Source organism: Dendrobates tinctorius, unplaced genomic scaffold (genome assembly GCF_039654945.1).
Source record: "Dendrobates tinctorius isolate UK_male_01 unplaced genomic scaffold, ASM3965494v1 ptg000046l, whole genome shotgun sequence".
Taxonomy (NCBI): Eukaryota; Metazoa; Chordata; class Amphibia; order Anura; family Dendrobatidae; genus Dendrobates; species Dendrobates tinctorius.
Window position 1 is genome coordinate 78,842,182 of NW_027361714.1, and position 225,850 is coordinate 79,068,031.

General features: G+C 42.7%; 1 protein-coding gene across 1 annotated transcript; it reads right to left on the reverse strand.

Moving 5' to 3' along the window:
* Positions 1-3,047: 3,047 nt before the first annotated feature.
* On the reverse strand, positions 3,048-220,266 carry LOC141089664 (uncharacterized). Its single transcript, XM_073576146.1, has 38 exons — positions 220,262-220,266; positions 219,405-219,537; positions 217,618-217,824; positions 213,788-213,980; positions 199,753-199,883; positions 193,407-193,607; positions 171,914-172,035; positions 170,728-170,956; positions 170,429-170,628; positions 169,224-169,379; positions 166,551-166,644; positions 160,872-161,006; positions 155,073-155,221; positions 151,843-151,954; positions 148,810-148,859; positions 147,466-147,636; positions 146,978-147,095; positions 141,740-141,902; positions 132,049-132,187; positions 131,422-131,575; positions 119,015-119,110; positions 105,632-105,775; positions 102,972-103,195; positions 101,516-101,654; positions 101,300-101,420; positions 97,948-98,057; positions 95,629-95,778; positions 85,846-85,899; positions 68,212-68,379; positions 55,936-56,088; positions 39,358-39,608; positions 36,896-37,064; positions 33,012-33,164; positions 31,196-31,405; positions 27,232-27,352; positions 25,735-25,791; positions 7,110-7,237; positions 3,048-3,824 (listed from the first exon to the last, which is right to left on the reverse strand). Exons 1-38 carry the CDS (start codon positions 220,264-220,266, stop codon positions 3,732-3,734), a joined length of 5,403 nt encoding a protein of 1,800 aa, XP_073432247.1. The 3' UTR covers positions 3,048-3,731.
* Positions 220,267-225,850: the final 5,584 nt, after the last annotated feature.

Below are 225,850 nucleotides of genomic sequence, written 5' to 3' on the forward strand. Positions count from 1 at the left end.
CCCCCCACCACATCACCACATTCAATAAGATTGGCGTTCTCCTACCTGATCCTGTATTCACACATGGCCAATTATACACTGCATTCTCTAGAGTAACAAGTTGTAAAGGTCTTTTAGTTCAAATTGTACCTGGTAGAAGTTAAGGAAAGATCTTTGAAAATAACTATACATTTGTGTTTACAGAGAAATTTTAACTTAATTTATGTTTCGTTATGAAATTTGTTTAGATGCTGAACTGAATAAAAAACGCATTTCTTACTGAATCCATTTTGTTTTTGCTTTTACACTGAATAAAATGTATTATTCAGATTTTTAACGATTATTATTGTTATTAACTTCATTTTAATTTAATTTACCACCTGCGTAAGCGCTATTGAATGTTGTCATTATTTACTTTAGTTTAATCATCAGCAGCGTTAATTAGATAGCAATGAGCGTGCCGAGCGTTAGCTGGCTGGAAACAGCTAGTATTCATATAAGGGTCAAAGTACAGCCCCTATTTAGCTATATGGACGGCATAATAGAAATCATATGGTTCTTTCAAGAAGGGGAGGAAAAAACAAACTGAAAATCGCCTGGTCAGAAGAAAGGGGTAATGACCGAGTCTGATACACAAAACGAATGTATAGGACATGCTCTGAATCTCAAGGATCAGATGATTTGAGCCATTGTTAAAACCGATGTGGGCATGGATCAGCAGTTTACAAATCTGACAGCGCACAGATGTGTACAACAGATGTCTGAATATAGCCTTATTCTGCGGCACCACAAAAACGTAGCACAGGGAATCGTGTAACCACAGTTCAGGAAGCCAGAACTGTAAAAAGGCCATTTTTCTTTCCTCGCTCACCGTATACATTGCTCTCAATGAAAGTTATGTATACAATAGCCGCAGTGCCACTGCCTTTATGGCAGGACAAATGTTAGAACTGCGCGCTCTAACCGCTGTACAGCCCTGATTCTGACAATTATCCCATCATCATGCCGGCTATAACAGTCCAACTTACTGGAGAAATATGCAGTGTAAAAAAAAAATAAACCTTGGTTCCAAAGATATTTTCTGATGTTCGGGGAAACATGTTACAGTAAAAAGAATATAAAACTAAATAGAATAATTAAAAAAATAAATAATAATAATTGCTCAATTATACCATTGCATCCAAAGCTCTAGCCCAATGCAATTCTACTTACTATGTAACGTTACACTATATAAATATATAATGTAATATCTTTCAAGTCCACTGTGGTCTTAAAGTACTACTCCTGTGTTTTTTTTTATTTCAGTGCTGGAGTGGTGCTACTAATGTAAGTTAGGCTCTGGAGATTAAATCAGCTCTGGCTACAAATCATAAATGTAGAAAAAATGGCCGTAGACCTCAAAGAGTTTTTCCAAATTAATAATGGAACGGCATCTATTCCAAAGGTCTGGGAGTTTATGAAGGCCTACCTGAGAGGGATATTTATAGAGAAAACTAAAAGAGCAGATCAGGCAGTATTTCAAGAACTCAGGCAAGCTGAAGTTAACATGATAGATGATCCTACACCTGATGATCAAACTAGGCTTAAAACAGCCCGGTCCCTGGCTATACGGACGTTATTGCAAAAAGCGGAGCCGAAAAGAGCCTTTCAGGGAATCGCCTTTTTTGAAGAAAGTGAAAGAGTAGGGTGCTTACTATCTCTTGTTACAGCAGCGCAAAGGGATTCATCCCATATTTATAAGCTTCTTTCTCAAAATGGGGATTTGGGCGGAATCTACAGGAGAGATTCTGGAGGTTCTGCTTTCATTTTATGACACAATACTCTTCAAAGGCTAGGCCTCCAGAAGGAGAAATTTCGAATTTCTTAGAAATGGCCAGGTTGCCCACATTGTCTGAAGGTGAGAGGAGGGCTCTGGATGGTTCCCTGTCACTGAAGGAACTAGAAAATGCTCTATCTTCTATGCCGGGTGGTAAAGCTCCAGGAGTAGATGTCCACCCTGCAGAGGTGTATATACATTTTTAAAAAGTATTACTCCCAAATTTGCTACAGCTATACAACCATTCTCTTGCTGCGAGTTCATTACCACCATTCATGAGAGAGGCAATTACTATTAATGTACTGAAATAGATACAGTAGCGCTTCAGTGCAAGAGAGTTTTAGCAGCAAAAGCTAGACATTTGTCACCCCAAATGTCAAAATGATAAATCAATTACAACATAAAAAATTATTACTATTATCCCTAAAAAAGGCAAAGATCCTCGGCTTCCAGAGTCATATAGACCTATTTCTCTATTGACGGTAGATATCAAAATATTAGCTAAAATATTGGCTAATAGGTTGTCTAAAGTGATACATCCAGATCAAACTGGCTTTATGGCCAACAAATCTACAGTAATTAATTTGCGCCGCCTCTTTTTGATTATGCAGTTCCCAGCGGATAACATTTGGCATAGAGTGGGGCTGTCGTTGGATGCAGCAAAGGCTTTGTATAGCATAGGGTGGAGCTTTCTCTGGGAGGTGTTGAAGAAAATGGGGTTCAGACCCACATTTATATCATGGGTGCAGATGCTATACTCCCCCCCCCCCTACAGCTAAAATCAAAGCAAACGGTGAACTGTCTCAAAGCTTCAGATTATGTAGAGGCACAAAACAGGGGTCTCCTCTGTCCCCATTAATGGCTGCCATTTCAATAGAACCCTTAGCGGCGGTAGTGAGGAATTCTTCCGAAGTTAGAAGATTTCAATATGGGCATATAGAAGAGAAGATCACATTGCTTGCGGATGACCTTCTGCTATTTCTGGGAGACTATGGTAGATCTGTAGATCCCTGAATAGTGTAATGGATATACTTAAACAGTTTGGGCGGTTGTCAGGTCTGACTATTAAATGGGTAGACCATTCAGACAGTCAGCATACCCAAATAGAGGTGGTTTCCCAGTTCAAATACTTGAGGTTGGTCATATCGTCCCTTCCTAGAGATTCTGAAAAACAGAATCTACTGCCTCTTCTAGACAAAATGAAGTGCAAAATAATGGCATTGTTTAAACTCCAACATTTTTAGAAGGCATGTCAACACACAAAAATTATTTTTATTAATTCATGTTTTTCATTCTTTGTCTTTAGTAACTACACATTATCTGCATTGCTGTATTTTATGATTTAAAAACTACTAACACTGTGACACATACAGTTGTGTGAAAGTTTTTTTTTCCCTTTCCTGATTTCCTATTCATTTGCAGGTTTGTCACACTAAAATGTTTCAGATCACCAAACAAATGCAGTTTTTAAATGAAAGTCTTTATTAATAAAGGAAATGGAAATCCAAACCTACAGGGCCCTGTGTGAAAAAAAAAAAATCACAGGAATGCCTGGTTGATGCGGGTAGCCTGGCTACTAGCTTAGGCTAGTTTCACACTAGCGTTTATGAGCGCAGCGACGGCCTGCGCACGGCCGTCACTAAGCCCCGCCCCCTGCCGCGCCTCCGCCGGTAGCTCCACCTACCGGCCATGACGCTGCATGCGCCCTGCGTCCCCTATCTTTATCACTGGGGGCGCAACCTGCTGCAGTTTGGTTGCGCCGGTGCACCGTCAAAAAGGCGCATGCGCCGCCAAACGCATACTGCGCACGGCCTGCGCCCCCAGTGATAAAGATAGGGGACACAGGGTGCATGCAGCGTCATGCGCCGGTAGGCGGAGCTACCGGCAGAGGTGCGCTCATAAACGCTAGTGTGAAACTAGCCTTAGATTAGGGAGATCACTTAGTACTGAGCCTGAGTTCTTGGAGCTGGGTGAGAATGGCTTGTGATGTGCTGTCTGTCCGCTCAGGGGCTCTGCATCTGCTGGGTACCTGTAAAATTAAAAGGACATCAGTTCACTGCACCATAAAGGAAACTAAAGACATGTTATAGGCTGATACTGCGTGCACAATTATTAGCAGATTTGTGTTTTTGATGATTAATTTTATTATTGAATAACTACAGAGCTGTCAGTCAAATCAAAATAAAGCTTAAACCTGAATCTTAAGAATGTAAAAGTAAGGTTTTTTTCTCTCTTAGGAGAATATTTATGTGTGAATAATTATTCGTCAACTTTAGAGTTTAAAATATGGAAAACATAACTGTTCACAGGTAAATTGTTTATTTTCATCTGTAAAGGCTCGCTCATAAGCGCGTATAAATCAGACGAGTGCAAGCTGAAAAAAAAGGGATAACACTCGGACCAATGTTATTCAATGATGTTGTGAAGATCTGCATTTTTTTCTCAGCCATCTTCAGTATGTGAAGGCCACATACTGTATATACATTGAGTATTTGGTGAGTTTTTTACCCCAGTATTTGTAAGCCAAAACCAGGAGTGGGTGAAAAATGCAGAAGGCTTACAAATACTGGGGTAAAAAACTCACCAAATACTCAATGTGTGCACATGGCCTAGAGAAAAAAAAAAAAAAAAAAAAAAAAAAAAAATCGCAGCATGCTGTGATTTGACTTTGAAATTGGATGCCATACACACTTTGTACAGGCGACTTGTGCTTCACTCCCGCCCACCTGGCCGGAGGGGGCTGTGGTGTGTGCGGACCATGGGTTGGGGCAGTTGGGCATGGTTGGACATATATAAAATATGATCAGCACAAACATTTCCCTCCCAATATCCAGTTGAGGAGACGGTTATTATTCCAAGATCTATTGTAACTTAAAGAGATTGTCCCACAAGTAAAGTACATTTTATGTTCTTGAGCTTTATGCTGTAGACGGTTCATGGGAGATGTTCAGATCTTCGGGTTGGTTCATGGTCTTAACCTTGTGTATTCATATATTTTCTTTTTATTCCTGAGCAAGGTCCATATTTGTCTAAAGCCCCCATCACACACAGCGAGATCGCTAGCGAGATCTCTGCTGAGTCACAAGTTTTGTGACTCCACAGCGATCTCACCTGCGATCTCGCTATGTGTGACACGTATCAGCGACCGCCCCCACCGGGTATCGCTGATCGTGCTCTACTGTCCTGGACATTTTTTGATCATTGGTCTCCCGTTGGCCAGCACGCATCACTGCGTGTGGCAGCAGGAGACCATCAATCAGCGAGCTCCCAGCGCTGTAAGCAGACACTGGGAGCTGGTATCCAAGGTAAACTGCGGTTAACTAATCGCGAGCGTCGCTTAGGCTAGTTTCACACTTGGGCGCTTAGCGTTCTTGGGCGCAGCGCAGGGCCGTCGCTAAGGCTAGTTTCAGACTAGCATTTTTGCCAGCAGCGCACGGTGCCGCTAAGCCCCGCCCCCTCCGGTCATCTCCGCCTAGTATCGTACATTGCTGCATGCGATCTGCACACCCTATCTTTAGCATAGGGTGCGAAGACTGTGCGCTAGTAGGATTTTGCGTGCGCTGCGCCCTTTTGACAGTGCGCCGAGTGCATCAAAATGCACCGTCAAAAGGGCGCAGCGCACGCAAAATCCTACTAGTGCACGGTCTGCGCACCCTATGCTAAAGATATGGTGTGCAGATCACATGCAGTGATGTGCGATTCTAGGCGGAGATGACCGGAGGGGGCACGGCAGGGGGTGGGGCTTAGCGGCGCCATGCGCTGCTGGCAAAAACGCTAGTCTGAAACTAGCCTAAGCCCCACCCCCGGCCGCGCCCCCTCCGGTCAGTTCCTCCTCTAATCGCATGAGGCTGCATGCGATCAGCATATCCTATATTTAGCGTTGGATACGCTGATCGTGCTCTGACTGCGCTGGTCTGACTTTGCTGGCGCTGCGTCCAGTGCACAAAAACGCGCTGTGTTGCATTTTTGTGCTCTGGGCGCAGTGCCAAAAGGGCGCAGCGCCAGCAAAATCAGACCAGCACACGGTCAGCGTATCCAACGCTAAATATAGGATACGCTGATCGCATGCAGCCTCCTGCGATCAGAGGAGGAACTGAGCGGAGGGGGTGCGGCCAGGGGCGGGGCTTAGCAGCGGCTCTGCGCTGAGCCCAAGAACGCTAGTGTGAAACTAGCCTTAGTTACCCGGTGTGTACCTTGGATACCAGCGTGTTCGCGCTGGGAGCTGGTATCCAAGGTACACAGCGGGTAACTAAGCGACGCGCACGCTTGTTACCCGCGTCGTCGCTGGTCCTGATCGCTGCTGAGATCCTGACCAGGTCATATCGTTGTCGGGATCGCTGGTGCGTCGCTGTGTGTGACGGGGGCTTTAAGATTCTGACATAGGAAGCTGGCTAATTAACCCGATGTTATTGTACTTTTATCTAGTGAATGTAAGTGGGGCAGAAAAACTTTAGATTCCGCTTTCTTTTGTATTGTTTTATAAATATATTTAAAAGTCTTAGAACAAATGTAAATGTACAAAATAAGAACGTTTTACATAAAAAACACTAAGCAAACTAGCACAATTACAACTTGTATAAATTGAACTGTATAAAAAAAGAAAACAATTTAAAAAAATTTGGATGCCATACAGACCATCAGCATAGCATCCGAATTTTACGAATACATTGCAATTTTGTAAGATGGGAAACTGTAAATGGTCCTGTAAATGATTAACAGCTGCTGTTGTACAAACCGGATTGTATATGGATGACAAGTGAGAAAAATCATCCCACCTTACTGGATGAGAAAGGGACCAATTTTGTTATACGCCTGTGTGACCACAGACTTAGGCCACATTCACACGTTCAGTATTTGGTCAGTATTTTACATCAGTGTCTGTAAGCCAAAACCAGGAGAGGAACAGTCAGAGGAAAATTATAATAGAAACCCGTCACCACTTCTGCATTTATCACCCACTCTTGGTTTTGGCTTACAGACACAGGTGCAAAATACTGACCAAATACTGAACGTGTGAACATGGCCTTAAAATGAGAATAGTAACCAAGCACTTTTTCTTGCACCTCTGGTTGAAGAAAGTGTCATCTAAAACTGGCAGGCAGTGAGTGGAGCAGTTTCTCCACTGTAGGGGCAATGCCAGTGAATACTGGGGCAGTTACAATTCGGCAACAACTTTCCCCATACTTTATAATGACATCACATAACAAAAACCAACAACCATATCTGTGCATCAAGCCTCTAGACCAGAGGCTAATGTGATGTTTTTTGGCAGTCTAATTAATTTAAAATGAAGACGTCAAATACTAATCCTCACCGTTTTAGGCCTTTGGAGTCTCTTCCCTCCATGGATGAAGGATTTTGCTTCTGCGGCTGCAAAATACTGCAGAGGATCCCATATTTCTTGGTTGCAAGGCAATGTTTCAGATGACATAAATGTAGGCGCTACATAAAAAGAAAAATGTTAACAAAAAACGGCCTCTGTACAGTCATAGCTTCAGTACAGGACATTTAACCCCTTCACGCTGCAGCCCATTTTCGTTTTTGCATATGTTTTTTGCTCCCCTTCTTCCCAGAGACATACTTTTTTTATTTTTCCGTCAATATGGCCGTGTGAGGGCTTGTTTTTTGCGGGATGAATTGTACTTTTGAATGACACCATTAGTTTTACCATATCATGTACTGGAAAACGGGAAAACATTCCAAGTGTGGTGAAATTGCAAAAAAAATGCAATTCCACAACTGTTTTTTTTTAACCATGTTCACCAAATGCTAAAACTGACCTGTCATTAAGATTCTCCAGGTCATTACAAGTTTGTAGATACCAACATGTCTAGGTTGTTTTTTTTATTTAAGTGGTGAAAAAAATTCCAACATTTATTATTGAAAAAAAAAACTTGCGTCATTTTCTGATACCCGTAGCGCCTCTACTTTTCGTGATCTGGGGTTGGGTGAGGGCTTATTTTTTTGCGTGCCAAACTGACATTTTTAATGATACAATTTTGGTGCAAATATGATCTTTCGATCACCCGTTATTGCACTTTAATGCAATGTTGCGGCAACCAAAAAACTTAATTCTGGTGTTTTGACTTTTGTTCCGCTACGCCGTTTAGCAGTCAGATTAATTCTTTTTATATCTTGATAGATCGGGCGATTCTGAATGCAGTTTTACCAAATATGTGTATGTTTGATTTTTTTTACTGTTTTATTTTGAATGGGGTGAATTGGGGGGTGGTTTGAACTTTTGTTTTTTTATTTTTTTAAAATTTTTTTTAACTTTGCACTTGCTTCAATAGTCTCCATGAGACACTAAATGCTGCGATAATCTGAGGCTTAATGCTCACTTGCTGAGTGCCGACCACTGGGCGGCGCTCATAGCAATCCGGCAATGACAGACACAGGGGTCTGCTGCAGACCCCGGGTTGTCATGCCAACACATCGACGACCCAAAGTCATGTGACACAGATGCCGATGGGCGGGATTAATGACATGCTTCCAGCGCGAACACATTAAATTACAGAGATTGACAGCAGCATTTAGTAGGTTAACAGCCACGGGTGGATCGCGATTCCATCCGCAGCTGTTAGGGGCATATGTCAGCTGTTCAAAACAGCTGACATATCGGGTAAGATATGGGCTCATCGCCAGAGCCCACATCAAAGGGAGAAACACGACATGCACAGTACATGTACGGAACATGTCATGAGGGGTTAATATGCAAAGGATGGGTATTCTTACAGGGTAGGTCTGGTGTACATTATTATAGGTACAGGTATTCTTACAGGATAGGTCTGGTGTATATTATAATTACAGGTATTCTTACAGAGTAGGTCTGGTGTACATTGTTATAGGTACAGGTATTCTTACAGGATAGGTCTGGGGTATATTATTATAAGTACAGGTATTCTTACAGGGTAGGTCTGGTGTACATTATTATAGGTACAGGTATTCTTACAGGATAGGTCTGGGGTATATTATAAGTACAGGTATTTTTACAGGGTAGGTCTGGTGTATATTATTATAGGTACAGGTATTCTTACAGGGTAGGTCTGGTGTATATTATTATAAGTACAGGTATTCTTACAGGATAGGTCTGGTGTACATTATTATAGGTACAGGTATTCTTACAGGGTAGGTCTGGTGTATATTATTATAAGTACAGGTATTCTTACAGGATAGGTCTGGTGTACATTATTATAGGTACAGGTATTCTTACAGGGTAGCTCTGGTGTATATTATAGGTACAGGTATTCTTACAGGATAGGTCTGGTGTACATTATTATAGGTACAGGTATTCTTACAGGGTAGGTCTGGTGTATATTATTATAAGTACAGGTATTCTTACAGGGTAGGTCTGGGGTATATTATAAGTACAGGTATTTTTACAGGGTAGGTCTGGTGTATATTATTATAGGTACAGGTATTCTTACAGGGTAGCTCTGGTGTACATTATTATAGGTACAGGTATTTTTACAGGGTAGGTCTGGTGTACATTATTATAGGTACAGGTATTCTTACAGGGTAGGTCTGGTGTATATTATTATAGGTACAGGTATTCTTACAGGGTAGCTCTGGTGTACATTATTATAGGTACAGGTATTCTTACAGGGTAGGTCTGGTGTATATTATTATAGGTACAGGTATTCTTACAGGATAGGTCTGGTGTATATTATTATAGGTACAGGTATTCTTACAGGGTAGGTCTGGTGTATATTATTATAGGTACAGGTATTCTTACAGGGTAGGTCTGGTGTATATTATTATAAGTACAGGTATTCTTACAGGATAGGTCTGGTGTACATTATTATAGGTACAGGTATTCTTACAGGGTAGCTCTGGTGTATATTATAGGTACAGGTATTCTTACAGGATAGGTCTGGTGTACATTATTATAGGTACAGGTATTCTTACAGGGTAGGTCTGGTGTATATTATTATAAGTACAGGTATTCTTACAGGGTAGGTCTGGGGTATATTATAAGTACAGGTATTTTTACAGGGTAGGTCTGGTGTATATTATTATAGGTACAGGTATTCTTACAGGGTAGCTCTGGTGTACATTATTATAGGTACAGGTATTTTTACAGGGTAGGTCTGGTGTACATTATTATAGGTACAGGTATTCTTACAGGGTAGGTCTGGTGTATATTATTATAGGTACAGGTATTCTTACAGGGTAGCTCTGGTGTACATTATTATAGGTACAGGTATTCTTACAGGGTAGGTCTGGTGTATATTATTATAGGTACAGGTATTCTTACAGGATAGGTCTGGTGTATATTATTATAGGTACAGGTATTCTTACAGGGTAGGTCTGGTGTATATTATTATAGGTACAGGTATTCTTACAGGGTAGGTCTGGTGTATATTATTATAAGTACAGGTATTCTTACAGGATAGGTCTGGTGTACATTATTATAGGTACAGGTATTCTTACAGGGTAGGTCTGGTGTATATTATTATAAGTACAGGTATTCTTACAGGATAGGTCTGGTGTACATTATTATAGGTACAGGTATTCTTACAGGGTAGCTCTGGTGTATATTATAGGTACAGGTATTCTTACAGGATAGGTCTGGTGTACATTATTATAGGTACAGGTATTCTTACAGGGTAGGTCTGGTGTATATTATTATAAGTACAGGTATTCTTACAGGGTAGGTCTGGGGTATATTATAAGTACAGGTATTTTTACAGGGTAGGTCTGGTGTATATTATTATAGGTACAGGTATTCTTACAGGGTAGCTCTGGTGTACATTATTATAGGTACAGGTATTTTTACAGGGTAGGTCTGGTGTACATTATTATAGGTACAGGTATTCTTACAGGGTAGGTCTGGTGTATATTATTATAAGTACAGGTATTCTTACAGGGTAGGTCTGGTGTACATTATTATAGGTACAGGTATTCTTACAGGGTAGCTCTGGTGTACATTATTATAGGTACAGGTATTCTTACAGGATAGGTCTGGTGTACATTATTATAGGTACAGGTATTCTTACAGGGTAGGTCTGGTGTACATTATTATAGGTACAGGTATTCTTACAGGGTAGGTCTAGTGTATATTATGATATGTACAGGTATTCTTACAGGATAGGTCTGGTGTACGTTATTATAGGTACAGGTATTCTTACAGGATAGGTCTGGTGTATATTATAATTACAGGTATTCTTACAGAGTAGGTCTGGTGTACATTGTTATAGGTACAGGTATTCTTACAGGATAGGTCTGGGGTATATTATTATAAGTACAGGTATTCTTACAGGGTAGGTCTGGTGTACATTATTATAGGTACAGGTATTCTTACAGGATAGGTCTGGGGTATATTATAAGTACAGGTATTCTTACAGGGTAGGTCTGGTGTACATTATTATAGGTACAGGTATTCTTACAGGATAGGTCTGGGGTATATTATTATAAGTACAGGTATTCTTACAGGGTAGGTCTGGTGTATATTATTATAGGTACAGGTATTCTTACAGGGTAGGTCTGGTGTATATTATTATAAGTACAGGTATTCTTACAGGATAGGTCTGGTGTACATTATTATAGGTACAGGTATTCTTACAGGGTAGCTCTGGTGTACATTATTATAGGTACAGGTATTCTTACAGGGTAGGTCTGGTGTATATTATTATAGGTACAGGTATTCTTACAGGGTAGCTCTGGTGTACATTATTATAGGTACAGGTATTCTTACAGGGTAGGTCTGGTGTATATTATTATAGGTACAGGTATTCTTACAGGATAGGTCTGGTGTATATTATTATAGGTACAGGTATTCTTACAGGGTAGGTCTGGTGTATATTATTATAGGTACAGGTATTCTTACAGGGTAGGTCTGGTGTATATTATTATAAGTACAGGTATTCTTACAGGATAGGTCTGGTGTACATTATTATAGGTACAGGTATTCTTACAGGGTAGGTCTGGTGTATATTATTATAGGTACAGGTATTCTTACAGGGTAGGTCTGGTGTATATTATTATAAGTACAGGTATTCTTACAGGATAGGTCTGGTGTACATTATTATAGGTACAGGTATTCTTACAGGGTAGCTCTGGTGTATATTATTATAAGTACAGGTATTCTTACAGGATAGGTCTGGTGTACATTATTATAGGTACAGGTATTCTTACAGGGTAGCTCTGGTGTACATTATTATAGGTACAGGTATTCTTACAGGGTAGGTCTGGTGTATATTATTATAGGTACAGGTATTCTTACAGGATAGGTCTGGTGTACATTATTATAGGTACAGGTATTCTTACAGGGTAGGTCTGGTGTATATTATTATAGGTACTGGTATTCTTACAGGGTAGGTCTGGTGTACACTATTATAGATACTGGTATTCTTACAGGGTAGGTCTGGTGTATATTTTTTATAGGTACAGGTATCCTTACAGGGTAGGTCTGGTGTATATTATATGTACAGTACATGTATTCTTACAGGGCAGGTCTGGTGTATATTATTATATAAATCCACAAAGAAGTAAGTAGATAGCACTCACCGATCTTCAGAAAAATTCCGTACTTTATAGGCAAATGTTAAAACATTATGGCCGGGAGAGGGAGCACAAGAGAGAGCAGAAACTGACGACGGCCGTCGTACTACTTGTCATGCCCCTGCTTATCTCCCGAGAAAAGAGAAAAGAAGCTATGTGGGTGCTGCAGCAGCAAGTCAGACCCAGCTAACTGACTAATGGTGTCACTGCCTCTATCTGGCAATATACTGTCCCCTGATGAATCCCCTAAACAGGGGAAGAAACGCGTTGGGAAGCTACATGGGAGGCTACATATTATATGGGCATTTGTAAGGGCGAGAGATAAGCAGGGGCACGACAAGGAATATATTATAGGGACTATCTTATTACTGTAATTCCTTCCTCCTGTCCCCCCTGCGCTGGATTATGCAGCATTATAATGGACAAATTATGGAGGGAGTGAATGAGAATATATGCTGGTGAGATGGAACCATCTTTTACTTGAGTACTGTTAAACATGAGCACCTATTGATTGTAATTTTTTTTTGTGATTTTATGTGTGTTTGTTCTAGGTATATATTGACCTTTTAAGGGTAATCAGTAAAGGTTAAGTTTTAAGAATATTTTTACTAGCCATGCTTTGACTTGTTTCATCCAGGATATCTCTGTAATCCTGTCCCAGCAGCTGAAAAACACCCCCATAGCATGTTGCTGCCACCACCATGTTTCACTGTTGGGATTGTATTAGGCAGGTGATGAGCAGTGCCTGGTTTTCACCATACATACCACTTAGAATTATGAAAAAAAAAAGTTCTCTCTTCGTCTCATGAGACCAGAGAATTTTATTTCTCATACTCTGGGAGTCCTTCATGTGTTTTTAGCAAACTCTATGAGGGCTTTCATATATCTTGCACTGAGGAGAGGCTTCCGTCAGGCCACTCTGCCATAAAGGCCCAACTGGTGGAGGGCTGCAGTGATAGTTGACTTTGTGCAACTTCCTCCCCCCTCCCTACTGCTTCTGTGGAGCTCAGCCACAGTGATCTTGGGGTTCTTCTTTATTTCTCTCATCAAGGCTCTTCTCCCACGATTGCTCAGTTTGGCTGGATGGCCAAGTCTAGGAAGACTTCTGGTGGTCCTAAAGTTCTTCCATTTAAGGATTATGAAGGCCACTGTGCTTTTAGGAACCTTGAGTACTGCAGAAATTCTTTTGTAACCTTGGCCAGATCTGTGCCTTGCCACAATTCTGTCTCTGAGCTCCTTGGCCAGTTCCTTTGACCTCATGATTCTCATTTGGTCTGAGATGCACTGTGAGCTGTGAGGTCTTATATAGACAGGTGTGTGCCTTTACAAATCAAGTTTAATTAAACACAGCTGGACTCCAATGAAGGAGTAGAACCTTCAAGGAGGATCACAAGGAAATGGACAGCATGTGACTTAAATGAGTGTCTGAGCAACGGGTCTGAATACTTATGACCATGTGATATTTCAGTTTTTCTTTTTTAATACATTTGCCAAAATTTCTACATTTCTGTTTTTTTCAGTCAAGATGGGGTGCCGAGTGTACATTAATGTAAAAAAACTGAACTATTTTGAATTTACCAAATGGCTGTAATGAAACAGAGTGAAAAATTTAAAGGGGTCTGAATACTTTCCATACCCACTGTATGTGGGGAGAACTTTGAGCAAATAAAAAGCAGTACTTTAGTATGTACTTGTCAGAACTTGGAAGGAACAGCTTGTTGTAGATTCTGTCTGTTTTCCAATCAGAGTGCCTCACTCCGCTAAGCTCTGAACCATTTCCTTGACATAAGTTTAATAATTTTCTTATCATCTTTATATATTTAATCTAGAAAGGTTGGCAGTGTTTATAAAAAAAATATACAAACTGTAATAGCTCTGTTCCTCTTGCTCTGTAAACCGCACTCTTGAAGCCTTGTCCAGTCGGCCTATACTGTATAAACGATTGAAGGTGGCAGCTCCAGTAGTAGTTTTTTTGTTGTAGTTATTTTGCTTATTGAAAATCTAGCAGTGACCGCAATAACCAGCCTAGTAGTGGAAGCAGCCGTGGTCTCATCCATCACTTGTCAGTCAATTGTGTAATTGTCCTGACGATTGAAGGCAGCAGAGCTACGTTCCATTGACATACTGGTGGCAGTGATGAGATCTGCGTGATCTCTCCAATGTCTTCTCTGACAAAGTAGTAACAGTGGTGGGTTCTGCATGACCCCCTCCTGGCTGTTATCTTTGTAAATTGGTGGCAAGCAGTGGAATATTAGTGGCTAAATTAAGCAATCATTCCTGGGACTAAAACCTTTCAGGTCGTGTGAGAATTCTGGGCAGAGTTTTGAGGATCAGACTAAGGGTTTTATATTTGGGACAATACTGTGCATGTAGCAATTACACCCCTCTCCCCTTTTTTGTTTATCTATCCTATTTTTTATTTGGCACAATTGGCTACAGTTAGAAAGGGCTGGTACAACTGGCAAAAACAGGCTCCAAATGATCACTGAGTTGTTGCAACAGGACGCAGAGCAAGTCAGTCTCCTAAGCCCTAATGAAGGGCAGGCTAGCCATGGTCTGGACAGCACTGCTACAGAGGTCCCATCTATGGATGCAAGTCACATCAGCAACCAGGATAGCAGGGACCCCCACCTTCAGATGGCCCTGCAGCAACATAACGCAGACGATCGTGAAGGATGATTGAAGCCGATCCAGAAATTCCAAGAGTGAGCCAAGTGTCAGGTTTAGTGAGAGGCTGAGAGAGCTGAGCGACAGGCTGAGTGAGAGGCTGCCGAGGGACAGGCCCAAGCTGGGCGAGACCACCAGCTGGCATTATCCTGAATCCAGAAGGAGCCATCCACCCCACTGAACAGCCAGTCCGGTAATGTCCACACCTTTAAACCCCATCCCGAGCATTTTCCTGTCATAGACAGTGACGCGGATCTGGACACATTTTTGAAGGAGTTTGAAAAGGCCTGAAGACAATACTAGTTGCCTGATGACCAGTGGGCGCAATATTTAATCCCAGGGCTACGAAGCAAAGCTCTGGAGGTGTTCGCCTCTCTCCCTCAAGATCATGATGTAGACTATGAGTCCATCAAAAAGGCCCTGATCTGGAAGTATTCAGCTGACAGTGTGCTGAAAAAAGTTCTGGACCCTCCAACGTGGACCTTATGGCTACTAGGGTTATGTGGCGGACGGGCTCAGAAACATCTTTGAACAATGGGTCCAGGAACTATCGGTTACCACCTTCAAGAAACTGAAGGACCTGATGATGAAAGACCAATTTCTTCGACTTTGACCTGTGGAGTTGCTGCAGTTCGTGATGGAAAAGGAGCCAAAGGAGGCCGCCAAGGCCACACAGATTGCAGATACCTATGAGTCCAATTACGCACCTGAGGTGTGGAAGCCAGCCGTCGCCAGCTGGAAATGAGGTAAGCCAACACATACCGTAATTCCCCTGCTAGCCAGTCGTCGGTGGGTCCCGCACCATCTTTCTGCATCCGGCCTGCATCTGACTCCCACCGGTGCTATACCTGCAACTGAACTGGTCACATCAGCCTCACTTGCCTGGAGAAGCAGAAGAGGAACCCCACATCCAAGGCCCAGAGGCCTGCTGCAGCTTTTTTTTGTGGGTGGGGAAGCTGAATGGGCTTGTGAAAACTTACAACCAGTTACTGTGGGTGACACCATCACTGTGGGGCTCAAGGATACCAGTGCAGAATAATATCTCATCTGGTGAGGTTGCTCAGAATCCCCTAAAAGGAGCAAGCATCAGAGCTCAGGGCAATGGCAAAAGGCATGGGGATCATAAGCAGGTCGTTCCCGTGCAGCTGACCAGTGTCACAACGAACTATGACATGGCCGGTGGTAGCTGCTCCATGATAAGTACCACTCCTGATGTAAAGAGGGAGTGGGAGAAAATGTTATACCCAGTCTGTCGGGATGGTGGGAAAGTGTGTCCCACTGCCAGTCCCACTGCCAGTCAGGGTGAAAGAAAAGTGTTATCCACAGCCTTTCAGGATACTGGGAAGGTGTGTCCCATGGTATGTCAGGATGGTGGCAAAGTATGTCTCCAGTCTGTCAGTCTCGTGGGAAAGTACTGTTTCCAGTCTGTCAGGGTGGCGGGAATCATAGAATCGTAGAGTTGGAAGGGACCTCCTGGGCCATCTGGTCCAACCCCCTGCTCAAAGCAGGATTCGCTAAATCATCCCAGTCAGATGTCTGTCCAGCCTCTGTTTGAAGACTTCCATTGAAGGAGAACTCACCACTTCTTGTGGCAGCCTGTTCCACTCGTTGATCACTCTAACTGTCAAAAAAGTTTTTTCTAATGTCTAATCTGTGTCTCCTCCCATTCAGTTTCATCCCATTGCTTCTAGTCTTTCCTTGTGCAAATGAGAATAAAGTTGATCCTTCTACAATGTGACAGCCCTTTAGATATTTGTAGACAGCTATTAAGTCTCCTCTCAGTCTTCTCTTTTGCAAACTAAACATTCCCAAATCCTGCAACCTTTCCTCATAAGACAGGGTTTGCAGACCGGTCACCATTTTGGTCGCTCTTTTCTGAACTTGCTCCAGTTTGTTGATGTCTTTTTTAAAATGTGGTGCCCAAAACTGGACACAATATTCCAGATGAGGTCTGACCAAAGAGGAGTAGAGGGAAATAATGACTTCACGTGATCTAGACTGTATGCTTCTGTTAATACATCCTAGAATTGCATTTGCCTTTTTTGCTGCTGCATCACACTGTTGACTCATATTCAGTCTGTGATCTATTAGTATACCCAAGTCTTTTTCACATGTGCTGTCACTTAGCCCTATTCCTCCCATTCTATATATGCTTTTTTCATTTTTATTGCCCAGATGTAGTACTTTGCATTTCTCCCTGTTAAAAACCATTCTGTTAGTTGCTGCCCACTTCTCCAGTTTATTTAAATCTTTTTGAATCCTCTCTCTCTCTCTTCTCTAGTATTAGCTATCCCTCCTAGCTTTGTGTCATCAGCAAATTTAATCAGTTTACCCTCAATTCCTTCATCTAAATCGTTGATAAAGATGTTGAACAATACAGGGCCCAGGCCCTGGAATGTAATATCTCCAGTCTGTCAGGGTGGTGGGAAAGCGGTACTGATAGCCAGTTGGGATGGTGGGAAAGCAGTGTCGCCAGTCTGTCAGGATAATGGGAAAGTGTTGCAATCCGCCAGGGAGACAGCCTACATAGCTGCTGTCACCCGCCGTCAGAATTCCCAGAACCCAGATAACGTGCTGCCTTCTGGACCCTCATCATCCAGCGGGATAACACAACCAGTTATTGACCCAGAGCAGGTCTCAGAGGGCTCCTGTGAGGTTGGGGCCTTATCGTCAATTTTGGCTACCTGTAGCTGGTAGTGGCAGACTGCAGTACCCACAGATGACAGGGTACTGCAGTCTCGAGGCTGTATATCACTGTAATGTCATGTAATTATATAGCTGCTATGTGTCTGGCTATGTCCTCAAAAGAAAGCAGCTCCATGACATGTAATGACTGGGCTCTGAACACCAATAATGTTTATAGCCTTGTAGTGCACATATATCAACTAGAAATGCTCTCATATCTCAGATCCGGAGCTGAAGAGAAGCTGCTGATCATGTGAGATACATGATAGTAACCACTGACAATACCAGTCACCACAGAATATGATGAGAAGATGTCTGACTGTAGGAAAATGATAGAAAATGTTACAATTTTTTTGTTGCATATAAGTTCACGGAGGAAGAACTTATTAACACGGCATCCACAATAGGGGGCAGATGTGTAGTACCCTGCCACGGCCACTATTCCGTCGACTGAACTGTGCAGCTCCATAACGGAGCAGTTCGGGCCAACACCGGGAACCGCTGATCGGCAGGGGTGCCGGGTGCATTGAGGAACTCTCCTAATAGGTCATCAAAGTTAAATTTCCAGGTAACCTCTTTAAATATCCATCCGGGCTGGGTTGCTAACCGTCCAGAAATTCCAGGACTTTGTGAAAATAGGGCACTTTTTCTTGTCTGTAGACAAAATTTCAGACGTCCATGATATTTTTTTGAGGCTGAAGAAAACGACACAGATAATTTTCAGTGTAGTTATCATAATTTTACAATTTACAGTGAATGCCGCTGTTGTATTCATATCACAATTATGGGCTATAGACATGCATCATAACGATTTGCATGGTTTTCCAATGTGTCCGTAAAAAATACTGTCTGTCCATCATGTTTTGATGAGCTGTCGAGAAAAAGTAAAAAGTCAAGTTGGCAACGCTGTGTTCGGGAGTGACGAGGTAAGTCCTCTGCGACTTCTCCCAGCCCAGCTCCATGTGTTTGCTCCTGTATGTGTATAAACTAAACCATACTTGGCTGTAATTGTGCAGCCAGTGACTAATTCATAGCTTCCACGATTTGGACAGCATGAATCAAGTGACTAGTTCTCTTTAGAAGAGAAGGTACATTGTATAAAACAGTCACTTCCGAGTGGAGACTTCTGTGGGGCACAACGCTACACCCTGTATGCCAACCAGCAGAACTGACCAGCCTACTTCTATCCCAAGATTACATGTAATTAGATATTGAAGGCAACACCCAGTTATGTAGTATATCTCCACTTCCTGCTTTGTATACTTCTGGCTCCAAATTTAACCCATTAAAGACTAAACCTATTTTGAGGATCAATTGTTTTGTTTTCTATTGCTCGTTTGTTTCTTTTTTTTATTCTTTGTCAAGAGCCATAATTTTATATTTTTCTATCAACATAGCCAAATGGTGGCTTGTTTTTTTCCATATTCTTTTCATGTACTTTGTGTAGTCTTCAGTGGCGCCATTTAGGGGGTTCGTGTAATTTGTTCCTTTCCCTTTATTCCTTATAAGTGGAGAATTGAAAAAAAAAACTAAAAACGTAATTTCACTGTTCATTTTTGTCATTTTTTGACACTGTTTTCCCATTACTATAAGGGTACAGTCAGACGGCCGTATAAATCGGACCACAAAGCACGAACTTGCTGGCGGCTCTCCCAACTCAAGCTTGTTAGGTTCATATATTTCTATGCAGAGGTCACGTTTGGGTTGGGAGACCAGTCCGAACACTGCGGTCCGATCTGTACTGCCGTCTGACTGTGGCCTAATATATTAGATGGGTTATCCCACAGATTGAAAATAAAAATCTGTAGAGAAATACACATCACACTTTAACCATATCAACGTAGAAAATAATACTTTACAGTGTTATTGTCGCCTCTTTACTTATTCACTAACACTTCAATTTCTGCTGCAGATTTTCACTTTTTCATTATAAAGGAGTGAAATCCATGCAAATTTCCAACTGATTTTTCCATCTTGTGTGGATGTAACGGTAGTATTCCAAAGCATCAGTGGAACTATATACTGACGGGAACTAGCACCATTCCTCCTACATGGTCTAGTATTCATTAATGGAGTTTGCTTACTATTATACTTCCACATAGATCCATCTAAGGGGAACATGCATGTGAGAGGTCGCACGCATTCAGCAAGGCATCACATTAGCTAAGCATCAAACAAAAGCAGTTATTCTATGGCAGAATCTAGCACGCATCTCTGTTCTCTTCATACGGGTAATCATTTCATTCAACTCCTACACTGATCCATTTTGCATGTGTTCACTCTATTCCATGTCAGCAAGCATTTTGTACTGATAATCATTTCATTCAACTCCTGCACTGATCCATCTTGCATGTGTTCACTCTATTCCATGTCAGCAAGCATTTTGTACTGGTAATCATTTCATTCAACTCCTTTGCTATAATTCATTTGTCACATTGTTCTCAGTACTTACTGTTGTATATCCATTGGGGGGAATCATTGGAGATGTTATCATGGGAGAGGTGCTATAGCATAGAGATGGAATCAGGACTAGCGTCTTTGATCATCTATTCCAAACCAGGATGTGTTGAGCAGCTGTTGCCAATTTATAACTAACCAGCTCCCACAATCACTTTCTCCTGGCCCTGTGGCGTGGTGTATAAATTTAGATTCATTGTAAGGGGTACACACATGTGAGGGGTCGCACACATTCAGCAAAGCATCGCATTAGCTAAGCATCAAACAAAACCAGTTATTCTATGGCAGTCAATCACGGCAGGAGTCAGGTAACCCACACTTTGCACTCCCTTTCATCCATGTGCTTTATTTTGATCCTCCTGTGTTCCCTTGCCATCCACATTCACCGCCCCATCCCCCCTCCATCACAACTCATACACATCAGCCCCTCTATACTTCCCTCTCCTATGTACAGCTCCCATGCACTCCTCACCTTCCTGAAAAAGCTAAGCCCATCTTGCCCATACACATCGCAGAAAAAAATTCTTACAATTCCAATAACTACTTGCTCTTTATCTTCCTACTCCTACTGACTTCGGGGGACATCTTCCCCAACCCCGGTCCACCATCCCCCAACCCCTACTCCACCTCATATAGAAACCATAATAATCTTATTAATATTACATGCAATACCTCATCTCCCTCTTTCAATTGTGCCCTCTGGAATCCAAGGTCTGTATTTAACATGCTTCCTTTCCTGCACAATTGCTTTCTGAACAACTCTCTGAATCTGTTGGCCCTCACTGAAACCTGGATCAAGGACTCTGACACTATCTCCCCTGCTGCCATTTCCCATGGTGGCTTACAATTATCCCATTCCCTGAAACCCACAAACAGACTTGGTGGTGGAGTTGGCATACTCCTGTCCCCACAATGTACTTTCAAGGTCATCCCCCCAGTTCCATCACTCTCATTCCCTTCTTTTGAGGTCCACACCATCAGGCTCTTCAGTCCCCTCTCCCTCAGAGTAGCGGTCATATAACGGCCCCCAGGCTCACCCACCCACTTCCTTGACCACTTCTCAGCCTGGCTGCCGCATTTGACTTCTCCAGCGATGTTCTAGGAGTGCTGAACGCTTAAGGAGGAAACCCGCACACCAGAAGACTTCATCCACTTCAAATTTATGTTAGGAACCTATAACTCTGCCCTTCACCTCGCCAAACAGACCTACTTCACCACCCTGATCTCCTCGCTATCCAACAACCCCAAGAAACTTTTTGACACCTTTCACTCCCTCCTCAGGCCAAAAGCACAGGCCCCTATCACAGACATTTGTGCTGATGACTTGGCCTCCCACTTTATAGAGAAAATAGATAACATCCGTCAGGAAATTCGCCCCCAACCACTAAGTGCTGTGACTCTCATCCCTCCCTGCATTACCCCTGGCTCACTCTCCACATTTGATCCCATCACAGAAGAAGTCTCCAGACTCCTCTCTTCTTCTCATCCGACTACATGCACTACCAACCCCATTCCCTCACATCTCCTCCAGCCTCTTTCTCCAGTCGTCACAACTCACCTAACTACAATATTTAATCTCTCCCTCTCCTTGGGCATTTTCCCATCCTCCTTCAAACACTCTATCGTTACTCCATTTTTAAAGAAACCCACTCTCGACCCATCCTGCAAAAACAACTACAGACCAGTGTTATGATTGAGTCACCGTAGGAGGCAGACACAAAAATAGAAGCTACGTCCAGAAAACCAGAGAAGTTGGCAACTATCAGATTGCAGACCCCTGAACCTATCAACACAACTAGCAGTAGCCGTGGGGGGTTCCTACGATGCCCTAGACCCCTCGATCACAGCCGGAGAGATAAATAGCCTAAAGACAGAAAAGGAAATCTAAACTGCCCCAGAGCAGACCCCAAAGTAAAAGGCAGCCCCCAACATATAATGACGGTGAAGCAAGATGAAAAAACACTCACACAGATAGAAAGATAAGCTGAGCAAATGATGGGGACCAAACTAACTACACAGAACAGGAAAGGGAGGTTGCTGTCTGCAATCTGCCAAAACCCTATCAAAGACATAAGCCAACAAGCTGATATGAAAAAAGGCCCTGAAGCAGCTAGGCTTCAAAAACTAAATCAGCACTCAGGTATTTTCAGAAGACAGAGCTAAAGGAATTCAGCACACCCCAGCAGGGAATGGCAGAAATCCAGAAAAACAAGGCAAAACAAAGTCAAAGCACGAATGCAAAAAGCCGAGCAGAAAACTTAGCTTTAGAAGAGCAGGAATTCAGACTGGTCTCCAAGGATCCCACAGAGAAATCACCCGCAGGGCAGAAGGGCGTCGGCAGCCTTATATCCAGTCAGTAACTCCACTCAGCCAGTCATCATCATCATGCCCAGGTGTTTGATAATCAGGCTCACTACCTTTCTTTACCAGAAGAGGGAGTTCCTCGGGCCTCAGTAGTGAAGGGGAAAATGAACTCACAACAGACCAGTCTCCAATCTCCCCTTCATCTCTAAACTCTTGGAGCCCTAGTCTACTCCTGCCTTACCCGTTACCTCTTCACTCACTCCCTCGTAGACCCTTCACAGTCCGGCTTCTGCCCCCTACATTTGACTGAAAGTGCACTCATCAAAGTTACTAATGATCTTCTGACAGCAAAATGTAACGGTGAACATACTCTGCTCATTCCTCTCGACCTTTCTGCAGCTTTCGACACTGTTGACCATCGTCTCCTACTCTCTAGGCTCCAGTCACTAGGCATTAAGGACACTACTCTCTCCTGGTTCTCTTCCTATCTTTTTGACCGCTCCTTCAGTGTTTTGTTCGCTGGCTCCACTTAATCTCCTCTTCCTTTCACTGTTGGGGTACTTCAGGGCTCAGTCCTTCTCCCCCTTCTCTTCTCTCTCTACACGGCCCCAATTGGACAGACCATCAGCAGATTTGGCTTTCAATACCATCTTTATGCTGATGACACACAACCTTACACGTCATCCCCTGACCTTACCCCCGCTGTACTACAGAATGACAGGGACTGTCTGTCTGCAGTCTCCAACATCATGTCCGCCCTCTATCTGAAACTCAACCTCCCCAAAACTAAACTTCTTCAGCTCCCGCCATCTACTAACCTCCCTAAACTTGACATTTCCCTCTCCCTGGGTGGCACCATAATAACACCCCGGCAGCAGGCGGTTGTCTGGGTATTATGTTTGACACCAATCTCTTCTTCACATCCCATATACAATCTCTTGCCCGCTCTTGCTGCTTACACCTAAAGAACATCTCTAGAATCCACCCTTTTCTCACCATGGAAACAAAAACCTTTACTGTCGCCTTGATCCACTCCCGCCTGGACTACTGCAACGCTCTATCAATTGGTTTCCCCGTTACTTGATTTTCCCCTCTCCAGTCCATACTTAATGCAGTAGCCAGGGTCATCCATCTGGCTAATTGGTACTCGGACGTGTCTGCTCTTCGCCAATCGATACATTGGCTGCCCATTCATTATAGGATCCAAATCAAAGTATTTGTTCTCACCCACAAAGCTCTCCACAGCGGCACCCCCCCATACATCTCCTCCCTCATTTCTATTGGACTAACTGACCACTGCACTCTGCAAACGACTTTCGACTAACCTCCGCACTAATCCGTACCTCCCACTCCCGACTCCAAGACTTCTGCCAAGCTGCGCCAATCCTCTGGAATGCTCTACTCCAAGAAATTAGGACTATCCACAATTTGCATAGTTTTAGGCGCTCCCTCAAAACACATTTGTTCAGAGTGGCCTATCACATTCACTAATCAAAGTCATTTTATGTGAAAGTGTGCGTGTGCAGCCCATTCACTATCTCCATCCATCCTTCACTCCCTCAAGATGGCTGGACCATGATTGTAAATACACACCTGTACTTTGTATCTCCCCCACCACATTGTGGATTGTAAGCTCTCACGAGCAGGGTTGTCTAATTTTGCTTTAATTATTGTATTGTTAACGTTGTTATTTATGACTTGTGTTTTGAAACTGTTAAACTGTAAAGCAATGAGGAATATGTTGGCGCTATATAAAGATTATCATTATGTTTATTATCCCTTGTAGACTGTAAGCTCTCCCAGGCAGGGTCCTCTCTCCTCCTGTACCAGTCAGTGACTTGTTTTGTTCAAGATTATTTTTTATTATATATACCCCTTTTCACACTTGTAAGTGCCATGGAATAAATGGCGCTATAATATCTAATAATAATAATAATAATAAAAAAAGCTTCCATATGGTGTCAGTTACACAGATACATTTAGTGCAGCTTAATAAAGCCCATAATTAGATCGTTGAGTAGCCTTGCACCTTCTACACAAAGATCTGACACTCCATGCCCCCATATTGTTAGGCCAAATTGCATCATGTTGAGCAGATACATAGATATATCCATAGATATACATCCATAGATTATCTATGGATATATCTATAGATATATCTATGCTTTCTGTCTATCAATCCCATATATATCTATCTATCTATAGATCTGTCTGTCTGTGGGTGTTTTTAAAAACGGATCCATCAAAAAAAAAATGGAAGAAACGGATGAAAAAACGGATGCGACGCATCAGTTTTTCACAATCTGCGACTGATCCGTCGATCCGACGGATTGTGACTGACGCCAAAAAAACTTCAGTCTTTTAGAATCAGTCAAAATCCGTCAAAGTGTTGAAAAAACAGATCCTGTGCAGATTGTAAAAAATTGATGCTCCGGATCTGTTTTTTTGATGGATCCGTCGAAGCAGGAGTTGTAGGAAATTTAAAGGTACAGAATTCTGGAGAGAGAGAAGAGAGAGGAGAGAGAAGAGAGACGAGAGAGAATTTTTATGTGCCAGAAAGGCTGTGGGGGTTAAATTAAAGGAATAGAAATTGTTCCAGGCATGCTCAGTTTGAAAAAACGGAATCCAGCAACGGATTCCGTATTTTGACTGACAGCAACGGATCTTGCGACCAAAGGCTTCCATTATAGCCAACGACGGACGGAGCTGAATCTGTCGCTGTCCGACTTTTTGACACACACAAAAAACGTTACTTTGTCCGTTGTCTCCGGCAGACGGACAAATAATTTATGACGGATCCGTCAAATGACGGATGAAATGGACGGCCATCCGTCACAATCCATCTCTAATACAAGTCTATGAGAAAAAAACGGATCCAGCGGGCAAATTTGCTGGATCTGTCTTTTTCACAGAACGACGGATTATGACTGAAACAAAAAGACTGAAGTGTGAAAGAGGCTTATCCCCACAGTTGATAATTTGCTCAACTTTCAGAGTTCTCTAACATTTTAATAATTTATCGATTCAATCAAATTGCACAGAACATATTTCATAGCACTGTACAAAGACTGATCATACACACCAGTCCCTGTACACCCCGTGTACTGTATGATGAGAGCACGCAAGAGTGCAAGTGAGTGAATACAAAAGAAAGCATGCGAGAGAGAGATGTTTTGACAGATGTTCTTACATTTCATTGAGTAAAATAATATCATGCTGCAGCTACAAACCTGCAAGCCCTGTAATCACGGCTCATCGGAAAAAAGTTTGGAGTTAAAATTCTTCTATTTTTGGATTTTACTTTTAGAGGAAAACTTTCATACCTGCTGAATGACTCCTAGAAGTGCGAGACATGAGGGAGCCTGATGTCTTTCTGATTCCTAAAAAAAAAAAAAATAATTCCTATCAGTTCTTGATTTATCTTGTTGCCTCTGGTTCCACATAAGTCCCCAGTTTTCAGGGACAGAGGCAGTTTTCACAGCAGAGATTATGTTCTACTCTGGCTTGTCTCAGTGGGTGCTGTAATCTTTGGTTTAGTAGCATCACTGACTTCTTTTATATCTATTTCAATTTTTATACTAGGTACAACAGACAAATTTTAAGATCAATTGGGGTAATTTAGATTTATTTTTTTGCCTCTACTATAACTTAGAGGTGGGCATACCACTGGAACAACCTGTAAAGCAGTCAATTACAAGTGGTAGTTTGCCCTGCAAAGCAAGTGGAATTGTGCATTATGATGAGTTATTGGACTGCAAATGGCCCATATATTGTTCTTGCACAGGAGACCTGTTCTGTCAGTGTCCGCCACTGCTGTAAACAATGGCGATGTTTAGGCATCACTATATTCTGGTGTATTGCTATAAAGCAATATCTGTAAATGCACATACAGTTTATAAAGGACCCCAAGAATATGTTCTGCACATTTAAAGCACAGCAAAAGGATAGTGTGAGTACAGTATGGGAGCCTTGGGCCATGTCTACACCAAACATGCCAGAATCGCATTTAGGTTGATAAATATGCTTAAACATCTGTTTAAAAAGAGTCATCCCACAAACAAAGTATATTTCAATCAATAGATCATGGAATAATAATAAGTTCCACAATTGAAAGGGTTAAAAAATGTTCCTGTGCTGAGATAATCTTATAAATGTGCCCCTGTGTACTGTGTAATGGCTGTGTCTGACCGTACAGGAACATGGTCTGATCATACTACAGCTCCTGGGCAGGGGAGGTGACAAAAGAGTATACAGACATGACAATATATGATCATAGCTGCTGCTTTGTATGAGGTAAAACCTTTCCCTGGCTATTTAAAAATAATGTTCTACCTCACAGAATTTTTTTTTTTTACCTCATAAAAAGAATCAGCTGTGATCCCCTGCTGTCCTGTCTGTACACTCTTTTGCTTCCTCCCCTGCCCAGGAGCTGTAGTATGATCAGACCATATCCCTGTACGGTCAGACACAGCCATTACACAGTACAGAACCGGGGACACATTTATAAGATTATCTCAGCACAGGAACATTTTACTTCAACATATCCAAATGTGGAAATTACTATTATTCCAAGATCTATTGATTAAAATCAACTTTGTTTGCGGGAAAACCCCTTTAAGATTAGAGATACATGGTCACTTTTGTTTGCATGTCACGGATTTGTGTGTTGTAATGGAACCACATATGCTTTCATTATTTTGTGATATAGCCAAAACAATGCAGCAATTTTTGGCATTGTGATGTGTCCATAGACTAAATAATGCATTATAGTCCTTAGTGTGACCTTTTTTACATGAATGCATTTTGTATTGTCTTTTTACCTCCAGATGAGGTTCGCAGAGAGATGGCGGTTTCCATGTCATACACTTGGCTCTGTAGTTCATCTACACGTTGAAAAGCATCCAGCTTTAAGCTGCGCTCCTGTATTAGCTGAGATTTTATCTACACAAAGTAATGAATATGCATTAGGAATTTCTGTATACATGAAGTCTAAGGGGTAACATTTCTCTTTGTGGAGAGTGACATATCAACTATGGCATGCCAAGGCTAGGAGGCTTATTCGTAGTACAATGCTCCACTGTGAAATTTTATACGCTAATTGCCTCTTTAGATAGGAACTCTATAGCGCCATCTGTTGGAAGCAGCAATCCTACAAGTCACTATTGACCCTTTAACGAGCCTTGAAATGTAACTTAGGACAAAAGAGGCAATTTGTATATATATGTGAAAACACACAGTGTGCAAAGCTATGGAATACCATATATTAGTAATATATAAATATCAAAAATTAGACTTCAAGCTGTGACTGTGATAAAATCAGCGAATTCCATGTGTTACTCATGTATTTCCCTTACCAGACATGCTTTGTTCAGTTACATAGAATCACAGCAGCTCACAATGACATCACCATATAATGATCCCACAAGAATATAAGCGCGAAAGGTTTCCAGTATCTATTAGACAAGCAGAGCTTCAAGGACAGATTTCAGAAAGAAAGTGGAAAGAAACTTGAACCTGTAGATAAGGTATAATAACTGTATATATTGGAGGAGCTGTGTGTGTTTAAGCTCATAGTGTGCATTAGTACTAGCACCACTGGGACATATAATCTTACATCTCAATAAAGGAAGACCTTCGCAGACTATGCACAGCCAGCATTCTCTAGCTATCCAGAAAGTAGTCTGGATGCTTCTGCTGGAAAGAAGATTTACTTGCCATGTTAGTTTCTAGTCAGTGTCCATAAAGAAAGGAGTGTGAGTCTCTGCTTGTAGGTCACTCATTATTATTAAGGGGAAGTAGTCAGGACTAATCTTAGTTTGGAAGGTGCCCTGTGCAATAATTTATATTGGTGCCCAATCCTTTTTGCGTATCAATGGTGTAAATATAAACCAGCAATGAATAAACTGAAATCACATAAATATACTACTCAAAAAAATAAAGGGAACACTTAAACAACAAAATGTAACTCCAAGTCAGTCACACTACTGTGAAATCAACACTGATTGTGATTCAATTTCTCCTGCTGTTGTGCCAATGGAATAAACAACAGATAGGAAGGTCACTAACACCCATGTGTCTTACTCGCCCCCAGAGGCTGTGGGGTAATCGGTGCCGGGCCCGTTGATTACAATGGGAGAGGTCACAGTGGCAGTGACCCGGTCCGTGGCCTCAGGCGGTCAATGTAAAAGGGGTAGAGTGATGGGGATAAAGTTGTTGAGATGATTCGTGACGCCACCTGTGGTTTCTGGTCAGTTCGACCAGCACTGCAAGGTTGCTTCTCTGGGACAGATGGTGTGGTGCAGCAATGATGTTGAAGCTCCCCACAGGTGGAGCTGTAGTGCCAGGGCAGAGTAAATGAGGTTGGTAAATGGAGAGATTGTGTAAAGAAGTAGATGTAGCAGAGCCAGGTGTAAGGCGCAAGAATAAGTGGAGGACACAAGGGCATGTAGTTCCAAGGCTTTACTCACAGTCTGGTACACAAAGATGCCCGCTTCGGTGCCGTGTCCTCCAGGTCAGGGGCTCAGCCAACTCCCAGGCAAGGTAAAGTACACCTTTCCAGCACTCCTCCAACATGTGCCTTCTCTGAACGTCTCCACACTAGCGCTTAATCTGAAGTACTTGTAGTTGCGTATTAAACTCAAGTTCCTCCTTCTTGATGTTACTTAGAACTCTACTTGTACGGCAGACAGCTGTAGCCTGCTTCGGGGACTTCTGGCTATCATGTCCCGGCTCCCGCACGTTGCTGTTGTGCCCCCAAGTCTTAGATGGGAATAAAGTGGTGACGACTTCTATTCCTCCAGTTTCTGCTGCAGGAACATCAGTATCCATACAACCTCGGGGACCTGACCCCGGCCATGCGCTTCAAACTTGAAGAAGGGCTCTGCTCTGACCCTAGTCCTTAGTTCTCTTCTTCTCCTTATTTTCCGTACTAAACTATCGTCCTTCTGAAGAATCAGGCTTTCTATGGCTCTTTCCTGTGCCAGCAGCTCCAGGTCACAGGAGTCTACTGCAGCACTTCCTTCACTCCATCCCTCTCAGGGGATCTTCTCTCACAGACTGACCTTTTCCTAATATTCTCCAGCTCTCTTGTGCAGTCTAAGCTCCACCCACCTCCCAGCACTCTTCGTGTTCCAAGCAGGGAGCCACAATGGTTGCTCTGCTACACTACTGGTGTGCGTGTGGGATGTAAGTGTTGAAGTGTGGTCAGGTGTCTCCACCTTACCTGGATAGTGGGGTACAACACCTCAGGAGGAGGTGCAGTACCCCTGTGGTGACTGAACCCTCAGGGGCGCCACATGTCTGCTCAGTAAGAGTGTCTAGTGTTCCTTTTATTTTTTGAGCAGTGTATATACCAGCAGTGAATAAAATGGACACACATAAATATACACGAGCAGTGAATCAATGGAGACACAAATATAAACCAGTATTCATTTTAAACTGAACAAACATAAAAAGACACCAACAGTGAAAAAAACTTAAATATACACAAGAAGTGAATAAAATGGGCACACATAAATATACACCAGCAGTTAATAAACATAGAGACACATAAATATATATATTGGCAGTGAATTAAATGGGCACACAAACATACACCAGCAGCTAATAAACCAGACATATATATATACGCTGCTCAAAAAAAATAAAGGGAACACTAGACACTCTTACTGAGCAGACACATGGATGTTAGTGACCGTCCTATCCTTTCTACCTGTTTATTTCATTGGCATAACAGCAGGAGAAATTGAATCACAATCAGTGTTGATTTCACAGAAGTGTGACTGACTTGGAGTTACATTTTGTTGTTTAAGTGTTCCCTTTATTTTTTTGAGCAGTATATATGTGTCCAATTATGTGTCCAATTGAGCCAACTGGGACATCATGTCTTGTTCCACCCACCAACGCCAGATTGCAGCATAGACTGTCCAGGAGTTGACTGATGCTTTAAACAAGGTCTGGGAGGAGATCCCTCAGGATCCGCTGCCTCATCAGGAGCATGCCCAGGTGTTGTAGGGAGATCATACAGATACGTGGAGGCCACACACTACTGAACATCAATTCCTTGTCTTGACGCATTTCCATTGACATTGGAACAGCCTGTAGTTTGATTTTCCACTTTGATTTTGAGTATCATTCCAAATCCAGACCTCCATGGGATATTTATTTTGATTTACATTGATAATTATGTTTTATTGTTCTCAACACATTTCACTGTGTAATGAATAAAGATTTGCAGCTGGAATGTTTCATTCTTTGATATCTAGGATGTGGTATTTTAGTGTTCCCTTTATTTTTTTGAGCAGCGTATATACCAACAGTGAAAAAACTGGACAAACATAAATGTATACTAACAGTGAATAAAATGGACACATCAATGTATATCAAAAGTGAATAACCTGAATAACTAAATATATAAAAACAAGAGGGCTAATTAGAACTCTCAGATAAACTGCAGACTGAGATGCAGTCCTTGTGTGATCCATGGCTGGGCACCATACTGTATTGCTGTACCTCCCTGATGGAAGCCATGACCAAAGGGTTCAGGGTAGGGGGATCAACGGCAGTGGTGCTCTCTGCCACAAAAGCAAAGCCTAGTTTTGATGTCTCTGTCATTGTGGTGAAATTATAGGTAATAGTATGGAGGCATTGTCTAGGTACTATGTTCCGTGGTGAACATATTCAAGGGTGCGGGTTTTTGAGTGATACATTTGCCATGTACTTTCTACAAGAAGTCAGACACAGCGTGACAATCATCAAGAATTATTTGACACCAATTCTTGTTACCTGCTTTACTTCTTTTCTTATCTTACTTTCCTGCAACAGACCCATTTTGGATGCTCTTTCGGTTTCTTCAGTCAAGGAGCGTAGCCTGTGCTCCTTGTCGTTAATATCCCCAAGCAGTTTGTCCATGCTGGCAGATTTAATACTATCTAGCTGCTGTCTCTTTTTTGCCTCCTGAGACTGTCTGTGCTCAGACTCATTTAGCAGCTGCTCCTGTAAGGCAAAAATATATCTGTCACTTGACAATGAATTGAGTTTAGCACACAGTTACGTTACTCTATGCTCCATGAGTATACTTGCCATCTCCTTATATTGCCTGTTCTGGAGGAGAGTGATTGTGATGGGAACTGGGTCACTGGACACTGCCTTCTCATTGGCAGTCCAGGTTGCTCCCAGGAAAAATTCACAAGTCCCGGACTTACAGAGGAATTGGAAATTCTTGAGTTTGCAGCCAAAACTTATAACAGAAACAATCTTATAACATTGTTTATTTCCTAAACTTGTCTAAATATATATTTAGTGTAGGTGCAATAATATATTCACTTATCGCTATCTTCCCCAGTTTCCAGCGGTGCTCCGGTCCTCTTCTGACTCACGTGACTGAAATCCTGACACGCCGGAATACTTTGGGGTTTAGTTGTGAGTTGGAGGTCGCTATTACAATGTATGTCTATAGAGCCTCAATCTGACGCTTATAATGTAAAAAGAAACTAGAGCACATATAATCCCTAGTGTGAACCTGTCCTGCCAGTCTGAAAACAAGCATTGTGAAGACCAAAGTGGTGCTGGAAAGCATAAAAGGCAGCAAGTGAGTATATTAATGCATTTATACTGCATTACATATACATTTAGACAGATTTATGGAATAAAAATTGGAATACACTCAGATGATGTCTGAGAGCCAGGGGCGAACATATCATTGGTGCAACCTGTGCACCCGCACAGTGGCCCAAGAAGTAATTGGGCCCATTTACACCTCCATAGAAGGTGGAATTGTGCATTATGATGATCTATTGGACTGCATACGGCCCATATAGTGTTCTTGCACAGGGGCCCTTTTGAGCCTATGTCCACCAGTGCCGAGAGCAGTTGGATGATTTCCACAAACCTATAGACTTGAATGGATGTGTGCCCTGCGACTGCAAACCACAGCATGCTGCATTTTCCTTCTCATGACAAATTGTTATAAGAAAAAAAAACGCTGATCAGCACTACCCCATAGTATAACATTGGTCCAAGTAGAAAAGCATCGAACAGCATTCGTCCAATGTATACAGTCATTTGAGAGAGCCCTAAGGCTGTGTGCACACACAGCGTTTTTTAGCGGTTTTTTAGCAGATTTGCCAATAAAAAACGCTAAAAATAAGCTTCCCACTCATTTCTATGCATTTTGCACTTTTTGTGCATATTGATGTGTTTTTTACTGCGAAAAAACCGCTTTGCGGTAAAAAACGCAGCATGCTCATTAATTTCGTGGATTTTTCCGCATTTCTGGCCATTTCTATAGGTCTGGAACCGCGCAGAAAAAAAACGCATTAAAAAAATGCGTTTTTTTTGCGCAAAAACCAAGCGGAAAACGAGCAGAAAAAAACACGCGGTTTCCGGGAAGGGAGTCCGGTTTTTAGGCAGAAATTTTCTGCTACGTGTGCACATAGCCTAAATGTGCAGCAGGTTATAGCCATGGGGATACTTTGATGTAATTTAGTTGAATATCCACTAGCCATTGTTCTCACTGTCTATCACTGGAGCGGAGCATTATACATCGCAATATGTTTCATGTAAATGAATTACCGCACAGTGTGCAATATGAGAACATTACCTGTCTGCTCAGCTGTTGTTCAACTTTGCTGGCTTCAGCCTGTGTTCTCGTCAAAGCTGTCCTTGCAGCCACGAGCTGCTGACGTAACAAGGCCACCTCAGTTTCCACAAGCAGCTTCAGCTTTAAGCCTTCTTTTTTGTTCTGAATGGCTTCCTGGTTATTAAATATGAGAAACAAGAATACTAAACTGGGAAATCCCACTTTAAGGCCCCCTTCCCACGTCCATTTTTTTATGTCAGTATGAGGTCCGTTTTTTTAAGGACAGCAAATACGGACACATGCAATCACCATTGTATTCAATAGTAGTGTGCACACGTCAGGTTTTTTTAAACGGACCATGTGTGTGTGAAAAACCCGTAGACATATCCTTTTTGTACCAGGACCACGGAAGAAACGCATGCAGCACAAGTGCACACTAATCACACACAGATTACATCCGTGTGTCATCAGTGTGACACGTACCGGTGCCTGGGAAAAGCCGTACAGTTCGCATTGTTCCCAGGTGCCGGGTGCTGAAAGCAGCTCTCATCATTGTCGCTTGGTCTCTCTGAGATTAGCGTGACCAGCCGAGTTTGATGGGAGTTGTATTCGTTACCGTGTTTGTACATAGTGTATAAATAAAAAAAACGGTGTGGGGGTCCCCCCATAATTTTCATAACTAGTTGAGGGAAAGCTCATAGCTAGGGGCTGATGTTAATAATCTGGGAAAGGTTCCAATAGCCCTAAAGGTTCCTAGGCTATTAATAACAGCTCACAGCTGATTGCTTATCCTTTACTGGTTAGTTAACAGGGGACCCTAGAAAAAAAAAAAAAAAAAAAATGTAGGGGCCCCCTATAATTACTAACCAGCAAAGGCTAAACAGACAGCTGTAGGCTGTTAATAAAATAGGAAAGGGGCATGGACATTGGCTCCCCTCCAAGACTAAGAACATCAGCCCTCAGTAAAGGCTAAGCAAACAGCTGTGAGCTGACATGAATAGCCTGGGAACCTTTAAGGCTCTTGGCCCCTACACAAAATATTAACATCAACCCCCAGCTGTTGGCTTTTCCTTGGTTGGTTATGAAAATTAAGAGGGATCCCATGTCATTTTTTAATTTAACTATTTAGTTTAGTTAAAAAAAACTACAAGTACAGAAAAATAAGCACACAAAGCACGGATTAGAGATCACACAAACGTAATTCTATTATCTACCTTGTTCCTCATTGCTATCTATCTCTATTTTGAACATATTTAATACATACAATTCTTTAATTTCTATGCTGCATTTCATTCCATACGTGTCACACTGACAGCACATGGATGTCACATACATACACACGGATGGTGCATGGACACACACCACAGATATCACCAGTACTGTTGTTTCAGTACAGAAATCACCAGGACTTGTGAAAGAAGCCTAAAGGAGATTTGATATTGATGGCATATTCATAGGACTAAAATCATCGGGATCCCCACTGATCGTGACAACACAGTGAATGAGGCAGAGGTGCTGCTGTATCTGCACACCATTTCAAGAGGCCACAACATACAGTTGTGCACAAGTTTACATACCCCAGCAGAATTTTTGCTTTCTTGGCCTTTTTTCAGAGAATATCAATGATAACATCAAAACTTTTTATCCACTCATGGTTAGTGGTTGGATGAAGCCATTTATTGTCAAACTACGGTGTTTTCTCTTTTTAAATCATAATGAAAAACACAAAACATCTAAATGATATTGATCAAAAGCTCACATACCCCATTTCTTAACACTGTGTATTGCCCCCTCTAACATCAATGACAGCTTGAAGTCTTTTGTGGTAGTTGTCGATGAGGTGCTTTATTTTCTCATATGGTAAAGCTGTCCACTTTTCTTGGCAAAAAGCCTCCAGTTTCTGTAAATTCCTGGGCTGTCAAGCATGAACTGCACACTTGAGATCTTCCCAGATTGGCTCAATTATATTGAGGTCAGGAGACTGAGATGGCCACTCTAGAACCTCGACTTTGTTCTGCTGTAGCCAATGACAGGTCAACTTGGCCTTGTGCTTTCGATCATTGACATGTTGGAACGTCCAAGTACGTCCCATGCGCACCATCCGGGCTGATGATTGCAAATTTGCCTCCAGTATTTGCTGATAATGTGCTGCATTCATCTTTCCTTCAACTTTGACCAAGATTCCTGTGCCTTTGTAGCTCACACATCTCCAAAACATCAGCGATCCACCTCCGTGCTTTACAGTAGGTATGGTGTTCCTTTCATCATAGGCCTTGTTGACCTCAGTCAAAATGTAACGCTTATGGTTAAGGCCAAAAAGTTCAATTTTGGTCTCATCACTCCAAATTACTTTGTTCCAGAAGTTTTGAGGATTCTCTGTGCCATTTTGCATATTGTAGATAAGATAATTTGCGGCATTTGCGTAGTAATGGCTTTCTTTTGGCGACTCGACCATGCAGCCCATTTTTCTTACAGTGTCTCCTTATTGTGCATCTTGAAACAGCCACACCACTAGTTTTCAGAAAGTCCAGTATTCCAGCTGATGTTATTTGTGGGTTTCGAACAATTTTCCTGGCAGTTGTGGACAAGATTTTTGTTGGTCTACCTGACCGTGATTTCGTTTTTACAGAGCCCCTGATTTTCCAATTGCTAATCACAGTTTGAATGCTACTGACCGGCGTTATTAATTCCTTGGATATCTTTTTGGATCCCTTTCCTGCTTTATACAATTCACCTACCTTTTCCCGTAGATCCGTTGACAATTCTTTTGGTTTCCCCATGACTCACAATCCAGAAACGTCAGTGGCTGGATGAAAGATGCAAGAGTCTGTCTGGATCCCAGAAACTCACTCAGCTTTTATGCACACACACTGATTACAGGCAAACAGGTCACAGGTGAGGATGTTACCTTTAGTAGCCATTCAAACCCATTTTGTCAACTTCTGTGCATGTAATCAGGCCAAAATCATCAGGGTATGTGAACTTTTGATCAGGGTCATTTGGATGTTTTGGGTTGTCATTATGAAGAGAAAACCCAGTAGTTTGACAATAAATGACCTCACCCAACCATTAACCATGAGTAGAGAAAAAGTTTTGGTGTTATCATTCATATTCTCTGGAAAAACGCCAAGAAAGCAAAAATTCTGCCAGGGTATGGGTATGTAATCTTTTGAGCACAACTAAAAAAGTCATACTAAAAGTCATGTAGAAGATGCTTTAAACCTATGAGCTGTCATCTGTCAATAATTTCATGGTATAAAATAGAAATATTGAATGCAGTTATATAAGTATATTGTGTAATAGATTAAAGGAGAGAGAATACATTAGGTTGTGGCCTATTGCAAATATGTTCTGTAATTTGTTTCAAACCTTTAGGAGATAACAGCCTCTTTTTTTGCCTTCTGATACTTGCTACAGACACTAGAAATATTTTGGGGAATTATTGGAGAAACAGTGTATAATCGAACTGTTTATATATTACAGATTTACTTGTAATGTGTTGTTGTTGGGAAATGTTTGGTCAGGGGCACGTATATCGGTCTGTGCTCTGTCCGTGTGTGCCTTAGACTGCACAGGGACCCATCATACCCAGTGTGCCAGTGCATGTGGCCAATTTTCCACATGGACCCATAGCTCACATGGAAAACATGGCGGCATGCAGTTTTCTAGTCTGTTTTGTGGACCAGAATACTGACTGCAATTTAGTGGCACCCATCTGCAATGTTGATAACATGGAACTGCAACAGGGTTAGTCACATCTGCAAGTTGCAAGTTCAATATAGCCGGTCTAATGTCATACAATACAAATACTAGAAATGGAAGAATCTCTCTTCCTGTGGTTTTAGCTTGCACATGTAAAAAAAAAAAAAAAAAAAAAAAAAATCACTCCATAGCATAAAATATACCTTTTCTGTGTTTCTCAGCTTCTCACGCAGTTGACCTTCCTTGGCTGTGATTTTCCACTTATTTAACGCTTTCAGTTTGCATACTAGTGATTGGAGCTGACTGTTCTCTTCTCTTAGATTCTGCATCTTCTCTTGCTGGGAAAAATGATCATGTGTATTAACATAAAAACTGAAGTTGATTCACGATTTTCCATATGTATTCAAAATAAGTCTGGATTTTCAGTGATGGCAGTTGACCATTCTCTGTAATCCTGGAGTGTTTTTGTTTCGGTCCCATATTTCTTCATGTTCTTCACCTCATTGTGTATTTTTTATGGCAACAGTTTGGTTGTGAGTCTAAATTTTTTATTTCCCAGACTTCAATGAGAAATCTAACATTAGAGAAGTCTCGATTGCAATGCTCTTTGTCATAAATACTGTGTGAATTCAATTTCTTTTTTTGGCAATCAACTGACAATTTTATATTGCTTTATTAAAGAAAATCTGTCGTCAGGTTTTTGCCAACTAATCTAAGAGCAGCATGATGTAGGGCCAGAAACCCTGATTTGAGTTATGTATCTCTTACTGGGCAGTGCTCTATAGTTTTGATAAAATCACTGTGTTATCCTCCACTGTTTAGTCCTCCATATTCATGAGCTCTGTATAGCCACACCCCCACCACTGATTAGCAGCTTTCTGCATATGCACAGTGTACACAGAGAGCTGCCAATCAGCGGTGTGGGCGGGGTAATACAGAGCTCAGCATTTAGAGAATTGGCAGAACTGCAGAAGATAAAACCATGATTTTACCAAAACTGCTGCATGCAGCCTAGTAAATGATACAATGCTGGAATCAGAGACTCTGCCTTGTCATCACGCTGCTCTTAGATGGGATAGTAAAATCTGGTGACAGATTACCTTTAATCCCTTTTACATTCTATATAGTATTTATGTAGAAAAATACCCCAATATTTATTAAATGTGTCAATCTACCATTATTTAATTCTTGTGAAAGATTGTTCCATACTCTTAAACATAGCAGCTGCCCGTGATGATTCCTCTCCTGATTTTGTTATGTTTTTGGCCGTGTGTAAAGCCTTTGACTTTGTCAAATGGAAATATTTGCATTCACTACTATCGCATCTCAAGTTTGGTCCCAATTTTTGTACTTGGGTTAAACTATTGTACAATTCTCCTAGAGTAAAAATTCAAACTAATTTGGATGAATTGCAACCTCTTCCTAACTAAGAGGGACTAGACAGGGGCGCCGCTGGTATCTCTGCTGTTTGCGGTGACCATTGAGCCTTTGGTCCGTACTATTCGGCAAGTTCTGGACACCAAGGTTTTAATCTTAGGGTCCAACTACTTAACAGAAAAAGTCTACTAATAAAAAGGCAATACCTTAGTATATCTGGCAAACGTCGGTCCTCCCTTGACCTCCCTCCTAAGGTTGGTGGATGAATTTGGGTCATTTTCTAGTTTAAGGGTTAATTGGCAGAAATCACTTATTTTCCATCTATCACTTTCATGTAGTCTGAGCCAAACTCAAGATGTTTGTGTACCAGTTGCTGATAATTTTACGTATTTGTAGGTTATTCTTTGTCAAAAGGTAGAACAATTTATTGCAACAAACATTGATTATGTAATAGCAGAGACAGGTAAATATCTCAAGGTCAAACAACATTTCCCTCTAACCCTTATTGGGAGCATAAATCTCTTTAAAATTATATATTTGACCAAATTCTTATATTTATTTCATTTCTCCCCAGTTATTCTAGTCTTTTTCTCCACTTCTGGGACTATTATTTACTTTAGTGACTCGTGTCACATTGCGTACAATAAACACAATTTAAAAAAGCAGCGTGCCTCACAGGAGAACACCACAAGCTCTTCAAATATATAATAAACAGTTGATAGGTGGAATGCTGCTACACGAGATATAGAAGCACTCAATATCGGCAAAAAAAAGGGGGAATGGCGTAAATAAATTAAACAAACAATAGTACACTATGTAGACCAGTATCCGAAGGTAGTAAGTATTTTGCAATATAATTTGCGATTAGTCCCATTATTCAGTATAATACAAATATGTAAGACTCCCAATAACATAAAATGCAATATATTATTGCCGGTGTATGGAAAGGGATGTACAGCAAGTGTCTCTATAGCCAAAAGGCAGGTGCCCAACAGTGAGGGCAAAAAACTTATATCATCCTTCAAGCTAAAATAATTGTTGAAGTTTACCTCATACTTGGCAGAGTGGCATCCAAACACCCCGACGCGAGTTTCACCGCTATTTTCTTCTGGGGGTGTCCCTCCATATTTTTTTTGTGTAGCACACACTGATGGTTTTATTAATACCAATTTGGGGTAAAAACAAGATTTTGATTGGTATGATTGTTATGGGTTTTTTTTTTAGGAAGGAGTGGTGACCAAAAACGGAACATAAGAAGCTTTTTTTTTTTTCTCGTTATGGTGTTTACCGTATGGGTTTATTTATTTTAAATACCGCTTTCAGACTGACAGTAGCACGTAAATGGTTAACAGCAGCAATCAGCGTTACGCTCTGGATGCTGCCGATAGATACAGATGTCAGCTGTGTAACATAGCCGGCACCAGCACCATGATCACCCAAATAATCACGCATGTACATGATTTTGGAATAAAGGGTTAAAGATCCAACAGTTACAGAATCTGATGACTTACAAGGTAAGACTGTCTGTTCTTTATTCTCCTGTAAACATTTAGCATCATGTGGCCTGACCAGTTTAGCCAGTATCACAGTGAAACATCTCTTTGTGGGCTCTGCTTATGACATCGGCTTTTCGGGATCATTCAACTGATATTTTGCAGTATACTTATCAGTGAAGGGAGTCATGTGTACAGATCCAATCATACTTTATCACAGTTTATGTTCTGAGAATACAGTTATTTATCATGTTTTTAAAAGAGGGGGATTTTATTGTATAAAGAAAACAAGTATATTTTGTACAAAACTAGTAGGGCATATATAGAAATGCCATCTACTTTTTATAAAGCGTAAACTTAATCTAGTTTTTTGGCAAAAATGTTTGCATGCACGATTCATGATCTTGGAGCAAATTAAAAAATGGTCTTTTTTTTTGCTTTGATCTGTTTTTGCAACTCTTTAGCGCAAAAAGCCACACATTTCACAAAATGGTACAAAAATGAAATAAATGTACTGGTGTACTTAAAAGTACACCAGGCCGTGGAGTAGAGTTGCACCAAATTTAGAAACTTTTTAAAAAGTTGCAATTGATGAATCAGGCAAAAACATCTGGAATCACTAAACTCCAGCCACAAAGTGTAAAACAAAACAGAAAACACAGGCAAGCACATATAAAATACACTTTAACCCCTTAATGACCACCAATACGCCTTTTAATGACAGTCGTTAAGGGTACTTATTCCTCAGTGCTTCTTTTTAACGGAGCTGAGAAATAAGTTTATAGCGCCCCCAGCGTCGGAAATTCTCCGGGGTCTCGGCTGAGACCACGGAGAACATGATTTGGGTCGGTTTTTATCAACCCCAGTGTTGCAATCACCATTATTCACGGAATAATGGCGACCGCTAAAAAAAAGGAAAAAGTCTGATTTCCCATTTAATTTCTCTCTCCTCTGATATGATCTAGCACATCAGAGGAGTAATGGGGTCCCCAGAGCCCTGGACTCTCCTGCATCCCCGGTCCTGTCCCACGGCCGTCGGTGTCTTCTTCCGGGAAGAAAATGGTGGGCGCATGCGCAGTGCACCTGCCCAGATCTGCCGGCCGGCACCCGGCAACGATAGGAACTATCACAGTGATCAAAAAAAAAAAAATAGTACATCAAACCCCCCTTTATCACCTCCTTAGTTAGGTAAAAATAAAAAAAATATATTTTTTCCATTTTATCATTAGGGATAGCGTTAGGGCTAGGGTTAGGGATATGGTTGAGGTTATAGCTAGGGTTAGGGTTGGGGCTTGGGTTAGAGTTGGGGTTAGAGCTGGGATTAGGGTTGGGCTAGGGTTAGGGTTATGGTTGTGGCTATGGTTGGAATTACGGTTAGGGTTTGGATTAGGGTTGGGGGTGTGTTAGGGTTGTGGTTAGGGGCGCCCACCATTGATTCCAGCCAATTTTGCATTCAAAAAGTCAAACGGTGCTCCCTCCCTTCTGAGCCCTGCCATAAGCCCAAACAGTGGCTTTCCCCGACATACGGGGTATCGGCATACTCAGGAGAAATTGCACAACAAATTTTGTCATCCATTTTCTCCTGATACCCTTGTGAAAATAAAAACATTTGGTTCCAAAAAAATTTTTTGTGAAAAAAGTAAAATGTTAATTTTTCCCTTCTACATTGCTTTAATTCTCATGAAGCACCTGAAGGGTTAATAAACTTGTTGAATATGGTTTTGTGCACCTTGAGAAATACTTTTTTTTTTTTTTTGAATGGTGTCACGTTTGGATATTTTCTGTTATACTGACCTCCCCCAAACTCACTTCAAATGTGAGGTGGTCCCTAAAAAAAAAAAAAATTATTTTGCAAATTTTGTTGGCAAAATGAGAAATCTCTGGTTAACCTTTAACCCTTATAACGTCCTAACAAAAAAAAATTGATTCCAAAATTGTGCTGATGTAAAGTAGACATGTGGGAAATGTTATTTATTAACTATTTTGTGTGATATGACTCTGATTTAACCCCTTACTGCTATGTGACATACTATCCCGTCCATGTGCCCTGGGACTTAATTCCCAGGGACGGGATAGTACGTCACAGCGATCAGCAGTGCCCACGTGGTGAGCGTCGCTGATCGCAGCCGGCACCCGGCACAATGTGTCAGGGGCGGTCACGGACCGCCCCTGACACGTTACCCCCTTGCACACCGCGATCAAACACGATTGCGGTGTACCGGGGGTTAAAGGGAAGCATCGGCAGGGAGGAGGCTCCCTCCGTGCTTCCCTGAGCCCCCCACAGCAGCGCAATGTGCAGCGCTGCTGCGGGGGGCTCCATCCCTGCAGGTCCCCGAATCCAAGATGGCGACGGGGACCTTCGGGGGCCTGCAGGGAGCTGTCTTCCTCATGCCTGCAAAGCGCAAGCAAGGAGGAAGCCTGTGTAGTGCCTGTGACAGATTTCTGATCTGTCACAGTGATCTGTGATGTGACAGATCAGCCATCTGTCACAGGACAGTGATGTCCCACCTGGAGCAATGTAATAAAGTTAAAAAAAAAAAAAGTGTAAATATAATAAAAAAAAAAAAAATAAAATCGCTAAATAAATAAAAAAATATTCCCTAATAAATTCATTTTTTGGAAATAAAAAAACCCAAAAACCAATAAAAGTACACATATTTGGTATTGCCACGTCCGTAATGACCCGCCCTATAAAACTGTCCCATTAGTTAACCCCTTTAGCAAACCCCTTAAAAAATAAAAAACGAAGCAAAAAAAATAATGATTTATTACCATACCGCCGAACAAAAAGTGCAATAAAGCGCGATCAAAAAGACGCATGTAAATATCCATGGTACCGCTAAAAACGTCATCTTGTCCCGCAAAAAACGAGCCACCACACAGCATCATCAGCAAAAAAATAAAGTTATAGGTCGCAGAATAAAGCGATGCAAAAATAATTATTTTTTATATAAAATGGATTTCATTGCATAAAAGCGCCAAAACATAAAAAAAAAAAGACATAAATGAGGTATCCCTGTAACCGTACTGACCCGAAGAATAAAACCGCTTTATCAATTTTACCGCAGGCAGAACGGTGTAAACGCATCCCCGAAAAGAAATTCTTGAAATGCTGGTTTTTGTTCATTCTGCGTCCCAAAAATAGGAATAAAAAGCGATCAAAAAATGTCACATGCCCGAAAATGGCACCAATAAAAACGTCAACTCATCCCGCAAAAAATAAGACCTCACATGGCTCGGTGGGTCAAAATATGGAAAAATTATAGCTCTCAAAATGCGGTGATGCAAAAACTATTTTTACAATAAATAGCGTCTTTTAGCGTATGACAGCTGCCAAAAAGAAAAACTGCCATAAATAGTAAATCAAACCCCCCCCCCATTATCACCCCCTGAGTTAGGGAAAAATAATAAAATTAAAAGAAAATGTATTTATTTCCATTTTCCCATTAGGGCTAGGGTTAGGGCTGAGATTAGGGTTAGGGGTGTGTTGGGGTTGGAGTTATAATTGGGGGGTTTCCACTGTTTGGGCACATCAGGTGCTTTCCAAATTCAACATGGCGTCTGATCTCAATTCCAGCCAATTCTGCGTTGAAAGAGTCAAATGGTGCTCCTTCCCTTCCAAGCTCTGCCATGCGCCCAAACAGTGTTTTACCCCCACATATAGGGTATCAGCCTACTCAGGACAAATTGCAAAACAAATTTTGGGGTCCAATTTCTCCTGTTACCCTTAGGAAAATAAAAAATTGGGGGCAAAAATATAATTTTTGTGGAAAATTTTTTTTTTTTATTTACACGCGGGCGTTATAAACTTCTGTGAAGCACTTGGGGGTTCAAAGTGCTCACCACACATCTAGATAAATTCCGTGGGGGGGTCTAGTTTCCAAAATGAGGTCACTTGTGGGGGGTTTCCACTGTTTAGGTACATCAGGGGCTCTCCAAAAGCAACATGACACCCGCAGACCATTCCATCAAAGTCTGCATTCCAAAACGTCACCACTTCCCTTCCGAGCCCTGACGTGTGCCCATACAGTAGTTTTCTCCCACATATGGGGTATCAGGGTACTCAGGACAAATTGGACAACAAATTTTGGGGTCCAATTTTTCCTGGTACCATTGGGAAAATAAAAAAAATTGGTGACTAAAAGATCATGTTTGTGGAAAAAATAAGATTTTTGTATTTTCACGCACGGGCGTTATAAACTCCTGTGCAGCACGGGGGGGGGGTTCAAAGTGCTCACCACACATCTAGATAAGTTCCTTAGGGGGGGTCTAGTTTCCAAAATGGTGTCATTTGTTGGGGGTTTTCACTGTTTTGGTACGTCAGGGGCTTTCCAAACGCGACATGGTGTCCGATCTCAATACCAGCCAAAAACGTCAAATGGCGCTGCTTCCCTTCCGAGCTCTGCCATGCACCCAAATAGTGGTTTACCCCCTCATGTGGGTGGGGTATCAGCATACTCAGGACAAATTGCACAATAACTTTAAGGCTGTGTGCGCACGCTGCGGATTAGGTGCGGATTCATCCGCGCGGATTTTATAAAATCCGCAGGTGAAACCGCAGGTCAAAAGACCTGCGGTTTTACCTGCGGATTGCTCTGCGGTTTTGCATCTCCTCAATGAAGGAGATGGCAAACCGCAGGGGAATCCGCAGAAAGAATTGACATGTCAATTCTTTCTGCGGATTAAAAACCGCAGATAATCCGCGCGGAAAATTCCGCACCATCTGCACTGCGGTTTTTGATTCCCATAGGGAATCATTGTACTGTACACCGCAGCAGAAACTGCTGCGGGTCCGCAGCGGCCAAAACCGCTGCGGAACCGCAGCGTGTGCACACAGCCTTAGGGTCTTGTTACCCTTGGAAAAATAAGAATTGAGGGTGAAAAGATCATTTTTGTGGAAAAAATATGATTTTTTAATTGTATGGCTGTACGTTATAAACTTCTGTGAAGCCCTTGGGGGTTCAAAGCTCTCACCACATATCTAGATAAGTTCCTTGGGGGGGTCTAGTTTCCAAAATGGGGTCATTTGTGGGGGGTTTCCACTGTTTAGGTACATCAGGGGCTCTCCAAACGTGACATGGCGTCCGATCTGAATTCCAGCCAATTTTGCATTGAAAAAGTCAAACAACCCTCCTTCCCTTCTGAGCTATGCCATGCGCCGAAACAGTGGTTCCCCCCCACATATCAGGTATCGGCGTACTCAGGACAAACTGCACAATAACTTTTGCAGTCCAATTTCTTCTGTTACCTTTGGTAAAATAAAAAAAATTGAACCTGAATTATTTTTTTTGTGAAAAAAAGTTAAATGTTCATTTTTTTTTTTTAAATATTCAAAAAATTCCTGTGATGCACCTGAAAGGTTAATAAACTTCTTGAATGTGGTTTTGAGCACCTTAAGGGGTGCAGTTTTTAAAATGGTGTCACTTTTGGGTATTTTCTATCATATAGACCCCTCAAAGTGGCTTCAAATGTGATGTGGTCCGTAAAAATAAAATGGTGTTGCAAAAATGAGAAATCGCTGGTCAACCTTTAACCCTTATAACTTCCTAACAAAAAAAATTTTGGTTCCAAAATCGTGCTGATGTAAAGTAAACATGTGGGAAATGTTACTTATTAAGCTTTTTGTGTGCTGTATCTCTGTGATTTAAGGGCATAAAAATTCAAAGTTGGAAAATTGCGAAAATGTTAAAATTTTCGCCAAATTTCTGTTTTTTCACAAATAAACGCAAGTTATATGAATGAAATTTTACCACTAACATGAAGTACAATATGTCACGAGAAAACAATGTCAGAATCACCAGGATCCATGTAAGCGTTTCAGAGTTATTACCTCATAAAGGGACAGTGGTCAGAATTGTAAAAATTGGCCCGGGCATGAACGTGCAAACCACCTTTGGGGGTTAAGGGTACAAGAATTAAAAGTTTGAAAATTGCAAAATTTTCGCCAAATTTCTGTTTTTTTCATAGATAAACACAAGTCATATCGAAGAAATTTTACCACTAACATGAAGTACAAAAACACTCTCAGAATCAGTGGGATCCATTGAAGCGTTCCAGAGCTATAACCTCAGAAAGTGACAGTGGTCAGAATTGTAAAAATTGGCTTGGTCATTAAGTACCAAATTGGCTCTGTCATTAAGGGGTTAAGAAAAAAAAAAAAGTGAAAATAGGATAATAAATTTGGTGCAAATAAATAAAAAGCGCTAACACACAAAACTGGACATAAAACAGAAGCGCAAAGACAATGATGAATCGTGGCCATAGTAAATATCATGCACGTTGTGAAATACAGTTACGGAGACAGTGACACCACCTCTGATTGGGTCCAGGGCAGCACGTGTCATAACACCACATGAACTCTCCGGGATCCCGAGTGCCAACACCACTGGAATGATGCCAGCACAGGAAGTGAGTATAGGTTTTTTATTTTATCGAGGCGAAACAATTAGCACAAGAAAGGGTTGTTCTAGTAGTGGACAATCTCTTTAAATATTCACTAGTATTTTAGTGGATATAAATAAAAATTATGCAAAGAAAAATATCTTCATTCTTGTAGGCATTGTAACACGTATAAAATAGAGAATATCTGGCATCAAAAATTAAAGTAGCAGCCAAAGTTTGCTCATCATGTCCCTTGTATTAACAGATATTACACTAATCTGTTTAGTTTTGGAAAAAGAACGTAAGGGCGCACTGCAAATACTCAATGAAATAATTAATGTCGGGGGTGCAAATGGTCACATGAAGAGTTAATGCAACAAAAAAGGAAAGAAGACCACATAAAAATGCACACCACCGATATATATAATAACAGGAAAAGCTTTATTGACAACAATATAAATTTAAAAACCATGTAAAAACAAAAAGGGAATAAAATCTCCCTGTTAGTCCTGATCAATACAATAGTGAATTGAGTCTCATGCATATATCATCAGCATAAATAAAGGAACAAAAAAAAGGAAAAACATCCACAATAAGGTGTATCCATATGATAGATGTAAATATATAATTACAGCAAAGAGCACCTAATGGCACACAGTCCTGATCAAATCGCCCTAATGCTGGAGACTCACACAATAAAATAGCCTTCACGTGTAAAAATACCATGGATCACGTGTCAATCACAGCTGAAGTGCCACATAGTCTAATAGAATATATAACATCCACAATACTTGAGATGAAGGTCCAGAAAAAAATATATGTAGACCAGCGCACATGTGCACAAAATGGTTCAATCCCATAAAGATGAATAAATAAATAACCGCACTGGATGCTGAGCTGCACACATAAAACCACTTAAATGAGTGGTAATAAAGTATCAAACAGGCAGATATTATTCAAGAAGACATGATCATACCATACTTCCCCTGATGAACCCGTCTTGATACGGCGATACGCGTTGGGTTTCCTCCCTTCTGCCATCCTGTCTGTACTGTTGCCTTGGTATGGATCTTTCATGCATTTCATTATACCGGTTTCACATGTGAGCTGTTGCTTCTAACCGTGAGAGGGCTGCCATTCACTGGGCATACTTGGCTGTTTTTCAATAGCGTTTTTTGCCTGATATCTTATTGCCACTTATTTATGTGGCGTCTTTCATGCAGATCCACATTAGTGTGTTTTTCACTTGGTATGATCATGTCTTCTTGAATAATATCTGCCTGTTTGATACTTTATTACCACTCATTTAAGTGGTTTTATGTGTGCAGCTCAGCATCCAGTGCGGTTATTTATTCATCATTATGGGATTGCACATGTTGTGCGCTGGTCTACATATATTTTTTCTGGACCTTCATCTCAAGTATTGTGGATGCTATATATTCTATTAGGCTAAGTGCACACGTACCGGAACTCTCGCGGAAATTACCGCGAGAATTCCGGAATTCCAGTCCGCGGGAAAATCGCATTTTAAATTCCCGCGATTTTCCCGCGGAAAAACTAGCATTTTGCAAGCGTAATTAGCTTGCAAAATGCTAGCGTTCTCCAAGCGATCTGTAGCATCGCTTGGAAAACTGATTGACAGGTTGGTCACACTTGTCAAACATAGTGTTTGACGAGTGTGACCAACTTTTTACTACTGAGGCTGCCTATGCGGCATCAGTAGTAAAAGATAGAATGTAAAAAAAAAATAAAAAACGGTGTTATTCTCACCCTCCGATGTCCCGCGCATCCGTTCCCAGTAATCCTTTGCGAAAATGCCCGCGATGACGTCAGTTCTCGCGGGATCGCGACGTCTCGCGGTAATTCGCGATGACCGCGAGACTTCGCGATCCCGCGAGAAGGGACGTCATCGCGAGCATTTTCGCAAAGGACTACTGGGAACGAGAGCGTGAAGAGAAGCGGGAAGGCTGCGCGGGACGTCGGAGGGTGAGAATAACAATATTTTTTATTTTAAATTCTATTTTTTACAGGGATATGGTACCCAAAGCCCGGAGGACAGTCTTCTCTCCTCCGGACCATGGGTACCATCCGCAATTGTTCTGCTTACTTTCCGCATGGTGTGCACAGTCACATGCGGGAAATAAGCGGAACAATGCATTCCTATGGGTGCGGGATCGCCGCGATTCCGCAAATTAATGAGCATGCTGCGTTTTTTACCGCGAAGCGATTCCGCCGCGGTAAAAACCGCAGCATTAGCACAGCATTGCGGAATCCCATAGGAATGCATGGGATGCTTATTTTTCGTGTTTTCGCGGCAAAATCGCGCGGTTAAAACCGCCGCGGAAATGCGAAAAAAACGCCACGTGTGAACTCAGCCTTAGACTATGTGGCACTTCAGCTGTGATTGACATGTGATCCATGGTATTTTTCCACGTGAAGGCTATTTTATTGTTTGAGTCTCCAGCATTAGGGCGATTTGATCAGGATTGTGCGCCATTAGGTGCTCTTTGCTGTAATTATATATTTACATTTATCATACGGATACACCTTATTGTGGATGTTTTTCCTTTTTTTGTTCCTTTATTTATGATGATGATATATGCATAAGACTCAACTCATTATTGTATTGATCAGGACTAACAGGGGGATTGTAATCCCTTTTTGTTTTTACATGTTTTTAAATTTATATTGTTGTCAATAAAGCTTTTCCTGTTGTTATTATTATATATATCAGTGGTGTGCATTTTTATGTTTTCTTCTTTCCTTTTTTGTTGCATAATCTGTTTAGTTTTGGCTCCATTTTTTTACAAAATTCTGTCACAATATATCAATAATGTAACAACCGTCTCAACATCAGTTGCTGAAATGCTAAGGTTCAGTTCACAACTACACTTATCATTTTCATTATTTTTTACATGGGCACAATACTGTAAATGATGGTACTGCAAATGATGAACAGCAAGGGCACCTCACAAACCTCACTATTACTGACAGACCCCATTGACACTACTGTGGTCTGTGTTCGGGGTTGGACTGGCCCACCAGGACACCGGTGAAATGCCTGGTGAGCCCCATAGAGAAGGAGGAAGAAAGGAAAAACATTTTTTTTAGGGAGGCAGAGGCGCACGCACGCAGTCCCGACCCACTGCAATGACGAGGGCAGGTAGCACCACCCAGCGAACCCAGGTAAACGCTGGGCAAACAGGGGGTGGGACACGCGCTATGGGGTCCATGAGTTGGGGGAACCCGGTGCCAGCGCTGGCACGGCACCCCTCTAATACTCACCTCTCCTCGCTCCCGGCGGCTGTACTGTCTTCAGCGCCCACTGACTCTTCGATGTCTCAGGGTAGAGGGAGCTGTGATGTCATCACTGCGCGCTCGGACTCTCTGTCCTGAGCATTGCAGAGCCGGGAGAGACACTGAGTGTACCGGACCTGATATATTTTTTTTTCTTTTTTTTTTATGTATGCAGCATTGCATGGGGTGCATAAAACTGTATTGAGGAGCATTACATGGAGCCCATAATATTGTATGGAGGAGCATTACATGTAGCCCATAATACTGTATGAAGAAGCATTACATGGGGCCCATAATATTGTATGGAGGAGCATGTAGCACATAATACTGTATGGAGGAGCATTACATGGGGCCTATAATACTGTATGGAGGAGCATGGGGCCCATGATGGTCTGTATGGAGGAGCATTATATGGGGCCCATGATGTACTGTGTGGAACTGCATTGCATGGAGGCCCATGATGTACTGTATGGATGGGCATAATATGGGGCCTGTGATGTACTGTGTAGAGGAGCATTACATGGGGCCCATGATGTACTGTGTGGAGGAGCATTACATGGGGCCCATGATGTACTGTGTGGAGGAGCATTACATGGGGCCCATGATGTACTGTGTGGAGGAGCATTACATAGGGCCCATGATGTACTGTGTGGAGGAGCATTACATGGGGCCCATGATGTACTGAATGAAGGAGCATTATATGCGGCCCTTGATATACTGTATGGAAGAGCATTATATGCAGCCCGTGATATCCTGTATGAATGAGCATTATAGTGGGCTCATAATTCTGTATGGCGGACTATGAGGTGCCCACAATACTGTATGGTGGACTATGAGGTGCCCATAATACTGTATAGAGGACTATGTGGTTGCCCATAATACTGTATGGCGGACGATGAGGTGCCCATAATACTGTATAGAGGACTATGTGGTTGCCCGTGATACGGTATGGAGGACTATGAGGTGTTCATAATACTGTATAGAGGACTATGTGGTTGCCCATAATACTGTATGAAGGACTATGAGGTACTCAATACTGAATGGAGGACTATGAGGTGCCCATAATACTATATGGCAGACTATGTGGTTGCCCATAATACTGTATGACAGACTATGTGGTGCCCATAATACTGTATGGAGCTCTATGTGGTGCCCATATATTGTTCTATACCTGTATTTTTTTTATCTGTGCATCAGAAATCGTGCCATGTGCTAAAGCAGCCCACTGATACTCTTTCGACCGAGGTCCACGAAAAACTGGAGCCGACCCTGGTGACGACGCACATCAAGATGAATGCCGGCTGCAGCTATGACAGGGCACTCTTCTCTATGACACGCCATGCGTTGACGTCACATAGCAGTTACGTTAAATGACTCCTGCAGCCTTTTATAGGCCGGCGGCCTTTCAATGTTACTGCTATGTGATGTCAGCACGCGTGCTATCACAGAGCAGAGCGCCCTGTCCCAGCTGCAGTCAACAGCCATTTTAACGACCACGCCAAATATGAAGCCACAAGGCTATGCTGGGGAGCACAAGAAAGTGAGGAGAATCCCCCCTGTGACTGGGCAAGGTAGTGGCCATTGGGGCAGACATAGGGGCCCAGGGAGGGAACATTATTAAAGTGGATATAAGGGCCTAGGATGGGGACATTGAATAAAGGGGCCCAGGATGGGGACCTTATTAAAGTAGACATTGGGGTCAGGATGTAGACATTAAATAAAGGGGTCCAGTATCTGACACCTTATTAAATAAAGGGAAGACATAATTACTGTATGGAGGTAAGGATAAAAAACATACATTATTGGGTTCTGCGGTGTTGCTATCAGTGTGTCAAGAGTGGGAGAAGAGGGTTGCATTGACAATCCAACACAATGGGCAGCACTTTGAACACATTTTATAAGTGGTCATAAACTTATAAATAACTCAAGAAAGAATAAAGTTACGTTAAAACCAAGTACACTATTGTTTTTCTTGTGAAATTGTCAATAAGTTTCATATGTCATATGGAGGAGCATTACTTGGGGCCCATGATGTACTGTATGGAGGAGCATTAGATAGGGCCCGTGATGTACTGTGTGGAGGAGCATTACATAGGGCCCATGATGTACTGTGCGGAGGAGCATTACATGGGGCCCATGATGTACTGTATGGAGGAGCATTAGATAGGGCCCGTGATGTACTGTGTGGAGGAGCATTACATAGGGCCCATGATGTACTGTGTGGAGGAGCATTACATGGGGCCAATGATGTACTGTATGGAGGAGCATTACATAAGGCTCATGATGTACTGTGCGGAGGAGCATTACATAGGGCCCATGATGTACTGTATGGAGGAGCATTACATGGGGCCCATGATGTACTGTATGGAGGAGCATTATATTCGGTCCGTGATATACTGTATGAAGGAGCATTATATGCTGTCTGTTATGTACTGCATGGAGGAGAATTATGTGGTCTGTGATATACTGTATGGAGGAGAATTACATGGAGCCCATGATGTACTGAATGAAGGAGCATTATATGCGGCCCTTGATATACTGTATGGAGGAGCATTATATGCGGCCCGTGATATCCTGTATGAATGAGCATTATAGTGGGCTCATAATTCTGTATGGAGGACTATGTGGTTGCCCATAATACTGTATGGCGGACTATGAGGTGCCCATAATCCTCTATGGTGGACTGTGGTTGCCTATAATACTGTAGAGAGGACTATGAGGTGCCCACAATGCTGTATAGAGGACTATGTGGTTGCCCATAATACTGTATGGAGGACTGTATGGTGCCCATAATACTATATAGAGGACTATGTGGTTGCCCATAATACTGTATGACGGACTATGTGGTGCCCATAATACTGTAGGGAGCACTATATGGTGCCCATATATTGTACTATACCTGTATTTTTTATCTGTGCATCAGAAATCGTGGCATGTGCTAAAGGGGCCCACTGATACTCTTTTGCCCGAGGTCCACGAAAAACTGGAGCCAACCCTGGCGACGACGCACATCAAGATGAATGCCGGCTGTAGCTATGACAGGGCACTCTGCTCTGTGACACGCCATGTGTTGACATCACATAGCAGTTACATTAAATGACTCCTGCAGCCTTTAATAAGCCGGCGGTCTTTCAATGTTACTGTGTTACTGCTATGTGATGTCAGCATGCGGCCTGTCACAGCTGCAGTCAGCAGCCATTTTAACGACCACGCCAAATATGAAGCCACAAGAGGACGCTGGGGAGCACAAGAAGGTGAGGAGAATCCCCCTGCGACTGGGCAAGGTGGTGGACATTGGGGCAGACATAGGGGCCCAGGGAGGGAACTTAAAGTGGATATAAGGGCCTAGGATGGGGACATTGAATAAAGGGGCCCAGGATGGGGAACTTATTAAAGTTGACATTGGGGTCAGGATGGAGACATTAAATAAAGGGGAGCAGTATCTGACACCTTATTAAATAAAGGGAAGACATAATTACTGTATGGAGTTAAGGATGAAAAACATACATTATTGGTTTCTACGGTGTTGATATCCGTGTGTCAAGAGTGGGAGAAGAGGCTTGCATTGACAATCCAACACAATGGGCAGCACTTTGAACACACTTCATAAGTGGTCATAAACTTATAAATAACTCAAGAAAGAATAAAGTTACGTTAAAACCAAGCACACCATTGTTTTTCTTGTGGAATTCTCAATAAGTTTGATGTCACATGACTCTCTTCCCTTTGGAAAAAATAAAGTTGGATCCAAAATGGCCAACTTCAAAATGGCCACCATGGTCACCACACATCTTGAAAAGTTTCCCCCTCCCATATACTAATGTGCCACAAAAAGGAAGTTGATATCACCAACCATTCCCATTTTATTTAGGTGTATCCATAAAAATGGCCCACCCTGTATATACAGAGCTCCTGTGTATAATGTCACCAGTGATCACTGCATTACTTGTACATAGACACTATATACAGAGCTCCTATGTATAATGTCACCGGTGATCACTGTATTACCTGTACACAGACACTATATACAGAGCTCCTGTGTACAATGTCACCGGTGATCACTGTATTACTTGTACATAGATACTATATACAGAGCTCCTGAGTATAATGTCACCGGTGATCACTGTATTACCTGTACACAGACACTATATACAGAGCTCTTTAACTTTAGGCCTTTTAGAAATCATTCCATCTTCAACTTGCTCAACTGCTCACAATAAATGTAATTTTGACCAGGGGTGCACAAACATTTACATGCTTCTATAGCTCACCATGTAATAATGCTAAAAGTAACAATAAAATACAATTTGTAACCTTTGATAAAGCTGAGTCCATGTTGCCGCCACAATGCTTTTTTTTTTTTTTTTTGCTGCAATTGCGGTAAAACCTAAGCTCTCTTGCTGCAATTCTTGAAAATCTTGGCAAAACAGCAGACAGTTGGGTACAGAAATATTTGGACCGGGACTGAATCTTTGTGATTTGGGCTCTGCATGCCACTATTTTGTATTTAAAATGAAGAACAACTGTGATACAATTGAAGTGTAGACTTTCAGGTTTAATTAAAGAGGTTGAACAAAAATATTTCCACGAAACGTTTAGGAATTGCAACCCTTTTTCTACAAAGCCTTCTTATTTCAGGGGTCACAAGTAATTGGATAAATCATTACCTCATTACCATGAATAAAGTGTTCATGTTTAATAATTTATAGAGAATTGTTTGCAGGTAATGACTGCCTGAATTCTGGGAGCCATGGATGTCACCAAACACTGGGTTTCCTCCTTTGTGATGCTTTGCCAGCCCTTTATTGCACCTGATGTAAAGAGGTGGAGGTGCTGCCCACATACCCCCTTGAAGACATGTACTGTTACAATGTATTTGGATGTGTAATGTGCTTAGTGATGTGCGCTATTAGTAGTAACTTTGCGTTCTGCTCAGCCACAAGTAGATGATAAGAACAGGAAGAGTTAATGATTGGTACTAGCCCATTAGCATTACGTTTTGGGTCATTGTTTATATGTACTGTGAAGCGCCGTCCAATTAACCTTGCTACATTTGGTTACATCTGAAGGAAAAAAAATGAAAACTGAGCCGGGAGTATGACTTGAAAACATGAATGATGTAAAGGTGCTCTAAAATTTCCTGGTAGACGGATTCGCTAAATTTGGACTTGATAAAACACAGTGGACCTACACCAGCAGATGACTTGGCTCCCCAAACCATCACTGATTGTGGAAACTTCTCACTAGACCTCCAGCAGCTAGACCTCCATTCTTCCTCCAGACTCTGGGACCTTGATTTCCATATGAAATGCAAAATTTAGTTTAATCTGAAAACAACATCTTGGACCACTGAGCAACAGTCCAGTTCTTTTTCTCCTTGGCCCAGGTAAGATGCTTCTGACATTGTCTATTGTGGCCCATATCCTGGATACGTCTGCGTGTGGCTGATCTTGAAGCAATGACTCCAGCAGCAGTCCACTCGTTGTGAATCTCCCCCAAAGAGATTGAGATAATTGTCCAATTACTTTTGGTCCCTTTAGGCCGGGATCACACATGCAAAAAACTCGGAAGAGTCTCGCACGTTAATACCCGGCTCTGCCGCTGGCACTCGGATCGGAACGTGCGGCCGCATATCAATACATGCAGCCGCACGCTCCGCTCCTGAGTGCCCGCAGCAGTGCTGGGTATTAACATGCGAGACTCGTCCGAGTTTCTCGCATGTGTGATCCCGGCCTTAAAAAGAGTACAGCAACATATTAAAGAGCTTTAATTCCTAAACCCTTACTCCAATTACGATGTGAATGTCCTCAAATTAAATCTGAGAGTCTGCAATTTAACCCCTTTAAGACCTTGCATTTTTTCGTTTTTGCATTTCTGTTTTTCGCTTCTCTCCTTCCCATAGCCATAACTTTTTTATTTTTCTGTTAATATGGCCATGCTAAGACTTGTTTTTTGCGGGACGAGTTGTACTTTTGAACGACACCATTGGTTTTACCATATTGTGTACTTAAAAATGGGAAAAAAAATTCCAAGTGCTTTGGAATTGCAAAAAAAGTGCAATTCCACAATGGTTTTTTTTTCCCATGTTCACCAGATGCTAAAACTTACCTGCCATTATGATTCTCCAGGTCATTACAAGTTCATAGACACCAAACATGTCTAGGTTCCTTTTTAAGTGGAGAATTTTTTTTTTTTTAAGTTTGTTTGAAAAAAAAAATTGTACCATTTTCCGACACCCGTAGCGTCTCCATTTTTCGTGATCTTGGGTTGGGTGAGGGCTTATTTTTGCGTGCCGAGCCAATGTTTTTATTGATACCATTTTGGTGCAGATCCAATCTTTTGATCGCTCGTTACTGCATTTTAATGCAATGTTGCGGCGACCAAAAAAACATAATTCTAGCATTTTAACATTTTTCTGGCTACGCCGTTTAGCGATCAGGTTAATCCTTTTTCTATTGATTGGGCGATTCTGAACGCGGCGATACCAAATATGTGTATGTTTGATTTTTTTTTTCATTGCTTTATTTTGAATGGGACAAAAGGGGGGTGATTTAAACTTTCATTTTTTAAATTTTTTTTATATTTTTTTAAAAACTTTTTTTCACTTTTGGCAATAATATATCAAACTGAAATACTTTTAATAATCTATTTGAAGCATGCTACATCTTGTTAGCTTTGTGTTTCCTGTAACTCACCATAGACAATGTGTCTTTCAGAGTGCTGCCATTTTGTCCAGGGAAATATTTTTTTTTCAGAAAAATCATGTCGTCTACACCTTCTTTCCGAACATCACTGATGATTTCCGTCACTTGTTTGTTCATGCTAATGTGATAACCATCTATTCTAGACTGAAACAACAAGGAAATGTGCTGTCATAAATATGTATAAAGAGAATAAGGCCATCTGCATGTATTTAGAATCCACAGCGCTTTACAATATAAAACTCATTCAAACGATCTGGGAAAAATCTGCACATAAAGATCGGGCAGATTTTCATTGCTGATTTCACCCTACTCACTTCTTTGTAATAGAGTAGGGTGAATTCCGCAGCCAAATCCACAACAAAATCCGCAAGTATCACATACAAATTTTACAAATTTGCTATTGCTTTGTGACATGTGAACAAGGCCTAAAAGGCGAAAAGAAGGAATCATAGAAGAGTAAAATGTATACATATGTACAGATTTCTAGATATGATTACAACTGAGATATTTGAGATAAAACCCTGGGGGTAAGTTCTCCTCAATTTTACAAGGAATAATAACGTTTATGATATATAAGATAGATTGTAGGATCAGTGTTCATTAAAGATAACTTTCCATCAAAACAGATCATGTGCAAAGAACACTCTACTCCTTTCTGTACTTTTTTTCCTAAGTTAAAGTACAATGTGCAAAAGGACAGATATCATAACGTGAGGCATAGCGGCATAGATCCAAACAGTTTTTATTGTTAGCCTTTGTTAGACAGTAGGACGCTCTGTTTCCTGTAGTCAGATATTCTTACAATTGTTTTATAATTATTTATTTTATGGTTTTGACAAACTAGGGATGAGCGAGTACTGAAATACTCGGACTCGCTGGACTCATTACAAGTAGCTCATAATACTTGGGTATTCGTAATGAGTAGCAAGTCCAATATAAGTCTATGGGAAATGCGAGTAATGGGCAGAAAATGTGTGTGCGAGGCTTTGCCGGGGCTGTGCAGGCCTCTGCGGGCCTCTGCCGGGGCTGTGTGGGCCTCTGCCGGGGCTATGCTGGTGCTGTGTGGGGCCTGTGCTGGGCTGTGTGGGGCCTGGGGGCTTGGGATCCCCCTATATTTTATAGCCAGAAAGGCTACGCAGACAGCTTCGGGCTAATATTCATAGCCTAGGAAGGGGCCATAGATATTGACCCCTTCTGGCTACAAATAACAGCTCTCAGCCTCCCCAGAAATGGCGCATCACTAAAATGCGCCAATTCCGGCACTTAACCCCTCTCTTCCCACTGCCGTGTAGCGGTGGCATATGGGGTAATAAGGGGTTAACGTCACCTTGCTATTGGAAGGTGACATTAAGCCCCGTTAATAATGGAGAGGCGTCAATAAGACACCTATCCATTATTAATCCTATAGTAGGAAAGGGTTAAAAAAGACAGCCAGAAAAAAGAATTTTAATTAAATAAAACACAACACGGTTTTTCGAAATTTTTATTGTATGCAAAGATCCTATCAAAGCCATCGATCACCTGCAAAACATTAAAAAACAAACAAACCAACCTATACTTACCTTTCCGACACAGTCCCTCTTTAAAAACGAGTGTCCCTCGACGATCTCCCCTGTAGAGCAGTCACATCAGCAGATGAGACTGTTGTACAAGGCATCCAATGACACACTGACCGGAGATACACTGCGGGAGGGTTATCATTGGAGTTCACTTTACGGTAGCACTGCTGCATAAGAAAATTCCCACGCTGTAGTGCTGCTGTATGTCACAGGTGAACTTCTGTGACCTCCTGACGGAGTGATACAGCGCGGAGGGTTATCTCCGTCACTGTATCGCTGTAGCCCCTGGAGACGTGTCGCATCAGCTGATGTGGCAGCTCTCCATGGGAGATCAACGTGGGACCCTCGTTATTAATGGATTACGGCAAAAAGGTGAGTATAGGTTGGTTTATTATTTTAATACTAGCTGAAGAGCCCGGCGCTGCCCGGGCATAGTAACTAGCTGTGGTTAGTTATAGCAAATTATAATTATCCTCCATCCCATAGTCCCGTGCCCATATACCCATCATATATATCCACGATCCCATAGGCCCGTGCCCATATACCCATCATACATATCCTCCATCCCATAGTCGAGTGCCCATATACCCATCACACATCCCCCATCCCATAGTCCCATGCCCATATACCCATCACACATCCTCCATCCCATAGTCCCATGCCCATATACCCATCATACATATTCGCCATCCCATAGTCGAGTGCCCATATACCCATCACACATCCTCCATCCCATAGTCCCATGCCCATATACCCATCACACATCCTCCATCCCATAGTCCCATGCCCATATACCCATCACACATCCTCCATCCCATAGTCCCATGCCCATATACCCATCACACATCCTCCATCCCATAGTCCGGTGCCCATATGCCCATCATACATATCCACTATCCCATAGGCCCGTGCTCATATACCCATCATACTTATCCTCCATCCCATAGTCGAGTGCCCATATACCCATCACACATCCTCCATCCCATAGTCCCATGCCCATATACCCATCACACATCCTCCATCCCATAGTCCCGTGCCCATATACCCATCATATATATCCACGATCCCATAGGCCCGTGCCCATATACCCATCATGCATATCCTCCATCCCAGTCGAGTGCCCATATACCCATTACACATCTTCCATCCCATAGTCCCATGCCCATATACCCATCACAGATCCTCCGTCCCATGCCCATATACCCATCATACATATCCGCCATCCCATAGTCCCGTGCCCATATACCCATCATACATATCCTCCATCCCATAGTCGAGTGCCCATATACCCATTACACATCTTCCATCCCATAGTCCCATGCCCATATACCCATCATACATATCCGCCATCCCATAGTCCCGTGCCCATATACCCATCATAGATATCCTCCATCCCAGTCGAGTGCCCATATACCCATCACACATCCTCCATCCCATAGTCCCATGCCCATATACCCATCACAGATCCTCCATCCCATAGTCCCATGCCCATATACCCATCACACATCCTCCATCCCATAGTCCCGTGCCCATATACCCATCATATATATCCACGATCCCATAGGTCCGTGCCCATATACCCATCATGCATATCCTCCATCCCAGTCGAGTGCCCATATACCCATTACACATCTTCCATCCCATAGTCCCATGCCCATATACCCATCACAGATCCTCCATCCCATAGTCCCGTGCCCATATACCCATCATACATATCCGCCATCCCATAGTCGAGTGCCCATATACCCATCACACATCCTCCATCCTATAGTCCCATGCCCATATACCCATCACACATCCTCCATCCCATAGTCCCGTGCCCATATGCCCATCATACATATCCACGATCCCATAGGCCTGTGCCCATATACCCATCATACATATCCTCCATCCCATAGTCGAGTGCCCATATACCCATCACACATCCTCCATCCCATAGTCCCATGCCCATATACCCATCACAGATCCTCCATCCCATAGTCCCATGCCCATATACCCATCATACATATTCGCCATCCCATAGTCGATTGCCCATATACCCATCACACATCCTTGATCTCATAGTCCCATGCCCATATACCCATCATACATATCCTCCATCCCATAGTCCCATGCCCACATACCCATCATACATATCTGCCATCCCATAGTCCCGTGCCCATATACCCGTCATACATATCCTCCATCCCATAGTCCAGTGCCCATATACCCATCACACATCCTCCATCCCATAGTCAACCATTATGACATTATAGTGAGCGGCGGGGCTTGCAACCTATGATGACATCAGCGTCACCATGGCAACCATTATGACATCATAATGAGGGGCGGGGCTTGATACACACACACATTTTTTCCCCATTATGTAGATAGGGGCAAAATTGTTTGGTGAATTGAAACGCGTGGGGTTAAAATTTCGCCTCATAACATAGCCTAGGACACTCTCGGGGTCCAGACATGTGACTGTGCCAAATTTTGTGGCTGTAGCTGCGACAGTCCGGATGCCAATCCCGGACATACACACACATACATACATACATATATACATACATACATACATACATACATACATACACACACTTGAGCTTTATATATTAGATTATTTGCAGGAGACAAAGGCTTTAGGGAATTAGGTGTGTATGTACTCTATGTTATGTGTTATATGTTATGTGTATGTACTATATGTTATATGTTGCATGTTCTGTATGTCTTTTTTTTTACATTCACCACATTAGCTGGATGATGGGAATACTACTTTTCCATCATCCGCTAATGCTGTCACTGTAGCGGGCATAGCCGGATGGGACAAGTAGTCCCATCGGACGATGCCGACACATCCGGCACAGGCCCGGTACAGGCCCTGCACAGCCCAGCAAGGCCCCGCACAGCCCAGCAAGGCCCCGCACAGCCACAGTAGAGGCCGGCAGAGCCCAGCACAGCCCCGCACAGCCCCGGTAGAGGCCAGCACAGCCCCGCACAGGCCCGACAGAGCCCCGCACAAACACGACACACACACAGAGCCCTGCAGACAGACTCCCGCACACATTCTCCGCACACACATAGTCATAGCGAGTATACATAACGAGTATATTCGCTCATCACTATGACAAACCCTTCTCAGGATGAATCTACCAAAGCTTTCACACTGTTCTCTAGACTTTCAGTTGACAAAGTTGATATTATTGTAGGTCACTAATGCTGAATAGGTGACTAACATACTTCGACACTCAGGCAGTCCAAGCAGGAGGTGTTTTTCCTAGTTTAGTTCTGAGACACAGAAATGGCTGCCATTTAGACCTAAGCTGATATACTGACCTAATACCCGATACACATTGGATGTCAGTCAATCGAACGATGCGTTGACTGATTGTTGGGCAGTCAGCCATCTCAGATGACTCTCCCATACACAGGACCACTTATTGGTGTAGTGTTCTTGTGTTCGCTATGAGAAAGCCTCTGGCCAACATGTCTAATAAACAACACAGGTTTGGCTGAATGAGTGCTCCTGTGTGCTAGAGAGTCAATTGAGATGGCTTATTTCCCGATAAACAATATGATTGTTACGGCTTGGCGAGACAAACCTCCAAGAGTGGACACTCTGGATCGTGGCACCGAGGACCCCTGGGTGAGCGGACCAGGTGGAGCCGACCCCTATACAGGGATCGTTAGGCTCAGGCCCCAGGGCTCGAGTAACACGATAGCCGGTACCAAGAGGGGCGGCTCTTTAGAGAAGCTGGAGCCCCTCCACGGACAGGGAGTGAGCATGAGGTGATGGAGTGGAGTGCGGGTGGCGGCCCAGACGTGGAACTGGAGGACATGGCGGAGTGGTACGATAGGCAGAACTGGAGCACAGGCGGCACAAACAGGACACAGGACAAACGGGTAAGGCTAGGACACAGGACAGGCAGGCAGAAGGCAGGACACTGGAGAGATGGGCACGACTGGAACACAGAACAGGCAGGCAGGAACTCAGAAGCAGGCACAGCTGGAACACAGGACAGGTGAGCAGGCAAGGACTCAGAAGCGGGCTGAAATACAGGACAGGCGGAGAGAGCTGGGGAGACAAAAAGCAGGGAGACAAGGTAGCTGCTGAGAGCAGCAAGGCCAAACGTTAGGGAACTTAAGATCAGACACCTCCATTAGGGTAGGGCGGCCTGATATACCTGACTCAGCAGCTCCCATTGGTCCGGCGGTGCTTCCGGGTCAGGGCACCGCTTGAGCTCAGGGAGAGGAGGAGACACGCGGCCGTGGCCTACAGCGCATGCTCAGTGGCGCTGCCGACCGTGGAGCTGTCAGACGGCGCGAGCCCCGACGTGGAGACGGAAGCGCCGCTGGAGCGAGGAGGTGAGTAGGAGTGGAGGCGGCCGTGACGGCGGTAATAGTACCCCCTCCCTTAAGCCGCCCCTCCCGGCGACTGGCAAGAAACTTCTTGAGAATGCGGGGTGCGTTGATATTCTCCCAGGGTTCCCAGGACCTCTCCTCAGGGCCAAACCCTTTCCAATCAATAAGAAAAAAGGTCCTCCCTCTAACCCTTTTCATAGCTAATATATCCCTCACCTCAAAGATGTTGTCGGTGCCGACCGGTTGAGAAGCAGCGTCAGGTGCGGAGTGAAAACTGTTTAGTACCACTGGTTATAGGAGAGAGACATGGAAGGTGTTCGGAATTCAGAGCGAAGCAGGCAACCTCAATTTGTAGGCGACATTGTTGACACGTCCAAGAACTTCAAAAGGACCAATGTACCGTGGACCTAACTTGAAAGAAGGCAACTTCAGCCGTATATATTTGGATGATAGCCAGACCTTCTCACCCGTGCGATACGGAGGTGAATCCAGTCTTCTCTTGTCCGCATGATTCTTCATCCGATCACCGGCTCTCTTGAGTGCTGCGTTGGTTTCGGCCCAAATTTTGGAAAATTCTGTGAACAAAGAATTGGCTGCAGGTACCTCTGAGGCCGGGGTCACCGGAAGGGGACCACCAGGATGTCGGCCAAATACGACAAAGAACGGAGACTTGATTGAAGACTCACTGGTATGGTTATTGAAAGCGAACTCAGCCCAGGGAAGAAGGTCAACCCAGTCGTCCTGGTGGGCATTGGAAAAGTGACGCAGGTAACCTATCAAGGCTAGGTTAGTTCGCTCAAACTGCCCGTTAGACTGTGGATGGTAAGCGGAGGAGAAATCTAGTGATACATCCAAGTGTTTCCACAGGGCTCGCCAAAAACGAGAGGTGAATTGAACCCCTCGGTCAGACACTATACGTCGCGGCAGTCCATGGAGTCTGAAGATCTGATGGACGAAGACCGTGGCCAGTTCAGGAGCCGAAGGCAGTCCCGGCAGAGGGACAAAATGCACCATTTTGGAGAAGCGGTCCACAACTACCAGGATTACCGTGCAACCGGAAGAGCAGGGCAGGTCCGTGATAAAATCCATGGCAATATGTTCCCAAGGAATCGTAGGAATCGGCAACGGAAGTAGCAAGCCAGACGGAGGCTGACGAGGAACTTTGTTCTTGGCACAGGACGGACAGAAGGCAACAAAGTTAATCACCTCTCGACCAAGAGTAGGCCACCAGTAGTGGCGGGAGATCAGGGCCAACGTCTTCTTAGTCCCGGCATGACCAGCAAGTCTAGAAGAATGGCCTCAGCGTAAGACCCTTCTCCTAGCATCCTCTGACACGAGAGTCTTGCCTGGGGGCGGAGAAAGAAGATCCACGGGAGCCAACATGATGAGTTTAGTGGGTTCGATAATGTGCGAAGGTTCCTCCGGTGCCTCGGCTGGTTGATAGATCCAGGATAAGGCATCGGCTTTGGTGTTTTTGTTGCCGGGTCGATAGTGGAGCTCGAAATCGAAGCGGGCAAAAAACAAGGAACACCTGGCCCCTTGAGGATTGAGTCTCTGGGCGGACTGGAGGTAGGCCAAGTTCTTGTGGTCAGAGAAAATCACGAAGGGATGAACAGCCCCTTCTAGCAGATGACGCCACTCCTCCAAGGCCAGGCCAATTATATGGCTAATAGATCCCGGTATCCAATCGTGTAATTGCATTCCGCTGGGGAAAAGGCTTTGGAGAAGAACCCACAGGGAAGTAAAAAAACGACCTGTGGCGGACTTCTGGGATAGTACCGCCTCAGCTCCTATGGAGGAGGCATCCACTTAGAGCACGAAGGGTCGGCTGGCTTCAGGACGGTGTAATACCGGGGCTGAGGAAAACGCAAGTTGCAAAGTTTGAAAGGCCTCTTCGGCCTCTGTAGTCCAAGAATTAGCGCTCGTCCCTTTATGCGTAAGGGCGGAAATAGGCTTGGTTACCGAGGAGAAGTGAGGGATAAACTGCCTGTAGTAATTGGCAAATCCTAGGAACCGTTGTATGGCCCTTATTCCCACGGGTCGAGGCCATTCGAAAATAGCGGAAAGCTTCTCGGGGTCCATTTTCAATCCAGTGTCAGAGATAACATAGCCCAGAAATGGTAGCAAATTCTGCTCAATGAGACACTTTTCGATCTTGGCATACAGGCGATTCTCCCGAAGACGCTGCAGTACCAGGCGAACACTTCTCCTATGGGACGAGAGATCAATGGAAAATATTAGGATGTCATCCAAGTATACCACGACACAAGAATACAAGAGGTCTCGGAAAATCTCATTGACGAATTCCTGAAATACCGCAGGAGCATTGCATTGGCATGACTAGATACTCGTAATGTCCGTCTCGAGTGTTAAAGGCAGTCTTCCACTCGTCGCCAGCATGGATACGGATCAGATTGTAAGCTCCCGTGAGGTCTAATTTGGAGAAGATCCGGGCCCCTCTGAGGCGGTCAAAGAGTTCTGGAATGAGTGGAAGAGGGTATCTATTCTTGACCGTGTTGTTATTTAGGCCCCTGTAATCAATGCATGGTCGTAGGGACCCTTCCTTCTTCTTAACGAAGAAAAAAGACGGCGCCTGCAGGAGAAGTAGACTTTCAAATAAATCCCTTGGCCAGATTCTCCTGGACGTAGTCGGACATGGCTAGAGTCTCAGCAGGGGACAACGGGTAGATTCTACCCTGAGAGGAGTAGTCCCGGGAATTAGTTCAACTGGACAGTCAAAAGGCCGGTGTGGAGGAAGGCTCTCTGCCTCCTTTTTGTCAAAAACATCCGCGTAGGACCAGTAGGCGGAGGGAAGCCCCGAGAGGTCGGGAGAAGGTCGTGAGACGGTAGATGGACGAATGGAATTCAGGCACTGGGTATGACACAAATGCCCCCAACGGAGAACCTTGCCCGACGACCAGTCGAGGACTGGTTGGTGTGTCCGTAACCAAGGGAGTCCTAGTAGCAAGGCATGGGACAAGTTAGGCAATACATAAAAGGACATCTTTTCACGATGTAAGGCTCCAACTTGCAACTCCAGCTCCTCAGTGACCATAGCGACGATCTCCTGTAAGGGTCTGCCATCCACAGAGGAAATTAGCCGGGGGGGTCTTTAAGGTTATCACAGGAATCTGATACTTGTCTACCTCCTCCCTCCGGATGAAGTTGCCCGCCGACCCCGAATCCATGTAGGCCACCTTGGACCCACGCCTCTGACCCGAAACCAGAAGAACGGACAAAGTAAGGGGTTGAGAGGAATTACTAGCACCTAGGGAGGCCTCTCTTACGTGGCCTAGGTGGAAGAGTTTCCTGGTCTCTCTGGGCAGGAACAAAGAAAATGAGATGACCCTCCACAGTACAAGCATAGGCCCTGCGCCTTTCTGTCGTGTCAGCGTAGCTCTGCCAGCTTGAGGCGGTCGACTTGCATTGGTTCAACAGAGGGGTTAGAGGATGTCCCGGTCGAGTGCGGGCTAGAGGTCCGGTTGGCAAAAGGGACCGGTCTAATGGGTCTCCTCTCTCTGGCTGACTCTCGAGAGCGCTCATGGAAACGGAGGTCGATGCGGGTGTCCAGGGAGATAAGATCTTCCAGAGTGGACGGGGTATCGCGGCCGGCAAACTCGTCCTTAATCCTGCCTGACAAACCCTGCCAGAAGGCCCCTAGCAGTGCCGCGTTATTCCAGCCCAACTCAGAGGAAAGAGTACGGAATCGAATTGCGTACTGACGGACCGTTAGAGTGCCCTGACGAAGATTAAAGAGGGACTCAGTAAGGGAGGCTATGCGACCTGGCTCGTCAAAGACCCTACAGAAAGTGTCCAGAAAAACCGGCAAGCTAGAAACTATGGGATCATCCCGTTCCCAGAGAGGATTCGCCCAGGACAGGACCTCCCCCTCCAGATGGGACATAATAAAGGCCACTTTGGCCCGGTCAGAGGGGTATAGCTGGGGCAGCAGCTCGAAGTGGAGACTGCACTGGTTTAGGAACCCCCTGCAAAGCTTGGGGTTGCCACTGTACGGAGGTGGCTTAGCGAGGCGAGGAGAAGGAAGGGAAGGCGAGACTTGAGATGAGGTCTGTGCAGAGGCGGCAGACTGTAGGGCGAGCAATCGATCATCGACTGAGGCCATATAGGATAAAATGTGGGCCTGGGTGTCGCGCTGCTGACCAAGCTCGTGCTGGAGGCTGGCTAGCTGAGTGGCATTCCCCGGGTCAGCGGCCTGCAGGGCCGACAAGCGAGAGTCCATGGATTTCATAACGGACATTATACGTCCCTGGTTCTCCCGTAAAAAGAGCAACTCTTTCTGGGATGCTGCGGAGGCACCGGCGGGATCCATGGCCTGATCTTACTGTTACGGCTTGGCGAGACAAACCTCCAAGAGTGGACACTCTGGATCGTGGCACCGAGGACCCCCGGGCGAGCGGACCAGGTGGAGCCAACCCCTATACAGGGATCGTTAGGCGCAGGCCCCAGGGCTCAAGTAACACGATAGCCGGTACCAAGAGGGGTGTCTCTTTAGAGGAGCTGGAGCCCCTCCACGGACAGGGAGAGCGCACGGGGTGATGGAGTGGAGTGCGGGTGGCAGCCCAGTCATGGAACTGGAGGACAAGGCGGAGTGGTACGATAGGCAGAACTGGAGCACAGGAGGCACAAACAGGGCACAGGACAAACGGGTAAGGCTAGGACACAGGACAGGCAGGCAGAAGGCAGGACACTGGAGAGACGGGCACGGCTGGAACACAGAACAGGCAGGCAGGAACTCAGAAGTGGGCACGGCTGGAACACGGGACAGGCGAGCAGGCAAGGACTCAGAAGCGGGCACGGCTGAAATACAGGACAGGCGGGCAGAGCTGGGGAGACAAAAAGCAGGGAGACAAGGTAGCTGCTGAGAGCAGTAAGGCCAAACGTTAGGGAACCTAAGATCAGGTGCCTCCATTAGGGAAGGGCGGCCTGATATACCTGACTCAGCAGCTCCCATTGGTCCGGTGGTGCTTCCGGGTAAGGGCACCGCCGGAGCTCAGGGAGAGGAGGAGACACGTGTCCATGGCCTACGGCGCATGCGCAGTGGCGCCGCCAACCGTGGAGCTGTCAGACGGCGCGAGCCCCGACATGGAGACGGAAGCGCCGCTGGAGCGAGGAGGTGAGTAGGAGTGGAGGCGGCCGTGACGGCGGTAACAATGATTGGCAAGCCGAAATCGGACATACCCGATCAACTTCTCCCCGACAATCAGGCTCCCTATACACATTAGACTGTTGGGTGAACACAAAATGGATCTGCAACTAAAGGGGTAGTTATACCAAAATTTATGAGCCAACAATTAATTTCCCTTAGGTTGGCTGGACTCATCACTTCAATCAAGGAAAGGAAAAATCCACACTAATTTTGTCCATTTTTTTTACAATAAAAGTACATACGATTAGTGCTTATAAAATTTGACGTATAGGGATAAGTAAGGGGTTTGTCAACTAATAGTAAGTGATGAAGTGATGAGAGTCCAACCAACCTAAGGGAAATTAATTATCGGCTCATAAATTTTAGTATAACTACCCCTATACTTGCAGATCCATTTTGCGTTCACCCATTGAATTTTAAAATTGTGTAATTAAGTGTTTAATAAAGATTTATGTACTTTTAAATTCACTTGGCATCTGCTTCCGTGTGTATAGATTCAATAGAGGAAGTGCCATTAATAGATAGGCCAATTTTGTTTTTTTGTGTACATTAGACTGTTGACTGACCTCATCAATGTCAGCTTTTTTGTCTGACATTAATCCAATGTGGATGGTGACCTTAAGTTCTAGCATTACCTTCTAGAAAAGGCCAGTGGCCCAAAGACAGGGGCATACCTAAATGGAGGAAAGGCAGGGCATTTGCCCTTGGTGCAGCAGGGAGGAGGTTACGTCGGGTTGCCTGATTTGGCGGTGCAAGGTGTCTCTCCAGAGTCTACATTTTGCTGCGACCTTGGAGTGGAATTAGGCTATTGTCTAAGCCGGCTGTCAAGCTGACGTAACACGCTGGCACACAGCTTTCAATCGCACTTGCTTCTTTCAGGTGCAAGTAGAATTGAAGCCCTTACCACTGGCACTTCTGGATCAAGGCGATGTCAGGTCATCTGATCACGCAACTAACGTAACTCTGCTGCGCTGTATAGGCGAGGTGAACCTCAGTATGATAAATGCTCTAATGAAGCTGCAGAAACCAAAAACTTATTGTAATATAATTTATTTAGATCCGCCTTTAGCACAAGGCTGCTCATGAGCTGCACTCAGATTTAATTACATATACATAATGAAGCATAGATATGGACAAACTCATGGTTAATTCCAAATACAGTACATAATAAAGAACAGATATGGACAATGCTGTGCTCACCTTCAGGGAAACACATGCAGCAAACAAAGTCCTGATTAAGGCTTCATATTCATCCTGCACTTGCTTTTTTATGGTTTCCTTGGAGGACATCATTTCTTCTTCAATATCTTGTAGCCTGGCTCTGAGGGCAGTTATTTCTATAATGAGTTCATGGCTCAGATCAGTATTCTAGAAAGAAAACAGAAATGTTTCAATCTGGTGTCATCCAGCAAAAATAAAACACATGTAACTCTCATCCAAGATTAATAAGGATAGTTGGATGCTTTCTTAAATAAAAGCAGTGACAAGTTCCATAAAATTCTTTAACATTTTTATTCGTTTTGAACATAGAGAAGAAAACCATATAGTCACAATGCAAGAACTGTATAGCAAAATGAAGCAGATGGTTTATATAACAAGTACAATGAGAATGACAACAAATTATACTCTACTTTTAATGTACAAAAGATAGAATACAAGAGTAAAGAAAAAAGCATAGGAAAAAGGGATAAAAGGAAGAGGGTCAGTTCAAGAATAAGAAAACGGAGGAGGTTTGTGGTATAACCTTATAAAACCACAACCTTGGTTGCTAATTGTTGATGAACATATGCGATCCATGGTGATCAGATTTTGGTGAACATGCCATGAGTATTTATAAACACTGGTTAGCGTTTCATTGATTAAAATCAGTCCAGTGTGGAAGAAAAGGTCTCTTACATGGATTAGCAATTGTTTCCTTAGCCGCAAAAACACATAACAAAAAAACGTTTAAATAGAGAGGTTTTAACTGGTTGCTTTTAAAGGTAAAAAGGCTTCCTCTGAATTTTTAGGGAGGTCAATATAGGAAAGAAATAAGTAGACCATACACACTAGACCAAAAATGTGTCAGTCTAGGCAATGACCATCAAATATGTAATACGACTCATTGTAAACCACACCCTCAGAAACAATGGGGGGAAGAACTTGGAATGGTCTTTGCAATTTAGGTTGGTACCAGGTATCACCTAACTAAGCACTTTATACACTGATTTTATAAATACCAGGAGAAAACACAGAGCATGCAATAAAAATTGTAACAAATTTTATTCAAGTAAAGTACTACAAAAGACATGTATATAATAGTATGCATTTATGGACCAAAAACAGACAGTATCCACCCACAGTGCCCCACACCTCCATGTTGATGGAAAATAATCCCGGACTATGTCCCCGGGGAATACTTCAACCCCACAAGCAATGTTAATACATAGTACCCAGGCACAATGGCCTAAATGTAATTAAAATAAAGTGAACATCACTCAAGGGCATAAGTGTGAGAAAATAAACCGCAGTGTAAAATTGCGGTCTAAACATGGGGAAATGAAGTCCCAGGGGCACTTACCGGGAGTGGAGGCAAAGGGGAACCAGGCTATACCAACCCCCTGATTTTATAGTTGCAGTGTTGATAGTACAGTAGAACATGAAATATGGGACCAGGCCTAATCTCATTCTGTGGCCTTTTTAGTTATCTCCATGTCTGACTCCCATTTAGTTGGGTAGTTATGAGAGGTATGAGAGGTGTTATTAATGGGCGATGAATAGAAGAAACTCATCAAGCCCTATGAGGAGGAGTTTAAACATATTGACTAAAAATTTGACAAAAGTTGACAAGTTTGGGTCATAATGGGTGAAGAGACTCCAGATCCAGCTTCAGCTATAGGTACCCGGATCTGGACTTGCACAGGGCCTCGTGTGCTAGGACCACAGAGTCAGCTGACACCCAGTGAAGCAAGCTGGCAGTAAAGAGGGTTGTCACTCAAGGTCAATACTGAGAAGTCACATTAGAGACAAAATCAAAAGTAAGCGGGTGGTCAGAATAAAGGCCAAGGTCAGAGAATGGGATAAATCTGTATAACACAACAGGAGCACAAAACAGACCTTAAGACCATATAAGCAGAACTATTGACTGGCAGTGGAAGTCAGAGTGTCGGGTTTAAACAGCTGATAGTTCCACCCAGGGCTCTCAGGAAGGAGTTAACAAACCCAGACCCCACAGCTCCCTGATTAAGCGTCATGAAAAGTCCCAGTAAAAAAATAGGACATGCAGCCTCACACTCCGTCCAGAGTGCCGGCGGCAGTGCCGGGTATTAAGATGCGAGACTCGTGCGAGTTTCTCGCAAGTCTGACCCCGGCCTTATGGTACTGTCACACTTAGCGATGTACCAGCGATCCCGACCAGCGATATGACGCGGTCAGGATCGCTGGTACATCGCTAAGTGGTCACTAGTGAGCTGCCACACAGGCAGATCTCACCAGCGACATCGCTGGGGACGGGGGTCGCTACTTACCTGTCACACCAGGCGATCCTGCGTCCTCCCGCCCGGCTCCACGCGTCGCTCGTCTTCACAGCAGGAAGCGCCGCAGGAAGCTGACGATGAGAAACAGTCCTGAACGTTCTCGCGCGATCAGCGATAACCAGCGGGGGAGCGGGTCGGAGGTAAGTATCAGACACAGCGATGTCGCTAGCAATATCGCTATAACTTCACAAGTTATAGCGATATTGCTAGCGATATCTCTTAGTGTGACAGGCCCTTTACTCTCAGGCTTTGCCAGCAAAAAAGCACCGCTGCTTAGTGGCTAAAGCAGAAATGCATACATGCAACCTGTAAAGCTATAAAAGAGCTTCTAAAAACCTTTGACTTTAGAGTAAGATGGTTAATAAAGTACAATAATTGACTACTATAATTTGTTTTCCACCCCAACAGTCATTATTTCAAAACTAAGCTCCTCTAAATTATATCGGTTGCGAAGGAATGTATATTTCCTCTCTATTCTTCTCAGACATGATGTAGGCTCTGAAGAACGTTTGATCTGAGATGGAGAGCTACCTACAACCTTCCACAAGTAGGATTCTTGGTACAGACGGAAAAGGTTCCAGAGTTGGAATAGGAAAGAATAGGGCAGGTTGCCCAATCTTTATTCCATGTAAGGTACAGTATTAGGACAAGGTTAAAGCAAACCTGTCACCAGGTTTGGCAGATATTTGCTATACTCACCCGGGGGGCAGTCTGGTCCGTCGGGCGTCGCAGGACCGGGTCCGGCGCTTCCCATATTCTTATGATCGCCGCCCTTCTGCTTGTTTCATGGCTCCCCGACATTGCGCTCCTGCGCAGGTGTACTTATCTGCCCTGTTGAGGGTAGAGAAAAGTACTGCAGTGTGAGGGCACCGGGAAAGGTCAGAGAGGCCCAGCGCTTGCGCACTGCAGTACTTTGCTCTTGCCTCAACAGGGCAGATAAGTACACATGGCACAGGAGCGCGGTGCCGAGAAGACTATGGATAACGCAGTGTCGCCTCGTCCACACAAAGCAGGCAGGAGAGCGGCGATCGTAAGAAGATGGGAGGCGCCGGACCTGGACCTGCGACACCCATTGGACCAGACCGCCCTCCCGGGTGAGTATAATAAAACTTATTTTTCTTATCTTTCAAATCGGATCGGGAGCTTATCTACAGCATTGTAGAATACAGCAGATAAGCCCTGAAAGGCAGTGGACGCATCTTATAGTGGCCAAAACAGGTGACAGGTTTGCTTTAATGGGAGACAGAGCTAGGTTTTCACGTAGATTTTACCATGAAATTTCATATGCATCAAAGTTATTAGTGGCAAATTTAATGTTCCTTATTGTGATTTGGCATATTGCCAGACCCCAGAGCATAATAAACATAGGTTATAAAAAAAAATTAATACCCAACTACTCATATGTCCAACCTCTCATCTATCCTACTGCCCCCACAGTACGCCGTATGGTCCTCCAACATTTGTTGCACAACAGCAAATGCGTCACATCATGCATATTTCACATGGAAAATCGATTTGCATCTAAGTTATTTGGAGAAAATTGAATGTTCCTTATGATCTTGGATCTCTCCAGACCCCAGAGCACAATAAACATGGTATATGCAAAAAATACAAAATTTGTGCTCATCATTTCCTGTAGCCCAGCATCTGGTCCTCCGTGCTTCGTCTTCACCTGTTGCGTGCATCCTCTTAAACCTGATTCACTGTATGCCAGGTCTTCAGGCGCAAGCCGTCTTGTGTTATTACTGTACGCCATGTTGTCATGTTGCCCAAGGTCTAATCAGCACACAGTTATGTCATAGGCCTCCTCAACGTCAAAGACCTGGCATTAAGCAAAGGAGGCCGAAGAGATGTGTATGACAAGGGAAGATAAAAGGAATAAGTGCGGAGGACCAGATTGCAGGCTGTAGGACAGGGGACAGGTAAGGTGGGTATTATTTTTTTAACCTTTTGCCAACCCTATATGGTTCACCAAAATAATGGCCACAGCCAGTCACCATATTGCTCAATTTGCACGAATTGCTAAATAATCCATATTCCGGACATTGTTAATTTTTGTATAATTTGATGAGAATTCAATTGCACTCAAACAAATCAAATACATTTGGTCATCCCTACTGTTAAGGCCCTGTCACACACAGCTATCTCGCTAGCGAGATCGCTGATTTTGTGATGCCACAGCGATCTCGGCAGCGAGATCGCTGTGTGTAACGGGGATCAGCGACCGGCCCCCCTGCCAGGTATCGCTGATAGTGCTCAATCGGCCTGGGCCGTTTTTTGATCACTGGTCTCCCGCTGGCCAGCACGCATCCCTGCGTGTGGCATCGAGAGACAAGCGATCAGCGACGCTGGACCCTGGTTTCTAATGTAAACAGCGGGTATCCAGGAGCCGCGCGGCTCTTAGATACCCGATGTTTACCTTGGAAACCAGTGTGTACGCCAGTTTCCAAGGTAAACAGCGGGTATCCAAGAGCCGCGGCTCCTGGATACCCGATGTTTACATTGGAAATCAGCTTGCACATCGCTGGAGGGGCTGTCTATGTGACCAGCCTAATGATGTACCAGCGATCCCATCCATGTCGGATCGTTGGTGGGATCGCTGGGACATCGTTATGTGTAACAGGGCCTTTACTTGAACCCTATCTAATGTGTATGGGGACTTGATATTATTATGACTACCATTTGTTTCGTTAGTTCTCGGCATATCAGGTTATCTGCTTTTACCTGAAATGTAAAATAATGTTTATTTTCTGAATTCTACAGCTAAACACAGGCAATCCCTGATTTGGACTTTGTACATTGTGTCATTGTTATCTATGGCTAGCCCATTTCACCTTCTCCACCTGATGCAAATCTCACACACGGAACTGGTTTAATATATCATCCAACATTTATTAACAGTTGACTTGTTTTTTCTTTCCTTGGATAAGCACAGAGGGAAAATTTCATCTTGATGACGTCTTTCATCCTAACTACATAGCAAATTTCTCAACTTTAGCTTTTATACTTTATAAGAAAAATCTCCATGATACTACAACATCCCCTGTGATAACATTCAGGCTTTTAAATATGAGAGCTGTTTTAAGAAATAATAGGAAGATTGTAAAAAATAAATATATATTTATAATATTTCCCATGATGCATCATTTTAGTCTGTACTTTGTAGACCTTTGCAACCGTGGATGGAGCTCAATTACAAATTCTCTCCTGCTCTTGTACTTTGCTCTGTTTCTGTACCCATTACAACATGCTAACCAGGTTTGTAGATTAATAAGCACATATAGTATTATAGGGCTATAAACACTCAGCATATAACCACTTTCACCTATTAGATAATGCTTATTGCACAAGTCATAAAAATAAATGTACAAAACATAACTCTAGTCTTCATATATCTACATAATAACTTGATTGCCTATGTTGTAACGCCATCATATTCCACAGCACTTTTCAGAGATTACAAGCACTATCCCATTGGGACTCACAATCTAAATTCACTATCAGCATGTGTTTAGACTGTTGGAGAGGACAAGGAGGAAACCTATGCAAACATACAAACACCTCGCAGATGTTGTCCTTAATGGGATTTGAAATGGGATTTGAACTTAGGACTCCATGCTACCTATAAGCAGGGAGGGGCATATATTCCACTTAGCACCACAGGTCCGGTGCCTAGGGAGGCAGGTTGCAGGGTGTGCACTAGTGATTACTAAAAATAGAAATTCTTGAAATGTCCCCTTCCTCCACCGGATAAGTGTCTTTGTGAACGAGGGGGTGTGGAGACAGGGTCGAAACGTCTTCACATTCATTTTTATTTGCACAAATCTGAGATCATTTCCCCGCGAGACACAAGTATCATGATGAAGTATTCCCATCATGCTGTAAACTTCACTAAAAGGTGTCGCAGAGGACAAGAGGATGAGGGAGCGACAGCTGGGAGTTGGTAAGTCTCAGAGTCAAAGACAGGGCTTATTATAGACATGAGAGGTCCTTAGAATGAAGAGGGAACGGCATGCGTTTCCTGTTTTGAGCAGTAAAAACGGTCTTAGAATGGAGAAGGGGCAGTTTAGGGAGCGCTGAGATTGCAGATGGGGCAGAATATTTGGGCTCAGAATGGAAAGGGGGCAGTATAGAGGGTGTCCTGTTTGGAGATAGGGTAGTGTATGGGAGCTCAGAATGGAGAATGGGCAGTTTACGGGAGCTCAGAATGGAGAATGGGCACTATCTGGGACTCTGCATGTGGGGAGTATTAGGGGCTCTGTATGCAAATGGGATATTATAGGGGGTTTCTAAGCGCCGCGCAGTGCTTAGAAACCCGATGTTTACCTTGGTTACCAGCTCCCTGCACCAGCGAGCTGGTTTCTAACGTACACATTGGGTTTCTAAGCGCCGCGCGGCGCTTAGAAACCCGATGTTTACCTTGGTTACCAGGCTCCAGCTCGCTGGTCTCCTGCCTGCCACATGCAGCGATGTGTGCTGGCCAGCTGTTACCAACGATCAAAAAAATGTCCAGGCCATTTGAGCACAATCAGCGATACCCGGCAGGGGGGCCGGTCGCTGATAAGTGTCACACACAGCGATCTCGCTGGTGAGATCGCTGTTGCGTCACAAAACTTGTGACTCAGCAGCGATCTCGCTAGCGAGATCACTGTGTGTGACAGGAGCTTTAGACTGTTAGCCGAATCGGTAAATTTTGGTGGGTTCGGACAATTTTAATCTATTGTACATGGGTGCCTTAACTACAGTACTTTCTAAGGGTATGTGCACTTTAAGGGTATATGTATATGACTTCTTTTAAATGCCTGTAAACCCTTAAAGTTATTTACACAGATGATGCTTCAGGACACGCTGGTATCTTTTGTCCTAAAGTGCCTTTTTTTGCTTCTTTTCAGTTGTTTTTTTCAGCGATTTCTGGACCTCAGTTTTTTATTTAAACGGTATAATATACACTGTATAAGGGCTTGTTTTTTGGGGGACAAGGTGACGTTTTTATTGCTACCAATTTTTTTTAATGTTTTTTTATGACTTTTTATTTAATGTTTTGTGTGTCAGTATGATGAAAAAGCTATATTTTTGTCAGTTTTTTTATTATTTTTATTTTTATTACTGATGGTAGTTCTAGAGATGTAGTCATGTACATGTAGTATTAGGCTATGTGCACACGCTGCGGATTCACCTGCGGGTTTTTCCGCGCGGATCCGCAGGTAAAGTGACCTGCGGTTTTCCTGCGGATTAGCCTGCGGTTTTGCCCTGCGGTTTCACACCTCTACTATGTTAAAGGTGTGAAACCGCTGCGGAATCTGCACAAATAATTGACATGCTGCGGTTTGTAAACCGCAGCAAAACCACACGGAAAAAACGCAGCGTGAGCACAACGGATTTGAAATGCCATAGGCTAAGTACTGTACCACTATTGCGTTTCCGCAAGGCCAAAAACGCTGCGGAAACACAGCAAAATCCGCAACGTGTGCACATAGCCTTAGACTTTATAGTATAGCTAATTATAGGGTCAGTGTGTGTTGGACTAAAAATACAGCAGTCTGAATGAGGCCATATATGTAAGTCAAACAAGTATTTGATGAAAGCCCCCATACACTTTAGACAGCTGTCCGATTATCCTGCAGGCTGCTCTCGCCTGACTCTCCCATATACAGGTGCGTTCTCATTGCTGAGAACGCCTGTATTCTATATGAGACAGCCTCTGCTTTTTTTTTTTACGGTATTTACCAAATGGGTTAAATATGACATTTTTATAGATATACCTGGGTCACCCCATGGCCATTATTCTGCATGAGGTCACCATGGATACTATGGGCACAACGCGACCTACTTTTGGAAGCAGATTGATGCTGCTGTCGCTATTGACAGTGTCATCAGAGGTGTTAAATACCTGCAATCAGTGCTAGCACTAATAGGAGGTGTTACTGCAGGGTTTGATGTATTGTCACGCTGTACTTTTATGGCGGTTTGCGGGAATGCACTTCCCGCAGAGCCATACATGTATGGTGCATGTCATGAAGGGGTTAAAGTATATTATAATAAGATTAGAATTTAGTTTCTGCTCACCCCATTAAACGACAAGCACTGAGCGATCTGTCCCTTATTACATAGCATTCCCTTTTGTTATATATAGCGCTGTCCTTTATTACATAGCATCCCCTGTTGTTATATATAGCCCTGTGTTAAGCATCAAGTTTCCCCCACTGCACAGGGGGAATCTCAAGCCATGTCCTCTGAGATCTCCCATTCCTCTGCAGCCACAGAGATTCCTGCTCAGCAGAGGCGTCGGTTCCAGCGTCTTGGCCAGGTTAGTGCTAGGCATCTGGTTGCTTCTTCAAGCTCTGCTATAACACCATGCTTGAGTCAGCAGCAAGCAGACGCTCCTTGGACTAAGTCCTGTCTTTTGCCTACTGAGCATGCCCGTGGGATGACCTATCATTGGAGGTCGGAAGTCACATGTGCAGGTTCCGTTCCTGCTCTGATTGGTCCACTGGGAAGGTCCCGGAGGGATGCCGCTATAAGAGTTGCATGCTTTCTGGCTGATGTTTTTGTCACAACCCCCATCTGTGGACGTCGGGCACTCAGACCATCCTCATGGAGTCGGTTTCTAACTGTTTGTGCAGACACATTCACATTTGTGGCCTGCTGAAGGTCAATTTGCAGGGCTCTGGCAGTGCTCCTCCTGTTCCTCCTTGTACTAAGGCTGAGGTAGCAGTCCTGCTGCTGGGTTGTTGCCCTACTACGGCCCCCTCCACATCTCCTGGTGTACTGGCCTGTCTCCTGGTAGCGCCTCCAGCCTTTGGACACTACGCTGACAGACACAGCAATCCTTCTTGCCACAGCTCGCATTGATGTGCCATCCTGGATGAGCTGCACTACCTGAGTCACTTGTGTGGGTTGTAGAGTCCGCCTCATGCTACCACGAGTGTGAAAGCACAACCAACATTCAAAAGTGACCAAAACATCAGCCAGAAAGCATTGGTACTGAGATGTGGTCTGTGGTTCCTACCTGCAGAACCACTCCTTTATTGAGGTTGTCTTGATAATTGCCAATAATTTCCATCTGTTGTCTATTCCATTTGCACAACAGCATGTGAAATTGATTGTCAATCAGTGTTGCTTCCTAAGTGGACAATTTGGTTTCACAGAAGTTTCATTTACTTGGAGTTATATTCTGTTGTTTAAGTGTTCTCTTTATTTTTTGATCAGTGTATATAACCCTGTCCCTTATTACATAGCATTCACTTTTGTTATGTATAACACTGTCCTTTATTAAACAGCATTCCCTGCTGATATAAATAGTCCTGTCCCTTATTACATAGCATTCCCTTTTGTTATGTATAACACTGTCCTTTATTAAATAACATTCGTTTTTGTTATATATAACAGTTTTTTATTAAATATCATTCCCCTTTGTTATATATAGCACTTTCCTTTATTACATAGTATTCCGTTTTGTTATATATAGTGCTGTTCCTTATTATACAGCATTCCCTTTTGTTATATATATAACGTTGTCCCTTTTTACATAGCATTTGCCCTTTTGTTACATATAGCACTGTTCCTAATTAAATAGCATTCCCTTTTGTTAGATAACACTGTCCTTTATTACATAGCATCCCCTGTTATACATAGTGCTGTCCCTTCTTATATATCATTCCCTTTTGTTCTGTATAGTGCCGTCCCGTATTATATAGCGTCCTCTTGTTATAGCGCTGGGGTCCTGGGTTCAAATCCCACCAAGGACAACATCTGCAAGGAGTTTGTATGTTCTCTCCGTGTTTGCGTGGGTTTCCTCCCATATTCCAAAGACACACTGATAGGGAATCTAGATTGTGATCCCCAATGGGGACAGTGCCAATAATGTCCGTAAAGCGCTGTGGAATTAATAGCGCTATATAAATGAGTAAAATAAATAAATAGCACCATTTCTTATTGCACAGAATTCTTTTATGTCTAGTGTTATGCTATGTATAGCGCTGCACATAAGGGAACAAAAAATATGCAGTTTGTATGTGCAGATGTACACCAGAGCACCTGTGTGTTAATCACGTGACCGGTCACATGAAATCTCAACGTGATCATAGGACACGTCTCGTGATACATCGGTGGCTGGGGACCCCACCCCCACTAAATTGCCTGGAGCCCTGGCTACTCTTAATCTACCCCTGGGGGGCCACTACCTCCTACAAATCAGGAAACAGCTTCTTGTCATAGGCAGAATTATTGTATGACAAAGGGCCCATACAATGTACTTGCGCAGGGGCCCTTTTCTGTCTGTGTCCTCCACTGATAAACCTTGTGGGTTAAGCAAATAACCTGAAGTCTTCTCCCAAAAAATCAATTCTAAAGGTAGTAAAGCAGCTCTGGTGCGATTACTGAGGTGACCTTCTCCTTCCTGAAGTTCTCTTATTAAGATGTGTTACTTTATAATGCCAGTCTTTTATGTATACCCTTTGTAAGCATGCTATATGAAATATTAAAGGTCAGGCTTCCAGAAGAAGCTGAATCATACATCATGTATTGGCTACAAACCAGGAAACACATTGGCGGTGGTGTAGATCGGGATTTGCTAGAGAAAGAATGTGAACTCTAAATACATGAAACACCAGTTTAAAATAGTTGTGTCAGGTGATGTTACCCCAGCAGTGAGACAATACCTCATACTTCTGGAACACGCACAGATGGATATCAGCGCATGTTATTTAAAGGAAAACAATATGGTGCGCTGAAATACAGCAATGAAGTGAGAAATCATTAACTCTAACAGCTTGTTACTCAGTGGCAGGATTACCAGATGGCAGAATCTAAACGAAGGATCCCAACAGAAATTAGTATAGCTTCACAACTTAAGAAACTAGAAATCTTACATTAAGTTAAAAAGAAGTCCCAATATTGTTCTTAAAGGATGTGAACATATTTGGGGCATTATTTTTATTTGAATGCATGTATTTTTGGCAAAAAATTTTTTTTGCAATAGGGTCTCAATAAAAGTATTGGACCCCATAACGATATGCCAAGAAAGGTCTCCATATTCTTTAAATGTTATCTCTCTTTAATTCCCTAAAATATTGCAAAAAAACCCAAACATATACAGTATATGTATCATAACAACAAACATCTGTATTGTACTTTTCCCACAATGAACTCAAAGCGCATTTCGATATTAAATGAGTTAATTTGGTATATGATCCTATGTAGTGGGCGAGTGTGTTTATAATGGATGGATGATGGATGGCTGGATTGATGGCAGGGGCGGACATACCACCGGTGCAACTGCACAGGGGCCCGAAGGTGGATGGGGGCCCCTGCAGGCAGGGGCGTCCCATAGTGGCACAGTATGCAGCCGCTATGGGGCCACTCAGACAAGATTATGGGCGGGAGTCAGAGGGGCAAGGTGTCATGCAGCATCGAGCCCTCTCACTACCTCCAGTAATCATGCCACTATCATTCCAGAGCTAGGGAGAGAGCGGCGCGCAGAGTGAAGGAGTTGAAAAAGGGGGCGTGTGTACGGAAGGAGACCAGGCTGTGGGTGCCTACGGTACACCGGGTCCGAAACTGCCGAGGCCGCGTTCAGTGTTGCAGGAAGAAAGGAAATGGGAGCCGGACAGGACCCATTACCTAGAGAGAAGGGGTGTGGTAATCGTGGGGAAGAGAGAGAATTGAGCGTGGGAAAAGACAGAGTTCCCGCCGGAGGGAAGAGAGAGCAAGGACCGGCTGAGCACTGCGGAACGAGTTGAAATGCAGAGCAGAGATCCGGGACAGGTTCACTGAGGACTCCCAGGTACCAGTGGGTGCACAGAGAGGCGGGCGCCCTGTGAAGCAGTGCGGTGCGGGTATTCAGGTACCCGCAGGTGTACCAAGGGACGATCGCCAAGTAAAGCATCGTGGTGCGTGCATCCAGTGATCGGCGGGTGCGCAGGGGAGCACATGCCGAGTAGAGACTTGTGCAGAGCTTCACACTTCAGCGCTGCAGTTCAGTGGACTAGGGGCTCACCGGGCAGAACCAGTGACCGCCCGCTGACACCAGAAGCGAGACCGTGTGTTGGGCGGGGAAGCCTGAAGATGCAGCATCGGCCTCCACTGGCATTCCATCATCCATCAGACTGCAAGAGACTAAAGGACAGCAGAGTCACGATAAGTTAAAGTTGATAGAAAGACTTGTGCTGAACCACAATTGCACCATTTAAAATGTCTCCCCCTTCCTGTTATCTCCCTGCGAGGAGTTCATTATTGTTAATTAAACTGCACTCTTGTTAACCCTTGCTCTGCGCCTCTGCGTTACTGCATCCATTTACCTGCTTTAGGCAGGAGTCACACACGTCATTGAGACACATATATATGCAGTATCTATTTATAGTTCATAGAGTTCTACATAGCATAATAGCCGCTAAATCAATTGCCGGCTTCTATAAAATCAATACAAAACCCGACATGAAAGGTCACATGGTTTACATACAGAAAATTATTTCATTTAGTTTTCTATACGTCTTTGACTAATAATTAGATTAGGGTATGTGTGTAAAATTTTTTACATGTAGGTGTTAAAATAGCGGGTAAATTCATTGAAAAAAATTGCGTGGGCTCCCACGGTAATTTCTCCACCAGAGAGGGAAAGCCAGTGAGTGAGGGCATATATTAATAGCCTAGAGACCATTGTTTTTGACCCCCCCCCAGCTAAAAAAAATCTGCCCCAGCCACCTCAGAAAAGGCGCATCTATAAGATTTGCCTTTTCTGGCACTTAGCCTCTCTATTCACATTGCCTTTAGCGGTGGCTCATGGGTTAATAATAATGGGTTAATGTCACCTTGCTATTGAAAGGTGACATTAAGCTGGGTTAATAATGGAGAGGTGTCAATAAGACACCTATCCATTATTAATCATATCGTAGTAAAGGGTTAAAAAAGACACACACACAATTAAAAATTCTTTTAATAAAATAATCACACAAAGTTTTTGAACAAATTTATTATTCTGCTAATCCAACAGCATCCCTTGTTGTCCAGTAAAAAAAAATAAAAAAGCAACAATATCCATACCTCTCCGCTGTTCAGTCAGGTCCCCCGCTGCAATCCATCACAAGGGGTTAACTAGTTTACAACAGGGACCGGTGCTAATGCTACTGGCCCCGCTGTAAACTACTGCAGAATGAATGAAATCAAGTCTGCGCAGGCGCCCCAGCTGACCGGAGATGAACTAATAAGCGTGGGAAATTTTCTGAACTTTTTCTCACGCTGTCAGTTCACCTCCGGTCAGTCGGGGACTCCGCGCAGCCTCACTGACTTTAACGGTAGTCAGTGAGGCTGCGCGGAGTCCCCGGCTGACCTGAGGTGAACTAGGGACCGTGGGAAAAAGTTCAGAAACTTTCCCACGCTTATTAGGTCATCTTCGGTCAGCTAGGGCGCCTGCGCATACATGATTTAATTCATTCTGCAGTGTTTTACAGCGGGGCCAGTAGCATTAGCACCAGTCCCAGTTGTAAACTAGTTAACCCCTTGTGATGGATTGTAGCGGGGGACCTGACTGAACGTCGGCGAGGTATGGATATTGTTGGTTTTTTATTTATTTATTTTCAGGACAACAAAGGATTCTGTTGGATTAGCAGAATAATAAATTTGTTCAAAAACTTTGTGTCGTTATTTCATTAAAAGAATTTTTAATTAATGTGTGTCTTATTTAACCCTTTACTACTATAGGATTAATGATAGATAGGTGTCCTATTGACACCTCTCTATTATTATCCCCACTTAAAGTTACCTTTCAATAGCAAGGTGACATTAACCCAATATTATTAACCCATGAGCCACCACTAAAGGCAATGGGAATAGAGAGGCTAAGTGCCAGAAAAGGCGCATCCTATAGATGCGCCTTTTCTGGGGTAGCCGGGGGCAGATTTTTTGTAGCCGGGGGGGCAAAAACAATGGTCCCTCTCTAGGCTATTAATATCTGCCCTCACTCACTGGCTTTCCCTCTCTGGCGGAGAAATTACCGCGGGAGCCCGCACAATTTTTTTCAATGAATTTACCCTTTAATTTAACACCTAGATGTACAAAATTTTACACACATACCCTAATTTAATTATTAGTCAAAGACATATAAAAAAATTAAATGAAATGAAATGGTATGCTGTATGTAAACCATGTGCCATTTCATGTCGGGCTTTGTATTGATTTTACAGAAGCCGGCAATTGATTTAGCGGCTATTATGCTATGTAGAACTCTATGAAATATATATATATATATATATATATATCTAGTCCTGCAGATGAATGCAGCACACCAAAAAAGTTCCAGTCAAAGTGCTATTTATTAGCCCATCTGGCTAGTTGCCCATACAGCGACGTTTCGGTCCTGGCAATTGTGGACATTTTTCAAGCCAGAACCGAAATGTCGCTGTATGGGCAACTAGCCACATGGGCTACTAAATAGCACTTTGACTGGAACTTTTTTGGTGTGCTGCTTTCATCTGGAGGACTGTATTTGAGGTTTGGTAAATGCCTGGAAAGCTTGCACCCGCATTATTTGTTTGTTTTTTGTGCTGCTTTGCTGCTTTTTCCTTTTTTTTTTACATATATGTGTCTCAATGACGTGTGTGTGTAATAAATTATATATGTATATGTATTCTATGTGTATATATCTATTCTTTCTATTCTTTATTTAACATGTCAGTGTGATTTTACTGTATCGCAAAATGAATTGCCGGCTTTTGTTAAAGGACACCGGTGCGTATTTCTCGCAAGTCACACGTCTGATCCGTGTGTAATCAGATTTTTTTCTCGCATCCATACATTAGACTTGCATTGGCAAGTCTTGGCCAAGAAACGCTGACAATCGCAGCATGCTGCGATTTCGCTCGCACGTATAAAATGGCTGAGAAAAAATCAGATCATAGGAGCTGTCCCATAGATTAACATTAGTCCAAGTGCTATGCGATTTTTTTTTTTTCTCACATAGCACTCTTCCGTATTTCTTGCTAGTGTGACTCCAGCCTTACACATGTCATGCAGGGAGAGACGCTGGCCAAAGAACACTTTCCCCACCTGACTGAGGATAACGCTCACTGGCTGCCGCCTCAGTCCTCCTGCGTGGCGTGTCCCAATGATGAGTACTCACCTGTAGTCAGGGGCCTGGGCAGCGCAGCACACAGGGGACAACAATGGAGGAAGAGCAGGGCTTATAGTGCATCTTCCACTCCCTCCACTGTTCTATTGCCAGCTGCATCTCCTCACAGATAAGTGGCGAGGAGGCTCACAGCACAGCAGCAGCATCTCCCCCCCACAGAGAAGAGATCTGGGGAGGAGGCTCACTGCATGGGACAGCACGGCAGCACCAGGGGGCTGATATCAGTCCTGTCTGCTGTGTCCCCATCCCCCACAGTGGGTTCTGCAGCCGTCACCAGCTGATCTCTGCACTATTAGGCTGACCTCCTCCATGGCTCATCTGATCACCTGATGTCATAGATTAGCATGTGTGTGTTTGTATACGTACATGTGGGTACAGTATATGTATGTGTCTGCACATCTGTGTGTATGTATGTATGTATGGTATATGTATGTGTGTATCTATTTGTTTCTGTGTGTGCATCTGTGTATGTATGTGTGTATCTATGTACAATATATGTATATGTGTGTATATATGTATGTGTTTACATCTGTGTATGTGTGTGTATGTATGTACAGTATATGTGTCTATCTATATGTGTATGTACATCTGTGTATGTGTGTGTAAATACAGTATATGAGTATGTATATGTATGTAAGGTATGTGTATACTATATGTGTATGTATGTAGGATATATGTATGTACAGTGTATGTTTGTATATATGTATGGTATGTGTATGTGTGTTTATGTATGGTATATGTGTGTATGTACGCTATTTGTGTATATGTATGGTATATATATGTGTGTATCTGTGTGAATGTACGGTATATGTACAGTGTATATGTGTATGTATGTACGGTATATGTACGATGTACATGATGTGTGATCCATCAGATATCTTCTTGATCACTGGGGATTCGACCACTGGGCCCCCTAGAGATTCTGAGAACAGAGGTCTGCAGTCACACACTGGATAAATCAGAGTTGTGCATGCTTGGCCTCTGCTCTCTCCATTATCTATAGAGCTGCCGAGTGCTGTGGTCGGCTATTTCCATAATTTCTGTAGACAATGAATAGAGTAGATACCAGATGATTCAGCTACGAGGCATATAATGTAATATAATATATACAAGGTTGGGCTCTGCCATTTCCAGCACTAACCACATAACGACGAGGAGGCGCTCTGCACACTTGCTGTCATGTGCCAAATAGAGTGTCAGACAAATCTTCAGGGTTCAATTCACTGATATAACTGACATTAGTCGTCCCCTGACTGCATGTCTGACTGCACTGGAACCAGCAGAACCGAATGCTATCGGATATATACGGTATATATTTATATTTATTACACTCACATATACAGTATATATGTCTCCATCTCAGTGGAAAAATATAAATAGATTTTTTAGAAATGTGCGGAAGCCCAAATAGAACTTTTGCTATGGGGCCTTTTGATTACTATGTACGCCCCTGCTTTCAGGGCAGTAATAATCAGAGCAATCTGTCTTGTTTCTCGGAGCCCAAGGCTCCAGGGGTCCCATTGCCTGATTGCCCTCATCATAAGCAGCATACTGGGCAGGGAGGGGGGCAAGACACATTTCTTGCACAGGCCCCAAGCTGGCAGTGTCCACCCATGATTGATGGATAGATACAAATCCAAAAAAATGGGGGCAGATAGTAAGTAAACAGAAGTTAATCAGCCCATGTAATGTCTCAGCTCAAGGAATGCTTGGTAATGGCTCTGCTATTATGAGCCAAAACCTTGCATAGGCTGGTTAAAATCCATTTTTTCACTATCTGACCTAGGCGTTCTTCTTCCATTTTTTGGATTTATGTATAAATAGAATATATATATATTGTATATTCGTGTCTATAGCTATGTGTTTATATACAAGGAAAAATAGCAGCACAATTATGATGTTGTAGGTGCAATACTTCTGCAAGAAACCAGCCAAGAAGTCTTCCAAATGTAGAAAAAAAATAGATTGGAAGCAGCACTCAGATGGAAATCAGGGAAAAAAGTTGAGTTTACTCATACAGGTACATGCAACATATCAGCTCCACATTTTAAGCATTTCTCATGCAAAGTCTACTTTTTTCACAGACTTCCATTGGAGTGTTGCTTCCAATTTAACATACAGATACATACTGTATATACATATTTATTTTTTATTTTTTTTAACACATATTTTATATATATAATTTTTTTTACCCACCTCATTGTACACAGTTTTAGTTTTGCTCTGTTCTTGTTTACTTGCAAGCAACTCCTGTAAGACATGGAGATATGAATTGCTAAAATCATTGTAAAGTCTCATTGTAAAATTGTAAATTATTGCAGTTACACATGTTTTGTTATACCCGTGTTTATTTCCTTTGTGTGTACTGGAACAACACGAAAAGAGAAAAAAAGGCATATTGGACATAATTTCACACAAAACCACAAAAATGGGCTTAATATTTGGTTGTACACCCTTTGAAATAAATAACTACAATCAATTGCTTCCTATAACCATCAACTAGCTTCTTGCACCTTTTAACTGGAATTTTGGACTACTCTTCGTTTGCAAATTGCTCCAGGTATCTCATATTTGAAGGGTGCCTTCTCCCAACCGCAATTTTAAGATCTCTCCACAGGATTTCAATGAAATACAGATCCGGACTCATTGCTGCCACTTCAGAACTCTCCAGCGCTTTGTTTGCATCCATTTCTGGGTGCTTCTTGAAGTATGTTGGGGGAGATATCCTGATGGAAGACTCATGACCTAGGCCTCAAACCCAGCTTCTGACACGTGGCACTATATTGCAATTCAAAATACTTTAGTAATCTTCAGATTTCATAATGCCTTACACACAGACAGAGGCAGCAAACTAACACCAAAACGTCTTTGAACCTACACCATATTTGAATGTAGGTACTGTGTCCTTTTCTTTGTAGGCCTCATTCCGTTTTTGGCAAACAGAAGAATGATGTGCTTTACCAAAAAGCTCAATCTTGGTCTCATCTGTCCACAAGACACTTTCCCAGAAGGATTTTGGCATAGGCCTCTTTCACACATCAGTTTTTTTACAATCAGTTGCAATCCGTCAAAGTTTGAAAAAAAATGGATCCTGCTCAGATTGTGAAAAACTGATGCGACGGATCAGTTTTTTTGACGTCTCCGTTGCAGCAGCTGTAGGGGTTAAATTAAAGGAAGAGAAATTATTCAGGGCATGCTCAGTTTTAACCCCTTTACTCCCAAGGGTGGTTTGCATGTTATTGCCCGGGCCAATTTTTACAATTCTGACCACTGTCCCCAGGGGTCTCAAACTCACGGCCCGCGGGCCAACTGCGGCCCTCGGGACAATAGTTTGCGGCCCTCACCTCATGGGCCCTCGGGACAATAGTTTGCGGCCCTCACCTCATGGGCCTTCGGGACAATAGTTTGCGGCCCTCACCTCGGCCGGGATCACACATGCGAGAAATATGGCCGAGTCTTGCATGTGAAATCCCAGTCACACGTACCACCGCTCATTAAGGTCATGAATATGGATGCCACTCCACTCTCATAGGCGTGGCACCCATATTCATGAGCTTAATGAGCGGTACCACGTGATGTGTGACCGCGCGCTCATACAGGAAGAAGAGGTCGGCACTGGACCATCGGAGCTGCAGCAGGAGGAGGTGAGTATGATGATGGCTAGAGAGTCACAGCAGCCTGCTGTCAGCAGGTAAGGCGTATGAGTCACTCTCACAACACATGCAGCAGGAGCAGCCAAGCAGGGACCGGACCGCGTCACAGACTCAGGTGCGCTGGGTTCAGAATGAGCGGTGGCACGGTGCGGTATATTGATCTCGGAGGCGGGACATCAGCCGGCCTTATTGCGAACTTGCGCCATTACCCTGGGCTCAGAAGCGGAGGCGGCCGCGGAAATTGCTGCTCAGCGGGAAAGATGCATCGGCTAACACTGAAACAGTGACACCAAGTGCAATTATCTATTACACAGCCCCAAACATGTCTTTTTCAAAGCCTGCAGTGAAGAGAAAGGTTGGTGATGAACACAGATAATTTCAGGAAAAGTGGGAAGTACAATATTTCTTTGTTGAGCACAGGGGCATCTCGACTAGTCTTATTTGCACAGAGAAAGTTGCATTGCACAAAGAATACCATTTGAAACATCATTACATAACTAGACATGCTGAGGAGCATGCAAAATACCAGGGAGATGAAAGAGCCAACCGGGTTGCTAATCTCAAAAGATATCTACTGAGGCAACAAGATTTCTTTAAGAAAGCAACCAAAGAGAATAATGCAGAAGTCGAAGCTAGCTACGTGGTTAGTGAGATGATTGCTAAAGCAGGAAAGCCATTCAAAGAAGGTGAAATTGTAAAAAAGTGCATATTACAGGCTGCAAGTATTGTCTATCCAGAAAAGAAAGGTCAGTTTAGCAACATCAGCCTTTCTGCCAACACCGTAGCAGAGCGCATTTCTGACCTGTCAAGTGACATTTATGATCAACTGTGTGAGAAAGCAAAATGTTTCAGTGTATACTCAGTCGCTCTTGATGAGACCACAGACATCACCGACACTGCCCAGGTCGCAATCTATGTCCGTGGTGTTGATGACAATTTTGAAGTCATAGAGGAGTTGCTCACAGTGATTCCAATGCATGGCCAGACCACCGCTCAGGAGATATTTCACCAGCTGTGTGATGCCATTGAGAATGCCGGTTTACCTTGGAGGAGGTTTGTTGGAATAACAACTGATGGAGCGCCATCAATGAGAGGGAGGAAAAATGGACTGGTGGCACTTGTTAAAAAAAACTGGAAGAGGAAGGTGTGGAGGAGGTCATTGCTCTGCACTGCATTATCCATCAGCAGGCCCTTTGCAGCAAATGCCTGAAGTTTGACAATGTGATGTCTTTCGTTGTGAAATGCATCAACCAAATCAGATCCAGGGGCTTAAACCACAGAAGGTTTCGTGCTTTTTCAGAAGAAATGGAGTCAGAATATGGGGATGTGATCTACTTCACCGAGGTACGTTGGGTCAGCAGGGGAAACATATTGAAGAGATTTTTTGAGTTGAGAGTGGAAGTGAAAGCCTTCATGGAGAAAGATGGGGCTGCTGTTCCTGTGCTAAGTGCTCCAAAATGGCTCCTGGACATAGCTATTTTTGTTGATGTCACACATGAGCTTAATGTACTGAACAAGAAGTTACAAGGCCAGGGGCAACTTGTCAGTGCTGCCTATGACAACGTGAGAGCATTCTCTACAAAACTTATGTTATGGAAAGCCCAGCTTTCTCAGACAAACCTTTGCCATTTCCCATCACGCAAGGCACTCATGGAAGCAGGCACACCATTCAGTGGTGAGGAGTATATGGATGTCATTTTGAAGCTACAGGAGGAATTTGATCACAGATTTGCAGACTTCAAGACGCACAGAGCCACATTTCAAATTTTTGCGGACCCCTTCTCCTTTGATGTGCAAGATGCCCCTCCTGTGCTTCAAATGGAGCTCATTGACCTGCAGTGCAACTCTGAACTCAAAGACAAGTTCAGGGAGGTGAGTGGAAAAGCAGACAAGCTCGGGCAATTTTTGAGAGGATTACTACCCAGCTTCACTGAGCTTTCCCGAATGTTCAAGCGGACTATGTATCTTTTTGGGAGCACATACTTGTGCGAAAAGCTCTTCTCTATCTTAAACTTCAGTAAGTCCAAGTACAGGTCCAGATTTACTGATGAGCATCTTCAAGCCCTACTGAGGGTCTCAACTGCTTCCTCCCTTAAGCCAAATGTGGCTTGGCTATGCGAGAGTAAGCTCTGCCAGATCTCTAGCAGCAAGAAGTAGGCAGAAGAAGCCATGTTCAAAACAGTTTATGTTCAATGTTCCATTCATGTTCAAAAAGTTAATTGTTAAAGAACTGTTAATACAGACATCTGAATCTGAATAATAATAATTACATTTCTCTAGTCAGCAACTACCGTATTTACTCGTGTATAAGCCGACCCGTTCAGCCAGCAGATGGGCAACGCACGCTAACCACATCATCGCGCCCCCTGCTGCCTAAACATCACTGACACAGGATGCAGCAGAGACAGCGGTGAGCAGCGATGGACCGGGGGACAGGTGAATATCGCTATACTCACCCATCCTGCCGCGGTCTCTGCAGCCTCGCTTCTCCACTGTCTCCCTTCTTGTCTTCAGCGGTCACATGGTACCGCTCATTACACTCATGAATATGCGCATATTCATGAGTGTAATGAGCGGTACCACGTGAACGCTGAAGACAGGAAGGGAGACAGTGGAGAAGCGAGGCTGCAGAGTGCGCGGCAGGACAGGTAAGTATGATCTCTGACACCCCCGCTCCCCCTCCCCCGCCGACCCCTAGGTATATGACCCGTGCATAAGCTGATAGGAGGACTTTCAGCCCAAAAAAATGGGCTGAAAATCTCGGCTTATACACAAGTATATACGGTATATGTGGTTTCTTCAGTCTTCTATATCGGCTGTATTATTATCATTTTAATTTTATTTATTACTGATTGATTTATTTTTTTCTTATGATTTTGTTAATTTATTTTTATTTTTTAACACAAAATAAGATGAAAAAATAAAGACATTTGATAACATTGGAATGTTTTTGTAAGAGCTTTTCTTGTGGAAAACCTGATGCGGCCCAGCCTCACCCAGATTCTACCTCCAGCGGCCCCCGGGTAAATTGAGTTTGAGACCCCTGCTTTATGAGGTAATAACTCTGGAACGCTTCCATGGATCCCAGTGATTCTGACACTGTTTTCTCGTGACATATGTTACTTCATGCTAGTGGTAGAATTTCATTCATATAACTTGCGTTTATTTGAGAAAAAAATGGAAATTTGGCGAAAATTTAGAAAATTTTGCAATTTTCCAACTTTGAATGTTTATGCTCTTAAATCACAGAGATATGGCACTCAAAAAACTTAATAAGTAACATTTCCCACATGTTCACTTTACATCAGCACAATTTGGGAACCAAAATTTTTTTTTGTTAGGAAGTTATAAGGGTTAAAATTTGACAGCGATTTCTCATTTTTACAACACCATTTTATTTTTACAGACCACATCACATTTGAAGTCACTTTGAGTGGTCTATATGATATAAAATACCCAAAAGTGACACCATTCTAAAAACTGCACCCCTCAAGGTGCTCAAAACCAGATTCAAGAAGTTTATTAACCCTTCAGGTGCTTCACAGGAATTTTTTGAATGTTTAAAAAAAATGAACATTTAACAACTTTTTTTCACAAAAAAAAATTACTTCAGGTTCAATTTTTTTTTATTTTACCAAGGGTAACAGGAGAAATTGGACTGGAAAAGTTATTGTGCAATTTGTCATGAGTACGCCGATACCTGATATGTGGGGGGGAAACCACTGTTTGGGCGCATATCAGAGCTCGGAAGGGAAGGAGCGCCGTTTGACTTTTTCTCTGCAAAATTGGCTGGAATTCAGATTGGACGCCATGTCACATTTGGAGAGCCCCTGATGTGCCTAAACAGTGGAAACCCCCCACAAGTGACCCCATTTTGGAAACTAGACCCCCCAAGGAACTTATCTAGATATGTGGTGAGCACTTTGAAACCCCAAGGGCTTCACAGAAGTTTATAACGTACAGCTGTACAATTAAAAAATCATATTTTTTCCACAAAAATGATCTTTTCACTCCCAATTGTTAATTTCCCAAGAGTAGCAGGACCCCAAAAGTTATTGTGCAATTTGTCCTGAATACGCTGATACCCCATATGTGGGGGTAAACCACTATTTGGGCGCATGGCAGAGCTCGGAAGGGAAACAGCGCCATTTGACTTTTTTGGCTGGAATTGGGATCAGACGCCATTTCGCATTTGGAAAGCCCCTGATGTGCCAAAACAGTGGAAACCCCCCAATTCTAACGCCAACCCTAACCCCAACACACCCCTAGCCCTAACCCTAGCCCTAACCCTAATGGGAAAATGGAAATAAATATATATTTTTTATTTTATTATTTTTCCCTAACTAAGGGGGTGATAACGGGGGGTTTGATTTACTATTTATAGCAGGTTTTCATTTTTGGCAGCTGTCACATGCTAAAAGACACTTTTTATTGTAAAAATAGTTTATGCATCATCACATTTTGAGAGCTATAATTTTTCCATATTTTGACCCACCGAATCATGTGAGGTCTTATTTTTTGCGGGATGAGTTGACTTTTTTATTGGTACCATTTTTGGGCACGTGACATTTTTTGATCGCTTTTTATTCCGATTTTTGGGACGCAGAATGAACAAAAACCAGCATTTCGTGATTTTCTTTTGGGGGGTGCGTTTACACCGTTCCGCGTGCGGTAAAATTGATAAAGCAGTTTTATTCTTCGGGTCAGTACGGTTACAGCGATACCTCATTTATGTCTTTTTTTATGTTTTGGCGCTTTTATGCAATGAAAACAATTTTATATAAAAAATAATTATTTTTGCATCGCTTTATTCTGCGAGCTATAACTTTTTTATTTTTTCGCTGATGATGCTGTGTGGCAGCTCGTTTTTTGCGGGACAAGATGACGTTTTCAGCGGTACCATGGTTAATTATATCCGTCTTTTTGATAGCGCGTTATTGCACTTTTTGTTAACTAGTGGGACAGTTTTATAGGGCGGGTCGTTAAGGACGCGGCGATACTAAATATGTGTACTTTTATTGTTTTGTTTGTTTTTTTTATTTTCAAAAAATGAATTTATTAGGGAATATTTTTTGTTTTTTAATTTATTTAGCAAATTTTTATAAATTATTTTTACACTTTTTTTTTTACTTTATTACGTTGTCCCAAGGGGGACATCACTGTCATGTGACAGATCGCTGATCTGTCACATCACAGATCACTGTGACAGATCAGCGATCTGTCACAGGCAGTGCTGCAGGCTTCCACATGCCGGCACTTTGCAGGCATGAGGAAGCCGCCTCCCTGCAGGCCCCCGAAGGTCCCCGCCGCCATTTTGGATTCGGGGACCTGCAGGGAAGGAGACCCCTGCAGCAGCGCTGCACATCGCGCTGCTGTGGGGGTCTTAGGGAAGCACGGAGGGAGCCCCCTCCCCGCCGATGCTTCTCTAAATCCCCAGTACACTGCAAACGTGTTTGATCGCAGTGTGCCTGGGGATAACGTGTCGGGGCGGTCCGTGACCGCCCCTGACACATAGTGCCGGGTATCAGCTGTGATAATCAGCTGACACCTGGCCGCGATCAGCTGCGCTCCCCCGTGAGCGCAGCGGATCACGCTAGACGTACTTTTCCGTCCTCGGGACTTAGTTGTCAGGTCACATGGACGGAATAGTATGTCTAATGTAGGAAAGGGGTTAAAAAACGGAATCCGTCAACGTCATCTTTTGCCGGACAGCGACGGATCCTGCGCCCATAGGCTTCCATTATAGCCAACGACAGACAGCGCTGTATCCGTCGCTGTCCGACTTTTCGACGTAGGCAAAAAACGTTACTTTGTCTGTCGTCTCCAGCCGACGGACAAAGAATTTCCGACTGATCCATCAAACGACGGATGAAACGTGCGGCCATCCGTAGCAATCCGTCACTAATACAAGTCTATCAGAAAAAATGGATCCAGCAGCATCAGTCGCTGGATCTGTTTTTTTTTCGAAACACGACAGATTGTGACTGATGGCAAAAAACTGATGTGTGAAAGAGGCCTTACAAACATTTTGTCAAATTGCAGTCTAGCTTTTTATGTCTGTGTGAGCAGTGGGGTCCTCCTGGATTTCCTGCAATAGCGTTTCATTTCACTCAAATGTTGATGGATAGTTTGTGCTGACACTGATATACCCTGAGCCTGCAAGACAGCTTGAATTTCTTTGGAACTTGATAGAGGCTGCTTATTCACCATCCAGACTATCATGCGTTGCAACCTTTCATCAATTTTTCTCTGCCATCCACATCTAGGGAGGTTAGCTACAGCACCATGGGTTGTAATCTTCTTGATTGTGTACCGTGGAAAAAGGAACATCAAGATCTCTGGAGATCAGCTTGTTACTTTGAGAGTGTTGATATTTTTCAACAATTTTGGTTCTTAAGTCCTCAGACAATTTTCTTTCTCCTCTTTCTTATCCATGCTTAGTGTGGCACACACTGACACACATTGCAAAGATTTAGTCAACTTCTACCCTTTTTATCTGGATTCAGGTGTTATTTTCATATTGCCCACACCTGTTACTTGTCACAGGTGAGTTTGAATGAGCATCACATGCTTGAAACAAAGTTGTTTACCCACATTTTTGGAAACGTGCCAACAGTTTTGTCCGGCCCATTTTTGGGGTTTTGTATGAAAATAGCCAATTTATCTTTTTTTCCTGTTGTTTTTGTGTGTTGTTCCAATACACACAAATGAAATAAACATGTATAACAAAACTTGTGAAAATGCAATAATTTAAGGGTGTCAACACATTTGGCCATGACTGTATCAGTATCAATAAACATTTAATACTTTTAGGTCATATCTTTTTGTGTGACATGTTTCTGTCTCTTATGACTCGCCACTCCCACCTATCAGTTGTTCCCATTGTCGGTTGGATATGATTAGTTGCGCAGAGGAACAGTACAGCTCTGTCAACTGTATAGTGGCCGCAGCATCTGTCTTGTTCCTAATGATATATTAAAGGGATTGTCCAGTACTTGCTGTTGAGGGCCAATTCTTAGGATGGGTCATCAATACGAAATCAGTGGGGATGTGACACCCAGCACCCCCGCCAAAGAGTTGTTCCCGGTGCCAACTGTAAGTGATCAGTTGCAGAATGGAACTAAACAACTCAGACAACTGTATTGTGGCTGCGACCGTATACTACAGATCATGCCTATTCAGTAGAAATCAGCAGATTTACAGTGCCCAGCCATGGCCACAATACAGTTGAAGGAGCTGTGCTGTGCCGCTCCGCAACTGATCACAACCTGCCGCTGCCAGCACTGTGAGCAACCGGGAACCCCCATCCGATTTCATATTGATGACCTACCCTAAAGATAAAAGTACTGAACAACCCCTCTAAGGCTACTTTCACACGTCCGTCGGTGGCATTCCGGCTCCGTGCGGCATAAAGATGGAGTGCCGGATCCAGCCGTGAATGGAGGGACCGGAAGTATATGCGGCGCATCTTACGGCGCCTGACACAGCTATGTTGCGGAGTCGCCGGGGAAGAAAAGGATCCACGAGCCAGTGAACAGGGTATGAAAAAGAGAGAACGGGGTATGAAAGAGAGAGAGAGAGAACGGGGTATGAAAGAGAGAGAGAGAGAACGGGGTAAGAAAGAGAGAGAGAGAGAACGGGGTATGAAAGAGAGAGAGAGAGAACGGGGTATGAAAGAGAGAGAGAGAGAACGGGGTATGAAAGAGAGAGAGAGAGAACGGGGTATGAAAGAGAGAGATATCCGGGCATGCGCACAGGGTAAAACCGTGCATGCGGTGGCCGGATCAGGTAGAAGCCTGATCCGGCGGCCGGAATGTGCCATAGCGTAACATTGTCCCGCAGAGCCGGGAGGGCCGCATCCGGCCATGTCCGGCTTTTTTCGCCGGACAAAAAAACGCTGCAGCACCCGTCCTGTCCAGCCGCCGGACAGAGGAATTCAGCTGGATCCGGTAAAAACCGGAACAAACGGAAGCACATGCGGCACGATCCGGCGCATGTGCTTCTCAATGACAAAAAAACGCATCCGGCGGTAAAAAAACCCGGATCCGTTTTTTTTACACACATGCCGGATTGTGCCTGACGGCACAAACCGGATGTGTGAAAGAGGCCTAAGCTACATTCTAATAGTGCTTACGATTGATATATAAGAAAATGAAATAGAGTGAGATAAATACTTAGGTAGATCAATATGATTCTTTTCTAACAATACCCTTTCTCATCTGCTAGACTGCAGCATTTACCTACAACATTTGTCTAAAAGAAGCATATTTAACATTACAAATATGCTAATAAAGTGATATGTCCGATGTTTCCATCATGTACATACCTGCTCTTTCTGGTACAGATTCTGCTGCTCTTGTTGAAGTAGATTTTCATAAAACATGGAGTACGATTCAAAGTTACTCTGCTCTCTTGCCATTATGGCACAAGCCAGCAATGTAAGGCAATTTTCTAAATGCTCCTGGCTGAATGTAACCTAAAAATTATAGTAGCAAACATTTAGCAAAGGAATATTGAGAGTTGAGTCTCCAGAGTATACAAATAATACCTATGCAGACATACTTCATACTAATACAAAAATAAAGATTGAAGGGGGCATTAATTAAAACTGACGTACTTTAGGCCAGTCTTAATAAAATGTAACTTTGGAGTAATTTTAACATACATCTTCATTGAATATCCAGTGATCTCTATCAAGGATATCTTCACATGCAAGGTTTTTGCTGCAGCCAACACCTGCTCTCTTCACAGTAAAAATGCTGCGTTCAAAACACAAATTTTGCAGCATTTTCACAGCACTTTTTCTATTTTTTTTGGGTGCAGATTACAGGTGTGTGCCTTTTTGGCAGAACATGTTTAATAAAGTTAGTGTTATTCACCAAAAATGGTGTAAAAACAATTGTTGCTTTCTTTGCAGTGTTTTTCACTTTCTCATTACTACGGGTAAAAAAAACGTTGAAAAATGCTGTAAAAATGCTGAAAGAACTGACATGCTGCAGATTTAGTAAATGCTGCAGTTCTCAAATTTAGTCAGAACAAAAAAAAAAAGCAAGGGCATGAGATTTCTGAAAACTAATAGGTTTTACTGGTACTGTAAAAAGCAACTGTTTACTTGCATAAAAAAATGCTGCAAAAAACCCAAAAAACGCTGCTTGTGAAAATAGTCTAACTGCATTGGTCGATCATTATTGGGGGTTTGGGCTCAGGATCTGGAGCAAACTCTTCCATTTTAGAATATGGCTGATAACTTCTGTATCTCTTTTTTTGTTTGTTATTCTTACTGGTATTAATGTTTCATAATGCATGTCTAAATATGTTTCAAATCTTTTAAAAAAATGATGATGAAACTGATGGTGTAAGATGCGCCTTTTTTATTAGATGAAACACTTAACAAATTGAGTGCATTTTTCAATACAGTTTAGGCCACTTTCTGGCATAATTTTTTGCCCCTTCCTCTAAGCTCTACCCAGTTTTTTTTTAAAGTGTAGTGAGTGGCAGAAAACGTTTAAAAGTCGCAAATAATAGTATAAAAATAGTGTGTGCTATAGTTTTCAACATTTTGTTAAGCGAGTTTCTGATCACAATAGTAAATGTCCCCCAAACTGAGATGTTTACCTAAGAATATAAAAGAATATACATTGTAGCGCCCGCATCTCTGCTTGCAGTTCCTCTCTCCCTGCAGAGACACCAGCTTACTTACAGCCAAGGCTCCCTTCTTGCTCCTTCCAGGTATGCTGCTGCCAAGGGTGTGTGCACTCCTAGCAGGTCTCCAGGCACTGTGCTTAGGGCACGCGTGTGCGCACACTTCCTCTCTCTTAATGGGACCGCACGTGTTCCTCTAAAGTGTCCCCAGCCAATAGCAGGAGGTCACTTCCTCCAACATGGAGGTGCCTGTGCAATGTTGTTAGATTGTTCCTAACATGCTTATCAGTTCTCAGGTCCCAATATGTGCATCCTAGCCTGCTGTACCCGCCAGTGCTCATCTCTCTGTCATACTGTCCTGTCTGCATCTACGGTTCCTGTCATCTTCTCTGCCTGCCTGTATCTGTTGGACATTTCCCCGGGCCATCCCAGCTACCCATTCCTAGGGGTCAGCTGCCATCTACCCAAGGTCAGTCCTGGAGTAGCACCTGGATCACCTCTCTTGTCTCTCTACGGACCTCAGTGTCGTTAGTTACTGCATGTCCGTGGTCAGATTCGATGAGGGTCCTAGTCATGCCCATCCAGGTCTTCCTTGGGCTTTGGCACAGTGGTTCCACCACCCAGCCTGTTACAACCATGCTGGGGACTCTTATACCATCGCGCTCTAGGATCAAGTCCAAACAAGTCACCAGTTGTGAATCATAAAACTCCAATTTAAAATCAATGAAACCAACCAGCTAACTATCTAATAAATATGGGGTCTCCTGTCTCTTCCCTGACAGATGACATCAGAAAGATAGGAATGGCTGAATGCCAGCACCCGATCCTTTTGTTCTCCCTGTAGTTACTGTGGGTGACTGTCAGAAGCTTACTCCCCAGTCTTCTTATTGAACACATACACTATCGGCCATTCAGAGAGTGCATGTTTATGGTGGGGTTTTGAGAAATAACCATTGACAGTGCACAGGTACATTTAGTGCTAAAGATGTTTCATAAATCTTACCTCTGCAGAGTTGCCCCGATGTTCACTCATTAGCTGCTGTACAAATTTTTCAACAATTTGTGGCCTACTGGGTGAAAAATTCTCCTTCATGACTGGCTTCTTCCACAGTTCTACATAAAAAAAATATGAATAAGGTGAACTGTCCTATGCAAATCAATAAGTTTGCAGTCATTCTGTGTGACTGCAAACTTATGAACCCCCCACTGTGTGCTGCGGAGATTCGCCAGTTTCTGAACCGAGACTGGAAGGTATATATGAGTTACACATGCTCCCAGTGGGCGCCCAACGCATGGCTGCGTCTCTAGACGGGGCACGGCCTTGATCAACACAAGTGTATAGAGTGAAGCCACGTCCACTAGACGGGCGCTGGATGGAAGTACATATAACTCATACATACCCTCCGTTCCTGGGTCTGAAGCCAACAAATCCCCGCAGTGCACAGTGTATGCGCTGAGGGGAATCATAAGTCTACAGTCACACATAGTGATTGCAGACTTGTCAATTTGCACCAGACATCCCCTTTAACTGTATACATTTGATTATTGTAAGTTCTTGTATTGAATAGCCATCTTTACAACAAAAAGTTTATGCAAGTACGGTTGCATGAGCTGGTCACCAGTCAATATCCTTGTACATACTGAAGTGAAGTGCTATTGCATTCATGAAGTGTGTGGGCAATGATTGAAAGAAGTATACACATTTTGAGAAAAAAAATGTATAAAGGAGAAACTGATAAAAATGACATTGTTAAATGATTTTTCTTAAAACGTTCTCGGGTATATTAAAAACTGTACACATTGGGAATTAACCTGATTGCCTGGGTTACTGCAATAAAGAGAACTGGTGCAGCACGAGAAGTCGTGGAGACATAAGTGGGAGATTCAAATAATGGAAGATGTTAGTCTTAGAACACTACCAGAACAGATAGGACAGTAAGGTGGTAGATAGTGAAGAAGGAGGGGATGTACGATTGTGCAAAACTGTGGACAGCTTTTATGGTGGAATTGATATGTTTATATTGTATTCAAAGGAGAATGATCAACCAGTGCAGTAACTGGCACAGGGTGAGGGCATTAACAGATTGGACAAAAATTTGGGCCTGGGAGCTGCATTCATGACTGAAGGGAGAGTTTATTGATAGAAAGACAAATTAGTAGTGAATTGCTGAATTGAGGTAATCAAGACAAGAATAAATCAGAGCTACTGTAAGAATGTTTGCAGTTTTGAAGGCACTAAAAGGGCGAACTCTTGAGATGTTATTAGGTGCAGTTCGCAAAAGTGAATGACAAAATTGACTAATTGGTTGTGTAGTATGGCGACTGGTTATGTGGTTAATGGGCGGTATGTATCACAGAGGTGGGTGGCCGTGTGATGGAATCCTGAGCTTGTTTGCTCAGCAGATCTACTGCTACGGCTGTGTGTTTGTGCACGGGCGGTAGTGCTGGCTATTCTGAGCCTGAGTAAGGAGGCTGTTTGGCACATGGTCTCTGTGCTGGGAGAGAGAAGGCCTCCTGAGTGTGTGTCTCCAGCCTGAGTGCTGGACATTACCCCAGCCTGTGTGCCCACAGGCCTAAGGCAGCAGACCTCTGCTATGGACATTGATGGTTTGTCTGCCTGATGTAAAGGCTGTTTACCTTTTGTTGGTGCTTCTGGGTTTATGAAGCAAATAAACCCACATGGACTTGTCTCCTGTTTTCCTACTGTTGCACGTGAGTGAGTACAGCCCCCTTACAGTTGTAAGTACTGTGTCAATTTTAACCCAAAGTCAGGGAAGATAGTACCTGGGAGCTATGGTAGCGTCAGTCACAGGAGTGAAAATGTCAAGTTGAGACTTATTAAGGTATTTTACACCAGAATTCTGGCATAACCACCTTAATAAATTAGGGCCTATGTGTCTTGGCTGACTAGTCCAAGGTTCGTTCATGGCAGGCTGTCCCTAAATTTACTCACCTAGACTGACCAATCTCTCCCTATACATACATGACTGCAATAACACAGAAAGTGCCTGATTCATGGAGCTTGTGATGTGGATTGAAAGAATCTCATGAAAGGTTCCCATTATAAATGCTAAGAGAAGTTGTCTAGTCATATGATATTGATGACATATCCATTGCATAGAGATCAATAAACGATTGGTGGTGTCAGATACCCATCACACCACTAATCAACTGTAATCAGCCACTGCCAGGTACTGCACTTCAACTCCAATTCAAGAAAGCTGATAGAAACTGGTTGTTTGGGGTGCCAGATGTCAGACCACCATCAATCTGATACTGACGACTTATCGTAAGGCCCTATCCTAAAGACAGGTCTTAAATGTCATATAACTGGACAACCCTTTTAAAGGGTATTTTCCAAAATAGGAAGTTATCCACTATTCTTTGGAAAAGGGGGGTTGCTAATCGCTGAGACCTCCATTGATCCCAAGAACAGGGCTTTGCATCCTGGAAACTTGGTCCTGCAGAGCCCAGTCTTGAATTAAGTGTTGGTGTGTATACTCAACCTCCACTCCATTCAATGACTCGTGTATCTGGCAGTTTCATAAACAATGAAAAATGCTCAAACCAGAGACTTGCTAATTTACAGTGCCCCATGAATAGTTTTCCCAAATACAGTTCCTTCATCAAAGATTGGCCCCTTTATATACTGCCACAGTCATAGTAGCCCTATCAGTAGTAGCCTAGAGTTATCAGTAGTATCCTAGAGTTATCTAATTCTGTCTTTTGTGGAGCATAGCAGACTGTCTTCAAGAACAGCGAGACTGCAGAAGACACATACTTTCCCTAGGAGACAGCAGCACTTCTATCAAGCAAATCAATTTTGCCATGTGGCACTACCACTGCACATGCTGTCTATTATGTTACATAGGACTGCAGATAACATCTATTACATTATCTGTACTCAGTTATCACTGTGTTATGTGCGGTGTTAAAAAAAAATGAGGAGATTAAGGGGCAAATCTTTGTCTTGGGGCTAGGACTACTGATCTTTTGAGACCCTAGCAACGCTCCTGAGTACAGCTAATAGCGGCAGACTATATGGCCAATGTGAGGATCCTAAATATGGCGGTCATGGTGTCAGCACTGGCTCCAGTCCCTTCGCCAACTGTATCTGCATCCTGTGCATTTAATGTAACCTAAATGTTTCTTTGTGTTGGTGCAAAATGTTAATATTTGGGGCACCAATTAAAATTTTTGCCCAGGGCTCCACTTTATCTAAAACCGACCGTGAATAGTGTCACACTTTTTCATGTCATCTTTACTCAATCTAAAGTTAATTACACTTTTTTTTAGAATCATTAGGAATAGAGGATAGGACCTCAGGAATCAGAAAAACTGTTTATAGATTTTACCTGTTGGAACTCCTCTTCCTTCTCTTGTTCTTTCAGATATCACCAGTGTCATCTCCTTGGCAATTTTTCTTTGCACATCATAAATCATGTCACTTTCAAAGCTTTCCATCATTTTCTGAAGCTGTGATAAACAAGATTCAAGTATGAATATTCCAGTATTAGTATTTTACTGGTAAGATAACACTGTAATTAAACATGCACATGCCATATTCTTACCTGACGAACTCTAACTTCTATTTCTGAAGCTCCCGTAGGAGGAAGCACAAGCTGAGACCTAAGTGTGAGTCCTTCAAACTCCTCTTCTTTGCCCATTTGCCAAGCAAGGGCTTTCATGGTGGGATAAAATATTTCATCTCTACGAAAAATACAAAGTGCAAAAAGTTAAGCAGAATTCATGCTTTCTTCTGTCAAGTGAAATCTGTTGAACATGCATATTTGTTTCAACCAATGGAAACCAGATTTAATGAACTTAGAGCTCAATTTCAATTTTTTTGTCAATAATGATGATGAAAGCAGTATTTATTTAGCAAGATAACTACAGTATAATGATAATCAATAAAGCAGTCATAGCTTGCATATAAAGTTGAGCAGACAGTAGAAAGTTGTCAAATGTAGACAATTTTCTACCAATTGTTAGAACTTTTCATTGACTTAAGTAAGACGAGCAATGAAGTCAGACATCTATGGTAAAGTTGATCTGATGTGTTTGCTTTTTTTATTTATTTTTTTAACACTGTCAAGTTCAGTCCCTTGACAGCTGTTCATGCCAAAGGTAAGTTCTGAATTACATTAATAGAAATCCTGAGGAGGCCAGAGACCAATCTGCAACGTCTTTAATTTATAAAATTGGCATCCAAAGTAACCAACTGTAAATGACTAGTCCTTAAAAAATGGTCACCTGAACATATAGCCAGCTGAGGGCCCTCAAGGCAAAGGAAAAAGTAAAGGGCTAAATCCTTACTGATGGAGAAAAAAAAGTAGTCAAAAATGTTTGTAGTACTGCACACTGATTAGCTTAAGAGATGTACATTTTTACTAATCTGGTGTAAAGAAACCTTTTAATAAATGTCCATCATTCTCTAGACCCAGGGTCCCCAACCTGTACCTCAGGTGTACATGTGGCTCGTGGTCCCATCAATTGTGGCTCGCGGCTGTCTACCAACTTTGTGCATTATCTCCAGGTCTAGGAAACAGGCTTGAAGAGTACATCTCAAAATAGAGAATTTTGTGAGCAGTCCTGCACACAAGAGCAGATCTGGGTGCACATATTCTGGCCTTGGGGGTTTAGAGATAATGTTAGTATGGTACACTGGAGACAGGATGATACCACCTTCAGAGGAGGTGCTTGAAGATGGATTCCACAGTGTGTTAGGAGTTCTTGATAGGAAAATACTGAATGGGGCTATTGTGGGAACCCCTTGGTCTTGGTATTCTGCTTCGGGATGATTTATGTGGAAAAGCTTTGGTTATCATTATACCCGTTAAGGGGATTTTGGTTGCCACTACTGTGAGGGGGGCAGGAGCTGGATGTGGGTCGCGTCCGTCTCTCAGAGCTGAATGTGGCTCTTAAGGTCAGAAACGTTGGGGACCATTGCTCTAGACATTTCTGTCAGTATTTAAATGCCATATTTGTGGGATAATTGTAAAATAACTCAGTGTGTGTTATACTTACCTGTAGAGTTCACAAAACTGTCTATATAGACACACAGTATTAATTTCTTCCACTTGAAGTTTATGTTTTCCCCACTGCTCTTTAAAATATTCCAGCTGTTTCCATAAGATTAAAAAGGATTTCAGCAAAGTGGATTCCGAAACAGGATCTTGAGTTTCTGATTCCAGTTTTGATTCTATCTTTAATGGTTGCTTTTCTCCCAAATGAAATAATTCGGTTTGTAGCTACAGATAGATCAAAAATTAAAAAAAAGTCTATAGAATATACTGCACTTATAAGTCAATTAAAAATAAAAAAATGTTTTTAAAGGAAATCTGTTAGTAGGTTTTTGCTACCTATTAAACATGCTGCCATGTAGTGCGCCATATTCATGAGCTCTATATAACCTGCTCCCACCATTGACTGGTATCTTTCTGCCTATACACAGTGAATACAGGAGGGTCAAATCAGTGGTGTGGGCAGGATTATACAGAGCTCAGCATTCAGAGAACTGGTAGATCTGCAGCAGAGAAAACAGTGATTTTATCAAAACTGAAGCAAGCAGCCCAGTAAGTCATACATAGCTTGAAACACGATCACTGCCCCTACTGATGCTGCTCTCAAACAGGATAGCCAAAACCAGCTGAGTGATTCACTTTCTAATATAGAAGTTCAATCCCAGAATCCCAAGTGTAAATTGAAAGAAGAAATAACCTCTCTTTAGCATATAAGCAGAGCAGTACAAAAGTTTTCGGCAGGCAGGGAAAAAATTCTGCATAGTAAGAAAGCTTCCAAAAATAGAAGTGTTAATAGTTTATTTTTATCAAGTAACAAAATGCAAAGTGAATGAACAAAAGAGATATCGAAATTAAATTAGTATTTGGTAAGACCACACTTTGTGTGCAAGTGTACATAGAAGAATTTATGCCATTTTAAGTTCAGTTTTCTAAGGAACTTGGCAGGGAGGTTGTTCCAAACATTTTGGAGAATTAACCACACATCTTGAGTGGATATAAACCTTCTGTCTCTTCATGCAATCCCAGACAAACTCATGATGTTGATATCAGGGCTCTGTGTCAGCCACTTCATTTCTTCCAGTACTCCTTGTTCTTCTTTATGTTTGCTTTGGCAGTATATTTAGAGGCATTGTCGTGCTGCAGAATAAATTTGAAGTTAATGAAAATGCCTCCTTTATGGTGTTGAATAATGGATAGTTGGCCATGTTTTCATGTAAAAATGGATTTTTGGCTTAATTCTTCCAAGAAGACAACTTCTAACCAAACTTACCCGAGCAGTATGGTGTAGCTTGGTTCCAATGGTTGCTCCCAGGTCTGAGCAGATGGCTCTGCTGGACATCTTCCCATTTCAAAGGGAAGCAAGCATGATGTATCTTTCATCTGCTGCACTAAGTTTTCTTGGTCGACTACGGAGTCTAAGGTCTCTAATGTTGCTCATTTTTTGGCGCATCTTGAAGAGATCTTGAACAGTACAACTTGAAACTCTAGTCTGCCTTGAAAGCTTTACCTGGGAAAGACCTTGCAGGTGCAGTATCTTGTGTCTTGTTACTGTGCTCACTAGTAAGACCATTGACATGAAACTGTCTTCCACAACCTCACCTTTGTAGCAGAATTTAGCACTTTCTCACACCGTTTTAGGTCTCCCACACAGCTGTTTCTGTTTCAGTTAACTGTTTCAACTTGTGAAAAGAAAGGTCACTGTTTCCTGTTTGGTATAATTCGTTACTCATGTACCGTCCTAAAAAATCTCTGACTTTGTGCAAGTATATCTAGAAGAATTGTTGCTGTTTGGAAGGTGAATGGTGGTCTTTTAAACATTGATTTGATTTAGATTTCTCTTATGTTAAATCACTTTACACTTTGTGAATCAGTAAAAAACAAACCATTACCATTTCTATTTCTGAAAACATTCTTACTTTTTGTAGCATTTTTTCCACAGCACCTAATCCTCCCTTCACTGTCCTCCCGGAACTCTTTGAATCTCATGGCTGCTTGTCAACAATGTGACTTGGGGCATGTGCAATGGATCTTTGACCAAGTGCTAAGGATTTGTGGTCACATTGCATTTGTCCTAGAAGTATTGCAGACACGCGCTTCTTCCCTTGGAGCAAGGGCACACACCAGAATGAAAGAAGTGCTGTGCTGTGTACTCTCCATAACCTGCTTGCGTCTGATACACTGTCTGCTACTGGGGAAGAAGTGCACATCTCACAGACTTCCTAAGTCATGGTGATCACAAGCAGCCACAGGATTCAAAGTACCGGGAGGACAGTGTAACGGAGTTTCATGGCTCGCAGTCATGCCTCGGAGGCTGTGCTATGAAGAGAGATCAAAATTGGTTTGCTTGAAGCAGATGTGTCTTGGACTAGTCCTATTCATAAAAATATGCAGAGAACTATCTTTGAGAATCACGATATATTGTGAATTTGCCCCACACAACTGTATTGCCTGAAATCATAATTAAAAGACAAATGCAGCCGTGTAATTTTTGTATACGTGACGATCAGAGTGACGATGGCTGTTGAGCATCGGACTCAATTTAATGAGGATATTATAATTTCGATGAAACATTTCTCTGCATCTATCCAAAAGTAATGCAGATTTATAATAGTAAAAAAATAAATAAATAATAATAATACATTGCAACATTTTATCGTTCAATACCTGTTTGGTTTCTAGGTTTCCCTCTACATTAAATGAACTAAACCTATATTTTCCTTGAAGAATGTCCTCCATTAAAAGATGAACGCCAACAAGTTCTCCATGAGCTACACTGCGCTCTTGATCACTCATTTCACACAGGCAGAGCTGGGTCAGTGAAAAGGAAAAGTATGTATTAATATAGTATGTAATATCAGATTAAAATTAGTACAATAAAAATAACAAATGTGAATATTTGTGCAATGGAGCAACGCAGAGCAAAATGGAAAAGAGCTGCAAAATCAGGGGAGCTTAGGGATTTTTGCAAGGTATATTTTAGAAAGTGACAGATCTTCCTCATCAGTGCACTTGGATACTTCATTCTGTCACCCGGGGACCCTGAACCTGACAGAACAGATGTATCTTGAAAAAGACAATATTACGCCGAAACGTTGATAAACTATACATATCTGTATTCATTTGGGTCTGTTATGCGAAATGTCGGATTTCCCTATTTTGGCATAAATAAAATTTCAAATTTAAGTGCCAGAGTTTACCATTTAATAGATTTTCCTCTATTTAACATCTGCAAGCTATGTGATAATTATCCAATGATGGAAAAGGTATCAAAATAAAACATATCATATGAAATTAATTGAATTTGATTACATAGATTAGGTTACATGTAATAGAGGCATTTTATGCTGTCTTCTTTTATCTACTGTGTGGATATTGTACATTGTGGTAGTTCACTCATGTGGGCGCACAGCGAGGGAGGAAAAATGGGCGCACCGTCTCTTTAAGTCCTTGTTGGTTTATTATCAGGCAGCATAAACCAACTCATGCCAACAAAACTCAGCCTTTCTGCCTAACATGTGAACAAAACAAGCAAAAGGAAAAAAACAACAATGCTGCAACACAGTCCGTATGCTGCGGGCAGCACCCCACTCTGGAGCAGCACAGGTTCAGTCTGTGCCCAACAAGCCACAAAAGCCTCTGGAGACTCCTCTCTCCTGGCTAGCTGAACTTCGACTGCCTGTAGAGCTCAGTTATTTAAACCTAAGCCTGTGATTTCCATCATGTGATTGATCACATGATCATGACCTCATGCAGGTCCTGGCAGGTCTGCCCGGGATATAAAGTGGACCCTCTCCCACCTACTCTATGAAGGTCCACATAAAACTGGAGAAAAAATGTTCTGGTTTCATATCATTGACGTCGTTAAGCGCAGTGACACATATCTCCCTTCTATCACTCTGCCAGTGACTTTGTCACAACATGTAGCACTAAAAGGGATATGAATGAAGACTAAGCTTTGTAAAAAGCTTTACTGTATTGAAAGAATAAGATACAAGACAAATTTTGTTGATCTATACATGACTGCACATATAGACAATGAGCTCTAAAACAATAATGTAAAAGCACCGCCAGATTTAGTAAAGCAATCATTTTGGGTCCATGTGGTGCATGAAAAAAATAAAACATAAAAGAATAGTATTACAAATATTATCTGTGTGTGATATATATATTTTGTAGGGGTTCAATCTCTCAAGTAGATGCTTGGACCTCAAAGTCACAGGGTTTTATAAATCACACACGGAATACTGTGCAACCATTGGAAATAAACATTATCGAAAACAAAACCATAAATATAAAATCCCTATCTTTGTCCATGCCCTATCTAAACAATACAGACCCTGGTTACTCAGACATGACTGAGCTAGTCTCAGTTCGGTCACAAAACAACTATCATCCACATGGCCGCCAATAGGGCATTACTGCCCTCACTGTTGTACCAGGCCTGATGAGCAGAAGTAAAGAGGGGGCACCTGGACCCAATCCGGGTTCCCCCATCTCTTGTGCCTCTGCTCACCAGGCTCCAGGGTATAATAAAGCAGCATATGTCACTGCAAGCGCGCCGCCATTGGCGGCGCACTTCTCAATGTAGGTAGCCTTTCTGGAGCTGCATGGAATAGCCATACAGCTCCAAGGGAGTCCCACTGCGTCTTTTGAGATGTACTGATGACAGTACATCCTTGATGGGGTACACAAATGATGATGAATTAAGGGTGGGGGAGAGTAAATGATGAATTGAGTGTGGTGGAGTGCAAATGATGTTGTACTGAGGATAGGGAAGACCAAATGATAAAGAATTCAGGGTGGTGGAGTGAGAGAGAGAAGACATGACATAATTACAGTAATTGAGGTGGAGGGGGCATGTAAATATAATGAATCGGGGGAGCGGGAGGTAAAGAGTGGGGAACGTTGAGGATGCTGTAGTTTGACTGGTATTGAATTGTGGGAAAGAGTACACGTGCTAATTTATTTATTTATTGGGTGGGAAAAGTGGCTATTTATAGTTTTTGGGGCACAGTGGTGGATTAAAATTTATATTTCGACCGTTGGGTTGCATAATAACTAATCATATATTGAAGGTGGGTGCACATCTGTACTCAGCTGCATAGTGTAGAAGTTGGGGAAAAAGTGGGGAATATGCTCTGGAAGCGGGGCTCTAGATAACTGTGTGCTATTTTCTCCAGAGATGAGTCCTGGCTTGAAGAATTTATGGAGGTCTGGGCTGAATGAAGAAAAGTGAAGATAAATGAATTCAACTATCGACATCACTGGTAAGTCAGTGTATTACCTGTACACTTACACTATACACTGTATACTATGTACAGAGCTCCTATAATGTCACTGGTAATCCCTGTATTAACTATACACTGACACTATATACAGAGCTCCTGTGTACAATGTCACTGGTGATCACTGTATTAACTGCACACTGACACTATATACAGAGCTCCTGTGTATAATGTCACTGGTGATCCCTGTATTACCTGTACACTGACACTAAATAGAAAGCTACTGTGTATAATGTCACTGGTGATCACTGTATTACCTGTACATTATATACAGAGCTCCTATGTATAATGTCACCAGTGATCACTGTATTACCAGTATACTATACTATATACTGAGTTCATGTGTATAATGTCACTCCTGATCACTGTATTACATGTACACTGACACTATATACAAAACTCCTGAATATAATCTCACTGGTGATCACTGTATTATCTGTACATGTACACTATATACAGAGCTCCTCTGTATAATGTCACTGGTGATCACTGTATTATCTGTACACTGTACATGATACAGAGCTCCTATGTATAATGTCACTGGTGATCATTATATTACCTGTACATTGACAGTGTATGCAAGCTCTAGTATATACTGTAATGTCACTGGTGATTACTGCATTACACTATATACAGAGCTCATGTATATAATAGCACTTATGGTAATATTAGTATTGTGTTTTTTTAAATTAATGATCAGTATTGTAGTATTCGGTCACTATGTGGTGGCCATGGAACAAGGAGGTGGAATAAGATTCTGCAGGTGAACAACTGGCTACGTCGATGGTGCCGTCAGCAACGATTTGGATTTCTGGATCACGGAGTGAACTACTTATACGATGGACTACTTGCTAGAGATGGGGTGCACCTTACGAAGACTGGAAAGCATGTATTTGGAAGTCGCCTTGCTACACTTGTAAGGAGAGCTTTAAACTAGAACAACATGGGAAGGGAAGCAAAAGACCAGAAAAAGCCATACACCTGACAAATGCTATTGAGAACTCTGCTAATAGAAGTGGAAAGGAAGAACAAAGACGAAAGAATCTAATTAATAAAAATATTGGAGAAAGAGAAACCAATCACAAACTAAAATGTTTCTATACTAATGCACAAAGCATGGGCAACAAACAAGGAGAATTGGAACTACTAACACAGGAAAAGAAATATGATGTCATTGGAATCACTGAAACTTGGTGGGACGATACACATGATTGGAATACAAGACTAGAAGGATACAACTTATTTGCAAGAAACAGACTTGATAAACGAGGAGGAGGTGTTGCATTGTATGTTAGAAACGCGTATATCTGCACAGAGATTGAAGCTTCAGAGACTGGGAGTTCTGTGGAAACTGTTTGGGTAAGAATACAAGGACAGAACAATGGAAAGGACACCATTGTAGGCATTTACTACAGGCCGCCTGTGCAAGCTGAAGATATGGATGAACTCTTTATGCATCAAATGGCCAAGTTCTCCAAAAAATATGACATAGTTGTCATGGGAGATTTCAACTATCCAGACATTTGTTGGGAATCTCTCTCAGGCAAAACTAACAGGTCAAGGAAATTCTTATCCTCTCTTGCTGACAACTTTATCTTCCAAAAGGTAGGGGAGAAAACAAGGGGAACTGCTACCTTGGATCTAATCCTTATAAACAGGGAGGAAATGGTTGAGGAGGTAAAAGTGGCTGGAACCCTAGGTGGTAGCGACCATGCTATTTTAGAATTTTGGATAACTAGAGGCGGAAGACCTGTGAAGACTCAGACGTCAAGGTTAGATTTCAGAAAGGCAGATTTTAAGGGATTCAGAAAGATAATTGGAGGGATCCAATGGCTGGATATCCTTAAAGACAAAAATGTCCAGGAAGGATGGGAAATCTTGAAAAATGAAATTCTCAAAGCACAGTTGTTAACAATTCCGAAAAGAGGGAAGAATAGGAAGCATTTAAGGAAACCAGGATGGGTGAACACAGAACTTAAGCACATGCTAAAAAGGAAGAAAAAAATGTTTATAAAATGGAAAGAGGGAGGCATATCTAAAGAAGAATATAATGCTGTCTGCAGAATCTGCAGGGCACAAATCAGATTAGCTAAAGCTGAAAATGAATTGAGGCTTGCAAGAGATGTCAAAAGCAATAATAAAGGATTTTGGGGATATGTCAAAAGTAAAAGAAAAGTCAAAGATGCTATAGGATTTTTACAGGATGAAAATGATGAAATGGTAAGACAGGATGTTGAGAAGGCTGAACTTTTAAATTCCTATTTTGCATCTGTTTTCTCTCAGAAAGGAAATGTAACATCAACTGTTCTTCACTGTCCTATTAAGGGAATAGAAGAATCCAGGATATCTATAAACAGAAAGATAGTGAGGAAACACTTAGCTAACCTAAATGAATTCAAGTCTCCAGGTCCAGATGAATTACACCCCAGAGTACTGAAGGAGATAGCAGAAGAAATTTCTGAACCACTCTCCATAATCTTTGAAAATTCTTGGAGAACAGGAGAAGTGCCAGAAGACTGGAGAAGAGCAAATGTTGTTCCTATCTTCAAAAAGGGGAAGAAGGTGGACCCAGGCAACTATAGGCCGGTGAGTCTGACTTCTATACCAGGAAAGATCTTTGAACAAATTATTAAACAACATGTAAGTCAATACCTGGATAAGAATGAAGTGATCAAACAGAGTCAGCATGGGTTTGTAACTAATAAGTCATGTCAGACTAACTTAATTTCCTTCTATGACGGTATCACTGATTGGGTGGATCAAGGAAATGCTGTAGATATAGTATATCTTGACTTCAGCAAAGCATTTGACAAAGTCTCTCATACAATCCTTATTGAAAAAATGACTAAGTATGGAATGGACAAGGCAACTGTTAGGTGGATTCATAGCTGGCTTAGTGATCGGACCCAAAGAGTGGTCGTAAATGGCTGCACATCCAGTTGGAAGAATGTCTCAAGTGGGGTACCACAGGGCTCTGTCCTGGGCCCTGTATTGTTCAACATCTTTATCAACGATTTAGATGAAGGAATTGAGGGTAAACTGATTCAATTTGCTCATGACACAAAGCTAGGAGGGATAGCTAATACTAGAGAAGAGAGAGAGAGGATTCAAAAAGATTTAAATAAACTGGAGAAGTGGGCAGTAACTAACAGAATGGTTTTTAACAGGGAGAAATGCAAAGTACTACATCTGGGCAATAAAAATGAAAAAAGCATATATAGAATGGGAGGAATAGGGCTAAGTGACAGCACATGTGAAAAAGACTTGGGTATACTAATAGATCACAGACTGAATATGAGTCAACAGTGTGATGCAGCAGCAAAAAAGGCAAATGCAGTTCTAGGATGTATTAACAGAAGCATACAGTCTAGATCACGTGAAGTCATTATTTCCCTCTACTCCTCTTTGGTCAGACCTCATCTGGAATATTGTGTCCAGTTTTGGGCACCACATTTTAAAAAAGACATCAACAAACTGGAGCAAGTTCAGAAAAGAGCGACCAGAATGGTGACCGGTCTGCAAAACCTGTCTTATGAGGAAAGGTTGCAGGATTTGGGAATGTTTAGTTTGCAAAAGAGAAGACTGAGAGGAGACTTAATTGCTGTCTACAAATATCTAAAGGGCTGTCACATTGTCGAAGGATCAACTTTATTCTCATTTGCACAAGGAAAGACTAGAAGCAATGGGATGAAACTGAATGGGAGGAGACACAGATTAGATATTAGAAAAAACTTTTTGACAGTTAGAGTGATCAATGAGTGGAACAGGCTGCCACGAGAAGTGGTGAGTTCTCCTTCAATGGAAGTCTTCAAACAGAGGCTGGACAGACATCTGACTGGGATGATTTAGCGAATCCTGCTTTGAGCAGGGGGTTGGACCAGATGGCCCAGGAGGTCCCTTCCAACTCTACGATTCTATGATTCTATATGTGGTCTGGTCATGATGTGGCATTATTTGTTACTTGTATGTGGTATTATTCAGTCACTATGTAGTGGTGGTATGTGGTCTGGTCATGGTGTGACGGTATTTCTCCCTTGTATGTAGTAATACTCGGTCACTATGTGGTGGTAATATGTCGTCTGGCCATGATGTGATGGTATTTCGCCCTTGTATGTGGTACTATTGGTCATTTTAAAACAATGTATGTAGCACATTCCCTTAAAGAAAAAATAAATAAAAATATACCTAAAAAGAGTTTTGGATATTTAAAAAATGTTTAATAGGTTATAGCAGAGTAGGGCCCAGCCAAAAGAGTCTACCTTGCTGTGGCATTGGCTTAAAAAATCTATTGGCCAAAACAAAAGCTGATGGCTATGTATATGATATGATGTTTGATTTAAGCTGTTAATGTGTGATTGGTGAGGGCATGGCATGGACGTGGTATTAATGGTTTAAAAAAATGTATCTGGCTCATTCCCTTAAAGAAAAATAAAGAAAAATATACCTAAAAAGAGTATTGGATATTTTAAGAATTTTTACTATTCTAACGTAGAGTAGGGTCCTGCCAAAAGATTATACCTTGGTGTGGTGGCAGCTTAAAAAAATCTTTTGACCAAAAAAAAAAGCTGATGGCCATGTGTGGAGGTCAACGTGTGACTGGACAAACCGCCTACAGCAGGGCGAATTTCTCTGACACACGTGACCCCGGATACACCGCCTCCAGTAGGGCGAATTTAAATAATATAACGTGCAGCCGGATACACCGCCTCCAGCAGGCGACTTTCAGTATTACACGTGTATCTGGATACACCACCTCCAGCATGGCGAATTTAAATAATAAAGGGAAACACCAGGGAAACTGATACAATGGAGGGCCCTGCGATAGGGAACGGGGATGTGGAGACCTCCTGCACTCCCCTGAGCCAGTCTCTACACTCCTAACAGTCCCTATACAGGCTTTGCACCTGTCGCCAAGCGGGAACCTAAGAACCCTAGCTCGCCCTGCACATAGCCCTTTCTAATGAAATGGACGGTGCAGAAACTAATCCCACCACTGCACTGAAACACACAAAAGGAAAGTTACAAAAACAGGGGTAACACCACTTAGCTTTGCTCTGTTGCTCTTGCTCCCAGCAACAGAGTCCACCACCAGAATGCAGCTTTCCTCTTGATTAGCTGCTGCTTCACCAAGCTTTGTCAGAGCTGCAAGGAACTCTCTCTAGCTCCTTCCACACCAGGACTCTGACTGAGCTGCCAGGAACTCCTCTCAATAGCTCCTTCCTTCACCAGACTTGGTTGGAAATGACCAATATCACCAACAGTGATTGCAACCACCTGACACTCTTTTATAGGTAAGAGCCAGCAATCACACCTGCTTCATAATCACATGCACTAAACTAAAGTAACCAGAGTGCAATGATCCTAACGGCCACCGGGGGCAAAACTAAAACTGAAACCACACAGTGCAATGACCCTAATGGCCACCGGGGGTAAAAACTAACTTTAAGCACGCAGCTTCAGGAAAAAAAAAAAAGGTTACTAGTGCTTTTTATCTGTCATGATCCAGCATGGATCATGACACCATGTATGTGATATGGTGTTCGATGGGAACAGTAAATGTGTGATTGATGAGGACATGGTGCAGAAGTGAAGTTTTTCCAAGAATGGGCGGTGGGACTGTGGAATGTTCACATGGTGGAGGCTGGGCGGGCTGTCAGGGGGGTCTGAAAATTTTGCTAATATTGGGCCCTGAAATTCCTGGTGGTACTATATAAACATATAACATCGTACTCCAGTTTCATTTGAAAATGTGTAAAAAAGGATGTTGAACACGTGTACATTTTTTGTATATAGCCGTGTATGAACTAGTTTTTTCACTATTCATGATTAAACACTACTGTAGTTGCATGCATATTACTATAGTAGAAATAATCAGCAGAGCTTAGAGAGTTTATTGACAGAGCTAACACTGCCCTGCATGTAACTATTGTATTAGTTAAGACAGAAACGTCACAAAACCATGAAGAAAGCGTGAATCAGTATGAAAAGAAGTGGTTATTCTGGGTTGTCATCAGTGGACAGGTTTTTTTATGCAGTTTTTAAGTCCAATGCCAATAGTGGATTTAAAAATAGAAGTCTTAGTCTTTACTTCATATGTGTCTATTGTATATTATCTGCTCCTGCCTTTGGCATGAGACCCAGAACATAGGAACACACCTTTACACAGGCTTGGACTGGCCCACAGGGTAACAGGGGGATCCCCCGGTGGGCCCCTGTGCAGATCTGGGCCCCCAACCCCACTATATGGATAGTACTTGGCATAATTCACTTGATTTACTCTGTACAGAAAAAAGCAGCATCTCATCATTCATTAACCAAACTACCAAGCTTATTATTATTTAGAGATATAGGTACAATTGTGAATGAGGGGAGTGTATTATTTGTATGCAGGTGAAAAGTGGGCCCCTCAAAGTCAATGTTACTGGTGGGCCCTTGGCACCCCAGTCCGACGCTGCCTTTACAGCTTTTCTTTATTAAATAGATTAGCTGCAGATAGATATAGATAGATATGGGATAGATAGATAGATAGATTTGGGATAGATAGATAGATAAGGGATAGATAAAGGATAGATAGATAGATAGATAGATATGGGATAGAGATAGATAGATAGATATGGGATAGATAGGAGATAGATAAAAAAGAGATAAATAGATACATATATAGATAGCTATGGGATAGATAGGAGATAGATAAAAAAAAATAGACTGACAGATAGATAGTAACAATAATGTAGAATATCATGTATGATTTCTCCGGATCATTCCAGAATCTTCCATTCTCTACACTTTCTAGAAGGATGCATAGCTGCCCAGAGATAAGTGACCCCCCCTGGTCTTTTCCCCCTTGTCACACATTGCAGATTTCTATTCTCCCTCTGCCTGACTGTAACGTGAGACTCCAGTGTGTGATCCACTCACTCTTTCCTGTCCCCCCTCCTTCCTCAGGAATGTCTTAATTAGCAGAAAGAATTTCCTTTGTCTCTTTTCCACTATGTGAAGCTACTCTCATAGACAATAATGAGAATCTAATCACTTGGTCATAGAATGCTGCCAGATTATAATAGAAACATGAAAATGACATACCGGGACGTGCTCTGATCGGGCTTCACTACAGTGGTTCTTGTTAAATTCTAGCACCAACAGAACCAGAGAAATGTATTTCTCCTGAACACAGCAGAATAGACAGCTGTTGTTTGATGTCATCACAGAGCTAATTTCAATATAAGATGAATGATGGTTCTGCCGATATTCTGCTAGGTTCTCAAGTCCAGATACAATGGTAATAAGTTTTCAGAACCCAAATCTGTACTTTGAGAAAGGGGAGGACTGTCACAAGCCAGTCCCTTTAGTGATGTCACAAGCCCAAAGGTATAAGGTATTTTCCCCTACCCCTCCCTCATTCTAGCCTGGGATGCCGTGGCAATAAGATTTCAAATGAATGGTGACGTTTGGCTCCTCCTCCCCGCATGCTTCTGCCTGAAATGATCTAAGCAATATGTAAGTTTATATCTGTGTTTTTTAAATCCCTTTTATCTGTAGTTGCATTGTACATACTGTTATTGTCTCATATCGTAAAACCTTTTTATCTTCTGAAAACACTGCCCATCTTTTGGGAATAAACTATAAAATGTATTAGTTCTGTCTCCTTGCTCTGTGGTGAATTCATATGCCTATAAGCTATTTACGCTACTAATTTGGGTTAGCTTCGAACCCCTCTATTAATTTGAAATATTAATAAGAGAAATCTGAAGCTGGTGGCAGCGAAGTGTGCTCTGGGCAGATGGGCCAGCTGGCAGTGACGGAAGGGGTTTATAAGCTGATTTGTTTGGCTGTGGCCAGGACTAGTTATAATTCCCTCACTGCAGCCGCCTAATAGCCAGTGCACAGCCAGTAGCCGTCCAGCGACTAATTATCCTAGGTGTAGTTTCCTGACTGACCTGAGGGTAACGGGGGCACCGGAGAGCTGCGAGTTCCAAAGTGGAACTGAAAAGTGGGATATACATAAAATCCCGGCAGCTTGTAACCTATTGTGGCAGCGGTGGGATAACCAAAATAAACCCCCCTGCGGTAAATTGTTAGGGCAAGACTAGCTTGCTGGTTTATCACATGGTGCCAGCGGTGGGATAACTAACAGCCCTCCTGTGCCTGTGATAGCCGTATGCGGCCAAAGGTCACACCCCCTGATCGTGACACACACAGATATTGATAGACAGATAGATAAAGATAGATATGGGATAGTGTTGTGAGTTCATTTTCCCCTTTACCACTGAGGCCCGATGAACTCCCTCTTCTAGTAAAGAAAGATAGTGAGCCTGATTATCTAGCATCTGGGTCTAATGATGATGATTGGCTGAGTGGAGTTTCTGACTGGATAAAAGGCTGTCCACGCCCTTCTGCTCTGCGGGTGATTTCTCTGTGGGATCCTTGGATACCAGTCTGAATTCCTGCTCTCCAAAAGCTAAGTTTTCTGCTCTTCCGTTTGCATTTGTACGTTGTCTTTGTTTTGCTGGATTTCTGTCATTCCCTGCTGGGGTGAGCTGAATTCCTTTAGCTCTGTCTTCAGAAAATACCTGAGTGCTGATATAGTTTTTGAAGCCTAGCTGCTTCAGGGCCTTTTTCCATATCAGCCTGTTGGCTTATGTCTTTTTAGGGTTTTTTGCAGATTGCAGACAGCAGCTGTCCTCTCCTGTCCTATTTTTAGTTAGCTTGGGCCCCATTGTTTGCTCAGCCTATCTTTCTATCCGTGTGTGTGTTTTTTCATCTTGCTTCACCGTCATTATATGTTGGGGGCTGCCTTTTACTTTGGGGTCTGCTCTGGGGCAGTTTAGATTTCCTTTTCTGTCTTTAGGCTATTTAGTTTCTCCGGCTGTGATCGAGGGGTCTAGGGCACCGTAGGAACCCCCCACGGCTACTGCTAGTTGTGTTGTTAGGTTCAGGGGTCTGCAATCTGATAGTTGCCAACTTCTCAGGTTTTCTGGACTTAGCTGCTATTTTTGTGTCTGCCTCCTACGGTGACTCTTTCATAACAGGATAGATAAAGATAGATAGATATGGGATAGATAAATATGGGATATACAGTGGGGCAAAAAAGTATTTAGTCAGTCAGCAATAGTGCAAGTTCCACCACTTAAAAAGATGAGAGGCGTCTGCAATTTACATCATAGGTAGACCTCAACTATGGGAGACAAACTGAGAAAAAAAAATCCAGAAAATCACATTGTCTGTTTTTTTTTCATTTTATTTGCATATTATGGTGGAGAATAAGTATTTGGTCAGAAACAAAATTTCATCTCAATACTTTGTGATATATCCTTTGTTGGCAATGACAGAGGTCAAACGTTTTCTGTAAGTCTTCACAAGGTTGCCACACACTGTTGTTGGTATGTTGGCCCATTCCTCCATGCAGATCTCCTCTAGAGCAGTGATGTTTTTGGCTTTTCGCTTGGCAACACGGACTTTCAACTCCCTCCAAAGGTTTTCTATAGGGTTGAGATCTGGAGACTGGCTAGGCCACTCCAGGACCTTGAAATGCTTCTTACGAAGCCTCTCCTTCGTTGCCCTGGCGGTGTGCTTTGGATCATTGTCATGTTGAAAGACCCAGCCACGTTTCATATTCAATGCCCTTGCTGATGGAAGGAGGTTTGCACTCAAAATCTCACGATACATGGCCCCATTCATTCTTTCATGTACCCAGATCAGTCGTCCTGGCCCCTTTGCAGAGAAACAGCCCCAAAGCATGATGTTTCCACCACCATGCTTTACAGTAGGTATGGTGTTTGATGGATGCAACTCAGTATTCTTTTTCCTCCAAACACGACAAGTTGTGTTTCTACCAAACAGTTCCAGTTTGGTTTCATCAGACCATAGGACATTCTCCCAAAACTCCTCTGGATCATCCAAATGCTCTCTAGCAAACTTCAGACGGGCCCGGACATGTACAGGCTTAAGCAGTGGGACACGTCTGGCACTGCAGGATCTGAGTCCATGGTGGCATAGTGTGTTACTTATGGTAGGCCTTGTTACATTGGTCCCAGCTCTCTGCAGTTCATTCACTAGGTCCCCCCGCATGGTTCTGGGATTTTTGCTCACCGTTCTTGTGATCATTCTGACCCCACGGGGTGGGATTTTGCGTGGAGCACCAGATCGAGGGAGATTATCAGTGGTCTTGTATGTCTTCCATTTTCTAATTATTGCTCCCACAGTTGATTTCTTCACTCCAAGCTGGTTGGCTATTGCAGATTCAGTCTTCCCAGCCTGGTGCAGGGCTACAATTTTGTTTCTGGTGTCCTTTGACAGCTCTTTGGTCTTCACCATAGTGGAGTTTGGAGTCAGACTGTTTGAGGGTGTGCACAGGTGTCTTTTTATACTGATAATAACAAGTTTAAACAGGTGCCATTACTACAGGTAATGAGTGAAGGAAAGAGGAGACTCCTAAAGAAGAAGTTACAGGTCTGTGAGAGCCAGAAATCTTGATTGCTTGTTTCTGACCAAATACTTATTTTCCACCATAATATGCAAATAAAATGAAAAAAAAACAGACAATGTGATTTTCTGGATTTTTTTTTCTCAGTTTGTCTCCCATAGTTGAGGTCTACCTATGATGTAAATTACAGACGCCTCTCATCTTTTTAAGTGGTGGAACTTGCACTATTGCTGACTGACTAAATACTTTTTTGCCCCACTGTATAGATAGACTGTATATAGATAATGTGATAAGACAGACAGACAATATCTCAGAACAAACTACGGTATATTTTATTACCTGCATGTGGTATCCAATTGCATGAAGTCCATTGACTGCCAATGGGAATAGGCCACCGTCAGCTAAAAATGTCCTCCAAGGATAAAGTAAAAATGCCTAGAAAAAAACAGTGTTAAAGTATCTTCGGATGAGTTCATAAATCCACGAATACAATAATGTAGGTTATCGATCTATGTGCTGGCAGCATATTTGTCTACTTGCAATTGCACTGTGATTAATACAAGCTCTCCTATTAAAATGCTGATCTCGAGAGAAAGCAAAGCAGTTAACCCTATAATGACCAGGCCTGAAAGGACCTTAATGACAGGCCAATTTTTTAGTTTTTGCCTCTCAGTTTCTCAGCAGCCACTTTATTTTTTTGACTGATGTGGCTGAATGAAGCTTGGATTTTTGCATGACAAATTGTATTTTTTTAACAATGTTTTAGATACATATAAATTCCTGTGTGAGTTATCGAATTTTTATTTTTTCAAAAATAATTGTTTGGCTTAAATTATGTGTTTAGATTTTTCTCTGTTCATGTTTGATGCCAAATAATCTGTTGTATTAATTATTCAGGTTATTACAGCCATGAAGATACCTAATATGTATAGGTTATTGCCTTTTTTCTTAGGTGAATGTAAAAAAAATGTATTTTACAAGGAAAAACAAAGTTTTTTTTGTGGTGGTATCTTTTTACTTTTTGTTACTTTTTTCACACATTTTTCATTGATATATTCTTTTACAGAATTTAGTCCACAAGCCTCAAGGATCTCTGCAAAACTTTTTTTTTACTTTATTGATAAATATTTCCCACAGTAACTGTGGCATCTATAGGAACCCCAGTTACAGGGAAAAACATTACCTTGATTTAAGTCAGAGGCAGAATTGATGTGATCACTAGGACCTACATAGAAAGTTTGCAGGAGCTAATCCCAAGCTGCAAATTTATGATAGCTCAACGTTAAAGCCGAGGACCAAGTGTTAGCAAAAAGAACAAGAATGAGGAAGACAAGTAACATTTTATATTACTTACACCCAAAAGTAAACTGACCAGCTATACAAAATAGGCAGTGCTTAGAGGCTAATGCCTCTAAGTCAGAGGTAGAACTCCTGAAAGTTTAAAGTAAGATTATGCAAAAAAAAAGATAAATTTTACTCACATGAAATGTATTAATTTGACCCATGGTGATTGGAAAAGGATCTATGACCTTTTTTGCCCAAGCAATCTCCCACTCATATGGTGGGAAGGTCTGATTTGTCTGGACTATACCCGATACACAATACTATATTTTTGTTACGATTTGCTTAATACAGCATTGGGGGAAAGGAAGGAAGCCGATCATTCCCTCTATCACTGCTGCTGCTGATATTTCCAATTATATCCAGAGCCTTAAAATGCGGCTACAACTGTAAGTGACTCCGATACGATGTCTCTACCAGTGTTAATCAGTAGGTGACTGGCTAAAAATGGCCAGTAGGAACATCAGATGGGAGGTATGTAGCTTCAGTTTTATTAAAAAGGCACAGTAACTTCAATTTTATTAAAGGGGCATAGTGGCATCAGTTTTACTTTGGGGACACAGTGGCTTCAGTTTTACTTTGGAGGCGCAGTCGCATCAATTTTACTTTGGGGGCACAGTGGCATCAGTTTTAGTTTGTGGGCACAGTCGCATCAGTTTTACTTTGGGGGCACAGTGACATCAGTTTTACTTTGGGAGCACAGTAGCATCAGTTTTACTTTGGGGGCACAGCGGTATCAGTTTTACTTTGGGGGCACAGCGGTATCAGTTTTACTTTGGGGGCACAGCAGTATCAGTTTTACTTTGGGGGCACAGTGACATCAGTTTTACTTTAGCTTCAGCTTTTTTCAAGGGACACAGCAGTTGCAGGTTTACTTAAGGGACACAGTGGCTTAATTTTTAATCTCTGCATACAGTGGCTTCATTTTTTATCAAGGGTGCAAAAAGTTTTCATTTTTACTCAGGAGGCAAAGTCTCTAATCATAATTGGAACAATGAGGGACTGGTTTATTTGGGGTCTTTTATTGGGCACATTGGTGACACAGGGGGCACATTGTTCAGTAAGTTTTATTTTAGTGACACACTGCAGGATGTATTCAGGGACGCTATGTAGGGTAGGTTTGTTTTTAGAGCCTCAGTGTGCGGTATTATTTATTTAAAAAGCTCTATATTTAACAGTGTAATTTTCAGAGACTGTGAATCTGCTAAAAAAGCTGAGGAACTGAACATGTGTGGGTGGTGAACTCTGCAAAGATGAATTATAGCTGGGAGAAAATAGAACAACTCAGATAAGAGTATATGTCACCTGTAAGTGTTTATTCCGCCTCTCTGTGCATCTAATCAGTACTGTAGTGAAGGTACTGTCTTGACAGTGATGATTTGTGATAACAATCTTGTTTTGGAAACAAGAACTTCTAGCCTACGTTTTCCACTCTGAAGATAACACTAAGGATGTCTAGTTTTACATGGCAAAACATATGGCAGTTACATATACAATCCCTGGCAAAAATTATGGAATCACCAGCCTTGGAGGATGTTCATTCAGTTGTTTAATTTTGTAGAAAAAAAGTAGATCACAGACATGGCACAAAACTAAAGTCATTTCAAATGGCAACTTTCTGGCTTTAAGAAACACTAAAAGAAATCAACAACAAAAAATGTGGTAGTCAGTAATGGTTACCTTTTTAGACCAAGTAGAGGGGAAAAATTATGGAATCACTCAATTCTGTGGGAAAAAATTATGGAATCACCCTCTATTTTCATTCCCAAAACTAACACCTGCATCAAATTAGATCTGCTTTTTAGTCTGCATCTAAACAGAAGTGATCACACCTTGGAGAGCTGTTGCACCAAGTGGACTGACATGAATCATGACTCCAACACGAGAGATGTCAATTGAAACAAAGGAGAGGATTATCAAACTCTTAAAAGAGGGTAAATCATCATGCAATATTGCAAAAGATGTTGCTTGTTCACAGTCAGGTGTGTCTAAAATCTGGACCAAATACAAACAACATGGGAAGGTTGTTAAAGGCAAACATACTGGTAGACCAAGTGTTCTGTCCTCACAAATTGAAGCAGGCTTCATGTAGCTTAAACAGGCAGCTAAACCGCTACACCGGGGTCCAATAAGGAGACTGTAGGTTGAATCTGTATTTTATCGAACGTGGTGGTATATTGATTTGGTGGAACTACAAACAAAAACATATATATACACTAAGTCAATACAGGGTGTATCAGGAATACATATCATACATAATACATTAAGAATCAACATCTGCACTACTAGCTGAGGAGGGGAAACTAACTGAGCAGGCTGATCTGAGACAGAAATTAGTTGCAGGAAGCGTGATTACATACCAGCGATGCTGTCGCAAAGGGGGAAGAGAAATGAGATGCTTCCAGGATGCAGGCTGAGAGAAAATGGAGAACTGGAGGGAAAAATGGAGGCTGGACTAACCATGATCCTTTGCAAAGTTACCAGGGTGCCTTGCAACTTTCCCAGAATACATTGTGAATGGAGGGAAAAAATATGAGCATCAAAAGTGAAAGTAAAATAACACAATAACACTGCGATTATGACTCTGGTCACTAGATGGAGCCAGAAACAATGAAAACATTAAATCTATGGATGAAACTGAACATTTTGGATATTCACTAGTAATATTATCAGATAGACAATTGAAGATTATGAATTAAGTGTTGGAGACAGAACACTCCCTGTCTGGCATTAAAAGGATGTCACTATTCTTAGTCTCCGAAGACAATAATAGGACCAGATCGGTTACTGGTCTGAAGAATGTCTTAAGTTCATTCCCTTTGGCCATCCCCAGTTCGACTTTGTGGACGTTGCCATCTTTACTCGGGAAAGTTGCAGTCATTAGTCCAAGTGGCCACTGGTTTCAATGGGCCTGACAGTCTTTCACAAGGACGAGGTCATTAATCCTCAGATTAGGCCTGGTAGATTGCCACTTCGTCCGTGGCTGCAGGGTAGACAAATACTGTTTGCACCACCTGTCTCAAAATCTATTGGCAAGACTTTGTACCTGTCTCCATTGGCGCTTGTAGAGGTCCTTAGCGTCGAATCCTGCTGGAGGGGCACTGGATAGTCCTGTTTTCTGGGTGAGGACAGTAGCTGGAGTTAATAACAAGGGCTCCTCAGGGTCATTAGGGACTGGAACCAAGGGCCTTGCGTTGATTATAGCTGCGGCTTCTGCCATGAAGGTGGTTAGGCTTTCGTGGGTAAGTCTCGCTGTTCCTTCCTGAAGAAGGATTGAGTCAAGAATTCTCCGTACTAGACCAATCATTCGTTCACAAGATCCACCCATATGCGAGGAGTGAGGTGGGTTGAATGACCATGTGCAACTTTGGTCACTTAGGAACCTCTCGAAATGGTCTAGATTTGAAGGTATTCCTAATTCCTTTGCTGCACTAATGAGGTTGGTACCTCTGTCTGAACGTATATGTTTGACAGGACCACGGATGGTAATGAAACGTCTCAAAGCATTGATGAAGCTTGAAGTGTCAAGTGACTCAATGAGCTCTATGTGGATGGCTCTGATTGACAGACAGGTAAACATGACAGCCCAACGTTTACTAATAACTTGTCCACCTCCCGTGTGACGATTAACAACTGACCAAGGCCCAAACACATCGAGACCAACACTGGTAAAAGGAGGGTCTGGGCTGAGTCTATCTGCTTGTAGGTCAGCCATCTTTTGGGTTTGAGTGGAATCACAAAGCTTACAGCAGGTAATGCATTTGTAGATGACACTATTGATGAGTTTCTTTGCACCAACAATCCACAGGCCAGCAGTTCTGATGGCTCCTTGTGTAAATAGTCTTCCTTGGTGTTTGACTAGATTGTGGTAGTGTTGTACGATTAAGTAGGCAACATGACATTTTCCGGGAATGATAAGAGGGAATTTCTCCTCAAACTCCATTTTAGCTTCTTTGAGTCGGCCTCCTACTCTCAGCAGGCTGTTGTTGTCAATGAATGGGTCGAGTTTTCTCAATGCGCTGCTCGCTGGTATTGGAACTTTGTGTTAGGGCTGGCGGAACGCACCAAATAATAAATGATAGTAAGGTGCGTTCGCAGCCTGGGGTCCACAGTGCAGGGGTGGTAAACGGCTGCTTAGTAATGGTGGATGTATATAGCGGTATACAAAAGGTCACACGCGGGTTATCGTCACCCGGTGTGAACAGGAGCAGACTCTGTTACGTCACAGAGCCGCAGTACCGCGGAACTTAAATGTCGGAGTGTGTTAGAACTCACAGAGCTCGGCAAGGGGGCACACACAATGCAGTTACAGAACTCTGCCCCAAGAATACGGGGTCAGAGTCCCTAGACCAGGGGTCTCAAACTCAATTTACCCGGGGGGCCGCTGGAGGTAGAATCTGGGTGAGCCTGGGCCGCATCAGGTTTTCCACAAGAAAAGCTCTTACAAAAACATTCCAATGTTATCAAATGTCTTTATTTTTTCATCTTATTTTGTGTTAAAAAATAAAAATAAATTAACAAAATCATAAGAAAAAAATAAATCAAGCCGATGCTCCTTTTCCACTTTTTTTCTGTCCCGCTGAGCAGCAATTTCCACGGCCGCCTCCGCTTCTGAGCCCGGCACAAGTTCGCAATAAGGCCAGCTGATGTCCCACCTCCGAGAGCAATATACCGCACCGCCCCACCTCTCATTCTGAACCCAGCGCACCTGAGTCTGTGGCGCGGTCCAGTCCCTGCTCGGCTATTCCTGTTGCATGTGTTGTGAGTGTGACTCATACGACTTGCCTGCTGACAGCAGGCTGCTGTGACTGTCTAGCCATCATCATACTCACCTCCTCCTGCTGCAGCTCCGATGGTCCAGCGCCGACATCTTCTTCCTGTATGAGCATGCGGTCACACGTCACGTGGTAACGCTCATTAAGCTCATGAATATGGGCGCCACACCTATGAGAGTGGAGTGGCATCCATATTCATGACCTTAATGAGCAGTAGTACGTGTGACTGGGATTTCACATGCGAGACTCGGCTGTGTTTCTCGCATGTGTGATACCGGCCGAGGTGAGGGCCGTACACTATTGTCCCGAGGGCCCATGAGGTGAGGGCCGCAAACTATTGTCCCGAGGGCCGCAGTTGGCCCGTGGGCCGTGAGTTTGAGACCCCTGCTCCAGACCTTCTGAGCACGTGGCGTCGCACCTGTGGACACCACCATAGACGATGACTATGGTGGTGTGTCGAGCACGTGCACCGTGGCGTGTAGAGCCACCGGTGGACACTGATTCCAGTCCCTGACTCTCCCTCTACCTACACCTAGACCTGGGCGCTTAACAGGCTAGGCTGCACAACACATGTGTACCAAGGGTAGGGGTTTCTTAATGAGTCATTCACCAGAGACATTTATACATGCATAGAACACTCACTCCACATGGTCTAATCTTTGTCTATATTAGCGCATGGCAAAGCGGCCATGCGAACCTTTTATAGCAGCGTCATTCCAGGACCTTCCTGATGGTCCAATCCGAGCTGGAGAACTACCTTAGCATGTGACCTCCGATCTCCAATGAGAGATCATCCCACGGGCATGCTCAATGGACCGAAGGGAGGACTTAGTCCCTGGAGTAGCTCGCTGCTGTCCAGTATGCGTTGCTATAGCTGGACCAGAGGTGGCAGCTGCAACCAAACCCACAGAGCTGTTCTGAGCAGAGCGCCGGGATCGATGAGTCTGCTGAGCAGCCTCCTCTGGGGCCGGAGAGGAATGGGAGACTGCCGAATGCAAGGCTCGGGATTCCTGCTGTTCTGCAGCGACAGGAACCTGACGCCTTACACTTTGTTAATGAGACATTGGATTTCCACAGAGTAGGTTTCTCACTGGACAGTGGAGATATTGTGGTTTCTTGAAGATTCCAAGTCGGAGGTAACAGAGGGGTTTTTACAGAGATGCCAACCTTTACATTTTTCTGTGTCACAAGCTCTGGTGATCTTGAATGTGCGAGCTATATGAGTCAGGCAGGTAATGGCTCGAGTAAGTGACTTCCAACTTGAAAATTTGTCAAATCTGTGGGATCCACGCTGGATAGCAGTAGTCATTGTATGAAGTGTAGACACCTGAGGGCAAATTTCAGCATCTGAGTCCTCTCCTACTAGCTCAAAGGTGTCTGGAATACGTTCCTCAGTGTACAATAGTTTTGGTCCTGAGAGCCATGTTGTGCTTCCAAGTTGACTTGCTTCAACTGCTCTAATTGCATGATCTGCAGGGTTTTGGACCGTGGGAATGTAATGCCACTGTTTTGGATGAACTGATCTCCTAATTTGTAGCACTCTGTTGTTGACAAACGTAGAATCGTCTAGTTTCATTGTGGTTGTATCCAAGGACTACTTTGCTGTCTGAGTAGAACTTAGCTTGTGTCAGGTCGATATCCATCTTGGATGCAATGAACTCTGCTAACTCGATGGCTAAGACTGCAGCACAAAGCTCTAACCTGGGTATAGAGTGCTCTGGCTGTGGAGCAAGTTTGGCCTTCCCCATAATGAATCCAATGTGGCTCTGACATTTGGAGTCTACAGTTTTGAGATAGGCAACAGCAGCAATTGCTTTGACAGAAGCACCTGCAAATACATACAGTCTTTGGCTTTGTATTTCTGTAGATGGCACAGGGGTGTATGGTCTTGGAACATTCAGGTTGGAGAGGGCTGCTAAAGAGTTCTTCCATACTTCCCACTGGATTCTCTTATCAGGTGGTAGAGGTGCATCCCAGTCAGATGTTTTGTTAGTTAAGTCTCTCAGTATGGCTTTGCCTTGTATAGTAACAGGAGCTGCAAAACCCAAGGGATCGCACAGGCTGTTGATGGTAGACAGGACACTTCTGCGTGTGAAAGGATTTTCTTCCTGACTGACCTGAAAAGTGAAAGTGTCTGACTGTATATTCCAGAGAAGCCCGAGGCTGCGTTACATTGGTGTGGGGTCTGACCCCAGGTCCAGGTCTCTGAGACCATTACAATAGTCTTGTGAAGGGAATGCTTTCATGAGTTCTTGGCTGTTCGAGGCTATTTTGTGAAGCCTGAGGTTAGAGTAAGCTAGGATCTCTTGGGCTCTCCTGAGAAGACTGATGGCAGTCTCATTTGAAGGCATGGCTTTCAGACAGTCATCAACATAAAAGTCTTTTTCTATGAATTGTCTGACACCTGATCCGCATTCTGTTTCTCCTTCTTGAGCTGACCTTTTGAGTCCATAAATGGCGACTGCAGGAGAAGGACTATTGCCAAAGATGTGCACTCTCATGCGATACTGTGACTTCTTTAGTAGGATCACTGTCTCTCTACCAAAAGAATCTTAGGAAGTTCCTGTCTCTTTCTCTCACAAGGAAACAAAGGAACATTTGCTGGATGTCAGCGATGAAAGCAATGGAATCCTTACGGAAGCGCATAAGTACTCCCAGCAGTTTGTTATTGAGGTCTAGTCCTGTCAGTAGAACATCATTCAGGGAGACATCATCAAACTTAGCACTGGAGTCAAACACCACTCTAATCTGGCCCGGTTTCTTAGAGTGGTATACTCCGAACATGGGTAGGAACCAGCATTCTTCAGAGTCTTTGAGAGTGGGAGCTAGTTCTGCATGGCAGTTCTCAAAAATCTTTGACATGAAGGAGAAAAAGTAATCTTTCATCTCTGGTTTCTTTTGCAGATTATGTTTAAGGGAGGAGAAACGTTTTAATGCCTGACTTCTGTTGTTTGGTAGACGTGGTCTGTGGGTTCTGAAGGGAAGAGTTGCGACCCAGCTGTTGGTCTCATCTTTTACAAGTCCCTTGTCCATTACTTCTAAGAACAACTTGTCCTCTACCTACATTGCTACTTGGCTGTCTTGCTTAGTTCTCTGGAAGACTGTGCACCCCAACTGATCCTCATAGCTTCCTGACACCATGAGTAAAGTCTATTAAATGATTGGGTAGTTGGATACTGTGTGGTAGTTCCTTGACATGGAACTCATTGTTGCAACGTTGAAACAGAGATGGGCGTCCTTTCTCCAATGTATTTGTTAGCCTGCTTGTCACACAAGATGGGGAAAGCATATGTCCCAAGCATACGTTTCCTATTATGACCCATCCTAGGTCTAGCCTTTGGGCATAGGGAGCATTGTGGAGTCCATTGATGTGACTTCTCACTTTATGAACCTGTAGGATAACTCTTCCCAACAGCAGTATTATCTGTGTCTGAGGGTTGAGTTCCGGTATAAGGTGTGCCATGCGTTTTAAGTGAGCATGATGGATTGCCACATCTGGCGTAGGGATTTCAGATCTGTTGTCTGGGATCTGATTACACTCGATGATTGTAGGTAGTGGTAGGCAGAATTGTTCATCTAAGGACTCAATTTGGTAATCAGTGGCTTTCTTGCCCGCTGTTGTCACAGTACCTGCACATCTTTAATGAGTAAGGAGTGCTTGGTCCTTTGATGTTGAATAGGTCAAAGAATGTTGATCTAGCCAGGGATCGATTTCTTTGATCATCCAAGATAGCCTACAGTCTTACAGCTTTGTCTCTATGGCCCTTTGGGTACACTCTGACGAGGCATATTTTAGAACAGGACCTACTGTCTATTGTCCCTTTACAGATCTCAGTACATTGTGAAGTGATCTCTGGCGCAGCTGCATCAGTGCTCCTTTCCTCCCGCCATTCTCACTGTCAGCTGGTGTGTTTTGTGCACTCCATGGACCTGGGCCAGGCTGTAGGGCAGTGTTTTGATATGTGGTGCCACATTCTGTGCATTTTATACTAACCTTACAATCCTTGGCGAGATGAGTGTTGAATGAGCAGCACTTGTAGCAGATACCGTTCTCTTTCAGGAAGCTTCTGCGATCTGGCATAGATTTTCCCCTGAAGGCTCTGAATTTCAGGAGGGGATGAGGCTTCTGATGGAGCGGGCACTGCTAGTCAGGGTCCTGTACCTTTGTCTCTGATTGAGAGCGGCCAGCAGACCTGTAATTGGAACTTGGATAAGAAACATAAGTCTTGTGCACTGCGACAGATGTTCAGTGTGGATTTGCAGCCGGTGACGGTGTGGCATATGACATTGCAAAATCAAAGCAGGGATCATTTCTGATTGTCGCTTGTTCGTGTATAAATTCTACAAAAACGGAGAAGGGAGGGAATGGAACACTGTGTTTTTATTTGTACGTTTAACCACCTGTGAGCCACCTCTCCTGTAGATTGTAGGGCAACTTTTGGACTATAGGCTGTGTCAAGGAATGCAAGTCCTTGTAGGCCACCTTCACATTTGGCAACTAGGACCTCCTTTAGCAGGTCACCTATTGCTTCGGTCTGACGTGCGGTGTGTCAGCAAGATGATTCACGTTGGTTACCTGACGAGGGGCAAGGTAGTCATTATCAGAATTGTTTTGTTCCATGTTTTCCTGGAGCTGAGCCTCATGATGACTCTCACTCGCTTCACTAGATGTGTTGTGTTCTTGGTTATAGTTTGGATCAGGAAGTTCATTTACATACTGAGATGTGCGTTGTGGCGAATCTTGCAGTGGCAACTTAACTTCAGACTTGACACACTGCTACGGCTATGGAGCTCAGGGTTGTGCGCGGCTTCTAGTAATTCTGCCTCGGCTAGTGCTGCAACAGCCTCTCTGTTCACTGCTAGGCTCTCTAAGACAGCATCCACACGCACCTTCTCATTATCTATGCGTGCTTTCTCTAATTTAAGTTGCATCTCTTCTTCAGCATATCTTGCTCGCATTTTGGCGGCTTCAGCATTGGCGCGGGCAATGGCGACCGCGCTGCTGATGGATACAGTCTTTGAGGAGACAGATGTAGCAGATTTTGTTCTGTGTGATTTGTGGGACATGGTGTCTTGGAGGAATGCTTGGCTGTGCAGAGATTGCTGTAGCTGTATTAGTCTCTGTGTAGCCGGTGACTTGAATCTCACTCGGTGGTTGGGTGCAGTTTTACTAGATCCTGCAAGCTGGATGAAGGGCTGTTTTTTCCCTGAATTGCACTAGCTGGGTGGCGCTGTGTAACTGGCCTCTGTAGGATGGAAGACTCTTCTATCTCTGAGTTCCCACTAGCTGGAGAGCCGTGTTTCACTGTGGTCCTGCAAGATGGAAGACAGTCTCTTCCCTGAATTCCCACTAGCTAGTGACTCAGCAGCGATCTCGCTAGTGATCTCGCTTAGTGTGACAGGGCCTTAAGAAACTGCCTAAAGGAAATGGGATTTACATACAGAAAAGCTAAACAAAAGCCATCATTAACACCTAAACAGAAAAAAACAAGGTTACAATGGGCTAAGGAAAAGCAATCGTGGACTGTGGATGACTAGATGAAAGTCATATTCAGTCCATATTCTCATTGGAACCTTTGTTTGGTGCCGTTCCAATGAGATTTATAAAGATGACTGCCTGAAGAGAACATACAAATGTCCACAGTCATTGATGATATGGGGTTGCATGTCAGGTAAAAGCACTGGGGAGATGGCTGTCATTACATCTTCAATAAATGCACAAGTTTATGTTGATATTTTGGACACTTTCCTTATCCCATCAATTGAAAGGATGTTTGGGGATGATGAAATCCTTTTTAAAGATGATAATGCATCCTGCCATAGAGCAAAAACTGTGCAAACATTCCTTGAAAAAAAAACACATAAGGTCAATGTCATGGCCTGCAAATAGTCCAGATCTCAATCCAATTGAAAATCTTTGGTGGAATTTGAAGAAAATGGTCCATGACAAGGCTTCAACCTGCAAAGCTGATCTGGCAACAGCAATCAGAGAAAGTTGTAGCCAGATTGATGAAAAGTACTGTTTGAATTGACACTCATTAAATCCATGCCTCAGAGACTGCAAGCTGTTATAAAAGCCAGAGGTGGTGCAACAAAATACTAGTGATGTGTTGGAGTGTTTTTTTGTTTGTTTTTCATGATTCCATAATTTTTTTCCCACAGAATTGAGTGACTCCATAATTTTTCCCCTCTGCTTGGTCTAAAAAAGTAACCATTACTGACTACCACATTTTTTTTTGCTTCTTAAAGCCAGAAAGTTACTATTTGAAATGACTTTAGTTTTGTTCCATGTCTGTGATCTGCTTTTTTTCTACAAAATTAAACAACTGAATGAACATCCTCCAAGGCCGGTGATTCCATAATTTTTGCCAGGGGTTGTTTAAGTCCTAGCAATCAATGACATCTTGGAGCCCATCAACACCACCACCATTGGTGCTGAATCCCAAGATATGTCTCTGCATACAGTGTCCTCCCTTATTATGTATAGCACCATAACTTATTACATAATGAATAAGTATTACTGAGAAGCAATGTAAGCACCAGGGAGATCACAGGTAGACACAATGAGAGACTTCTGATCATTGTACAACATAAAAACAATATGCAGTTTACCAATCTATACATACTAACCCTGTGACTGCGCGGATCATGAGGCTGTGGCACAGGCAACTGTGATGAAAATGCACTTTTGACAACTGAGTTACTCAGTGCTGTAAGTCCATGATATATGTTGTCTGTTGTGGTTTGGAAAGCAGAAATGTCCCCAGAAGACAGTAATGCTTCCCTATAAAACACAATATATTAAAGAGTGAACACAGTTTAGAGGTCACGAGCGGACATCACAAGTCATATTGCATGAGAATCACCAAACACATTAAATAAAAGCTACTTAACTAATAATTGAGGTGCACAAAACTTTTATTTTTCTACATTATTGCTGAGCAAAGAAATTATTATTTGAGATAAAGGACTGCAGCACATCTGCTCCCATGTTGAGGTTTACTGTTACAAGTTGGAGGGAAAAAACACTATCTAGACATATTAACCATCCTGAATATTGGCACTGATTATCTGGACATTGATGGGAATGGTGATTTAAATACTATTTTAATTAACAAAGAAGTCTAATAAAGAGAAAAAGAATCTACAATTTGGGCCAGTCACTAAAAAAGAAGGTAAAAAAAATTGTCTTTAAATAATGATTTTATTGGTTCTCCTTTAAACACCTGGTTACTGTAAGCGGATAAGGCTGCATACCGAATTAAATAGTGCACCGCCGCATCAAACTGCAGGATCATGACTTCACGTCGTAGCAATAACAAGGCGGCTACTTCTTTTGGATCATTAGGGCTGTGGAGTCCATCTATTAACTTTTGTAAGTCCTGTAGCTCAGCACCTGTAAAGAATACTGAGGTTTTATATGAGACCCTTCCCACTGTACTGAAGTAAATAATAACTTGTAAAGAGATTAATATGTTTGGCTTATTTATTCTACATATTTCTGGAATACATAACATTACAAGCCAGATCTTAATTTCGAGAGAGTACTGCCATTTTTGGGGTCATTTCTCAAGAAACATGCAATTATACTGTTTGTTAATTTGGTTAAGTCAAGCTATAAAGTAAGAAAGATAAGGGGTTTGGCCATAAGTAACAATTAAAACAGATGATAAATGTTTAACTGTTGAGGGTCCAACTGCTGAGACCACCCAATCAGTCAAGTAGGGGCCCAAAGTCAGCTGTGGGAATGAAGAGGTACTGAGCATGTGTGGCCACGCTTTATTAAATGTCTATGAGTCAGTATAATGTTCAAATCATCAACTGTTAATACATCATATTTTATTTGACAAACCTTCCAATTATAACAGTAATTTTTTTTAAATCTAAAAAAACTCAAACTCAAAATGCACTGTTCCAAATTATTATGCCCAACAACTCAGTAAAATTGTATAGGTTGTACATAAATGGTAAGAAGCTAAAAAATGATAGTGTTGGTCCCCTTTAGTGTTGAGCATTCCGATACCGCAAGTATCGGGTATCGGCCGATACTTGCTGTATCGGAATTCCGATACCGACTTCCGATATTTTTTCAATATCGGAAGTCGGCATCGGAATCGGAAGTTCAAAGTTGATTGACAGCCTGACGTCATCATGATGCGCGGTGTGTGCGCATCATGATGCGCCGTCATTTCGGGCCTTCCGGGGGTCTCTGCCGGCCTGCCGGGGGGCTGTGCCGGCCTGCCGGGGGGCTGTGTGGACTGCCCGGGGTCTGTACCGGCCTGCCGGGGGGCTGTGCCGGACTGCCGGTGGTCTGTGCACCCTGTGGGGGTCTGTACCGGCCTGCCGGGGGGCTGTGCCGGCCTGCCGGTGGTCTGTGCACCCTGTGGGGGTCTGTACCTGCCTGCCGGGGGGCTGTGCCGGCCTGCCGGTGGTCTGTGCACCCTGTGGGGGTCTGTACCGGCCTGCCGGGGGGCTGTGCCGGCCTGCCGGGGGGCTGTGCTGATGTCCGGGGGTCTGTGCAAGCATCGTCCGATGGGACTACAAGTCCCATCTGGCGATGCCTGCTACCATGACAGTGATTGACACATTAGCCAATGATGGGACAGTAGTAGTCCCATCATCCGGCTAATGTGTTAAATGTTAAAAAAAAAAAAAAAAAAAAAAAAATACTACATACATACTACATACATACTACATGCATGCTACATACATATTACATGCTACATACATACTACATGCATGCTACATGCATGCTACATACATACTACATGCTACATACATACTACATATATACTACATACATACTACATACATACTACATACATACTACATGCTACATACATACTACATATATACTACATGCATGCTACATACATACTACATGCTACATACATACTACATACATACTACATGCATGCTACATACATACTACATGCTACATACATACCACATACATACTACATACATACTACATGCATGCTACATGCTACATACATACCACATACATACTACATACATACTACATGCTACATACATACTACATATATACTACATGCATGCTACATACATACTACATGCTACATACATACCACATATATACTACATACATACTACATGCTACATACATACTACATATATACTACATGCATGCTACATACATACTGCATGCTACATGCATGCTACATACATACTACATACATACTACATGCTACATACATACCACATATATACTACATACATACTACATACAATACATTCATACAATACATACATAGACATACAGTACATATAACATAGAGTAACATACTTACCAATACTTGTCACATTGTTCCCCGAAGCCATTGTCTTTTACGGAATAAATATTAACATAACAAACCACAAAAATACTCACCCACGATCCGAAGCAGTCCACGAGTGTGTCCCACACAGCAATGGCATAAAGTGAGACTAGGGACTTTTTTTTTTTTAAGTGGCGGAGGAATACAGTGCGGAAGGATACCTACCTTCCGTCATTGGATTCCTGCAGCCCGTAGAGAACGGCAGCAACAGCTGATGCTGCAGTTCTCTACCCAAGATTGTCGTGGGACACACTCGTGGACTACTTCGGATCGATCGTGGGTGAGTATTTTTGTGGTTTGTTATGTTAATATTTATTCCGTAAAAGACAATGGCTTCGGGGAACAATGTGACAAGTATTGGTAAGTATGTTACTCTATGTTATATGTACTGTATGTCTATGTATGTATTGTATGAATGTATTGTATGTAGTATGTATGTAGTATATATGTAGTATGTATGTAGCATGTAGTATGTATGTAGTATATATGTGGTATGTATGTAGCATGTAGTATGTATGTAGCATGCATGTAGTATATATGTAGTATGTATGTAGCATGTAGTATGTATGTAGTATGTATGTGGTATGTATGTAGCATGTAGCATGCATGTAGTATGTATGTAGTATATATGTGGTATGTATGTAGCATGTAGTATGTATGTAGCATGCAGTATGTATGTAGCATGCATGTAGTATATATGTAGTATGTATGTAGCATATATGTAGTATGTATGTAGCATGTAGTATGTATGTAGCATGCAGTATGTATGTAGCATGCATGTAGTATATATGTAGTATGTATGTAGCATATATGTAGTATGTATGTAGCATATAGTATATATGTAGTATGCATGTTGCATGCATGTAGTATATATGTAGTATGTATGTTGCATGTAGTATATATGTAGTATGTATGTTGCATGTAGTATATATGTAGTATGAATGTAGCATGTATGTAGTATGTAGTATGAATGTAGCATGTATGTAGTATGCATGTTGTATGTATGTAGCATGTAATTTTTTTTTTTTTTTTTACATTCAACACATTAGCCGGATGATGGGACTACTACTGTCCCATCATTGGCTAATGTGTCAATCACTGTCATGGTAGCAGGCATCGCCCGATGGGACTTGTAGTCCCATCGGACGATGCCTGCACAGACCCCCGAAGCCTGCACAGCCCCCCGGCAGGCCGGCACAGCCCCCCGGCAGGCCGGCACAGCCCACCGGAGCCTGCACAGCCCCCCGGCAGGCCGGCACAGACCACCGGAGCCTGCACAGCCCCCCGGCAGGCCGGCACAGCCCCCCGGCAGGCCGGCACAGCCCACCGGAGCCTGCACAGCCCCCCGGCAGGCCTGCACAGACCACCGGAGCCTGCACAGACCCCCTGGCAGGCCGGCACAGCCCCCCGAAAGGTCCGTACAGACCCCAGAGAGGCTGTACAAGGGAAAAGCAGGATTTTTCTTATTCCGATACCGGAAGTCCCATAGACTTGAATGGGACCTCCGGTATCGGAATCGGCGATACCGATACTTTTTTTTAAGATCGGCCGATCCATTCCGATCCGATACTTTGAAGTATCGGACGGTATCGCTCAACTCTAGTCCCCTTAAAAATAGTCTGGGTGAAATGGTGGATAAGGATGAGGAAAAAGCCAATATGCTTAATGACTTTTTTTCAACAGTATTTACACAAGAAAATCCCATGACGGATAACATGATCAGGGATAAAAATTCTCCGTTAAATGTCACCTGCTTAACCCAGCAGGAAGTACGGCGGCGTCTAAAAATCACTAAAATTGACAAATCCCCGGGCCCGGATGGGATACACCCCCGAGTACTGCAGGAATTAAGCACAGTCATAGATAGACCATTATTTTTAATCTTTAAAGATTCCATAATAACAGGGTCTGTACCACAGGACTGGCGCATAGCAAATGTGGTGCCAGTATTCAAAAAGGGGACAAAAACTGAACTTGGAGATTATAGGCCAGTAAGTTTAACCTCAACTGTGGGTAAAATCCTGGAGGGTTTTCTAAGAGATACTATACTGGAGTATCTGGAGAAGAATAACCTTATGACCCAATATCAACATGGGTTTACAAGGGACCGTTCCTGTCAGACTAATCTGATAAGCTTTAATGAAGAGGTAAGTTCCGGTCTGGACCAAGTGAATGCAGTGGACGTGGTGTACATGGACTTTTCAAAAGCTTTTGATACGGTGCCACACAAAAGGTTGATACATAAAATGAGAACAATGGGGATAGGGGAAAATATGTGTAAGTGGGTTAAGAGCTGGCTCAGAGATAGGAAACAAAGAGTGGTTATTAATGGAGCACACTCGGACTGGGTCACGGTTAGCAGTGGGGTACCACAGGGGTCAGTTTTGGGCCCGCTTCTTTTTGCCATATTTATTAATGACCTTGTAGGGGGCATAGAGAGTAGAATTTCAATATTTGCAGATGACACTAAACTCTGCAGGGTAATCAATACAGAGGAGGACAATTTTATATTACAGGAGGATTTATGTAAACTAGAAGCTTGGGCTGATAAATGGCAAATGAGCTTTAATGGGGATAAATGTAAGGTCATGCACTTGGGTAGAATGAACAAGATGTATAATTATGTGCTTAATTGTAAAACACTGGGCAAAACAGCCACTGAAAAAGACCTGGGTGTATGGGTAGACGACAAACTCACATTTAGCGGCCAGGGTCAGGCAGCTGCTGCAAAGGCAAATAAAATAATGTAATGCGTTAAAAGAGGCATAGATGCTCATGAGGAGAACATAATTTTACCTCTATATAAGTCACTAGTGCAACCACACTTAGAATACTGTGTACAGTTCTGGTCTCCGGTGTATAAGAAAGACATAGCTGAACTGGAGCGGGTGCAGAGAAGAGCGACCAAGGTTATTAGGGAACTAGGGGGTCTGCAATACCAAGACAGGTTATTACACTTGGGGTTATTTAGTTTGGAGAATCGAAGGCTTAGGGGTTATCTTATTACAATGTATAAATATATGTGGGGACAATACCAAGACCTTTCTAATGATCTTTTTACTCTTAGACCTGTGACAGGGACAAGGGGGCATCCTCTACGTCTGGAGGAAAGAAGGTTTAAGCATACTCACAGACGCGGATTCTTTACTGTAAGAGCAGTGAGACTATGGAACTCTCTGCCATATGATGTTGTAATGAGTGATTCTCTACTAAAATTTAAGAAGGGACTGGATGCCTTTCTTGAAAAGTATAATATTACAGGGTATATACACTAGTTTCCTTAATATTGTGTTGATCCAGGGAGCTAGTCTGATTGCCGTATGTGGAGTCGGGAAGAAATTTTTTTCCCCAATGTGAAGCTTACTGTTTGTCACATGGGTTTTTTTTGCCTTCCTCTGGATCAACATGTTAGGGCAAGTTAGGATAGGATATGGGTTGAAGTAGATGGACTTAAATTCTCCCTTCAACCTTAATAACTATGTTACTATGTATAGAACTAAAAATTGTCATTTGTTAAATTTACAGCATTAAGTGATCACATTTACTGAAATCAAAAGCATCTTAAGAGGCCAAATTACATGTTAATAAAGGACGCCTTCTTTGATGTCACCTTCATGTGGCGCCCCTGAGGCTCAGTCGCCACAGAGGTACTGCACCTTCTCCTAAGGTGTGGTGCCCCACCATCCAGGTAAGGTGGGAACTCCTTGACACACTCCAACACCTGCATCCCACACTCAGGATAGTTCAGCAGAGGACCAGATTGCAGCTCAATGCTTAGTGGGTAGCAGAGCACCTTTCGTGGATCCTTGCTTCGTAACACGAGATGTGCTGGGAGGTGGGTGGAGTTAGTATAAAAGAAGGGGAAAGATAGGATCTAGAGTTCAGTCAGTCTCACAGGAGAGTGAGAGAGCAGGCTGACAGGAGGTCAGCCTGCCGGGAGGTCAGGCGGAGGAAAGACAGTCAGTCAGGAGAGGCTGACGACTGGTCTTAGTGGAGAGCTCCCGAGGAAAGGAATAGAAGAAGGAGTGCTGCAGCTGCCTCAGTGATCTGAGCCAGCTGGCTCGGGAAAGGAAGGAGAAGGAGAGAGACATAGAACTGTAACCTGCATTTCATTTCCATAAGAGAGAGAAAGACAAGTACGGAACGAAGGAGAGAGAACAGAGAGGAGGAGTGGGTTGGATAGGAACCCTGCCTATAGGTTCTCAGCGCAAGGCCGGGGCCCGGTCCCCGAGGTTGTATGGACACTTATGGTTCTGCAGCAGACACCGGTGGAGTAGTTGGCTGTAAATGCACTACTCCCACCCAAGACTTGGGACACAACAGCAAACTGATAGAGAGCCGGGATCCAGGAGCATCCCCGAGCAGGATGTCTTACAAGTGAGAGTTCTAGGAACATCTAGAAGGAGGTATTCCAGGGTAACTAAGTACTGGAGTGCTTCACCATTAAAGGCGCATTGGCGGAGTCGTTCAGAAAGGCACATGTTGGCGGAGTGTTGGCAGGGAGAGTCCTATCTCGCCTGGAGGTTGGCTGGGCCTCTGCCCCGGAGGACACGGTACTGAAGCAGGTACCTGTCTGCACTACGAACTGTGAGTAAAGCTTTGAAACTGCAAGCTCGGTGTCCTCCATTCATTCTCGCATCAGCACCGCTACATCTGGGTATCAGCATCCGCACCATTCTGTGCCTCTCCTCAGCCATTGCACCTACACTGCCCTGGGACTACAGCTCCACCTGTGGGGAGCTACACCATCTTTGCTGCATCACCCCATCAGTCCCAGTGGATCTGCACGCAGCGTTGGCTTAACATCTTACTTGTCAAACACCACAGGTGGCGTCACGAACTATCCATATAAACTACATTACAAACATCATCCGCCATTGACTTGGGCGCCCAGGGCCACGGACCGGGTTACCGCTGCTGTGACACATCCCCCTGACACCGGCCCGGTACCGAGTACCCCGCAGCCCTGAGAGGGCAACCCATTCACATTTCTTGCATCCATTAAACTCATAGGTTTCTGGATCGTTTCTGCTTGAAATCCTTTGCATGATGTCAGAATAGCCTCCCCGAGCTCCTGTTTTGATGTGGACAGCCTCCCACCCTCATAGATCTTTTGTTTGAAGATCATCCAAAGCTGCTCAATAGGGTTGAGGTCAGGGGATGATGATGAACGCGCCAGACGTTTTTTTTTCCTTTTTATGCCCATAGCAGTCAATGACTAGAGGTATTCTTTGCAGCATGAGATGGTGCACTGTCATATACAGTATGAAGCTGATTTTGCTACGGATGGCATGGTTTTTTTGTACCATGGAAGAAAGTGGTCAGTCAGAAATTCCATATACCTTGGGAAGGTCATTTTCACACCTCAGGGACACTTTTAGCACTTTCCCTATGAGTCCAGCCTAAAACATGACTCTTCCACCTCCTCTCTGATGTCGCAGCCTTGTTGGGACATGGTGGCCATCCACCAAGCATCCACTATTCCATCCATCTGAACCATCCAGGGTTGCACAACACTCATCAGTAAAAAATACAGTTTTAAAATTAGTTTTCATGTATGTCTTCATATATGTGTGGGTCCACTGCAACCATTTCTGCTTGTGAGCACTGTTTAGGGGTGGCAGAATGTAGATTAATGCACAACTCCAAGCCTCTATAGAATACACCTTGTGTTTTGTGGAACTCCAAAGGCATCAACTTCAAATACCTGATTGCTGCACTGTAAAGGCATTTTAGAAGCTTCTCTCTTAATCCAATGAATTTGTCTTGGAGAAACCTTCCTCATTGTGCCTGTATCTGCATGAACCCCTCTGTGCTCTGTATCAGCCACAAATTTCTTCACAATATGATAATCACACTTAAGTTTTCATGATATATCTAATGTTTTCATACCTTATCCAAGGCAGTGCACTATTTGATGCTTTTCAGCAACAGAGAGATCGTTTTTTTTCCAATAATGCTTGAAACCTGTGGTCTGCTTAATAATGTGGAACTTCCTTCTTAGAAGGAACCACCTTTCAGGCCTGATATACAGCATTGTATAATGCTATATATATTCTCCCAACCTGACCTGCAAGACAAGAAAAATACATTTTATTATACTCACCTGTGGGATGTCAGTGGTCTTGGTCCGGCGCCTCCCTTCTTCTTCTGATGCTGTCCTCCTTCTTGCTTCGTGTGGGGGGACGTGTGGATGTCTCTACGTCATCCACGCAGTCTTCCCACAGGTTCTTTGACCTTTTCTGGTGCCTGCGCAGTGCAGTACTTGTGCGATAGAGCAATGCCGGGGGAGTCTGTGTGGATGATGTAGGGACGTGTCATCCACACAAAGCTAGAAGGAGGACGACGAGAAAAAGAGAGGCACCGGCTAAGACCAACGACACCCTATGGACCAGACCGCTCCACAGGTGAGTATAATAAAAGGTCTTTATCTTGTCTTGCAGGTCAGGTTGGTGGCATATATACAGCATTATAGAATGGATTGAAAGATGGTGGTGTTATCTTATATCGGTCAAACCTGGTGACAGGTTCGCTTTAGTTTTCTTTTAATATCAGAAAATAGCATAACAATACACGAACAAACCCAAGTGCAAATTAGGGACCCTAAACCACATATATAGGAACACTATTAAAAAACAAAAGACAACAAAAACGCCTAGGCATTTTAACCTGTCTATACTGTCCTCATACATGTTAGCAGGGTGTGCAATGAGACATGTAGCTAAACCCCCTGTCTTCTTTAAGAAAAGAGGCTGTAAAATTGTAACCTTCTTTTATTGACTGCAGATGTGACAGGAAAGGGTGAAACTATAGGATGCAATAACAGGAGCATTTCAGAATATATAACTGCACAGAGCATAAAATACAGATAGTCTGCAATACACAGTAACATGAGGTAAAACATAGGTACCATGAGGTAATACATAGGTACCATGAGGTAATACATAGCTGATGATTACCTATTTAATACAACAAACGTTATAAACACAGGATCATAACACCTAAATAGTGCTTACCAACTATGCTAAGAGCAGGCTGTTTAAGAAGCATGAAGAACACGAATGGTGTAGTTTCTCCTAAGATACATGGAGCAATAATGGCTGCTGTTCCCCTCACAGTGTCATAAACAAGACTATGATGTAACAGGAACAATCCCACAATACATTGCAAATTAAACTAGAATCTATGCATTAAACGGCCAGCAGGTGGTGCTGTTACCTTACAGTATGAAATACATGAAGGATTAATACACACAAAATACAATGTCTGCAATAATCGAAGACATAAAATATGACTAGACCTTCTAGACAGCAATTATATGGCTGGACAGAACACCACCAAAAGGAGTATAAAATTACATCTTTATGAGACTTAAATCCAATCTGAATAAAAATTTGGAACGCAAGCTACACATATTTACATTTAATGAAAAAAATATATGGTAGATGGGAGTGCTTCTTTAATATTGTTTCCATGCTTGAATACTGGTTTTCGCATTTTATTAAAAGATACTTGAATAAAAAGTAACAGCATGAGTTCATCAAAACACGTAATCAAGGCCTAGATTAGCTTCATTAATAAAGACAGTTTCGGATTAGTGCGTGTTTTACCTATTCCTTCTGTGCCGCCCCAGTCAGCTGTTAAATCCCTGTTCAATACACTACCAAATCCACCACATGAATTTCCCAGTTGGGCAAAACTGAGTATATATGAAACAATATCATGTAGGGCGGCTATAATCTGTAGAGTCTGGTACAATGCCCGATAGGCAGCCTGAAAACAAAAAAGGAAAAACTTGATGTGATAATATAAACAATTATGACAACGTAAAGCCATACCATAACCATAGATCCATATACAGTATAAAATGAATAATATGTTTTTATTTTGTAAGAGAAAAATATAATTTCATAAATAATTTCCCAACATTGCTGGCAAAATATAAAGCTATGGCTGCTAAAGTATACACAGAAAAGCAATTGTGTAACCACAATAATTGTGCTTTTAAACTATTATTGTCTAGCTAAACCTTGTCCATATTATTTACTGAATTCTTCATTAACAAATTGTATTTTATTTATTATTAAAGTAATTGACTTCCTGTACCTGAAATATCTATCACACATCTGAAACATGAGATGGCCACAAAGATATATATTGATTGCTCCGTACAATCTCCAGTTGAATTCCTTAAAGAGAATTTGTCATCAGGTATTTGCTAACTCATCTGAGATCAGCATAATGTAGGAAAAGAGACCCTGATTCCAATGATGTATCACTTAGTTTACTTGGTGAGCAGTTGTGACACAATCAGAGTTTTTAGATGTAACGTGTAGCAGAGCTCAGAAAGCTAACCCCGCCCACACCACAGATTTCTGTGTACATTGTCTATTGACAACAAGTTTCTTATCAGAGGAGAGGGCAGAGTCAGACCACTTGGCATAAGGAAGCTAGTCTGTGCAGTGATATTCTCCTGGTGATAAAACACTTATTATTTGGAAACCACTGCACACAGCCTAATAAGTGACACACCATTGTTTTGGTTCCTACCTCATGCAGTCCTCATATTATACAGGAAAAACCTGCTGACAGTTTCCTCTAAGCCAAGACGGAGTAACTTTTATCACCTGCAATTTACTGAAAGATTTTGACAGTATTCTAAACAAAGCACCATTGATTTAGAAAGCAGCGGCAGTTCTGGCTTTTTAACCCCCTACAATCTAAGATTAGTGTTTGTCTATATATATTCTGTGAATGGCCCACTGTGCAACGAATGTACAAATTGGGGCAGCCAGTGTATAGATGACCAGTGTTTTCTCAAATAAATGACCAACCATACAATGCAGTGGATAGGCCTTGCCTTCTGTTCTGATTTATAGAAGCAGACCCCACTGAAAGGGGTCATAGGAAGCTGAATAAAATGATACCTTGAGATCTGTAATCTGATCATTTATGCCAGAGGAATACACATTTCTCTTATACATCGGTTGATAGAAGCATTGAACAAGTCATCAATTTTCTAAATAAATATATTCGTAAAATTCTCACAAGATGTCAATAACAACGAATCCATCCAATCCACACAGGCAAAGAAAGTGAACCACAGATATCCATATATTATTTGTAATAAAAGACGCAGGGAAAAAGTATTAAACAAATGATAAAAGATAGATGCAAAAAGCCATGGAAAGTCAGAGTGGACATTTCAGCAAGACAATGATCCCAAACACACAGCCAAGGAAACTCTCAATTGGTTTTAGAGGAAGAAAATAAAGCTCCTAGAATGGCCCAGCCAATCACCTGACCTTAATCCAATAGAAAATGTATGGAAGGTACTAAAGCTCAAAGTTCATAGAAGGAGCCCATGCAGGCTCGGACTGGCCCACAGGGTAACAGGGGAATCCCCCGGTGGGCCCCTGTGCAGATCTGGGCCCCCAACCCCACTCTATGGGCAGTATTTGGCATAATTCACTTGATTTACTCTGTACAGAATAAAACAGCATCTCGTCATTCATTAACCAAACTACCTAGCTTATTATTATATAGTGATATAGGTGCATTTGTGAATGAGGGAAGTGTAACATTTGTATGCAGGTGAAAAGTGGGCCCCTCACAATCAATGTTACTGGTGGGCCCTTGGCACCCCAGTCTGACACTGAGCCCATGGAACCTTCAGGATTTGAAGAGTGTTTGGGTGGAAGAATGGGCCAAAATCACACCTGAGCAATGCACGCGACTTGTTTCTCCATACAGGAGGCATCTTGAAGCAGTCATCACCAACAAAGGCTTCTGTACGAACTACTAAATAAATTTCAGTAAGCGTGTTTAATACTTTTTAACTACTGTATGTCATTTCTCATTATTACACATAGCTTACTTTATGGACATCTATAGTTTGATTTCTTTGCCTGTGTGGATTGGATGAGTTGTTACCGACATCTGGTGGAAATTTCATGTTACTAGCACAGAGAATTTTAAATGAAAGGAGGTCTGTTATGAATGGGTCACCGAGGAGGATGGCAGGAACAGGCTAAGCCACCATAAAACCAGAGAGGTTGGTAACTAAGCGGATTGCAGACCCCTGATCCTATCAACACAACTAGCAGTAGCTGTGGAGCGTTCCTACGATGCCCTAGACGCCTCGGCACAGCTGGAGAACTAACTAAGCCTAAAGCCAGAAAGGTGAAATCTAAACTGCCCCGGAGCAGATCCCAAAAGGAATAGACAGCCCCCAAACATATATTGTCGGTGAGACAAGATGAGACACAAACACAGGCAGAGAACAGACTGAGCAAACGGTGGGGCCCAAGCTGTCTAGACAGGACAGGACAGAAAAGATACTGTCTGCAATCACGCACAAAACTCTAAAAAAATCTAACACGTCTGATATACAAAAAACCTGAGGCCACACGACCTCACCCCCGCTAGATCAGCACTCTGGTATGAATTGGAAGCAAAGCAAAAGATACTAACATAACAGGGGACTGAACAAACTGACACAAGCTGTAACATATGAGCGGGGCCCAGCGCTGCCCCCAGCAGGGAGCACGCTGAACCCTAGCAACAAAGCAGAAAGCAAAAAAAAAGGCACAACCAGATTAGATGCAAAGGATTAGCAAAAGAATCACTTAACTGAACCAAGCAGATCAGGCAGGAGACAAAATAACTCCAAATGCCCAAGGAGGAAATCACCAGCAACCACCAAGGGAAGCCTGCTCAATTATATGCTCCCAGCCAATAATCCCAGATTCCCAATTATCGTCATCAGGTGGCAAATTTCCATCAACCTGGCCAGCTCCACTACTCCCGGTAACCACCAGAGGGAGCAGAGGGAGCTCCGGCTCAGAAGTTCGAGCAAGGGAATTCACAACAGAGGTCGTTATCAGGGTGATATGTACTAGCTTCTCTCTGCTCGCCTGATCTCACTGCAGACCTGTGGTGGTTATAACTGACATATCTGCAGGTTTCTCTCAGCTTCAGTTTCCATCTCACAGGCAGACAGGGCTGCAATATTGTTACAATACAGCAGAGCTACAAGAGCAGCAGAAAATGTGTTTGTAATGAGACAAAGTTCAGTTCTACTCTTCTGTCAGTTATGTTAGTTACATGTCTCACACTGGTAATGCCTCTTTTAATTTAAAATAATCTCTGGAGGCAGATTCTCATGCAGATATATATATATATATATCTTAAGAGGTCATTTCATATAAGAAAAACGTGGATTTCTTTGCAATAAGACATCGGAACGCAGATATCAAGGTATTCAGCTTTCTATGACCTACGTGCCCATATAGACGGCTTACCAGTGTTGATTTTGCTGACAGATTCGCTTTTAGAAACTTCTATAATGTCCATATATCCGGATCATTAATATGTTGATAAGGGCTGTAAGACAACCCCTTTAAGGTTATGTATTATGAATTAGAGACATGACTACTGAAATATTTTTAAGAGAGAGTCTACCACTTCTAAACTTAAATGGTGCTATTTGGACATTCATGTAGGGGACGTGGCCTCTAACAAAATCATACTAGTAATCATAGTGGTGGTGAGTTCTCCTTCAATGAAAATCTTCAAACAGAGGCTGGACAGACATCTGTCTGAGATGGCTTAGTGAGTCCTGCATTGAGCAGGGGGTTGGACAACTCTACAATTATATGATTCTATTATTCATGCTGACCAAGAAGCAGGAGACACACTCACACACATCGACATGAGGGCATGGCAGGCTCTGTGCCCTCTTATCTGCTTCTCCTGTCAGCATTGCCCACCCACTGAATGTGACCCTATACACAGGAGACGGGGATGAGAACTTTGCCCTTCCGCACACTGACATCGTGTTTGCTCACAGCTCCAGCAATATCAGTGCTTGCAGGGCCGGGGATTTAGATCAGACAGAGTTCCAATGCGAGCACTGGAGGAGCTGAGGGTAGTAATGGAGAATATGGAATGGTGCACTGAACTCTTAGCTATGCTAAGAATGCATTAAAGCCCCTTCATTCACATATGTAATCAGATTGTTTTTAAATATACCAAATTAGTAAAATTTACAATACCGGTGTGATTTTAAAGGGGCTAAGTCCCGTATCTGATTGTGTAGATAGTTCAGTTTCAGTTTTTGGGAGTGATATATTCCTTTTAATTTAATTGTCCTCCTAAAAATAATCTCTACAGCAGTCACATGCTTTCCTCACATGACGATAAAAAAATTATTCTGACTATTCCCCACAAAACACTGAGGTCCCGAGACAAACATTTTTATATCATATTTGAGGTCATTAATTATTTATTTTGTGGGACGAAACACAGTGATGACTGTTTGACAAAGCCCACAAACAATGTTGTTACTTAAACGGAATCTGTCACCAGGTTTTTGCTGTCCCATCTGAGAGCAGCACAATGTAGGGGGCGAATACCCTGGTTCCAGCAATGAATCACTTACTGAGCTGCTCACTGACATTTTGAGACTCACTGCTGCAGTTCTCTGAATGCTGAGCTCTGTATAACTCCACCCACTTCACTGATTGGCAGCTTTCTGTGCATAGGCAGAAAACTGCTAATCAGTGGGGGGGGGGTTTATACAGAGCTTAGGAGTATTAAGAACAACCTAAAAGTAGGCTTACTAGTCTTCTAGTGATAATCCCCTGCTGATAAAACAGTGATTGTCTCAAAACAGCAAGCAAGCTGAAATCACGTTTCTTGTCTCCACATTGTGCTGCACTGATAAGGTGGCAAAAACCGGACAACAAATGTTCTAGGATTTTGATTCCACGTAATCTACTTGATATTCAAATAGTAAAACAATCTATACTATACATGTTAAAGGCAAATTCAAATATTGTTCCCACCTTTTCTGGTAGCATCTGAAACATAGAGAGAACTTCAGATGAGTAAGGGATATACCACAAATTTACAAAAATTCGCCCATCATCTGACAGTAAGGTATGTGGGCGCTCCTGAAATATTCTGTAGATCAGAAGAGGCAAAAGTTATTTTCAAATTCTGTTACTCAGACACCGCAAAGTAATGTATTATAAGTGATGCACCTTAAAGTCATGCACTTAATGAGCGGGTGCTGTTTGTGAGCACCCACTTATTCAGTGCATGATTTTAAGGTGCATCACCTATAATATATATAATGTTGTTGTGATGTGCATTGCAGGTTTAATGGCATGCAGAAATATGGAACCCAGTCAGAAAAATGGATGTAATAACAAGCACTAGTATGACAATGCCGTGTAACCTGAAGACGAGAACAACTCCAATTACAGCATATTAAGGGAGATGCTAATAAAGACGGGCAATAAAATCTGACATGGTGAAGGCCTCTACAAACCTGGGATCTGCCTGCGGCGCCTCTTTAATGATAGTTTTTCTCCCTTGAGGTTGCCCTATGATGAAATAGGTTTTACAAATAAGTGGAAAATCTTCAAGTAGTTGTTTCAAGCTGTTGCAGTAAGTCATGATTTGACCACGAAGAGAGTAGGTGGAAATCCTTCTGGTTAATCTATACAACAGGGAGCACACATCCTTCTGATTAGCTAATTGTGATAAACGTACAAGGTTAAAGATTCCAAATGATCCAATTTTAATGTAATTATTGTAGTGCTTTTGATAGGCAGCAGTGGACGCATAACCATTTCCAGAAGTATCCCGTGTTTGTATTGATTTAAAAGGACTTTGACTGATCAAACCAAGCACAGGTGCTCTGAGCAACCTTGGAGTGGCTAAGCAGTTTCTTTTCATATTTCCACCTATTTGTTTTACATTTACCTCTGCTCTCCAGAGGCTTCTGTAAGGGTACCGTTACACCTAGCAATGCACCAGCGATCCCGACCAGCGATATGACGCGGTCAGGATCGCTGGTGCATCGCTAGGTGGTCGCTAGTGAGCTGCCACTCAGGCAGATCTCACCAGTGTCATCGCTGTGGACGAGGATCGCTACTTACCTGTCAGACGTGGCGATCCTGCATCCTCCCGCCCGGCTCCACGCGTCGCTCGTCGGCGCCACAGGAAGCCCAGCAGGAAGTGCCCGACGAGGAATGGTCCAGGAGCTTCTCGCGCGATCAGCGATAACCAGCGGGGGAGCCGGTGGGAGGTAAGTATCACATGCAGCGATATCGCTAGCAATATCGCTGCACCGTCACAAAATCGGTGACTTTACAGCGATATTGCTAGCGATATCGCAGTGTGTAACGGGGGCTTAAAGCCGGAGGTGGAAAGTGCATTAAACTGCTCTGCCACACTAAGAGTGCACCAAGCATCTGTGCTTTGTTTGAACAGTCATTTTGTGCTGATAGACTTCTTTTAAGAAATACTGTTACATATTTCAGAAATGTGCCAATGTTATTTTTCGCATCAAAGTAATAAGACTTTGAATACGAAAAACAAAGATGCTATAAAAGATATAATACAGGAGGTATTAAGGGAGCACTACGATTGCAGTGAGGAAGAGGAGAAGTTTTTGCTAAATCAATCAATAATAATTTTGTGTGTATAGAAACGGAAAAAAAATGAAACCACTGCTTAAGTTAGCCCAAGCTTACATTATAGTGACCTCACATACAGGCAAGACCAGAAATCAATATGTGTAATATAAAGACAACATAACAGTTCCATAGCGCGCACATAGATGCATGCTCACAAGATCATCAATGCGCAGTATGTCGAGATCACTCACTTCTGGCAATAATCTGCTACAAGCTCTCGTTTCACTTTTTCCACTTCTTCCTGCAAAGCACAAAGATCTTTTTACATTGTATGTTGTGGTGTAAAATATTAAACTGTTTGCACAGTGTAAACTCTCTGTATAGGAAATACGTTATGTTAATACACATAAGCACTGAGCAGTCACCACCTACAATCTCCGAGTAATCTCTGCACATTATGGGTCACTGACCTCCAGCCATCTAAAGCTGGTATGTATAAAGTCTAGGAACTTCTCGGTGACTGCTAACACATAGTTTAAAAATGGACTGTGCGGCGAAAATTGATTTCCTGACTATGCTCCAAGAAAATATCTAGTGAGTACATTACTACTTTTAAAGGTTACTTTTCTAAAATCAGAGATTGCCATTGTCAAGGGATGCTATGGATATACAGTAAATATCTTCCCGACTACAAACAGATTACAATTGAAAGCAAATGTTGACATTTCTTGGATAAAATATGGGTTTGAAAGTGCCAGTGAAATATTTTTATTCTAGATTCCTTTTGTAAGGAGGAGTTGACCCAATCCATTGTCGGCAAAAATGATAGTTTCTCTTAGGGCTCAAATTCATCTGCGAGAAAAACGGACAAGTGCAATCCAATAAAAAAAAAAAATCGGATTTCGCTCGGACCAATGTTATTCTATGAGTCTCTGCTCATCTGTGATATTTTTATCAGCTGAAAACGGACTGTGAAAAAAAATCACAGCATGCTGAAATTTGCCACGTATATTGGACAATACTCGCCAATGCAAGTCAATGGGTGTGATAAAAAAATAGCACAGCACTTGGAATATGCAAGTGCCATCTGATTTTTACACATCCATTTCCTTTGAAAAGCTGGCAATTCATCTGACACGTACAGTAAAATCACAGCGTGACCCAACAGAATATATAGATTACATACAGTGCATACACATAGAATAGATAGATATAATGATGTAAGTGACATATACAATTAGTACAGTGTGTGAGCAGCTTACTGTATATGTATGTAATTAATAAATGATTATTTTTTGTGAAAAAACTTGAGTGGACTCCTGATTAATTTTCCAAACCAGCAAAGGGAAAGCCGACAGCTGTAGACAGATGTTTACAGCCTGGGAAGGGGGTAATATCCATGGAGCTTTCCAGAAATATCAGCTCACAACTATTTGCTTAGCCTTTACCTGTTAATAAAATGGGGGACCCTAAAAAAATGATGTAGTGTCCTCATATAATTAATAACCAGCAAATACTAGGCAGACAGCTGTGGGCTGATATTAATAGCTTTGGAAGGGGCCATGGATATTGCCCCCCCAGGCTAAAAACATCAGCTTTCAGATGCCCCAGAAAAGGCGCATCTCTAAGATGCACCAATTCTGGCATTTAGCCTTGCGCTTCCCACTTGCCCTGGTGAAGTGGCAATTGAGGTGATAGTTGGGGGGGTTGATGTCACCTTTGCATTGTCAGGTGACATCAAGCCCAGAGGTTAGTAATGAAGAAGCCTCTATAAGATGTCCTTATTACTAACCCCATAGTCATATTGTATAAAAATACACACACCAAGAATAAAGTGCTTTAATTGAAAAAATGCCACATACTACTTTAATCAATCTTAATTAAATCATACGTATGTCACTGTCCATTCCAGTGAAGCCATTTCCCCTTGTAAAAGAATTAAAATAATAAACAACAATATTCCTCACCTGTCGGCTGAGAAGATAGATAATCATGCATTTGTCCCACAACGGGCCTAGCTCTGCTATATCTAGAAGTCAACCTCCATTAGTAAATGATGTGACTATACAGCCTACCATCCAGCAGAGACACTGAACAGCATGTGCTACCGCTGCTCAGTGTCTCACGGTGAACTTGTATGACCCACTGCCATCACCACGAGCGTGAGGAAGCTCACACACTCGCGGTGCCATCAGAAAGGCCTTGGGAGTTCACAGCCAATGAACTCACTTCACCTAACTGAAGTCGAGTGAGGTGGGAAAATGTCTAACAGCGCTTGCATTGACGTCAGTTATGCTAAGATGTGAAAAATCATCTGTCAGGGAACAGTCATAAGACCTAAGCAATATTGGTCTATCCTGCCAAAACTGTTGGTTCGGACAACTTCTAATCTGTATGTGGGACATTAAGACATTGAAACAAAAAGATAACTAACAAAGGTGCAAGTGGTGTAAAAAGGTATAGCATAATAAATGCAGTAATGTAGATTTTAGTAGCATCAACGGACTGTAGTAATATTGTTTGTTTTAAGGCCAATTAACATTTGACAGTAAATGTCTAATAATACAGATGTGCTGTATAAATAGTACATATGGCATGATGTTACAGTATATTAGAAGTGCCAACCTTTTTCTAAAAAAAATCCCTATTTTTATCTTACATTTCTATGGTCAGGTTCTGCTATGCCTTCCAAATTTCCAAGCTTATCATGTTCTGATAGACCATTTCTATTAAAGGGCATGTTTTAATCAGAAAATTACATATTATTTAAAGCTGATTTTTATTATAAACTTTTTTTTATTATTAGTTTGTTATCCGCACTATTAACATTAATACAGTGAACACTACAGCATTACAAAAGGCTGCTGGTATCTATTTTCTCATTTGTCAACTTTGCTGTATAGATTCAGACAAAATGTGCAGAGTCATCTCATGATTATATGCCTAAGAGAATGACGGTACTGTTTCATTGCTAGAGGCAACAATAAGTCTGGATAATAACATTACACACTTTGTATAAACATATCATGTCACTCCATGATCTTTGACGAAGGGGACTGTGCTACACTTTCTGGAGATTATAATCTATGGTATTTCTCACTCAATTGACTCCTATTCAATGCAGCTGCCACTGAGCCCACAGCTTGCGGTGCTGTCTACGCAGAAAGTAGAGTAAGAAATAGTGACTCTCCAATATGGTCACCCTCCAAAATGTTCTTAAAAAACTATATTTAAGACATAAAGAAATATTAGAAATGACAAGGTATACTCTTACTACTACTTACAGGATTTCTCATAGCTGTTCCCATAGCCTGTTTTTTTGTAAGAAATGCATTCAACATTGTATCACGAGGACCCACTTTTTCTAACTGAATTGACACAAATGCTTCTGGAGGTCTGAAAAAGAAAATAGTTTTCTCTCTATTACCCTAAATAAGTTATTTGACACATGGGATGACATCATCCCGCTACAGAAACATGTGATCTTACATACTGTAGTAAAATATTTGCAGAACAGAATAGTAAAAAGGTACGTAAGCATTGATCGAAGCATTATATATTTCGTATTTGAAACTTAAAGCGGTCGAGCAACATACACATGCTTAGTCAGAGCAATTTAATCTACGTCCGTCCAAGTTGTGGATATAATCCAAGGAGAAATGGACAAGGAATCCTTATATTGAACAATGATGCTTTCATAGACATTTAATATCAGCAATGTAACTGGCCTCACCACCGGCTCACGATATTCTAGATATTTTAGCTCTCAGATATATTTCAAAGCAATTTTAAGCCCCGTATAATTTTAAAAGACTACGGTATGTACTTTAGAACAACTAGTAGACAATGTCCTAAAAAGTAATTAATCACTCACTTCAACTAAAATGATGATGTTTTATCCCCTAGAAAATTCTCTAAAGTGCCAACTACCAAGTGTCGCTCTTCTTCATTTGCTGTCCATCGTCTGTTGTTAGGCTAAATCCAACTCTATTAACAGAGACGCCAAGATTGTCTCCGGTGACACTGCCACTAGTAGTCCTCATCACTACTGACTGATTGTAAGCATATACAGGTGCTTCTCACAAAATTAGAATATCATCAAAATGTTAATTTATTTCAATTCTTCAATTCAAAAAGTGAAACTCCTATATTATATAGAGTCATTACAGAGTGATCTATTTCCAGTGTTTATTTCTGTTAATGTTGATTATGACTTACAGCCGATGAAAACCCAAAAGTCATTATCTCAGCAAATTAGAATAATTTATAACACCAGCTTGAAAAATGACTTTAAAATCCGAAATGTTGGCCTACTGAAATGTATGCTCAGTAAATGCACTCAATAATTAGTCGGGGGTCATTTTGAAAAGTTAGTTCCCTTTTAACAATATACCTGGTAAGTATGACAGCCACCCAATTATTTATTTCTGACATCAATGAGAACTATGAAGAGCTTAATGGGAATCCGACAGCAGATTATGCCATCTGAGAGCAGTATGCTGTAGACAAGAATATGTACTCATTCCAATGCTCCGTGTGCTACTGAACAATTGCGTCCAAATCCGATCACCCAATCAGTGAAAGCCATATCTAGGATCACTCCTCCTTTTTGTCGGTTTAATTGTTGAAAAAGAGAACACTCTCCATTTATATTAGACAATTTTCAAAAGACGGACAAGATTTTTTTTGCGTCCATAAACGATTTCAAGAACGATGAACTAGCAATTTTGGACACATTGTTCGGTTGCTCAACCCAGTCACATCACACAATTATTGTGAATGATGGAGTATGAACGTTAAATTCTGAAAAATTATTGGCCTGTGAAAATGGGCCTAAGTGATACATCACTGGAGTCAGGGACTCTGCCCCTCCATCATGCTGCTCTCACATGGGGTAGCAAAAAATATTTGACAATTCCCTTGAATTACTGCGTCTATATATGATAGGGTTAGCATTGTTACTGGATATTGGATATTATTGATCATACATTATGCTACATACCACTGAATTACTTTAGAACTCGCTATGTGCCCATGTAGCGTTTTTCATGCAGAATATTCCTGAGCGGAAACGCACACCCTCTTCCCGGGAAAACGCATGCGTTTTATGAAGCGCTTTTGTAAGCGTTTTTGGCGCTTTTGTGAAGCGCTTTAGCATGCGTTTTCCTATGCGTTTTTGCAATACAACTGTATGTATGCGGAAAAGCACGTGTTTCCGCAAAATTAATGAACATGCTGCGTTTTTTTCCGCTTAGCGTTTCCGCAGCGGAAAAAAACGCACCATTAGCACAACATGTGCGGATTCAATTATGTTTCCATGGGATGCTTTTCTTAAGCGTTTCCGTGGCAGAAACGCTTGTCAAAAAACGCTGCGGAAACGCTTAAAAATTGCAACGTGAGCACACAGCCTCACGTAGAGATTTTTAAGCGTTTTTGCCACGATTTTCGGCGCGAAAACGCTGCAAAAACGTTTAAAAATCGTGTACAGAACGCCCCCCATGCATTCCTATGGCATTCTGCACATGCTGTGCTAATGCTGCGCTTTTTTCCGCGGCGGAATCGCATCGCGGAAAAAAATCGCAGCATGCTCATTCTTTTGTGCGGAATCGCAAAGAATTGCCGCAATTCCGCACCCATAGAAATGCATGAGAACCGCTTACTTCCCGCATGTGGCTATGCCCACCATGCGGGAAGTGAAGCGTCTCATGTGCGGTTGGTACCCACGGTGTGGAGGAGAGGAGACTGTCGTCCAGGCCCTGGGTACCATACCCCTGTAAAAAAAAGAATAAAAAATAAAAAATCGGGGTATATTTACCTTCCGACGTCACACGCTGCATTCCCGGCCTAAGCGTTCCCAGTAATGCCTTGCGGCACGGTCCAGTGATGACGTGGTCTCGCGAGATCGCTATAGCAACGTGAGACTACGTCATCACAGGTCTCGCAAGGCATGATGGTAAATATACACCGATTTTTTATTTATTTTAGCATTTTAACATTCTATCTTTTACTATTGATGCTGCATAGGCGGCCTCAATAGTAAAAACCTGGTCACACTTGTCAAACACTATGTTTGACGAGTGTGACCAACCTGTCAATCACTTTCCAAGCGATGCTTCAAATCGCTTGGAAAGTGCTTGAATATCGCACGCGAAAATCGTGGCAAAATCGCGATCATAATCGCGGTAAAATCCGCGCGATTTCTGGGAAGGAGTCCGGTTTTTAGTGAGCGTTTTAAAACGCTACGTGGGCCCATAGCCTGAATATTCTTATTTTGACACAGGGTTTGAAAAATAATGTATTTTTGTAACCCCTTGGTTCCCTACATCATATATTTACAGGGAAGACAGAATATACTTTACCAGGATGGGTCTCTGCTGCAAAAGTCAGATAAGGAGATTACGCTGACCCAGTTGCTCTAACCCCTTAGATGTGACAGGTGGCTTGATGGACAGGGGGCTCTAATACTTACTTACGTTTTAATATCCATACAGGGATTCTCTCATAACGTCCGTACCTTTTATTTGACTGCTGTGCCTGCACTAGAATCTCATTAGAATGAGTTACTGGAGCAATGGACGTCAGACTTTCAGCTACTGCCCAAGATGTAGAATTTCTTGAACTTGCAGAAGAGCTGAACTGTCTTTGTATTGCTGAGTTTCCATCCTAAAAATACATAAAAAAACCATAGTAAAGACTAAGAAAAGGTGATAAATGTCCACAAATGTATACTGTGTTGGAAACCACTGGAAATGAGTTTATAAAGATGACTGATGTACAGAAAAAAAAAAAGTGTACATTTAATAAACATGACCCATTATAGTCAATGGTTCTGCTAAGAAATCCATGTTTTTTAGGACAGCATATCTGCAAAAAAAAATCATGGAGACATGTCAGTTTTTGATCTGAGTTATGGATCAAAAATTACTCAGGGTGCGTGAAAAATCACTGCCAGCACACGTACGCCATTCATGTATTATCTATGTGCTGTCGGTTTTTAACATTGCAATGAGTAGAAGATTAGTAATTTCATTTCTTTCATAAGGGTAAAAACTGACACATTGATCAAACTCTGATAAAAACCTGATCCAAAACACTGAAAATCACAGCGGTTTTTTGCATACCAGGAAAATTAATAATGTCTGAATGAGATCTAAATGTTTTATATAAGGTAATTAAACTTTTATAAAACTTTTTTAATCTAATAACCACCAATTTGCAGTTTTGATTGGTAGGGGTCAAGGTCCTGAGGCTTCAGCTTATTGTTTAAATAAAGTGGCAGAAGTGCTCCGTCAATCCTTGAAGTGTGAGCAGAGTGCTGTACCTGTAGGAAGTCTATAGGGTAAACTGAACAACACCCTGCTTGCACTCCTAGGTGTTTCTGTCAAAAGATGCTCTGTTTCTGCACCTGGTTTTCCTTCAGGATGGCCCTGTATTTAGCTCCATCCATTTTCACATCAACTCTGTACAACTTCCCTGTCCCTGCTGATTAAAAGTATCCCCGCAGCATTCTGCTGCTACCACCATGTGTGACGCTGGGAATGGTGTTTTCAGGGTGATGTGCAGTGTCAGTTTTCTGCCACACATGGCATTTTCGCTATGTACAAAAAGTTCCACTTTGGTCTCATCTGACCAGAGCACCTTCCTCCACATTCTAGCTGTGTTCCGTGCATAGCGTTTTGAAAACTGTAAACACGGTTCTCATGGATTGCTTTCAAAAATTGCCTTCTTGCCACTCTTCCATAAAGGTCAGATTTGTGAAGCACACAACTAATAGCTGTCCTGCCATCTATTTGGCCAAGAGGCCGAATCACACAGAATCAAGAGACAGTATCACACAGAATAGGATTAGATACATGGCTCAACAGTCAGTATCACACAGGATAGGATTAGATACACGGCTGAGCAGTCAGTAACACACATGATACCATTAGGTACACGGCTCAGCAGTCAGTATCACATAGGATAGGGTTAGATACACGGTTCAGCAGACGGCATAACACAGGATAGGATTAGATACACTGCTCAGCAGTCAGTATCACACAGGATAGGATTAGATACACGGCTCAGCAGTCAGTAACACACGATAGGATTAGATACACAGCTCAGCAGAAAGTATCACACAGGAAAGGATTAGGTACACAGCTCAGCAGACAGTCACACAGGATAGGATTAGATGCACAGCTCAGCAGTCAGTATCACACAGGATAGGATTAGATACACAGCTCAGCAGTCAGTATCACACAGGATAGGATTAGATACACGGCTCAGCAGTCAGTATCACACAGGATAGGATTAGATACACTGCCCAGCAGTCAGTATCACATAGGATAGGATTAGATACACTGCTCAGCAGTCAGTAACACACAATAGGATTAGGTACACAGCTCAGCAGAAAGTATCACACAGGAAAGGATTAGGTACACAGCTCAGCAGACATTGTCACACAAGATAGGATTAGATACACAGCTCAGCAGTCAGTATCACACTGGATAGGAATATACAGTATACACGGCTCAGCAGACAGTATCACACAGGATAGGATTAGATACACAGCTCAGCACACAGTATCACACAGAATAGGATTAGATACACGGCTCAGCAGTCAGTATCACACAGGATAGGATTAGATAAACGGCTGAGCAGTCAGTAACACACAAGATAGGACTAGGTACATGGCTCAGCAGTCAGTATCACACAGGATAGGGTTAGATACACGGCTCAGCAGACTGTATCACACAGGATAGGATTAGATACACGGCTGAGCAGAAAGTATCACACAGGATAGGATTAGGTACACAGCTCAGCAGACATTATCACACAGGATAGGGTTAGATACACAGCTCAGAAACAGGATGTGCCAAAGGAGAGGACATTTTCATTCCAAGAATTCCACTCATTCCATCTGATTTATTTTTTGATTTTAAACGCCTCCAGTTTCCAGTTCAACTGCTATTTGCAATGTCCATTAACAATGCTCAGGGACAGTCTTTGAGAGTAGTAGGGATCGATTTGCAATCTCCATGCTTTTCTCATGGTCAACTTTACGTGGTCTGTTCAAGAGTTGGAACTGCCAAAAATCTGTTCATCTTTGCACCGAAAGGAAAAACCAAAAATCTTGAATGAGTTGAAAATAAAATACTATCAATACTTGGGTAATCGTTTAGTTAATTTGTGTTGCAAATCTGTAGTGTTGAATATATGATGTGAAATGTTTTTATGTGCAATATAATCATTATAATTTGTTATAACTAACCACAGTTGGTTACTATGCCCAGGCAACGCCGGGCTCTTCAGCTGATATACAGTCATGGCCAAAAGTATTGACACCCCTGCAATTCTGTCAGATAATATTCAGTTTCTTCCTGAAAATGATTGCAAACACAAATTCTTTGGTATTATTATCTTCATTTAATTTGTCTTAAATGAAAAAACACAAAAGAGAATGAAGCAAAAAGCAAAACATTGATCATTTCACACAAAACTCCAAAAATGGGCTGGACAAAAGTATTGGCACCCTCAGCCTAATACTTGGTTGCACAACCTTTAGCCAAAATAACTGCGACCAACCGCTTCCGGTAACCATCAATGAGATTCTTACAATGCTCTGCTGGAATTTTAGTCCATTCTTCTTTGGCAAACTGCTCCAGGTCCCTGATATTTGAAGGGTGCCTTCTCCAAACTACCATTTTTAGATCTCTCCACAGGTGTTCTATGGGATTCAGGTCTGGACTCATTGCTGGCCACCTTAGATGTCTCCAGTGCTTTCTCTCAAACCATTTTCTAGTGCTTTTTGAAGTGTGTTTTGGGTCATTGTCCTGCTGGAAGACCCATGACCTCTGAGGGAGACCCAGCTTTCTCACACTGGGCCCTACATTATGCTGCAAAATTTGTTGGTAGTCTTCAGACTTCATAATGCCATGCACACGGTCAAGCAGTCCAGTGCCAGAGGCAGCAAAGCAACCCCAAAACATCAGGGAACCTCAGCCATGTTTGACTGTAGGGACGTGTACTTTTCCTTGAATGCCTATTTTTTCTCCTGTAAACTCTATGTTGATGCTTTTGCCCTAAAAGCTCTACTTTTGTCTCATCTGACCAGAGAACATTCTTCCAAAACGTTTTAGGCTTTTTCAGGTAAGTTTTGGCAAACTCCAGCCTGGCTTTTTTATGTCTCGGGGTAAGAAGTGGAGTCTTCCTGGGTCTCCTACCATACAGTCCCTTTTCATTCAGACGCCGATGGATTGTACGGGTTGACACCGTTGTACCCTCGGACTGCAGGGCAGCTTGAACTTGTTTGGATGTTAGTGGAGGTTCTTTATCCAACATCCGCACAATCTTGCATTGAAATCTCTTGTCAATTTTTCTTTTCCGGCCACATCTAGGGAGGTTAGCCACAGTGCCATGGGCTTTAAACTTCTTGATGACACTGTGCACGGTAGACACAGGAACATTCAGGTCTTTGGAGATGGACTTGTAGCCTTGAAATTGCTCATGCTTCCTCACAATTTGGTTTCTCAAGTCCTCAGACAGTTCTTTGGTCTTCTTTCTTTTCTCCATGCTCAATGTGGTACACACAAGGACACAGGACAGAGGTTGAGTCAACTTTAATCCATGTTAACTGGCTGCAAGTGTGATTTAGTTATTGCCAACACCTGTTAGGTGCCACAGGTAAGTTACAGGTGCTGTTAATTACATAAATTAGAGAAGCATCACATGATTTTTCAAACAGTGCCAATACTTTTGTCCACCCTCTTTGTTATGTTTGGTGTGGAATTATATCCAATTTGGCTTTAGGACAATTATTTTTGTGTTTTTTCATTTAAGTCAAATTAAATGAAGATAATAATACCAAAGAATTTGTGTTTGCAATCATTTTCAGGAAGAAACTGAGTATTATCTGACAGAATTGCAGGGGTGTCAATACTTTTGGCCATGACTGTATATATATATATATATACATACACACACACGCATATAGAAGGGTATATATATATATATATATACATACATACACACGCATATAGAAGGGTGTATATATATATATATATATACATACATACACACGCATATAGAAGGGTATATATATATATATATATACATACATACATACACTGTATATACACACACACAGTTGTGTGGAAAAGTGTTTGCCCTTTCCTGATTTCCTTTCCTTTTGCATGTTTGTCACATTTAAATGTTTCAGACCACAAGTAAATTTAAATATTAGACAAAGCTAACACGAGTAAACACAAAATGCAGTTTTTTAATGAAGGTCTTATTATGAAGGGGAAAAGAAATACAAACCTTCAGGGCTCTATGTGAAAAAGCGATTGCCCCTACCCCCTTAAAACATAAATTAACTGTGGTTTATCACATCTTTGGGAAATTGTGTTCAAATTCCCTAGCCACACTGAGGCCTGATTAGTGCCACACCTGTTCTCAATCAAGAAATCACTTAAACAGGGCCTGCCTGTCATCATGAAGTAGACCAAAAGCTACTCAAAAGCAAGACATCATACTGTGATCCAAAGAAATTCTGAAACAAATGAGAAACAAAGTAACACAGCATTTAAGAAAAGGAACATCATACCAACAGAAAAATCTGGTCTTGGTATTGTGATGGTGCTGTTTTCCTGCTTCAGGACCTGAAAAACTTGCCGAGTAAATGGAACCAGGAATTCTATTGTCTACAAAAAAAATCTTGAAGGAGAATGTCCGACCATCTGTTCGTGACTTCAATCTGAACAGCATTTTGGTTATGTAGCAGGACAATGATCCAAAATACACCAGCAAGTGCATCTCTGAATGGCTTAAGAAAAAAAAATTAAGACTTTGGAGTGGCCTAGTCAAAGTCCTGACCTTAATCCTATTGAGATGCTGTGGCATGACCTTAAAAAGGTGGTTCATGCTCGGAAACCCTCCAAAGTGGCTGAATTAGAACAATTCTGCAAAACTAAGTGGGCCAAAATTGCTCCAGGGCATTGTAAAAGACTCAGTTATCGCAAACTTTATTGCAGTTGTTGGCCCAACCAGTTATTAGGTTTAGGGAGCAATAACTTTTTCACACAGGGCCCTGTAGGTTTGGATTTCTTTTCCACTTAATAATAAAGACCTTAATTTAAAAACTGCATTTTGTGTTTACTTGTGTTATCTTTGTCTAATAATTACATTTGTTTGGTGATCTGAAACATTTAAATGTGACAAACATGCAAAATAATAGGAAATGAGGAAGGAGGCAAACAATTTCATACAAGCTGTATACACACACATGGTTGTACATACATGGTGCAAAGTACTAGCACTTTGAATTGCTAACCTTCTTATTCTGGGAGGTCCAAGATGACAAGTAACAAAATGAAGCCAGCTGGTTGGCAGCGAGGAGAGCATTCTTCTGGCTTACTTGACAGGCAAGCACCACCTGCATATTTTCTGCTCCACATTTATTCAGCAACTTGAAAGGAAATACAAAGCTAAAGTGAAATAAAGCAGAACAATCCAGCTATTCCCAGTACAGTATGTGTAGGGATTCTACTCGCTTAGGTGCGACGGGAGTCAATCAGGAGGCACGTTCCTTTTAAAAATTCACAGGGTTTATTGCTTCATAACCCATAAAGCAGCACATAACACAAGAAATAGCCTTTAGCTCAGGCGAAAACAAGCATAAGTGTCCATGATTTCAGGCTCATTCCTGGAGCCTCAGTAAAACACAGGAGGCTTATCCCTCCTCACATACAGCCAATATACATAGGTCTCCCCGGGTCAGCAGCCTCAGCACATGGTCTTTAGGAAGGTAGCACACCTCGGCCTGCCGGGACCTTCCACATGGCCCAATCAGATCCATGCGCTCTCTCTCATGTGACCTACTCTGGTTACCTTATATGGTCCGTAGCCACGCCCCCTGGGTCACATGGCTATTACCTCATCACAGGTCCTTCAAGCAATCATACACATATACTTTATTATGACACTCTTAAACACACCCCTGGGTGGATTTGTAGATAGCTCTCGCTGACAGAGTGCAACAACAGCTCAGCAGTGCCTCTGCTGATCAGCACATAAGCAAGCCTTCATCTCAAGGCCACCTACCTTGAGATACATAACAGCCATTCAGTATTCTGCCATTCATCCTTTCTCCTGGGACATCCACACAGCGCCCCCTAGTGGACACAGTGGTTACTACACCACATATGTTAGTGGAAATAAAATTATATCTCAGTATTAAGCATGATATTTCATCTGTAATAATAGTAGACATTACCAAAATTTAGCTGGATGAGTCTACTGGCAACATCTCCAACTGGATGTAGACTAATTTACAAAAGCAGCTCAATGTTGTTAGCTCTTGCTAAAACATCAATTCCCCAATATCAGAGGAGTAGCTGCAACCTTTAGTAATGTGTATCATGTTTTTTGCAAATATGAAGATATGTCAAACTCAAACTTACAATTTGTACATTACCATATAAATATCTGATACTAAGATTGTGTATTTATATTTGAGATGGCATAGTAAACCATAAATGCTATTCTGACGTGTCGCAGGATAATGGCAGGAAACCACAACTGTAGATTCCAAGAGTATGATTCACCAATATTCACCACTAATTTGATGCAACGTCCTAACCAACGCTCCAGTGTTTGAATTGGCCACTTGTTTGTGTTGTCTCAAGTGTATCCAGTAATGACGTTCATTTTTTTTTAACCAAATAAAGTTTATTGAGAAGATATAAAGGATCAGATACATTACGTATATAGCAAATAATTTATTGTACATCAAAATTTGTTAATTACAAGGATTTAATATAAACATATTTAGCACATAGTGGTAACAGTACTAAAGATATTGTGGAAAAGACTTTAGTACTTGAAAAGAATATCTCAAAACACGTTTGTGGGTTTCACCCACAAACGGAAAGTCATCCCAAATACCAAATAAACTATGTTAAACAATACATTGCAACTTTAGGTCTATGGTCAGGAAACTCCCTAAATCTCAATCCCATTGAAAATTTGTGGTCAATCTTCAAAAACATGGGTGAACAAACAAAAACTCAGAAATTGCTGCTTGTCTATGTTTACCTAGTGAGTTTGATTAAGGCAGGTCTGAAGATTTTCAAAAGCACATAGAAGAAAGTTTGGCCCCAGACAAGCTCCTCCTTCCTATCTTTCCCTGGTGAACCACCATCCCACACCCGTGTACCACACCACCACTTAAACAGTTAGGAAGGACTCAATCCATCTAACCAAAAATTTTTCCAGGGCAGCTTTGGCGTAAATAGATTTTTTTTTAAAGCTGATAAGAAAAGAAATACATCGCGCTATGCTGGGAACTGAAAAAAATATATAATATAACTGAGTACTTACTTGCTGGTGTGTGAAAAAATCACGTGGTGGTGGATGTATAGCAGTATTCTGAGACTATTCACCTTGTCATAGATGTATATATTTGGATGCCAAAACTGCTGAATAGATAATATAGGGTTAAATGGGGGTGAGCCCGTTAGTGTGTTACAGAGGGAAAAAAAAAAAAATAAAATATGAACTAATCTTGATTTACTCACTTAAGGAAATCAGAACCATATAAAATATATGCTGTAAATGTAGCCATTGTCAAATATTAAGATTGGAATGTTGCAGCCTGTTTCTGAAAAAAATATAATAGTTGAAAAATAAAACCAAAAAAAGAGGGGGATAAATAGATGTTTGAGATGATAACTGAATGCTGACCTTACTGCATGCCAGTTTCAACAGGCGAGGTCAGAATGATTAATCCTGTGCAAAACAAATGATGGCACAGTTCCTGCAAAGTGAATGAGCGTTAGTGACAGCATGTGCCCACTAGTGGAATGAGGTGCTTAATTCTGGTGCACTTACTTGCAGGGCCAGTGCTCAGTGAGACAGGCTTGGGTGCTCAGCGTGGGGGCTGGGGCTGCTGCTGCTAATCCGTATGGACGTGGAGACCGCCATTGCCTCGCGTGCTCCGGCCGAGAGCAACGCTGAGGGACTCGGCGTGTGATGGGGCAGGGCTAGCGTGACGTCACACTGGGGGTAAGACGGTGGCTCAGAGGCAGCACAATACCGACATGTTATGAAGAGAGTAGCTATCTCTCGAAATATGTCGGTATTGTGCTGCCTTTGAGCCACCGTCTTACCCCCAGTGTGACGTCACGCTAGCCCTGCCCCATCACACGCCGAGTCCCTCAGCGTTGCTCTCGGCCGGAGCACGCGAGGCAACGGCGGTCTCCACGTCCATACGGATTAGCAGCAGCAGCCCCAGCCCCCACGCTGAGCACCCAAGCCTGTCTCACTGAGCACTGGCCCTGCAAGTAAGTGCACCAGAATTAAGCACCTCGTTCCACTCGTGGGCACATGCTGTCACTAACGCTCATTCACTTTGCAGGAACTGTGCCATCATTTGTTTTGCACAGGATTAATCATTCTGACCTCGCCTGTTGAAACTGGCATGCAGTAAGGTCAGCATTCAGTTATCATCTCAAACATCTATTTATCCCCCTCTTTTTTTGGTTTTATTTTTCAACTATTATATTTTTTTCAGAAACAGGCTGCAACATTCCAATCTTAATATTTGGCAATGGCTACATTTACAGCATATATTTTATATGGTTCTGATTTCCTTAAGTGAGTAAATCAAGATTAGTTCATATTTTTTTTTTTTTTTTTCCCTCTGTAACACACTAACGGGCTCACCCCCATTTAACCCTATATTATCTATTCAGCGGTTTTGGCATCCAAATATATACATCTATGACAAGGTGAATAGTCTCAGAATACTGCTATACATCCACCACCACGTGATTTTTTCACACACCAGCAAGTAAGTACTCAGTTATATATTTTTTTCAGTTCCCAGCATAGCGTGGTGTATTTCTTTTCTTATCAGCTTTAGCTCTTTTAAACAGGCACCAGCACAGAGCCTGTTATTCACCAGCTGCATCTGGGAATAGTGGACCTTCCTTCTCTGTCCAAGTGGACTGGCGCCAGTGTGTTAATCTTAAACAGATTTTTTTTTAAAGCGAGGGAGAGGTTTACTGCCGATTTCCATTGCTACATGGCAGACACTCTTGATGACATCCGATGTCTGGCCCACATTTTTGGGTTATTCGTGAAACCTCAGTCAGAATCAGTCTAATAACGGTCCTTTCTTATTGCTGAGAGTCAACAAATAACAGACAAGTCTTAGGGTACCGTTACACCTAGCGATGCACCAGCGATCCTGACCAGCGATATGACGCGGTCAGGATCGCTGGTGCATCGCTAGGTGGTCGTTAGTGAGCTGCCACACAGGCAGATCTCACTAGCGACATCGCTGGGGACGGGGATCGCTACTTACCTGTCAGACGCGGCGATCCTGCGTCCTCCCGCCCGGCTCCATGCGTCGCTCATCGGCGCCACAGGAAGCCCAGCAGGAAGTGGCCGACGAGAAATGGTCCAGGAGCTTCTCGCGCGATCAGCGATAACCAGCGGGGGAGCCGGTCGGAGGTAAGTATCACATGTAGCGTTATCGCTAGCAATATCGCTGCAACGTCACAAAATCGGTGACTTTACAGCGATATTGCTAGCGATATTGCAGTGTGTAACGGGGGCTTTAGGGTAATCTGTGATAGGGAATCCCATGAGATCATGTAGGCACTGAACCACTTGGGCCTAGTATCACCTAATCTCCAGACAATTGCAGAGAAGGTGAGAAAATGTTCCCGAGCCCTTATGACATTTGGGGAAGTCATCCAGGAATTCAGATTGTACTGTGTGCATTCTGGATATAGCATAATACGTAGGGTGAAAAGTAAAGGGGGGGTGGCTCTTTCAGTATAGTTAGGGGAAAAATGTTTAGAGCCTTTCAAGGTGAGCTCCCAGGGCTCATCAATTATCATTCCAATATCTGTCTCACACTTGCTTCTTGTGAGGTCATGTAGTGGTTCTGTGCTCCCTGCCAGAAAAAGGGCATGCAAAATGGCTTACAAGCCCAGATCCTGGTAGATCCATTTGCACCTGGGACAAGGTGAAGTCTCACAGGATAGGAGGTGAACTTGGTAGCAAGGTCTGATGGGCACCTCACAATTGTTGGTAGCAGAAAAGATAACTGTTTGGAAGGTTTAGCTTTTTAATATCTGTCACTTTTCTCCTAACTCTCTATCTATTGGATGCTATTATCTATAGTTTCTGTACTTGCTTTAAAAGCTCCCTACTGTTCCCTAACTACACTACATCGAACAGCTATCAATTTTTTTCCCTTCTTCCTGTGTGATGACGATTCGTTCGAGGATCCCCAGTGTATGCTGTGATACTTAAAGTGTCATCTGCGTGCAGAGGCTGCGGTAAGTGCTGCAGACCCTGCTCCCTCCCTGAAACAAAGTGTCATCAGTGACGCTCCACACAGCGGATAATGGGTGCCACTGGCTCCGTTGCAATACTATATAACAATGGGAATAGAGGGCATCCCTGGGAGCTCAGATGTAGGGGAAAATAATCTGAAAATATCTATTATATCCTGTATAAATGTTGTAATCATTTAGTAAATCTAGGTCCAAAACACCTGCTACACATTTTTGCCCAAAGGAAATCCCATTCAGTGGAGTCAATATCCTTATTGGCATCCAGGTAGACCAGCACTCATCATTGATTTCAGCATATTAACCTAGATTGCTCCCCAAGAATAATCTGAAGTATACAAGACCGTGGTCAGTTAGGTAAAATTTTAGCAAGTATTTTTAGATCAGATTGTAATAATGAGTTACGTCCTAATGCAGGGAAAGGGCAGGCACCTGTGCCAAGTATTCCTCAATTTCCACGTTTTATTTTATGGTGGAGACTCTATAAAGTGATTGGTAAACGTGAACACACTCAGAGCACGGGCCTAGGGTCCCCCACCACCCCATACTTAATCACTACAATCACCGGAGGTTCTGAAACATGATTTGCCATGCATGACATCCATTTTACTGTAATCACAAAAACTGTTGTGTGGGAGACTCACCTGCATTATACCGTCTCTTGTGAAGAAACTGAACTTCCCAATCTGATTGTCATCAACTTCATGAATGGCTAGGAGTTGCGATGATGGCAAATATCTTAACAGAAAAAGAATAAGAACAATACATATTTTCTTTACACTAGATAAGCAATCACCCAGATACTGGCATCTACAAGTATATGTAGTCTAAGCCTTCAAAATTCTCATCAGTAGAAGTGTGTGATGCAAGGAAAATGAGGCGCAACGTGCATACATTACTGGTTTTACAACTTTTACTTTAAAATATTTGCTGTACAAGTTTTTATCATTCCCTAGAGCTGGTATGATTGAAATACCCCCAGATTATGAGAGAACTCTTTGGATGCCATAATACACACCATGTTTGGAGGCCAAAAGCACTGACTATCACCCCAAAACACAATACCAACAGTGAAGTCTGGAGGTGGGAACATCATGGGGTGGGGCTGTTTTTCAGCATAGGGTACTTGCAAACTTCATATGATTGAAGTAAAGATGAATGGACAAATGTACCGAGACATTCTTGAATAAAATCTGTATCATCTACCAGGATGATGACGATGAAACGAGGGTGGATATATCAGCAAGACACAGATCCCACAGAACACACAGCCAAAGTAAACTCTCAATTGGTTTAATAGAAAGAATTTAAAGCTGCTAGAATGGCCCAGCCAATCACCTGACCTGAATCCAATAAAACATTTATAGAAGAAACTAAAGCTCAGAGTACTTAGAAGGAGCCCACAGAACCTTCAGGATTTGAAGTGGAAGAATGGGACAAAACCACACCTGAGCAATGCATGCGATTAGTTTCTCCATACAGGAGGCGTCTCGAAGCTGTCATCACCAGCAAAGGCTTTTGTATGAAGTATTAATTAAACTTCAGTAAGCGTGTTCAACACTTTTTCCCTGTGTCATTTCACATTATTACACATATCTTAATTTATGGACGTCTTTGGTTTCATTTATATACCTGTGTGGATTTGATGGGTTCTAACAGGCATCTAATGAGAATTTCATGTCAATAGCAACTTTAGAAATATATTTACTTGGAAAATTGGTGACTTGTTGAATAGTTCAATATTTATTTCACCCGCTGTATACAAAACCTCTATTACTACCTGTATTTCTATTAATTTGATGCTTATTAGTGATGAGGGAGTATACTCTCTACTCGGGTGTCCTCCGAGTATTTTGGCGTGCTCGGAGATTTAGTTTTTGTTGTCTTATCTGCATGATTTGCGACTTGTAGACAGTCTGAATACATGTGTGGAATGCCTGTTTGTTAGGGAATTCCCACATGTATTCAGCGTGTCTACAAGTCACAAATCATGCAGATAAGACTACGAAAACTAAATCTCCGAGCACGCCAAAATACTCGGAGGTCACTCGAGCATGCTTGGGAAAACCCGAGCAACAAGTATACTCGCTCATCACTAATGCTTATAGTAATATAACAAAAGACAATTTACTGATTGCGTACACAGGTTGTCAGCAGGTAACTAAGTTCACTGGCCTCAATACAAAGCCTCCAACTACCATTGTTGGTTTTCTCATATTGGCCTAAGTCACTTTTGGGCTAACCTAGGCTCCATGACTGCAACCTCTACACCCACTATAAGTACACCCCGGGTTACACGTAATCACAATACTTGTGATAAACATTGCTGATAGTTCACAGTTTCAGCAAAGGACCTCAATATTACTAGTGTAGCGCCACCCGGGTCGACGTGTTTCGCCGTGGAACTGCACTCAGAACAATCTTTCCTTGAGAACAAAAGTAAGGGAGATTCTCCCACTATCTTCTTCAGGCCCCCTGAAACTGTGAAACTGTCTCACTGAATGCAGCTCTCAAACCTGTCCAGCACTAGGGCCGTTCCCCTCAAGTCTCTTAGAGATGTTCCTCTCTTCTCTCACTGTAGGTCCCCCAACTTGTGTGTGCCAGGTAGAACACTACTGCCAATGATGTTTGTTGAGGACACTTGCTTCCTTTGTCACTGATTCCAACACACACACAGGGATGATCTTCTAGTTTCCTGAGGGTATCCAGTACTTCTTAACTTGCTAACACTCAATACTTACCTCCCTGAACTGCCTATTCCTATCAATAACCCACAATCCCCAGTCTGGGCCGGACTTACAATTAACCCTGCATACAAACCCCACAGAGTTTGTGCCACAAAGATGACTATTACATCAACACTGCCATCTGCTGACCTATAAACATACTACTACTCTATAATATAAAATACTACATTCACACATTGTAAAACTACAGAGTAGTCTCTCAGGGCGTGCAGGATCCTCCAACCACTGTCTTACAATTTCACATGATAACTGTTATTGTGACTGGAGTCATTGAAGAGTTGATATAATGCAATTAATCCAGACTCAGATTTGGCAGGGGTGTCTTTTTTTTTTTGAGTGTGGATTTTGTAATAGATTATTCTCAGTGTTACTAAGAATTAAAAATGCGGTGAAAATCCATTACAATTCTGTAACCCAGTTAACATACATCACAGGATCAAAATAGATTTTTATCCTCTGGATGTTTTTAGTGAATCATTGCAAGTAAAGATCTTAAAAACAAAAAAAAAAGTATTTCATACAGGAAGAATAACATTTATTTGCTAAATGTGAACTTGTATTTTTTCCTACCTGTCCACACAGCTATCATCCTCAATGAGTGACGTGATGAACATAGGAGGCTTCTGCTCTTCTTGACCCTTGTGTGATGCAAATTCAAACTGAACTGGCCGTAAGTAAAGGTGGAACTGGTTAAATCCCATCTCTTCAGCAAATTGTGTATAAGTCCTAAAATACAATCAAGGCCGTTTCCCAATGAATATGCTAAAAAAAAATCACTTAATTGTGTTGTTCATCATACTTGAATGAAATCTATCAGCAAGATCAAACCCCCCTAAGCTTTGTATATGGGCCTGTAGGTCAAAGGAAACTAAATATGTTCCTACCTTTATGTCTGCTATCCTTGGGTGGATGCCGAAAAAAATCAAAGATTTTCAGAATATGCAAATGATGTATTGAGTGCTTTGCCACTCCCAGAGCACTTCACAAACTTCCGCCTCCTGAGGTTATTTCCATCCTTAGCTCTATGAGTGATGTGTCTGAAGTCAGGAGCCAGACAGAAAATCTAGCGTCTGTGTAGATCACTGCTTTCCATCATTCTGCGCACTAAGATGTCCTGCTAAGGGCACTGTCTTCAGCATTCTATTACACATACGCCACCCATGTCATGATGGACACTGTTAACAGGAGCATTGAGGATGCTTGGAGCTGAGATCAGTGACCATAGGTGGACACGTTGTGTAGAAGCAAGGAAAGTGGTGATCTATGCAGGCTCTAGATTCCCTGCTCGGCACATTTTTCCCAGGGTGAATAAAAATATTTGCTACGAGATGCAACAGTTCCATTTTGTCGGGCAGACTACATCCTATAAAAAATAGCACATTACCCTCCAGGGAAAGCTGGTGAGAGAAATTGCACAGCTCAGATGACCGTCATTTGAGTAAATGAAAATAATGGTGGGCCAGATGGAAATAACAAATGTGATAGAATAACTAGAACCAATGAAGCTTGTCCAAGATGGATGTTCTTTGTACGTTTCTTGCTCTATCATTTTGTGATATGAATTAGTTGTATTACATCATTATGACTCACTGGCATGGGGATCGCTGTGTTAACCTTTACTTTTAATACAACTTAATAGAAGTCCTTACAAAAAATATGATATTATTCACTAGGAAAGCGATTGTGACCTTGTACATAATTGCATGAATAAATCTCCCCATAATGGCTGTATTATGTGAAGGTCTCCTTGAGGTGTCTAGCTAAATCTGTCGGACCTGGAAAGAAATGCCGTTTCTAATGATGCCTCAATTATTCTGTAACGTAGAGTGATGAGCTGGAGCATCTTGCTGAATGTGTCCTGGATATGGATTTGCTTTCCTCTGCCGTGCTTTTTATCTTCATCAGCTGAGTTCAGTGCTGACATGCAGATCTCTCTAACCATGACTGGATCTTCTATTAACATCTCTTCAAATAGCTAAAGCAGAAGAAAATAATGAAGAAGAAAAATAACCTCAGACATTGATGACCACAGTGGTTCAATGAATGCATCCGATCAATGTATCATTTATCTTACATCTTTGTGCACGTTTGCTGTAAAGGATTGCAGAAGATCTTTTGGAGCCAACCACTCTGTAAGTGCGAGCTGAAGAACCCTTTTCTCTACAATGTAAGACTGTTTCGGTGTCTTTGAATTGCAGAGATGCCGAAACTCTTTACAAATGTGGTCCAGCGTACAAGAAATCAGGAAGGCTAGTCCCAGAGATGGATGGAATTCAAAAAGGTAAACATTCTTTAATGCAGGGCTGTGGATAAATGGACAATGATGAACAAACATTAGAGATTCCATGGACATGGTGGCTCAGTGGTTAGAACTGTTTTGCAATGCTGGGGTCCTGGGTTCAAATCCCACCGTCTGTTGTCACACAGCTGTTAGGAATCTCTTACTGTTTTTGATACTTCCTAGTCAGGGCCGGCCCGAACGTATAGGCAAACTAGGCGGCCGCCTAGGGCGCTGACCCAAAGGGGGCGCCAGAGAAAAAAATTGAAAAAATTATAAAAAATCTTTTCAAAAGGCAAAAAGTTTTAGGGATGGAAAGAAAAGTGTACATATTTAAGGGCAAATATGATGCAAGAGAGGTTGGTTGGGTTGGCAACAATTTCGATAGAATCTGAAGTTGCTAAACAAATTAATCTCGGTGACTTAGTGTCATCCTTTTAAAAAAAAAAAGGAAAGGAAACAAAAATTTTAATTACCTATGGTCGTTTTTGTTTTGTGTTATTGATTACTTTGTATATATTTGTCCTATACAACTTCTCAGAAGATTAATGAGTTAGGAGAGAGTTAATCATTGTTGTTGTGGTTTGTTTTGCTCCCAAATTTATATCCCAAGTTTTCATCTACTGCCAAGAATAGAAGGGGCGCAACAAAATAGTTTCACCTAGGGCACCGTAATCTCTCGGGCCGGCCCTGTTCCTAGTTATACTTCCGCTTAAGTGCCTCACCACTAAGGTCATGCTACTTTATCACTAGGACGTCTCTACCATTCATGCCTACCCTGCACATAGTCTTTATATCTGAAAAGTGCCAAGTTATTGACTAAAATGTTATATATTGGATTGCATATAAACATCACCGGCCAAAATACTCGGAGACCACCCGAGCATGCTCGGGAAAACCCAAGCAACAAGTATACTCGCTCATCACTAATACTAATTCTTAATTTGTAACCGATTATTAGAAAACCATGAAACATACTTACCAGCTAGTGTTAAGCGAGACAAGAGGCTTAGTTACAATATTATGTGGAAGACCAAAGTCATAAGCGCCCCCTTTTCGGTTTTCCCGCCAAACCTTCTGGACAAATTCCCTTTGATTTTCTAGCTGCATACATGAAAATAATAAAAAATAGGATATTACCATTTAATATTTATTTTTGTAGTTTGGTTACCCCCTGTTATGACCCACGGAAACAATTATATATAAAAAAAAATCTTACCCCACATTTCTATGTCATGATGAAGCTAAATGACATTTATAAAAACCTCAGCGTATTAACTCTTGCGGGTGATATATCAGCATTATATCGTTACTATGAAGGAATCCTTCATAATAATGAAAAATAAGTTTTTCTTTATTACATATCGAACCAGCGTGGACTTTAAGCTTATTTACCCCCCTCGTGCGCCCTCTCCCTTCTTTTCCCTCTCCCCCACCATTTGGACACAATAGTTTCCCATGTATAGATTGCACTTTATTGCTATTATCATACTAGTAAATTATACTGAAGGTAATATTAAAGTACCAATATATCACCCTCAAGAGTTAACACTCCGAGGTTTTTATAAATGACTTTTAGCTTCATCATGATGTGGAAATATGAGCTAAGAATTTTTCAATTAAACATGATAATGATTACACTGAGCAGCATAGTATTGAACCATTAGAATCAAGAAATACATCATAACAAAAGGATTACTAGAAGCTTATAACATTACTAGAAGCAAGCTGGCAACAGGCGGATTCAAATGCCTGCTACATTAGAGAAAGGGCGCATTATTATTGGAGGAGAAAGACAAGCCTCTGTGTAGGACTGTATACTATGAGTTATTTTTATATATTAATCAGTTTAATATAATATACAATGAGATGAGGTATGCAAAAGGTCACTGAAACTTACTTAAGATAAAGGAATATAAATTACTGGTCATTTGTTTATCCATCAACAAAGGACCATTGATATTCAAGGCAACTACCCTAATTAGATTGGGTGTGTAAATGTTCCCAAGGATGTTATCTTGTGCTCCGAAGCCCCTCCTCCAGCTTGCTGTATTTCTGCCATGTGGCACACAGGAGGCCCCCTCCTCTAGCTTCCTGTATTATATACTGGTTAAAACAGGTATTGAGGGGATGTGTTTATAGCCAATGGACAATAGACTTGTGACATCATTCCCCACATGGTGGGGCTGGACACACCTTTTAGCTGGACATTTAAAAGAACCAGGACACATGTGCTCGCTCTCTTTTGGCTCCTGGAGGAGTGATCCCCATGCCAGTGAGTCATAATGACGTCTATCTGAATAATGTAACGTATGAATAATGCTTGTTTCTGATTAATGCATATGTATTTATAGTTTTATACTGTTTATTATTTGATCTTATCATTTATTAAGTAAATCAATTTAGTAAATTCAATTCTTGTGTGAGCATTTTCTTATTCATCACAATCCAACTGTTTATTATTTGATCTTATCATTTATTAAGTAAATCAATTTAGTAAATTCAATTCTTGTGTGAGCATTTTCTTATTCATCACAATCCATTGGAACCCTTACAATACAAGGACGACAGCAACCTCCAGACATGGAGGGTGGGACGTACCGCCGCAGGTGTAAACCCGGCACGTGTAGACATCGAAGATAGGAGGTGAGGGAAGGAGGTGCTTTGGTTTAACATGATTGGAGAAGGTTAACTAGCCCCGCCAGAGGGCGGTCGCATCCTCTGGAAAGAGAGAGCGTGACGCACCATTGGGGTTGGAACCTCAATATATGTAGCTACCAACGATAGGAGGTGACAGGAGGAAACGCCCTCGTTGCTTATTAGTTGAAGAGAACGATCCTCCGGCAAAGAGTAGAGCGAGATGGGGGAGAACCAAATACACAAGATAGCTCCCTGCCTAGTGATTGGCTCCTTAACATTGAGGGTAGGGATGAGCAGGACAATCCTCCCCATAAATATACGCCAGTTTGGCCGCCGAACGCGGCCTGCAATAATGCCGATATGTTTAACTAAGGACTATCGGAGCTAACTACCACATGATTAATTGAAGTTTAATCATCTGTAAATATTGCTAGCCCCTGGTGATCATGGCAGTCATCACTCATGATGAAACGCGTAGGGCTTAGGAAACTACTATATGCAGTGAAAGAGATTAGATAAATATGAGAACCATAAGGAGGATAAAGTCCAAATTGTATAAAAAATACATTTTATTAAACACATATGCCACAAACAACGTTTAAATGTATTACACACAGGATCAGGTAATGAAGGCTGGGTCATCAATTAAATATACATATAAAATGCCCAAGTGCTGTTCATAATAAAACTTAACGCCATGGGAATTAGTACTATAAATACATGCCAGTATGAAATAATGATTTCTCAAAATTGGGACTGGTCAAAGTAAATTTAGTTAGTAAAGTGCATCAAGTGCTTACCCATAAGCAATACAGTTCAGGACCACAGCCGCCCGCCACCGACGTGCGTTTCGCTGCTCTTTTTCAAGGTGCGGTCAAAGTGAAAAAGATTAGCCCAGCTGTTAATACAACTCAGGGCTGATCACCTAGAGTGTTTGGAACAGGAAGACACTAGGGCACTTTATGACAAAGTTGCTGATAACCTGATTGTTTATATGATTTAGAGCCATTCAACTAGGGTACTGGAAATAGGAAGGCACAAGAGCACTTTGTTATAAATCCATCGGATTAAATCACTGATGACAGTGTAACAAGGTGGCACGGGGTGGTAGTCATGACCAAGTCTCTTAAAGCAACAGTCCAGAAGCACCCCGGCCCCTTGAACATGAAAAAGACAGGTGTGGTCCAAATCATACAGCACGGTCAGTTACCTTCTTTCCTTGCTCTCTGCAGCCACTGATGGTGAGTATCAAGGAAGAACACGACAGGCACAGTTCTGCTCCAACAGGGAAAACTTTACTGTACATGAAATAATGCCTCCTGCTCTGTCCCTGAAGCAACTTGAGGCCACTCAGTATCAGTGGCTCCCTCCTGAACTGGAGAGCCACTACAGTCTTTCTTATGACGGTCCTATGGTCTGTCTACACTACAGACTGAGGCAGAGGTCTGCGGAAGCTCTGTCCCGTCATCTGGGGAACCTTCTGCTCCTAGCCGTAGGCAAGCCTACCCGGGACTGACCGGGGAACAGGAACTTCCTGTTCTTTTGAGGCTGCTGACCCAGCCTCCTCTGGTTAACCACTTCTGTCCCTAATTTACACATAGGTACAGATAACATATTTCAGTACACTACATAGACATGGAATTAAAGGGATATTCACACAGTAAACAGTAGTACATAACAGTCGTTGGTTAATAGACAACCAAACTATCAGGACACCGCATGGGGAACACGTGTACGACATAAAGGAGAGAGGGAGCACTGAGGGTCCCCGCCACCTCCTTACACCAGCGCACAGTCAGTGTATTGACTAACAAAGTTTTTGGATATTGAATAATATCTTGAGTATTAAAATTGCAGTTCGTGGATACTGACAATATCCCTAGTACCACACTCACAACTTCAATCATCCCTTAGTGGATTGATTTTAACCCTGCTGTTCTGTTCGTTTCCACTATACACTTGTACTGCTCCGGTCATTTTTGACCGGACCTATTAAAATGCTGTTTTAGCTACTTAAAAAAATTTTTTTGCATACCTGTTGCATTATTATACTGTATGTGAACATGGTTGGTCATTATAAAAAAAAAAATAATACGTAAAAAACTCAATTTTTTTATTTATTTTGTGTTTATAAAGGTTGCAAGGGCTTATTGAATTCTGCACAGAAACTACAAATTTGAGCTTAACTAACTATCTAAAACAACTACTACTACTACTATAACAACTATAACTAACTATAACCAAAATTAACTATAGTATAAAATGCGTGCAAACATTTTGAAAAAAATAGTAAAAATAATAAAAAAATTAAAAAAAAAAATCATTTTTTTTCAGTAAATCAGGGTAAAAAAGCAGGGTAAATAACATACAGAGAAAAAAAATTGCACAGAACTGTACTGAAAGCCAATGCGTATGGTTTGTACTGAAAGCATGTGTAAATCTGCACCTAAAGCAACTGTTTACTTCATAAACAATAGTAGATGCAATAAGTAGTCTCAAAAGAAATTATAACTCATTTGTTTTACTCAAAAAATGGCTGAAATTAGCATAAAATGCTATTCGGTCATTTTTGACCGGAACAGTACAAGTGTAAAAAAAATGTGGTGCAAAAGCTAAACCAAAAAAAAAAACAACGGTCATTTTTGACCGAACATAACAGCAGGGTTAAAGGATATAAAATGGTTATAATAGTAATTACTGTTAATTTTAAGACAATATATTAAAAGATAAATTTTATTACTCCAACTGGATTAGTCAGTGAATTTTTTGTCAATTCATTTTGGAGATATCTACTCAATCACTTAGCAGCGAATCAGTATGTAAAGGTATGAACTAACAGTAACCATCTCTTTACATAACAAACAAATATACTACCTGATGGTTCATCTGTGATGCCAGACTACATGATGTGGTCACATTAGCTCCACCTATCCAGGAAGCATTTTATGTCGGACCGCACATGGTACTACAAAACCCACAATTTTTAATGAATAAAGAAACCAACACAAAATTGTAGAAAATAATGGCCTTCATGTTTATTCAGAGTAACCATAAAAGACTTTGTAACAAATTAAATAAATTTATATTAAATTGCCAATAAATTAACCATGACCCAAACCAATCCACCCAGATAGCTGGGCGATTTTCCATCCAATAGAACATCACAACAGAAAGAAATAAGATTAGGAAGGGCGGGATCTTCTTTCTCCTTGAGGTGAATGGGGGCAAATGACAAAAAAATGGGATTTATATAGAGAAAATCTTCCCGGTCTTTTATAAGCTGACCAATCAAATTACATAAAAAAGATACCAGAACATCTGCAAAAACTGGTATGAACTTGCTTGTGAACCCACAGCTTACAATGACGATCTTTGACCTCCAATAACAAACCACATGAAGTCATCTTAAAACTAAATATGACATGACCTAAAACTGACAAAACTAATAAAAATTAGGGTCTGTGTCCCCACGAGACCCCCCCCCCACATGTAGATTCGGGGGAGGGCTACCATTAGATAGGTTGCCAGCAACCAGTGATTGCCTTGTCGTTGGCTGCTGGGCATGCATAAATTGGCTAAATTATGTGCTAAGCATCTCCATTTTTTCTTATTATCTAGAGCAGTAATGCAATTCAAACGTCATATTTTTCATGTCTACATGCTATAGCACTACAGAGTGCAACTTTATGTGTTTGTTACACCAGAATTCTGGCAAAAAAAAACCTTGAATAAATCGCAATATTTGTGTGCAACATAGAAGTTGTACAAAAATATTGCTCCTGTTGACGTTTTTCATGCCAGTTTTGTCAAGCTATGCAGATATAGTTGGAGCATAGGTGGGATGGAGAGTGGCTAAGCCCATTCTTCAAATTTATGGAAAATCACATCACTTTCACAGCATAACTTACTGCAAAAATGTAAAATGCACTCCAGTAGTGTTGAGCGACTTTTGTTTTTTTAGGGTCGAGTTTCGTTTCATGAAACCCGACTTTTCCAAAAGTCGGGTCGAGCAAAATCGGCCAACTATAGGGAAAAGTCGGGGTCGTCCCGAAACACGAAACCCAATGTAAGTCAATGGAGAATTAAAGTCGGCAGTGAGAGGAGGACAGGAAACACACCAACAGTGCCCATTTGAATGCCAAAAGCATAAATTCTTGTTACTGAAGCTTGTCAACCTTAATTAACTTCATAATACTAGTTACGCACTGAAAAATGGGGGTTATTTGGCTACAGTTGTGGGGGGGGGGAGGGCTGGCTCCAGGTTTTCGTGGGCCCAGGGCCAAAGAGCGCCCCTTTAACACATACCACAACTCATGATGCTCCGATACGGCAGAGAAATAGCAGTATAGTACAATGAAAAATACTTCACTTCTTACATCTCATGACTGATATCCATTTTAAATTCTCCAATACCTCCAAAAACGGACAGTATATAACTCTATACAGTTTATGGCCAGCGCTTAGTGCGCTATACAGAGTAATGAGACCCATATATTTCTCCATACGGAATCATTATTCCCATATAATGTTTCAAACCGTATATGATGAGCTCCACATAATGCTACAGTATATGTTGGTCCCAATGGATGAAGCTCCACTGTCTTATGGGCCCAAATAATGCTCCATATATAATGGGCCCCATTTCTACTGCTCTAGTGTATAATGGGCCCTGTAAATGCTGCTCCAGTGTCTGATGTCCACCTTTGGAATGCTATGGTAGACCCCATATATCATTCACCAGAGTATAGTGCTCCCCAAAAATTGCTGTCCCAACATTGAAAACAATTACATAAGTCTCCTTGCTAGGGAATCCCTGCACTACTCTGAACTCCTTGTTGTCCCCATCTTCCATCTCACTGCACTTGGCTGTTTAGGCCCTCCCACCGGCAGAGACACTTTTGCGTACTATGCAGTGCCCTGTGCCAGTGCCATCGCCCATGAGTATGCCCCCCCACCTGCTCAAGGAACCTGCACTTTCATCTGCACCTTCCTCTTTGTCACCGTGTAAGGTGGTATAGTATGCGGGAAGGGGAACCTGAGTTTCCTCTGGGTCAGATTCTGGCTGTGTAGAGTGCGAGGGGAATGTAGTGGTCTGGGTCAATGTACCAGCAGCATCATCCAGCAGTGGCTGGGCCTCAGTGCACTTGTGGCGTCCCCAAGAGTACGGTCGCCACTGTGGCATTGCCTTCCTCCTAGGGAGTGTGTTGTCAAGATTGGGAGCAACGAAGGATCTCTCTAGCAGTGAAACCAACAGACAACACATTTCCCACTCCAGGCCAGCAGGGAGACCTCTGAACCTGACTGCTGAGGAGCTGCTCTCTGTGGTCGGGAGGAGGTAAGTTAGGGCACTCTGTGCAGGAAAGGGGAAGTGTGTGGACGTGAGAAGGGGAGCTGGAGGATGAGCAGAGTTAAGGCTCACTCCTAGCTGGAGCGCATGGTCCGGATTCCGGTCTCCGAGTTTGTAGGGACACTGACGTTCCTGCAGCAGAAACCGGGGGAAGTAGCAGCTATAAATGCTCTGTACCCAACTAAGGCTCGGAGGCCCCAGCATCGACGTGTGCGAGGCAGAAGGAAAAGGCTACAGCTGTCTGACATACAAGTAAAGTCTGAGGAACATCTGTTAGACAGGAGGCATTTCAGTGAACCACGGTCCTGTGAGTGCTTCCCCCACAAGTGCTAGAAAGGAGACGTTCAGGAAGGTACATGCTGGCGGAGTGCTGGAAGGGAGCTTTCCATTCTGGTCCCGGAGGTTGGCAGAGATCCTGACCCGGAGGACACAGCACGGAGGCAGGCATCTGTGTAACCTGCAGACTGTGAGTAAAGCTTTGGAACTGCACGCCCTGGTGTCCTACAGTTATTCCAGCACCGCTACATCTGGGTACCAGCACCTACACCGCCTGTGCCTTTCCCCCATCACTACATCTACAATTCCCTGGGACTCCAGCTCCACCTGTGGGGAGCTTCACCATCTTTGCTGCACAACACCATCAGTCCCAGAGGATCTGCATGCAGCGTCGGCCTAACATCTATGTTGCCGAACACCACAGGTGGCGTCAAACTATCTATATAAATTCTTTACCATTATACCACGCCATTTGCATGGGCACCCAGGGCCACCGTCCGGGTCACTGCTGCTGTGACACATCCCACTGACACCGGCCCGGTACCGAGTACCCCACAGCCCTGGGAGGGCGACGTATATGCCGACTGCTGATCGGGCGGCGTTATTCCCACGAACCTCCAAACAGCGTCCCTGAAGGCAAAGTTTTTGGTTTCCGGGGGCAGTATGATTGCAAAGCTGAACCTTAAAGGAATGTCCAAAAGGGCACCACCAGGAGTGGAGCCTGTGGCTTAATTGGACTGCACCCGGGAAACCACTACCATACAAGCTACAGAAAAGATGGACAGATTGCAAGCTTTGTCGACTCTGTGTGTGTTGTGGTATGTCCGTTTGTAGTTGTGCTAGCGATTTCTCAGCTTTATTCCGTTAACGACCGAGACTCCGGCATGGCCCCGTGGTACGCGTCAAGCTTACTAGAGGGATACGCGAGGCTGTGGCACGTGGGATCGAGCAATAACAGGTCTAGCATTCCAGTACATGTCCGGGGCTGCATGCACGCTACACTGAAAGGACCAGCTTTTGTCGCTTACAGGTGCAGATAACCTGCTGAACTCCGTTAGTGATGGGGATCTGGGATTCAGATTATTCCCCGCGAACGATGATTTCCCAGTAAGTTCAGGTCAACCGCAATTCCGGAGTTAGGCCTAACCGTCATTCCTGAAAAAATTACGTGTCCAAACCACAGGTGCTGTAGCTTGCTTAACAGCTCAGCAGCCGTTCTCAGGCCCAGTATGGATTCAACAACATTGTAGAAAGTTGATAAAGGGTACAGTTTCACCGGATAACACGTATATATGTAGCCTAGTTTACACATTAAAAACATATGTCTATAGATCAGGAGGCAGACTCAGATGTTCTCAGGCCCAGTATGGATTTGACCAGATTGTACAAAGTTGAGAAAGGGTACTTTATCACTGGATAGCAGGTATATATAGCATAGTTTAAACATGTAAAATCTCCGTGTTCTCAGTATGGATTACACAGCAATCTAAAAAGTGGAAAAAAGGAAATGCATTTGAGGCGTACACAACTATATACTTTTGGTGTTATTTTTAAATCTTCATATATATTTCTGTCTCAGTAATACAGTCCAGCCTCTCCGCAATAGGAAATGAGATGCATACAATTAGTGACATAAAGGCTATTGATTGCAGAAATCTAGGAATTATTATTCACGGGAAAAACTTCCGTCACAATTCTCATAGGCGATGCTGACCCTCAATTAATTTGTGTGTTGAGAAAGTGAAAATATTTTTATGTGAATAAAGTCTTGCTGTATCGCACTTCCGTTGATTCCATCACTGTTACTCATCTCAATCCAATTTTTATCACAGGGAGCGATGTAAACATGGTGCTCACTGGCTATCATGATCTGTCACGTAACTTTGGAGTGCAAAAGACAGAAGCCACAGGCTGTAGGCGATTCTATTTGATTGGCATGAGAGGGCACATTTTGAAATGTGCGCCGGAATGTCACACGTTTGTGAGTAGGAAAACTGTGAAAGCTGATGATAAACCACCACTGCATGTAATTGTGAGTCGACGTCCATAAGAAATGGAAGCCACTGATCATCTGGAGCTAGAGCCCGGCCAGCAGGACAGGGCATAGCTACATCTTAACCATCATCTTTCAGTTCATTCAATTTGTAGTGGCAGTCCCAGTGAAGGATTTGACAGCCCAGACTACACAGCGGAGGAGCAGGGAGAGGTAAACATTGCAAATGCTGGGGCCCTGCCCAAGCAAGGGGGGCACACTCGTGGGCGTCAATACTGGCACTGGGCCCCTCATAGTACGGCGGTGTGTCTGACGGCGGGTGTGCACCACCACTGTCAGAGACACTTGATTGCACTATGAGGGACCCTATGCCAGTGCCCGCGCCCAAGAGTCGGCCTACCCACCTGTCCAGGGCAACGGCACTTGCACGGTTTTGTGCGCTAGGTGGTGACCCCGGCCATGGGGGGGGCCGCCCACTTAGGGAGGTTTACAAAGTGGCATATGTAGATGTGGGTCATTCAGCTGCTGCAAAAGGCGAAATAGGTCAAGTTCGCGGAATAGGAGGAGGACCAAAGCAAGCCATTTTTCTGGCAACCTATGTGTCATCAAGGGAAGGTGGGACAAAATCCTTGGAAACCCATGCATGGTTCATTTTAATGAAGGTTAGATCATCCACATTTTGGGTTGACAGACGGGTCCTTTTTTCTGTCAGGATTGATCCAGCTGCACTGAAGACTCTTTCCGATAGCACACTTGCAGCTGGGCAAGCGAGCTCCTGTAAGGCATATTGTGCCAATTCAGGCCAGGTGTCCAGTTTAGCGGCCCAATAGTCAAAGGGGAATGACCTGTGCGGGAGAACATCGATATGGGAGGAAAAGTAGTTGTTAACCATAGTTGACAACTGCTGTCTCCTGTCACTTTCCATCGATGCAGTATTACCAGTTGTGTGAGCGGTCCGTGAAAAATCAGTCCACAACATTGTCATGAAACCCTTGTCTCCAACACCACTTCTGCTGTGTGCACCACGAACACCTCTGCCAAGCTGCCCCCGGCCCGTACGGCTCGTGTGAGAACCATCACCGCTGCTGTGTGCTGGGAATGCCTCAACCAACCGGTTAACCAGAGTTGTTTGTTTAGTAGCCAATATTAGGTCAAGGTTCTCCTGTGGCATGATGTTTTGTAATGTGCCTTTATAGCGTGGATCCAGGATGCTGGCCAACCAGTAGTCGTCATCGTTCATCATTTTGGCAATGCGTGGGTCCCTTTTTAGGATCTGCAAGGCATAATCTGACATGTGGGCCAATGTTCCCGGTGTCAATGATGCACTGCGAGTGCTGGGTGGAGGAGCACTTTCTGGCAAATCCACATCCCTCCAGTCACGCACAAACCCTGTACCAGACCTTGCCACGCCAACATTTTCACTTGCCCCACGAGATTCATCCTCCTCCCCATCATCATCCTCCTCCTCCTCTTCTTCCTCCACCTTGTCCAGGAGAGGTCCCTGAGCAGACAATGGCTGAATGTCATCAAGGATTCCCTCCACCTCTTCCTCCTCGTCAACATTGGCTGCAGACGCCTGCTCCTTAAGGTGCGTCAAAGTTTGCATGAGCAGACGCATAAGTGGGATGCTCATGCTTAGGATGGCGTCGTCTGCGCTTACCAGCCATGTGCATTCCTCAAAACACTGAAGGACTTTACAGAGGTCTTTCAACTTCGACCACTGCACACCTGTCAACTCCATGTCTGCTCTCAAAGTGCCTGGCCGTGCATCCTCCCACAAATGCATTATGGCCTGCCTCTGCTCGCACAGTCGCTCAACCATGTGCAGGGTGGAGTTCCACCTTGTTGCAATGTCGATAATGAGGCGGTGGTTGGGAAGGTGGAGCAATCGCTGCAGCTTCTGCATACGAATGGAGTGTATAGGCGACCGGCGGATGTGCGCACAGTCTTCGCACCTTCTGGAGCAGGGCTGTTAACTCCGGATAATTATTGAGGAAGCACTGCACCACCAGGTTCAAGGTTTGAGCCAAGCAAGGTATGTGGCTGAGTTTTGAAAGGGCTATGGCTGCCACAAAATTACGGCCGTTATCACTAACTACCTTGCCTGCCTCAAGATGTACACTGCCCAGCCATGACTTGTCGCTGAAAGTACTCGGCCAGCACCTCGGCAGTGTCTGTCGCCCAAACACATCATCTGCAACACAGCCTGCTGACGCTTTCCACTAGCTGCTCGATAGGGGGACACCTCGTGTGCAACAGTGGCAGCTGCAGATGGAGTGCTTGTACGACTGCGCTCTGTGGACGAGCTTTCGCTTCTGGAGGAGAAGGAGGAGGAGGAGGGTCGAACGCCTACAGCCAACTGTTTCCTATACCGTGGGCTAGGCAGCACTGTCCCACCGCCGCTGTCCCCTGTGGACCCTGCATCCACCACATTAACCCAGTGCGCAGTGATGGACACGTAACGGCCCTGGCCATGCCGATTGGACCATGCATCAGTTGTGAGGTGCACCTTTCCACTCACTGACTGCTTGAGTGCATGGACAATGCGGTCTTTCACATGATGGTGGAGGGCTGGGATGGCTTTGCGAGAGAAGAAGTGGCGACTGGGTAGGTCATAGCGTGGTACTGCATAGGCCATGAGTTCGCGGAAAGCTGCGCTTTCCACCAACCGATAGGGCATCATCTCTAACGAGATTAGTTTGGCAATGTGGGCGTTCAAACCCAGTGTACGCGGATGAGAGATTGAGTACTTTCTTGACCTACTCATAGTATCTGGGAGGGTGAGCTGGACTTGAGAGCTGCATATGGTGGAAGTAGCGGTGGACAGGGCAGACAGAGAGGGTTGATGATGGTGATGGAGATGGTGTTCTTTCTGATGGCCTAGATTCAGTCTTTCGTTGATATAACAGTGGGATTCCCTGACTGCTGTGGCCTTGCAACGACACCTCAACATTTGCTGCTGTGCTAACCGGTGGGCTTACAGTGGGGGAAACAATGTAGCGTTGCTGACTACCTTCTTTGTGATCAGTTGCACATGTGGTACTTGGGGTTTGGTGTTGTGTCCACGCTTGCAAGTGCATGCTGGTTAAATATCTAAGCATGCAACTGGTATTCAAATTTTTCAGATTTTTCCCTCGGCTAAAGGTCTTTGCGCACTTCTTACAGATAACTTTGGCCTGATCATGAGGATTTTGTTCAAAAAAGTGCCACACTGCACTCTTCCTACTTTGGCAGACATTTTGCGGCCTAGCACGCTGTGATATTTTGACCCTCTGGACAAGCTGTCCAGCAACTCTTTTGATTTTTGGAACCTGTCTTTAGAGTGCTCTGGGCCTGCCAGAAAACAGCTGTTGCGATGTCGATGTCTGCTGTGGATGCTCCTCCTCCTCATCTGAGCTATTGGAAGCAGCACCCTCTTCCTCCAATGGATGCCAATCTGGGTCAATAACTGGGTCATCCATCACCTCCTCTTCAATGTCATGTGCACCTTCCTCTGTGTCACCGTGTATGGTGGTATAGTGTGCGGGAAAGGGCACCTGAGTCTCATCAGGGTCAGAATCTAGCTCTGTTCACTGCGAGGACAATGTAGTGCTCTGAGTGAATGTACCAGCAGAATCATCTATCAGTGGCTGTGCATCAGTGCACTCCATGTCAGATTCATCGTGGCCTGGGTAATTCACCATTTCACTTGATAATCCAGGCATGGTATGTGAAAACAGCTCCATGGAGTAATCAGTAGTATGGCCTGCGTCATCCTTCAATCTTGGTTGGGGTGAAGGACACAAGGAAAGGTGTGGTTCATGAACATGAGCCTCCAATGACGACTCAGTGCTTTTATTTTTTACAACTTCAGAAGAGGAGGAGATAGAGCTGGAGGCTGAGTCAGCAATGTAAGACAAAACTTTTTCCTGAAGCTCTGGCTTTAAAAGCGGTTTGCCAACTCCTAGAAAACTAAGCCTTCGAGGCCTTGTGGAGCCAGACGATGACGCAGGCTCAACACCTCCTGCATTCGGTCCTATTTTGCTTTTGCCACTACCATCAGATCCACCACCAACACCATTATTACCAGCTGCCAACCCCCGCCCAATTCCACGGCCTCTTCCACCAGCCTTCCTCATTTTTGGTAGAAATGTAGACAAAATCCAACAAACTATATAGTAATGTAAAACAAGGTACAAGGTGTCTATAGGACAGGGGAGATTTTGAATTTCTGCACACACTTGTGGACATTGGACACTTTTGGATTGTGTGAGGCCCACTGAATATCACAGCGCTATGTCACAGGCTCGATGTTGCAAGTGTGAAAAATGTCACTAGAGGATAATGGAGATTTTGAATTTCTGCACACACTTGTGGACACAGGACACTTTTGGATTGTGTGAGGCCCACTGAATATCACAGCGCTATGTCAAAGGCTCGATGTCGCAGGTGTAAAAAATGTCACTAGAGGATAACGGAGATTTTGAATTTCTGCACACACTTGTGGACACTGGACACTTTTGGATTGTGTGAGGCCCACTGAATATCACAGCGCTATGTCACAGGCTCGATGTCGCAGGTGTGAAAAATGTCACTAGAGGATAACGGAGATTTTGAATTTCTGCACACACTTGTGGACACTGGACACTTTTGGATTGTGTGAGGCCCACTGAATATCACAGCGCTATGTCACAGGCTCGATGTCGCAGGTGTGAAAAATGTCACTAGAGGATAACGGAGATTTTGAATTTCTGTACACACTTGTGGACACTGGACACTTTTGGATTGTGTGAGGCCCACTGAATATCACAGCGCTATGTCACAGACTTGATGTCGCAGGTGTGAAAAATGTGACTAGAGGATAACGGAGATTTTGAATTTCAGCACACACTTGTGGACACTGGACACTTTTGGATTGTGTGAGGCCCAGTGAATATCACAGCGCTATGTCACAGGCAGAAATTGACTAGTGTATGACAAACTACAAGGTGTATATAGAATTGGGCAGAATAGGAATCTCCCTAGAGTGTAGGTCTGTAAGAACGGAACAAGTCCTCGACTTATCCTTACAGAGCGACACACAGATAGCTTCACTGTGGCCATGATAACAGCCGTTACACGGTACTGAGGAGCGTGCACGTACACGGCTGTCCGGTGTACGCAAAATTGTCAAGCTCCGTGTTTTTTAAGTATACGGACTGACACACGCTGTCTCTCTATAGTTTTGAATGTGATCAAACAGCAAATATATTTAACTGTTTGAAAACTAGACAAAACTAGAAGGTGCAGGTCTGTAAGAACGGAACATGTCCTCGACTTATCCTTACAGAGCGACACACAGATAGCTTCACTGTGGCCGTGATAATAGCCGTTACACGGTACTGAGAGAGGAGCGTGCACGTACACGGCTGTCCGGTGTACGTAAAATTGTCAAGCTCCGTGTTTTTTAAGTATATGGACTGACACACGCTGTCTCTCTATAGTTTTGAATGTGATCAAACAGCAAATTTATTTAACTGTTTGAAAGCTAGAAAAAACTAGAAGGTGCAGGTCTGTAAGAACGGAACATGTCCTCGACTTATCCTTACAGAGTGACACACAGATAGCTTCACTGTGGCTGTGATAACAGCCATTACACGGTACTGTGTGAGGAGTGTGCACCGCTGTATGGTGTGAAAAAATGCACGCTCAGTACCTCACCAGGACAAAAAAAAAAAAATTGGGATTGCTTTTAAAAAAGCAGTTTGCAGAGCAGTGGGTAAACAGCAATGCAGCCGTCAGGAAGCCTTAGAAGTCAGCCTAACAACCAACACCGCTGATCCAGCAAAATATAGCCTCCACTTGCACTGCACACACAGTGACTGGTGTGTTGTACAGGCAAAATCGCTAGCAGCAGAAGCAGTTTTTGGTGTCTTCTTCCCTGCCTAACGCTCTCCCTACAAAATCAGCAGCTCTCCCTATTCTGAGATCAGCATGAGTAACATGGCAGTCGATGTGCACGCCCTTTTATACCCCCTGTGACGCCCACCAAAGCAAGCCAATCACTTGCATGCCCTTCTGAAAGATGGTGGTGACCCCTGCCTATGTCATCATGTTGCCCACAGTGTCCGTGGATCCTGATTGGCTGAAAAAGAGCACAAAACAAACTTTTGAAACGCGACTTTGGCGCTTAAGTTGCCGACCTCATCCTAGGGTCGGGTTTCGTTTCATGAAACCCGACTTTGCCAAAAGTCGGCGACTTTTGAAATTTTTCGACCCGTTTCGCTCAACTCTACACTCCAGGTTTTGACTGAAGTACATTTCTGTCAGAGGTGCCACCACTTAATAAATTAGACTCATCTCAGCTCAATGGCCCCGATCATGTAGGCTATGTGCACACGTGTGGAATTGCTGCGGAAATTTCCGCGGCAATTCCGCAACTCCCTGCCACGGGAAATTTGCAGGAAATCCGCATGCGGAATTCACACGAAAAACTAGCGTTTTGCAAGCGTGATGCTCCCGGCAAGTCCCGTTCCCAGCGATGCCTTGCGACAATGACCCCAGATGACGTAGCATCACGCAAGACCGCTACGTCATCACAGGTCATTGTCGCAAGGCATCGCTGGGAACGGGACTTGGCGGGAGCATCGCTGTGGCCTGGGGACGCTGCAGGGGCCGCCGGAAGGTGAGAATAACACGATTTTTTATTATAATTCTTTTTTTAACGGGGATATGGTACCCAAGGCTTGGAGGAGAGTCTCCTCTCCTCCAGACCCTGGGTACCATCAGCACATTTTCCGCTTACTTTGCACATGGTGGGCACAGGCACATGCGGAAAGTAAGCGGAACAATGCATTCCTATGTGTGCGGAATCCCCACAATTCCGCAAAAAAAATGAGCATGCTCTGTATTTTTCCGCGATGCGATTCTGCTGCGGAAAAATACGCAGCATTAGCACAGCATGTGTGGAATGCCATTGAATACAATGGGTTGCGTTGTGCAAGCATTTTCACGGTGAAAAAAATGCGGCAAAAACGCTAAAAATCTGCAACGTGTGCACATAGCCTTACTTGCATGGGTTGTAAGAAAGTTGAAATGTGAAACCCTTGATTGTTTGCAGAAATTAGACTGCAGGGCTATTTTCCCATGATGAACTTATGGTGCATTTTTGATGTTTCAGAATTTCTGCACCTATTATTTAAATTAGTTTACTTGCACTTTTTTATTGCATTTTTGTGTGCAGCTTTTTTAACATGCATTTTTATTGTGTTTTTTTTTGTCTCTTATTAGTGTGTCATGCTTTAAATAAAGCTGCTTTGTTTTTGATACTTTCTGATGTTTGATTTTAACAAAACTTTATTGGCATGCTTACATGTGGTTTCCATGCATTTTTTATTTGTTTCAGCGTACTTAAAATGAACATGCGTTTTTTACCTGTGGAATTTCCACACCAAATGTAAGTCTATTGGGAAATTCCACACAAAAAACTCAGCGTGCCTGCAAGAGACATTGACATGCTGCAGACTTGAAACACGCACTGCATGTGAGTTTATGCTGAGTTAAAAAGTACAGTGGTCCTGAGATTTCTATAAATCCCACCCACTTTGCGTTTTTGATGCAGAAATAATACGCAGCATCAAAAACCAAAAGCTCATTGTGAGAACGTAGCAGAATTGTATCCTTTTTGTAAATGATTTTGTGTCCTTTTAAATGCAGGTAAATTAGCCCAGCTAAGGCCTGTTTCACATTTCCGTCTCTTCATGTCAGTCAAAATCCGCCAGAGCATTAAAAAATGGATCCGCTTCCGTCATGGGCCAAACGGATGCCACTGGATCCGGTTTTCATACAGATCCGCTGCAGCCGGCAAGTGGATGAAAGTTAAAGCAACCGCGGTCTGGAAAAGGAGAGAGAGAAAGACAGCGAGAGAGAGATTTTTTGGGGGGTCACGACGATTCCAGTACACTATTCAGAGTTAAAATGCTTGGCAGAACAAATCTGCCGGGCATGCGCAATTGAAAATAGCGGTCCATCGCTCCAAAAAAAGTTTCAGAATCCGTCTCCTCCACCCGGGAGACACTACCATAAAAAAAGGACGGATCCGTTTTTTTCTAAAAGTGGTGGATTTTGACTGACGTCAAAAAAAGGAAATGTGAAACAGGCCTAAGAGCTAGGTGCCACTACTACTTTGAGCCACCGTGCTAGTGGAGTGTATGAGGTTCTAGACCAGGGTATCGCTGGTCTAAATTTATTGGTAGGTGAGAATTGTGGTCATTGAAAGTAACAACTGGACTGCTCTCTATGCAGTATGACAGAATGACCTGAATGTTGCTGGATTGGAATGGTGGTCAGTATTATCCTCCATCTTTCCAAGCCTATTTTCAATTACAGCACAGTACACAGTGGCATATAAAAGTTTGGTCACCCCTGGTCAAAATTACTGTTATTGTGAACAGTTAAGCAAGTTGAAGATGAAATGATCTTTAAAAGGGCTAAAGTTAAAGATGACACATTTCCTTTGTATATATCGTAAGATGGCTGCCAAATGGGTTCTTGAGGGAATATATGTGTCATTGTGGCTATTAGCTGTGATGTGAGCTCTAAAGCAGGGTCCAGCACATATAGTGTTGAGAGAGTTATTAGGCTATTCCAGGGCCGGGTTTTACGAGCAGACATAAGAGATTGGTGCGAATGACTGCTCACATATCCCAACCGTGACTGGAGGTGTGGAGGCCTCCAGTGTGTTTGCTAAAGACACTGACCTGAGTGGGCAGACCCGCAGCACTATACGGACTATTTATTTTCAGTTTCTTTTCATCTTGTGCCGGAGAAGGCTATCCTTTGTTTGCTTGTGCTCAAACAGGTTTATGAAGTTAATAAACCAGACTGGACATTTTCTTATGAAACCGCTTCCTGTGCCTACCTCAACCACAGCTGAGTGAGTAAAACCCTACAATATATATATATATATATATATTTTTATGTTTTACATATTAAAAGTTACAAAAAGGTAATCGGACCAATGTAAATGTCTCGGTACCCTGCAACGCTGCATGGTTATTACTCCCTTTTACGAGTATCACAGCTTGTAAGCACTTTTTGTAGCCAGCCAAGAATCTTTCAATTCTTGTTTGAGGGATTTTCATCCATTATTCCTTGGAAAATTCTTCCAGCTCTGTGAGATTCCTGGGTCGTCTTGTATTCTCTGCTATTTTGAGGTCGAGCCAAAGATTTTCAATGATGTTCAGGTCAGGGGACTGTGACATTATAAAAGCTTCAGCTCGCACCTTTTGAGGTAGTTTATTGTGGATTTGGATGTGTGTTTAGGATCATTATCCATTTATAGAAGCCATCCTCTTCAGTTTCAGCTTTTTTACAGATGGTGTTATATTTGCATCATTGAATCCATTCTTCCCTCTACCCGTGAAATGTTCCCCGTGCCACTGGCTGCAACACAACCCCAAAGCAAGATTAATCTACCCCCATGCTTAATGGTTGGAGAAATGTTCTTTTCTTGAAATTCATTGCCCTTTTTTCTCCACACATTCTTTTGATCATTGTGGCCACAGAGTTCTATTTTAACCTCATCAGTCCACAAGACTTGTTTCCAAAATGCATCAGGCTTGTTTAGATGATCTTTCGTGTACTTATGACCCTGAATTTTATGGTCAGAACACAGGAGACGTTTTCTTCTGATGACTCTTCCATGAAAGACATTTGTGCAGGTGTCTCTGAACAGTAGAACAATGTGCCGCAACTCCAGAGTGCGCTAAATCTTTCTGAAGGTCTTTCGCAGTGAAGCAGGGGTACTTTATTGCCTGTCACGCTAGGTGAGGGAGAAGCTAGGTGTACAATAATGGGTAAAAAGGTAAGGTAGCCCAAACACTAGGAAAAGGGAGAGTGGAGACCCCTAGGCAGATGTGACAACATACTGTTTGCCCTTACGTTCCTAAATAGGTTCCACATCTATCGCCAAGCAGGAACCTAATCCCTGACTGCCCCTAGCGATAGACCCTGGATAGTGAGGGGATGGGGTAAGCACTAGTCAGCACCCACTACAACTAAAAACAAAGCAGGAAGACAAATGAGAGAATACAGTTACCTTGAGATGACACAAGAGAGCTCACGCCAGCAAACCTCCAAGAAGAAACTAGTTGACTTCTAGCTCTTCCAACAGACAGAGGTAAATAGAGCTATCACAGATGCCTTGCTGAAGTGACTAAAGGTATTTAAACCTGCAGCAAGGGTGTGTTAATCAGCAGCAGACAGTGGAGATCATCCCTAGGTCCTAGAGGGAGAAGGTTATCACTCCACAGCAGAGTTGCAAGATGCAGAATGTGCCTGCAGAGCTAGGCGCAGTGACCTTCTATTGCCGGATCCAGAATGACTGTGTCACACCTGTCACACCCGTGACATTGCCTCTCTAGGACTCCTACCAGCAGCTCTCACTGAAATTTAGCTTGGTCTTACAGACCTTATCTTGTCCTCCACTGTTCATGTTAATTGCTATTTCTTAATTGCATTTCAGAAAGAAAGGAGAAGATTGTGGATGATTTCTGCGCTTGCTGATCAATGATGAGACGTATATCCCAGATTGTCAAATGGATAGTGGTTTATTCTTCGCGTTTCAAAGTACAAAAGACTTCTTCATCAGGAAAGACCACAACTACGATACTTGTAGTCTTTCATGATGAAGAAAATATAGATTATGCCAGTGAAGGCATGGCCTTTAAAGGGATGCTATAATCAGAAAATGACATACTGTTTAATTCAGATTTCTGTATGACTGTATGACGAATATTTATTTAAAAAATTTTTTTTATGCCATAATCTTTAAAAAAAACAAAAAAGTAAAATTAGTAGACTTGCACTTTTCATAGTGGCCAAGGGAGCCATTTTACACTTCATGCCCATTTAGGAAGCGCTTACAGCAGGCTTCTTATCATCAGAGCCAGGATTCCAATGACAGGTAACACCTCTATACCCAACTGATAACACAATGATCCACCATTCACAATAGGTAAAATCACAGCAGACCCTGACCCTCTTCTCTTCACAATTACCTTTGCACAGGTTCATTAGATCATTCAATACAAAAGACAGGGACAGGGTCTGACCATTGTGGCTATGTACATGTGGATTTCCTGAAACCACAGGGAGTATGAGTTTAAAAATGCCTTAGTGGCCAGTGGAAAAATTGCAAGATTCTTTTTTTATTTTTAATTCAGATTTTGATATAGAAAAAAGTGCCAAAAAAATTTAAAACAAAAACCTAATTTTAATTGTAGGTAATTTTCTGATAATAACTTGGAGACAATGCTGTGGAGAGTAGAGTCTGAAAAGCTAGAGACAACATCTTAGGGCTCACACTAGCGTATAACAAGGCTGAGTGCTGTCTGATGTCTTATAGGATAGCACTCGGACCAATGTTATACTATGGGGCAGTGCAGATCTGCAATTATTTTCTCTTGCCAAGTCGTCAAGAGAGAACAAATGAAGCATGCTGAAAGTGCATCCGATGATTGGAACACAGACACCCATACAAGTTTATGTATGTGTGTGATACATCAAACTGCACTCAGATGTCATCTGAGTGCAGTCAGATGTATGCGCACAGAGACAATGGAGAAATTACGTTATCCGTACCTGTCATATGATTATCTCATGTGAGAAAGTCGGATCACACATCGAAGTGATAATCTGATTTACATTAGCATATTCAGCCCGAGAACATACGGCCCTGCGATACCGGCCTTATATGTATGAACTGTGAAGAAGACTGATGCGTGTGACTGTGTGTGGTTGGAATTTCTGAAAGCAACAGGAATCTGAACAAAAGACTTGTCTATACATTATTCTGTTGATTCAGTTGTGTTTGTTTCTTTCCGAGTGCTGAAACCATAACTCATTTTGCGACTATTAAAGTGACAGTAAGCATAATGCACATTTGACACTGTGTGTACCGTCATGATCCGTAAAGTAGAAAAACTTGACTTGTGACTGTTCTCTTTCTTAAAGGAGAACTGCTCAAGTTTAACCCATTCGCGGGTATAGAACAGGTGTATGACACCTGTCTATCCTCCTCAGCTACTCAGGATGGGTAGTAAGTATAACACTGTATCAGTTTGACTCGGTCCTTAGAAGTAATACTATCTAGAATTTTGCACACTGATGTAGAGTCTTTCAAGAATTTGTATTTGTTTGTTTTTTAGCTGAATTTAAAAAGGTTAACATTTCCATTTATGATTTTTTTTATTTGCTTACCTGGCTTGTCAAAACATCTCTGACGAGCTGCAAGTGAAGCCTTAGGCATTGGCATTCATCCCTATAAGCTTCCAGGAAGTATTTGGAGCCAATGTCAAACCGTGGGCGCTTAAACATGATGTCAGTAATCACTTGTGCCAAGGAAAATCGCTCTTCTGGATCAAGAGTGTGCTGGTAAGCTTCATAGTAAGTGTCAACAAGCTAAATAAAAAACACACAAATATTCAGATGCTAGAAATTGGAGGTATATTAGCTGCAGACAGAAAGATCAATTGAATCCACACAAGGGGGGATGACTGAAAGAAGTTCTATGGAGACCTTCTTTTAAATAACACCATGTAAGAGGCTTATTCCCAACATTGAAAGTTGTCACGTATGCACAGAATAGGTGATAACTTACAGATCAGTGGGGTCTGACTGCTGAGCTATGTACCGATCCCAAGAAGGAAGCTTCTAAAATACCACATCAGAACCACGGCTCCTACTGAACTCCTGAAAATAGCTGAGTACAGCAGTCAGTGACTAGATAGAGCGGTGCACGTGAACAAACAAGACCTCCTTCTAGTGGGGCATTTCAGAGCCCCATTCTTGTGATCAAAGTTTGCTGACCCCCAATAATCAGCAACTTATCATTTATCATGTAGAAAAGTGATAACTTGAAATATTGGGAAGAACCCTTTAAAGGGCACCTGTCATGTCCCCAAATGACTTAACCTGCAGATATAGGGTCAATCTGTAGGTTAATAGCATTCTAATGATGTGCAGCCAACGTACTGATGCACCTTTTCTGGATCGCTGTGGGTTGCTATTTTTAGGCTGGGGGGGGCAATTTCTATGGCCCCTTACCAGCCTAAGAGTACCAGCCAGCCCTCAGCTGTCTGCTTTAGCAAGGCTGGTTGTCAAAAAATGGGGGGGACCCCACACCGTTTTTTAAAATTATTTATTTAAATAATTTAAAAAATCAGAGTGGTGACCCCTCTGTTCTTGATAACCAGCCTTGCTAAAGCAGACAGCTGAGGGTGGTTTTGCCTTGCTGGTTATCGAAAATACAGGGGAATTTACTCCAGGTTTTTTTTTTTTTAATTATTTATTAACAATGCAAGAGCTGGCTGATGAATACTCTCATCAGCCTCTCCTGCTCTCACTGTTATTAGTGGCAGCATGCACCGGCTTATGGGAGTATGGGCGCAGTAGTCCCATTACCCAACATCAATGACTGGAGGTAAACTTTATACCTCCGATTACAGCTGCATGCTCACGCTGTTATTTCACAGCGTGGGAACCGCAGCTGTATGACCGGCAGTGATGATTTTACCGTACTGTCATGCACATGACAGCGCGACAAACACCTGGTGTTCGGGGAGCCGAACCTGAACAGTAACTTAGACTTCCTGGTGAAGTCCGTGTTCAGTGTCCGTGCCTGAACAGTAGGTGTTCGGTATGGATTCCAAACTTTACTGTTCGGGTTGACACATCTCTACTGAATGCGAAAGGCTACCGGGAGGAATAAGTTAATTCCTCCCAGTAGCCATACTCTCAGTGTGGTGGCTGCATGGCATTAGAGCGCTATTAAGATGTAAGCTCTACACATGACCCGGCACTCTGACACACAGCCGTATCTCCTCTGAAACCTTGGTGAGTTGGGTTTCAGTCAGTACTGGGACGTGATCACATCTGCTGCTCAGTGTGCACTGAGAGGTGACTGAAGCCAGTGGCACACCTCTATGACTGAAAACTGGAGGGTGCTGGGAGGAATAAAGTTAATTTCCTCCCAGTACACATGCTCTGAGTGCTGCAGCCGCATGGTTTTACACAGCTATTAACCTACAGATTAACGCCATATTAACCCCATATTTGCAGGTCAACCAGTTCCCAACCGCCCACTGTAGATAAACGTCGGCGCTTGGTGGGCACTGTGCAGCGCTGACGCTTATCAACAGTCGGCAGTCTCGCAGTGGTCAGGATCCCCAGATGATGTCTCTGACCGTAGAAGTCATAGGGACCCGATTGGATCAGGTCCCAATGATGTTAACCCTTTGCTAGCCTTCAGATGCCATGATAATTTAAAAGATAGTGAGAGCGAGAGCGCTCCTTCTCTTACCTCTCCGGTGCCCCCATGATGTGATCACGGGGGAGACGAGAATTGTCATCGCAACCAGAGGCTGCTCAGCCAGAAGCTGTCTAACAGGCAATCTGCCAGTAAAACTGACAGTTCTCATGCATAGCAATACATGTGTACGTCAATGCATGAGTCCAGTAAACAGACATATAAAAGTTCAAGTCCCATACAGGGACTAAGTAAAAAAATCATAAAAAAGTTAATATAAAAAAATTATTAAAAAATGTAAAATATTAAACCAATAAATAAGTATATTTGTGTAAAAGAAAAAATAGACAAAAAAGTACACATATTTGGTATTGCCGCATCCGGAACGACCTGATCTATAATACTGTGACACTAACAAACCCCTTCAGTAAACACTGTAAAAAAAGGCAAAAAGTTATGCTTTTCATCATACCACCTAATAAAAAGTGGAATAAAACGCAAAAAAAGTCAAATGGAAATAAAAATGTTATCCCTGAAAACATCATCTTGTCGCGCCAAAAAAAAAAAAGCCACCTAACATCTCCATGAGCAGAAAAAAATAAAAAAAAGTTATAGCTCACAGAATAAAGCGATGAAAAAAACAATTCTTTTTTCTATAAAATATTTTTTATTATGTAAAAGCGCCGAAACATAATTTTCTTTTATAGAAATGCAATTGTACTGACCCGAAGAATAAAGCTGCCTTATCAATTTTACGACACGCATAACGGCATAAAAAAAAAAATGTGAATTGATGGTTTTGTTCATTACGCCTCCCAAAAATTGGAATGGAAAGCAATCAAAAAACTTTGATTATACCAATAAAATCATTAACTAGTCCCGCAAAAAAACAGAACTCATATGACTATCGGCAGAAATACCAAAAAATTATAGCTTTCAAAATATGACGATACAAAAATGTTTTTTTTGCATAAAAAGCGTCTTTTTGTGTGTGAAAGCTGCCAAAAAAAAAAAACTATAAATCTGGTATTTCTGTAATCGCACCGAACCAAAGAATAAAGGCATCTAATCACTTATGAGTTATACCGCATAAGGAACGGCGTAAAAAATAAAAAGCAATTCTATACCTGCTGCTGATTTGTTCATTTTGCCTCCCAAAGATCGCAGTAAGGCTAGGTTCACATTTATCATGCACTCTGTGCTGAGCGCATTACACTGGAGTTTCCATGTAAATATCTGAAACGCATGATTCAGACAGAACCCTTGATGGAAGATTCCCTATAATGAGGCAGATGGAGACACTGTGGATGCAGTCTGTCCTGTGATCTGACGGTGTCCGTCTTTTTAAGCATGTATGAAAGCGCCACGGTTTTGTGCACTTCTGTAAAGAAAAAACAGACGAAGTCCAGAGGAACTCTGCTGCCTCATAGTAGTAAATGGATCCCTCTGGGATTTCATCTTAATCACGTCATTCGGAGATTTACTTTAGATGGAAACCCCAAAATAAGTGCTCGAAGTAGAGCACCAGATAACTGTGATTCAAAATGTTATGCAAAATGTTACCAACAAAAGCTTCAAATTAATCCATAAAAAGCAACTCATGTCTGTCATCTGTTATTGGAAAAGATAGGGGCTTCCATGTTACTGGAAGTACAAAGGTTTTGGAAAAGCGCTATGGCCCTCGCCCACCCCAAAAGAAATCAGGCAAATTCTGCACTCCCAAATCTAAATGCCCTCCTCTTTTCTGAGCCCCAGTGTGCCTAAACCACATCCACATGTTTGGCATTTCTGAAGCGATGAGAGCCCGCCTAATTTACAGGTGCATTTCTCCAGAAGCATGAGCTGGGCATAATTTACAGTGGATACGGAAAGTATTCAGAACCCTTTAATTTTTTCACTCTGTTTCATTGCAGCCATTTGGTAAATTCAAAAAAGTTAATTTTTTTCTCATTGATGTACACTCTGCACCCCATCTTGACTGAAAAAAAACAGAAATGTAGAAATTTTTGCAAATTTAATAAAAAAGAAAAACTGAAATATCACATGGTCATAAGTGTTCAGACCCTTCACTCAGTATTGCGTAGAAGCACCCTTTTGTGCTAGTACTGCCATGAGTCTTCTTGGGAATGATGCAACAAGTTTTTCAAACCTGGATTTCGGCATCCTTTGCGATTCTTCCTTGCAGATCCTCTCTAGTTCCATCAGGTTGGATGGTGAACGTTGGTGGACAGCCATTTTCAGGTCTCTCCAGAGATGCTCAGTCGGGTTTAGGTCAGGGCTCTGGCTGGGCCAGTCAAGAATGGTTACAGAGTTGTTCTGAAGCCACTCCTTTGTTATTTTAGCTGTGTGCTTAGGGTCATTGTCTTGTTGAAAGGTGAACCTTCGGACAAGTCTCAAGTCCAGAGTACTCTGGAAGAGGTTTTCATCCAGGATATCTCTGTACTTGGCCGCATTCATGTTTCCTTCAATTGCAACCAGTTGTCCTGTCCCTGCAGCTGAAAATCACCCCCATAGCATGATGCTGCCACCACCATGTTTCACTGTTGGGATTGTATTGGGCAGGTGTTGAGCAGTGCCTGGTTTTCTCCACACATACCACTTAGCATTATCACCAAAAAGTTCTATCTTCGTCTTATCAGACCAGAGAATCTTATTTCTCATAGTCTGGGAGTCCTTCATGTGTTTTTTAGCAAACTCTATGCAGGCTTTCATATGTCTGGCACTGAGGAGAGGCTTCCGTCGGGCCACTCTGCCATAAAGGCCCGACTGGTGGAGAGCTGCAGTGATAGTTGACTTTGTGGAACTTTCTCCCATCTCCCTACCGCATCTGTGGAGCTCAGCCACAGTGATCTTGGGGTTCTTCTTTACCTCTCTCACCAAGGCTCTTCTCAAACGATTGCTCAGTTTGGCTGGACGGCCCGGTCTAGGAAGACTTCTGGTAGTCCCAAATTTCTTCCATTTAAGGGTTATGGGCCCACTGTGCTCTTAGGAACCTTGAGTACTGAATAAATTCTTTTGTAACCTTGAACAGATCTGTGCCTTGCCACAATTCTGCCTCTGAGCTCCTTGGCCAGTTCCTTTGACCTCATGATTCTCATTTGGTCTGACATGCACTGTGAGCTGTGAGGTCTTATATAGAGAGGTTTTGTCTTTACAAATCAAGTCCTATCAGTTTAATTAAACACAGCTGGACTCCAATGAAGGAGTAGAACCATCTCAAGGTGAATCGCAAGGAAATGGACAGCATGTGACTTAAATATGAATGTCTGAGCAAAGGGTCTGAATACTTACGACCATGTGATATTTCAGTTTTTCTTTTTTAATAAATTTGCAAAAATGTCTACATTTATTTTTTTACAGTCAAGATGGGGTGCAGAGTGTACATTATTAATGAGCTAACAAAATGAACTTTTTTGAATTTACCAAATGGCTGCAATGAAGCAAAGAGTGAAAAATTTAAAGGGGTCTGAATACTTTCCATAACCACTGTACTGGCTGGACTCTGCACTGGCAAATTTGCAATTTTCACTCGGCAACATCCAATGCTTTATCTGGAAGACACCCATGGAGTCAAAATCTTCACTGCATCTGTAGATAAATTTCCAGTGGTGTAATTTCCAAAATGGGGTCACTTGAGGGGGGATTATTCTCTTCTGGCACTTAGGAGCTCTGTAAATGGATTCTGCAAACTATTCTATGATAATTTGTTCTCCAAGAGTCAAATAGCGTTCTGTCCCTCCCGAGTCTCACCATGTGGCTAAGTAGTACTGTACAGACACATATGTGGTATTGCCACGTTCAGCAGAATTTGTGGGACAAATTTTCTACCTATTTTTACCCATTTCCACATGCGCAAATGTAAAATCACAATTTTTTTGTGGTAAAAATATAATTATTTTTTCTTCACAGCCCAATGGTATAAAATTCTGTGACACAGTCGTGGTGTCACTTTTGGGGGGTTTACTGTTCTGGCACCCTAGGGGCTCTTCCAATGTAACATGGCACCCACAAACCATAACAGCAAAATGGCACTGATGACGCTACTTCCTTTCTGAACTCTGCACTGTGCCTCAAAAGTAGTTTTCGACCACATATGGGGTATTGGCACATTGGCAATTGCGTATTAAATTTTACTGTTCATTCGTTAAGGAATAAAGTATGGGAATATGACAGGTTCCTTTTTAAGTGGAGACCTGCCACCACTTAATTATGTCTTTGACATGAAAATTTGCGCAAAAGTGCTTGTCTCGCCACAGAGCGGCATAAAATCTGTCTAGGAAGAAAATGTGTTTGAAGTACCTGCTGTTTGTTCTCTAATAGTGCACATTCCCAGGTCCACAGGTCAAGCATCAATGCAAAGCGGTCCACATTAGCATGTGCCCAGTCTGAGAGATTCGTATCATCTATGTCTTGTTTACTTAACTTGAAGCCTTGATATACAAAATTAAGCATTAATGAATGAATGGTCAATAAACTTTCAGAAGTTACAGTACTTAAAAATAACCTCCACGTTGGTTTATCCAGGGATTAGGTGCAATTAATATCAGATTTCAAATGATGAAAGAATATCTAAAAGTGTGGGAAAGTAAAGCAGGGTAAACTCAGTTACAAACTGATAGGTACAACAGGCAGTGTCCTTCCATCCTTAGCCAGTAATACTTTTTGTAACTTTGGATCCGACAGGCACAGGCCTATGGCGGCTGTGACACTATTTTGACCATGATAGTTTCTAATTTATATACTAAAAGGGAATGTCTAGTCTGAGAGCAGCATGATGCAGGGACAGAGACACTGATTCCAGCAATGTGTCACTTACTGGGCTGTGTGTTGTATTTTTCATAAAATCACTGTTTTATCAGCAGGTGATTATTACTAGAGGACTAGTAAACCTGCTGTCATGGAGTCCTTTATATTATTGAGTTCTGTATAACTCCACCCCAACCACTGATTGGAAGCTTTCTGCCTATGCATAGGGTTCACAAAATGAAGCCAATCAGTGGTGTGGACGGTATTCTGACTCCATAACTAGGCTGCGAGTGTGGGGCATTTGACATGTTTTTATGGGTATCTCTATGTACTCACACAAAGATTTCATCAGACAGCTTGACTCGACGGCAGGAGGTACTGTAAGTATGAATATTCCAGCATGTTTATTTTCAAGCTGAATTCTTGTATTATAAAAGTAGGTAAAAATAATTATTCTTAATCAGAGATGCAAAAGACATGAGATTCTAACATGGCTGACATACACTGGATGAGGAAAAAGGGAGGAGTTACAGGGAGTCAATATAATGACGATACAAGACTGTATGATTCCCAAGCCGTGGGACATGACAGTCAGGAAAAAGGAGGAGAAAATCAAGCACTCTTTAATAGAAAAAATAGATGTAGTCATGGACGTAAGTGTTGGTTCCAGAAAATTAACTATTTCTCACAGAAAATTATTGCAATCACACGTTTTCTTATACACGTTTATTTCCTTTGTGTACATTGGAGCAACCCAAATAAAAAAAGGCAAATTGGATATAATTTTACAACGAACCCCAAAAATGGATCGGACAAGATTGTTTCCATCCTCAATTTAATATTTGGTTGCACGAGCTTTGGAATAAATAACTGAAATCAATCGCTTCCTATAACTATCAGCAAGTTTCTTGCACCTCTCAACTGGCATTTTGGATCACTTTTCTTTTTCAAACTGTATGTTTGGGGTCATTGTCCTGATGGGAAGACCCATGACCTATGATAAAAACCCAGCTTTCTGACACTGGGCACTACATTGCAACCCAAAATCCTTTGATAATCTTCAGTTTTCATGATGCCTTGCACAGTCAAGGCACCCATTACCAAAGGCAGCAAAACAACCCCAAAACATCTTTGAACCACCAACATATTTGACTGTGCGTACAGTGTTCTTTTCTTTGTAGGCCTCTATCCTTTTTCGGTAAACAGGAGAAGGATGTGCTTCACCAAAAAACTCAATCTTGGTCTCATTTGTCTACAAGACGCATTCCTAGAAGGATTTTGGCAAACTGCAGTCTAGCTTTTTTATGTCTCTGTGTCAGTAGTTGTGTCTTCCTGGGTCTTTTGAAATAATGTTTAATTTCTTTCAAATGTCGACGGTTAGTGCTGAGGCTAGCTTCACACTAACCTTGAGGAGGGCTGTGGATGGTAGCCTACTTCCTCCTTTCTTCCTGTGAAGCTCCGCCCACTGCCGCATGCATCCAAAATTTTGCATTTCCGTGGGGTCACCGCACACGTCAAATTGCAGCATGATACAACACATGTCCCTGTCTACCAATGTTAAAGATAGGTACGCAGGGAAAGGCTGGACGCATGCAGCAGTGGGCGGAGCTTGACAGAGGAAGAAAGGAGGAAGTAGGCTACTATCCGCAGCCGTCGTCAATGCAAGTCTGAAACAAGCCTGACACTGATGCACACTGAGCCGGCAGCACTGCTTGAATTTCTTTGGAACTTGATAGGGGCTGCTTATCCACCATCCGGACTATCATGCATTGCAACCTTTCATCAATTTTTCTCTGCCGTCCACGTCCAGGGAGATTAGTTACAACCCATGGGGTTTGTAAACTTCTTGATTATGTTGCCCACCGTGAACAAAGAAACACCACAATCTCTTTAGATGCACTTATGACCTTGAGATTGTTAATATTTTTCAACAATCTTCTTTATGTTCTTCATGCTTATTGTGGCACACACAAACACACAATGCAAAGATTGAGTCAACTTCTCCCCTTTCTATCTGGTTTCAGGTGTGATTTTCATATTGCCCACACCTGTTACCTGTCACAGGTGAGATTGAATGACATCACATGCAGAAAACAAAGTTGTTTACCCACAATTTTGGAAAGGTGCCAACAATTTTGTCTGGCCCATATTTGGGGTTTTGAGTGAAATTATGTCTAATTTGCCTTTTTTCCTTCTGTGTTTTTTTTTGTGTGTTATTCTATTACACCTAAAGGAAATAAACATGTGTATAATAAAACATGTGTAATTGCAATAATTTTCTAGGAGAAATACTTAATTTTTCTGGAACAGTTTCAAGGGTGCCAACGCTTTCGGCCATGACTGTATAAGTAAAAACACCTTTGTTAGTAGAAAAAAAAGCATTAAAATAAAGTCAGCACATGGATAAGAGAAAAAAACTGCCGCGTTTCGAACACAATAAGTGTTCTTAGTCGTAGCTTGTACCATGACAGGCGGGGTTATACAGAGTTCAGCATTCAGAGAAGTGATAAATCTGCAGCAGATAAAGCAGGGATTTTATTAAAAAAACAACAACATGCAGCACAGTAAGCGATATACTAGAATCAAGGTATCTGCCCCTACATTATGCTGCTCTCAGATGTGGTAGCAAAAATGTGGTGACACATTCTCTTGTAAGCTGGCATGAATTTTCATTAAATGTATTTTTTACAAATTTTGGCAATGTTTAAAAAAAAAAAAAATCTTGCAATTTTCACACTGGCCACTAGGGCTTTTTTAAACCTTTAACTTTTAATTGTTTTAGGAAATAACATACACTACCGTTCAAAAGTTTGGGGTCACCCAGACAATTTTGTGTTTTCCATGAAAACTCATACTTTTATTAATCAAATGAGTTGCCAAATGAATTTAAAATCTAGTCCAGACATTGACAAGGTTCGAAAATAAGATTTTCATTTGAAATAATAATTTTCTCCTTCAAATTTTGCTTTCGTCAAAGAATGCTCCCTTTGCAGCAATTAAAACATTGCAGACCTTTGGCATTTTAGCAGTTAATTTGCTGAGGTAATCTGGAGAAATTTCACCCTATGCTCCCAGAAGCCCCTCCCACAAGTTGGTGTGGCTTGATGAGCACTTTTTGCGTACCATACGGTCAAGCTGCTCCCACAACAGCTCAATGGGGTTGAGATCTGGTGACTGCGCTGTCCACTCCATTACAGATAGAACACCAGCTGCCTGTTTCTTCCCTAAATAATTCTTGCATAATTTTGGGGTATTCTTTGGGTAATTGTCTTGTAGGATGAAATTGGCTCCAATCAAGAGCTGTCCACATGGTATGACGTGTTGCAAAATGGAATGATAGCCTTCCTTATTCAAAATCCCTTTTACCTTGTACAAATCTCCCACTTTACCAGCACCAAAGCAACCCCAGACCATCACATTACCTCCACCATGCTTCACAGATGGCATCAGGCACTCTTCCAGCATCTTTTCAGCTGTTCTGCGTCTCACAAATGTTCTTCTGTGTGATCCAAACACCTCAAACTTGGATTTGTCTGTCCATAACATTTTTTTCCGATCTTCCTCTGTCCAATGTCTGTGTTTTTTTGCCCATATTAATCTTTTCCTTTTATTAGCCAGTCTCAGATATGGCTTTTTCTTTGCCACTCTGCCCTGAAGGCCAGCATCCCGGAGTCGCATCTTCACTGTAGACGTTGACACTGGCGTTTTGCGTGTACTATTTAATGAATCTGCCAGTTGAGGACCTGTGAGGCATCGATTTCTCAAACTACAGACTCTAATGTACTTGTCTTGTTGCTCAGTTGTGCAGCCGGGCCTCCCACTTCTCTTTCTACTCTTGTTAGAGCTTGTTTGTGCTCTCCTCTGAAGGGAGTAGTACACACCATTGTAGGAAATCTTCAGTTTCTTGGCAACTTCTCGCATGGAATAGCCTTCATTTCTAAGAACAAGAATAGACTGTCGAGCTTCACATGAAAGTTCTTTTTTTCTGGCCATTTTGAGAGTTTAATGGAACCAACAAATGTAATGCTCCAGATTCCCATCTAGCTCAAAGGAAGGTCAGGTTTATAGCTTCTCTAATCAGCCAAACTGTTTTCAGCTGTGCTAACATACTTGCACAAGGGTTTTCAAGGGTATTCTAACTATCCATTAGCCTTCTTACACAGTTAGCAAACGCAAAAGTACCATAAGAACACTGGAGAGATGGTTGTTGGAAATGGGCCTCTAAACCTATAAAGATATTGCATTACAAACCAGACTTTTGCAGCTAGAATAGTCATTTACCACATTAACAATGTATAGAGTGTATTTCTGAATCATTGAATGTTAGCTTCATTGGAAAAAACTGTGCATTTTTTTCAAAAATAAGGAAATTTCTAAGTGACCCTAAACTTTTGAACAGTAGTGTATGTACTTTTGTATTGAAGAATTTAAATGAGTCTGTACAAAGGTCATTGTGAATGGAGGGGGGCAGGGTTAGCGTCCCAGTTCTCCTGCCTCTGATAATATGGAGCCTTGCGGAAAACTCTTCTTTAAGAGCAGGAATTATGAGTCTAATAAAGCCCCAAAGGCCAGTGTGAAAATTACAATATTACTATTTTTTTAAGATTGTGATATGAAATAAAAACATTGACAACAGTTTAAAAAATACATGTAATTTAGAAACCTGATTAAAAAAATAACTGGTTAATTTCTGATAATACACTCTCTTTAAAGAGTAACCGTCGTTTTAATTTGTATTTAATAAATTAATAGTTCACATGAAAATAAGTAACTTAGTAAAATATCTTATCAGAGAAATCTGTTTCTTTCTCCTCCAGTAATCGGCGTCAACTACAGTATTTTTTACTGAATTTTGTCAGGGTTAGTGTCAGATAGCAAAGAGGAATAAAAGCATCACATCCGTGCGTGCGTCCTGCAGCCATCGAGCGCTGATCATCGACGCACATCAGTGTTCAGCCTCCAGTTGATCCTTTTTTTTAGGTGTGAAAAGAGAATAAAAAAAAAAAATTAGATTAGTTGATAGGGACTAGATTAGGGACAGTAAAAATGTACTGTAGTCATCTGTCTGCTACAGTATTTTTTTATGGAATTTAGTAAGGGTTATTGTCAGATAGTTGCGGGCGCTCAGTAAATTTTTTTTATTACTGACGTCCGTTTAGTAAGTTTGTTTTTTATCTTACCAAACTTTTAGATTTTTTTTTATTTTCATCTTTTTCTTTCTAGATTCATTTCTTTTTCTTAAATGGGGTTAGTGAAGAAGCCAGAACTTAGGCAATATTGGAGTGGTAATGTTTTATACAACACTGCAATGTTCCACATATCTATGACCTGTAAACAATTTGAGGCAATCCAAAAACATTTGCATTACAGTGATAATGCACAATGACCCCAGTTTTGACCGACTTTTCAAAGTTTGGCTGGTCATTGATCACTTTTGCAATAAGTTTGCTGAGGCGTATGTTCCCCGAAGGGACAACTGCATGCATGAGTTCCTAACACGTTTCAATGGGAGGCTCAAATTCCACCAGTACCTACCCAGTAAGAGGGCCAGTTACAGAACTAAACTCTACAAGCTGTATGAGTGTACCTCGGGGTACACCCACAGGTTTAGAGTTTATGAAGAGAACACCTGGATTGAACCCCCTGAAGGTCCCCTTGTTGTGGGAGTGAGAGGGAAAATTGGGTGGGATTTGGGGCACCCACTGCTGGATCAATGTTACCACTTCTACATAGATAAATTTTATACCAGCATCCCACTCAAGTTCCTCTCTGCGCAAGCTATCGCAGCATGTGGTACTGTCCACAAAAATCAGCCTCCATAAGATGCTAATTGGGCAACTGCTCAGAAAGAGTGAGAGCAGAGCCCAGTGTAGTGACATGTTGGTGGTCAAGTACAAGGACAAGAATTATGTCCTTTTCTTCACCACCATACATTGTGATGGCATCACCTCCACCACTGTACAAGGTACCTCTATACAGGTCACCAAACCAGACTGTGTACTGGGGTACAACAAGAACATGGAGAGGTTGATCACTCTGATAAAGTCCTCCAGTCGTTCAATGCCATGAGAAAAGCCAAGGTGTGGTACAAGAAGCTAGCCGTGCACATCGTACAGATGGCAATGTACAACGCTTACATGCTATCACAAAGTGCAGGCCAGACCGGTACATGGTATATTCAGTTCCAGTAGGTAGTGATCCAGGACCTAATCTTTAGAAGTTAGGAAAGAGCAGGCCCAGGTACGTCCGGAACTGAGGGTGCTCATATCATGCCAGGCCATCATTTTCCCGTGGAGATCCCTCAAACCACAAAGAAAGGACGGTCACAAAAGCGGTGCCAAGTGTGTTACAGAAGGGGGATACGCAAGGACACTACTGCCCTGACAAATCTGTCCTGTATATAAAAGAATGCTTCAAACTGTACCACACCTCCATGGACTAATTTAATTTCTGACTTGCATAACTCTCGTATGCCAATTTGACGTATACTACACAACTCACATATGCCAACCTGATGTACACTACACAACTTACGTATGCCAACCTAATGCACTATACACAACTAACGTATGTCACTACATTATAAGATTCACATACCAGGAAATAGTAGATCAGTTCCAAAATGGGGTCACTTGTGTGGGATTTACTGTTTAGGCACAGCAGGGGCTCTCTAAATGCGACATGATGCCCGCAGACCATTCCACTCCTTCCCTGCGGTGATCCCAAACAGTAACTTTCCCTCACATATGGGGTATCAGCGTACTCATTAGAAATTGCACAACACAGTTTAGGGGTACATTTTCTCCTGTTACCCTTGTGAAAATAAATTTGGAGCTACAAGATAATTTTTGAGGAAAGGATGTGATTTTTATTTTCACAGCTATATGTTACAAACTTCTGTGATGCACCTGGCGGTTCAATGTGCTCACCACACATCTAGATAGGTTCCTTGAAGGGAGTAGTTTCTAAAATGAGGTCACTTGTTGGGGGTTTCTACTGTTTAGGCACATCAGTGGCTCTCTAAACGCGGCATGGCGCCCGCTCTCGATTCTAGCCAATTTTGTGCTCAAAATGTCAAATGGTGCTCTTTCCCTTCCGAGCAATGCCAGGTAGCCAAACAGTAGTTTTCCCCCACATATGGGGTATTGGGGAACTCAGGAGAAATTGCACAACAATTTTAGGGGTTTATTGTCTCTTGTTACCTCTGTAAAAATAAAACATTTGGGGCTAAAAGATCATTTTTGTGGAAAAAACTTCTGTGATGCACTTGAGGGTCCAAGGTGCAAAAAATAGGTATTAGACCTACTGGTAATGATGTTTTCAGGAGTCCATCCTGACAGCACCATGGAGGACGTCCTCCTCCTCCTTAGAGGAAAAGCACACGAGAGGTTAAAAGGTCCCGTCCCACCCCATCTCCCTCAGTGATTTGACAAGTACCACAGTGTGGATAATGCACGTAAAATTTTAATGATACAATCATATTACAGCATATGACATGACATAACAAAGCCTAGCATAACAGGGAGGGAACTACCTGTGCTGTCAGGATGGACTCCTGGAAACATCATTACCGGTAGGTCTAATACCTATTTTCCAGGACGTCCCCCTGACAGCACCATGAAGAGTATCAAAGCACCTCCCCTAGGGTGGGACTACCGCCTGGAGAACCTTTTTCCCAAATGTGGTCTGCTGGCTAGCCAGCACATCAAGCTTGTAGTGCTTGCAGAAAGTATTAAGTCTGGCCTAGGTTGCTGCTGTACAGATCTGATCAACCGAGGCGCCCGCCCGTTTGGCCCATGAGACCGATACTGCCCTTGTAGAGTGGGCCCTTAATCTATCCGTCCGCGCCTTCCGCCTGATAGGCGTCTGAGATTACTGATATAATCCATCTGGCGATGGTTGCCTTAGAGGCTTTTTTCCCCCTATTTTTATCCCAAAAGAGGACGAATAGATTTGGGTCAATACGCCAACTATTTGTGGCTTCTAAATAGTTAATAACCACGCGTCTCACGTCCAGTGAGTGAAGACGCTGCTCTTTCTCATTACGAGGATTGTCACAGAAGGATGGCAACACTATCTCCTGGTTTATGTTTTGACAAGAGGCTAGTTTTGGGATAAATGCCGGGTCTAAACTCAAGATTATACGGTCTTCTCTGATCTGGAGATATGGGCTCTGGTGGACAAGGCCTGGATTTCCCCTATTCTCTTGGCCGTGGTAATGGCTACTAGGAAGGCCGCTCTGCGAGTGAGAGTCGAGATGGTCATTTCCTCACTGGGGATGTGGGGATCCCTACATAGGAATCTGAGCACCAGGCCAAGGTCCCAAGGCGGGGTGAGCTGCCTAATCGTGGGGCGAAGACACTGCTTGGCCTTTACGAATCTTACTACCCAGGGATGAGAAGCTAATAGGTATTCAAAGTAGGAGCTTAAGGCCAAAATCTGCACTTTTAAAGTGCTGGGCTTAAGACCTTTATTAAACCCTGACTGTAGGAAGTTTAAAATACTAGGGAGGTCAGGGGTACCCGCCACGAGGTCAGACCTGCCACCGTCCAGACAAAATCTCTTCCAAATCTTCCGGTATATTGCGGATGTAACCTGTTTCCTGCTGGCCTGTAGGGTAGATATGACCTGATCTAATAAGCCCTTTGCCTTTAAGATGTTCCTTTCAGGATTCAAGCCGAGATGTGAAGCCTTGCTGGATTCGGGTGGCAGATCGGGCCCAGGTGGATGAGGTCTTTCCTCAGAGGTAGTTCGACCGGGCTTCCCACTGCCATATCTCCCAGTAGGGGAAACCAGCTTCGCTTTGGCCAGTATGTAACCACCACTATTACTTCTGCCCAGTCCTCGCGGATCTTCCTTAACACCGCCGGTATGAGCGCTAGTGGCGGAAATGCGTAAGAGAGGGGTTCTTCCCAGGTCTGGCTCAGGGCGTCTACGCCTTCCGGGTGGTCCGCCGGGTTCAGGGAATAAAATCTGGGGACCTTTGAGTTTCTTCGATTTGCGAACAGGCCTATACTGGGGGTCCCCCAACGTTGACACAGTTGATGAAAAATTTCTTCGTTCAGCTCCCACTCTGTTGGGTAGACCTGTTGTCTGCTTAGGTAATCTGCTACCACATTCTGGGAACCCTCTAGGTGGACTGCTGTTACCGAGAGGACTGTTCTTTCTGCCCAGGAGAATATTCTTCCTACTAGTGCCTGGAGCGGTTAGTACCTGGGCCCTCCTTGGTGCTTCAAGAATGACACTGCTGTTATGTTGTCGGATAGTACCCGGACGTGTCGATTCTTTAGGATCGGTCGGTTCCGCCGCAGACCTTCCCAGACCGCGTAGAGCTCCCTGTAGTTGGAGGATCTGTTTCCGATTTCTGCCGGCCATCTTCCCTGGAAGATTTTCCCTTCTACATGGGCTCCCCATCCCCACGTACTGGCGTCTGTGTTGAGTACCACGTATGGAGAGGTTGTCCATAATACGACCACCTGGAGATTTCTGGTTCCCTCACTAGTCCTGACAGCCTTATGGGTCTGTCGAGTGAAACCTGACTTCCGTCCCATACTGCGAGGATCTGCTTTTGTAACGGTCTCGCGTGGGACTGGGCCCATCTGACACACGGAATGCAGGCCGTCATTAAGCCCAGAACTTCCATTGCCTCTCTTATGGAGGAGCGATGCGATAAGAGGTCCCTGGCTCTGACCAGAATGGTTTTCTGCCTGCGCTTTGGTAGCAGGGATATCCTGTTTTGTGAGTCTAAGAGAACTCCAAGGAAGATCTTCCTGCACTCTGGTATGAGGTCTGATTTTTTCCAGCTGATCACCCAGCCAAGGAACTCCATTAGAGTTGTTGCTCGGTCCCTGTCTCGGATGAGCGCTTCTTCGGATACTGCCACCAGGAGGAAGTCGTCTAGGTACGGGATGATGACGATACCCTGACTTCTCAGGAAGGCCACTACTTCCGCTAACAGCTTTGAGAAGATTTGGGGGGCCAAAGCCAGCCCGAATGGAAGGCATTGGAACTGGAAGTGGCAGGTCCGGGTTGGTAATTTGACTGCGAATCTTAGTAGATTCTGGGATGAGGGATGGATAGGGACTTGATAGTACGCACTCTTCAGGTCGACGGTGCACATGACAGCGTCCCTGTCTATTAACTGTATTGCGGATCGAATAGATTCCATCCGGAACCTCTTGTACCTTACCCAGGTATTTAGGGGCTTTAAATTTATAATAGTCCGGACCTCGCTGGAAGGCTTTGCAATGGAGAACAGGGAGGAGTAGTGTCCCTTTCTCCTTTCTGTCAGAGGAACTGGTACTATAACCTCCGATCTGATCATGTCCTGTATATCTGCCCATATTGCTGAGAGCGCCGGGACTACGGTGGGGTAATATATCTGTCGGGGGGAGGTGAATAGAGCTCTATACCGTAGCCCTCTGCGATGGTTCTGAGGACCCACTGATTCTGGGTAATTCGGGACCAATTTGTTGCGAAGTGGCGAAGTCTTCCCCCAATACCTATGGCGTCATTGCCTCCTAGACCTGGAGGTTGACGGAAAAAGGGGGGCTTTGCTTCTCCCACCTTGGCCCTGGGAGCTTCTGTATGAACCTCTATTGGACCTGACCTGGGCTCTAGAGTCGGTCTGTCTCCTATAGAAGGGGCCTCTCCGAAAAGGCTGGGGTCGTTTAGGTTTTTTTTCTGGGAACCATTTATTTTTGTCGGACACCAGCTCTAAGATATTATCTAGGGCTGGTCCGAATACTCTTAAACCTGAGAAGGGAAGGGAGCAGAGCTTCGCTTTAGAAGCGTTATCTCCTGGCCAAGATTTAAGTCAGACTGCTCTTCGGGCCGCATTAGAAAGGGAGCTGTTTCTGGCAGTGAATCTTACTGATTCGGCCGACGTATCCGATAGGAACGCCGTGGCCGACTTCATGAGGGGAAGGGAAGCTAGGATCTCGGACCTAGGAGTCTTATTGGTCAGGTGTTCCTCCAACTGCCCCAATCACAAAAACATAGATCTGGCCACCGAGGTGGATGCTATGTTAGCCCTGATAAGGTCTCCCAAGTTCTTTTTAATAAAACGTCCCCCTTCCTGTCCATCGGGGTCCCGGAGACTTGATGAATCCTCGAATGGGATGGCGGTCTTTTTGGTGACCTTGGCTACGGGAACGTCGATCTTCGGTACTTCTGCCCATGATCGTGTTTCCTCGGGATCGAACGGCATCGTCTTGATGTATTCACTTACGGGGAACACTATCTGTGTTCGAGACACGAGTCCTCCAAACATCAGGTCTTGTCTTGATTGTGGTTTAGGAACTTCCTCCATCTGCATGGTGTTCTTCACCGCCTGGACAAAATCGTCCGTGTCCTCTAGTTTGAACAGGTATTTCCTGCCCTGATCTTGCTTGTCCGCCGGGATCTCTCCTTCCTCCTCTGGATCCGAGTCCCGGAAGCCTGACCCCTCCTCGGAGCTTGGTTCGGATAACTCAGCCTCCCACCTTGGACGCTTTCGGCTTGGCCGTGGACTGGGGGACCGCCGCTGTGCAAGGCTGACTCTGGAGGCCAGGACTTCCTCCCGTATCTCGGATAGGAGGGACGGCTGCTCATCTCCTATCACCCTTGATGTGCAGGGCCCGCAGAGGGTTTTGGCATAGGTGTCTGGCAGCTTTGCCCTGCATACTGGGCATCTGACCGACTTAGATGTGGCCTTGGCCGGGTCTTCGGCCGCTGACGGGGGGGGCTGCTGGGGTTCCCTTATCCTATGATAGAGGATAGGGTAGTCAGGCCCTTGCCCTGTGCTGCGAAGGGTGGTATGAGGAGGGTGATTTGCGCTCAGCGCACTTACCCCTCCATTCGTCTGATCGGCATCCATGCTGTCGCGCTTCCCGAGAGACGCTGGGCTCCTGGAGCGCACACTGAGATTCAAACCCGGCGCGTGACGTCACCGGAAGTGACGCGCATACTCACGCGATAGGCCGGGAATCACTCCGGCCACTTCCTCCTACTCAGACACAGCCCCGCCTCTTCCTGATGCCGGCGCCTGACCGACCAGCTGCCTGCGGGGGACCGGCCTTCGCCACCAGGGCGGCCACGCTTGGAGCCAAGAGCCTCCCACCAGGAGAAGCGGCTTCCACCAGGAACAACGTCCTGCTGCCACCCTGGGCGTCTTCACAGGGGGAAGGATTGAACTGGCCGTCCGATCCCCCTGAGCCCGGTAAGCACTGCTGCGCTTCCTCTCCCGTGTCCCTCCATGCAGGGACAGGAAAAACACTGAGGGAGATGGGGTGTTACTGAACCTTTTAACCTCTCGTGTGCTTTTCCTGTCCCTGTAAGGAGGAGGAGGACGTCCTCCATGGTGCTGTCAGGGGGACGTCCTGGAAAAGAAGGCTAAGAGGAGACTTAATAGCTGTCTACAAATATCTGAAGGGATGTCACAGTGTAGAGGGATCATACTTATTCTCATTTGCACATGGAAACATGAGAAACAATGGAGAGAAACTGAAAAGGAGAAGATACAGATAAGATATTAGAAACATTTTTTGACAGGGTGATCAACGAGTGGAAAAGGCTGCTACGAGGGGTGGTGAGTTCTCCTTCAATGGAAGGCTTCAGACAGAGGCTGGACAGACATCTGCCTGAGATGGTTTAGGGCAGTGATTCCTAACCTTTCTACCTTGAGATCCACATTTAGCTTTGAGAGTGGGTTGTGAGCCACATTTACAGTAGGTCCAAGAGAGAGTCGCAAGCCACATCCATCTCACAATAGCGACACATTGCCTCCATTACTGGTATAATGACAGCCAAAGTTTTTTCACTGAAATTACACAAAGGCAGTGTACCAAGAGCCAGAGGTTCCCACATAACCCCCACTCAGTATTCTCGCTTCAACCACCCCCACCACACTGTCGCATCCAGCTTTAAGCATGTCCTCTTGACACTTCACATCATTCGGTCTCCACCTTACCATAATTATTTCCAAACCCCCAAGGCCAGAATATGCACATTCAGATCTGCTCTTCTGTACTGGGCTACTCACAAAATTCACCATCTGGAAATCTGCTCTTCATAGTTGTTTGCTAGACCTGATGCTAATGCACTAAGCTGGCAGCCAGTTGCGAGCCACATATCATGAGCCCGAGAGCCATATGTGGCTCCCAATACACAGGTTGGGGACCCCTGGTTTAGAGAATCCTACAGTGTGCAAGGGGTTGGACACAATGACCCTTGAGGTCCCTAACATTCTATGTTTCTATGAATAAAAGATCTGTCCAAGAGGAAAAAGAATCAAATTTCTCTTAGAATATATATTACAAAATTTCTTATTTTCATGTGAACTATTGATTTATGAAAAAATATTAAAACAGTTAATCTTTCAACAATAGGTAATTTTCTGATGAAGCGTTCCGCATAACAGCAGTAAATAAAATGAAGGGTTTTTATTTTAAACATTCCTTTCACTTTGATTATATTGTGCTTTTTATTGGAACTGATTGTGCAGCATCAGTGCGAGCAATCTGCTTGTAGTGAATATCATACTCATCACAAAATAAATACTGTTCACTACTAGTTTTAATAAAGTTCTAATACATTCTTCACATCTTACTTTGATCTTTCTCAATATAGAGCGTTGTTAAAAGCAACAACTGATCTTGTAAGTGTTTGAAATCCTCAAGCGCAGCATCATACATCACATACGCTCCTCTCTGATCCTGCGTGTGAATTATGCCATCTTCAACTGTGTAGAAATCATTGTGATTCTCGACCTCTGAAAACTCCATGAATTCTGCACTGTGAACCTGGTGGTGGAATAAAATGTAAAGAGTATGTTGATGATGGGAATGGACAGTAAAACCAATTTAATCCAGCAATCTAATATATAACACTCAATGTGTGTGTGTGTATGTTTGTATGTGTGTGTGTCCGGGATTGGCACCCGCACCGTCGCAGCTACAGCCACAAAATTTTAATAATAGGAGGAGAAGCATAGGAGCACGCAATAAATTCCATGTAAAAAAATACAAGTTTTTATTAAATATATAGCAGCAATACAAAATGGATAGCAAAAGATGTGCTCATGAACAATTATGAACAATATGTCCCATGAACCAACCTCACACCCCCCAGATGGAAAACCCGGTGAGTAAAAACCATAGACCATAGTCATATCCCAAATCAGGATGCCACACCAGCAACTATAGGGTAAATCGCCTTGATAGCGGTGACAAAATGTATTATTACCAATGCCCACTAACAATGAGGGTCAAAGATAAGCCCAATGCTGGTTGGAGTCAGAGGACCGCATACTAAAGACCATGGAGCAACTTACCAGGGAGGGGAGGAGGAGGGGGTCCAGCAGTGGGGCCTCCGACGCGCGTTTCGCGACGTCCCCCGCCACTTTATCAAGGAGGAAAGATTAGATACACAGCTCAGCAGTCAGTATCACACAGGAGAGGATTAGACACATGGCTCAGTGGTCAGTATCACACAGGATAGATACACAGCTCAGCAGTATCACACAGGATAGGATTAGATACACAGCTCAGCAGTCAGTATCACACAGGATAGGAATAAGTATTGTGAGGAAAGAGGGAGACACAAGCGCAATATAGGGTCTTATCCCACAAATAAAGTAAGCGGTTTGACAAAACTACTCACCTGGTAGTAGGTATTCAAAGAATGTATAGATAAGGGCTGCTGCAGATCCACAAGTCGGTCACCGACTTTCTGAAACAGAACTCTGCAAAGGAATACGTGGATTTCGTCCGCGCTGTCCAAATGATGAAATTCCAGAAGGTTGATAAAGTTTGACAGTGGTTTATTCTACGCGTTTCAAGGTTTTTTGCAACCTCTTCTTCAGGTGGTATTTCCTGAAGAAGGAGTATCCAAAAAACCTTGAACTGCGTAGAATAAACCACTGTCAAACTTTATCAACCTTCTGGAATTTCATCATTTGGGCAGCGCGGACGAAATCCATGATAGGAATAGATACACGGCTCAGCAGACAGTATCACACAGGATAGCATTAGATACACGGCTCAGCAGACAGTATCACACAGGATAGGATTAGATACACGGCTCAGCAGACAGTATCACACAGGATAGGATTAGATACACGGCTCAGCAGATAGTATCACACAGGATAGGATTAGATACACGGCTCAGCAGACAGTATCACACAGGATAGGATTAGATACACAGCTCAGCACACAGTATCACACAGAATAGTATTAGATACACGGCTCAGCAAACAGTATCACACAGAATAGGATTAGATACACTGCTCAGCAGTCAGTATCACACAGGATAGTATTAGATACACGGCTGAGCAGTCAGTATCACACAGGATAGGATTAGATACACAGCTCAGCAGTCAGTATCACACAGGATAGTATTAGATACACGGCTCAGCAGACAGTATCACACAGAATAGGATTTGATACACAGCTCAGCAGACAGTATCACACAGGAGAGGATTAGGTACATGGCTCAGCAGAAAATATCACACAGGAGAGGATTAGGTACACAGCTCAGCAGACATTGTCACACAGGATAGGGTTAGATACACAGCTCAGAAACAGGATGTACCAAAGGACAGGACATTTTCATTCCAAGAATTTCACTCATTCCATCTGATTTGTAATGTTGTTTATCAAAAGGCTCTTGTATGAGTTGAAAATAAAATACTATCAATACTTGGATAATCATTTAGTTAATTTGTTTTGCAAATCTGTAGCATTGAATATATGATGTTTTAAGTTTTTATGTGCAGTATAATCATTATAATTTGCTATAACTAACCACAGTTGGTTACTATGCTCAGGCAACGCCGGGCTCTTCAGCTAGTACATTATAAAATTCCAATTGATCAAATTCTGGATAATTAGATAGTCATATAAAAGTAAAAAAAAATAAAATATAAAACAAGAGAAAGAAAGATGGCTCAATATATAATGACAACATGAAGTGTTGCTATTACATTATTTTGTATTCACAGGAGTAAAATAATTATCAGGTCAGTCTTCTGTTAAGGTCACATTCACATATTCAGTATTTTGGTCAGTTTTTTACCTCAGTATTTGTAAGCCAAAACCAGGCAAGGAACAATCACAGGAAAAGTATAATAGAAACACGTCACTACTTCTGTATTTATCACCCACTCCTGGTTTTGGCTTCCCCTGTTGTTTTTCATGCTTCCTTTTATTGCCAGACAAGCAACTGACTGCTGCAGACAATCACTGGCTACAATTGTGTGCAATACAACTGATTAGCTGCAGTGTTCACATGTCTGAATGGTGAGAACTAGACAGGAGGGAGATATGACAAGTGACTGAGAGATGGTTCATCGTTAGAATCAGCAGTCAAGTCAGTGCTGTGCACACAGTTACAACTGCTGCACTCTATACACAGAGCGGTACACATGCCATGCCAGCACCACCCTATGACAGAAACATCGTGATTGCCTGTGGAGGTGGCAAGTGGGGTGTATATTTGAGGGGTTGATGTCACCTTTGTAATTTCTGGTGACATCAAGCCCACGGCTTAGTAATGGAGAGGCGTCTATAAGAGAGGGTACCCACTTGCCACCGCCACATGGCAAATAGGAAGAGCAAGAATTGGCGCATCTAATAGGTACGCTTTTTCTGGGCGACTGTGGGCTGCAATCTTTAGGCTGTGGGCGGCAATATACATGGCCGCTTACCAGCCTGAGAATACCAGCCCACAGTTGTCTGCTTTAGCTTGGCTGGTTGTCAAAAATAATCTATTTATAGAACAGGCGGCGACTGGTGAATACTCTCATCAGCTGCCGCCTGCTCTATGTTATCAGTTGAATAGACCTCTCAACATTCTCCCCTGCTAGCTGTGATCGCAGTGTGAGCAGGGGAGAATGATGAGAGCCATCTTCAGCACCCGACACCAGGGAACAGTGCTAACAGCACTGCTGATTCCCAAGTGGTGGTACGTGTCACACTGATGACACACTAACGTGTGAAAACTGTCGCCACACGTACCGGACACACTGATGTCTGAAAAAGGTTTGTCTTCAGCAGCATAAACGTGGTGATGGGTTCCCTTTAAAATAGCCTAAATTATTTTTACATGTGCCAATACATAAAATGACAACCAAAAGATACTCTAATAAATATAGTGCTAGTATCTGTATTAGGTCTAGTAATGTTTATGGCATGCTCCGCCTGCCAGTGTATCTCGTTTGAAGAATGTATTGCAAATTCTGGAGAAATCAGCTCAGCTGTTGTTGATTTTCCATTCATGTGCACAAGTACATTGTGTTTTAGGAGCCCCATACTTGGGGTCCCAGGTATCCTTGAGTTCCTTTAGTTATCAGCTATGTCAATGCAATAATATCAGATGTCACTGAAGAAAGAAAATGTAGGAGATGCTAGATGTGTAATATATAGTTAACTAAGTCAATACCTGAAGGTCTGCCGGTGTTTGGTACATATACTGATGAGATCCAAGTCCTCCGGTTACACCAGATCCACCTTGAGCAGCATTTACCCAGCATGGCTGTTCACCCACACTGTGTGCCAAATTACCAGAAGTACTGCAGAGACTACAGCTGTCAATTGTTAGGATTCTCTCAACAGATCGGAAATAATTTAGGATTCCAAGACACATACGCTGGAAAGACACAGGAATTACATATTTAATTTAATCCGACAGTATAACTTTGCTTCATAAATTCCTACTGGGTTCATTTTCTGAAGAATTCCATATGAATTTGACAGAACAAAGATAATGTTATGTTTAAAGGGAATCTGTCAGCATGTTTTTGCTATGTAAGCACATCATCATCTGATAGGAAGAGAGACCCTGATTCCAGCGATGTGTCACTGGATTCACTGATTGCAGCAGTTATGATAGGGTAACAGTTTTCTCTGCTGCAGATCTAGCAGCTGTTGAGCTGTGTATAACCCCATCCACTCCACAACTTTCTATGTATATTGTATAGTGACATAAAGCTGCTAATCAGTGATGGGGACATGGTTGGACTAGGATGTACAAAGCCAATTGTCTTGTAGTAATAATCTTCTGCAGATAAAACACTGATTGTATTGAAACAGGAAAACACAGCCTAGTAAGTGACACATCACTGTAATCAGGGTCTCTGCACCTACATGATGGTGCTCTCAGATTACCTAACAAAAATCTCGTGACTGATTCCCTTTAACCAAGTCTCATCTTAATCTGCCTCTCACTACTTGCACTTGTCTGACATTATTCTGAGAGAAGTGAGAGCGTAACAGCCCAGTAGCGGCCACTGATTGGCCGTAAGGCGCACATGGCATAACATCACTAGACATGGCGCCGACAGTGCTAGAATGGCACTACTGCAAGGTGAGTATATGTTATTTTCATTTTACAAGGGGGAGTACTATAGTTAAGGTAAGTTAGACAACCCCTTTAAGTTGTACTTATAGCTCCTATTGTTAATATCTGAATATTCGGAATAATACATTTAGTTTCGGACTACGATATACTTTTTTTCATCACATCTATCCTGTAATGGAAAGGTTTCGCAAGTCTGCAGTCACACACAGTGACTGCAGACTTTTAAATTTAGAAAGGGCAACCCCTTTAAATAGCCTGCAGCCCCACCTTGGCCACACAGGAGGAAAGCAAAGGACGTTTAACTAGAGTTGTCGCCTTGCGTCGTCCGCAAGATGACACCGCCTGGCGACAGAAGCAGAAACAGGAAGGGCAGGCACCCACACAGATGTCACATACCCTAAGGAAGAATAAAATTGCCTTTTACTAGTTAGTGACACAAAAAAGGAGTCGTCATACTTGTATCTAATGCATGTTTCTAAACAGCACCCCCTACTGTTTATTTGTATTAATTACCAATAATTGTCCCTAGACATACGTGTATTTTCCTGGTATTCGAAACTGAGACATAACTACCTAAATACCAGCATCAGGCAATCTTTCCCATTTGTTCCATACTTGGGTCGATCTTTCTATTAACTACTCCATAGCCAGAAACCAGCAGACCAGCAGCTACTAGAGTCAATGACCTTTAATGACGTTATTCCCCATTCGCCTTCTATTTGTACAGCCACAAGAGGAAATTCTTGAGAATTCAGTTCAGCTGTCGCTGTTTTTCTATAAGTTATCTTGGATCATGAAGTGCTGGCAGCTTGAAATCTTTATCACATTTCCATCTGTAGTTGTGCCAAGAAAAGGAGAAAATATTTTACCTGAAGATCCCTTAGTCGCAGATGACGCAAGTAGAGAAGAGATAAGTATGCTCCTTTCATCAATATGGGATCTTTGCTGTTATCCTCTGCCTCATCTAATCCCAGTAATTGCAGCCTGCGCTGGTAATTGTACCTTAATAAAGCACATAATAAATAAGTACAGTCACTCCCATATCCAAGACAAGCGAGGCAGTAAAAAAATAATGACAGCTACTCTCCATCATTTCACGTGTGCTGGGTGACTTACTGCTACTAATGTCACAGTATAAAACAAAATGGAACTTTAACCCCCAAAATAATTAATGTCTCAAACTATGGTAACTATTGTTAAATGTCAATCAGATAAGAAATTAAAGTCAGGTAAGAACCCTCAGTGAATTTTAATGCAGATATAGCTACATGCTTATAATTCAGTTGTTGGGGGGGGGGTCCCAGCTCCTAAATCCCCACATATACAGTATTGTGCAAAGGTTTTAGGCAGGTGTGAAAAAAAATGCAGCAAAGTAAAATACTTCATAAAATAGAAGTGTCAATAGTTTGACATCCATGACCAAAATACAAAGTGAACAAACAAAAGAGAATTCTGACATCAATATTTGGCATGACCACCTTTTTCCATCAATTCTTCATGGTACACTTACACAAGGCCAGGGATTTTGTAGGATTATAGTAAGGTGTATGAGTAACCAATTTTACGTAACAGGCGATAATGATCATCATTTTCATATGTAGGCTGAAACAAAGCCATTAACTGAAAGAAAAACAGCTGTGTAGAAGGCTGAAAACTGGGTGAGGAACAGCGCAAATTCACTACAATGGTTAGTTTGTGGCAGACTGTTTCATGTTACAGGACGTACACCATGGCAAGACTGTGCACAACAACAAGACAAAAGGTAGTTATACAGCATCAGCAAGGTCTCTCCCAGGCAAAGATTTCAAAGCAATCTGGGGATTCAAGATGTGCTGTTCAAGCTCTTTTGAAGAGTCAGTAAGTAATGGGCAACTTTGAGGACCACAGATGCAGTGCTCGTCCAATAAAACTAAGGGTAACAGATGAAAGACACGTAATGGTTTCTTGCCTTTATAATCAGAAGATGTCCAGCAGTACCATCAACTCAGAACAGGCAGCAACGAGAAGGACCCAGCTACACTCTTTTACTGAACTGGCAGTAACCAATGGGACCCAGCTACGCCCACCCATCTTCTGTTTAGAGATGTCAGTCCAGAAGTAGTCTACATGGAAGAATTGTGGCCAATAAGACAGGCCTTCAGCATTGAAACAAATCCAAGTGACTCAACCATGCACAAAAACATAGTAAATGGTAGCAGGTGCTCTGCCTTGATCGGTCAACATTTGAATTATTTCACTGTAACAGTAGGCACTTTGTTTGCTGAAGTCCTGGAGAGAGGTACAATTATAAGTGTCCTTGCAAATATGGGGCTGTTTTTCAACAAATAGAGTGTTGATTTTGTCAGGATTAAAGTAATGGTCTTCTCAATACTGAGAAATACAGGCAGTTATCTTTCGATCATGTAATACCATAAGGGAAGTGACTGATTGGATCCAAATTTATTTTGCAGCAAGATGATCCCAAATATATAGATTTAGATTTTTTTTTGGTTAATTAACTCTGTATTTTAATAATAGATAATTAATAATAATAATAAGTGTTAATAAAACTATTAACACTTACCGTATTTTTCGGACCATAAGACGCACCCAGGTTTTAGAGATGGAAAATAGGGAAAAAATATTTGAAGCAAAAAATGTGGTAAAATATTTAATAACAAACTATTATATGGGGTGTTATTATATATAACAGCATGTTATTATGTTGGAAGCTACGGGTAGAAGATGGTGCTGCGGGACCAGTGTGGTGTCTGTAAAGTACTATATGAAGACGCTGGAGGGTGAGTATAAGAATGGGGGCACAGGGCTTATATTTATAGCACCACTCCAGCGCTGAAAAATAACACTGGAGTGCTGCTTTAAGAACCCATGGGAGAACTATAACTCCCAGCATGTCCTGCAGATCCTATGGCATGCTGGGAGTTATAGTTCATCACAGGAGTGGCAGAGTGCTTTTCTATGTGTTGTAATTACTAAACTTTTAATTAATTCTTACTTGTACAGGCTGTGCTCACATTAGTGCAGGTCCTGCAGCCAGCCACGCTAGAAAACCGAAAGTATCTCTCTCTACAGCTTACAGGACCTACGGTGAGGTAATGAAGGGCTAGAGCATCACATGACTGCACAGAGCCCTCCCTCTTATCACCTCTTCACAGGTCCTGTAAGAGGAAGCTGCATTGTTTCTAGTGCGGTGTCTGCAGGATCTGTGGTGACATAATGAAGAGGGAAGGCTCTGTGCTGTCATGTGATGCTCTAGCCTGCTATCTTCATTACCTCACCACAGGTCCTATAATGACGGGCGCACTCAGCATCAGCACAGCCCGCACTGTGCTGTCAGGTATGCGATTGTGGCGATCTCTCCTGTGCCATCCAGCTCCAGCCGCTTCCTTCTCCACCGGACACAAGATCTCTCCAGCCGCTGGAGGAATCCGGCGCCGAGGAAATCATGTGGATCCGCTGTTTAAGTGAAGGAATATTCATTTTCTAATGAATATTCCTTCACTTTAAGCATCGGGACCACGTGGTTTCCCCAGCACCGGATTCCTGCAGCGGCAACATTTTCCTGCCTCCTGCGACTTTGATCCCACTTCGCCGCTGAACCCTCCCCACGTTATATTCGGACCATAAGACGCACCCCACACTTTCCTCCCAAATTTGGATGAAAAAAAGTGCGTCTTAGGCTACTTTCACACATCAGTTTTTTGCCATCAGGCAGGATCCGGCTATTTTTAGAAAAAACGGATCCGGCATAAATTTTGGAGAACTGTAGAAACGGATCCGTTTTTCTGCCGGATCCGTCTAGCAGGTTATATCTGTTTCCTGGGGGCTGGCCAACTGGATCTGAGCATGCGCAGACTTAAAAAAACGGATCCGATGGCTGGATCCGTCTTTTTCTGGATCCGGCGCATTCCGGCGCCCATAGACTTTCATTGTGGCAAAAAGCCGGAAGCGTCGGATCCGGCGCTTCCGGCTTTTCCGCCGGAGACAAAAAACGTTACAGTAGCCGTTTTTTCCAGACGCCGGAATGAGACAAGTAGCCGGATCTGGCAAAAAACGGATGAAACGCAATGCCATCCGGCGCGATCCGGCGCTAATGCAAGTCAATGGGGAAAAACTGGATCCGGCATTGCATTTCGCCGGATCCGGTTTTACAAAAAAAAGCCGGATCGCGCCTGACGGCGAAAAACTGATGTGTGAAAGAGGCCTTACGGTCCGAAAAATATGGTATATTTTGGAAAGTATTCTTACTTTGCAAAAGTTTTAGGCAATTGTATTAAAAATGCTGCACTGTATTGTATGTCATTTATATCAAATTCATACATAATTGCTAATAAACACTAAGCAGCTAAGAACTACTCCAGTGGCAATGTATAACAAAATATTGCTTATTCCTACTGAAAGTCATTGATAAGAAAAACTACACCTGGTGAAGGCAGTCCGTAACTGACCATTTCATGTTGACAGACAATAATAAAGATTATTTGAAGACTGCACTCACATTTTGAGAGTTATTTTAGATGTTATGGTTGACTGTTTAAAGCAAAGGAACCTGTCAGGTCTCGTGACTGTCTGCAACAGCTACCATAGCAGTACTGGGGCACACATCTTTTTTCTGATAAGGTGTTTTATGTGTAATACCAATTCTGCAATGTTTGAAAAATGTAGTTTTATTCTGCAGTGTTGCAAAAACTAATAAGGCAGAGCTAGTCTGGTAGGGTGTCTGTACACCAGGACTAGTCCCACCTCTGATTTTCTAATCACACCTTCAAGAGTATGACTGACAGGCTGCATACAGTACTCCCTGCCCACGGAGGTGTAATTCAAAGATCCAACTTAGTCCAGGGGAAGAGACGCCCTGCCGGACTGGTAGTGCCTCATTAGCTTATGCGCTGCTGCAGAATAAGGCAACATATTTCAACCAATGCATCCTTAGTATAGGACATGAAACACTTTATCACGTGTGACACTGTCACTGGAACTATATGTGAGGGGGGATATGTGTCATGAAGATTGCTTTCTTCCGTGATCTAAAAACTCACAAGTTTCTCTCCAGCATGATATGTGCTGAAGGAGTTAATCAGCCATGACAAGGGACCGGGTTTCTGGTGAGTAGGTAAGAGATGGTCGAGACGCCTACTCGCCAAATCTCCATCTCAAGGGTGTGACTCGGGAGTTAAATGTGCAGCCACTGCTTTTTTTTTTTTCTGTGTGTGTTTTTTGCTTTGCCGTTATGACGGAAAGGCCATGTTTATTTTGTTAAACCCTGCCTCGGTTTATGCTGTTCTATAATAAACCAGTAGTTGACTTACATAAGAAGCGTTCCTGTGTCTACCTTTGAAGGCAGCTGAGTGAGTCAACCCCTCACACACATTAGAAATATGCACCCTTTTGCAAGAGTAGCAGTTGCGGACTATCATGGGATCTAATAGGTCCCCTTTACTACTGTCTAGTATCAGAGAAACAACAGAGAAGACCTCAAACCTATGAGACAATTGGACAATTCTTCAGTCTAATGCAAACTGACACACGTCACCTCAATCATAACAGCCATCAAATAAGAATAACCCTTTATTTTGGACTTGTTTCATGGTATTTTTTTTTTAACCACAACATTCTTTACATCATCTGTGTTGAAAAGGGAGACGGTTATTTGATTGAGCTACTAGAATCTCATTAAAAAAATTAAAAAATCAACTGGGACCTTGTTGCATCATTCCCAAGAAGACTCATGGCTGTACTAGCTCAAAAGGGTGCTTCTACTCAATACTGAGCAAAGGGTCTGAATACTTATAACCATGTGATATTTCAGTTTTTCTACATTACTGGTTTTTTTTCAGTCAAGATGGGGTGCAGAGTGTACATTAATGACAACAAAATGAACTTTTTTGAATTTACCAAATGGCTGCAATGAAACAAAGAGTGAAAAAAGTTAAAGGGGTCTGAATACTTTCCATACCCACTGTTTAACAGCTTCCAATCTTCTATGAAGTCTTTCTACCACATTATGAAGTGTGTTAGAGGGAATTTTCACCCATTCATACAGATGAGCATTAGTGAGGATGAGATGACCTGGCTTGCAGTCCTCATTCTATTTCATCCTAAAGGTGTTCGATGGAATTGAGATCAGAATTCTGTTCTTCTACATCAAAGTCAAGCAACCACGTCTTTATATTTTGTGCACTGGTCCACAGTCATGCTGGAATAGAAGAGTCTTCTCCAAACTGATCCCACAAGGTTGGAAGCATATACTTGTCCAAAATAACCTAGTGTTTAGTGTCGGTGTCTTTGCCTGCTGCCCCTCATCCCCAGCAGGGGCGCCGACTTACTCACCACGACCCCCATTCCTCACTTCATTCTTCAGCTGCTGATGCCTGGGGTGCGCACAGATCCCCGGGCACTGTGCTTAGGGCGCACGTGTATGCAGTCCTATCCTCTTAAAGGGACAGCGCGCCATCCTAAAGTGTCCTCAGCCAATGGCTGGGAGAGACTCATTATTTAAGGCACCTTCACCTTCACCTTTGCAATGTTGTAAGTTTGTTCCTAAACACTCTTGTTAGTTCTCAGGTCCCAGTGCTCATATTCCTGTATATCTGCCTATCAGCCGTGCCTTCCCGCCTGTCTATCAGCCGTGTCCGCCTGCCTGTCTATCAGCCATAAAGTAGATATGACAGGCTCAAACCCCAACTTAGGTGCTCTGGGAAAAAACAAGACTAAAGTATAGGAGTAACCCCGGCACACTAATAACATGAAAGTAAAGTCTTCTCAACGACAGTCTTTAATTGTTGTGATTTTATTGATTGTGAAAAAAAAGGGTGGTGTTACAATCCAAAAAAGGGTGGTGTTACAATCCAACGTTTCAGCTCTACATCTCGAGCTTTCATCAGGGATATGACTAGATCCTTGGTTTTGAGGTGTGTGTATAAGTGGTATAGGTTTGCCTTTGTAGTCCAGCTGCTGGAACAGTACCTATAGTAACCACGATGTGTAGGGTCAGCACGTGACTCCCGTCCTTGTGTCCTAAATCTAGTCAGGTGTGGAGGAGGCCGGAAGCTGGACTACAAAGGCAAACCTATACCACTTATACACACACCTCAAAACCAAGGATCTAGTCATATCCCTGATGAAAGCTCGAGATGTAGAGCTGAAACGTTGGATTGTAACACCACCCTTTTTTGGATTGTAACACCATCCTTTTTTTTCACAATCAATAAAATCACAACAATTAAAGACTGTCGTTGAGAAGACTTTACTTTCATGTTATTAGTGTGCCGGGGTTACTCCTATACTTTTGTCTATCAGCCATGTCCGCCAGCCT

Bases quoted from the DNA above. Each gene is read 5' to 3' on its own strand.
- LOC141089664 (XM_073576146.1), bottom strand. The intron at 166,645-169,223 runs GTAGGAAAAAAT...TTTTCTGTTAAG, and splicing joins GATGATAGCTGTGTGGACAG to ATATTTGCCATCATCGCAAC. The intron at 85,900-95,628 runs GTATGTACATGA...CATGTCTTACAG, and splicing joins ATCTGTACCAGAAAGAGCAG to GAGTTGCTTGCAAGTAAACA.